The 277,471-nt window shown below is 43.9% G+C and overlaps 6 protein-coding genes across 24 annotated transcripts; all 6 read left to right on the top strand.

The window, feature by feature from the left end:
- The first annotated feature begins 3,636 nt into the window (after positions 1–3,636).
- On the top strand, positions 3,637–50,573 carry FAM214A (family with sequence similarity 214 member A). Of its 2 annotated transcripts, none has more exons than XM_048317979.1 (12): positions 3,637–3,777; positions 33,412–33,596; positions 34,412–34,614; positions 35,064–35,189; positions 35,452–37,297; positions 37,938–38,054; positions 39,002–39,081; positions 39,923–40,031; positions 40,862–41,020; positions 42,850–42,918; positions 43,761–43,960; positions 49,330–50,573. In XM_048317979.1, the coding sequence occupies exons 1-12, from the start codon at positions 3,762–3,764 to the stop codon at positions 49,481–49,483; spliced, it is 3,264 nt and encodes a 1,087-aa protein (XP_048173936.1). In that variant the 5' UTR covers positions 3,637–3,761; the 3' UTR covers positions 49,484–50,573. The 2 variants fall into 2 exon arrangements, with proteins under 2 accessions (XP_048173936.1, XP_048173935.1); XM_048317978.1 differs by lacking the exon at positions 3,637–3,777 and adding an exon at positions 22,637–22,726.
- A 4,064-nt stretch (positions 50,574–54,637) lies between these two features.
- ARPP19 (cAMP regulated phosphoprotein 19) lies at positions 54,638–65,886 on the top strand. Of its 4 annotated transcripts, none has more exons than XM_048317981.1 (3): positions 54,638–54,779; positions 59,581–59,703; positions 62,364–65,886. In XM_048317981.1, exons 1-3 carry the CDS (start codon positions 54,735–54,737, stop codon positions 62,532–62,534), a joined length of 339 nt encoding a protein of 112 aa, XP_048173938.1. In that variant the 5' UTR covers positions 54,638–54,734; the 3' UTR covers positions 62,535–65,886. The 4 variants fall into 4 exon arrangements, with proteins under 4 accessions (XP_048173938.1, XP_048173941.1, XP_048173939.1 ...); XM_048317984.1 differs by lacking the exon at positions 54,638–54,779 and adding an exon at positions 57,013–57,373; XM_048317982.1 differs by lacking the exon at positions 54,638–54,779 and adding an exon at positions 57,013–57,370.
- Positions 65,887–68,773: 2,887 nt separating this feature from the next.
- MYO5A (myosin VA) lies at positions 68,774–167,505 on the top strand. Of its 13 annotated transcripts, none has more exons than XM_048317308.1 (43): positions 68,774–68,943; positions 89,319–89,429; positions 90,485–90,656; positions 95,654–95,798; positions 112,282–112,438; positions 116,439–116,582; positions 117,353–117,434; positions 118,871–118,978; positions 119,423–119,529; positions 121,888–122,153; positions 122,710–122,791; positions 125,220–125,360; positions 126,200–126,325; positions 128,309–128,392; positions 129,697–129,699; positions 131,760–131,921; positions 132,422–132,519; positions 133,165–133,251; positions 133,345–133,453; positions 134,244–134,455; positions 135,346–135,502; positions 138,991–139,230; positions 139,748–139,996; positions 141,094–141,187; positions 141,884–142,032; positions 142,757–142,870; positions 145,041–145,187; positions 145,927–145,980; positions 146,684–146,911; positions 147,951–147,959; positions 149,486–149,586; positions 150,124–150,204; positions 152,082–152,280; positions 153,852–153,926; positions 155,770–155,863; positions 156,952–157,098; positions 157,487–157,641; positions 158,827–158,916; positions 159,646–159,796; positions 160,632–160,914; positions 161,726–161,900; positions 163,250–163,330; positions 164,174–167,505. In XM_048317308.1, the coding sequence occupies exons 1-43, from the start codon at positions 68,917–68,919 to the stop codon at positions 164,324–164,326; spliced, it is 5,649 nt and encodes a 1,882-aa protein (XP_048173265.1). In that variant the 5' UTR covers positions 68,774–68,916; the 3' UTR covers positions 164,327–167,505. The 13 variants fall into 13 exon arrangements, with proteins under 13 accessions (XP_048173265.1, XP_048173255.1, XP_048173257.1 ...); XM_048317298.1 differs by lacking the exon at positions 68,774–68,943 and adding an exon at positions 78,994–79,227; XM_048317300.1 differs by lacking the exons at positions 68,774–68,943; positions 153,852–153,926 and adding an exon at positions 78,994–79,227.
- A 1,037-nt stretch (positions 167,506–168,542) lies between these two features.
- MYO5C (myosin VC) lies at positions 168,543–201,984 on the top strand. 3 transcript variants are annotated; one of them, XM_048317221.1, is made up of 41 exons: positions 168,543–168,625; positions 171,340–171,450; positions 172,306–172,471; positions 172,740–172,884; positions 173,292–173,448; positions 173,989–174,132; positions 175,045–175,126; positions 175,707–175,814; positions 176,343–176,449; positions 177,088–177,353; positions 177,759–177,840; positions 178,167–178,307; positions 178,984–179,109; positions 179,712–179,795; positions 180,668–180,802; positions 181,143–181,240; positions 182,722–182,808; positions 182,895–183,006; positions 183,932–184,143; positions 184,759–184,924; positions 185,277–185,423; positions 185,972–186,136; positions 186,364–186,457; positions 187,026–187,089; positions 188,276–188,456; positions 189,044–189,137; positions 189,955–190,018; positions 190,105–190,185; positions 190,575–190,755; positions 191,594–191,687; positions 192,441–192,492; positions 192,746–192,911; positions 193,165–193,252; positions 193,864–193,959; positions 194,932–195,086; positions 196,183–196,272; positions 197,431–197,581; positions 197,989–198,271; positions 199,280–199,454; positions 199,976–200,056; positions 200,315–201,984. In XM_048317221.1, the coding sequence occupies exons 1-41, from the start codon at positions 168,599–168,601 to the stop codon at positions 200,465–200,467; spliced, it is 5,211 nt and encodes a 1,736-aa protein (XP_048173178.1). In that variant the 5' UTR covers positions 168,543–168,598; the 3' UTR covers positions 200,468–201,984. The 3 variants fall into 3 exon arrangements, with proteins under 3 accessions (XP_048173178.1, XP_048173180.1, XP_048173179.1); XM_048317223.1 differs by lacking the exons at positions 196,183–196,272; positions 197,431–197,581; positions 197,989–198,271; ... (1 more) ...; positions 199,976–200,056; positions 200,315–201,984 and adding an exon at positions 194,238–194,305 and having other exon boundaries at positions 194,932–195,020; XM_048317222.1 differs by lacking the exons at positions 168,543–168,625; positions 171,340–171,450; positions 172,306–172,471; ... (2 more) ...; positions 173,989–174,132; positions 176,343–176,449.
- Positions 201,985–203,513: 1,529 nt separating this feature from the next.
- On the top strand, positions 203,514–232,501 carry GNB5 (G protein subunit beta 5). Its single transcript, XM_048317224.1, has 13 exons — positions 203,514–203,617; positions 205,454–205,594; positions 210,760–210,871; positions 214,853–214,989; positions 216,515–216,556; positions 217,302–217,378; positions 218,921–219,053; positions 222,872–223,015; positions 226,060–226,151; positions 226,273–226,321; positions 228,845–228,941; positions 229,929–230,095; positions 230,419–232,501. The coding sequence occupies exons 2-13, from the start codon at positions 205,472–205,474 to the stop codon at positions 230,428–230,430; spliced, it is 1,185 nt and encodes a 394-aa protein (XP_048173181.1). The 5' UTR covers positions 203,514–203,617; positions 205,454–205,471; the 3' UTR covers positions 230,431–232,501.
- A 3,028-nt stretch (positions 232,502–235,529) lies between these two features.
- Positions 235,530–238,737, top strand: BCL2L10 (BCL2 like 10). The gene is made up of 2 exons (XM_048318083.1): positions 235,530–236,007; positions 237,568–238,737. Exons 1-2 carry the CDS (start codon positions 235,606–235,608, stop codon positions 237,697–237,699), a joined length of 534 nt encoding a protein of 177 aa, XP_048174040.1. The 5' UTR covers positions 235,530–235,605; the 3' UTR covers positions 237,700–238,737.
- Positions 238,738–277,471: the final 38,734 nt, after the last annotated feature.

Here is a 277,471-nt window from a genome sequence, read left to right on the forward strand (position 1 = left end):
TAAGAACCTGTTTTGTCCCTGCTTGTGCTCCCAGAAGTATGTGTTGGTCTAGACTTGGCAGTGGGAGGGCAGTTAAAGTTCTCTTTGTGTTTCTAAGCTGATCCTGCTTTTGTGTGATGTGTAATGCAACCGTGTGCTTTTTGGATGTTTTAAGTTGATGGTAAGCTTCTGAGGTCAGAAATGCATTTCAGTACTGTCATTGCTCTCATAAGATTTCCAAGTGTATGTAAGTGAATTCCTGTGGTTGAAGCCCCTTATCCCATATTTTCTCTGTGTATTCATGCAGTGCTTATAATTTTTTTTGTGACTCGGAGGAAAATTATGAGTTCAAGGACATTTTTAGATGTTTTACCTGAACTAAGCCCACAAATTTGTTTGGGATGTTTATTGTTTTTCTGCTTTCATTATTATACATGGAAGATGGTATGATTAGATCTCTCTGATAATTTTAAATTTTGTGTTCTGCTTTTTTTCAGATCAATTATGTGTTTATGTGGTCAAAAGGGAAGCAGTCCTTTTTCAGATGAAGAGAAGCAGGACCCAAAGGGTGTATCTCAGTCATATCCAGGGCTCTCAGGGTCCAGGAATGCACTAACTCAAGAGGGGAAGCTGAACCTTAAGCCTCCTGCATGGTCACATAGAGTAGGACTGCACACCAGACATAGTTTTCTCTCATCATATGCCTTAAAACTTTTTTAATGATAAGTGGTTTTCAGGCTGGCACTTAATTTCCCATTGGCTTGAACTCCTAAGAACTACGAGGTAATGGGAAGCTAGTTGGCTCATTAATTAAGAAAATGGAAAAAGTACTTTGAGAGAGCATTTTCCTGGAAATTTGGTCTATTTGTGTCTGACGAGCTGTTTTACAAAAAAAAGTGCCAAAGTGAGATTAAAACCTTTAAAATGATTAAAAAATACTATGTGAAGCTTAATGGTTAAATAGCTACGATTGTAATTAAATAGTAGAAAGGCAGATTTGGTTTTGGCTGTAAAACCAATATTAGAACAAGGTACAAACTAATTTGCAGTGTCCTACAGCAACAATTAGTGTCCTAAAGGATGTGACTTTTCATTAGGATGACTAGGAGGATCTGACAGGTGGCTGAATCATGCCCACTGTAGTCACGCTGAACTTCATATACATGCACCCACAGTATTTATTGCTCAGTCAAATTCTTCCTTTTATAATTCTGGATTGCCACATTTGCAATTACATTGCATCCGGCAGAGAGCTCTGAGATCTGTAATTACCAAACACGTCCAGAGCAGTCACACAGCAACACAAGTGACACTCATGTACTTACGAGTGTAAAATCAAAGCACTGCACCTCCCACCTGTCCATGACTGAACTGAGAGGTGTTTACTGCACAGTTTATTCTGTGAAGCACCCTCCCAGTGTAATGACACACAACTGATAAATGAGAGAGGGAAATAGGTGCAGTTCATACGAGCCAAACAGTGCAGAACTGAGTTGTTCTGGAATTTTACATTCTTCGCAATACCTTCAGTGGCTGCTCAGCTAGCCGTGAGGAAAGAGTGGCTGTGCAGAACCCAGAGGTACACACATCTGCAGGGATCCTGGCACGCTAGAAAGGATGGGGAATTGGCTAGGCCATGCATAGGGGTCAGAAGACTTGTGTATGTGTAAGTCGCCTTGTTGTAGGGAGTGAGTGCCTCCCATAGGGCTCAGGCTATGAGATGGGGATGTTTGTAAACAGTCACAGTGCAGGGAGTTACCAGTGTAAGGACTGGAGATGTGGTGGTGTCTGTGTACATCCCAGCTATGGCAGCACATTAAAGCGCAAGAAGCACTGTCTTGTCTGATGTGTCTTTCTGACCGAGCCCAAACCTGAGTAACAGAGCTGTCCGTGGGGCTTGTCCTGGCCGCGGTGCAGTCTCCAGGTGAGCTGCACGTTGACACTGCAGCTCTTCTGCAGTACAGCTTCCGCTTTCAGGCAGTTCTTTCTGCTGTCTAGAGGCCGCTTTAGCCGGCCTAGATCTGTGCCCCTGGTGAAAGTGGGATCCCTATCACCAGGGCAGTTTGTTCCCCGTTTTCCGTGGTGCATTAGCAGTGCGTCTACAGCGATGGGGTGCGGGCGGGGGCCCGCACTCGGCAGCCCCGGTTCTGACCTGCTCTGCCAGGCGGGCCTGGCGCGAGGGATGGCGCCGGCCCGTCCCTTTCAGGGAAACCTGAATTTCTGCCGGATTAAGGCGGTTGTGTAACCGCAGCCCAGCTGACTCCATTGTTCCTCCGCACAATGTAGTTATCAGCGTGAAGTGAGCGCCGAGCACGGCGCTGCCGGGCAGGGCGGTGTGAGCGGGGCAGCGCTGCCCCGAGCGCCTCTCCCCGCCCGCAGCCCGGTGTGAGCGGGCGGGGCTCAGCATCCCGCCCCACGGGCACTTCACACCTGAACTGCCGATACACGCGTGCATTTAAGCGCCGGCGGTCAGGGGCTCGGGGCCCTGTGGGCACACGGAGGGCCGGCGTGGGAGGACACGCATGCGGGGCGGAGAGGGAAGGGCGGCCAGCGGCTGGCGGCAGTGCGGGAAAGGCGCGGGTGAGGGGCCGCGCCAGCCGCCGTCGGAGCCGGGTGAGTGAGCGAGGGGCCGCTCCCCGCCCCGGGGCGGGAGCCTGGCTGCCAAAGCACTCGGCGGGGGGGGGATAGGGGTGAAGGGACGATGCCGTTTGCGCGAACCCATAAGCCCAGCGGCGCCGTCTGCAGCGCAGGGCACGGGGCGTCCCCGGGCTGCGGGGACCGCACTCCCGGGCGGGACCGGACCGTGCCGAGCCGCGCTCTGTTGCCGTGACAACCGAGCTGCTCGACGGCGGGCGGGCGGGAGGCGGCGCGGGGCATTGGCCGCCGTGCGGCACGTGGGGCGGGCGGGGGCCGGCCCGGGGGCGGGATGAGCGCGGCGCGGGCGCGCAGCGGGGCCCGCGGGCCTGGCGGGCAGTGGCCGCGTTCCCCGCCGCTGGCGGCCGAGCGTGGCGGGTACCCCCGGCCGAGCTGCCCTGCCCTAGCTCGCTCCGTCCTGCTCTGCCCGCCGCCGGGCTGTGATGTGTGTGCCCCGCTCGGCGGGAGGCGGGGAGTGCCCGGCGGAGAGGAGGGGAGTTAGTCAGCGGCGAGGAGGAGGAGGAGGAGGAGGCAGGGCCGGAGGCAGAGCCATGGAGAGCAGCGCTCGGCGGGCGGGGCGGGCCGTGTGACCGGGGCGCATCGCGGGGGCACGGCCCGGCAGCCCGGGCGGCAGCGGCGGGGCCGGGGATGGAGGTGCGGCGCAGCCCCCCGCCGCCAGCCGCCGGCCCGTGACGGGGCGGGGGCCGCGGCCCCGACGGGGCGGGCGGGGGGCCGCTCGCTGCCTTCCTCGGGGCAGGCGGGCGGGAGGGAGGGGACTCCGGCAGGGGCTGCCGTCGCCCGGGGCCGCGGTGACTCAGAGCCGGCGCGGCCGGGGGTGAGCCGAGGTCTGTTGTTGTGGGATTTTTTCCCCGGCAGGTTATAAATAGCCCCGCGCGGCGCCGTGTCACGGAAGGACACCCTGGCCGGGCGCGGGCAGAGGCCGCCGGCGCGCAGCCTCCCCCGGCCGGCCGCCGCCAGCCCGCCCGCCCGCGGGCCCGGCCGCTGCATTGGCGGGGCCGCCTCCCGCCGGCCGTGCCCGCTCCCGGAGCGCCGCCGACACCGCTGGCTCGGGCAGCGACGGCCCGGCTCCGCGGGGACAGCGGCACAGCACCTCGGCCCTGCCAGACCTCGCTGAGGCAGCAGGGAAGATGAAGCCGGAACGAGGTAAACGGCTTATCAGTACATTTCTTTTTGTTTGTTTCGTCTCTAGGATTAGAAGTAGCCCGGTGTTTTGTTCCGATGTTATCGCTCTATTTCCTTATCCCCTCCCCTGCCATTTTGGGGCTGGGAAAGAATCCAGGTGCTCGAGCTCAGCTCGGGAAATGCCGGTGGCAGTGGGGTGCGGAAGGTGCCCCGCGAAGGGGGTGACAGCCCCGTGTCCTGCCTGCCCTTCGGCTTTCCATTGTCTTGGCTGGATGGAAGGGAGACAAACGCCGTAGCGAAGTGCTTCTGCTGTGGGAATGCTGCAGTCCGTGTGTCAGACACAGCCGGCTCGTTAGCACAGACCTGCAGTGCTGAGGCGAGAGTCAGTCAAAGGCAAATCGGGCATCGACAGACAAAGCCAGCAGCTGTACAGAAATGTCCAAATATAGCTGAAAAGCACCCTGAAAATAACCAAAACTTACATCTGTGGTGTTTTATAAACTGACAGTGCTTTTTTCCCCCTTATAATGGAGATATTTCATAACAAGCATGGTGAAATACACATTTTTCACGATTATTTTGTTACATCTTATCGGATTACTGACATCTGGTTTTACAGAAAAATCAAGACGGCAGTCTACGTATATGTTTATAACACTTGAGCTCTTCTGCCGTATAGCAACAGCTGCTGATGCCCCTAGAGTTGGAAATATGTCATGACTTCTATTTTGATCCACTGGAGCACTGATTATTGATTCGTGTTAGTTAAAGCAAGACTATTTTTTGAAGAAAATCTTATGCGTGCTCATCGTAGTATTCTGAATGTTAATTAAAAACAATAATCCATGTTTCTTAAAGTTTTGATGATTCTATTGCTTACCTGGTTGCTTTCAGTTTATAAACATGTTCTATTTCTGTTATAATCACTGGTGTTTTGAGAAACACTTTTATATAGCTCAGATATTCATGTATTTAATGCTAACACTTACATGACATACACATCTTAATTAGGTTTGTTAATTGCATGTTTCCTAATAGCGACACTGCATAAATGACCACTCTTAGGTGGATTTCTTGTCTGTATATGCTGCAAGGATTATATGGTGTGATGATAGCACAGATAGTACAGAAGCAATCATAAGTTAATGGGGTTTAAGTACTATGGTTTTGAAATGGGCCTTTCTCGTTGCTTTCCTCCTTGTTTCTTAACTGCTTAAACCTTCACACCATCTACTGCAGCAAGGCTGGTTGTTTTTAGAATCTCTTTAGATTTTAATACCAGACCCTGAAGTTTGAAAACTATTTACTGTCAGGGTGAAATTATATTTCAAAACAGCCAGGTTAAACCCAAGTCAATATTTGCAGCTTTAAAATGTTCTGCTCTAGCAGTTCAACATCTACATGACCTTTGTCTATTCCTTTTTTTAATTTTTAGGCAGAAGGAATTAGAACATTGGAAATTATCAGCTGCTGTGTGATAAGTGATCAGATGCCTTTTTTTAACCAATCTGGGGTAAAGGGAACCAAATTTGTACAGAAAGCAAGTTATTAGGTTGCTCGGGTATTTTTTTTTTCTTTTTTTCCCCTAAGCTAGGTATTAATAAATTGAGATTCTTATCCACTGTAAAGTGTTTTCCACAAACTTAGTAAAATCCTTCAGAAGTTACGTCTTGAAATTCTTTTAAGATAATTAACAAAAGTCTTGAAATAAATCATGGATCTTGCCAAATGTGGGAGAGTATCTCCAGCCATTTTAGTGGATCCCTCTAGCTGAACTGTGTGCTGATATAATAGAGCAGTACCATGCACAAAGGGGGCTGTGAAAGTGCTGCCTAAATGCCACATGCGGCCCACAGAGACTCTTAGGAGGCACGAATCATGCAAATGTTTTCATGTGCTGCTTTCTGCATAGCAGCTGTACCACAGGACACAAGCAGTCAAGTGTGCAGTCACCTGCTTCCAATCGTCGCAAATTAATAGCAAAGGGCACAGGAGGAGCAGACCACTCAGCTTGCCACAGGCTTCACTTCTCTACAGAGCCTCAAAATCCTGAGAGGACTGTAAGTTCACACCCCGAGTAAAGCATAAAGAAGCAGACTTTAAACAGGCTTGCAATGCGTTGGGGTTTTTTTGGTCATTCTTAGAAGTAATTATATCAGAATCAATTTGGAGCAGAGGGATGCAGTTCTTGTTGTTAGAATTGAGTTCAGCACTTCGCTGAAGATTGTAATGCCCAGGCACATTGGGAGAGGTATGGTTTAGATGTTGCTGTACTGCCAGTAAGGTTCTTGTTATCCCCAGCAAAGATGGGTGGTGCAGGAGAAGAAGGAAGACATCTAAATATGCAACTATTTTTATCAGTGGAAAGTGTTATAGGATGTTTAAATTTAAGGAGGTGAGAGGGACCGGCAGAAATGAAGGAAGTAGGGGAATTTGGCCCTAAGGTACTTATCTCCCTCTGCAGGAAGGAAAGTTGGAAAATTGCAGATATGAACATGTAATTAATATGTGAGAGCAGTATGGAGGAGACGGAATATGGAACTCTGCATGGCAAACTTGCAGAGCAGTTTTGTGAGTGAGGGAGAGCAGGAAGAGAGCTTTGAAAGTGCAGGTAAAAATGTGAGCTTATTCCTTTGCCATGCAAAGGCACAGGGCATTCCCAGGATGTATCTCATGAGCATCACTCAGGATGCAGCCATCATGTGGGGGTGAGTGTGGAAGGATGGTGTTTGCCCTAAGCACATTCCCAGAGCTATCTGTACTGGGTCTAGGGAATGCAGTAACTCTAATACTGATGGCTGCTGCTCAGCTTTGCCTTCCCTGTGCTGCCATTCTGAAAGTGAAGTGTTGAAGCATCTTAAAATACAGTGGTCATGTTTCTTCAGCTGAGGCTTCGCTGGTGCCAGGGAGAAGAATGATTTATCTCCCTTTCTTCCATACGATGTTTTTGGAGTGATGTTTGAGTTTGGGATTGGTTTTGGTTGGGTTGTTTGTTTTTTGTTTTTTTTTTTTTTGTCTTTCTGCAGTAACAACGTATCAGGTTACCTGGCTTTGATCCATGATACCATCACGATTTGGTTTCTGCAGTACAGCTGCCTAGTCAGCTGCTTCGTGCTGCATGTTTGGACTGCTGTTTCCTTTCTCAAGTACAGAGCTTTGCTCTTGCTTCTATTGAACTTCGTTCTAATGACTTCTGGTCACTTCGGCAGTTTATTGAGTTTGGAAGACAGAATAAGACTTCGTAACAGAGTGCTTGCAAAGTCTTCCAGCTCAGCTTTGTTCATGAACTGTATAAACACACTGTTTCACCATCAGCATTAATGAAAACATTGCATAATGTCAGGGTGATAGCTTGCTGCCAAACTCAGAAGGCTTGTTATGTACTCTTAGAGTACACTTGGTGCACAACTGGAAAAAATCTTGTGGTTTAGATGAATCTGCAGTATAGTCATATTTTACTGTGGAAATGTAACAAGACATCAAAAGTCTTACTATAGTCTAAATAGCTGAGAGTTATTGCTCCTTCCTCCTCCCTCCCCCTCATTGCATGAATGATCAGTTAAAGGAGGAAGACAGGCTTGTTTGTCTCTAAATGCATACTGGCTGGTTTTTATCACCTTATTCGAGTCTTTTCTTACTTTTTTATTGCCTTGCTTTGTTTATTCCTCTATGTGTGCTCTCTGTGTAGAGACTATTTTGTTTTCACTTACAAATTAAGCAAAAAGCAGTCTTCTCCTACTTTCTGAAGCATTAATTCCCTCTTTGAGATTATCCTAATTTACAGAAATGACTTTCTGTCTACAAGAGAGGAACAAGCAGTCTGAAGATGGCTTTTTCTCTTCTCCTTCCTTCTTTGCAAGTCAAACTCGGATACATGCCCCTGGGTCTGTTTGTAGTAACTGGGTTATGGGACTTCTGCCACATTACTTGGTGTGTTGGTATGGAAAGAGCTAACTCTTGGTTCAGCAAAAGTCTGGTTACTGCCTCCTGTGGGAAACACAGCTGAGGCATTTCGGGATGTATCTGTGGGGAAAGCTGGAGGAGAGGTTAATGAACAGTTGGTGGAATTTAGATTCTTAGGAGGAAGGGTGAGGAGGCATGGGACTGGGGGGAAGTGAGCTGAACCAGTGTGTTCAGTTTTGGAGTTGGTTGTTAAGTTAGGAGATGTGGGTAAGGCCCTTGTTTTTATAAGCATAAAATATGCCCTATATTACCTGGGGAAGATGTTGTGGAAAGCTTTTTAGCAAAGATGATGTGCTGCAGAGTATGCAGATTAGGAAGTGAAGATATATATTGTAAAAGAATGAGTGTTGTTTTAGTGTCCTATATTGCACTGTGATACAGACACTTTAATTTTATACTATCTTCTCAGTGAAATGTCACAAAGCACTTAAACTTTTCCATGGCGGAATGATGTAGCCGGTAAACAAAGTAATAAACTGGAAATGAGCTGCTTCCTGCTCAGTGGAGTTGTCACTCCAGAAGCGTCTGGGCAATGCTTGGGGCTGGGTTGCCACAGGTAAGTGCAGGTTGGTGCTGATGAGCTGGAGGTGACGCTGTGCCTGCCCCAGGAAGCCGTGCGGGCCAACAGGCTCTGCCGCGGGCACGTGCGGCCAGGTGCGTGTGCCTGGGGAGGCTGCTCCTCCTGCCTGGACTGCTTTCAAATAAAACCAGCTTATTCTCAAAAAAAACCCGACAGCTAAAACTGTTCAGGGTAAAAAACCCCACCAACCCAACCAAAGTGACAGATACTGCACTCAGATTCCCTTTATAAAGCATGAAGCCGTCTAGCTCTAATCTTTGGGGAGAGCAGATTTGTGCTGATAACAGATAATATATAGATGCAGGGTATGAGTGAACAGGAACAGGAGTCTTTTCTTTTTAATGAAGGGTGGAGTCTAGATGCTTTCAATACAGCTCTGTCCTGGCACGTGAAAAATGGCAATATAAACTCTCTTTTTACTAAATTTCTACCTCAAAAATTTAACTTGGAAGAATTCTTGGCTTTTAGGTGCTTAACCTTTAAAAATGTTAGGCACAAAAAAAAAAAAAAAAAAGTGTATTAATTTGTAGAATGGAAGATCTCAGGTTTTAATTTGAAATGCCAGTTTATGTTACAGTTTTTTTACCTGTTCTGCAATTTGTACCTAGCTATTGACAGCAAGGCAAGTCTTCCTGTTTTAAAAGTATTTCTTGTGTTGGAAGCTTGCTTTTATCATTGTTCAGCAGTGAGAGTTCTTCATGGCACACCTGTTTCTCAGAGAAAACCATCCTGGTAACAACTTTGCCATTTTCTTGTTGTTTGCTTGGTGTTGTCCATACTAGCTGCCTTTAGCTGCTGCTAAAACAGATGCTGCTGGAGTGGCATTTAGGTGGATATTTTAGGGATTGTGGATATGCCAAGCCCATAGGCTTGGAATATATAAACTGACCCTTCTGACCATATTCTTCACTTGCTGAAGTGAGAAACTTTGGCATGCCAGATCAGATCCCTGGGGTGAAACACATTAGGTTGGACTTCGTTGTTAAGGGCAGTGTTGAAACTATTATTGGATCTGAGGTCTGCCAGCTTCTAAATGTTTTTAAAAATAAGCTAACATTTATAAATACAGAATCTCATGAGAGACAAGAGTTCGCTGCCAACTGAAATTTTGCTTATTAAAATTAGAAGTCTTCTGTGAAAACAGAGTAACTGATGAGAACAAACCAGCTATATGACATTTGTTAAAAGAACTTGCTCTGTCTGCTTCACTGTTTATAAAATGTTTCTTTGTTATTTTGGCAAACTTCTACTAATAGCAACTGTTTACTGGTGGAGAAATAGCCATAGCCTTTTATCTTCTCAGCAACAAGTTTAGGGTAACAGTCCAGCTATTCTTTTAGTCCATAAGTTCTTACAGTTTAACTGTAAATACAGCTGTAATTACTCTCTCCATTCTGATGTGATACTTGATAAACTATGTTTTTTAGATTTTTGAAAGTGTCTCACATCATTGTCTTTCAAGGAGGTGATAAATTATTCAGTCTTTGCAGGTCATTTAAATTTAACATTTAGACAGAAGCCAGTTTTTAAGTTAAAATTGTTTTAGAAGTGCAGGTACAGTTGCATGGTTATCTTTGTACTACCCAGTACTGAAACTCCATGTATACATAGGCAATTCAGGATAAATGCAAATATAGAAGAGTGCCTCTTGGACCTGGGTAGGCAGCTGGACTTTGGAAGGCTTCCCTTTCATTACCTATTCCTTTTTCTGCTGGTCTCATGCAGGGTGGCATGACTATAGCTACAAGCACGTGGCTGAAGCCATGTGAGTTACTCTTGCTCTTCAGTCAGAACTGTACTGAGATTGGAAGAGATATTTTTTTATAAAGGCTACGTGTAAATAGTATAATTGAGTTGTAAGTCATCAAAATTCTCCATCTTTGCTTAGCAATCCAGAGTTAACCTGACCAAGTCAAAACCATCTCACTTGCATTAATACATTTCCTTCCATGTCAAATGGGCCTGACTAGTTCTTTTGGCTAGTGATTTTTCATGTTAGCTTTGGGGCCAAAGCTGGTTCAAGTTGCTGTCTGGGATGGTATTACGTTACATTGACTTAAAATGCAAAGATGTAATAGGGTGGCATGAGGATGTTCTTGGGGATAATTTGGAGAGGAAGCTGCAGGTGAGGCAGCTGAACACACAGGGAGGGAAGCACTCTGCAGACGTGAAACGCTAAGGACACTTTCATGTCTCTGCTGAGTGTAAGAGTCCTTCTAATGAATAAAGGCAAACAAAATAGTCTCACTGAACAACTTTGTTTCTCTAAGAGCAGTAAGGGGAGCTCTTCCCCCCCATACACATTTATTTTGGTTTGGCCACTTTTCTTTACTTGGGCAGGCATGCAATCTCTCTCTGTCCAGGTATGTAGTACCCAGTAACCATGGGGCAGTTAGGCTTCCCTCTTAGCAATGATCAATGCATTTCCCAAACCTGTTTGCTTTTACTGGGAAAAAACCAAGTTGGATTTTCTTCTGAGGCATAGAAACGGGAGAATATATCTGAAATAAGGACTCTCTGGTTGCACATGAGCGGTGTCATCTGCTTTACATTACACAAGTTAGTGATCTTTTTTCCATCAAGATCCATGGAAACCAGGTTGGTAAGTAAGCCCATTTTGGATGGTGAAGTACTTTAGGGAGTCTGTGAGCAGGTGACTGCTTGTGCTAGTTTAACCTCTTAATGGTGCTTGCTGTGGATGCAGGGCTTCCTTTTGCCCCGTGATGAGCCTTCAGGATTTCTAGGACATATTTCACACTTCTCTGTGCTGCAACAAATTAAGCTTCTTTCTCAGGATGCTGTGCAAGTATCATCTTGTCGTTTGGTGTAATGGGAGAGACAAGAGCAAAAAGAGAGAGAACTTCAGTAGAATTGACGATGGCAGGTATTATCCCATACCCTCAGTGCAGTCAGCACCACGATGGGAGGTGGTAGAGTCGTAGCTGGTTTCTTCTGAGGGACAAGGGAAGGAGAAGGAGAGGCGCAGGAAGAGCTGCTGCGGTCAGCGTGCTTTTTTTTCAGAGCAATGGGAAGCCCTTCTCCCCTGCCAGGTATTGTTCTCCTTGATTCCCTGCCAGGGCACCAGCCCAGCAACGCAAGTGAAACAAACCATGGCTCCAACTCGCACTTCCAGGCAGGTCAGCAAATTTGGTGGAAGGCTTTGTTTGCATGGAGGGGCAGAGAGGGTGTGTAAGAGCAGTATCTGAGTAAATGTCTGTGATGGCTGCTTGACATAACTTCTGTGTTAGCAGAGAGTAAAATTTTGGTATGTTGGGCTGATGCTTCTTTTAATGTGCAGTTTTCTGTAAAGTCACAAGTACTTGTACATTTCCTTTGTGTGTTAGATCTGAATCTTTAAAACTGCTGAACCTTCAAGACTTCTGTTTACTACTTCTTTATTTTTAAAATTTTGATTAAGTAGGTGAATTTGAGAGTATGGGAGAAGGCAATAGTTGCATCAAGAAGGGAAGGACTTCAGTAAATATTGCAGTGATGTGGAATAAAAGAGGAGTATCCTATCAATAGGAACTGAACAGGGACAAAATAGTGAAGATCAGCATGGACTGGGAGCACACAGTTAGGTCAAAGGGATTGATACCAACACTCATGCTGCTCAAAGGTAAACCCTTTCTTGCCTGCCATAAATTTCTTTAAAATTCAACTTCAAGTATATTTTCTGTGCAAGTTTTCCCACTTCAGTTGCCTTTTAGTAAAAAGTATGACTTTGCTTTGTTTTGAGGGGGAAACAGCTTCTTCCTTTTGAAGCGCATGCTATTTGAATTGCCAGAGGAATTTCATTTACTGCGGGGAAACCATGAGAAACAAAGTATCTGGAGAGCCAGAAGTGGAGGATGGCCAGAGTGATGGTTGCTGCGATTGCTGTGCCAGCAGCAGTGCTCACAGCGCAACTGCCTGCGCCGTGCTAATGCACGCAGGGCGTGGAGGAGCGCTCCGAGGAGGCTGCTGTTCAACAGTGGAGCTAGTAAAACCAAGCAGCTAGGTCATGGAGGTGAAACGGGGAATAGTTGGTAATACTGGAAATGTCTGAAGACAAAGATCAGTGTAAAGCTGCTAGGATGCACACCTGCCTCATCTTGCATCGAGCGGTTAGGTTCGCTAAGCTGAGGCCAGCCGGGACTGGCTGTTGTTGTAGTGCCTTTGGATGTTTCCTGCTAGAGTCTCGCTGAATCAACGACTTTCTATGAGAAAGTATTTTGGATCCACTGGAGAAAAAGCTGGTGGTGCTTGATGTGCATTGTATGTTCTTTCATCCCATCCTCGTGTTGAGAAGATCTAACAGCCTTTTGTTAATGTTTTGGGATGCTTTTTGTAAGCTGGCGGAATTCGTTCTTGTTTAAATTTCTAGTAAGAAATTTTGAGCAGCTTTATGTTACGCACTGATTTTTATTTTATTTGTTTTTAATTTCTGTTTGGTTGATTTAAAAATCATAGTGGGACTGTTAGCATCTGATCCTTGTGGGACTGTTAGCATCTGATGCTTTCAGCTTCTCTAGGTGTGCTGTAGACTGTATGTAGTCTTTCTCACTCAATAAATTTGAGTTTGAACATCAGTAAAAGGAAAACTGTACAAAGAGTGTGAGTGGTATATCTAACCATCTCTTTAACATGCATTGCAAGCATCAAGAACTGACCTCAGCTTTGTTTTGAGGAATTGAGCATCTGTACTGGGAGAAAGGGAATAAGGCTGTATACATGAGAGTACTTGGTGGTTTTATGTTCTGCAAATTAATAACTCAATCAAAAATGTTTGTTTCAAGGCAGGGATGTGTTAGTAGAAGTGTATTTTTAGTTTGTCTCCACGACTAGGCTGTGTAAACATAAGGTGCTGTGGAGTCACTTAGGCTTTGCTCCTTAGGGGTCACATGCACACCTTGCTGTTCTTGCACAAGGCAGGGCTGGAATCTGAACTAGAGTGTTTTTCTGAACTGGCTCATTACTAGACATCCTGTGCTTTGGCATGGCCCTTCAAAGGTTGAAGTTGAGTGTTTTTTATAATGTATGGATGATGCCAATTATGTCTATTGGCAAGTGCATCTGAATTGATGTGTAATTCACTTGATATTGAGATGAACCACACTTGGCTCTGGCTTCCTGCTTTATGAAATGTGTAGGACTGCTTACCCCCAAAACGTTGGGATAAAATCCATTGTTATGAAGACCTCATCTTTTTTATTTTTAGAAGTGTTATCCTATTTATGGCAGAAGGTGGGTAAAATAGAGTCTGGTTATCTTGATTATTGCTTGTCGTTTTGCACCAATAAATGAGTAGCATGCTTCAAAGGAGGTTTTGTTTTGGTAGAATTTCTAATATTTGGTAGAAATATTAGAATAGAAATATTCTAATATTTCTAATATTTGGTAGAAATTCTAAATTCAGCATTTTATTAGGCCGAATGCATTAATTTCTGGGGTGTTTGTCCACAAACAGGCACAGAGCTCAGCTCTGTGTACCTACAGCTGGTTTAGGACTGTAAGCTTAAAAGCTGTCCAGCTCAACATGCTGTCCTACTTTTACTGTGTTTGAAGAATACCTGGTGTGGAAAGGATCTTTGCGGTTGCACTGCAGTAGCCCAATGTGGGGAGACTGTTCAGGAGCAGGATGGTGGGTAGGAGTGCCGTCATCTAGAGACAGCTGCTCATCACTAGAACATTGTTAGCTGCCCTGTACAAACAGCTGGTGGCTCCTGAATGCTGTCTCTTGTGGCCCCGGCGGGATTGACTCGGGTGTTGTTGCTCCTGCCTCTTGTTTGCTAAACTTTTAAACATACTGTGCTTACTAGTGTGATAAATATTCCTCTTATCCCTCCCATTCCTCCTGCAGATACTGAATAACTGCTTCATAGAAAATCATCTGAGTACTCTTCTCAAATGCCAGCTAGTTGCTTGATTAAGAAAACCTGAAATTGCTTTTTCAGACAACTGTGTAAACTATGGTGTTTTTGTAGAAGTAAATGTTCCGTGAAGGAAAAATACTTGGAAAGCAAATAGATGAAATAAAGAGGAACCTTGAATGTCAGTGACTAATGAAATGGTATGTTTTGCATCTAACTTTACGTAAGGCAATATCTGTATCTGACATCTTTAAACGGGCCAGCTACTAAAAGGTATCTGACCTTCCTCGGATAAAATGTCTACTTAAAAATCTTGTATAGACTGTGTTTTCTTGCAACTACAGCTAAATGATACTGGCATATGAAATGTGAGTGGGGAAAAAGTCATTCTGTGAGGTGGCCTGTGTTCCATGCTCTTGAATGGATTAGTGAGTGGTACTGGATTTTGAATGTGGTTGTATAGTCTAGTTTGATCCAGACTATTCATAGTTTCATGGCATCTAATTAGAGAACAAGGGTTTTAGTCTTGTTTTGTGATGCGGTTAAGCTGAGGGTAAGATAGGGTTTTTTGCACTGATTATGTTAATACGGTGGCTGTCATCTGACTTTAATACTCGTAAATACGTCAGAACTGGATGAAATTGTTTAATGTAGCCAGTACATTGTTTAGACTACACCTAGAGTAGTACATGCTGTTTTGAGACCGCTCTCTTGAAACAACCTCATAAATTAGTCCTCAGGAGTGCCCATTAAAAATACTGAAGTAAGAACTACGGTAGTGCAAGGAGAGCTGGTGCTGGGCTCCTCCTCCCGCCGTGTGCTCCAGGAGGCTCAGAGGGTTGAGGCAGCCGAGCCACTCCCGAGTGGGCTGAGCAGTGGAAAAAGTGCAGTGGGAAGTTAGCTGGTGCTGGCTGGCAGGAGGACGGGCTGGCGGCTTTTTCCACTCCAGATGTAATTATTCATCGCCTCATACTCTGCAGCTCGGGCTGACTCTTGAGAGCGGTGCTGTGCGGGAACATTCACAGACTCCCGGCAGCTGCTCTCCTCCGGAGCGTTCCGCTGGCGGGGCAGGGGAGCGGCTCCGGCCGCCGCCGGGCCCTGCCGTCCCTTGATATCCCCTCCGCTCGGCCCCGCTCGGGGCACGGCGCTCCCGGCACCGCCGCCCTCCCACGCGTGTCGGCGGTCCCGCCGCAGCCCGGCCGCGGTCACGCCGGTCCCGGTTCGGGAGCGTGGCCCCGGTGCCGGCGGTTCGTGCTGCCGCGGGCCGCCCGCGCCCCCGCCCCGCTCACCTGGGCCGGGCCGGGCCGTGCCGAGGGGGCCGGCGCTCGCCCGGCGGGGCCAATCGGCGCCCGGCCCTGTTGCTATGCGCGCCCCTACTCTGCCTCCTTTGTGGAGGATGCCGTGGGCAGCCGCCCGCCCGCGCCGGCGCTGCGGGGCTCGCTGCGGGGCTCGCTGCCGGAGCGCCGCGCCGCGCCGAGAAGGTGCGTACGGCAGCGAGCCCCCGGGCCGGGCCGCTCGGGGCGGGGGCCGGGCGGAGCGGCGGGGGGAGGCTGGAGGCGGCCGCACCGGCCCGGACTGGCTTCCCGGGCGTGAAGCGAGTTCAAGCCGTGTGGCTCGGAGCGATCGGCCGTTGTTGGTGGTGTTTGCCTGGGACCAAGTTTGCCTCTCCGGTTGAGTCTGTAAACAGTTCCTTTAGAAACCCGAACCAGACATTCTTCCTTTCCTTCCTTCCGTATACTGAGCCTATGAAAGGCTGAATTTCTGTGAGCTGGGGGTTGGCTTTTTTTTTTTTTTTTTTCCTTTTTTAACCTTCCCTTAAAGGAAAGTAATGGACAGCCTAAACATTAACTCGGTTAATTCATTAGGTTGTTAGGGCAAGAGTATTAAATGTCCTGGAACAGGAGGGGAGGATTTTAAAGCCTTTAAAGTGAGACGAGTAGTGAAGTGTCAGATGTGCTAACAGTTGTAGTTAGTGTAGCCATATGTAACTGTTTGACTCTTCATTGTTGTGAGAAAAAAAACCAACCTCTTCCTCCTCCCAAAAACACCCTGAAGCTTAACTGAGTTTCTTCTGTGCCTTGTTATGTAGGTCAAGTTTCTCTCTCCTCTTTTTTTTTTTTTTCTCTAGCAGGAGGAAACTATTACAGTATTTTGATTTCTGCTAGAAACAATGCATGAAACATTATCAGCCCTTTGCCACTACTTGTTTGTCTTGGGGCAAATGAAGCTGATGCAAATATGTCAGCTTTGGGGGCAATAAAAATATGTATTTTTAGTTAGCATCTTACTGGTTGCTCAACTATATGGTATAAAAAGCTAATTAAATAGCAGACTGAACTCAGTGCAGAACTGAGGATTAGCCATTGCTTTTTGTGCAAACTTATCTAAAAACGTGACTGTTGTTCTGACCAAGTACTTGCATATATATATTTATCCTGTGTCTAGAGCTTGTTGATATTCCTCTGAAAAGTACAAGAGCTCTAGTTTAAGTGAGCTTGCTGACATTGGATGCCCACTTCCTGACACGGGAGCAGGAGTGATTCCACTAGTGTACTCTTGTGTTTTGTGTGGCAATATCGGCTTTGAATCACTGAAGCATTGCTTTGTACAGTAGTAAGGAATTTTTGAGAGGACAAAGTGAAATCTCATAATTGCATATATTAAATTTTAAATATGTGAGTCTGCCATTTTGCTATGTGGAAAATTACCATATATTAGGGGAGAGGGAGGCAAACTAGATTCTTGGCTGAAATTCTGTCAAGCCTTTCAGTTTTGACCCTATTTAATGTTTTATTCTTTGGAGTACCAGAAGACTATTACAGCTTAATAACATGACTTACAGTGTGGAAACTTGTAAATAGCTGAATTGTGCTGTGTGACACAGTTCAATTCTAAAACTATCAAAAATGTTCTTTTGTTTTATGCATTCAAAATTCCATAGTAGGCTCTGGTGTCCATTTTAAAGTGTGCAGTCTTTTACAGAGCTTGAGAGTTGTAATGTCCTCATTTATCCTCCCAAATAAAATTTTAAAACAATTTTATGGGCCTGGCCACTCTCCCAGGAATTTTTCAAATGGGAAGCATATATTGTCTCTTTTGTAACTTTTTTACTTTTGCAGGTTACTGTTTAACCACTTAGGGACAGGCGTTGTAGGTGAAGGTTAATAGCATTGGAAAAATGACCTGAGGAGCTTCATGCTGCTCCACCATCATCAATTTCATCTCTCAGAGCTCCTTGCATTTCTCAGGAAGAAGTACAGTCTCTGCCTTTGGTCTGCTAGCCTTATGCCTCTCCTTCCACCCCACCCTCTCAATAATTTGGACTGCAAATACTGAAACAAACCTGCTGGAGGTAGCCTTACTAGCTAGGAGGAGGATTTTGGGTGGTCAAACATGTTCTGACAAAGTTCCACAAGATAAATTACCCACCACTTAGATGACAATGAATGGTTTGTAACATCAAAGTTTTGGGAGATCAAGTAGCACAAAGAGAAGATGAATACAAAAAGAAACTGCCATAGAAGAGGTCAGATGTTATGAAAATAGTTTGCTCTGGGCTTTTTGTTTTGTCTTTTTCTGTATTTCAGATAAAATAATGGAATTCTTAATCTACATTCCTCACCTGAGGACACCTCCTAACAAGTCCTGTGCTTTTTTCCCCTGTGTGCTTTTTAAATTACCCTGATAGCTAGTTCTGTTCTAGCAGCAGGGCTGCAGAAGTTCTCAGCTTGTAGGTATGACTTCTAACTGACATGTTTAATAAAGCTATAGGAATATCAGCTCCTACTTAACCTGCATACTATAATGTTTAATGTCTTGTCCATTAAAATAAAAGTATTGAATTCTCGAGTGTTGCTATCTCTTCTCCTTGTGAATGCTCTTTAAAAGCTTTATTATTATCCGTGCATTTGCACTCTTGGGTTTGTTTCTCATTTTCTTGTTTTTCAGTTATTTTGGGGGGAAAAAAGAATTGCAGCTCAGTGGCATTAGTAGGTGCCTTGCATGTAGGCAGAAAATGTGCTTAACAGTTCTTCTCCATGACTGTATAAATAGATCTTTTATAATAATCTTCAGCTTAGTTATGCCATCAGTGTTCACGTACTTGTTGGAGCTGAACCAAGCCTCTCGAGTTGATATGGTCTGATAGTCAGAAAGCTGCTCTGGATGTGTTTCTCCAAGCCTTCACCTGTGAAGTCAGGTATTTGTAATGGAGAATTTTCCTGAACATGCTGAAAGGAAAACCTTTTCAGGCACTTCTAGACTGTTCAGTTGCATCATTCTCTTTGGAACCAGAAGTAATGACACTGGGTTCTAGTTCTGGGTCTCTAAACCATAGCATTATGTCAGATCCATCCTATGCACGTGTGGTTGTATCTACCAAGTCTCTCGTCTTTGTAGTCTGAGAAGGCATCTTAGCCTGTGCTGAGCCATGTCCTGCTGCACTGAAATTGCTGGTGCATGTAACAGGCTGCTGCTCTGCTTGTCATCATGAAAGAGCGACCAGCCTGGAAAATACTGTCTTGTTCTTGGGATGTGTGAATATGAATTAGTCTTCTGATGCCCTGCAACTCTCTTTCCATATTCCACATAAGTATTTTTCAAATTTTTCTTCCACTTTATAATTTTGGAGGATCTGAGTTTTGCTGGCTGTACCTGTGAACGGAGTGCTCTTAGCATATGTTAGGGTGTTAAATGACCGAAACAAGGACTTCCTGCTTTCTGCTGAAGGCCTCTTCCTTGCTCCTAATAGTACAGGGTTTTGGGTTTTTTTTTTTTTGTGAAGTAGTTTTAGGAACAGTAAAAGAAACAGACACATTGTTCCCTTTTGTCACTGTACAGCCTCCCACTTCATTCTGAGGGTATGATGAGTGAGGAGCAACAAGACTGGCCTGCTTTCCTAGGATGAGATTCAGAAAGAGTCAGTATTTTTCTTTAGGTCATCCAGATTTAAATGAAGGTAGTGGAGTCAAGATAAGGTAAAATGCTTTTAACTCCAAAATTTTAAGCTTGGAAGTGTGTAACTAAGTTTTTGTTTTCTTCATGTATGCAGCAAGTAGAGAAATATATTTCAGATTCTCTCAGAGGATAAAAGGCAGTATTTACTTGTTAGCAACACATAGTTGAATCAATGCTATTCATCCTCTGAAATAAAATTACAAAGCTTTTCTTTTGCAGTATCAAGAAGGTGGGATAAAGAAGATTGAGGGATGCTGTGGAACTTGGGGAAGATAATGTATAGTGGAGTGTACTTAAATGGGAGGGATATAGCGTGTCTTGGACTTCAGCCACATCATCTACTGTCTGATGAAATTCTTTTCAAATTGATGTCTAACAATAAAGCTGCTGCTTCTAGAGGTTGGTGTCTGCATAAGTGTTTGCTTTTTCCTTGGTGAGAAAGGAGAATTTTGGCCAAGTTGAAGTAATGGTGGTCATCCTACCTGAAAGATAACTGAGCCCTCAGATGAATTTCCACATTAATTAGGAGATTTTCAAAAGGGCTGAAGGTGGGGAGACTTAAATAGCAAGCACCAGTGCTAACAAGCAAGACTGTTGTTAAACAGTTAATAACAGATGGCTGAACTTCTGATGCAAATGATGAGACAGAACAAGAGAAGTTCTCTGCATCCTGACCCAGCGACTCCTCACCACTGCCATGGCAACTAACACTTTTTACTCTCCAGTTTTAGCAAAGTTTATGAAACTGAAGATAACTTGTTGGTTTTATGACTTTAAAATAAATTTTAAAAGGCAAAGCAAACCAGCTGGAGAAGGAGAAAAAGTAAACTAAGAGAAAGTGGATATGAATTCCTAGAGGCCTTGGATATTCTAATTCCTATAACATCTTTCTAAAAGATGTCTGAAGTACTGTATACTTTAAAATGCCTGGCAGTTAAAACATTAGTTTAAATGCAGAAGTTTGTAATGTGAGCAGATCTCTGTGAATGTTTTCATTTAACTTCACATGAAAATTGCCTCATGCACCTTGAATAGCATTGCAAAGGGGAAAGGGAGCAGGAGGTAGGAAGCTCTATGCCTTTGACCTGGGCATGGTACAGGTGAGGAGGAGCCTGTAGTCTGTGGGGTGGATGTGACTCCTCATCTGACTCGCACGTGCAGCTGAGGTGCTGGCCTTGGGCTGTGTGAGCAGGATGCTGGAAGCACCCCAAGTGCTCTCTTACTCTTATAGCAAGGTTACTCTACGGCTCCTGTACCTACTGTAGTTAAATTCAAACCAGAAGTGTCAATATCTCTTTTTAGGCCAGGACATCTGAAGGATTGTTGTTGTAGACTATAAACTTCATGGCACTGAAAGTACTGGAGGCTGGGGTTTGATTTGGGAAGTCATGAACAAGACCTGTGTATTTAACTGAATCCAGGTCACTTCTCATAAAGCATAAACAACTTGTTGTAAGTCTGTTTTATCAGTGCTGTTTAGAACTTGCAGTTTCCTCAGCTTTTGCTGTGTTTGTGAGGGACATCTATGCTTGTGGGTCTTGCACTGCAGCAGTGGCTTCTTTAGAGTGAAGGGAGTACTTCACATAGTTTTGTGCCAAGCCTCTATATTCTCACGCTGTGTTTCCTGACTGTTTAGTATTGCTGTGTTAGATGGATCAAGGACTTCTTCATCCTCCAGGTGTGTAACTCAGTCATAAGAGGACTTAAAGAGAAGGCAAGCAAATTCATGGGGTTATTGCCTGAAGATTATTATTTGTTATCTGTGATACAAATTAAGAGTCACACTTGGGTATTGTGATTTGCTGGGTATTATACAAGCATGGAACAAAAGACTATCCTCACCTCAGACCTTATGCAAGTATCAAACGCTAAATCAATGGCTTCCAACAGAGGGCTGTGAGGAAACAAAGGGATAATACTGATGGAGGCAGATAAACTGTGCTCCCACGGGCTAACAAGCCTTTATCACCGTAATGGAGAAGCTGCAAAGCAGAGTCATTTTAATCAAGTGTAGGACAACATAGGGCAGGGGAAATAGGGACTAGTGATTAAAGTAATCAGAGGCCATTTACTGCAGTAGTGAGTGGGTGACAGCAGGAACGGTGGTAAGCCATGGAGGATCTTGAAAGCAAAAAAAGAGTAATTTTCTTGTTATGAAAGATGATGATTTAGGAGACAAAAAACCCAGGAAAACATGGTTTCCTGTCAGGCACCAACCAGACGTACCTTACAAGGCTGGATGGTGGTGAGGCACAAGCTTGTCTGTGCCTTTCTCACACAAATTCCGTGAGAAATCCTGCAGGCACTGCTGACTCTTCCCTGGGCAGGCAGATAAGGCACTGCCATCTGGTAGCTGAGGCCGGGTGGCATTCACGTGGGCTGTGCCCGGACCAGAGGTCCCCGCTGGCAGGGCGTGCTTCCAGCTTCATCACAGCTTGGACTGGGAAGGATTTATCTCTGAGAAAAATCTTTGGATTTCAGACAAGCATTTTTCCATACTCAAGAGGAAAACCAACTCATGCTAAAAGTAGTTCTCTAAATACCGTTTCCTAGGGATTCAGCCCAGCAAGAAGGGTGTTGTAAACCCAGTTTGCATGTTTTTCTGGGGATAAAGAGGGCAGGTTGCTTGTTGTCTGGATTCCCATGCCAGATTCTGATCCTTTCAAGATCAGCCACTAATTCAGATGGTAAGAATAAAATGTTCTGTGCTAAAAATCTCTCAGATGTGTTTTTTATTAGTTCTTGAAGATAAGTGATTGCAAAAAACCAGCTGTTTACAGTAATAGCCAATGCAATCAGATATTTCTAAATGGAAACTTAAAGTCTTTTTGACTGTACTCTTCTGTGCTATTTTGTTATCTCTTAGAAAAAATCCTCTTCCTTCAACAAAATTATGCATTGTTGTCCCTTGATAATAACAGAATTTATTTTCTTTATTGATTTCTAGTAGAAAATCTCCGTATAATGTTTTTGCTAATGGGAGGGTTGACAAATTAAGTTATGGGTATCAGGCACTTGGGTTCTGGAATGTTTGTGAACGGCTTTTGTTTTTTTTACCTGATGCTTAACTTGAGCATTCACAATAATTTATTAGATCTATTAAACCTGACAAGTGGGCAAATCCTTAATGTTGCCTGAACTCTGTTAGAAGCTGAAGTGTAGCTTTTGGCATATCTGAGCTGAATTCATCTTGGAGCAATTTTCCCTGAGAGTAATTTTGATATTTACTTTGGGCATTAATACTTTTTCTGCTGGTCCAAAACTCAGCTTTTTGTTGTTTTTTTTTTTTTTCCTGCTGTTTACTTTTAATATATATTTGCAAATTGTTAAGGAGGAACTAAAGTTAGGTTTTACCTGTCTGTCTTTGCTTATGTCAATTGGTTTTGCCCAGATAAAAAGAGGCTGTGGAGGGCCTTGAGCTTTGACTGGATAAAAATTTATTATTCTTCATGTGCTGCTCGTGTTCTCTATTTTTAGTGTAGTGTTTTGTTTTTCCTAATAATTTATTGCTCTATCCCTTGACTCACAGGTCACCCGATTTCAGAGCACGCGAGCAGGGTCTGGACCCTTTTCCCTGAGCCGATAGTTTATCTCGAGGAGCAGGATGCTGCTGCTGCTGGTGAGATTGGGCTGGAAGTGGAGGGGCGAGCCCTGTCCCTCGGTTCTCTGGAAAGTGTGTTCCAGGAATACGCAGCACAGGGTGTTGCAAAACACACGTGCAGCCAATAAGCTGGAGCCACCAGGGTCACCCCGGAGGGTGACTCGGGGTCAGCCCGGGCAGGGCGGCTGCTGCTGCCGCTGTCCTCGCCCGCCTGCCCTCGCTCCGTGCCAGCAGCGGCGCCGCCAGCCCTGCGCTCGCTTTTCCCTGCGAGGGAGAAGCGTTTTGAACAGATACTCGATGAACACACCGCTATTGTTCTTGCTCCAGCAGTGTTGGTTTTGGCACTTCGTACGAGTGTCTGGCATCTCGGGTTGTCGTAAGCTTGTTTTGTTCTGTGAGGTGCGCAGTGGCCCGATGATCCTGGTAGCCTTTAAAGCTGCAATGCAAGCCTGGCAGGATGGTTGAATGAAGGGGAGAGGGAAAGCAGACGCTTAAATTTTGTAAGCAAACAAGTATGCTGTTTGAAATGTCACTGTTCAAGTGGGCCCAGCTTTTAAAAAGGTACTTTCCAAGGTCCCGTGCTCCAGAGTTTCATTAGTCTGATTGTTTTGGGTTTTTTTAAAATCTTAAAGTCAATCTGATATGTAACAAGATAAATGTCACTCAGCTAGACCCTGTCAATTCCTCAAATTGGGTGAAAGCAAAGAGGAAGAAAAACTGCATACATCAAGGTATTCAGTACTTGTGGAGATGAAATATGTCTAGACATGTAAAATGACTATTTTGATTATTTGGATTGAACTAAAAGTTAGTTACTGCCCAAGCAGTTGCAGATTTTTAATTCCTGGCACATGAGGTCTATTCAGCCCTGTGGAAAACTGCACAGACTGTCATCTTCTCCAGAATTTAAAAATAAAGCCAATTAACCTTCATTTATCTGGATCAGGGCCATTGGCTGACCTAGGTAACAGTGCTGGCATTCATTCATAACTTCACGGCTTTTACAGGTTCGTCTAAGACAACAGGATATTTAAAATTGAGTGTTATCCACCCTTGAGGGAGAGGGGCTGCCTTTTGGGTGGGTGCAGGGTTTATTGCTGCCCTGGTGAGTTGCTGATAGCACCTATTTTACACTCTTACCAAATTTGTAATGTAAGTAACAAACCCAAAACTTTCTTAAAATGTGCTACTTGTAGATGATCAAAATTCTTGCCCTGGAAGAAATAACATACTAACCATGCATGGGAGAGGTCTTTTGTTCATCTGGTTTTATTTTTTTTAATAGTCTTTTAATAGAGTAGACTACTTTCACCAAAAATTGGACTAGGTGGGTTTTTTTCAAGAACATGTAAAATTCTGCCCACCCCTGTCCCACAGTCTTCTCTGGTTTATTTTTGTTTGGGGTTTTGGTAACCAGTGTAAAACTGAGAAATTGCAGTATCTATTAAAAATAGATACTGATAGGTATCATTTGAGGAGATTTTCAGCATACAAGAGCTTCCTCAGTAGTATGGTTTTCAAAAACCATCGGCCAGGCCCGTTGGCACCTGACCCCAGTGTGAAGATGAGTGTTTGAGTATTGGCTGTTAAAAGTTTTCTGAGTGTGTGGAAGGGAAGGCTGACTGTTTTGGTGCTTACAAAACCTCATTTGCCTTGACAACAGTATTGTGTTGAGGGCAGAATGCCCAGTGAAAGGTTTCCATAATGTGTGATCCTGTAAGTGACCATGGTACTTTCAGCAGGGGCTTTCCCTGACTCCAGCAGCTGTGGCATGCCTGCTGATTCCACCCAAAAGTGAGTCAGTGCTCTCACACAGCACTTTTCAAATTCTCTCTGGTTTATTTTCCAACAAGTCCAACTATGGTCTGAAGCAAAGGGCATGTGATGTAACAGTTCTTTTTCTTGCAATGGTCTTAGGGAAGAAGAACACCAGCTTGTGCCTGGTGGTTGTAAACCAGAGTGGAACCTGTGCACACACAGAGCAGTGCTGGCCTTTCCCAGCAAGACTTTTGTGTTCCCATTGCAGTTTTGTCAGGCACTAAATGACTCTTCCAAATAATTTGCTCAAAATCTTTTTGAAAGCTGAATGCTACTTTATATTTCTCCTCAGAAAAGAAGTGTTATTTTATCTGTATTAATAGAAAAATAAGCATGAGAACACTTGAAAGTATATTGCCAAAGTTTCTGAGCACTGTAAGTATTTAAGGTGATGAGATAAAGCATGAAATACCCCAAACAGAAATTTTTTTGGTCTTATTTGGGGAAATTTTAGAAACCAGTATTTTTTGGCAAGGATAACACTTCATCTCTATAAATGCTGAGCCCAAAGAGGCTTGTGTCTATTGTGAAGATACATTACAGAGGAATAAACTGAGTGACACTTTAGCAAAAATCTGGTCAGCAAAAGGTGCAAACATGTAGTGTTTATGTAGAGGGCTACGCTCTCTGGCAGCTCTCATGGGCACTGAAATACCTACTGCAGGATTTTTTAAAAGGTCTGTGTTGTTTTCCAGTAACATCTGAAAGTGATTTATTTTCACAAATTACTGCTTTCCATCTCTAAACCAATCCCTGTATGAAATAGTACAGAAGTCTGCAAGTAGTTGAATCTTTGTCAGGCTGGATTGTTAAACAAATTAGAACTGAAACTCGTGTATGTCGTCCTGTATTGTATTGTGTTTAGGGCCTGAAATAAAATTTCTGGCACGCACTTTCATTTATGTACTATAAAAATGCTGTCACAGCTGGAATTTAATGCATAGCTGCCATCAACCTGTTTAATGGGAGTGATGTCTTGGCTTGGGAGTTAGACTTCCCAATACTCAATTGCAACTGTCGCATGGATGATATGCCTTCAGGAAGAGATGAGGATTAGCTAAATAGATGTGCTGGCTTTCATGTGAAAAGAAAGCAGCAGCTATGGAGGCACTGCAGTATGATGTTTACAGCTAACATGAAGTTGAGTAAGTTGATGAAAGCCTTTGGTCTGTGTGTCTTCAGCCATGTAGCTGCTGCTAAGCTCCTTCTTGAGTTAATGAGTAACCATAATGAAGATGGTCATCATTCTCATCTCCAAAGTTCCCTTGGCTTGGAAAGCCTTGATGAGAGTTATCAGTATCAGTGAGGGAAGCATGGAAAAAAAATATAGAAATGTTGTATTGGAAAATTCTGTGTTTTAGTGTAAAAATGCTCAGTTATTTGCCAAGGAAACACCTTAGGAAGACATTCTCACATACTCTGTAAGCTTAAGTGTGCTCTGCTTTCTGTTCTAGGGTGACACTCGGCTCCTTCAGCTTCTCAAACCGAGCATTTGGATGGGTTTTGCATTGTGGTGCCAGTGCCTGTGAAGTTAGTTTGGGTCTGGTCTCCACATTGCCCTTGCTACCCCCTGGGAACTAGGATGGGATTTAAAACAGGAGCATCTCAGTAATTTGTTTTGAATATAATTCTGCAAAGTTTCTATCAGCATATTTACAAGGGTAATAAATCCTTGTACTGGTGGTGAGTGAAGGCTGGATAGAAACCTATTCCCTTCCAATTACAGCCAAGTGTCTGTTCTATACTAAGCACCACACACTAATTTTAAAAGGGCTGTTTTCTCCTAATTATTTTCTTTTTGAAATGAAATACCTGACAGAAATCCTTTGGCTTTTCTGGGAATTAGTTTTCTTTTTTTTTCAGATAGGTGTATTGTGTCATGCAGTTTGTTCTAACACAGTCTAGCTTAGGCAGAGCATCAGCTAAACAAGGGGAAAATGTAAAAAGCTAGAGGTGAATTAATGGAAATTACTTGGTGTGCTCCTTATAGGCATTTTTGTTTCATTAAAGTGTAACTTCAGTTTTTTTGTGTAGTCACATTTAATGTAATCACAATGTAGGAAGCTAATATAAAGGAAAACAGAAATTGATGTGCTCTCAAGGGCTTTAGCTGAGCCAAGTCCTCTTTGCTTTCAGGACCTGTCCAGTTGTAGCATGTTGGTATAAGTAGCACCTTTAGTTTAGGAGTCAGCAAAAAGGAAAATGTTCTCTTCCCACAAGTGGCTTCTATTTAAACTGCTAACCATTGCAGCACTGATAATCTTACAGCCTTGCACTGACATTTCAGCACTTATGTACCCATGTCAGGATACAGGGGGACAGGTGTATTTTACAATATATATGTTCTCTTGCAACTTTTGGTGAATTGATGTTTAAAATAAGCCTCAAAGTTCATGTTTTCAGGTATTGCTTTCCTTCTGCTAAATACAGATGTTGAAATTGTAATGATTGACCTACTTTACAATTTGTGATTTCATTGTGAGCAAGAAACAATTCAGCTTGTACCATTTGTTCTTATTCCTTTTCTTTGTCCAGTTAAGGGAAAACAAAACCAGTTTCCCTTGCAAATATTGGATCTAGAATCTGGTTTAATGCCAAAAAATCAAAAGAAGCACATTAAACTGTTGTTGCTTAGATAAAAATAGAAGCTACAGTTGGACGAAGAGAAGTGACTCAGTAAGCAGTATGGTGATGGCAAAATAGGATGTCAGCCAAAACTCAGGAAGCAAGATGGGAACACCCAGATCAGTTTAACAGTCTGCATTTTACACTCCCAGACAGCAGTAGTTTCAGAGATGACTGCAGGAAACTTAAGCTTTAAATGGATTTTATGTCTGTACTTATTAAGCTGTTTGAATCTGAGTAAGTTTTAGTAAAATGTGAGCTGTAGTTTGTTTTTTCCCCCCGGCCCAGTTTTAAAACCAGTCTCTCTATTTACAGTAAAGCTGCCTCGAGATTAGCTCTGGGTGCTGTGAGAGGCATCCACAGGAACGTGCAGGAGATGAGCAGTGATACACACGTAGCCAGGGAATTACTGCGGCACTGCACTCTGCAGTGGAGCTCATGGCACTGATTGATTTTTATTGCTCTGCAGCTCTGGAATAACTTCATCAACTCCACATAGCTCTGTCTTGGGCTTTTAAAATCCCCCCTTGCTTACAAGGTAGTGTGCTTTGGTTTGTTTTTCTGCTTATGAACTGGCATAACAACACAGAAGCAGGTGAATTTCTTCCTGTTTTATGTGAAACTAAGTAGGATCAGAGGTTTTTTTATAGCTTATACTGTTATTTCATTTGACAAGCAGGTATGCATCAGTTCCAGTATAAATTCCTATGCTGCCATTTTCTGCCTACAGCTGAACTGCTTTGATACCCAGGTAGTGGTTCAGTTCGGTACCCTGGAAAAAGTAAGCAGATAGTAACAATAAAATGAATTACTGTGCTGCTCTCCTCATGTTTTCACAATGACTGTCCCTGAGCTCAAAGATCTTGAGCCATAAGAACGTAAGACAGTTGTCAGTGTGTGTCAGTCTGTATAGGATTATTCCTAAATCAAGGTGAGTAACCAATTCATTGCATTTGCTTGAGTTTAAGTAACTAATAGCTTGTTTCTTGAAACAAGTAGTCCATCTAATGACTTTACCTCTTGATAGCTTAAATTATACCTAAACTCTTATTATTGCAAAGCTTTTGAAGCGTGTGACTTCAGATATAATGATGGATTTGTAATATGCAGACACAACATGACCGCTCATTTAGAGAATCTTGGATTTGGGGGATTCAAGGGCAACTTTCATTTGAAGTGAAGCACAATGTGGAATTAGTTAACCAAAGCATCCGTAGGTGTTTCTAATTCCAGAAGAGAAGCTGTTAGTCAAACGTTTACATTGTGTTTCATTTCCTTTACAGTAGTTTCTTGAATCCCTGCCTTACTCTTAAAATGTGGAAGTACCTTTCACCTATTTCTTGGAATAGTGAGATAATAAAACTTACCAGAGTTGATTGTTTTGGGAGAAGAGCTTTTGCTGTAATTTTTTCAATGCAGAGCAATGCCCTTGCTGGGAGGTGCTGGGTTCTGAGTGCTGACAGTGCAGCCACTTTATCTCCAGTGTACCTGACTCTCCTGCCATGGGACCCTTGGACCAAAGTGTCTCCTGAGGGACTGCCTGTACTGAAAGTACAAAAAGTAAGATCCAAGTGCTTAAGCCATGCTTTTAGTCTTTGAAAAAGGAAGGAGAGAGCAGGTGTGGGCGACCATGCCACGGTGCCCACTGGACAGCCTGGGTAGGGCAGGAGCAGAGCTTGCATCAGCTGGGAATCTCAACAGCCTACACCATGCATTCCATATTTTGTTGAGTGTTTTGCTTACTGGGTTTCACCTTTCTAAGAAGTGAAATAGGAATGTGATTACTTTAAATCAGTGGCCTTCAAAATCCATTGTGGGTGCCTAAAGATTTTCCAGGAGCGGTCTGCACTGTTACAGAGCATATTCAAAGGCAATTATTAGTTGTTTCATGGACTCTTGAAGGAAGTAGCTCTCAATCAGTGAAGGTCAGGATTAAAGGATACTCCAGTTGAACTAAATTATCTTTCTTTGAAGTCTCTTTGCAAAAATGAGCTCTTTTTCTGAGAAGAGGACAAGCTTGGTAGGCAGTTGTGGTGAGCAGTGCAGTATGAGAGGTGCTAAGACAATAAAATAAGCATGGACTAAGAGAGATTGTGGTCATATCACGGCTTGGTCATGATGGGAGGGGGTAGCACAGGGCAGGAGAGGCTCTGCTGGGGCCATTTATTGCCTTGCTGTGCCCAGGCAGGACAGGGCAGCAGCTTCCAGATGTGCTGCCCTTCTGGTGCCACCTGGAACACAATGGGTTACATGATACCCAGTGTCTCTGTTTCCTGGCCTAGGCCTAGAAAACTGATTAAATGCTTTTCTAAAACATGTCTTTCAGGAAAACACTTTCTGTAATTACTACAGAAAATGCTGTGATAGGAAAAGGAAGGGAGTTGGTCTGCACCAGCGTGACCTAGTTGGGAAAGGAGTCAGCTGGGCATAACTTGATTAACTGAAGTTTTGGGAGAGTCCTTGGGTTCCAGTTAAGTGGATTTCTGAATCCCTACTACCACAGGACTAACCTTAATTGATGTTTCAGGATGTGAACCAATTTCATTTTTTGGAGAAGATTGTGAGTTCTTATTCTGTATTCCAGTGCTCGTGCACCTGTGTGTAGTGGAGGTAGGAGGACAAGGATGTGAAGACTCCTTGACATTTCTGGTTAAATGGGCTTTTCTGTTTGTCCAGAAGGTGTAGAAAATCAGTCTTTGTTGAGGTTGGTATGTGCAGGAGGCAAAGGAAAACAAAATGATGTGCCTTCAGGTGTCAGTTCTGCAGTACTGTCTGCTTTGCTCTATGCACAGTAGCTTCAGTCTAAATTTAAATTTCTCTTTTTTCCTCCTAGAGTGGTCTGACACCTGCTGCTGTCTCTTGTGACCACCTGGTCAATAACCTTTTGTTTCAATGTATTGGTTAGAGGGCTGTAGTGCCTTATTACTTTAATTCCTATTTACTTGTGTCAGCTAACTTGATTTCTTTGCTATTTTAAGGGGAATAAACCCCAGACACTGCAGGGATGCCTATTTTATGCTATATACTTGCATGTTGCATTGCTAGAGATGAAGCAGAACAGTAAAATCATATTTGTATAGTCAGGTTATAGGACTGAGGTTATTCTGTACACAATATATGATGTGTCCTAGGGCTGATTCATACACAAAACCAAACAGTTGCAGCACACACAGAGTAGGACTTTTTTTAACTAAACACTGAGTTTGCTGTTTCTATAAATGTCATTCTACCCTTGTCCTCAATTGCATCAACTTGCATCATCTGTGTCTGTTGTATGGGAACAATTACCAGGCTTCTCAACGGTTATAGGGTTTTTTTCTTTATGAAAACTCTTAGAAGTTGCTAAATGATATATAAATCTAGTGGAGCTATAAAAAGATACTATGCCACATGAACTTTGTAGGAAAAAATATATTTCTCGTTATCTGTTGCTGTTTGTGCTTTACATTTTTTTTTAAAGTCTAGATCAAATAACTGGTTTGTTACATTGCTGACATAATTTTAAAGTGCTGGCTCTGTCTTTATAATGCTGTAGCATTTCCTAGTTCAGCACAGGCTTTTTAATGATGCCATTTTTATTTTGAAACAACATGGTGTTTTTGTAACTGCGGCCAATATAAGTATATAAATACGTCTCTTAAGCTAGTTGGGTCTTCCATTCTTAAGGCAAGAAACTGGTTGCTTCTGAAATAATAGGTCTGATACAGGAACAGGAGCAATATTTGTAAATTGAACTTGGAAATGAGCTTTATCTGTTTATGTAAAATAACATCATGTATGTAATCTGAATCTTGAGCGATGATTACTTCAGAATATGCACCTGGATTTATTGCTTATTTATCTTGCTTATTTACTATTCACTGGATCTTGCATTTGAATATTTTAAACTGTCTATGTCTTGTTGTAGTACCCTGTAATATGTCTCTGAAGGCACTGAGCACTATAAGTATGCAATACAAGCTTTGGTATCAGAGGCTTTTTAACACAAAAAAAGGGGTGGGATTTTCCCTAAATCTAGCTCAGCAGAAGCACTCAGACCATAGGATTTGTCCATTAATTTGTGTCAAGTCCAAAAGATTTTGAGAACATATGGATTATCTTCTTAAAAAGAGAGCTAAATAGTAGAAAGTCTACTGCTTCATATGGTAAGCTGCTAATGATAATTGAAGGGCATGTCTCTTTTACTGTTACTTGCCACTTAAAATTCTCTAGTGTAAATTTTCAGGTATCACATTTTACTGTGCACATGCTGATCTTGATCACACTCTTTACAGTTTTTCTTAAAAATCATACATGTTTTTATGTATTTTAACTAAAAAGAGTTGTTCTCGTGCATGTTCATAGGGATGAAATAGCTTTGTTTAGTCTGCTAAGCATGAGACAATTCTAGTTTAAATTAATTTCACTCCTGTTGAACACTTTCGAGATTTTTGAACTTCTCTGTCAGAGTAGACAAAATACTCCACTAGTGATCCTTCCTGCTGGGGCTTTCTTGAAATTACCATGGCCTTTGGACATACAAAGATGAGCTTAGCAGCAAGATAATGCTGCAATTTTTTTTTTTTTTTTTGTCTGTTGTATATCCAAATCCTTTTCAGAGTCTTCCCAAATTCCATTTTCCTGTTCCCAAGTATGACTTGCCTTTTGTTCACCAGACTTCCAGCTGAAAAAAAAATTGCAGGTGCCTAATTTTGTAGGTGACTCATATCACTACCTAAGAGTCTTGTCCTCTCTGTTATTTACCATTCCTTTAATCTTTCATTCACCCTTTATTAGATATTTTTTGCCATCCGTCAGGTGAATGACCATTTTAACATATGCCAGATGAATTAATGTGTTGTTCACATGCCATATGGGGTCCTCCAGGGTAATTCATCTGTCCTCTGGCTCTTCTTCAGCAGTGGGCTGACTTCTGTTATTTACCTTGTGTAGATCCCTTCAAATAGGCTGTAAGCCCTGGGGTCGGTGGTGTACAAGCCTGGGCTAGGCAAATATGTACATGCAAAAGCTAGTTTTACACACTTGATGATTTGCATATGCAGATAATTGCACATTTAATTGGAGCTTTTGTTTCACGCATCCATTCTTGTATGCATCTCTCAAGTCTGCCTTGCAATGTTTGCCAAATGCTCTGCTATTAGGGGACCAAGACAAAAAAGACTTCTGAAGGGTATTTTATGCATGATAATTGAAACATGCATAGAAATTAACTCTGTCCCTGTGGCAGTTTTGTTTTGATGGATGACATAGGACATGTAAGATAAAATTGTGAGGATGTCATGTGCTTTTGTTCCCCTAAAGCTTGAAAATAAAGGTAAAGAACTGCTGGCAGCCCTGCCTCCACCCGCTTTTTTTTGCTGCTCTTAAAATAGACTTTGAAGTGAATGTATTTTCTCTTTCATGGAAACGAGAGTTTTCTGTAACCTCTTCAGTAATTAAATAATTTTGAAACTTGAAGTGTTTTGAAGCAGAGAGGAGAACGACATGATCTGGTTGTACTTAAATCTGTTTGAATGATGGGTGACATCCTCGTGATGAGGGAGGAGGAGGAGAAGGGTGCTCTGTAAAACACCATAAAATGGTGCATCTTAGCTCTGCAGGAACTGAGTGTGCCAGGGCTCTTCATGAAGAGCAGTGCCAGCTGCTGCTTTGTCTGCAGAGACTTGTTGAGTTTTCATTCTTTGCACAAGTTTAGACTGACCGTGGTACAAAACAATGAATACTCTGTATGTTTCTTCGGGACATTTCCTATGTGTTAATGGTAACTAAAAATGGACCTCTGAAGTAAGCCTTGCTCTCAGCAGGAGGGACTTGCAATAAAAATCTTAAAGAACATTGTGTCCCACTTTTTCTGTAATGGAAGTAAATATTCCTTTTTTTCCTTCTTCTTCAATTTTTAAACTATTTTATGATATATTGTGGCTTCTTATTCCATCTGTCAGATGATAATAACAGTGCCAAGTCATACTGTCATCAGACTTCTCCCACAAGAGCCCAGGAAAGCTTTTGTCTTCTAGAAAAGCTGTAGAAAAACAAAGTTCTTTGTCTGTTTGTAGTGACAACATTATGAGATGAGGAAAGTTGTTTTGTGGTGCTACAGTGGGGAGTGGTGGGCTTTATGGGGAGTGCAGCCAGTCTGACACGAAGATCCATTTCCCATAGCCCACTCTCATTTCAAATGTAATTGAAACAAACTGCAGGGTCAGCCAACAGTTGTTATACAGTAAATGTCATTAATTTTTGTCTTTTTGAAATGACAGATACTTTGGATGAATACTTTGAGTATGAAGCTGAGGAGTTCCTGGTTTCCTTGGCCTTGCTGATCACTGAGGGCCGGACACCAGAGTACTCGATCAAGGGCAGGACAGAGGGCTTCCACTGCCCACCAGCACAGTCAAGTCAGCCACCAACAACTAAGCATGAATGCAGCGACAAACTGGCTCAGGTATGGCCGTGGTTCCCATTTCATGTCCCAAATCCTTTCTACTGTGGTTAAAGTCAGCCAAGAACCCACAGTGGATTCACAGTTAAGCATGAGTAACAATGGCTCTCTGTCAGTCCTTCATTTAAATGAGTATGTAATTCAGTATCCTACTAATAATAGATCTGTCCTTAAAATGAGAGATCATTAAGCCTTTTATCCTTGAACGTGAAGTTCTGCACGACTACCTGAATGCAGTGCCTATTTGAATCTTTATTATGTAAATGACGAGCACTATACTTAGCATTCTTGGTCTAGGGTTTCTTTTGAGAAAATGCAGGCTGACTTGCCTAACTTTTTGCTTTTCCAGGTGTTCTTGAAAAGTTAGTGATCAAAAAAACACAAGCACATCAAATCTAGCCAGTCTGTTTGGGAGTAAAGTTGAAGTTCCTAAGTATTGTGGGAATTTATGTTATATTCATGCAGAAAGTTAGCCTGCTTCAAGACACAGAATTTATAAAGATACTGCTGAGTTGGTCTATCCAAGAGGGTGCCTTGTGGAGCGATAACTGCAAGGTAGCAAAGTGCAGTGGTTGGGGATATGTATTTTTATAAGCTTTTTTTAATTTTCTAAAGAAATTTGCTCAAATGGCAACTGTAAAGGATTTGTTAATTATTTTTTCATTTAATAGCTTTGGAATCTTATTTCTGATTTGGTGAAACCAAACAGAATTTGACCCTTATCCTTCTCTAGTACTTTGGAATGTGCTTTTAAATTAGATTTAAATCTGGCTAGTATTTTTATGGCTTGTGTATGTTGACATTTTCCTTTCCCTCAGTGTCGTCAGGCCAGGCGAACCAGATCTGAGGTTATGCTTCTGTGGAAGAACAATATTCCAATCATGGTAGAAGTGATGCTACTTCCAGACTGTTGCTATAGTGATGAAGGGCCCACCACCGAGGGGAATGATTTAAATGATCCTGCAATCAAACAAGATGCATTGCTGTTAGAAAGGTGGATTTTGGAGCCAGTTCCTCGACAGTAAGTTAGATATGAAGATTAGCTGGTAATTGCAAGAATCTTGTCATATTAAAGTCCTTAAAGTAATCAGTGTTTTTGAACTGGCTCTTTGCCATGAGGACTGATCTAAGCAAACCACTGTTTGCTAGTGAAATCGAAGCATCTCAATTTTAGTCTTCTTATACTCAAAATTTCTGCAGTACACATTGTGCAGTGCAGAATATGAAAATGATCCTGGCTGCAAATGGTCCTTTAAATACGTTTAACATTTGTTACGTCAAGTTTTGTCAATTTTAATGTGTATAAAAACAAACGAGGCTCTGGGATCTTCAAAAATGTGTGAGGAGGTTTTGTTTTGCTTGATTAAGCTATATTTTATTATTCTGACCAAAGATCTGACAATATTCTAGTTCTAAAAAGTCTCTGAATATTCTTACCAACACTTATGTGTTTGTCTTTAAATGTCTTAGGAGTGGAGATCGATTTATTGAAGAGAAGACCCTTTTATTGGCTGTCCGGTCCTTTGTCTTCTTCTCTCAGCTGAGCGCGTGGCTGAGCGTTTCACACGGTGCTGTTCCCCGAAACATCCTCTACAGGTACGCCTGGAATGGAAAAAAACTCGTTTGCTGTTTGCAGATTGCTGCAGCTTGTCTTAAAATCATTCTTCTCTCCTGTCCTCCTGCTTGATTTTAGAATTGTTGGCCTGGTACTTTGGCAGTTCTATAGGATTTGTGTACTATGCAAAGTACAGCAGTTGCTGATGTTTTTAGTGCTTTTTCTTAGACCTTTGTTATGAAGTAGATAATTAAAAACTCTTCATTTAGCTATTGTTGTAAATGCCCTTCGGTATTGTTTCAGGGTGAGCGCTGCAGATGTGGACTTGCCGTGGACGTTCTCCCAGACACCCACTGAGCATGTCTTTCCTGTTCCTAATGTTTCTCACAATGTGGCCTTGAGAGTCAGCGTCCAGTCCTTGCCCAGGCAATCCAACTACCCAGTTTTGACCTGTAGTATTCACACCAACCTTAGCTTTTACGAAAAGCGAATGCAAGAGCGTAAGTTCCATCAGCACGGCGATCCCAGTGCTGCTCAGCAATGCAGTACTCCCAGTCCACAGCGTTTTCGTGGGAAACAGACATGGACAATGACACCTGAAGGCCTACTTAATGGAAAAAAGTTGCCTGAATTTACTACATCTTTCAGAAATTTAAAACTTTATCCATCTATCGGACTTGGATCTGACTTTGGGGCATCGCAGTCTAAAGTTCAGTGCTATAATGCTACAGCAGACAATAAGACACAACCTCATGAAACACCGGTCAGGACTTTTAAATCCTGTTCTCTAGTTGATTCCCGTGTTTCAAATAGTCATTGCTCTCATCAGCCCACAGAAACCAATCCTTTGATAGGCTCTTTACTTCAAGAGCGACAAGAAGTCATTGCTAGGATTGCTCAGCACTTGATTCACTGTGATCCAGCTACTTCACCAGTTGTTGCTGGGCGTCCGTTCAACACACATGAAAACATCTCGGCTACACCAAAAGCTTTCCGGAGTACTTTCGAAGACGAGAACTTGCCAAGGAAAAGCAAGGAAAGCACCCCTGTTTCTGTTGCCAGCTCAGACAATGCAATACAGGAGGATAGTGGGGAAGGCAAAACGAGAGCAGTGCCAGAGGTCACCCTGCTCGACGCCCGTGTTCCAGGGAGCCACTGTGGCCGTCAGTCGGCAGGAGAGAGTAACCCCCTGATCGATTCCCTGCTCCAGGAGCGGCAGGAGGTGATAGCAAGGATTGCCCAACACTTGATTCATTGTGATCCAGCCACTTCCCATGTTGCTGGACGTCCATTCAAGGTGCATGAGGCTAGTCCAGTCACTTCAAAAATTTTCCGAAGTACATATGAAGATGAAAATTTGCTGAAGAAAGGCAAGGAACCGTCTTCTGTTTCTTTTGCTAAATCCAGTTTTTCTCTGTTAGAAGACAGCAGTAAATCAGGGACAAAGACACCTGATACTCCTATCAGTCCTTCTAGGTTTGATGGAGAATTGAAGACGTCTCTGAAAGTCCAAGCAAGAAGAAAATTGGTTTTAGCAAAACCCAGTGAAGCTGTCCAAAATGCATTTCATCAGACTTCAAATAAAACTTCTCATGCATTTAATAACATTCACACATCATCATCATGTATTAAAGGAAATAAATCTGAAGTTCCAGATAAATTTGAAATACATTCTGGTTGTGCACAGAAAGACCAGATAACCAACAGAATTAAACAGGGTTCAAATTCCAGCAGCATTGATGAACAGATTTGCACAAATAAACTTAAAGAAAGAACAGTTGTTAGTGAGAACAACGGCACAGACAGTTTTAATAATTTACAGATAGAAAAATGCAGAATACTTGAAGGTACAAAAAAAGCAACCGTGATGCCAGTATCTGACTCTTTGCACAAAAATGAGCTCAAGCGTTTAGATAAAGACTCCAAAAAACCAAATATTTATGAGCAAAATACTCAGCTTGTTAGTATTGAAAATTATTTAAATAAAGACCATGACAGTTTCAAAAACAAAACCAAACAAGATAAAACAAAAACTGCACATGATGAGAATGAAGACCCAACAAGCCTGGATTTTCAAAGCACTTCTCAGAAGAAACCTGCTGAAGACAATGTAGTTAAGTGTGAGAGGCAGAAGAACCCAGATGTACAGGTAAATACATATGGGAACAGACTATAATTCCTACAGCTGCCCTTTGTCAGATAGCTTGTACCCTCTATCTGCTAAGGACCAGCATGAAGAGGAGTTTAAGCTTGACCTTGTAGGAAGCAGCGTGTTACCATTGTAATCTTGGTCTGAAGTAACTCAGGAAGGATTTCTTCATGGAGAGGGTTAAGCATGGGAATGGACTGCCCAGGTGCTGGTGTCACCAACCCTGGAGGTGTTCAAGAAACAACTTAGTGCCATGGTCTAGCTGACAAGGTGACATGTCAAATGATTCTGTGTGATCGGGTAACTTGGCTGGTGGTGCCTCCCCTAAACTTCGTCAGTTTACCACGGAGAAGAACGCTGTCCTGTTCCACTGCCGGGGCCAGAGCTGTGACTGTTTCCATAGGCAGTGAGGCAGCCTGGTTTGCAGAAGGATACCTGTCTGAGTATGCTCTGTGGTCTTTTGGGAGCAGTCTGTGTAATTATAGATCAAGGGGAATTTATACTGAGTGTTTCATCCCACGCTAGTGTGATGGAGATCCACCTGGGTCAGGAGTCTTGTCCCTTACAGCAAGTGAGTGTTATCATGATAGGTCACTGAAATATCCCATTGATAACCTGAGTGAATTTGTTCTGCTGGCAGAAAGCACCGTCTCTAAAACACACAAACACATGGCGGAAACACAACTTTCGATCCCTGGATGGAACTTCAACCAAGGCTTTTCATCCCAGAACTGGACTGCCTCTGCTTTCAAGTCCTGTAAGTTATTTTTGAAATTCTTTTAACTGAGAAAGGGAGTATTTGTTCTTCTAATGTCTGTGCATGGTATAAAATTTGACAAAATACCTAGGTGAAGTGAGTGTATTTACTTTGTGTCACAGTGAATACTCTTGTGAGTGGAAATTAATGCTTAAATGAGAGTTAACCTGTAAATGAAGCCAAACAGTAGTTTTGGAAAAGAAAATATTAAAGACATACATAGTTGTTGAGATAATATCAAGATTAACAAAAGGTGGCATTAGAAAAATCAATAGAAACAATGCTTTGGTGCCATTTTAGAGCACAAAAGAAAGCATTTTGAAGATCAGTGCTTTAAGTGTAAATTAACATTTTGTCATTTGAGAGGTTTTGTGTTAGTTTTTAATACCTGATTGCCTATTATTCCAAAGCTTTTGTTTCTGTGACCAGTTTGTACAGTACATTCTTCAGTAACCAGAGATGTCATGGAATGATTTAGTGAAACAAAGCTGCTGTGATAAGGCAGACATTGGGGAAGTGTTACAGTTCTTGGTTGGTTGTTAGGAGTTTTAAAAAAGGAGGCAGTCCCTATTAAAACTACTGAAGTAGTGATGTCCTGTAATCAACATGTGATATGCTTTATTCTTCATTGTTTGTAAATGCTGTCATATTTTCAGGGAAATTTGATGGAAATTGTTACAGCCTGTTTATTCTGTACTGTTCCAAAGAGACATCAGCTTCCTGAATGTCTTTACTGAAATACTTCCTGCTAATCAGAATTTACAGTCTCGTCATTAATAGTCCTAGAACTTTCTTCACTATGTTTAAAATGTATAAGAATTACTCTCTATGCTCTGTTTTTATAATTTTGTAATGTCATGAAAATTCTTGGCAAAATGTGCTTACTTGGCAAAATTGTCTGTGGTAGCAGCTCAGTTTTCAAATTAGCATCTTCTTTCCTTGTTGAGGTTCCTCAAAGGAAAACACAGTCTGGGTGCTTTGATCTGGATTCATCATTGCTGCAGCTGAAATGTCTGTCTGCAAGAAGGTATGTTTTATTTACCAGAAACATGGAGAATTTTGAGGGAGGCATAATGTATATATATATTTATATGCAAAAACAAAGCTTGTTAGCAAAGACAAAAAATGCTTTCAAAAGAATCCTTATTTTAAAACAAGGCTCAGCAGCTGAGGTGCCCTGGGAGTTTCCAGGTTAGCACAGCTCTGGGACATAGCCATGGAATGAGAGCTGCTGGCAGAATGAGTTCTGTCCCCAGCAGGGGTAGATATGCTGTCAGATACACTTGAGTTTTCAGACAGAAAAGCTAGTAATCACTGATTCTTCTTCAAATCAATGTTAATTTTGTGCTGTATTTTGTCCTTAGTGTTGAACAAGTTAAGCATTTTAATGTCTTAACTTGTTCAGAGAATCAGACTTTTAAAAAGGGCCAATCCTGACCTTTTGTACATTAATACATGTAACATAAACAGCTTTTGGTATGGTAGTTTGATGTCAGGAATATGAGATATGCTTCAGAATATGAGACAAAAGTACCTACATACAAGAGTAAATAATCTGATCTTTTGATTCCTGCTAATGGAGTTAAAGAACAAAATTTCTATTGTCTTTATCCCTTGTAATGTAAAACTGGTGAAAATATTTTTCAGTTAACTAGAAAATGCTTTGCTGCTAATATTATTATTATTATTATTATTATTATTAAATTTGCTACTTTGCTAAAGTATTAATAGGCAATGTTCAACTGTTACTTCTTTAGGACAACATTTTGTAGTACAGTAAATAAATTATTCTCTCTAGAGCTGTTTATACCCAGAAGACAAAAGCAAATGTGTTTATTCTTTATATTTATTCTGTTTTTTTTTAATAGCCCACAACAATGTATAAACAGAGACAGTGATCCAGACAGCCATGGGAAACCATTTCTAAGTTCCAGTGCTCCACCAGTAACAAGTCTTAGCCTTCTGGGAAACTTTGAGGTATTGCATATTCTCTAGAATTCTTGTGGTATTTTTAATACTCTTCTGTACTGCTTTTAGAAGTATATTACTGTGAACAATTCCAGCCTTATTAAAATGTAAAAGTTCCTAACTAAATTGGATAAAATTTGTTTTCATTTCCAGCTGTAAAGGCACTTATTTCATGCCCCAGACATCTTCTGTCTCAGAGAATCAAATACAATGAGTTGCTTAAGCTTTTGTTTCCCACTATGGTCAAGTTAGAAGATGTTCTCTTGCCTTAAGTGAGATTTAATAACCTGTAATTGTTCATGTTTATAATGTCCTTACCTAGAAAAAAGGATTTACATTTTCACTCTTAAAGTCTACTTAATATGTCACAAAAGCGGAATTAAATCAGTGTATTAAACAGAACATGTTTGAAGGGTAGGCTCCAGCTCTTCACTTCATGTAGCATATCCAGTAACAGCAACTAACAGCCAGTGCATTAACGGGTTGTATTGTACTGTCTTGTGAAATATGCAGCTGAATTCGTTGGGGAAGGTTACAGATTCTAGGTTATTATGTTTTTCAGATAGTATATGCTGCAAATCATGCATAGATCCTGCTGCAGTAAAGTTCTCCGTGGGCTTTTGCACAGTTTCAGCAGGACGAAGACAGGATTTGGACGCTTTCTCTTAAACCACTGTCATCTTACTGAACGTTCATCATTTTTGCCTTAGTGATTTTTGATTTTTGGCAGGTCACCTTATGAAAGACACAAAGTTTTATATAGACTTGTTTCCTGATCAGTTATACTCTGTTTTATTTGAGGTGTTCCCAAGCTGAGCTGTATGTGCCTTGTTTTCCAGGAGTCTGTCCTGAATTTCCGCTTGGACCCGCTCGGTGTTGTGGAGGGTTTCACAGCAGAGGTGGGAGCCAGTGGAGTCTTTTGTCCCACGCACATGACTCTGCCAGTTGAAGTGTCGTTCTACAGCGTTTCAGATGACAATGCGCCCTCTCCTTACATGGTAAGTGTGTGGTTGGATTTATTTTAAATAAATTCTGGTACATGGAGGCGAAGAGCAAGAGCTTGGTGAGTAGAGGGTTCAGAAGGTGAAGATTTGCAGGGATCTGGCTTATTTTCAACTGCCTATGACAGAGTTGTCCTCTCCCCCTTCCTTTCCCTAACTAGTGCTTTTCCTTCCGCTTCTCTGCCCCACCATTCAGCTGTTCTCATCTTGGGATATTGAATGTATTTGTCTCCCCTCACACTGCAGTGATCAACCCCCAACATCTCTTTTTATCCATCTACCTTAAAATAGCAGTGAGGCAATAGCTGGACTTAACAGGATATGTTTTGTTGTCCCAACAAGCAGCTGCTCTGGGCAACTAACCACTCTGCAGAGTGGCTTAGGTGCAGGCCAAGGGGCAATTGCTGATGGAGACCTTAGACTTGGAAGTTATTCAGCCCTTTCTTTTAAAGCAGATATTGTTGGGGCTGTCGTGGCACACGGCACTCTCACAGGCTGCATGCTTTGCTGATGTTTGCAGCCACACAGTGTTTGTGTTCTCCGTCTCTGGGTGCTAATTCTGTTCCACCTTTCTACAGTGACAGCACGGGTGTTGCACGTCTAAAAGTGCTCCTCTGTAAAAAGCAAATGGTGTCTTATATGCTGGCAGTGAATCAGAGGCTGGATTTATTCTGAATGCCTGTTAAAGAACCTCAATTTTACATAGGTGGCAGCTCCAATTTTTAGAGGTTTTTGTATGTGTACGTCTGTCTAATATACGGTAAAGAGGTTGTTTAAACATGTAAGTCAAGCAATGAACATCTGAGTATCCCAACATTTAGATTTTAAATTCATAGCAGTTACCATATTTCTGACCTTCTGTTTTGGAAAGTATTCAGAAAAGGAAACTGCTTAGAGTTTAAGTAATGGCTTTGAGTTTAAACTTGTATATGTCTTAACTGCTGCAAAAAGTATCTCTTCTTTTGCTTTCATCTTTCTAGATTATTTCACTTAATTTTCTAGGAGGTGAAGGGATTCTCATGCTCCTCAAACGGTTAAAGTAGCATTGCTTATTTTCCTAGCTGGGTTTCATTGTTTCAGGCTTTTCCACATGCTCTAAATATGCTATTATGGCTGAGTCTCCCAGGATTAATACAGCATTTGTGTAGTGCCTCCATCATCAGAAACATTGTTTCTGTTTGTATAGCTAGTTTCTCTGCTTTGGGGTCTTTTTTTGGTTGTTTGGTTTGGGTTTTTTGAGTCCAGTGCAGTGGGGTGCAGCAGTGGTGCCCTGCAGGGTGACCAGAGGTGTGGCAGTGCCCTGAGCGTGGCCTCGGCAGCGTCCTGTGGGGCACTCAGGGGTGCTCTGCAGATCACAGCTGGTACCAAAGCAGATGTCATCCTTCCCAAAGTTTGGATTAGAGTGGAAGATTAAGTGCATCTGCTGCCTTTGAAAAGCAAAAGTGAGTTCTGTGAGATTTGGAGTATTATTGGTGCAACTGTAGATGATATAGAAATGGAAAGGAGGAGACAAATGTTTCATTTTAACCTCCCAGCTGCTTTGAAAGAAAGCTCTGTTTTGTCCTAGCTCCCTGATGTGGAGAAGATGTGGAAACTTGAATCTTGTTTCAAGAGGAGAATGTACCTCTTATTGCACAGCTTTTAATGGTCTGCCAAACTATCTGTAAGGCCCCTACTGCTGATTTTTTACCTGCATCTTAAATGCATTGCCTTCTATTTTTAGTTTTTGTAAATTACTGATTATGTTTCAAATCAATGCAATTACATGATTAGAACATTTTGATTTGTTTATCTCTGTGACCTAAATATGTGTTTTGTTTTTGTAGGGTGTAATTACTTTAGAGTCCCTTGGTAAAAGGGGTTATCGGGTACCGCCTTCAGGAACAATACAAGTGGTACGTACTCAGCAGATAAGGGTGCCTTGAAACCACTAATATCAAGAAAGTCATGCAGAGATGAGGTTATTGGAGATGAGCATGAAGCTAGCAGTGGAAATGTGTATCTCTGTAGGTATACTGTAGTAATTCAGAGTAGAAGTCTGTGCATGGGACAAAGAAGATTCCCAATCTTTGAACTCTTCTGTGCTCTGAGGAGTCTTAAAATCAGTTACAGGAGAATCAGAATACTTGGGGACACTGTGGCTTTGAAAAAGTGATGGGGAAGTAATTAGGCCACAGTCTAAATTCTGAATTTCTTCTAAAGTGATTAAGATTGAATAATGAATGGTATCTACCTTTTGTAATATTTTAACACCACCTTTACTTGTGTAATAAAACCACGAAGTAAATCACAGTCATTGCTAAGAACCAGTAAACTGACTCCTTCTTTTAAGAACCCAGTCCAAGATAACATATTCGTAATTTCAGGTTTAAAAGCGGAGCCCACCACTGTGCTTCCTGCGAGTGTATTGTGTCTGGAAAACAGTGTAGACAAAAAGCTGACTGGAAAAATAAACAAAAACGGGGATGCTGATTAGCAAAGTAAGAGTAGTCCTATACTAGTGTTTCATTCAGATTAGATTGTGTTTAGCATTATATTTAAAAATGGGAACTGCTGGTAGTTGAAGTGTTGAAAACCAGAAAAGCTTCCCGCTGTTTTTACATAAACGTTTCTCTATGGCACAGAAACGTGCATGGAGGACTATTCTGATGGATCGAGTTTGGGTTAGGTTTGTTGGGTTTTTTTTTCAAATTTGTCATCTCTAAAGAGTATTGTATTGAACTGTTTGTCTTTTCAGACCTTATTTAACCCTAACAAAACTGTGGTGAAGATGTTTGTGGTGATCTATGACTTGAGAGAAATGCCAGCTAATCATCAAACATTCCTACGGCAAAGAACGTTTTCTGTTCCTGTGAGACGAGAAATCAAGCGAACTGTCAATAAAGAAAACAGTCACCAGACTGAAGAAAGGCTACTACGCTACCTCATACATCTGAGGTAAGCTCCTTGAAGTTAAAAAACCAAAATAAAACAAAAAACCCCCAACAAACCCAAGCCAAAACCACAAAAAAGTATCTGCCAAAATTTAACTCATAATTTCTTTCCCAGCCAGCCTTTCTGTATACAGAAATAAGAACGCATGAAAAGAAAAAATAAAAAAAAAGGGAATGTTAACTTGATCTTGAAGCTAGACAGTAGAGGAGGAAGAGCTAATAAATAATTTGGATTCTCCTTGGGAGAAACAAAGTTAAAATACAACATAAAGCTCTCTCTTGGCACTGAAGTATTTCGTATACCATTGCAAAGCTTAAATCTTTTCTTAGTGAGAGAGATATTGTTCCAGCTGAATCTATGCACTTTTTTTGAGGTTACAGGAAATAGTGAAAGTGGATGTTATATGGGCAAAAGCCAAAACTAAGGATCAAGGAAGAGAAGGTGCCCGGTGTGCTTCTCATGTGCCTCTTCACCAGAACAGCTTGTAACGGTCTGAGCTACTCCTAAAAATACAGTGTTTAGTGGCAAAAATGTAAATACCTGTTTCATGATGCAATACTGGTGATAATGTCTTTCACTTTATAAAATATTCACTGAATCTTCCTTAAATGATTTACAAAGCACTGCCTGAAACCAGACACTGTGCTGCTGCTCTTGGGGTGTTCTGGAGACTGCAGCTGGAAACAAAGGGGAATGATGGATATACTCTGTCCTCCTGCAGTTTGCAGACTTCTTTGCCTGTGTTTTTGTAGTAAGACATGCCTGTACACATAGAGCCAGTGCTTTCACCGCAGCACTTGGAAACCCACCAGCAGCTGACATTCTGAAGTGAGCAAGCAGAACAAAATCAAACACCTTACACTTCTCTATTGTTGTACAATCATTTCTGGTACATGTTATTTTTCCTATTTAGTGGCATTGATTTCTATCCAACAGACTTTTGAAACACAGCCTTGTCTAGAACAGTGATTCTAAGCCAGACTCTCCCATTAAATGAAAGTTGACAGTCGAAAAAAGTGTGTTGGTTTACTGGAGTGTGATAATAGTGTCATAAGGCTGTTGAACAGTGTTTTCATTCTGAAATTTAGCCTGAATTGAAATTCATCCTTTCAGGCCACACTAAACTTGCAGTGTCTAACCTAACCATGTTCCAGCATTTTTCTTTTGGGGCAAATTCTGAAAAAGTGTGTAGCCCCAGTAGAAGGCTCTATTCAGTTGTAATGTTGATCTGACTGTGCAGAGGAACTGGGGACAGGCCTCAGCTGCAGTGGTGGGTAAAAGTCTGTGGCCAGCTGGGTCTAGCATACCTGCATGAAAAGTAGTGGTCTTGTGTCGTCCCCTTTCAGTTTCTACTTTAATGTAGTTTGTAAATTTCTTGTTGACAGACCCAAGAATTCTATTTGAAGGCAAATCTGCTTTTGGCTCTTTCATCTGTTACAGCTACAAGTCTTTTTTAAGAGCTTCCTATTTCTAATACCTGCTGAGAGACAGAAATATTGCAGTTCTGATGCTTCTCATTTTGAAATATCTGTACAATTTAGCTTTCAGACCTCTGGTAGGGATGAGTTCATGGGTTTATGATGAGTAATTGGAAATGCATCCATTTCTGATCGGAAAAACCAAAATCATAATTATGATGCTTAGCTTCTTTCTTTGGAAAGTGAATAACTACAGAGTATGCCACAAGTTTTTTCTTCAGTCATGAACCCAAGCTTTGGGTCCCTTCTCATAATGTAAGAATGGCAGAACTCCTTGAAATATTGAAGTAGCTTATGTTGATCTGTCTTGTGGTTTATTATACTGAGCACTTACGATTTTACAAAAGACTCAGTTGTCCATTTAGCAGCCTTCTTTACTAAAGATGGATTTTAATTAGGAGGGCTTAAAAAAATCTTCGTAGTATATTAATTCACATGTAAGTCGGTTTTAAAACTTCATTTTTAAAAGCACCAAAGTTTCTTAAAGTCTGCTTTACTGAAAAGTTATACAAACCTAGGAAGTTTTAACTATTCAGATTTATTTTTGTTTGTTACTCAAGTTGACTTAGAACAGCCTTTCAGTTTTAGTTGCTGTAGTTATTGAGCACAAGCATCTTAAGCTTACGTATTGAAATTTTGTTCAAAAAACAAATGAAGTCACCACCAGTGAGCTGCATTGTGGTCGCATCTGCTTGCGAGGCCTTAATCACACTTGTCAGCACTCGCATTATGAAAGCTCCTTTTCAAGTGGTAATTCAGCAAAAATGCTTGCATAGGTCTGGAGCTTAACATTGGCGGCCAGATTTTCTACAACAGTCTTTAAAGTGTCAGGTTTATTGTGTGTGCAGCTTCTGCATGCAGTTCTGTATGTTTGAGGGACTGTTCAATATGCCATTAGACTGTACTTGTACCCACAGCTACAGGATTGAGATCCCAAATACAGCTTGCACAGACAGCAGAGCTTTATTCATTATTAAAAACCCCCAAGAGTTGCACCTGCAGTTTAAGTTGTTTTCTGAATATGCTTTGGGGATAATTTTTTTGTTGCAAGTGAAGCAATGACTTTCTGTCTTGTAATTAAATCGACTTGAGCATAAGAGCTCAGCTCTGCTTGTGCCTCGTTTCTGCCCAGTGTTGTGAGGATGACGACCATCTGTGGGTTTCTAGGTCATGTTCTGGCACCCTTGTGAAAAGCAATTAAACAGCTAACCTGCCCACAGCTCAGCGTTTTTCAAGTTTTTAAAGCTTGGTCAACAGCCTTAGTTACTGACACATTGCCAGGAATGGCATGGAGCGTCGTTGTTGCTTAACAGCTAGAACAGGGGTTGTTGCTGAGGGCTTGGTGGAGGGTAAGCTTGAAACTGGTTGTTAAAAGTAGTGATTCCTCAAGGTGTTGAGAAACTTTTTGGAAAATACTTTCCTAGTATGACATACACCTTTATTGGTGGAAGCTGAAGATACCTGCTATTACTGATTTACTAGCTGCTTTTGATCTTTATGGTCTCTCAGCATTTTTTCTTATCTAGAAATTTTTATCCTTGTCCCAATGATTTTACTTACCGATTTTATAGATTGTGTTGTACAGTCTTTTTCACTTATAAAACACGTTTTGCTACATATGTTTTCAAGACTATCCTGCTTCTGTGAATTACTCTGTTCTTTGTAAATTTTGATGGCCTATAAAATACATGTAGGGACTTTGTACTTGTATTTGTCATTTGTTCAGTAAAGTTCCTCTGCCAGACTTTCTAGCATCTGATATTTGTGTGTTTAAGCATTCCTGTATTTGTCTGTTGTTACTGTTCCTGGGACACTGTCTGTCAGAGACCTTGGTTGTGTTGGGTTTTTTAAATTTCTTTACACAAAACTACTGGAGCTGCCACAGCTCTGCAGTCAGTCCTGTGCTGGCCACTCCATCACCACCCTGCAAGGGTGTAGGGAATTCTTGTCTTGATTATTCCAATGTATTTGTGTGTATGAAAAGCAACACTTCTAAATCCCAATTACTAGGGTAGACCTGTCTAAAAGAAAAAAAATAGGTAATGGATGCAGAGATAAGAAGAATCCCTTGAACTTTGCTGCTGTCTCCCACTTATCCTTCTTCCATCTTTTTGAAATGTCATGCTCAGAAAAGTCATGTTGCAGGGAACCATTATTTACTGAGCAAAGGGAGCCTTGCAGGATTATCACTCATAGAAAAGAGCAAGCTTGAGAAGTTTAAAAATAGACTGTGCTAATAATTCTTTTGAAAGATCCATGTGTAAAATGGAAGTTGAGTTCTATTTTATTATGGTGCTTTGATAACAAGATCTATAGGAATTAATTTCAATCATACTTAGCTACAATAGACATTTCAGTTAAAATTTTTCCTTTTAGAATGTGTTACGAGCTACATTCTGAGTTAACTGTTTGTGGTGTTTGCTCTGTCCCTTGTCTCTTTCAATCTTCCTTGTGCTCTCTTCCACAGTCTTCTCTTAAGATAGTGTCTTCTCCCTTTTGCCTATCAGGTAAAGGGCTTTCACACTGACAGCACCGAGCAAATAAATAGTGATGGATGGGATCTCTGTGGGAGCCAGTAGGAGCATTCTGCTGGACCCTGCTGCATTTAATGTCCTTGACAGCTGTATCTAGGAGAACAGAGTTTTCCTTTGTCTGGCTGTGGGGATGAGTACAAGCTATTCTGCATCACTCATCTGAACAGAACAGTGCCACAGAATCCATTTCCACAACTTGCCTTCCTCAGATGATGAAGCCTTGATGGATCTTCTGTACTTGTCCTTCTCCTACCTCTCAGAATTTCAGTCAAATTATGCATAGGTTTTTCTAGAGATACTGCTTTTGCTTCAGTGGGGTCAATAAGTAAAAGCCTATTAAAAATCTGTGCAAATTGTAATACATGCCAGTACAGCATGCACTGCTCTCTCAGCATTTGCAGTGGCATCATCCTGTTGTGACAACAGCAATGGTTTTCTGTTTCTATTGCAGCAGCAAAAGCATTTCTCCCTCACTGTGGCATAGTGGTAGTGATGTTCAGTTCAGTTGCCATCAGAAATGCTCCTTAGGCTCTTGTGCCTTTCCTGGTGGAGAGAAGGAAATTAAGGAGTTCTGCCACATGAGAACTATAGAATACAGTTCTCTGAAATGCAGATCTTGCCTCTCTATGTACAGTTGTTAAAGCCCAGAGAAAGTGGAACTGGCACATTCCTGCAGGTTTGGAGGACCTGAATTAGGCTGTTTAGCTGCAGCATAAAAGGTGAACGGGCCCAGGAACTGACCAGTGTTTGCTTTGGTGATTGGGCCCGTGAGCTGCAGTCTCTTTGAAATGCTCCCCAGTCTGTTCAAAAAAAATTCTCTGCCTGCCTGCAGAGATCCAGGTATCTACTGCTTCTCAAGACAAGTTCTTTCTATGTTTGGAGTGTGGTATAAAGCAGTAGTGAACCTCCTGGTGCTACATTCACAAGGAGAGCAGTGCAATCTGTCTACATGATTGCTGGAACTAAATGCGTATTTGATATGTATATTGTTGGAAATTCCCTTTTGTGTGTGCTTAGGCCACCCTTTGGACATTTTCAGTGCTCACTGAAGAGCATTTTTTGCCATTCCAGATTACTGAGGACTTTAATCTTCGATGTACATAATGGCAGTGTGAACTTCAAATATTCCATGCCACTTTCAAAGCTGTGCACTGCATTGATTACGAACAGAACCTTTAAATGTCAAAAGAAACAAAGCAGAATGAAAGTGTTAGGATCTTCTTTCTCCTTTCATTTTAACTGACTAATTTTGTTTGTTCAAATGTGTTTTGGCTGTAATGTTTTAGAAGTGCATTTTATTTAATAATTTTTAAAGATTTATCTTTTGTTTTAGATAACACAGGTATTTGTATCTTTTCAGGTTCCAGAGTTCTAAATCTGGAAAGATCTACCTCCACAGAGATGTAAGGCTCCTATTCTCTCGGAAATCCATGGAAGTTGATAGCGGCGCTGCATATGAACTCAAATCTTACACTGAATCTCCAACAAATCCTCAGTTTTCACCAAGATGCTAGCAAACAATGGCAAACAAAAGTACTCATTTTGCTGTTGAGTACTCCTTGCAAGCAAAGATTGGTAGAGACAACAGTATAGAGTTAAGTCTGTAAAGGAATAAAAATAGCGCTCAAGAGAAAGAAGGTTCTGTGTGATCCTGGACCAGTTTTTAAAAGGTTTCTGGAATGAGCTTTGTGTATTCCAAGTAGACTGGAAACATACTTAAATCTAATCTTTTTGTACTGTTTAAAACCACTTCATTGGATGTGTTGCAATAGCAAATTCCCAAGTTAGTTTAGTGTTTACACTTTTTATTTTATTTTTCAGTTATTTAATATTTAATGTTTCATTTAATACTCAAGTGATGTTTGTCTTTAGTGTTCTAATGTAGCATAAATCCTATGTAAAATCATACTATGTATTTTTGGCATTAATATTGAAATCTGAAATATATACAGATGTCTTTAATCTGTGTGCTGTTTTAAGTGATATTCATTTAAGTTATTGAAAATGGGGACAACAGGTGAATTTCCATAACATTTCATACTATGCAAGCATTTAGCTGTTTTTTCTCTTTAATGGTACCCTTTTCCATTTTTTCTCACAACCAGATTTAATAACACTTGCAACCACTGTGCAGATTGTTTATTTACTTACTCATGCATTCAGATCATTAATTCAATTCACATTTTGCTCCCTCAATTTATTTTCTTTCCTTAAGGGCCATTTTAATTTTGCTTTCTGTTATTGGTTTTCCTGACATAAAATGTGCACCCTCCCCCATTTTATTTCTCAAATTGTGTTAAAGGATGTACTGTGCAAACAAATTAGTATTTATATCTTAAATATATGCAAAAGCTATGAAACTTGTACTTTTTGTTTTATTTTTAGATGAGAGGATCTTCATGTAATCCTAAATATTTTTCATAGGTCAATTCCATGTAGGCCACTAGGTGGCCATAGGAGGTTTTACTAGCAATGCTACCCTGGGCATATGACTATTTTCCGATACATGTGTGTATTCCTAAAACAAAACAGTCAGATGAACAGTTTATGCTAAGTGTTAAACTGTGTAACTGAGAGAAATAAAGTTAGAAGCATTTGATTATATTTGAACTATATATTTAATAATGAAAATGAAGCTTTATGATGTTTGATGAAGATCTGAGTTTCTCAACTGTCTTACCTTGATTTATGTGTTTTTCTTTACTTTGCTGTAGGTTTTAGAGTGTCAGTAATATGCAAGGTGCCCTTTAATGCTTATCTGATGAAGACTGGAGAAAGGATGAATGTGCATCTTGTATATTCAGCACTGCCCTTAGATGAGAGAAGTCAGTGTATCATGAAATCTCCAGGAAGTCTGCCAGGGAGCGTAAGGGAGACTGCACTTTCCAGATGATACTTATCAACTATCTTGTACATGCAAATGACTGCTGCTCCAAAAGGGCAAAGCTCAGATATTGCTGAGTCCTTTCCCCGCTTCAGCAGTGTTTTCCACTCTTACACCAGGTTTTCAAAGGTTACCTAGCGTTCACTTTAGAGAGAATTGGGGGAAACTGTACAGGAAGAGATTGTTTGCAATTTCTAGTCATTTGTGTGCCCTCTAAAACTGAGAAAAGGTTTCTTTTGGTAGCAGAAGAGTCAAACACAACTGCAGTTGTACTGTGTACAGAACTATGGTCTGGACTAGGATATCAAGAGTGTGTCCTAGTTTCTGTATAGCTGCTATTGAGTCATAAGCAAACAGCATGTATCCTCAAACTATTTTTTTGTGTCATGGTGCACAGCTGCTTGCATACTCAATGAAAAAAAGCATGAGGAAAGGACACATTTTTAATGAAAAGTCACCATTCCCCTGTAGTAGATTAACCTTTTATTTTGCACTGACATTATGCAATGTTTGTATCTTGATAACTTTATTTAAATAGACTTCTCCAAGTCATCTCCATTCAATTATTTGCTTTGAACAGCAAATAAGTGTGGATTTTGAATATGTGGTTACTACAAGTCATGTCTAGGAAATAAATTTGTATTCACTTTAATAGTCAAACTACACTTAGTCCATATATGGATTTGGAATGAAAGTGACCTTGGATTATCTGTGCACAACTTTGATTTTACTGAGTCATTCTCCATTTACAGCTTGATCTGAGTAAACACTTTCCATTAGGGACACACCTGGAGAAATGCTGGATGCTCATAAACTATGAGCTAAATTCTACACAGCCTTCTATGCATAGGTTAAGACTAAACTAATTTTTGAGAGGTCATTGGTTTCTTCTCTTTAGTCCTCAATAGGCTCAACCATATAGCATTATTTTTAATACATGTTTGAGTGGTTTATAAGGGCCTCCAGTGATGGCTGCTACAACTAATCTCTTCCAGTGATAAATTATACTTAGCATGAGAAAGTTATTTATAACATCCAACTAAATCTTGCTGAAGTTGAGTTAAATACTGCTTAGGCCTTTTCACTATAAGCAAAGAAAACAGTTCTTGTATCTCCCTTCTCAGTCTTTTTTTCGTAACTAAGACAACCCCAGACTGTTCAGTCAGCCTTTCTTTTTTGCACCTCTCATCATTCTGGCTCTTTGCTTTCTTCTTTAGGACTGAATTGGTCTTGAAGTGTCTGAGGCTGGACACAGCATCCCAGTCAGGGCCTCTCTGTGCCAATCAGACTGGAAGAATGGGTTGATAAATCACATGGATTAAAGTCCTCTTCATACATCCTGTTGTAATACGCTGTTTTTCAGTATCAGGAGGTGTCAACTTGAATTCATCTTGTTACCCAGTATAAGAGATGTCCTACCTGCTTGTTCCCAGAATGGTAGCTCTCCCTATTGAACTTTATTCTCTCACTACCCAAGATTTTATATGCTCAACACAGCATTGCTGTTTGAAGAACTGATAGCTGTTTCCAACAAACTTGCATCCACCACATTAAAGTTTCATCTAATTAAGTTTCCCTAGTTTGCATGGGGAAGTGTCAGAAGCCTTATTAATGCCAGAAGGCATCTGGAACTTCAGCCACCTTCACCCACTTCTCCACATGGTCTGTTTCCTTTTTCTTAAAGGAAAGATGATTGTGTGAAACCCTGTTCTTAACTGTGAATTCTTGCCTAGCTACTCAGTTTCTTTTGAGTGCTTATTTTAGATGATTTATCAAGTCATTATTGACAGCTTAATTACATAGCTTGTATTCTGTCCTCCCCTTACTCTTATTCAAATTCAGGAAAAGTGACTCCTGGAAACCCATTCATTTGTTACAGGTTCCTATATGAATCACCAGTAATTAACTGGAGATTGCTTCTGTCATTCTCTAATCTCTTAAGGATATTTTTTCATCCAAGTTGAAAATATTTACCAAAACTAATTAAAGTAACCTGTAAACCAGTCTTTCCTTCTTCCAGCTAGAGGCTATACTCCATTTGTTACACTATTTACCTTGATCATGCCAGATTGAACAAAAAGAAACATTAAACTCTTTGGTCTTTACAAGTTTTGTTCAGTAATATTTCAGTGCCCCCTTGTCTTCATGATCTGCTTTAGATACACATCCTTAAAAACTGACCTAGTTTCTGTAGGCTGCTTTCTTGTATTTGAGGCCATTGAAGAATTTATTTCCCATCTCTCCTCTGCATTGTGTTCCCTTAAAGAAATAATTATATTAAGGAACTGCTGAATCCTTGAAACTGTTTTCCCTCACATTAATTTTCTAAGAGATTTGAAAGAAATTCCTGAAGTTTGCATTCTTGTCTGCAGTCACTGCTTTGGTCTTCTGCTTCCTTTTAAAAATCTTTGAACTTCATCCTTTTTATGATCATTTTTTCTATGTTGCTCTGTTTTTCACACTTTCAGATCGTTTCTCCCTGATTTTGCTAGAAGCAAATGTGGCACACCCACCACTGGCATGGCTTTTTTCATCATTAAGAAAAAAACCACTGGTGCGCTCTATGATTATTTTTCTGTGCAATCTGCCTGGCTGTATCCCTTTCTGAATGAGGGATGTTGACATTCCTTGGGTTCCCCGCAGCTACATGATCCTGGTTTCTGGACAAATCTCTCAGGTGCACAAGAAACCTCTTACTGGTACAATTCAGCTGTGGCAAAATCATTGACAGCTTCTGTTTTCACAGACCTTTCTGCCTTGCCTCTTGTTTTCTTCCCAACCACAATCACACAAAGCCTGTCATGGCCAGTCCCTCCAGAGCTGTGCCAAGTAGAATCCATACCTTGCTGTTCACATAATCCTTCTATTTAGGGACCCCTAAATATTTATTAATGGTGGGCTATTTAAACCCCTCCTTTATGCTCTTGGAAGAGAGTCCACAGAAGGTTATTGTTCAGCCAAGAACCAGACTGAAAAGTAAATGGGGAGGGAATAAAATACTCCATATAACTTCATCCTGTGCTGTTAAGGAGTTCCAGGGGACTGAGACCTCCTATCCTGTCAGCTGCTGTCTGGGATTCAAGAGATCCTCGAGTAAAGCTGCTGAGGACTCGGCTCCTTGTATTTTGATCACTAAAAGTGGCCGAAACAACTAACTTCAGCCAAGCAGTAAAGGTTTTTTTCCCTTTACCCTGGTGCTGGTGCTGAGCAGGGGAGGCCACGCAGGCCTGACAAGCCGGGGTTAGGGGTTGTAGTGAGGTGGGGGCCTGTGAGGGGACCAGAGGAAGTGGCTTTAAGCTGAGACGCGGGAGATTGTCATTAGATACCAAAGAGTTTTCACTGTTCGGCTGGTGAGGCCTTGGAACAGGCTGCCCAGGGCGGCGATGGAGTCGCCATCCCCGGAAGCGTTTCAGAGACGTCTGCCTCTGGCTCCGGGTGATGTGGTTTTGTGGTTACAGGGACGCCTCTACGGGTGGACTGGACCATACTGAACGTCTCTTCCAACCCTAATGTTTCTGTAATTCCGTGATTCTAACGGGCGGAACACCGGGGCACTGCAGCTTCTGAGAGCCGCCCAGCGCTGCCCCCGGAGCCGGGTCCCGAACCCGCGGCCCCGGAAGTGACGCGAGGAGCGCGGGCGGATCCCGCCCCCGAGCCCCAGCCCGCGCGCGCGGGGGCCGAGGCGGAGGAAGTCTGGCCCCGCCGACGCGCCGTCGCGCGCGCCGCCGCCGCCATCTTGTGCGGGAGGAGGCGGCGGCAGCAGCAGCAGCAGCAGCAGCAGCAGCAGCGCGGAGGAGCCGCGGCCGCGCCTCCCGCCCGCCTCCTTCCCTCCTTCCCGGCTTCCCTCCTTCCCGGCCCCGCCGTCCCGCTGCCGCGGCGCCATGTCTGCCGAGAGCCCCGAGCCCGCCTCGGCCGAGGAGCAGAAGGTGGGTGGCCGGGCCGAGAAGCACAGGGAGGCCCGCGGGGCTTCTCCCGCTTCCATCGGCGCGGCCGAGCCTCTCCCTCCCTCAGCCGAGCGAGCCCCGCGGGCCGCAGCGTGTCCCGGGCCCGGCCGCCCCTCAGAGTACCGGCTGCCCCGGGCTGTCCGCCGCCGCGCAGCAGGGCCGGGCGGCGCTCCCCGGGCAGGACGGGCCCCGCCGCCTGCGGCCGTGTGGGGCTGGAGGCGGAGGAGCCGCACCACCGTGATGGCTCGGGAGCTGGTGTTCCCTGGCGATCCGCGGTGTGCTCTGGCCTGGCCGGGCCGATGGCGCTCCCTCTCTCGTTCTCCGGCTTCGGCCCCGCTCCCTCCGGGTGCTGCGCGGGCCGCGCCGTGCTGCGCGATGGGCTGCGGCTCACGATCGCAGCGGCGGGGTGGACACCAGCCACAATCCGGAGGCTAAACGTCTGTTTCACTTCTAGAAAATGTTCCGCTTTTAATGTAATCAGTTCAGGAGAAAAAATACCCAAATCACAACGACCGTGACCTGTGCTAGTTAAGGCTTCTAGAAAGAATAACTGGCTGGGTTATCTTGTGGTGGCCCTCTTATGTCATCTCTGTAGCTAATAATTGTATCGTTTCTCAAGTGGGATTTGGTTTCATAGATGGCTGTGCTGTGACTTTAAGAAGCCGTTTGTTTTTCAGTCTTGTCATTGCTGTGGGAGCCTGGTTGCAATCCCCGCGGCTATGATCCGGAGAAGTTATGAAACACAAGTACTGCTTTGAAGGACGCTAAAAGAAAAAGCTTAATCTACCTCATCTGATAAGTTTTTGTTTAATAATTTACAATTTGTAATATGAGTTAGTCGCACGAGTAGAGCTTTAGGAGTTAATATGGAATGATACCTTCTCAATAGGTGCTGTAATCAGAACCAGCTTCTTAGGCAGGTCTGTAATCTGCTCTTAAATAGGTGTGTTCTGCAGTGTGGCTTAACGTTCATGCTAGGTAGGCTGCTGAAGGGATACTGTTCCTGTTCAAAGCCTATAAAAATAAGTCCCTGGCCTGTGCAGCACTCCTAGAATAGCTCTGTAATAAGAGCATAGTTAAACATGTGGCAGCACATTTATTGTAATGCCTTCTAGGGTGTTCTTATGAAGTCAGGTGACTGGGGCTGATCTTCCTAACGAACTTTCAGACTGAAGTCTTGAAATGTCATGTTTATGCAGTGGTTGGAAAAATTACCCTTTATTTGAGAGACGGGAGTTCCTTGCTGATCTCCTAATTTAGTTTTATTCTTATAAGGTGTTCAAGAAAAATTATATAACATCAATAAAAGAAAACTTTGCTTTCTGCAAGATTATGTCTTAGTCTGATACTGTGATATCAGTGCCGTTATGACATTGCAATATTAACCTCCACTAAAACTATTTGTCTGGGTAGGCAGAATTGAACATTCACTCAGTTAATGCTTAGCTCTGGAGCACTTACATAAACAACCCATTTTGCAGTACTTACTTGTATGTATGCTTAAAAAAGATGATGCCCCTAAATGAACTTTGAGGCAGTGTTTTCATAATCAGAGATTTTTTCTAAACTTTTTTGACATGCTGTAAGAAGCTTGTGCTGAGCGAGAAAGGTTTTTACCTACAGTGATACAAACTGAAAATCTGCCAAAGACCAGCGTTTCCTGTTCTTGGTATGAAAACTCAGGACAGTGACGGGGAAGTTCAGAAACAAAGGAAGTTTGGATATAGGAAAACGTATGTTTGGTTGACTCTTTTTGCCTTAAAAGCCTGTATTTTTCAGGAAACTGTTAGAGGTGGTGCATTTTGTTGCTGAACTGGCTTTTGCCACATCAGTTTGCTGTAGGGTTGTGCTGTTGCCGTGTTTTTCCCATTTTCTGCTTTGCATTTTGTCTAATGTCTTCTGGTAAAGATGAGCCATTCATACCAGAGTTTTAAAAGGTTGATGGCTCTTTTTTATAGTCATGCAGGTCAGTTGTCCAGCAGATACAGAACTTTATGCCGCTAGAACCACTGCAAAGATTAAAAGCAAAAGCTGTCTTTTAAGTGAGTTAGGTAACTACTGCCTTCCTGGTAGATCATTTTAATGACTTCATGAGCTGTGTCAGATTCCTGTAGAGAACTAAAATTATAACTTTTGTGTGGTTGTCACTGGGAAGAAGAGCGTGGTATATCTTGATTCCTGCCCACTCCCCAGTCATTTGTTAGTCACTTGGTTGTTGCTTCTGTAATTCGAGGGAGAATGTTCTGAATGTAGGAGTGGCTTGGATTAAAGTCTTCGGGGCTCAGCAGCACATCTCCGAGAGTGTTCAATACCATCTAGTCCTCAGAAGAATATAAGATCAGGACGTGCAGGCAGTGATCTTCCCAAGAAAACTCTCCGAGGTCTCAGCAATCTGATTTAAAAGGCTTCTGAGCTGCAAATGAACACATCGAATTGCTTTCTGAATCTAAGTTCTTGGCACCCCCTGTATCCTTCAGCAAGGAGTTCTGCAGCTTAACTGTATTTTATGTGAAGAACTGTTGTCTTAAGTATTTTTTGAACCTGCCATCAGCTGGTTTTGTTTGACACCCCAAGTCGTGGTATTGAAATTCTTTCATTTGTGTTCCGTGTGTTTTTGAGTCTTAGTTGTTGTTGGTCATCAAGAAGAAGCAGCCGTGCTCTGTATCCTTTTGAGCTGCATTGATGCGTAACACAGTGTTTGTGTTTGGATTGCTTGCTGTGCTATAATTTGTCAGCCCTGTGAGTTTGTATAAATGTCTCCTTTGATGCACCGTGAATACATATTTATCTAAGCTATTTATTGTTGGTCTTCTCATCTTAAAAAATACGTCCTTTTGGTTTTTAGTGGCAAAATAATGCCCCCTCAAATACTCTGTTGGCTCAGCAGTGAGTACCCAGTGATTCAGCATTAGATGTTGAAAGTGTTGAGCTGAAAGGATTACTTTTGAGCAAATCCAGTCCGTGTTGGCATTCTGATGAACCACAATAGGGAGAGCAGCAGTTGCGTGATCTTTGTAATGCACGAGAACTGCAGGCTTGGCTAGCGTGATACTGCCTCGTGAGAAGTAGTGTGGTTCTCTGTCCGTAGTGTCAGGGAAACTTTGCCCTTTATTTGTGTTTGTATTTTGCATTGTATTGCCTAGCTGCATTTTCATCTAATAAAAAGCAGTGGTTCCTGTTGTCACAGAAGTTTCTCTTCAATTGTTATGAGAGTTTCTATTTTTTCCTTGGGAGGACCGTTAATTCAGCTTCCTGTTGTATTGTGCAAAGCTGTCCTTGAGGTGTTGTGGCTAAGTGGAGCAACTAGAAAATGTTATATTCTAAATCATGTATATCTATTCATCATAATGTTATAATGTTTGTTTCTGAGGCATCTTACCAGAAAGATGTTGAATCTTACACAACCTGGAGCATTTTACAAGGAATAGAGAAGAGCACCTAGGGATAGGCGAGTGTGGTGGTGGTGGCTCTCGTTCCTCAGCAGTTCTGGCTTAAGTAGCTCCCAGCTCCTTGTGTTCCTGTCCTCCCTGCTGCTGTGTTAACATACCTGTTTGTGCAGCTGCTTGGTCATCCAGGCTCTGGAAACCGATCCAAACAAAACAGCCCAACAAGGGGAGAAGAAAAAAATGATTAAATGGTTATTTTTCTGCTGAATCAGTTTCTGTAACCCCTTACTAGGGAGTACAGGCAGTCATGCTGATTGATGCAATGCAAAGGATGATGACAGGCATGGAGAAGAGTCTGAAGGGACTGCCTAAGCAGCTCTTAAGTGGACATGAAATCTTAGTCATAAATGAATGAAATCCTCCTGATTTCAATGGCAATTCTTACTTCCTGCCTGAAAGTCTTTCTGTGACTTCAGGTGATAATAACGATTCTACACTACAGCAGTCAGTGCAAATCATTACATATTTTCTCTGAACTAGCAGTGGTTTGCATTAAAAAAAAAAAAAAGGCTGTGGCCAAATAGTGGAAAAAAACAAACCAAGGATTTTGAATGAAAGATATTTTAGAAACTATCCAGTAGAATAACTTGTACTTCATACATCAAATTGCTACATGGATGTGGACCAGATGAGTGTGAAGTAGAGGCCAGTGAACAAATTGCAGTTTAGCCAAATGAGTATCTCTTAAATTATTATTTTGAGCATCCATGTTTTACGGTATACTCATAAAACAGGCATTTTATTTTACACAAATGCACTATCCAACTGTCTTCATCCTCATAATTTCAGGATAATTATAGACATGTATAGAGAAACACAGTATTGCTATTAATGTAACAGCAGGCATGTTTTTGAGACTGTTTCACAGTGAATATTAACACATTACAGCTGAAGCAGCCTTACAGATCAACGTGGCAGTGGAAGTGCCAGTCTGCCTGTGCAACTAAATGACGAAATGGGCATTTGGAAAAAAAGTCCTGTGGTTCTTGCTCAGTATTCAACATTTGTTTGTTCTTAGTGGACTCCTTGTTTTGACAAAAAAAAAAAAGTTTTGTTTGAGGCTTTTTTTTCAAGCTTGAATAATTCAAACTACTTTTCTTTGAGGGGGAAGTGTGCACATCTTCAGTATCTCCAGGAAGGGTGTCTTAAAAGGGGAGGTTGAACCCCTTCAGTTGCTGTCAGGATTTGAGAAAGAATGTATGAAAATGTCTAATCAGATAATTGTTATGCTCACTTGGTAGCAGCAATGGGCATGTGGGTGTATTACCTGCAAAGCTGTTCTGCATAAATATACACTGCTGTATGTTTCACTTAGAGTATCACTGATTGTCTTTCAGGAAATGGAAGATAAGGTAATAAGTCCAGAAAAAGCTGAAGAAGCAAAATTGAAAGCAAGATACCCTCATTTGGGCCAGAAGCCAGGAGGCTCGGACTTCTTGAGGAAGAGGCTTCAAAAAGGAGTAAGTTCCTTATTGTCCACAGGGTATGGACAACAAAATCCAAAATTCCTGTATCTGCGATTTTTTTTCCCATTCCACAGGCTTTTGCATGGAACGAGTCCTAAGAACTTTAAATTTTGAGAAAGCAGGAGGAAGAGAAATTTGTCTCTGCAAAACAAATGCCAGGTTGGCAGGATAGCTGTTTACAGCATCAGTGGCTCAACCACACTTGTTATAAAAAATTAAACTTAGAAGCTGCTGTGATAGACTTGAAAAAACATTAGGATAGAAACTCATCCTGATTTTATCATGCTCATTCTTAACCCCCAAAATTGATGTCCACTCCTTTTATCCATGTTTCTAGCACATGAAAGTTTGGTGTCTGCTGTTAGACCAGGCATCATCTGACATTAGTGGTTTGAGAATGGTAGTATTATTCTGGATATACTCCCAGACCAAAAAATAATGATAGAAGAATGAAGAGTGAGTGAATATTTCAGCATTGTTCCACATCTAACCAGTGTCTCTTATTTTCTTAGCTATTTGATCGGGGATTTTTTTTTAGTGTAATTATTCATAGAGTGATTATGTAATGCCTTTCAGGCATGCTAGAACCCTGTTCTTGGAATAATCCTAGTATGTCACTGTTTCTGATGGTGCTTTCATTGCTGTCACACTGTTGTGTGTTTTTTTCTACTAGTGTCTGGGCCCTTTCAGTACAGGCAATGATTCCAAGTATAAATACTTGGCAAACCAGCTGGTGGAGTTCAGTGCTGATCTAAATCTGTGCTATCTGGTAACATCTCTTGGGAATTGTTGCTGTTGGCAGGTTTTTTGGATAATGTTTGTCTCCTAAGTTGGAACATACAAAGCAGCTAATGGCTGCTGGGCCTGGGCAGGTGGTAGATGAGGCGACTCCCTCTGAGTTATGCTGCTGCGAGGTCAAAGGCAGCCTGAATGAGACTTCATCGGGTTCAGGGTATGTGTAGACACAGAAGGGAGTGGTGAGTATGTATTGTGATGATATCTCAGGAAAGCAGGCCAGCATTCACTCAGCAAGGATTGATAGCCATAAAGGAATTAGGACTGCTTGCACTTGGTGCAAACGTGAGAAAATCTCACCACAAGCAGTAACAACCTGTACAATATCTTCATCTTAATTATACACTATTGAATGCAAAGGTTCTTGCAGCATTTACTTTCAAATTTGAGCACAGACAGATCAATGGCCATCTTAATTGACTTTTGCTACTCTTGGTAAAAGATAGCATAAACTTGTGGATTCCAGTTCATGATATGCCTTCTGCAGTTCCTGATGTGGTGATATAGCTTTCTTCCATTTTATTTTTCATTATTTCAGTTTAGTGTGCTCGGTGTCTTAAATGAGGAGGTATCTTTACTTGATAGAGATTCTGGTGTACACTGGGCTGCCTGTACCAAGGAAGGTTTAAAACAGAGTGAGGGTAGTGTGTGTGCTTTCAGGTAGTGTTTCTGACACAGAGGCACTTGGACAGACATAATTGGTTTGAAGGGAATGCTCAAATGCAGGCCATCTGTGAGAAGCTAGAATAAATCAGGAAAATGCTGAGCATTTTGCAGCTGGTTGGTACTAATGCAGAATAAAGACTGATGGCAATGTGCTGCCTGGAAGCACTTAGACACAGCAGGTAGTGATGGCTGTTGTTCAGCTGACTGAGGACTAAGCTTGTACAAAACTAACTGAAGACTCTGCTCTTCAGAGATGGTTGTGATTGTAAGAGTAGTTAGTGCTGTAAATCTTAATCCTGAATCTAATTTTTTTTGCCTCATATGAAATCTGTTCAAAATCATGGATTACAAGTATCTTAGTGGTAGACCTCATGGTAAGACGTAAAAACAATGCAACCATTCCTGCAAAATGTGTCAGGGAGCAGTTGAAAACTTGATGCAGAGCTGGGATGAAATTCCATGCCTCATCTCACCGTGATGTGGATAAATAACAGTCATTTGGCTTTGACATGCATAGATAATTTAATATTCTGAGAAATGTGGCTGCTCTTAAAGGTAATGCTAATAAAAACTTGCTGATATATTAAGGAACACTGTTTTTCAACAAGGAATTTCAAACTTAATTTACTTTTGTATTCAGAAAAAAATGGAATGTGGGATAATAATTTCCTTGACATAGTTCAGAAGGACTGTACAGTAGATTTGACTTTGCTAAATAATTGGTTTGGGAACTTGAGGGATTATAGTTTCACTGTTTTAACATGTGCAGAGAAGGGGTTTTCTTGTTAGCACGCAGTTTCATGCTGCTTTGATCTCTGATGTGATAGACCAGGCTCTGTTCTCCAGCTTTAATTTGTGCATTGTTTGGTTATTCTGTGTAGCAGAACCTGTTCACTGCAACAAAATTTGCAAACCTCAAGGTTTCAGTTGTGGGAGATGAGCTTTTGGTAAAACCAGGGCAAAAATAATGTTCGCATTATTGTTCACAATAATGTTCACAATGATGTTAAGAGTTTAGCTATCTGTGCTTAGTAGTCTTGATAATACCTTTTTTTAATCAATGTAGAGCCACCTTGACGAATCAGGGAGATTTTACAACCTTTTAAAATTTAAAATACCTATTTAACAATGTAATTCAGTGTATACATCTGATAAGATTTCAGGCTTTTAAGTATATGTGTTTTGTCTTCTAGCAAAAATACTTTGATTCTGGTGATTACAACATGGCTAAAGCAAAGATGAAGAATAAGCAACTGCCTACTGCAGCTCCTGACAAGACAGAAGTCACTGGTGACCATATTCCTACTCCACAGGATCTTCCACAGCGGAAACCATCTCTTGTTGCTAGCAAGCTGGCTGGCTGACGAGAACAGCTGAACTGCATGATTATTCTCATTCCTGTTCTTTCTCCTTAATAGTTATTTCTCACCCACCCTCACATCCCCCTTTTTCTTTCTTACACTAAGTCATGAGACTGACAGCTTTGCAGGTAGCGATAGCATGTGCTGCTATTGTAAGGGAATACTGTTAAGAGTAAAACGTAGTATTTGGACTAGTTGAGAACAATGCACTGATTTAAAAGGACAAGTTTGGTTAGAGCAATGTAATCTACTTGAAAATGTACATATTGCCCATTTCCTAGTGTAGGACTGGTTCCAGCAAGTGACATCGCAAGTTTTACAACTTCTAATGTTTATGCTTTTGTTATTTCATCTTAATTACAGCATATTTGTATTTAATATAACCTCCAGTTGTGTTGGGTTTTTCTTCCGTGTTTGGGTTTGTTGTCTAAAATAGAGGTTTAGACCACAAGTTGCTGGATGGTAAAGCATGTATAAAAACAAAGACAGGGCTCTGATTGAATTTTGTTTCTGCTTTTAAACTTGAACGGCCTTAAACCTGTTTCAGCTTTAACAATAGAGTTTTTACTTGGGCAATATTTGCCCATTCTGGCATAACTCTTGTGAACCTAGTGCTTATTGACAACTGCCTGTTGAAGCTGGTGTTCTTTTCAGTTCCGTAGCTTAGGACACACTTTCGTTGAAGATGTGGATGAAGTGTGCATGTGCATAGACTGTTGAATTCACTCTTGTGCCATTCTTTGTAAATACAATAGTTTTGCACAACCTTTTGCAAACGTCTATTAGTTTTACATTTTAAAAAGCAGATAATGTGCCAATCAAAGCACAAGTGATTCTGTATCTTTCAAAGTCTTGTCCTGAAACTAAGAGCCCAGAATCTTGCTACTGAAAGTAAAAATTGTATACCTGAAATTTGTGAAACACATTTACACTTGACTCACACTTAACGCTTTTGCAGTTGTACATTTTGTTTCACAACAATATCCAGCATTCAAATATAAATCTGGAATTTGTACCTATATTTGCAGGCAAGTGCCCTTTCTCTTCAGTAGTTGTTTAAGCTTTTAAAGCAGAAATGCTCTGTTGATATGGAATATGACTAAGTGTACTGTTCTAGAGAGTTCCCTGTGTGGCAAACACCATATCTAGGCTCACTAGCATTTGATATGCAGTTACCCTTGGGCTATTTTAGACTTCTGGAAGCAGAAAGGTATCTTTTTTTTTTTCCTTGGACTCCTGAAGAGGTAGTAAACCATTTCCTTTTCTTTGTTCTACAGCAGCCCCTCACTGGTTTTGGGAAAATAAATATCTGGAAAGGTATTTCTATAATGACCTATTGAGAAATAGGTAACTTTTCATATCAGAAAATAGGAATGAACTCCATTTCATGTTTATGATGAAGGTTGTAAGTACTAGATAGCCAAAATACATAGTTGATATTAGCCAGGTGAATTGATGCATTTAAAAGCATGTTAGTTCAATGAAATCAGAATATTGTAAGTGGTGTATGATCCATAATATAATTGATTTTCATTTAAGTAGTCACAGCCTTCACATTCTTTGGGGGAACAAGAAACTCTTTGGGAAGATCAGTTTACTGAACGCCTCTCTTTTAAAAAATAGTTTGGTAACAGCCTATTAAGAACAAAGCACCAATGTGAGTATTTTAAGAGAAAATACTTAAAGATGCATGATTTTAGAAGCTTGTACTTTGTGCTGACATATTCAGAAAGGTCTTGGGGTATAAAGGACTGCTAGTCAAAACCAGTGCTGGCCCATATCTTCTGCAATGCTCTCTTCTAAAGGCAAACAAGGTGGTCAAGAGAAAATGAATAGTCTCTATTTGGTCCTGTTCTGGTCAGAACATACAGTGTCTAGGTAAGGGTTTTGATTCAGAGAAGCACTTCCAGAGAATTTCAAAATTGCTAACCTGATTCTTTTCAAGTCCATACAGCCCTTTTCTAGTAATTAGATGGGCTTTGTCAAGCTTGTCCTTACTCCTTATACTCCCCTAGTATTACAAATAATTTGTGGTTTTTGCAGAACTTTTTGCAGTTTGAAAGAAATGGACCTACCTGACTTCTTTAAGAAATTAGGCTGGAAGAATAACACAGAAACTGGAATACTGAAGCAAGCTGCTTTTTACAGATGTTTGTTCTAATGTGAAAACCCCTCTTTATTTCTTTGTATAAATGAAATTGAAACTTAATGATAAGACTGGGCCTGAAAGAAATGTTGAACAGCTTAAGGTGACTTGCTGTGTATTGTCTGGTGCCACTATTCTGTAGCTCCCCTAAGGTGAGTTCTCTTGATCTTTGGGAAGGTTTAAAAAGATAGCCATTTAAATTTAAACATTCCACTCACTTAGCTACAACTCAGCTTGCCCTGCTGGTTGGACAACACAAGCTCTTCCGATGCTCACCCAGTGACTTGCAGTTCCTAAGATTACTACAAATTCTGCTATGAATATATTATCCATGTGTATATTTGAAGTACTGTAATACTAACTAGGTCAGTGACTGATTATGAGCCTTCACATCTGACAGACCTCAGCAGCAGGCACAGCTATTTTGATTCTATACACTGTATAAAACTTAAGTCCAGTAGTCACTTAACAGTAAATGGAACATGACTGCAAATCGATGCTTACTTTCAGCTTACTCCAGCAAGATAACTCAGCTATCCAAACTGATGTACATAATGTATTATATGAGTTTTACCATTTGATAATTGCCTTTTTCAAAGAAAACCTGTCCACACTATAGACTGGCAGTCCCTTTCATATCTTGCCTTTAAAAATAGATGGTGTTTAGTTGTTAGAGTAGTACTCATGTAGGCTTGTAATAGAAGGTAGCACCAACATTTTATTTGAGATAGTTAAGTGGATTAATTACAACTTCACAGATATGTCCCCAAATCTGTAACACCAAAGGCTTCTCTCTCATTGTTCTTGATGTAGTAGGACAGTGTTTGCGTAAAGGCCACAGGAGTACACTTTGTTGGACATATTTACACCCAGTCAAGATGTTAAGGTGATAAAAATGTCAATTGTTCTTTACAAACTTACACATTGTATAGTATACAGAATAAATTGATTTACTTAGTTTTTATTGCAACATGGAGGTTTGTCTCATCTTTACTGTGGTTTCCTAAACAATACTGGATACTTCGGTATTCTCTGTGGAAAATTTCTAAACCCTAAATCTTGCTACTCTGTATCATTAAAAATATGACTGGGCTTTGGTTTCTAGTATGTTAGACTACAGAATTACTTTAATGTAATCACATTTATATATATTTCAGTGCTTATTTTTCTATTAAGGCAATTAAAGCTTATTGTTTGAAAACTCCGTAACAGATGATTGTTTTGGTCCCTTGCACTGAATGAAGGGGATGTCTGGGAACCAGCCTGGTGTAAAGAAGTTGGCATTGCTTTGGACTGTTGGCCTAAATATGGCAACATTTCCAGAAATCACAATGCTGGGAAAAGTCCAGCTAATTTCCCAGTCAGTCTGAGGCTGGGGTACTGATCTTTGCACAGCTTCGAGAGCCATAGGGTGTTACTTACACAGTTAGCTCAGTGCCCAAGGTTACAGTAACACCCTCTGTGCTCTGCATACCTGCATGGTACACAATTGTCTCTCTTCCAACACGTCTCTTGCATTAAATTTCAGAGTTCTTAACTGCTCATCAGTGCTGGCTGAAACCAGCCCTGTTTGTTTTCTACAGCTGAAGTCTTCAGGCCTGGTCCATGGAGTGTGAGAATATGGGCTTGGCAGAGAACTCACTGCTCGCTTGTCGTACAGTGTGACAACAGAATAGGAAGCCCTATGTGAGAAGGCAATTTCTCTGCCACAGTTGAACAGATGATAGATGTGAACGGAACACAGATGTAAGAAGAAAGATAGGACAGATGACATAAAAATTCAGTATAAAATTCTGCATGTGGACTGTGTCAGTTACATCAGCTATACTTTGTTATCTGGAACACCCTGGGATCTGTGCTCTGAAAAAAGTGCCATCTTTTCAAGAAGATGTGCAAGGTAAGAGATGAGGTCGTTTAAAATCTTGCCAGCAAATATTTGATGCAGGAGATGCATCTTAAAGTAATAAGTAGTCAGTCTGGATATATTACAAACAGGTTGTTTCTTGGCAACTTTCAGTGCCCCCAATTTCTGTCCTTAATGGCAGATTTGAAATCCTGGTTTATGCAAATTGTGTCAAATCATAGCATATTTTGGACTCAGATATCTATTTTTTGCTGTCGCTTATAATTACATTTGGCTCCTGAGCTCCAGCTGTGAATGGCTGAGATCAGTAATCCACAGTCCAGGCGAACTCCTGAAATGAGTGTCTTTGAATTTAGAATAGATATCCTGAGGAAAGGGTTCAAAATAACGGCTAGGAAGCATCCCACAGTCAGAGGGGAGGTCCAGGTCCTATCTGAAAACAAAACTGACTTTTCAGTTGTTCACAATTTCAGTGTTGCACATGAAGGATGACTGGTAGCTTTAGTATAGATCTCTGTGGTGTGCCTTGGCATACAGATGAAGAGCAGCTATGTAAACTGCTTAGCCAAAACCTCACCCCTGACCTGGACAGCAGTTCCCAGGAACCTGTTCTGGGCTTTTTATAGCACTGAGAGTGAATGTCCTGTTCTGCTGATGGGAGTGAGCCTCCTGGCATGGGACAGCAACAGCAGTTGTGGTTGATAAGCCTGGACATATGGGTAGAACATGGAAAAAAAAGTATTTTTAAAATTCAGCTCACATTATTTTGAACTCTCCCAGCATGATCATGCATTGTTTTAATCTCTATTCTGAATTTACCAACCTTAGTTTCCTAGCTGTGAAGGCCATATATCTGCACCTAATACAAACAACTCTGGGTAAGCTCCATATTTTCATCTTGGCTATTTTTCATTTGTACTTGCTACTTTCTCCATCTCCTTCCTAGATAGCAGCAGCAAAGTCCAGCTAAGCATCTATTGGGAGTGTTTGTTTCAGGAGTCAGGGTAGCATTTTCTCTCTCTGTTACTAAGTTGATGAGTGATCTCTGACCCATCTCTTTCATCAGTCTCTCTGTAAAGGTTTGTCTGTTTCTTTCCCGTCACGGTGAGTTTCAGGTGCAGTACTGATACTACCCACTGAATACAGCTGTTAGCTAAAACAGCTGAATTCTGAGAGAGGATAAAGAGTCAAAAGCACTTTGGTGGACAGTGTGGCAAACATACATATTTCAAACTTGTTTTGTATTTTGGACTACTTGGAGTAGTAGGATGCAATTCCAAGGTGAAAAAGGAAAACCAAGAAAGAGAGTAGTATCTTCAGTTCTGCTGTCAGAAGAACTCTTGTCATAACCTGAGCTGTAAAAAACAGACATTAACGATTCATAAAGCAGTGGGGTGTCATCTTGAGACCTTGCTGGAACATGGAGTAGGCTTTTCATTCCGATTTGACATGGATATTAAACTTTTCAAAGATGTGTACCTCTGTGTCTTGGTAACAACTGGACTTAATTATTGAAGGAACTGGTTTGGGCCCATTTCCCTTTAGTGCTTTCAGTAATGGTTTGAACGACAGATGCAATCAAGCTGAAGGAGGCTGTAAACAATTTGAAAGATGGGATTAAAATCGGAGAGAAAAAAACCCCCAAAACTGGAAAACTTGGAAAAAAAACAAAACCAAAAAAACCAAACCCAAAACCTGAGAAATATATGCCAAATGCACAATGTGAATAACTGGAGGGGTGGTAGGATGGCAGCCAGGCACACAGAGGCTGCAGCAGGATGTAAACCCAGCGCGACGAGGCTCATCTCCCGCCGGCTTTGAGAGAGGACCGGCGCCGGTGAAAGGAAGGGACCGGACCGCTCCTGCGCCTGCTGGTGCCCGGGGTGCGGAGCCTCCTCCGCGCCTCCAGCAGAGCACGGGCTGGGGGCCAGCCAAAATTATAAACACCCCTGATGAAGAAACGAGCAATTTGCTCGGTCTATGAGAGAAAAAATAAAATTAATTATAAAAACCCCAGGATGGTGAGGGAGAGGAGGAATACCGGTTCTAGCATAACGGAGGGGGCGCGCAGCCCCATCGATCGCCCCCTCGGGCTGCGGGGGAGCGGGCCGGGGCCGGGGCCGGGGCCGGGGCCGGGGCCGGGGCCGGGGCCGCGTCCCGCCCGCCGGTGGGAGGCATCGCCCGCCCCGCGTCCCTGCCCGGCCCCGCCGCCGCTCCCACAATGCACAGAGCCCGCCAGGTAGCAGCAACATGGCGCGGGCCGCCGCCTGAGCATCCTCCTCCTCCTCCCCCCCTCCTCCTCCTCCTCCTCCCGCCCGCCTCCGCCTCCCGCCGCCGGGCTGCCGCAGAGGGGCCGCCCGCCCGCGCCCTGCGCCATGGCAGCCTCCGAGCTCTACACGAAGGTAGGGCGGCGGCGGGGCCGGGGCTGCGCGGGGGCGGCGGGGGCAGCGCGGCCGGGCGGGCGGCCCGGCGGGGCAGGGAGGGCGCGGGCGGGGGGCGGGCGCTGCCGGCCCCGCTCCCCCAGCCGGGCCCGCATCCCGGCGGGCGCTGGGTCCCGGCCCCGCCGCGCCGGAGGGGCTCGGCGCCCGGGCCGGGCGGGGGGCGGCGGGGCCGGGCCGCGGGGAGCCCCGGGCCGCCCCTCCCTCCCGCCCCGCCGCCCGTGCGGGCTCCGCGCTCCGGCCGCGGCGGCTCCGGCGGCTCGGGGGATGCGCCGCGGCCGGGGAGCAGCGCGGTGGGGCGGCTCGGTTATCGCCTCGGGAACACCGTCCCGCTCCTTGAGGAGGAACGGCTTCTACGACATAAGCGCTTTGATATTCAACCACGCTTTTTGGTGACACTGCACCTTTGGATTATATTCTTCTGGCAGCCGTTCAGAAGCCCTGCAGTCAACAGTGATGCGCAGCGTGACTCTCATATGCTCTTTAATCAGACATTTTTCTAATCTTTTTAGTCTTGTGTGTTAGTATCTCATCAGCTTCTGCCTGGAAACAGTTACTGTCCTGTGCATCTTGATGGCAAAGCCTGCAAATTGAGATGTGGAAATGGTTGTTTTCACCTCTAGCAATGCATTGTTTTCATTGCTCTGCCTTGAGCTAATGCATAAATCTGAAAAAAATGACAGCCAACAGGTCTTTAAGGGCAGAAGGGATGACAGAGGTCACTGGAATTGAGCAGGACAGTACAACATGGCAAACTCCAAATACTTCTTTCAAAAGGCTTGCACAGTCAAAGAGTGTTGTTAGGAAAGCCACACCATCTAGATCCTCGAGCCACTTGCTGAAATACTCCAGGATTATCCCCAGTCTAGCACTCTGCAGGGAAGGAAAGGGAACAGACTTTTTGTTTTGACATGAATAGGTCACCTTATTTGTAGAGTCCTCCCAGTCTGGAGTGGTGGGACATCACACTGGCTGTGCATCAGGCCAAATCAAACCGGACAGTCCCTTCAGCAAGGTTGCCTGTGTCTTGGAATATATTTGTGTAGGAGAGACTGAATGAGAGAGGTGAGGAGCATGCCTGCACCCCCTAAGGAATACTAAATACATCAGTGACATGGCACACCTTGGTGTTCTGTCTTGTACAAGAGTGTCTCTTTGAACTATGCCAGAGGGATGAAATTTACCGTTCTGGTCAAGAGAGCTGTGGTTGTTGTTTCCAGGCACCCCATAGACCTCTGTGTAAGGAGTTATATTGGAAATGTGGTTTTGATTTCTCTCTCTCGATGTTCTTATGGAATTAAAATGTCTCATAAAGTGTGGATCAGAGTACTTTCTTTTTTTATTTCCAACCTCGTCTGACCTTGAATTCTCTTCACTGAGTGGTTGAATCCTTTGGTCAGAAGCTCCTCCAAAAATGTGGGTGTGAAACTGTGTTACAGTGGAAAGCTCAAGGCCCCTTATAATTCCTGAGGAGGTCCTGGCTCAGAGTTGGACAGGCCAGGGTAGGAAACCTGCTGGGTGCTCGAGAGACTGCTGGCTTCCTTCTCTGCTGGCTTTTTCCTCAAGTAATGGCAGCATGCTGTTTGAATAGCATTCAGTATCTCATCCTTGATTAGGTAACATAAATAATGGATTTAAGGTCAAAGCATGCTGAGGTAAAAAGAGCAAACACGAAGTCAGACAAGTGCTGGGATGATCCTGCAGCAGGGACTCGCTGGGTGATGAAGGCCAGTGCGATTGCTTCTGTGCTTCACTCTCACACCACAGGCTGTTCTTGTCCTCTTTAGAGACATACGTAGGCACAGAAAGAGTGAATTTCACATCTTTTTAAACTGGTAAGCAGAGATTGTCATTCAGGGCAGCTGCTTAAAGTACCAGAGCTTCCCGTGTAGCATCAACTCTTATCATATGGTGTTGGCATAGATATTTTGCTGGCAAGCAGGGTCAGGGATGAATTTTCAGCACATCGTTGCTGCTGTGTGTGTGCATGTGTGTGCCCTGAAGCAAAGGCAGCTCTCTTACCCTCTCCCACTGGCTGCCCCCATCCCAGCTTGCCCATGCTGTTCAGGTAGCTGTATTGGTGTGAGTAACTTGCAACAGTTGTTGGTAAAGTTAAGTTAATGACTGGATGACGAGGGTTGAAAAGAAGTTGTCAGCATCTCTTCAGATGCTGTCTGACAATGGGAGAACAGACTTATTTCCAGCTGGGTGGTGGAAGTGGGGCTCTGCTGTATGCTCCAGTGTGTCCAGCTTTGCTAGTATGTTATGCCTTCCAGTTTGGGTTCTTTGCATGCCAGGATAAAAATATCACCTACTATCCCAACCACATATTGAAATAGCTGAAAGGAACTCTTTATTTTTCCAAGCTAGATAATTTTTTGTTAGAAACCAGCGATACAGATGTTTTGAAGAAGTCATGCCACTCCTTTGAAAGCCCTATTGCTTTGATTCATCCAGGTGTGTTTCTAAATTTGGTGGCTGTATAGCCAGCCTTGGAGTTGGTCATGGTTGTAATTAATCTGGAAATCTGGATTTAAGTTAAAGGACTGGCTCCAGTGCACTCACAACTAGTGGTGAGCAGTGGGCCCAAACCATGCGAGGCTTTGTATTCCTGTGCACAGTGACACGGCAAATACAGACTGTGCTTGAGGGCATTCGCTTCAATTTTGGGGTGAAGCAGCTTAAATCTGTTCCATGAGTTATATCTCAGGCATTCTTACTAAAAATGTTACACCTTTGAGCCTTGTCCTGTTGGATGTGTATCACTGGCAGGTTGGTGGTCTTGCTGTGAGTTCATTTCTGAAAGTTTTGGTTCTTTGACTTTGCAAACAAACTTGGGAGGATCTTGGTGTGGTTCCTGGCTCACTGTAGCCCCACTGAGCAATGCTTGGATGTAGCTGATCGCCATTTCAGGAACTGCTGGCCAACAACAGCTATACACCTACTTCTGCTGACCCATAAAAATTGATAGGGACAATCTAGGCCATGTGCTGGCTTTTGTTAAGTGTAATTTGATTTCTGTGGAACTTAAGAACAAGCAATAATGCTGTGTCTAGAATTGGAATTCATCTGACTGCTCTGCTGGAACTGCCATGTTTTGTGTTAGACATCACCTTTGTGAGTTTCAGGGGTGTGAAACCAAGCCCCAGCACATGCTCTTCTTGCCTGTACACAAAAATCAACAAAACAGATCAGACACTAAGTTTATGCTGCCTCTTTTAAAGTCAGAGTGAAGCAGTGACATTTTTGTTCTCCATTTCCATCTATTTTTCCCTGGGTTTGAGTTGTTTCTCTTTCATGTTCTGCTTTCCTGGAGCATGCTGCTTTGCCCTCTTGGGATTTCTGTTTGACTTTTGTATGGCTGTGTACAGTGCACTGATTTATTTACTTACCCATTCAGTCAGACATTCATTTATTTTCATTCTTGCTCCTACCAATATGCTCCTCCCTTTGCATTATCTTTGAGATGAGCTAGTTTGGTCCTAACACAGGGCCTAATCCAATTTCAGTTCTAGTGAGTGGAAATGTTCCTTTGAACATAGAGAAATCAGTAAACAGTTTTCACTGGAGAGCATGGCCTGGGCAAGCTGAACTCAGTAGCTGACCTTGAAATGGCTCAGTTTGAGGGTTTATGAGCAATAAATTGAGTTAGGGAAGTGTCAGAGGAAACTGCATAGAACAAAAAGCTGCTTGTGCTGTCCCCAGCATTGCAAGTGGCCTTTCTTGCTATCCCTGTGCTGTCTGCAGCAGCTGCTCTGGGGGTGAAGGCAGGGGTGTTACAATGCTTGGTCTTCTCCTGCTTGTGCTGGATCCTTGCAAGCAAAAACAGCAAACAGCGGATTCTGACCAGGTAATGGCTCTGCTTGGGTGTGTTAGTGCTACACGGGGAGGGAAATATAGCAAAAAACAACCTGAGCATAAGAGAGAAAATGTAACTATTTCAAAATTTCCGTGCCTATTAGTGGACTTCTCTTGGGATTTGAAAAAAGCTGCTTTAATTACATAGTACTGCATATCGCTGTGCAGTGTTGTTGTAGAATAGATTCTTTCACCCGGCGTGCAAGAGGCCAATCCACACACAGAGTCGAGATATTTGACTCATTTACAGTTCTGCACAGAAAGAGGTGCTGGGTGGCAAATCCACAAAGCCAGCACCTCGACTGCTAAAACTTTTCACCAGTTACACAGTTTAGCAAACAAAGGCATTAATGTTCATTGGCTACAAGTTACCTAGTTCTCTTATTAATTAGAATTCTGTCTTCTGTTGGTTAGTGATTCTCTTGCTTCTCATGCTAAGTCTTGCATACTCAGTCTTTCTCTTCTTTTGGGTTGGTGATTTCTTGGGTCGGTGGCTGTGAGTTGGTGGTCAGGATCTGCCCCTGCTGGAATTACCTTTTACCCAGTCGGAACTGATTCAGCACAGTTGCCTGAGTTGGCTTTATTAGTTTTTTATTAATGGACATCCTTCTTCCCAAGCTTTGTTAACCTCCCAGTAGGCCTGAGATCACTGAAGCATGTCAAGCCCTAAACCTTAAGGCAATTCTACCAGCAAATACTTTGCCTTTCAAACACCTGGACATCACTTAGAGCTTGTTAGCTGCTATCTGTTTCACAGGTTAAATCTCCTTTCCTGTTGATTAGGCTTGAAAGTATACAAAGATCACACATCAAAGAACATCCTTAGGAAAATTTTTATGTATTCCACATTTTGCAACAAAACTATTGCATGTGATCTCAGTGTTCTGTAAGCATGGAACAGACACGATGGCAGCTGTGCCGGTGCCAAGGCACAATGGTGTGCACCCACTTTACTCCTGGTGCCTTCAAACTAAAGGTGCTGGGGATGTAATTACCCAGCAGTCCAACAGTACTTGGTTTAACCTAACCTTGACATTTTGTTATGTTTTTGTAAAAAAACCTGTTCTCTGTTGTAGATACAAAAATGCTGCTAGCGAGGATTTTCTTGCTATTTTCTAAGTCTGTGAGAGACTTGTCTCTCTCACAGAAGAGGTAGCAGGGAATGTAAACAACCAAGCCACCTGCAACCTTGAAAAGTCTTGTTTATGGTACAGTAGAAAATATTTTGACAATGGATCTTTTAGGATTTTAGCCAATCACCCCCAAGGGGTGGCTGGTCCTTTGTCCAATTAGACTATGAAGAAAAAAGTCTATAAAAGAGTTTGTAAAATAATTAAATAAATCCATCTTGCTGCACAATTCCTGCCTGCTGGATCTTCTCCTCCTCCTCCTCCCTATAGCTGTGGGACACGGTGATGTACCCTAGGGCCCAGGCCTGTGGTAATACTCTGTAGTCAGGTGTCAGCCACAGCAGCTGAAGAAACTGAAAAAGCTCTTACCTTTCCAACAGCAGTTTTGTGACGTGTCAGCAATCTGTTGTTAAAATAAACTGTGAGCCTTGGGAGGCCACCCAAGCCGTGGTTTAAGCTGGAGCCCAGTTTGCTCCCCTGGACACTGAGTGTGTCTGGAGGAGGAAATGATGCCACTCTGGTGAGGTCAAAGAGATACCAAGCTGTTTGTGAAAGCTTCTCACAGCCCACAAATAGCTTCTGGGAGGGTGTATCCTGTAGTCCTGATGAAACACTGGAAGTGTAGCATCGATGGGAACTGCTTTTGGGGAGGGGTGATAATAGCTTTATATTTTAAAATACTTTTTTTTTTTTTTTTTCTATAGACCTAATCTTGAAAGTTGTGTGGGTTCTTTGTTACATGTAAAGAGCTGTGAAGGTCCCATTTATAATTATAGATCTTTTTTGTTCAATGCTTTGAATGTCATATTAAAACATTTACCTAGTAACATTAGTGGATTATGTGGGGTCCTGCCCGAATTGTCATCAGCAACACTTACAGAGTAGTAACGCCTGTACATGGAGCTGCCGCTGGTTATTTGCAGTCTGCTTCTACTGCAGCGATTTTATAGCATGTGCCATGCTATAACCCACAGATGGGTTAAGTAATGGATTACTGTTAATTTTTAGATAAATAAATGATCATATAAAGTGCTGCCAAGCTCCTGCTATGTCAGAAAATGTGTGTAATGACCACCATCATTATCTTTTGTTGAGCCAGAGAGCTCCAGTTGTGTTGTAAGGGATAGACAGATGTACCTAACTCTTAGGGTTTGCTTGTAGGACCTTTGGGAGTTTAATTCTCTCCATGTGTTCTAGTAACAAAGTAGTTTGTCTCTCTTTGTGAGACTCCTTGCCTAATCTCTATTGTATTAAAGAAAGCATTTTTGTTACTGAAATGTGCTCATTGAGCCAGCTGAATTGGAGGATGTCACACAAATGTCCAGTAGCACATGGTTGCACTGTTTCTGGATGGTCTATTTTTAACAGGATTTTAAAAAAGCAAGAAGTGGCAGTGAGGTTAAGCAGTGATGGTTTCTGCTGTGAGGGAAGGCAGTGTGCAGCTGGCAGGCCTGCTGTGGGTCTGTGCCTGGATTAGCCTCTGCAGCAGACCTGGCGGAGCTCGGGGTGGCCTCCAGGGACATTCACAGAATGGGTCAGGTTGGAGGAGACCACAGGGGGTCATCTGGGCCAACCTCCCTGCTTAAGTAGGGCCATCCCAGAGCACATGGCAAAGGGTTGTATCCAGGTGGTTCTGAGTATCTGACGTGAGGGAGACTCCACAGCCTCTCTGGGCAGCCTGTTCCAGTGCTCAGTCACTGCCCAGTAAAGAGGTTCTTCCTCATATTAGTAGGATGGAACTTCCTGAGCATCAGTTTCTTCCTGCTGGCTCTTGTCCTGTTGCTCAGCATCACTGAGAAGAGCCTGGTCCATCCTCTTGGCACCCCCTCCTTTAGATATTTATACACATTAATATGTAACTACTTATTACATTAATACAGTAATTTATACACATTAATTGAATTCAGGTTTCATTCCTTGACAGCCCAAAGTATACACAAAGTAAATATTTAATTATTTGAAGTTTTGCTTGTATTGCTGGGGTATTTGACACCTGCATGTGTATATGAGCACATGTACAGATGTTGCTGGTTTGAAAGGCATCTTGGCTAGAGGGGAGATGATGGACCCAGTTTCACTTTGCCGTGTCAAGCTGCAAGAGCTCCTCTGATAAAAGAGAGTTTGGGATTTGTTTTATGCCTCTTGATTAAAGTCACCTTAGCTTTGTGTGCATGTGTGAAGTTAGGGATGAGCAGAGTCTGAACTCCTTTGCTTGGCTGGGTTTTCCTTCGCGTGCTGGAAGGTGCAGAGGTTATGTCTGATCTAATTTTGTGCTCACTGTAGTGGAGCAGTGTTTACTACTGCGTGTATCGTGCTTGACTCTGAGAGTGAGTATTTGAACAGTTGGGCCCGGGGCCAAGGAACAGCGTTCGGGCAAGGCTATTGTTCCTGATGCTTCATTAGCAAGGCACTCGAATGAGTTGAAGCAGCAGAATGTACCTTCTGCTTGTCTTCTCTGCTGCTGAAATAGCAAGGCAGAGCTTCCTATCTATCCTTAATAATAGGTGGTTGTTGTTGTAGGAAAATACGGTGTTATGGTCAAAAATAAACCCATGGTTCTTGGAAATTTGCTTCATGTCTGTGACATTGACTTTTTCATCAAACTGTGCCTTTCTGCTTGTTTCCATGGATCATAACCCCACTTAAGATATGCTACAACAGGGGTGTTGTTTCTAAGAGTTTGGCTGGTTCAAATTGGTATCAGAACTTTTAAGAATGTGGAAACGCAGTAGGCATGAAATTAAACCTGTTATCTAAAAGTCACGGGAGACAGAAAAAATTCAGACTGTTTTGAATTCACTGACTCAGTACAGAGCCAGTGGCTGTAACTTTCCCTTTTGCTGGCTTTACTCTGGAGCTGGATCCATGACGCAGAGTTGTATGATTGGGTTGCTAAGGCCTTGTTTACCAACACTAATGGCAAGGCTTTTGGTGACTCTGCTGGCAGAGAACAGTGCTACATGCCTGTGCCAGTGCCACCCTTTGCTTAGGTCTGCATCATTTCCTCCTTGTACTCCGTGTCCTTGGCTTTGCTTAACCCTGGGTTTGCTTAAGCCTGATTCTGCAAAGATTTATCTTTATCCTGTGTGAGTAATCACACATTGCTTAATTTTGTGCTTTCAAATCGAGCACATAACTATGAAAGATCAAGCCCTTTATTCTCTATTTCTTCTTATGGCAGGGAAATAACTTTGCTGTCCTATAGCTGTTAGGAATGATTTGTGTGGGAAAACAACTAATACATCGTAGGGATGTCTTTTGTCAAGTTCTCTGAGGAAAGCTCTGTGTATGCAGCATTGCAATAAGTTAGGGCCTGTCTACTTAAACCCCAGTTTTAATGTTTAATAGCTAGAGTGTATTTTCAGCAGAAGCTTCCACTTTTAGGACCCTGCCATCTCATGGTGCCACTCATCTTTTAGCACAGTCCATGTTTTCAGTCTCCTCCAGGCAGCAGCCTGCTGTGAAACACCGTGTGAGATGTATAACCTGGACTGCCCAGCACTGCACAGACATGAAAACCACAGAGTTACCGAGCTGATGATCTTGGTGATTTTGGGGTCTTTCTGGTCTTGCAGGTCACTCTCTGTGCCTTTCCTGTCGCAGTACAGCTGCTTTGCTTGCTGCTTGCAGCTAGTTGCAGTATTTAGTAGTTTGTTTCTATGTATCAGTCTGTTTACACACAAATAAAATAGAAAGAAGAAATCAATGCTGTTAAAACAGTTTGTGTGGGTTCTGTGTGTTTTGATTTTCTGTTGGTTTTTTGTTTGTTTGTTTGTTTTTTAAAGAGGCAAAGTAGTTAATGTGGTTACATTAGAAAGTGCCTTCCTTGCTGAATTGTGGATGTTAAGCAGCTGGAAGGTAAGCACAGGAAACATTAGGCACTGCTAATGAAGCTTAAAGACTCCACTCCATTGAATGTCTGTGGATTGCAGATACTTTTAAAGACCCAAGTTTTAATGTATCTGCAAATTTTAATGTAAATTTTAAGGTGCAAATGGATTACTTACAGAAGCAGAGATCTTGTGTTTTACACCTGTTCTCCTTAGTGGCATGGATTTAGTTTCTTTGGCCTGTTAGTCAGCGACAATAGCAAGATCTTTCCCTGAATAATAATGCTATGGAGGTACTCGAGGCTGGGGTAAAGCTTCTTAGAATGTTGAGGGAGAAGAAGGTACAAACATAACATCAAAAAACAAGTACGAGTGAGAAGTCACCATGATCACGAATAGTTTGAGGGAGCAATATGAGGATTAGACTGGAGGAGAATCAGTCAGGAATGCAACTCTGTTTTTGTGTCTGTCAGTTCTGTGCTGTTTGGTGAAAGTTGTGGCTACTTTCTGAACATCTTGGAAGCTGTTGCATTTCTGTCACTGCTCATCAAGTCTCCATTTTTCCTTTTAACCCTGCTTCAGGTGTGGCTATAGGGTGAGGCTGTTAGGGTCATTCACATTGCCCCTGGCAATTAGCAGATGTAGCTTGTTGAGTTTATTTAGCTCTTAGGAGGCAGGAGGAGGGTTGAAAACAGACTCTTCCAGGCCACTTACATTGTGGTCTGATGAGATCCTTTGCTTTAAGATTAAATGTAAAGGCTAAAGCAGCATTGCTTTGAAGAGCTCTCCTTCTGTGTTTGTAGCAGCTCACACAGGGTAAGTGTGGCATGTGATTTGTCATGTTGTTTTCCAGGGTTGCTGTATGGGTAGATATAAACTGTGTGTTTCTAGTTTGACAGTCCTAAATATGGAAAAACAGGAATCTCTCATTTGAGTGATGTACCTACCCATGAATATGAAAAATCATAAAGTCTTGCTCCAGTTACCAGTGGTGTCCTTGAGTTCTTCCATTTGATTATCACAAGACAGGAGAATTTTACAACTACTTTGTGATTTACAGGAGGACACTCTTGTGCTTTGTAGAGCCAGAGAAATAACCTAAAAATATTATGAGTCAGTCTAACAATGAGGGAATTCATTGCCCCAACATGGCTTGTCACACATTACTTTCTGCAGACTCCATGGGTTATTCATAAGTATCTTTAAAGCAGATGACCTCAGTTGTTTTGCTGGGGAAACCAGAGAGAGAGATTCCCAAGTTGCCTTATGAGATAGTATACACCAACACAAGAGATATGGAAATATGTTCCATGGAGATTGAGCCTATTTTGCCTGGAAAGGAAATACCAACTGCATCTGAAAGTGCTGAAAATCTCTGTTGCTGGAGATACGGGATGGAAATAGATGTTTTAGAGTATATGTATGTTAAAGTAAGTAGAATATGTTCAGTTGTTTTCTTGGTTTTAACATAGGCATGTAGTACTGTATAGCTAAGCATATAAGTGCTTATTAGTATTATAGCATTACAGTATAAGAGTTTATTGATAAGGATTTCAGTTGAGTTTGGACTTAGGATCTTGGAGATACATAAAGAAGACTTTTTGTCAGACATTAAATTCAGTGTTTAGGAGATCATTGCACTTAGAAAAAATCTTGCATGAGGAGAGGCATTTGCAGAAGTTGTTAGAATTTCACGTCTTGGTCCACTTCTTCCTTGTGACAGCCATACGTGTTGGAACTGTAAAGCTGATTGAAACTTTCTGCGAGCAATCAAAGAGAGAACACTTGCAGAGAAAAGGAGCGGGATAGTTTCTCTAAGTGTGGTATGCTTGAAAGTATGCTTCAAGTAGTGTGAAAGGGTGTAACTTCCCTTGTCTGTGCAGCTCCGGGGTGCTTCCCATGAGCTGCTGTGGCAGTCGGGGGCAGCGGCTGCTGGGGCTCCGGGGCGCTCGCAGCCGGCGCGGCCCCGCTGCACCTCCGGTGCCCGTTCCGTGAGGGGCTGCCAGGCCAGGGGAAGTAATGCTGCTGCTCTTGCTGGGGAGTTTTTGAGAGCAGCTCTGTGGCCACTAACCCCAGTTCTGCTTTCACAGCTTCCCCCAGCTCTTGTGGAGGAAGGGCAGCTCTTGGGGAGGTCTAACTCTGCTCGCTGGTTTTGAGTTTGAGCTTGCCAGGTCACTCTGGTTTCCTTGTGTGAGGTCTTGCTGTAAATTACTGTTAATTTCCCATGAAGGACTGGTGGAACTAAATATGGTTCATTAGATGTGCTTCACTGGTGTCAGTTTGCTGTTGCAGTAGAGCAGAAGGGTGTCTGTGCTGTGGACCGGTCCATGATGACAGCTACGGTCTGGGCTAGCTGACTAAAACTAGTTCTCCTTGAATAACTCAAGCTAAGTCAGCTCTGTTTTAATGATGCAACTGCATCTCAGCCTGAGGCTTCTGTGTTGGTCTAACAAAAAATACTCAGTTAATCTTTGATTTTTAAAACCTCCGTTTGGTGTTTTACTTTAAATGTGACTTTTTGGGGGCTAGGATTAAGTAAAAATAAGATGGTGCTTTTGGACTTGAGCTCAACTTTGCAGAAAGGCACTCCGAAAAGTACAGCCTTATCTACTCTCAAATATATTTACTTTAATTTTTAACTTTTAAATTAAACTTTCACAATTAAGTCAGCGATTGTCCAGATGTTTTACAGATAGCAGAAAATGAAGCCTTGTTTCACCTCTGTGAGCTAGGTGAGCAGTTACGGCTCCACTACTTCCTCAGTAGCTTCTTGTTCCAAGCTGCAGCGCTGTGGCACAGCACGGTGCAGCACATCTGTCTGATGAGTGCAGCCCTTTATTGTCCCACCCTGCGCAGTACAGGGTCCAGCAGGCGATGCCACGGCAGCGATGCAGGGGGCTGTGTGCTGAGGCAGAGGCTCTGAGGCCGAAGGCAGCGCTTCCTCCTGCTGTGTGTGTGAGCCGGGAGCCCCAGCTGCAGGCAGCCCCTTCCATCCTGGGGTGAAACTGGGGCTGGCTCTGTGCTGTGAGGAGTGCTGCAGGGGTGCTGTCTCCTGTCTGCCAGGTCTCCAGAAACTTTGGGGAAAATAATTGTAGAAAGCTCCTGTAAGATTTTAAATCCATCTAAGAACTTGAGAAAGTGAAGTCAGTGTTTTGTTGTGTGACATCAGCATGAAAAATAGGGAAGAAGCATGAGGATCTGGACTGAATTTGGACCAGGAGTCTGGAAATTATGTCTATTTCTCCATTTAGTTATGCTGTCAAGTCTTTATTATGGCTTGCATCATCTTAAAACAAAATCCTGCAGCCACTTGTTTTATTTGCTCTTACAATGTTTGTGTTCTTGAATCTTAAATTTAGACACCCATGCATTTAATCACGACATGTTGAATTTTTTTTTTTTTATGTTCTTAGGTGTAGGCTTTTTTAAAGTTTTTAAATTGGAGAAGCATTCACTGTAAGCACACAAACATGAAATCATGCATCCTTTCCCTAATGCTGTTTCTTTCAGTGCAACATGTCTCATTAGCTGAATATTCACGGTAACTGCAGTTGTTTCATTTGCCCTTAAATTTCTTGTGGCCACTCTTGTACAATTCTTGTAACATGTTTTTCAGGTTGAATGAATTGTGAGTTTTAAGGCAGACTTATAATTAACTTCTTTCTGAAATCACTAGCATATAATTCATTGCTGGCCTTCATTCTGGTGGTACAGATTGAAATGCAACAGAGTGTTTGCCTCTCTGTGTGGGTATGACCACAAAGGAAATTTTACATGAGTCAGAATATTCTTCTTGTCACTCAGTCTGCGATAGGCGTTACACTTCTGTTTGGTGTTTTTGCAGATCTTACTGTGATTACTCAGCTGTTTTGTGCCTCAAGCAGTGTCCAGAATATTGGTGGGTTTGATCTCGCTGCTACTGCCATCTCCTCTGAAGATTCTTCAGAGCCTCATTCATTCCTCTGACAGGTCTAGAAATCAAAACACTTTCAAACACAAAATTTTCTTCAGCATTGCTGTTTCTGTGAATGTGTATTTTTAAGCCTGGTTTATTTTAAATGAACTGAATTAAATGAGAATAGCATATTGCATGAAATAAGATAGCAGCGCTGCTGTTTCACTGAGGGTTTGTGGTGGGTTATTACACTGCAGCTTTGCTGCTGACTGGTGGAGTATGAGGTGTCCTCTGGGGAGCTGGGGTGGGTGGGGAGCTTCAGGCCAGAGGTGCAGGAGCATCACTCCTTGTCATCCTTCCTTATGTCCCTGCCATCCACGTGGGCTCGTGGTAGTGGCAGGGACATAGGGAAGGATGTATCTGTGCTTCTCTTTTAACAGACTGGCTGGGCCACTTTGTGAAACATGTCTCATTTTTCTGTAGTTGATCATACAGCCTTGATTAAGCCCTCTCAGCAGCATCACGTAGGCAAATCCAGGGTGTACCCAAGCAGTGTCCCATGTGACTTCCCATCGCTGCCCAGGGGTTTCAGCAGGGTGCTGCTGGCATCACATGCCCAGTAAGTCACAGAGTACACGATGTAGCCGTGGCCACTGGCTGAGGATGGCTGGCTGCTTGGGGAGGGTGGAGAAGAGCCTGTGAAAGGGGATCTGTGAAGTACAACAGGAGCTAACAAGAGCTGTTCCCACATGCAGCAGCTTAGGGGGGTGAATGGGCAGCATTTAAATAGCTGAAGTATTGTCTGGGTTAATAACAGCTGATTATAAACCACATCTGTCTCCCTCTGTACGACATTTTGAAGAGAAGGTCAAGTACAATCAACATAAAATGCAGAAAGCTGTGTTTTTAAAGGTGAAGAAAATGCACGGCTTTTAAACATTTCACGTGTTTTAAGTCCTTAAAAATGTTTCTTAGGGAAATCGTATCAATTACGACCTTGGGATATAACTGTTCTTTGATAGATTTGATATTTTAAAGTAAAACTGCGGTTTTTGGCCTTGATGTCAGGCCCAAGGTGTAGATTTGCTGGGTGATAATTTTCTCTGAATTTCAGTGTATATAGATACCCTGTGTTTGGGATTGAGCTTTTTTTTGCATCCCTAACTTTCAGCTAAAGGTAAGTCAATGGATGTTTTTGCAGTGGCTGAAGATACAGATCTTGCTGCAGTGATTCTGTGTGGGATGCTGATAGTTTTTGATTGTACCTTGTACAATCAAGGCGTGTTTGGCAAATGACATACAAGTTGCTTTTGTTGTTTCTAGTCCCCAGGCCCTAAATACAAAGAATGCCTTGTAAAAATCCTTAAAAGAAGGAAAGAAAGGAGGGAGGAAAATAAAGCTTTTATATCCGTACGATTCAAATGCAGCGGATGTTTATAGGGTAGCTGAAGTACTCAAGTACAACGGACTTTTTCTCATTGAGCTGTGATTGAAGGAGTTTCCTCATGAGTGGTGAAAGATGCAGTGCCTTACCTGCAGAACTGTGAGCCAGATTTGCAGACCCAGTGTCAGTGGTATGCAAACTCACAGTGCTGGTAGCTTAGGGGATGGCTCAGACCCTGGGTCACTGCTGTCCCCTGGATGCTCTTTGGGAGCTCTGCTTGTAGCTGGTCACGGAATTCCCATCAGACAGGATAGCACAGGGCTTTTGATCTTCATGTGAGGTAAATTATGTGGGGTTGTTGCCCAGATAAAACATTAATACAAATTCTCACTTACATTTCCCCTACTGTATATCATGATATAAATTTATTTTTAAATGAATTCTTTGTAAATAGCAGGCTTTAAACTCTACAAGAGGTTTATAAATGGCTGTTGCTGGGCAACAAGACAGAAAATATGCTCCATGCCCAAGGAGTGCTACTGCCTTTAAGAAAACTATAATTTCTGTTTGGATTTTTTTTTTTCCAAAATTAATGATTCCATTTCCCTCTGGCTCTAAGAAGAATTAAGATGAATTGGTCAGAGGTTTTGCAGCAGCCCGCTTGTCATGGAGATGCTCTACTTTCCAACCCTCCCTGGTTACTTGGCATTTTTATGGGAGAAAAGTCCTGTCTGACTTTTCAGAGTGCAGGCAGCAGCAGCACTCTGATCATAGGAGTGCAGTGTGTCCTTGGGACTGCCCATGGATCACAGGATGGGTGGCACAAATTTTAGTGGTCTCAGCAGTGGAAGAAGCGGGACCTCCTCGCGCCTGCTGTGTGAGGGATCGTGATCTCTTTGTGGGGTTCCAGACTGGTCACGTTAGGACTTGTGTTTGCCTGTTACTCAGCTGGCTGTCGATCTGCTTATGTAGAGCTTTTAAAAACTGAACTTTGCTGTTTCAAGTATTTCTAGGCTCAATATTACTATATTTGGTGGTGGCACTATGAACCAAGCATAGGGGAAAATATAAAGCTGAAGAGAAATTATTCATCAAATTGTGTTTTCAAAGCAAGCCTGGCCAAGGAAATCCACAGCTCAGAAATCCTTTTGTAATAACTCTGCATTTTGCATAGATCAGTTCAACACCCCTGCAGTATGAACTTTGATGACTTTGTGCTCTGTTTTGTTGTTACACCTTACTAGCAGAGACACTTTTCTTTTTCCAGCCTAACAGTGCAGCCTGCTCTCTCCAGGTGGCCATGTTCAGTCAGCAACAAGTTCACATTGAAAAATTTTGGTGAAATTTGGCTTTGGCTTTCACCAGCTGTTGCTGTTCCACTGGCTCCTTCAGCTCATGCTGCCAGAATTGACGGTGTCTCTTTGATCCAGACATAAATGAGCTGCTTTATTCCTACCCGGACCCGAGGTCATTCTTGAAAGGGAGGGGGGCAATGTCTCGCATATTTTTTTCAGTTAACATGTGAAAGACTGTGGTTTTTGAGGCTGTCTGTAAATAAAAAAAGAGATGATCTCTGCTGAAGTGAAAATCATACAAGTTTACTTATATGGATAGGTTGTGCTGAGAAACTAGGGACAGCTTTCTCTGAGTTGAAATTTCCTTTTTCCTTCTAGGGTGTAGATCATTTAACAAACCCTTTCAGCTCTTACCCAAAGAGCTGGTGAGCTGGGAAGATAGCTGTATCTCCTTCTGCTGTGTTTGTGGTTGTGCAATGGAAGTAGAAAAGTATTTGCCTGCTGACAAGACTGCTGAGCCGCTTGCATTGCTAATTCCGTTTTGTCAGCAATGTCAATTAGTACTTCAAGAGGTTAATATCTCAGAAGAGAGGCTTTGTGAGTCATATGGTCTCATTTGATAGATAATTATTATAGTCTGATGATTTCTTCATGTGATCTAAGATGAAATCCTGAGGTATGACAGAATACTGTGATTTTCTATTATATTTTCTTATTTTGTAAAATTGTAGTAATGCAGCCAACCTTCTGACCCACCAGTAAGACGTGAAAACTTCTGTGTTTGTTGTTTTGCTGTGAACTCTTTTGGAGTTGCTTTGTAGATATCAATAAACTATTGCCCATCTTGTCCTTCCTTGAACAAGTGCTTCCAGGGGATTTTGGAGATGCTGGGTTTTTTATGTTGGTCTGCTGAGGCTGGAAGAGAGTCAGGAAACTGAGATCTGAAATAGTCCTGTCATTGTACATTTAATTATTTAATTTTCTTCTGAATTCCAGGACATCTCATCTGTATCCCTTCTATTTTCATCCTGCCTTTCAAACTAGTCTAGGTTAAGCAGTGGTGCTGTGGATGCTGGGCTGCAGGTATCCTTTGTTGTAGGGTGGGAGGACGTGCTGTGTGTCCTCCCCGTGCCTCTCCCAGTCCCACATCTCCAGTGAGGAGAGGGAGTTGTCAGTGTTGAGCCAGAATCCTATCCACAGAGGAAGGAGTTACATGGACAGCAGAGCTCTTTATTTGAGCCAAATCAGTACTGAAATATAAAGTGCAAGTGACACTAGTGGTAAGCTTGGGCTGGCATGAAAGGTAGTAATATTTATCTAAAATTTAATTTCATGGCCTTTCCTTAAGTCAAAACTTGTATCTCCCCTATCAGAAGGTTTTGGTGGTTTTTTTTTTTTTTTTTTGGTGGGTCAGAATTTGCCTTGAACTACCACAAGGAGTAATGTATTCATGGATCATAATCAGGACAATTAAAGTAAAGTTCATTCAATTCTTCCTGTAATTTATATTGCCATTTCAGTGCTAGAATTTTAGACACCATAGTAATTTTTAAACTAGAATTTCCTTGCCTTTTTATAAGGCCGATTTGTAAATCAGTGTCACTAGAAGTTTATCTTATTTTAGCCTTATTCTAATGTTGTCATAAACTCTATTTTATATACTAGTAAATAAAGAGGGATGAATAGCAGATACCAGTGTAAGGTATTTCCCAAGAGAGGCCCTTGGTCCTGTTTCCACCAGTGTTGGTGCTTTGTTTTCCTCTGTGGGGTTGGATCCTATTAAAGGCTAGGCAGCAATGGAATTTTAGTATCAACTGATTATATAAAAGACAGCATGAAAATCTGATTTTGCAAACCATTCTGCTAAGTTAATGAGGTGAGAATGTTGTGAAATGATTCAGTACTTATGATTAGGAACTTGTCTCTTTTTCCTCCCACCCATTCCTTTTACCAGGTGTTTTCTTTGGCAGGGATTTAAGGCTAGGCACTGATGCTGGAGATGAAAAGCTACAGCCTAGCACTCATAGGATGGCTTTAATATCTGTAGGGATATGTCATGGAAGGTTCAGCTGTCTGTAGTAGCTCAGTTTCTATGGTGATGTGCTTTCTGCTTTCTCTTTCCCTTCTCTAGACAGTAGAAAATGTACAGTTTTAGCTGGATAAATTAAAGATGCCTCTTTCATGCTGCCGTGGATCACATAGTTAGAAACTGCCACACAGCATTTGCTGCTTCAGGTTATCAGCATTTGTGTCTTTCAGGCTGCTGCCTTTCTTTGGTCAGGAAACTTTTCTTTGTGTAGCCTAAAGGAAATCAGCCTGCTGGTCCTTTTTGCTAGACAACATTTAAATGCTTTCCTCTTTCACATTTACTTTGCTTTCTGTTAATTCCTTCGAAGGAATATCCTATCAGAAATATTGGGGATGGGCAACTTCTGTTGCATCTTGGCGATGGAACCTGGCTGAAGTGTGGTATGAATTCAGTCTGCAGCTGTGTCTGGAGCGTCTTTTGTTAAACTGAAAAAACTGCCCTGATTTCTGGCAGGGTTTTGTTTTTTGGGATTTCGGGTTTTTTTTAAATAAAAGAATTCTGAGAACAAGTGTATTGTGCTATGTTTGGATATATGTACCTTACGAATTACTGATTTTTTGATTTGAAATTATGATATGAAATTGTGATTTGAAATTACTATTATATGAAATAATGAGTTTATGAATTATGAAGTTTTACAGGGTCTCTTTTGTTTCAAACCAAGTGGAAAGGAAAGAAAACACTGTTCCTTAGCATTCTACTTGACTTTAATATGGCACCTCTACTGTCAAGTCCTGTTTAATTATTTTGGACTTACTTTGTAGTTTCTGTGGGTTTGTGCTTGCATTGCACATGCACTTGTTAGCTCAGACAAGGTTTCTTGCCTTGTGAATTGGGGATGCAGAAGGGCTGAAAACAGCTAATCCACATGCCCAAACTATGCCTTCTGCTGCTGGTTTCCTCTGTTGTTATATACGGTGCTCTGTGATTGGCAGGAGCACATACTGAAGAATTGTTTTGGGGATCTTTCATTTTTCAAATAATTTATCTCTTGGGGAGTGGGGAAGAGGTTACACAAATAATAAAGTAATGCAGCACTTTTGCACTGAAAACACTAGCAAATATATATGGAACTAACAAAGCTCAAAGAAAAAAATAAGCTACACAAGCAGAAACTGACTACAAAGAGCAAAGCTGCTTGTCTTTGTATAAAGTAGATTCTTAGGGCTGGCATTAATGCCCAGTGATGATGGAGAAAGGCCAGGTGTGGGAGCATGACATACTGTGTAGTGGGAATGATGAAAGTGAGTTTTTATTTATTTATTTCATGATCTTTCTCCTTTCACTCGGTACAGAGAATTGGTTTGTGTGTGTGGTGTAAGGTTTTCAGGAGCTTGGGAGCTCTTGGGGTGAAGGCAGTGCTTTAAAGGCTGCCCTGTGTTATGGGTAAAAGCCATTGATTTAGGCTGTTGTAAATTACTCATGTGCACTGTTCTTGAGGATCATCACGGGTATGGGAAGCAAATTGCTTCCTGAAGTTCAAAATTATTGCAGGCACTGAGCCTCCAGCTGGGCAGGTGCACTTCCCTGTCGTGGGCGAGGGGCTGGGGCTGTGCAGGTCCTGCTCCCTAAACTGCTGCTCTGTATTATCGGGTCCTGTCTTGCAGCAGGAAAGCAATATGAAGTTTTTCATTAAGTCTTTCAGAAAATCCCTAGCAGAAACAAGCAGTTTGTAATTTTCCATAGTGGGAAAACTGCATTTATAAGTGGGGAAAAAAGCTTCAGCATTCTTTGAGGCAGAAGCAGCTATACAAAAATAAGTTGTGTAAGATGTTAGGTGGTGAAGCTGTGTGTGACCAAATGCAGTTTTCTCTGCCATCAAATGCCATGCTTTGACAAATACGTTATAGGATTGAGAATGTTTTGCAGTGAGGTGTATGAGTGCACCTCCAGAGCCCAGAAGCTGTTTTGTTTGCAAAGGTGCTGGGTGTGGTGTGATCTCAGTGCTCTCTAGGCATTGCAAGAGCATTGGTTCAGGAGCTGTAACATGTTAAAAATGTCACAGCCTTTTCCTTGTTCTACTCAAGAGCTGTTTTCATATGTATGTATTTGCATGTCCATGTGACTGTATATGTAACCAGATGGTTTCCATAAGTCTTTAATTGATTCTTGAATGAGGTAACCATTGTATCTTCACTCATTTAAAACTATGAATATTCTTGCTGTTTTTGAAAACAAATCATATGTTTGCACCGGGTTACTTTTATGAATAAAGTTTGTATGAAGATGGTCATTAACGGGAATCTGGTTTGTTGTGGGGTTTTTTTCTGTTATCTGGAGGCCTTTTCAACCAAATCTTTTCCATTTTTTTCTTTTGGCATTCTGGATATAATCATTTCTAAACTAGCTCTCTGTAACTACAGAGGAAAGAGCTTTTAACCCCTGATCAGGCAGCTTTGCCTAAATTAACACAGATGGGCCATAGTGTTCTCTTTGGGGGGGGGAAAAAAGGCAAAAATGGCTATAAAATGTGCTACAAATGCGTTTAGAACTTATTCAAAGAGTTTTTTTGGATAGCCAAATTTTTGATCTTTCTGAAAACACTTCTTTTTTTTTTTTTTTTTTTTTTTTTTTTTTAACTTTGTAGATTTTCAGCATAGAGCATGTGTCTTGGAATATCTTTTACATGGAAAATGCCTTTTTGTCTCTGCATAGGCAATAAAATTATGCTTGTGTAGCCATTTATCAATAGAACAAGTTATTCACCTCAGATGTACTAATTAACTTGCCTCTTGATAAGAGTTTATCTGTTAAACATGTATCTAAAATGGAAAAAAGAATCCTTTTAGTGTCATTTGTATTGATTTAACTATAGTGCAACAAAAGCTCACTGATCTCTTGCTGTTGTTGTACTGCAGTATGCCAGGGTTTGGATCCCTGATCCAGAGGAGGTCTGGAAGTCAGCAGAACTTCTTAAAGATTATAAACCTGGAGATAAAGTCCTCCAGCTTCGACTTGAAGAGGGCAAGGTAAGTCTGTATATTGTTTGTAAGCTGATAGTTCTTGTTCTCAACCAGAGACTGATGTATCTATTGCAGGAAGCTGTGCTGTCAAAATATAGCTGTATTTAGGTGTGTGCAATTGCTTTTGTCCACTCACTTTCTGCAGCATTTTTTGGTGTGATAAATTTTACTGCTTAGTTACAAAAATCAATTTTGCCTTTTTAAAATAAATTAAAAAGCGGTTGCTTTTATCCACTGCCTTTTATGTTCAGTTGCATCATCTTTTTCTACTTATGCCATTAAATGTATAGCCCTGGTTTGCTATTCCAGGGAGACAGGGTTGCTAGGAGAACAGTGTTGCAGAGAAAGAACTGTGACTTTTAAGTTGAACATAACCAGCAGAAAATTAATAAAGATAAAAAGGGCAAGGATTAAGGGCATTGCAAAAAGGGTGCTGTGTACTGTGTTGAGAAATGATGACGTGTCTGTGAAAAGCTCACATCCTTTTAGTTTAATTTTTCCATGGAAATAGCAGGTAAATTAAGTGATTTTAGATCTAGAGACAGATGCAATTAAAACATCTATATTAGAGATGAATTTATATCCAAGAAAGGTTCTAAGTAGCATTTTTTTCAGTTTTTGTGTTCTTCATGGTGTTCTCCCAACGTTCCCATGTTGTGTTACTGTGTATGAAGCTGGCTGTAGATTGGTGGGAATCTGCTTCCCCTGCCTGTTCCACTCAAGAGGAAAGCAATGGGGAAAAGCTGGTTAGATTTGTGATGTAGCATATTTTGGTTTATCCAGTAAAAAGATACGGCAGCAGAAGCATGGGGTTTGCTTAAGTAATAGTCTGAAAAGATGGTATCTCCATACAGTTGCCTGTTGTACATATAGAAAACCCCTCTGGGAAATTTTCAAGGACATTTTTGGAGAAAGAGCTGCTAACTCAAATCACTAGATAATTGAAATCTTGCATTGTGGTGTTTTTACCTTGAGCATGTTTCGCTGGGAAGAATAGTTGGAGGAACTGAATTAAGAAACCTAAACACCAGCTCTTTCGAGTGTCTCTGTTTGATTTTCAGGACCTAGAGTACAGCCTCGATCCGAAGACGAAGGAGCTCCCGCCCCTGCGGAACCCTGACATCCTCGTTGGTGAAAATGACCTCACAGCACTCAGTTATCTCCACGAGCCTGCTGTCCTGCACAACCTCAAAGTTCGCTTTATAGACTCTAAACTCATCTATACCTACTGTGGCAAGTACTGTCTTTTCATACCATGATCTTTCCAGAGAACTGCCTGGACAGGAAGAGGAAAGTTGTCTGTTGATATGTCTGCCTTTAGCTTAAAATCATTTAGTGATAGGGCATGTTGGACTGTTCTTAGGGAAGTCCCTGTGTTTGTGGTCATTAAGTGCATCAAGTAGACTTGAGAGTAACAAGGTTCAGAGAAAATTGACATCACTGTGTGTCAGCTCTAGCTCCCCAATTGACTGTGTTTATAAAATGTGTTCTCAGCAATTTTTGCTTCCCAGTGGGATTCCTGTCTGGTTGGTGTTCTGCTTAGGCTTGCTCAGATTGGTGTGGGTGGGAGGAGGCTCACATGCTGCAGATGCAGGAGCTGGCCTTCCTCTTTGGTGGATTTATTACAGGTGGAGGCAACCTATGATTGCTTACCTCTGCACTGAGCTCCTCCATCTCTTTTGAAGACATCAGTTTATTTTCTTTTTCGTGTTTTCCAATCAGGGCAACTATAGAAGTGAATTTGTAACAGTTCATGAGCCAATGCTTGTCTTATCACAGTTAGAATAGATCCTGGTTTTAAAAATAACTTTTAACTTACAGCAGAGGTTACCCAAACTTGTAATTGTCTTTGGTATTTTCAGATGGCCAGAATGGAGGAAAGTTACTTTAATGATCACTTTATCATAGGTGCAAAATTGCAATTGGATGGTCTGTTTTAAAAATAAACATTGTGAGGTAGTTTAGGCTTAAAGTTTAGATTTGATTCTTCTGGGCTTTTTTTCTCTGTGTTTGTGTGTTTCTTTTAAATCTGTGTTTAGTCAAAATATGCTGCTAGCTTTTAGCATAACTTTCCAATCCGGCAGCAGCGTGTTAAACGTGTTGTGATGGGCAGACTGAGGCATTAACATCCTGCCACATTTTGCTCACTCTGGCTGCTCCTAACCTGCAGATGCTCGGCAGAGCACGTCAGTTCCCAGTCCTGCTGTCAGCAGTGACCAGACCACAGGGGACTGGATCAGACTTTGCCACCCCCTGCTTGCGGCCAGACTTCACTCCCATGGGACTGGGTGATGATTCATACCACATCTCATCCGGTCGTGCGGTCGGAGCACAGGATAATTTAGGTTGGAAGAGACCTCTGGAAGTCTTCAGTGAAGCTTCCTACTGAAAGCAAGTCTGACTAGATCAGGTTGCTCAAGGCTTGGACCAGCCAAAGTGTCTGAGTATTTGAGTATCTCCAGTGATGCCTCTCTGGGCAGCCCCTGCTGAAGGTGCGTGGTGTGGTCCCAGCACTGGGAAACCACCTCAGTTCTCCCAGTACAGATGTGATCTGTGTTTCTCTCCCAGGTGCCCCCATGGCGAAGCTCTTGTGTGAAAGGGCTTTTGTGCAACTGGAGCCTCATGGCCTGAGCTTGTAAGGGGCTTTCAGTCTCAGTTTCGTGGTCTCCTAACACCACCACACCTCTCCCGTTGCACAGCCTGCCCGGATTGTGTCCCGGCTGCTCGCAGACTGGCTCTGTGTTGAGCAGCATTTAAGAGGCTTTCAAAAGGAATGTGTTATCTGCTGGTTGTGTTTTGCTGTGTTTGGGAAAACATGAAAACCACATGTTTCAAGTATTCCCAGTGCAGCAGTAGCTGTGGTTTTGTCTGGTTGTATCATTTCTCATGGGGTTGGGAGGCCTTCAGCTCTCCATGGATGGGCCTGCCAAAGGGCCTGGGATGGTGGAGCTTGGTTGGGTGGTTTGCTTCCAAACAAGACCCAAGTGGTTCTGGGAGCTGCTTGTATGTTTGTCAGAAATGTGTGGATCCAGCAGTGTGGGGGTTCCTGGTGCTCAGGGAGAAGGAGGTGTCGGGGCTCAGCCCTGCTGAGGAGTGTGGTGTGCAGTGGAGTTACTCAGTTGGGACGTAGGCAGGTGTGTGCTGTGGTACAGGCTGAGGAAAATAGAGTTGGCATGTCAGCCTCTAAAAACCTGATCCTTTGGCCACAGACATCCACCTTTTCTCCATGAGTTCCCATCCTGACTGCAGGTTACTTCCCCTCTGCAGAGATTACTGCCTTGGAGCTCAGCCTCAGGGAGGGGCTGCATTTGCCTCCTTAATCTGACTCTCACATTAGCCAGGTTAGTTTAAATACCCTGTGAAGGTGGTTTGAGCTAACCCAGTTTATGCAGCCCAAAGGAGACTAAAACCACTTCAATCCATCAAGAGAATCACAGTGACATTGTTCTCAACAGTAGAACTAGAACAGGAATGCATGGATGGATAGTTGTCTAGGGCCCTAAAAAGGAATTCAACCATGCTGTCTTAGTGTAATAAGTCAAATGGATATTAAAGGCTTTAAAATTTCACTCTGAAGTAATTCAAACTTTTAAACAGAAAACCTCCTGATTTCTTAATTTCAAGTCAGCCTTTCACCAGCAATTCAGAGCTGATTTAGAACTTTGCTTTACTGTTGAAAACATGAAATGAGGAATTAATGAAGGAAGTTGAAACGTTACGAAGGAAAATTTGAATGCTTGCATGGAAAAACTGCTACGGCTGTGAAGGCTGGTTAGTTCAGATTAGTAAAAAGTATTGCCTGCTATGCAGGAGACCAAACTTCAAATTAATAAATTACTTACGTTTATGTCCAATTTGGCCACAGATCGGTGAGTACGTTCAAGATAAAAGAGTTAGATATGCTTACTTCAGGCATATATCAGAAGAATGGCACAAAGAGTAGCCAGAGTTCAATTTAGTGTAATTGTAAGAACAAAACCACACAAATCTGATTTAGGAAAGGCCATACTTCTTAAAATAGCAATATGATTTAGCAGAGATAAAGAGAAGTTATATGTAAATTAATCTGGATTATAGCCCAGGGAGGCAGACTGATTCTAAAGTTCTACAGAAAGCAAATAATTCCTAACTCACTTGTTTTGGTTATTTCCAGATGGTAGTTGCTTGTAGATTTTACAGCTTGCTACTGAAGTTAAGTGTTTTAATATGCTGGAGACTTGTCATGGGGCTGCTTGTTCCCAATTTAAGGGTTTATTTTTGCCAGCATAGCCAAAAGCAGGAGGGAATTGCCGGAAGTCTCACACAGATTTTTATAATGTCTCTTTGATGAGACTTGCAAGCCTGAGAGGCTCAGCTCAGTGGTGCACCATGTTTTACTTTCTACTACTTTTTCTAAGGGCAGATGTTAAAAATTGACATGGAAAATATTCCTCGAGTCTTGTAGTACTGAGGTCGCTTCCTGTCCCTAACCCCCACTCTTATTTTTTGGCTCATCATTACAGCATTAGAACTTGGCATAAATGTTTATAGAGATTTTTCACTGGAGCTCCTGAGTCATTTCAGTGAAGTCATGGCTGATGGAAAAACACCGACTCTCCTCACATGGGCGTGTCGAGACAGAAAACTTGCCATGTATTTGAGGAAATAGATCAAGGTCTCTCAGATCTCTCCCTAAAACATATTCTCTTGTTTAATGTTTTTGCTATGCTCTGTGCTTGATCTATAGATGCATGAAAGGGTTTAAAAATTGGTTGATGCTCCCAGCAGTAGTGCCAGACTGTAGATGCTTTCATTTCCCTTCTCCCAGCTTTTCCATGGAACGTTTCTTAGACAGACATCACAACACTGTAATCTGGGCAGAGCAGAGAGCTGGATTGGCACTGAGGAAGTCTGTATGTGTAAGAGTGAATTTCTGAGTAAATTTAGAAGCAAGCTGAGTGCTATGGAAACGCTTCTGGGGCAGGTTCTTCAGGGATGCATTGTCCAAGCATGCTTGGTGTAGTCACTGTGCAGCTATCTGCAGCTGCGTTGGTGCACTTAGGCACCAAAATACATATATTAAGAAGAAATCCTGGTTTTGAAATGCCCACAGTTAAAATTAGAGGGGTTCTTTTCCCCCCTTTATCACCTTGTCCAGGTGAGGAGGTCTTTCTGTGTTGGGGGGCACGGTGTGCCTGTCACAGCTGGGTCTCACGTGGCAGTGATCAGTGTTTCCACCCCTGCACGGAGCAAATAAACTGTTGTAAAAATGCTGCAGGAGAGGGAGGTACAAGGAATCTTTGTCAGAGTATCCATGTGGGTAGAGCAGTCCTCATTTCTCATGAAAAAGAGAAATGTCCCAAAAGCATTTTGAGGTCTCACTATTTGTGACTAGAAAGTTTGTAAAGAGTAAGACTTAACTTCTCCTGTGCTGGGAGAGTAAAAGAATGGCAGGAGTTTAGAAGTGCTGTAGTGATGAGTGGTGCTAAAAGAACAGATATGTGTTTAATTGGTATGGAAAAACTAGAAAATGGGAGGTGTGAGTACATGCAGAAGTATCAGGTGAGGGTGTTAGGATGCCTTCTAGAGCTATAATTGCCTAATTCCCTGACATGACTGGGTACTGCTCTGTCAGCCCTATGAAATACGTCTACTGTTTGGGTTTTTTGATCCCTTTGACAGGAGATTGTCCTGCCTGACTGGCAGAGATGCCCTGGAATCCAAATTACACTGTGTCTAAACTCTGTTGCTTGTTACAAAAACTGAAGATGTTATTCTTGCACAACAGCTGAAGGGTTAACACATTTCACGTACCCAAGCTGGCGGTCAGTGAGACCATGCAGTAGTTACACTTCACAAATTACAGTATCACTGGTAATTCAGAATAAAACACAGGGAAGTACTGTGCACATTCATTGGTCTACTCCATGATCAGGCAGTATTCAAGTTGACACATTCTGAATCTCTTTGGTTTGTGCATGCTAGCTTTAGAAAAGGCAGATAGAAAGAAAAACTAAAAAGTTGTCCCTGATGTGTTCACCAAAGCAGGGTAGAAGCAAACTCTAGTGACACTTTGTGTGCAGAACTGTATTCAGAATAAATACCTGTTGAAGTCAGTAATATCAGAACCTTATTCTTTAATATTTTTAGAAAGATGAGAAAAATAGTTGATTCATTAGTTAAAGCCATTTTTGGTTGGGTTTATTTTGAAACAACTATTAATGATTCCTTTTGTTTCATTTCCTTTGTAGGTATTGTTTTAGTGGCCATAAATCCTTATGAACAACTGCCTATCTATGGCGAAGATATCATCAATGCCTACAGTGGCCAAAATATGGGGGATATGGATCCACATATCTTTGCAGTGGCTGAAGAAGCATACAAGCAGATGGCCAGGTTTGTACACCAGAGTCTTGAAGTCATTGTTATTCTGAAAGGAATAAAACAAAGTTTCTGGCTGATGCTCTTCTCTTTAATTTATAGCTTGTGAAATATTTTGCAATATCTGTCTTTTATCCAGTGTTTCAGTACATTTCACAAGGGGAAAAGTTGCCCAAGTTAGTGAACAGTAAAGCTTTATAAATGCTGTGGAGATCATGGCCACTGACAGTTAGCAGGAATTACCAGAGATCTTGTCAGTATTTAGGTCTAAAATTAGCCCTGTGCTTTGTATGATTATGTTTTTTTAATTTGATTAGCAAAATAAGGAGATGCTTTTCAATTGTCGGTGGATCATTAAAGAGAAAAGTGCCAGGTTCTTAGCTGTTTTGTGTTTATATATGATACTGACAAGAGAAATCACTGGGCTTATGAGTGCTGTTACAGGCTCCTGGCTGTGTCAGTAGTGTCCCAGCTACGTAATCTGCCTGTGGCTGTTGTTGACTGGAATTAAGAGGGAGCAGAGGGACGATTGCAAAGAGCGCCTGAAAACTGAGTCTCTAGGGACACTGTAACAGCTGTGCAGGAAATCCTCATTTCTCTAGATGTTGCATCAAAATGAACTTGTCACCCAAGGGCAGTGGTTGTCAGAAACTTCTTCCCCTTTGCCCCAAGAGCCTGCAGTTAGGGGAGCTTTTGAAATATTTAATTTCTAGAATAAAAATCTTTTGGGCTACCGTGTGGTCTCTGGTTAACAAGATGCTCCCCGGTATCCTGGCTGGTCAGCTTCAAGCTATTGGTTTAGTTTTCCTTGTTGGCAATACAGCTCATGATCAAATTAAACAAGTAAAATAGAGAAAGATTTCTGGATTAATTGTGATGGCCCTTAAGCTATGCTGCAAGTGGGGGAGGCAAGGGGAGAATGGGTTGAAAATTATAAAATCTTCATGGTTTGAAATTGGCTATCTGTTAATTTAAGAATCTGTATGAGAACTAGAACGGATAAAATGTTTGTCACGTGCATGTGTGAATACAGTGATCCACAATACCCAGGTCATAGATAATTTCGAAAGGAAACAGTACAGTGCAGCATTTCATGACTTTAGAGTAATTGCAAAAGAGACAGTGTTTCAAAAATACCCTTGTCTTGGTTTAACTCCAGCCAGCAACTAAGTACAACACAGCCACTTGCTTACTCCCTCCCTCCCCCAGTGGGATGGGGAAGAGAAACTCATGGGCTGAGATAAGAACAGGTTAATAATTGAAATAAAATAAAATAATAACAACAACAGTGATAACAGTGAAAAGGAAAGAGAGAAAGAGGAGTAAAACCCAGGAAGAAGAAGTGATGCACAGTAAGGTTGCTCACCACCCGCTGACCGATGCCCAGCCGGTCCCCAAGCAGCCATCAGCGCCTCGTGGCCAGCTGCCCCCAGTTTATATACTGGGCATGACGTTCCTGGGTGTGGAAAGTCCCCTTGGCCAGGTCGGGTCAGCTGTCCTGGCTGTGCTCCCTCTCAGCTCCTTGTGCACCTGCTCACTGCCAGAGCAGGAGGATCCCACACGTCCCTGGCTCCAGGGAAGCGCTGCTCAGCCCCGGCCAAGGCGTCGCTGTGGTGGCAGCGTTCTTCTCATCACTCCAAAATGCAGCCCTGCACCAGCTATTAGGAAGAAAATTGCCTCTGTTCCAGCTGAAACCAGGACAGCTCTACAACCACACTGTTGAACGGCAAAGATATTTTGCCTTACTTCCTTTCTGCTCAGAAAATAGACATATAATCTGGTGTGGAGATACAAAGGCAAAACTGTGTTACAACAGTCACATCTTCTTCATGTCTCTTTCATCACTGCTGTTTTAAACAGACCTGGTTCTCAACTTCCTCTAAAAGCTGTACAAAAGAAAAAGTTATTTATTTTATGTCTGAGGCTCGGCACAGTGGTCTGAAATTGTAGTCAGTGATGGCTGTCATCCTAATTCACAGAATTTTTGCTCTTGATATCAACCAGCGGAAGTAAGAGGTTGGAGAGGGATCTCTCTCCACTGGCTGACTCTAACCCCTCACTGAAGTGGGCTTGCCTCTTACTGGTGCTGAAATGTCAGATTGCTGGGTCACCTGTGTTCTGTGTGCCTGTGAGCTGGAGCCTGTGCAATGGAGATGTCTGTCTGCCACCATCAGCATTCTTTGCTGTCAGGCAGACTTGGGGGGCCTGAGATTTTGGTTTGAGCTTTCTCTGTGGCTTTCCCTTTTTGCGTTAATTACCTGCTCTTCAGCTCTCACTGCGCCCTCCGGCAATTCTGCTGTCCTGAATAACAACAAACAAGATGTGGTAGGAGTTCCTTTTTGAAACAAATGATGAGAAATTGTATAACTATGGAGATTAGCTTAAATAAACCTTCTGAATGATTTAATTAATTATTATATGTGTCTACGTTATAAACAATTTGTTATTCTTTTATGACTAACTGACAGTACTTTCATAGTTGCAGAATGAAATCTGGGCACACAATGCAACTGAAAAAAATTTCTCTACACTGAAGTAATAATTTAATTGTTTTAGCTTTTATTTCCTTTTCTATTTGTTGGGGGTTTTTTTGGCTTGTTGTTTTTAAGAACTTTTTCTGGTATTACAGCATACCGGTTTTGCTCACTGAATTTAGTTTTCTATTGCTGCTTACAGTTACTAAATCACACCCTTGAACTTCACTGATATTTTTTTTTTTTTTTTTTACTCTGAACAAATCACCCTTTACTTCTGAATTATGAGGCTAGAGAAAAAGAAGTCCAGTTTTATATTTCTGCAGCTGGCTTTTTAAAAATGAAAATCAGATTGTCTGTGACTGCTGTATTAATGCTTTAATAAGTGAGTTGCATATTCATATGGTAGCTAGTCATATGGCATTAATCTGCATTTATGTGTGAAATTGGTGAGGTTCATTTTTCTCTTGTTTTTGATCTTTCCTAACTCCATGTTTAAGTGATCACTGGAATGATTAGTCATGATGCTCCTATCCTTAAGGCTCCAGTGAGCTCTTCTAAATATTTACTCCTTAGGTCTTCTTGTTAATTTATAATTTAGTGATTTAGAATTTGTTCTTTCCAGCTTCATTGCTTCATCTGCTGTGGCTGAGAAACTCCATCCGTGTGCATGGTTAACTAAGTGATGTCTGTAGCCTTCTTCAGCCAAAGAAAATGCGCCATGGCAGAAATCTGGAAAGCCAGTGATTAAATATTTGTGTTGTGTTTTCAGAAAAAACACAGTGCAAAAATGCTGACCACTGGAATGACAGGGATGGAGCTCACATCTGGCTTGTGCATGAGAAATGATATACAGCAGTTGCCTGGGGTTAATTGCAGTGTAAAGCAGCACATAAAGATACTTTTGCATGTGACATTTCCTGCCTAGTGGCAGCCAGGTGATGTGATACCTGCTGCTGGAGGTGGTGGGCCTGTTTGAGCCTCCTGATTTCCTCTGCCAGCAGCAATTCAGTCACCAGTTTCCAGGGGAGGGTGAGTGGAAGGGAGCGTGGTTCATCTTTACCTGTAGCCAGCAGTGCAATAAGTGCATTCTGTTTGCTTGGTAGCTTCTTGTCTTTTTCAGTGCAGGAAAACGTGCACAGCTCTTAAGACTTATCTCATTTTGGATTATTATTTCTTTTCTTTGCCCCTTTCCCATCTCTTCCTCCCTTGTCATCTGTGTCATTGTACCTTTTTCCTTTTCTCTCTCCATCTCCTGCTGCTCCTCTGCACAGACTGACAGCTTTGTTTCCGACACCTTTCCTCTGCTGTGCCTAAAATAAGCAATGATCTAGTTTTACAACTGCACTTAAATTGTGTTAGACTTAGGGCTGTGAGTGGTTCATACTTAGCAGTAACTGAATTGGTCTGGGTTGTAGGAGCTGCCAGACCACAGATGTGAGGGTTTGGAGCAGATCTCCTCCTCTGTCCAAGGAGTGTGTCCCAGTGGGAGGGAGCCAGATCATTCGGATGGGGACGTGTCTGCGTGGCTTTTGTGCAGAGAGGTTTGGTTCTGCAGCTCTGACAAGCTGTGCTTTTGGGAGGATCTGGGACCTGCACTCGCAGGGCTCTCCTCAGCAGTGGCACTGTTTTGTCCATGGATAGCTTGCTCCATTTGAGTGAGTATATACAGGTTTGGGACTGTTTAAGGCAGATGAGGGACTTAGAAGGAAGAAAATTATTATTGAAGAATGTATTTTTGTCCCAGAAATATAAACCTCAATGTCAGCATGTGGGTGTTTGTATGTGTTGAACCCTTTGAGCTGCAATGCATGCCACTTCTGTATGTCAGTGTTTCTAAATTGTTAACAAAACCCAAGTTCAGTCTTCAGTTACCCCTCTGTGGTAACTATGAAATTGAGGCAAAGCTTCAGTTGCCAAAGATTGTATTTTTTATTTTTTGAAAGCATTACAACTTCAGTAGGAATCATAACCATCAGCAGGTGTGGCTCATTTTCTTTGTAATATTCAACAGAATATTTAATACATTTTTAACCCCGTGGTTTGCAGTAAGATGTTGATGATTATACTCTTGAAACTGTTAGGAATTACATTAATGTATGACACTTATGATTATCAGTTTCTTAACACTGTTAGGGAAAGACCTTCAAAATCACTCCTTCACAGGATTCTTTCCCCTGCCTAGTGAGGGTATATTTCAGTAATTAAGATAATGTATTTTTTTTATCAGTGCTTTGTTGGTCTGATTTGTTCCATCCCACTTGTGGTTGATGGCAGATACAGCAGATTCAATTTAATAAATTAACTTTGAGATTTCCTTCTGATTAATTAGTAAAGTTGTCTTGCTCAAGTTGAGAGTAACCTTTGCAAACAGAATTGCATACTGATGAGATCCATATAAACCTTAATGAATACCAGCGTGGAAAACAACAGTGTTTAAAGCATCAATTTCCAAAGTTTTGCTTTTTCTATTTGGACAAAGTATAGTGACTTATTCTGTGGTACTGTGTATCTTTTCCATTAAATTACCTTTAATAACCAGGCTGCCTCTCTGTTTTGTCAGCTTTTCTGTGCATGTCTGATGGCTTTCACCTGCAGGAAGATATTTTTCTATCACTTCTTGTTCAAAAGGAAGCTTGGTGAACTGTTGAGTAGGTGTTCTGAAAGCATCTTTACTGACAGTCTCTAGTTATCCCAGGCATCCCAAGATGATGTCCTCTTATAAAAATGCACATTTGATCAGCTGCTGCTTTGCTTCTGAGTGTCTGATAGATGGATACTGTATTTTTGCCTGGCAGAAGTCATGACTGGGATGATTAACAACCTGTCACAGATCTGCATCCAGCTTGGAATGTGAGCCTGCTGTGGTGGGTGCTGGACAAACATACAGTGGCCTTCCTCCACTTATGGCCTTGATGTAGGACTTCTTGAGTTAAATATCTGCCTTGAAAAGAGATGGTATTATTGGGCCTCCATTGTTAGAATGCAAGGGGAAAATTGTCCTTTCTAAGATGATTTTGGAGTAGTCTCTCACACTTGGAGCCTGATGTTTTATGATGTTACAGGTACAAGATGGCAGATGGGGGAATCAACTTGATATAACATAAGGGACCTACTTGTCCAAGCAATGATTGTTTTTAGGCAACAACAGGGTTAGATATGGTTGTAGCTGGATGCTGGAGTTCATGTGAGGTGTCCTGCTGGTAGCTAAGCAATGAGCTTTCCTAATCTGTTGCCAGAGTGACCTCTGGCTAATCCCTGGATAAATCAGTTGCATGCTGCTGGCTCATCTTTGTGCTCCTCTGGAGTGCAATCTGTCTTGGGTTTGTAGTATGTGCTGACCTCAGTTTTCTTCATTTGTATGTGTTGGGAGATGTCACTGACAATTCATTATCTTTTCACCTGTTGACATTTTTACAGTCAAGAGCTGTGTTTCCTGGATGCAGTTATAATGGCAAGTGGCGCATTTTGTTAATTAAAAAAAAAGTACAACTTCTGGTTGTGAGAGTATTGCAAATAGCTTTTACCAAGCTGTTGTTGAAGACAGATTGTGAATAATAATATTTCATCTTTGTTTTGCACGTTCGATGAGCAGATCCCAGAGCTCTTTCCAGAAGAGATCAGCATCGTTACTGCCATTTTATAAGTTGAAGCAGACATGGGGATTGGGAGGGCAGCTTTGGTGAGTTCACCAAGGTGGCAAAAGCAGGGCATTGAGCCCCTGAATCAGAAGTCTTGGTCCTCTGTCTGGTGACTTGATGACACCAGCTTGAGAAAAAAATATGTGAGAATAGAGTACATAAATGATAGTGCAGTTCAGTTCAATGCTCTCAATGTACAAAAATGAGCAAATGAGCTGCATTTTTCACACCCTCCTTTCCTGCAGCGTTAAGGGGTCTCTGTGCCAGGTAACATCTATTGCATAACAACATTTGCTTTCACTGAAGGTTTGATGTGTTCCAGGCACTTTACAAGCCTTACCAAAGCCTGTCTCCTCTAATACTGGTGTCTTAATTTCTGCTTGTATAGAAGACAAGGCAGAGGTGGTGTGCTGTGGCCATGCCTGGATCAGCCCAGAGCGCCCTGGCCATGGCCCTGTGCTCAGAACATCCTCTTTTCTCCAGCAGCTAAAGATGTCAGTGAGAAATGCTGTTAGGCTTAAAAAAAACAAGTTAAACTGGAAATATATTTAGAAATTAGATTAAAGAACATGGTTTATTGGATTGATGTTTCATGTTTATTACAAGTGAACAGTTTTATAAAGAATTAATTTACTGCTTAGTAAGGAGCAGTTGTTGTGACTCGGGGTTGCAGCTGAAGAATTCTCTGAAGTGTTAATGTTTGGCATCTGTGAAGACTGGGATGCATCAGGCCAGAGCACGTTAGATCCAGATAGTCAGAATAAACCAATGGATACAGGGTGTGAAGGTGGAACAGACGCAGAAATGTGGCTGCTGTTCTGTGCTTGCTTCTGGGGCAAAGCACTTGGACCTCGCCGTTTTGTTTCTTTTCGTTCCTTTCCTTCCTATCACATCGCTACAGAGCAGCTCAGAGCACTTCAGTCTCTGATAATCATCCTTGGTGCTTACGTAGCACTTTGGGTGTTTTACAGACACATTGTTAATCCACACACCAGCCCTTTGAGGGTGGAAAAAATAAATTATCTGTGTCAGGCCGCACCTTTTGGGATGTGCCAGTACAAGTGAATTTGGAGGCTTCGGCACTGGGAACGCCGCGGTGACGCGGCTCCGCAGGGGGAGAGGGGCTGTGCCTGCTGTTCACACAGCACTGCAAGGGGGAAGCTTGGAAAATGAAGGGTGGGGGTAGTAGGGGTGAAGGTAGAGCACTTCTCAGGTCTGCCTGGTTGCAGGAAGGTGACCTCCCAGGGAGAGCGGCTCCGGCAGCTGCAGAGAATGGTAAGGGTGTGCTTGTGCAGCGTGGGCTTGGAAGCACTTGGAAAGTAAGAGGACAAAGCAGGGGAACTTACCCATTTTGAGGAGGCCACTAGCCAAATCCAGAAATGGGGGATAACAGAATTCGTTTAAGGCTCTGAAGAACTTCGTGATTAAAATAGTTTATTCGGAAGGCTGATGAAGGGCAAGATGTTGCCTCCTGCCCTCAATATGAGAGGTGCCGGGAAGGCAGCCCAGAGCTGGCTGCTGCTGCTTTCCATCACTCCAAGAGCATTAGAAAACTGCTGAATGAATTCTTGTTTGTTTATTTATTTATTTATTGAACAGTTAAATTACTTCTGTTTGAAAAGCAAATCCTGGGTTTGTCGAGTTGCCAGGCTTTATAATGGCTTCTAGCAGATGCTGCATGCCCTGGGCTGAGTTTCAAAGGTCTTTGCACTGAAGGAGTGCAGCTGAGCATGCACAGCCTTGTTTGCTGCCACACAACACTGCCCTTAGGCAAAGGTGAAGCTAAATATATTGCATTGACTTGTGTTAAACCTCCCAGCACTGGTGGGTTTTACAGCTGCCTTTTATTTTAGGATAAGCGGAGAAGCAGTTTTGGTCTTCTAGAAAAACAAGTAGCTAACAGTTGGGAGCATCACAGAAAAGTGGAGCACAGCTGCCCAGAAAATGAACCTGGGACCTACTGTGGCAGGGGACTGGGAGGGCAGGTCTTGAAGAGAGCACAGGCTGGTGAGTCTGCAAAAAAAAAAGCCAAATCCTTGTATCACTCCAAAACCACATTTTGTCCTGAAAAGAGAAGACTGTCCTGGGGAAAAAAATACAGCTATGTTTTGATTTCAAGTTTACCATCAGTGGTAATTTTAGGAAACACTATTTATTTCAATGTTTATTGAAATCAGACGTATTTAGTGAGCCTTCAGATGAGTTGTGCAAAACCTTACTCATCTTGTACCCCGCCTTTGTCTTTCTGGTGTTTTATTCTTCTGCCTGCATTGATCGGCTGTGCATCCTCTTCCCTGCTTTGGAAGATCCCAGGCCCTTGGGGACAGGGCTCCCTTTAGCCTGCTGGGGTTGGCCACCTGCAGCTGGGAAGGCCCTTCCTAAACTTCTTAATGAGTTAATCCAGCTGCTTTCTGTGAAGCTCACAAAACTTTCAATACTACAGAGAGCTCTTGGCATTGTATTGATACCTGATGAAATTTGGCGTTCACAAGGAAGGAGATCTGTAGAGGGATTCCTTGTGGAACAGGGGCATGTGATACCCCAGGGCAGTCTGGGCACCCCAGGATTGCTAGGGAAGAACCCCTGAAGGGGCCTCAGGCTGCAGACAGGCTTGCCAAGACACCTGGCAGCTGGCAGCCTTGAGAACCCTTGGCAAAGTTACACACTGGTCGGCTCCCCCGCTGCTTAGAGGCTGTCCCGTGGGAAGAGGGTGTGAAGCTTTGTAAAGTAGATTTAAGTTGGTGTAAGGAAGCAATAAAGGAAGCACGATGCTCAAATCATATCAGTGTTCGTGATATGATTTGAGCCAGTCGTGACTCCGGCTGGTTCCCCTTTGCTCGGACCCTCCCCCCCCCAAAGAGTTCAAAATCTTTTCTATGGGTAATTATTCCAAGACTGAATGAGCTGTTTGGAATGTGTGGAGTATTTGATATATTCTTCTGTTCTTTGATTCTGTGTTTCCTGTAACAGCAGTACTTCCAAGTTATTTAGCAACATCAGTAAAGCCATTACAGTGATAGTTAGCACTTTCACACTGATTTATTTTAGGTGCGTTGTGTAAACTTCATTTATTTTGGCTTTGTTACCAGTGCCTCATGGGGGGGAAAGGATCATTATTAAACAGATTTTTTTAGTCATGCTGTCAGATACAAAGATGTGTGAATGTTCTGACTGTAGATACTGCAGGTTATTTTGGTCATATGCTGTCACAAATATGCAATGGGGATGCTGAGAGATTGATTGCAAAAATAGGATGTTTACTTATGTCAGAGTTCTGTTTGTATTGCTCAAGACGCTAAATCATGTCAGCTACTGTGTATCGTGGAGAAGTTTGGAGATCTGCTCTAAGGTGTAAAACATGAAACATAGCTTAAACTTTTTGTTGGTCCTTAGTTAATCTTATGGCTCTCAGAGAAGCTGAAGTGCGTGAAAGTACAGCAAGATTTCGAACCTGCCAGCGTTTCAGAATGACTCCTATGTGACCTTTCAGCAATGTCATTGGTTTTTAAGTCATTTTCTTGGGTTGGTTTCGTGCTGCCATAATTCAGCTGTAGGATGGCAAAGCACTAGGCTCCTTTTCTGTCTTTGATGGGCACGATGCACACTGATGTTAGCGGTAGTTACGTGTGTGTGCTGAGAGCAGCATCTATCCCAAATGTTCCCTGCGTCACAGGTTCCTTCCCTGGGAGTTTATGTCAGGTACTTTGATTATTGAAAATTCACTGTTTTGAAAATGTAAAGCAATTCCAGGCTTGCAGGTCTGTCTTACCACCACAGAACTGCAGCAGAACAGTAGTGAGATAGAGGAGCAAACGTCACTGCTAGACTAAATAAAAGCTAGCTATGGTGTGCTTGCATTGAAGCAGTGGGAGATGTTAATGTTTGAGGAACACCAGATCAGGCCCTTAGCAGCAGTTTTGCGCTGTTTTGAGTTAAATAAAAATGAAATGGTCATATGCAGTGGGGTTGATGCCCTTACCCATAACCTAAACCTGTTATTCCAAAAGAAAAGAATAAAGCAGTAGCAACTCCACAAGGAGGAAAAACAACAACAAAGAAAAAAAAAAAAGAAAAGCCAGGAGATTTAATTAACCTTTTAGCACTGAGGCAGTGAGGGGGGAAGATGTCCTGGAGGTGGTGGCCTTCAAACCACCCTGACAAGAACCTTCCTTATAAACATCAGCACCTTGGCAGTGTCCTCAAGGTCGACAGACATACAGCTTTTAGGATCAAAGGCAAAGTAAGTACTAATGTTCTTCTCATCAAATTGCCCTGTTATTTGCTTTCTTCATTACATGTTAAGGATATTGCACTCTGATCTTTTCTGCCAATCTCGTCTGTGTTACGACATGGAGACAGTTCAACTTTGAATTAGTTCATCACAGGCAAGCATTTCAAAGTCCGTATCAGAGTCTTTTCAAATTAGCTGTTAATGATACAGTTTTGCCAGGGAGAGATGCTGGTAGCTTGGGTATGAATGGATTGATAGGAATATTGAGGTTGATGTCAATAATTTCTGTATTCCTTTTGTTGTCACTAATTCTGTATTCCTTTTGTTTGTTTTCCCAAGTTGATGTTTTTGTGGGGGACGTGCTTATATATGTTTATTTGACATTATTTGCTGTGGAGTCATGAGTCTGAAAGCCAAGATCAAGTGATACATCTGATATATCAGTCATAGGAAGCAAAAAAAGCACAAAAAAAAGTGTTGTGCTTTGATGATTAAATCAAATAGCTTTGGGCTTCTTTAATTCTCTCTGAAATGCTTATTGATAGAGAGGTTTTTAACTTTTAGTGTTCCTGCTTCAGAGAGGGATTTTCAGTTGGTATGGAGGAAGAAGGTAAACAAAGATATCTATAAGGATTTTTTCAGTGTCTATGTCTTGATTATCCTGATCTGTTTGAACAGTTTGCTGTGGAAGTCATGGCTTTGATGCAGTAAGCTGTTTTGGTTTTTGTGGGAAGCAGCTTAAGTGGGTGCAGTGATCGTGAATTAAAATTGTTTGAAAATTGACAACTCTGCCATTAGTATTAGCAACTTTCATTTCTTGCACTGATTTTTCTTTTTTTGCCTCAATTTTTGCATTGGTCAGCTGAAATAGTTAAAAGCTGCCCTGGATAATGATGGCTGTCAGTGATCAGTCAGTGTTGTTGCAGCACTGTACAAATTGGAGGTGCCTAGTGACAGTCTTGTCTTGCTTCCAGTGTATCTGGCAGCTGTGACCTCATGAGAGTGGCAGTTCCTCCACACTGAGCTCTTCTGAAAGCATTTACCGTACGTTTTTATGAAACACAAAACTTAAAGTAGCCAGTGCTATTGAAAGCATTGCATTAAGATATATGCACATCCTCAGCAAAGGGTGTTTTCACCTCTTGAGAGTAAGGTGATGTTTTTAAAACCACTTGCTGGTTTCTTGTGCATTGTCATTTCGCTGATAATCTGCAAAACCCTGTTCTGTATGTAAGGTATCTCAAGACAGCTTGCAGCATACTGCTTTCCTCAATGCTGAACCTTCTTTGAGCAGAAACTATGTTCAGTGTTAAATTTTGCAGTATTTATTCAAAGCAGAAGAAGCCCTGCTGCTGTGTAGGCTGTAATCTCAAGCTTGCAGGAACTAGGTAAGACTGCATCTCTTCATTTTTGGCACTCTGACAGTGAATTTCCTCATGAACATATTGCCTGTCAACAAAATTTTGTAGATAAAGTAAAATTGTCTTTTAAAATTACTAGCCTATGCAGAAATCTGGTTCTGCATTATTTTTTGTGATAGAGAACCACTACTTTAAACTATCACTGAGTACTCCATAGTGCATCCTCATTCTTTTATTTATCAAGGAATAGCTGTTACCCTCACATGCTTCCCAAAGTATAGGCCTGAGAGAATTTATATAGAAGATTTCTGAACCAAATCCTCTGCTACTGCAAGCAATCTCAGCCTATCATTTCACATTTCAGCTTGTGCAGTGTCTGGGCCTGTCATCTTAAAATGGCAGTTTTAGTGTAGTTTTGTCATTCCTTTATTCTTCTGCACTGTTCAGAAGCAGCAGAAGCTGAATGTGATCCTGACCAATGCCTGAACATAACGTGGTGTTTCCATGAGTGGTAGACTGCTCCCAGTCAAACTGTTTCAGTCTTATCTTTTCAAGATAATTTGGCTTAACATTGCATCACTGTGATGTAGTTCTGTGTGCTAGGATCTGATTGCTGTCTGCCTTTGGGGGAAAGAGGACTCCTCCACCCCTCATCTCCCAGGTTGCTTTTCCTCATTTCTGTTTGCAAAAGCATAATTAAAATGCTCCCTCCATTCAGAAGTAATCTTAATTTTAAAATAATCTACTTACGTATTTTATGCAGAGAAAAAACTGCATGAAGATGAAGTATTGCATAAAATGAGGCATCTGGCTGCAAAGTGGTGTCACACATAAAGCTGTTGTCCTACTTAATGTTTCATTGGCTGAAAGTTTTAATTATAGCTTTTTTTTTCTGACTGGTGACATGTTAAGTGCTCAAGATGTCAGGTCAAAGGTCAGGGGCTAATGATTTAACTAAAAATAACTTGAAAGGTGAATTATATCTCTGAGAATGAACTTGGGTGGTGTCACTTCGGTTTTCTGGGGAGTTTTTCCTTTGTTGTGTTTTGGTCTTTTAAATTTTGCTTTGTTTTTAATGCAGCCTGATGATGAAAATTTCATTTGACATGAACAGAGGCTATACTTTAGACCGCTGCTTATACCAAATAATTAAAAATAATTCTCACTACATTTCATACATCATCCAGGGTGCTTTGATGGTAGTTTACTTGTAATTTTTCCTTTACATGTGGCGTTCTGTTTCTTTAAAGTTTTGTGTCGTTAAAGAGCTTTCTGCTGAGCTGGCCCAGCTGCCTGGCAGGACCACTCCAGCCTCCTCCACGACTAAAGACCTTGCTGCCTGTGGTAGGATGTCCATAAGCCAAGTCTTCCTGGGGCTGTGGCAGTAAGAGCTCATCCCTGCTGCTGTTTTGTCCGTTCTCCTTCAAATGCCGAGTGCCATCTCGGGCGGTGTTCTGTTGTGTTTTCCCTTCTCTCTGCCAAAAAGCACAAAGAATAATATGCTAGAGGATGGTCACTGCAGTGTGTTAAAGCAGAACAATGGATTAATGTACTGTTGAAGACAAGAGCGGCCCTGAGCGTGGATGGAGCGCTGGCAAGAGGACGCTGCTGCAGACAGTGAGGGAGCCCTTTGTTTGTCACGGTGGCTGTGGCTGCTGCAGACACGGAAAGTCACTGCAGGAGAGACAGCAGCAATGCTTTCAGCTCACACAGAGCAAACCCTCTCTTCTCTAAGCCAGTGTGTGCAACGGGCATGTGTGTATGTACTTGTGGAATACAATAATGGATCCCTTATTCCTGAGCACATGATGTGCTAGGGAGAAGAGTATGTCTTCATATCTTAGGACATGGGGGAAAGAAATTGGCTAATTAGCAACATTCTTAAGGAGAAATTATTTCAAACTCATATTTTCATTATTGTCTTTGTAAAAGTGGAACTCCTGAGAAGAGACCAAGGACTACAAAACCAGTGTGCGTTTTCCATGCTCCCACACGTGTCCTTCAGGGATGTGACAGCTGGAATGAGACACCTTTATTTCCATGTTCCTTTCTTGGCAAAATAGCTCATTTTTATTGACAGTTCTGTCAGAAGTCTGTTTTGCCAGAAGTCTGAGTTTGCATTCCTTGGTTTTCTGAAAGCCTTTTGTACTTTGGGAACTAAAATGTTTAACCATCAGAGGATCCATTTCATAGACTTGAGCTTCCCCAGTCTTCATATATTTAATGGTATTTAATACATGAAACAGCTGGTGATCTACAAATGAAAAGCTTATGTTGTTGCCTGTCTCCTGTGTTAGGCAGACTCTGAAATCAGACCAGAAGTTTCATATTTTAGAATGGCATGGGGTTTTTTTTTCCTGTTTGAAAGAACACAGGTGCCAGGGAATGGTGCCAATCCTAGGAAGAAATGGTTGTTTTTGACACGCTGCAGGAACTGTCTGTGGGAGAGGAAAATTGTTACCAGTTGTCCCATTTAAGCCTGGATTTTAGGAATTTGCTTTGATTTCTCCTGCATCCTGCTGCTGCTCTCTTTGAGCAAGAGGATCCATGTAACTCCTGCAGCTTCCTGAGCCACAGGCTCTTTCCCACACACCTCTGTCTACCATGAGTGAACTCTGTGAGGGGGAATGGGGAAGAAACACGAGTGTTTCTTCTTCATTTTCCAGCTGGAAATCTTCATTGCTACTGGAAGCCATCCCAGGCACAAAGACCTCCCTTGAGATCTTGTTTGATGGCCCCTGTCACTGGAGGGTGAGATGAGACTTGTGGCCAAGGCTGGCATCTCTGGTAGCTGGGTCTGTGTGACCTGGGCTGCATAAACCTGGGTTATCAAGCTGAACAGTTCTTCTTTCCCACGACTTTCCCACTGAGACTGAGCTTGGTGTGTCTGAATGTGAGCTGTGCTGTAGTCATTCACACCTATTGCATGTGTTACATGGAAGCTGAGAACATAAAATTAGGTTGCTTTGATCTTCTTAACACTTTGCTATTAAATTTAAAGCAGCACTCAGCCATTTCAAGTAATTTCTTTTTACCAAAATGTGGAAAATCTGTCTCAACCAGTACCTTCATTTGGTTAAACAAATGCCACTGTGGCTCTCCCAGAGGATGGGTGACAGACCCAGAGGCTCCTTCAGCCTGTGGCTTTGAGCAGCACGAAGTGGGTGCTGGAGCTGAGCTCTTATCTGAGGGCTTGGCATTGTTCTTGAAGATAGGTAGCATCTTGAGAATAGCAGCAGAGTCTCACAGGAAGCCAGTGGGAGATCAAATTGATTTGATGGGAATGGTGTTTAACTCCAGGTGGGAGATAGAGATGGTCACCATTCTTCTACCAGGTGGGAAGGCCTGGCCAGGCACCTGAGGTGCCTGAGGGGTTATCACAAGCATCATGCTGGGACAGAGGAAGGGAGGGAGCAGGAGGAGAAGGGGCTCTCACCTCTGGGGGCCATGGTGCATTAGAGGCCCTGCTGAGGGACATGGACACGGTCCAGTTTCCATTTGGGGCTGGTAGGGTGTTGGGATACCTATGGACTCGTAAGCATGACACGTCACCTGTAACACAAATTTGAGACAAAATCACCGATTTTGACTAAGGTGGACGGGCGTCCTATACTTAACACAGAAAAAGAACACGTATACTTTATACATGTTTGAAATAATGAAGCTTTTTATCATCAGCAGGGGTTTTTTTTACCGTCCCAGAAGCAGAACTCCAGACCTTCTGCCGGCCTTCAGGCTGCAGAAGCCAGAGGTAGTTTTTCCATGCACATGTCTTCGATTCCCCTGCACAGCATTTCCCAGTGGCCTCGGCAGGCACTGGCAGACCCTGCAGACTGTCACTGTGCTGCCTGAACGTGGAGGTGCCTCAAGTGTCATTCACAGCTCCTGTGCTCTGAGGACAGCCTGGTCTGTGCCTTGGCTATGCTCTCTGTGTTCCTGCCCCAGCTCTGTAAAGCTCTGGGGGAAGTTTTATTCCTTCTTTCGCCTCTTCATGCAAGTGTATAAGATGTGATTAAGCTCACCCAACTCATAGGAATACTTTGAAATGTCTTTCATTTTAACTTCATTTGCTTTGAAAATGTAAAAGCTTTATAAAGCACATGTGGTCTTTATTTTAAAAGTTTCAGGCTCTATAAATGTTAATTTGTGTTATTTTGTAGTGTGTTGTTTATTCATATAGTTGGGTTTATGCACAGAGCCCTCTTTGAGTTGAGAGAAAATTGTTTTAGCAGCAAATTGAAATTATTCTTTTTTACAAGAGAAGAAATTCTTTCACAGCAGAGGGACTGTCTTCACTCCAGAGTTGCTGTCTGTGTCCTCAACAGCCATGCTTGAATTTTTCAGATTCAGAACAATTCTGGGATAAGCTGGTGATTAGATCAGAGGGACGAAAGGTTTCTGTGGCTGACTCTGCTGTTGATTTCTCTATGTGTAAGATGACGCTCATGATCTTTACTAATGAACACTGCTAATGTAGTGGAGCCCTGTACCACACACTCCGGGTAGAAGTAGCTGCAGCAGCGTGTAGTGAATAGCAGTAGCAGATCTTTGCCATAGCCAGGCTCTCTGCAGTGGCTCTGCTGGCTGGCTGGGCTGTGCCAGCAGTGTCCATCCTGGAGGAGCATCCTGCAGGCAGGCGGCTCGGTAACGAACTGCCTCGTGCCTGCCACATGCACTTACCTTACGCTGTGCTGCTAACATCTGTGGTGGAAGGGTTGTTGCCAAGCTGGGGATGCAGAAAATAAGTGTCTTGAGAGAACAGCTGGGAATTAACGTGTGTTTGTGTTTCAGAGATGAGCGAAATCAGTCAATCATTGTCAGTGGGGAATCTGGAGCTGGAAAGACTGTCTCTGCTAAGTATGCCATGAGGTACTTCGCCACGGTCAGTGGATCTGCCAGTGAAGCCAATGTTGAGGAGAAAGTCTTGGCCTCCAACCCCATCATGGAGGTAAGAGGGCTACTGCACCAAACCCCACCCTCCAGCTGCAGTTACTACTGTGGGGCAAACCTAAGCGTTCAATAGAGAGAGCAATCCGTACTTCTAAAAAACATCTATAAATATATATTAAAATTTTGCGTTTAATCCATTTACAAGGAGTTGCTTTAGGTGTCATTTTTGTAACATTTATGAAAGACTGAGAGAAGATGGGAGGGAGGTAATGTTTCAGTATTGATCATGTATTTCACATAAGAAAGTAATTTTTATATGAATACTGCTTTAAGTCTCTTCAGCTTTGTAACTGGTAGTTCCCAGACTGCTGGCCAAATGCAATTGGAGAAGACTGTTTTTGTGTGTAAAATTCCAAAGAGGATAAAACTTGTGGTCTTAACCACTAAATATGTACATCACACAGTGGGGCCAGTAGATTGTACTCTGAAAGGAAGTAAAGCAAATGTTAAATTTTAGGAAATACAATTAGAAAAGAGAGACTGAGAGAAAACAAAGTTACGTGGGATGCACACAGTTTCTTTCAGAGGAGAAAAACAATATAAGAAGACATAATTTTGCTATAATGAGCTCAGAGTCATGTTTCAGTTCTGGAAATGGTTGTAACTAACTGTAGTCAAGTACCAAAGCCATTGGCTTGGGAGCACAGATGCTGGCAATAGACTTTGAGAGAACATGTACAATTCCTCCTGCTTCAGGGTCTGTTCTCTGGGAGGCTCAGGAGACACAAATTCTGATGTCATAGCCAAGCAGAAAAGATCTCTTAGACTTAGCTGAATTGTTTCTCCTGCCTTTACCTACATGTGTAGCTTCAAGTTGTGGTTGAAGTTGAGGAACTACGTTAAGAAATGATTCATTAGAGTGATAGTCTTGGGGGAAATTCTCGAGAGAAGTAGCTCTGTCCATAGGGGCACTCATGCTCCTGCCTGTGAACAGCCTAGGAAAATGCTTTTGGACCACTGATGCCTTGGTAGATGTTGGTCATCTCTCTGCAGTAGTGTGAAAGATCATGAGTAAATAGAGTGCATGCAGTGAAATGTGAAATGCAAAATGCTGCCATTGTTTTTTTTCTCAGGTATTTTAAAAAATGAACTATGTTTTATTCCTCCTTTCCTCCTGGCATGAGGAGTTCATGATACTCAAACTATAGCTGCCCCATCACAGTTGTGTGTGTCTGTCACAAGGTAATTGTGCCTGGTTTGTGGTGCTGTGTGGTGTTTGGAAACTTCTGTTGTGGGATAAAACAAGCTGTGCTGTGCTGGGCAGTGACTCCTCCAAATGTCCAGCCATGGGAGGAAGCCAGGGAGCTGCGCTGTGCCTGGAGCTGCAGCTGCCCCAGGGGAGCAGTGGCCGTTCTGCAGGTGTGAGCTGAGCCCAGAGAGCACCGTGCAGTGCTGCAGTGTTTGCAGGAGGAGCCACATCCCGCCCGGGCCACGCTGACATTGGGCGTGCGGCTGACGGGGCCGGGGCGCTGAGCCCCCTCCTGCCCTGCCCAGCACGGCACTGGTACCGGGTGCCCTCACATCAGCCTGCCAGGGACAGCTCTGGCACGAGGCTCTGCAGGACAGCTCTGTGCCTGGGCCTTTGCTGGGTGAAATACAGACTCTGCAGTTTCCCTGCACCACTTCTTTTGTTTGGTCTAAAAGCCTAAAGCGAACATCCTGCTCTCAGTCCTTGCACCCCACCTCCCAGTCAGTGGCCATCAGCTCACCACTGATTATCTGAATTAATTTTCAAAAGCAAGGAAGTTTAAATTGAGGACTAGAGCTTCCCATCTGTACCTTTTTTCATTCACTGAGAATCAATGGTGGTGCTTTATTTTTATTTTTTAGGGATACCAATTTTGTGAACAAGGGTATATCTAAAAATATATTTCAGTTGCTCTAAAGGTCATTATACTTGGATAAAAGTTATCCTTTTAACTCCCAACACTTGAACTTTAAATTAGCTTTAGAGTCAGTGTTGTAAAATTTGATGTTGAGACAGACTCTTATGATAGCATAATTAATGTTTTGAAGTCTTTAGTTGATAAATCAGTAGAAACACAAATTAACCCATATATTTTAGGAGGAAAATGAGTAGTTCATTTTAGGAACAGGAAACTCCTCACTTGCTAAGCTGACTGTAAAGTCTTAGGAGCAAAAGGTCATTTTATTTTTAAGTTTCTCTTTGGACAACCTAAACATCAGTATTTAATGAGCTACCATCACATGGTCTTAGCCTACTAAATACTCAGTAATGTCAAGAGATCACTGTACATTTCTAGCAACTAAGTGACTACTTTTGTAGTCAATAACTATATACAGTTTTCCTATTGCAAATGTAGAAGTGGAGAAGTCTTAAAGCGCATCTTTATATGTCATTTCCTGCTGCTCATTCTTTGTTACCCTCTACAGCTACACAAATAGTACAGCTCTGTATGTGCTCTGGCAAGCAATCTTATAATCCCAAAGACTTTCTGGTTTTATCAGTAATACTTTTCAAAGGAATAACTGGTTTCTGAAATGTTGTAGTATTATATTGCTACCACCACCACCAAAGTATATCACAGTAGCAATAATTTTAAAACAGAAGAGTACAGCTAGAGTTGCATTCAGTTTGAATGAATTTGATGTTTCCTAGAGCTGCAGAGATGCAGTTTGTTCCTAGATCCTTTACAGCAGCTGGCCATCTGATGCCCACTTCGACATCTGCTCTGTTGGGTGTGTGTGCTGCTGCTGCTGCTCTCATGGTGTTTCTGACGGTCTAATCCCCCTTTCCAGGCCGTACCAGCTGGCACTGACCCATTCACTGGCCTTTTGCTTGCAGATTTGGGATACTCAGCAGTGCTGCTTGCTCTCATTTGCTTTTCTCAAGTTTATTTCAGTACAAAGTTCCAGTCGATTGCTGTGTGGACTGGGAAAGTAGGACACAGATACAGTGGTGCACTTGGGGCTTAGTAACACACACAGTACCATGTGGTGAAGGGCAGTGTGCTGCATCTCAGTTACTCCAAATGCCATTCCTTCTGGTACAGAGATACCTTAAGGAATTTTTTGGAAGGTGAATTGCTGTATGATGTCTGAAAAATGGTCTAACTGGGAAGAGAAAATGCTTTTCTTTGAAGTTGAGCACGTTGTGATTTGCATGCCTTGAATTCTGATCCCGCTGGTGACTGTTGTGGGGTGAACCCCAGTGCTGATGAGGTAAGGCAGAATTGCACCACGTAGGATCCACAGTCGTTATTTGCCCTGGGCATCCCAGGACATGTGAAATGGAGGAAATGCATGAAGTATTGTTTGTTGTGTGTGAAGCTGTATTGAATTAATCTGAGAAAGTTCAGCACAAGGCAGGGCAGCATCGAGGGCTGTCTCTGGGTCAGTAACCAAGCTGCTGTGGAGGGGGTTCAGTTTCAGGCAAATGACACAAGTCTGTGCATGTTAATTTTTAGATTATGCTTAGGCACACAGTAAATATTTTAAACTTTTGTGTTTGCAGAAATGGTTTGGAAATGTGGTGATTAGAGAGTAATAGTAATAATGAACTGTTAGCCAGGCAGAACAGAGTGGGCTGGGGGTTTACGACAGGTGGACTTTCAGAGGTTGCAAGGACTATACTTATGTCTGTACACCTACATATATGAATACAGCCAGGTGAAATAATTCTTACAGTTTTAATAAGTCCTTGGAAGAAATCTGTGTGTACGTGAGCTTTCTGTTAGACTCTTTTATTTCTTTTTGAAAGACTTCAGAGAACAATAAAGGATTTTTAGCTGTAAAATTAGACTATCTGGAAGTGAAATAATTGCTAGGAGTATCAGCTGCCAGTCTTACATTAATGAAATACCTATGTTTTGATGTAACTTTTTGACCAGGCAGAGATCTTTCTTCATTAAATTCTTGATTATTTTTAAACCAGGACAAGATTAATGTTGTTAAGTGTTTATGAGCCATGCAGATGATTAAAAAGATGTGATAATTTCTACAAGCTGTTTAACCTTTACAATATTCCCTTTTTTCAGTCTATTGGAAATGCCAAAACTACCAGGAATGACAACAGCAGTCGCTTTGGAAAATACATTGAAATTGGTTTTGATAAGAGGTATCGAATCATTGGTGCTAACATGAGAACTTACCTCCTGGAAAAATCCAGAGTGGTGTTTCAGGTAATACTGATGTAAACTCTTCATTTTGTTATGTCATACTTGAGCCAATCCACTGTGTTCCACACTTCCTCTCCACCTTTGCCTACCTGATAGTCTAGAGCTCACTAAAAATGGACTTATCCTTGACTGGCTGCCTAAAGACATAAAAATAATAATTAGTTTGTACCATGCAGGGATGTTACATGAAGTGCTGTTGTATATTTTAAAAGTAAGAGGGGTTTAGCTGGAAGAGAGTATTTTTCTTTTTTTTTTTGGTTTGAAGGTATGGAATTTAGAGTGCCTAAGTTCAGAATTACTGAATGTTGGTCATGAGTCATAATCTTCTGAGCTTGTCCTTCATTTCAAAATTCAAGCTTTGCCTTGGCAAGGAAGATACTCCCTTTACCAGCTTACTATAAATGCTGAGGCAAATGGTATTAGTTATTTTTGGAAAATGAAAAACGTTTGAGTGTGATCATTTCGCCCACCCACAGAATCCTGATCTATATTTAATGGTAATCTGCAGCTCTGAAAAGTGAAATCATGCTTTTTTTTTTTTTCTTTTTTTTTTTTAAAGTGAAAATGTCTGCATGCCTCTTACTGTTGAAAATGTATTAAATTAACCAAGAAGGAAAAGATAGATGCTGATTTATCTTCCTTTTTTCCATGTGGCTTCTGTGCTCTTAATGTATTGCTAGATAAAGCATTATACACAGTAATTAATTTCTGCTCATGGTTGTTTCTGCCACTTGTTAAGTGGTGAAAAATAACAAATTCCTTTCTTTTTAAAGGCAGAAGAGGAGAGAAATTACCACATCTTTTACCAGCTTTGTGCCTCTGCAGCACTGCCTGAGTTTAAAACCCTACGATTAGGTATGCCATTCACCTTCGTTGTGTCGTGTGGTGGTAGGGACAGGGCAGCATCTCTGAGCTTCCTGAGCCATAGATCCAAAGGAACAACTGCTCCCTTTTAAATTCTAGACTTTTAAACCTTCAAATACTAAAATGTATTGAAAATAACTAAAATGATAGACCTCAGACTTTGTGGTTTTCTGATAAAACAAAAGTAACAGATTTGTTTATTCAGCAGACTCTAATATACTGCAGTTGCAATCAATAGGACTTAGTATGTCCTGGAGGGTGAAATTTTCTTCTCTTGGTTCTTTAAAACCTTTTTTCCATTGCTCCAGCCACTAGAGGATTTTGCCCTTTCTGGTATAAGCATCTGAAGAGCTTATTTTGATCTGCATACTTTTACTTGGGCTGTTAGCAACGATTACTTTACAATCTCTGCTAACCTGGTGATCAAAAAGCAGATAAGAGAATTTTTTCCTTTTTCAAATTAAAATGTTGATAGAAGAAAGTTTTGTCATTTGACAGGAGTTGGTGCTTTGTAAAAGAAAGGCATGATGATGGCCTTAGGATAGACAATCACCTCATCATTTTAAAAATTCAGTATAAATTTCAGGGCTTTCTGTATATTTTTAAAAGTCGGTTTCATAGCAGGAAAACTGCACAGCCTGTGCTGGTTTCTGAAATACCGTTCTGGTTTTACAGTGTTTCTCTGCTCTTCTGCACCATCCTGGCACATTTAGGATTCGCATCTGCTCACACAGGAAAGAAAGGAACTGATGTAATTATAACTGAAGAAGCCATTTAGCAGACTTCTCTTTCAGCATTCTTGGAACCTTGGCTGATCAGAAGAAAAGGAGTCTGTTAGTGCAGCTGGAAGCAGGGGAACCACTGAAGCCATAGGAATTTACACAGGAGAGCTACTGGTCTACCAGTGGAGCCCAGAGCTGTCCCCAGAGTGGTATGGAGCTATCTGTTCTCCAACCTCACCTTCTCAGCCTGAATGGGTCACACATACTCCTAAGGCTGAGCCAGGCCATAAATTAGAAAAGAGGAGAAAATGGAAGAAGATAATATCCTGATGCAGTACTAGCACAGTGATGTCTGTCACACGATTCCAAACTCTGCACCGACCGCTTGGTGGTTGGTTCAGACTTGAGGAGTAACTGCTTCCAAAGGGATTATTCCACAGGTGTGGAAGTCTGAACCGAGGTTAGGTAGAGAATATGCTTGGGCACCTACTGTGGGAATCAGGTAGCTTAAGGAATACTTACTTGCACAGTTAAATCTTGAAAAAAATCTTCTCTAGAAAAGTGTGTCTTATGAGCCAGAAGGCGAAAATATACATATGTCAAATCATGGATTCTGCCAAGAGCAACTTAATCATGACACAGCTTTACAGATGGGCTGTGAATTTCTGCATCAGTGTGTATAATACATGCTTTTTATTATTGCAGGGAGTGCCAATTACTTTCACTATACGAAGCAAGGTGGAAGCCCTGTGATTGATGGTGTTGATGATGCTAAGGAAATGGTGAACACCAGGCAGGCCTGCACTTTGCTAGGTAATTGGTAAATCACAGTCTTATTCCAAATCTGAGATACTAGCAACTGTTTTCTATATTATTTGTGTATATTTTTTTCATACTCTGTTGTGTTTAAAACCAAGGAGAGTTTGATAACCATGCAGAAGGTATTTAAATTGTAGTAGAATTACAGATCTAAGAGGAGCATACATTATATGAACATAAATGGTGGATTCCCTTGGTGTAACATACACAGTGCTGGAGGTCACTGACAAAGCACTTTGAAACAGCAAATTAAATGATTCATTTTAATAGAATTTTTTTTTTTCATCTGGTGGTAAAATGTTTTTGATAGAAGTGGAGCCAATTAGTACTGTCAAATGTCAAAGTCACACACAGCGGTCTCTGTTTTTCTCTCTTTAATAAATTTTTTCATCAGCTGCAGGTCTCTCCATTCAAAACATTTTATTCATCCTTTTCCAGGGATTAGTGATTCCTACCAGATGGGAATTTTTCGAATCCTTGCTGGCATCCTTCACTTGGGCAACGTGGAGTTTGCATCTCGGGATTCTGACAGCTGCACTGTTCCTGTGAGTAGTAGATGAGCTGAAGGGCACGGTTTGCACTCTGACAGGCCTGCCTTCTGCTTGTTTGCAGGGACCTCTTCTGAAAAAGAGTAAAATGGAAATGTGTTTATTTCTAATTTGCTAACATTTTCAGTCTTTTGCAGATGGATTCAACTCTTCTCAGTTTAGAGGCTTTAGACAGTACTCTCTGTATTACAGCATTGGTGTACAATTATAACTGTAATTGATCTGTCCTAGAAAAGTCTAGTAGGCAAGCTAGCTTTGAACTCCTGAGCAGGTGTCTAGATCTTTATATTCCAACATGAGTATCTTCCCTGCACACAGTCAGTGCTTTGCCAAATGAGGTTTTTTTGACATTAAATTCCAAAATGTCCTAAATAATTGCAAAATAAATGCTTTGCAAAGTCCTCTGGGATGTCTAGACATGAGCATAGGATGTACAGATACGATTTGTGTGACTCATCTAAGTGTCGTGGTTTTATCAGTTCTTTTTTGCCTTGGAGATCAGCAACAAGGACTGCATAGTCTGATCTAAAAACCCTCCTCACTGCTGAGGGCTGAGGCTTCTTGCCCAAGCCCATATTCTGGAGATGAGAAGCCAGATCTGGCTGGTCTCTTCTTTGGATTGAGTGACCAGTTTCTCCTTTTGCTTCTCCTTGCATGTCCACTGCTGGCCTGCACAGCCTTCATCTTTCTCTTGCTCTTGCAATAATAGCAACACTTGCAGGGTTTCTTTCTTGTGTCGCTGTCAGTCCCTTTCTCAAGCATCTGCAGTGGCAGTTTCTGGAGCTGAGACAACAGGTCCTTCATGGGGCCAGAGCTGACTGGTGTTCCTGCCCTGACACCACCTGCTTGTGGGATCTAACAGCTGCTTTGAAACCACAGCAGTAGTCTGGCTCTTTGGCGTGCCTTATAAAGGCTTTTGCTATGAAGAAAGCTCATTTAGCGATCACAGGTAGAAAGCTGGTGAGCCCCAGGACATGAGGAGCTTGCCTGTGTTGTAATGAGCATCTCCAGTGCAGGAATCCCACTGGCTGAGCTGGTAAAAAGCTGCAGGTTCCTGTGCAACCCTGGCCTGACACCTGGCAGGCAGTGGTCAGTGTCGGCTCCGTGGCATCATTGCCTGGGCTGTGCTGTTCTCTGGCAGTAGCCACGTCACCTCAGAGCTCTGTGCCATGCAGACTGCTCTGCTGGGAGGCACTGGTGTGGTGCTGGAACAGTGGTGCTGCAGGGTGCTCAGCAAAGGCATGCTGCTGTGGCAATGAATCAATTTGTTTAATGTCAGCTTGAGCAACCCTAATGTGACACTCATTTGTGCAGTGTTCATAATTATTATTACTTTATCAGAGTCTTCCAAGCCAGTAAAACATGCTCAGTTAACTGGATTTTGGAGGTGTAACTGCATGGGACCTGTATGCTGTAAGAACTAGAAAAAGCCCCAGAGAAGTCACAGGGATGTGGAAATATTGAAAGCTGATGTACCCTGAAGGGTACATGTGGTAACAGTCCTGTGCCATCTGTCCTTGTCAGAACACTGCTTGTCAATGTGCTGCTGAGCCACCAGGTGCAATGGGAGCATTATCAGGAGGCAGTGCTAGGGGAGCTCCTGAGGAGGAAAGACCTGTCTGCCTCCTTGACTTCTAGTGATCAGTTTGCATGTTAGTCACAAGCTGTAGTATCTTATTGAGTGGTAAATGCACTGCACTGGTTTTTATGCAGAAATCTTACATGCCCATCTCAGCATGCAAGCCTTGCTGGTTGATTTTACCCAGTTAAACAAAGCTCAGGTTTTTTTCTCCTATACAGTCCGATTTGAGAGCTAGAGAACATCATTGTGTGCTGCAATCTCTGAGTGTTTGTCTCCAGAATTCACTGAGAAAACACTTTAAGTACTGAGACCAGAGCACTGAAGCCCTTCCATACTACTTGTTTCTTGGCTTGGGCTGTTCTGCATTGCCCATCACTCCCTGCCGTGTCTGTATGTGAGCAGTCAAGAGCCCCACTCAGGAGCTGCAGTCCATTTGGCCTGAGGCAGTAGTAAGAATTCAGAACACCAAGTCCAGCCCAGCGAAGCCAGACGATTCATTTTTGTGAAGGTTTCAGGTTCCCTGTGTGAAGCATTTTGGTGCACACAAGTGTAGTAAAATAAAAGCCTTTAAGGAAGCTTGTTCACTAACTCACTCAGCAACGTGAATGTGCTGAGTGGGTAGGGAACTTGCTACGTTTTGAAGGAGGAAGAGCCGGGGAAGTTGCTGTTGCTGCTTATTGTAGGATCACTGCAGGCAGGCAGTTCTGTTTGCACGGTTGTATGTTTGCTATGGGTAATATTGTTTCAATATCTAATGAGCCTGTTTTTATTAGCCCAAGCATGAGCCCCTCATCATCTTCTGTGACCTCATGGGTGTGGAGTATGAGGAGATGGCCCACTGGCTTTGCCATAGGAAGCTCGCCACTGCCACCGAAACCTACATCAAGCCAATTTCCAAACTTCATGCCATCAATGCCAGAGATGCACTTGCCAAACATATCTATGCTAATCTCTTTAACTGGATTGTAGATCATGTGAACAAAGCCCTCCATGCTACTGTAAAACAGCATTCTTTCATCGGAGTGTTGGACATCTATGGGTGAGTTTTTGTCAGAGATACGACACTCTTACGTAATTATCTGACTGCAAAGAATCTTTTTCTTTATCATCTAGCACTGCATGGATTACACAAAAAAGCCCCAAACCCTAGCAGCTGCTTATTCCAGCTGAAGGAAGTAGGTGTTTAGTTTTGACATACTATCTAAGATCTTTGTCATGACTTTGACATTTATAGTGGGATTTCAGGTTTTTGCTGTTGGTAGTTCATTTATCTGTTGCATTGTGGAAAGTTACAAAGGAATTTTCATGTCAGGTTCCTCCAAGCTGGCACTTACAGAGAGGATGAAGATAACTAATGTGCTCTCCAGGAACATCAGTCCTTTCCCTGCGTTCCTCATCCCTGCCTAGAGAGGAAGCATCACTGAACTGCCTATGTAGTGCAATTTGCTGTTTCCCTGTGTGCTTTCTTGCTTGACCTGTGTTATTTGTGCCTGAAATAATTAATTTAACTGGAGGGAGGGAAATAAAAATTTTGGGGTAATTTTATCTTTTTTTTTTTCAGTACACTAGTAATTTTGAGTATATGCATATTTTAGATTTGAAACATTCGAAATCAACAGCTTTGAACAGTTCTGTATCAACTATGCCAACGAAAAACTGCAGCAGCAGTTCAATATGGTAAGTAGGAAATGACTGGCATTTCCTCTTCCCTTTCCTCTCATCCAAGTCCATTCTGCTAATTGGGTCCCCAGTGGTTAGGATGAATTCCTTCAGTCTATTAACCAGCTGTCCTGGCTGTGGGCTTTGAGGGATGGGGAAAGATCGACTATCTCCTAGAAATAGATTTTATGACTAACTGCTGCTCTGGGACTATTTGAAATTCCGATCACAGTAACAATTATAAGGCAGAAGCAGTGCTTGGCAATTAAGACCCTGAGATTGCCTGTCAGTGAGAGCACCGTGTGGATGAAGTTGGAGTCAGTGGTGTCTCTGTAACCTCCGAGAGCCCCTGGATGGGCAGGCGAGCACGGCTTCGCTGCTGGAGATCGGCCGCCTGCGCTTCCTCCCCGGTGTTATTTTTTGAGGCTTTTCAGCTGCATCCTGAAGTTGATGAATGACGTGTGGCAGAAGGCGGCTCTTCCCCCTCCTCCAGAGAGATCACGATTCTCTCCTCAGCCTTAGTGACGTTTGCAATTACATATCTTACCTGCATAATGATGAGGCAAGTTATTTCTGCCGGGGCTGTTGCTAGGCTCTGCTGCAGCACCGGGATAGCTCTGAACTCTCGTTGTGATCGCACCTCTGAGGCAGCGTGTGCTCGCAGGACTGGCTCCCCTGTGCCCTGCTTAGTCCCTGTGTGTCAGGGAGTAAGCAGGGTGCTGGAGCAGAGGCTGGGCTTTCCAGCCCTGGCATGCCCTTTCTGTGTGGGTAGTGCCATGGTTGGCTTCAGCTCCGTGAGTGGGATGTCGTACCTGCTGGGCACAGGGCTTCTTGGAGTTTGTTCAACTCTGCAGCAAAATCTAGTTGCTGTAAGAGCTGTCTGTAATGGTTCTCTTCTTCAGTAAAGATCACTGTGACCCTGTTCCCTTCGCTCCCGTGCAATTGCTGTAAGCACCTGCCTCACGGAGGAGGGGGTGACAGGGCTGTTGCACTGCTGTCCTGCCAGGCTGCCAAACCCAGTGCTGGTGAACACGGACCCCTTGGGCTGCCGTGCAGGCACACAGGGTGGAGGTTGCTTTAAATTAAAGCCCTGTGGCTGGTGGCAGCCAGCAAACCTTCATGTAGCTGCCTGGAGCAGCCTGAGCCCTGCTGAGGGCCGCTGCTTGGGAACAGCCCGACCACCCGGCCCTGCCTGGTGCCCACCGCCCTCAGGGAAAATCAGATCTGAAGGCATTTTTCACCACCTAATTGCTAGTTCCTTCACACTGAAAAAACGGGTTTCTGTTTTCTTTCAGATCTTGGGTTGGATATGAGTTGCCAGTAGAACGATGCCAGGGCTTCCCTGCCAGGTGCAGGGTGGGAATGGGTCCCGTGGGCGCGGTTCAGGAGCGCAGTGTTGGGAAGGATGGTGTTAAGCTAATGAGATAAAGGGATAAACAGCTTTGTCAGGGTGGTTTTCTGCTGCCTGACAGATGTGTGCTGGGGAGCTGTGAGATGTCTGTGGGCTGTACACTGAGCTCGAGGCAGCTGGGACTGGCACCCCAGTTCAGGTGCTGTGGCACCCCAGACCCTGCCCGTGCTGCTTGGTGCTGGTGCTGGGGCACTCCCAGCATGGGTCCACCTGCCACAGCAGCATTAAGTGTGCAGAGAAATGTAAATGGGGGATGAAACATCATAAAAAATAACTGGAGTCAGCAGTCTTCTTGGTTTTTCAAAGCACTTGTTCTATTAAGACCACAGTTTGCCTGTTTAATGTCTTACTCTGCTTTTTCCTGAAGTTTTAATTCCTCTCTTATGCACTTTTCATTAAAGCTGTGCAGGTTATTTGTGATAATATTTTTGAATAAATATACAACTACATGGTTACTGATATTTGTACCAGATAAACCTGTCACAGAATTTTCATTAAAGGATTCCTAGTGCTAATACTCCTTCAGCTTTTGCCAAAGAGTAAATTTTAATGCAATGCATTGTGTTAGAAAAAAAATCAGCAGCCATTTAAGAGGAAATGGAGCTCTGTTCTTTTACAAGGAAACACAAAAGTATTTATAGTGAAATTTTGCTTGAAATAGAGCAGTGCTCATAATTTCCAAATCATAAAAGCTTGGCATATCCCACTTTATAGGTTGCTGTTCCTGCACTTGAAGCTTTCTGGGTTTTATGTTGGTTTTTTATATGAGAAAAGAGCTTATAGTAATTGTGGGACAATATAGTAAAAAGATAGGGTATTTGCAGAGAATATGGAGTGCTTTAATTTAGTCTGTTGTTTTTAGGCCAGGAAAAAAGGTTAATTTATTTCTCATACACTTGTTAAAGGGTTTATTCAGTTGAACTAGTGTGTCACTTGACAGCCTGGATTAATGTGCCAAAATGAATTCAGTTGAGAGTTCAATGTATTTATTCTGCATTTTATTTCACAGAAAACTGTTTTCTTTTTGCCCTGTAGCATGTCTTTAAGCTGGAACAAGAAGAATATATGAAGGAACAAATACCATGGACCTTGATTGATTTCTATGACAATCAGCCATGCATCAACCTCATAGAGGCCAAAATGGGAATTCTGGATCTGTTGGATGAGGAGTGCAAGGTGTGTGTTCGAGGGCTTTCGTAGAAAGGGGTCATCAGCTGTCCTGCTTCTGGGCCTCACAGGGAGAAGTCATCTGCAGACAGTTGTCATTTTGACACTGCTGGTGCAAGAGTTTGGAAAGCATACAAACAGAATTGGCAATTACGGGAGGAGAAAAATGGTTGTAGTAATGAACCCCCTCTCCTCCCCCCCATCATGTATCTCTATCTGTTCCTGTGTCTCTGATCAACTTTGTTTGGACTTTGACAGTTTTCTCTTCCCTGAGGATAGTGAGTGCAGTCCTTGGTCCTGTCACATTTCCCCAAATTGCCACTTGCTTGGTGTTTCACCCTTTGTCTTTTAACTTGCTTGGTGTTTCACCCTTTGTCTTTTATCTTGGTTTATTTTATGCCAAGCCATGTACAGGGGATGGCTCAGAGTGTCTGCCTCAGTGGAAACCCAGTGTGGGGTTCCTTTGCATCACAAAGTGTCCCCAGAAATCTCTAACAGAGGTGGATGAGTTCTGCTCAGCCTGGTGCCATGCCTTTGGGTTCCCTGCCCTCAGGTGTGTGACACTGGAGGCACTGCTGGTGTCAGATGTGTCCCAGCAGGGTGACACTGGAGGCACTGCTGGTGTCAGATGTGTCCAGCAGCTGCACCTGCTGCCGAGCAGTGCCCAGTACCCGGTGTGGAGCAGGAGGTGCACAGCTGGGTACTGTCCTTGATTTGGGCAATGCTGGGAATCCAAGGAGCTAGAATGTCAAAGCAAACCATCAAGGGTTGTCCCCATCTCCTTAGAGGCTTTTGCTAGTGAAAAGTGTTCAAGGCATTTTAAGTGGATTCTGTATTCTTTTCCGTAGATGCCAAAAGGCTCAGATGATTCCTGGGCCCAAAAACTGTACAATACTCATTTGAATAAATGTGCTCTCTTTGAAAAACCACGTCTGTCAAATAAGGCCTTTATCATCAAGCACTTTGCTGACAAGGTAAGGACTTTTCCTCCAGTCCTGCTTTCCTGCTGCTGTTGGGAGGGGATCCTGGGGCTGCTACAGGCAGGGACTGGGCAGTGCCATCCCTGGCTCAACTCAGCTCTTGCAAAAGTGTGCCTGCCTCATCCCCATCAGGAGGAGAAAGTGAACTGGCAGCTGTGCAGAGCCAGGGACACAAACGAGCTCCTATCACATGCTGTAACCACTGACCATCCTTTTTGCAGACATGGAGGCTTAGTGCATTTGCAGCTCTCAGCATTACTGTGTCAATTCCAGTTATGCAACAGAAATGTACAAGAAAGGAAATCCTGTACCCCCCCACTCCTTTTAGCTAAAGAGCAGCAAGGAATTAATGCTGGTTTTGCTGCCATCTCAGTGTGTAAAGAGGAGAGAGGCTAACACACCCTTTTCTATTGCTGGAGCAGTGTGTGCTGCTCCCACCCTTGCCTCGGCTGCTCAGGGAACAGCTATTTCTAGGGAGCTGGCTGAGGGGTGTCTCAGTGGAGTGCATGTCGTGTTCAGCTCCCAGTGCTTGTCAAACTGAGCCACTCAGGTTAAAACAAAACATGTGATAATCCCATTTATTACAATTGTTCTGTTATACAGAAAAGCTGCCTCTGAATATTGTCAGCTTTGTCAAAAAAGGTTTCCAGAAGCTCTGGGATTCTTATCAGTAGGTCTGCACATGCTGACATGAGGGGTTGGAGGCCTTTATCTGCCTCCACTAGGTTTCTCCCAGGCTCCTGAATTTATGTGTAGAAGAAGGATCCTGTTCTTTTTGCATCTAGTGTTACCTTAATGAATGCAGCAAGAACATCTCTGTAACTGTTTAGATTCACGAGTTCTATTTTATTTTGTGGATGAGAGAAGAAGAAGGAATTAATATTTCATAATCTGTTCATTAGGTTAAACTTTGATATAGAAAGCAAGGCTTTCCTAGGTCTAGTCTGTGAGCAGCAAGGTCCAAGGAAAGGTGAAAGTAGCTCCAAGCAGGTACTATCAAAGCTCTAAGCTCTGATGTGCTGTCTGTACTAAGCATTTTATGTTTTCTGTCTGCTTATGTGACCGTACACAGACATCTTGGAGGAAAAACAAAGCCACAGCTGTCAGATGAGGGGTCTGTGCTGCGGGTTCCTCCTGGATGAGGCAGGGATGCTGCTGCCCTCTCCTGGCACGGCCTCCCGCAGAAGGAGCACGGATGGTGCCCCGGGTAGTGCTCAGGGTGGGCTTTCAGCTGCCGAGAGACCCTGGGGACATCCTCTGTCCTCCTCCCTCTAGGAATTCCCTGAAATGTTCTGCAGCTCAGGGTGTAGTGTCATTGTGCGAGCACTGATAAACAGACTTCTGACAGTAGTTTTGGTTTTCTTTCAGCCTTGAATTAGGACAGTGACATAAATGGTAGGTTTTTATCTGACACTGGCTGTTCTTTGGTCCAGGAGACCCTGTAGCCCTGTGACAGAGGATTGTTATGTATTTTCACAACATTCAGACATTTTATGGCTTCTGGTAAAATTAGTCCTTGTGAGCACAAATGAGGCATTTCCACAATAAGCTTCAGGCAGATGTACTTAACTGCCTCCTGGCTAATGAGAGGAGATACTTTGTTCTTGGTTGCATCTGGATTTCAGACAGCTCTGCAGCCCTGATGAGTTCAGTGCAGGAGATGCTCAACACACGTTTTGATTGTTCACCCTTACGGAAACCATTCAGTCATGCTGCCTTACCCACGGGCACCTCTCAGCAGTGAAATGTGTCTGGTATAATGCAATAGCAATATTCCTCTCTCTCTATTTTAATGTTCTATGTTTTACTGGAAAGCACTCTCTTTGAGGAAAATCTATATTTAATGAAGATGCACTTGGGAGCTGCTATTTTCAGTATATAAAAGAATTATATTTTAAATGTGAATGTTACAGCTGGTAAATTCTATGCAAGTTATTCTTATTTAATTTCTTTCTGTGGTAAAATGATGGCTTTCAGGTGGAGTATCAATGTGAAGGCTTTTTGGAAAAGAATAAAGACACAGTTTATGAAGAACAAATTAAGGTCCTAAAATCAAGTAAGGTTAGTATAAAGGTTTTTTTTCTTCTTCTTTTGCAGTTATGAATCCCTTGAATTAAGGATCATATAAAACTCCTTAAAAATCTAGGAAACATTTCTCCCTTAGTACCAGATCAGCTGAAATTCAATATAGTTTGTGTTTTTCTTGGTTATCTTTATGAATTTAGAAAATCTAAATCCTAATTTTTTTCCATGTAAGATCAGTCTGTTTAGCCACTGATTTCACTGTTTGTGGTTTGGGGGCTCTTTTGTTGGGTTTGGGCTTTTGAGTGGGTTTGGGGAAGGGGCTTCTTTTTCACAAAACTTTGCTATATTTTCTGTAGAGATGTCAATGACTTCTGATACACTGTAGTGGTATAAGAAGTCTTAACAGTTAAGCCCTTAATTTTATAACCTGAAAACAGAAGCTCCTTGTCTATGGCGTGACAAGTGAGCAGAAAATTTCTGAGGGAAAGACAAGTTCTGTTCCAGAAGCAAAATGAGAGAGGAATAAAGTACATAGACCCTAAGGGCACAAACCAGAATTGACAATCTTGTCTCCTTGCTATCTATGAAAGAAAGATAACATCTGAATTGAAAAATACTGCATGAAGGAATATTATACAACAGGCCTTCAGTGGCATCGCCTGCATTGTGTAATGGCAGAAACACTGGTTGTGCGCTCAGAAATGGGAAGGCAATTAACTTGACATTGCACAGTGGTGGCTGTTGGGAATTTGCTGGCTCTAATGGCTCAGGAAGCTGGGTATCAAGGACAGGCCATTTAAAATTATGCTTTTTTATCAGGAAAACCAATGTTTTTCTCTTCTGTTTCTATTCTGAGCTGATAATATGAAGCTAAATGATTAAAACATGTGGTGTAATGAAACACCACAGCAGACTTTCCACTGGGAGAAGTGTTGAAGTGGTGTAAGGGAAGCCAGTTGCTGGGGGTGGAGGGGGAGGCAGGTGGCATCTTTGGGGAGCTGGTAGGGGCCAGCCAGCCACTCTGTGCAGGGCAGAGGAACAGGGTGCTCTGAGGGATGTCAGCCAGTGACTGAGGGACAGGCAGTGGGGACAGAGCTGCCATAAGAGCCTGACAGCAGCTTGGGCAGGCTCAGTGTAGCTTGAGACAGTTCAGTCTAAACACTAAAAAGAAACATGGTTTTACCTCATGGTAAATTTTGCCAAAACCAGTGTAAAGAATGTTTCATTTTTATTTTTCATCAGCACCTCTTTGTTAGTAGTTGTAGTAGAACTGCATTTCTGATTTTTACTTTATTTTGTTGGTGGTGGCGTTTTCTGGGTTTGCTGTGCACATCCAACAGAAGGTAATTCTAAATTGAATGCATCATCTGTCATCCTGCCCATGCCCAATCTCACATACAGCTTGGATGCATCTTTGCTCTCCAAAGTGCATGACACACTCTGCTCTCAGCAGGCACTGTAGAGTTCAGCTATTTATTTTGGCCTTCTCTGTAAATCCACCCACAGAACCTCTTTGAACTAGTTCAGTTTCCATGCATGTATCATGAAAGCAATCCAACAGTCCTGGGCTTTTATGCTTGCTACTGGCATGGTTGTTAAAATCTTCTGTTGTGGCTCTGTATTGAGAGAAATTATCTGTAAGATTGTTAGCAGCATGTCTGTTAAGTTGTCTGAAAAAATTACAGGGAAGAAATGCTTGTTGCTTGTTTTCTATCACATAAATTATCTACCCTTTGATCAGTGTTTCCCCTTTCTTTAAACACTCCTAGTGTTCTGCGAAACAAAGAAAATCGATGAGGTACTAAAACCCAAAACCAGACAGGAACAGGAAAGGCCCTGCAGTGTGGATTGTTGGAGCACTGCTCCACTATTGCTGACCTGTACTGGAGAGGCCAGACACTGTTCCTTTCTTCTACCTGGGGACACTTGGGCCAGTGCCTATGAAAATAGTGCCTTTGATATGCACTTGCTCATTTTTACAGGCGGATTTTCCCAGGGTTGGAGAAAGGGAGTGAGACTTGGGTATGGACAGCTTAGAAGAACTCATCCATCTGCAATCAGGAGCTTCAGAAAAATCATGTCACACTCAAACAAGTTTCTGTATAGGCTGAAAAGACCTGGCTCTGTAGCTCAGATGCCTGTGCACACCAACTCACTGCATCGAGGGCAGCTGACAAGGAGGTGGTAGCCCAATCATCCTCAGCTCTGAGTTGAGTCAGGGGAAGGGAAAGACTAAATCACCCTCTGCAAATGTCATTCTTCCACCAGCTACAGAGGTAGACTCAGGTGAGATAAAGCCAAGCTGTGATACTCCTTTCTAAGTTCAGGAATTCAGGATACCTTTGTAGCATCCTTAGTCATTCTGTTTTGCTGGAGTGCTGTGCTGGATGCTACTGGGGAACATTTGATGCCTTTTCCCAGCCCATCTGGCACAACCACAGAGCACAGGTGCCATTTTGTTGTGCAGCGTGTTTCATTGGTTATTGTGTCTGCTCACCAAGTTTCATAAGACAAAACCAATTTTTTAATTTTTTAGGTTGTACTTGGCCCAAGCACTTTCTAAGTACTGAAAAATGAATGTTCCTATCTCTTGGGAAAAAATGCACAGATGCTAGATATAAAATTATTTATGGACAGGTAGAGAAGTTCAGATTCTCTTACTCTTATAATGGTTCTGAAGTGTTGTAGTTGTCAGTAGAAAGACCTGGTGGTGTTATTTTTAGTTATAAGTTACTTCAGAGCAGCTGTGATGTATCAGTATGTTTTGTAGCCATTGGAGAAAGGGAACCAGAAGTCCTGTGTGGTATTGGAGGGATGTTTCAGGTTTTTCCTCCACTCCCACTGGCAGGGAGTAGATCTCAATCAGATAAATTTGGCTAGTGGTTTTTTTTTTTTCAGTTGATGGTTCCTCTTTTAAGCTGATTATTTCAAGTTGGAGTGATAAAGCAGGAATCATCTTTGCTGCCTGCTGCTTTATTCAGTGTCCCAGATACCTCTCAACCACAAAGGAGACTGCTGCACCATTGGAATATGAGAGGACCCGGTTGGTTTCCTCCTTAGATCAAAGCAGCCATTTATAATTGCAGCCAGTAGCTATGAAACTGCTGTCAGTATCTAACAGATTCACATGGAAGCTATTGCTGGCTGTATGAAAAAAACCTCAAATCACAATTTTATCTTCAGAAGGAGACTCACTGATCAAACCCACAAAAGTTTTGGTATTAAACCATGGCCCACTCACTGTACCACTTAGCTTGTCTGCTTTTTGCATTTGTCTCCTGTGAAGTTCAACAAAAATGCAGTTCTTAAAAAAACTGAGCCTGGAATTTAGCCTTAAGTGCAAACAGGTGCAGTCACTTGCTGGATTCTTACCCTCTGTGTGTTTTTTATTCTGTTCTACCAGTTTAAGCTGCTGCCAGAGTTATTCCAGGATGAGGAGAAGGTCCTCAGTCCCACATCAGCAACCCCTTCAGGGCGCGTGCCCCTGTCTCGAATGCCTATCAAACCTGCCAAGGCCAGGCCAGGCCAAGCCAGCAAGGAGCATAAGAAAACTGTGGGACATCAGGTGAGTTAGAAGATGCAGCTCTGTTAAGTAATCTCTCCCTTTACCTCCTTTCTCATAGGTCCCAAGGCGTGCTGGTGCCTCATAGGATCCTGTGCGATTTTGAGAGGTGCAGCTTATTACAACTTGGAGTTTGGAGCAAATAGTCCCTAATTACTAATGCTCTGTGGGGCACAATTTCAGGGGGGCTATTTCTTATTGTGGTGCCAAACCCCAAACTGATGCTTTTCAAAACAGATTTAACATGGATGCTGAGAAGTTTTGAAAATCTTAAACTAGGTCTTTTGGATCATGTGCTGCTTTGTCTGACTCAAATCAAAAGTGGGGTTCAATCCCCAGAAAACCTGGTTCCAGTTATGAATATGCCAAACATAAGATATCCACCTATTTTTGCCATAATTAAAAGTATGAAGATGAGGTCCATTTTCTGAGGTTATCTCAAACATGACTGAGCTTACTGAGGCTATTCACTGATATTTTTTTTCATTTTCTTTTTCAAAAAGTTTCGAAACTCTCTTCATCTGCTGATGGAAACCCTGAATGCTACAACTCCTCATTACGTGCGCTGTATTAAGCCAAATGACTTCAAGTTTCCATTCACGTAAGATGCCAGTTCCTGTGTGGTTTGAGTAGCCCGTGCTGGGAGGGGATTGCCCAGGGCCACCGAGGTTCAAGGCTCTGCTGAACCTTGCTCACTCAGGAGCAAATACTGTGTCTCCTTTCTCTGGTTATGGGTTCATTGTGTGTGTGTACGTGTATTACAGCAGGAGATGTTCGGGATTAATAGAGGGAGAAATAATTCCTGATACCATTTTTTTTGTTTATGGTGATATATGAGAAAAAAATTCCAACATTTTCATTGCTGGCAGTTTTAAATGTAACTGGCAGTTTGCACTCCTTGAGCTCATTTGACATTTGCTGGAATTTGCTTTTTCAGATTCCAAAGCCTATTTCATTATATATTTTTTTTTTTCATGTATGAACTTGCTTAGAGCTTTTCTCAAAGCCCAGGCACACAAAGACTCCTGTAGCTCTTGGGCTGACCAGCAGGAAGTGCCAATGGGCTCAGACAGTTCTCTGGCCAGGCTGTCCTCTGTTACCCCTGAATTTCAGGAGCACCTTATTCACCACCCATCACATCCCACCCCTGCTCCCCACTGTGCCACTTCTGTCCCGGGTGTGCACACAACCAGGACCCCCAAGTAATGCAAACCTAGTCCCACACCCACCTTTTGTTCCTACCTAGATTTGATGAAAAGCGAGCAGTGCAGCAGCTGAGAGCTTGTGGTGTCCTGGAGACCATCCGCATCAGTGCCGCTGGCTTCCCTTCCAGGTGTGTTTGCTCTCTTTGGATTGCTTTCAGCTGCAGTTCTTTTTAAGGTAATGCTCATTGTTGGGACTGACACTGTGTCTGCTGTTGGGACAGGTGGACGTACCAAGAGTTCTTCAGCCGTTACCGTGTTCTGATGAAGCAGAGAGATGTCCTTGGTGACCGAAAGCAGACCTGTAAAAATGTCCTGGAGAAGCTGATTCAGGTATCAGACTTAGTGCTGAGAGCATTTGGAATCTGCAGGAACAAAGACAGTGTTGCTTGCTCCCTCATAGCCACACTATTTTAGGACTTCCACAGAGTACTAAGCCACACATGTATTGTAAGCTGTAGCTCTTTGACTGCTGTTCCTTTCAGCTTAGAATCAAACAGCCAACAAAATTAATTTTTTTCAGTGTGCCTTTGTATATTCTCAGTTTTTCCCTCAAAGGAGTACTACAGCCTGTAGACATAAAATACTATTCTCTTTCTGGTTTAGTTCTGAAATTCCAGATGTGTTTGAGCAGCAGCAGCATGCTTTGTTCTGCCCTAGTCCTGATACCATAAGTGATGTGTGCGTGTCTGAAGCCCCAGCTGCTTTGTTTGCACTGTGTAATGTGGTCGAAGATGGACCGTTCAGAGGGCTCAGCTACAATTTAAGCAGAAAATTGTACATGTGCACTGACTGTATTGCTTTTGATATTACTGTATCTCTGGGCCCCTTTGTCACCTCCTCTAGCCTTCCATGTCATCATCTTCATGGCATTCTCATCTAAGAAAAAATCTCAGGATGCTCCTTTGAGCCATGCTTGTGGCCTTATTGTATTAATTTTTTAACAGAATCATACAGACAAAATACCCTTCTTCACTACTTAATTTAAGTCTCAGATTACCCAAAATATTACACAGATAATTTTGCCTCTTTACTAACTGTGCTTTCATTTAGCCCTTCATGCCTTTTTTTATGCACTAACTCTTAATGCTGTAACTTATCCTCTTTTTACCTCTGAAAATAGGACAAGGATAAGTACCAGTTTGGTAAGACAAAAATATTTTTCCGGGCTGGTCAAGTAGCCTACCTGGAAAAAATAAGGGCAGATAAGTTGAGAGCTGCCTGTATCCGCATCCAAAAGACGATCCGAGGCTGGCTGATGAGAAAGAAGTACGTGCGTATGAGGAAGGCTGCCATCACCATCCAGAGACATGTCAGAGGGTACCAAGCACGATGGTAAGCACTGCTCAGGGCAAATCCCACACCAGCCTCAGTCCAGAGCCCTGTAAATAGGGCATTGAGATGTGATACATTGGTTCTCGCCTTCCTATACTGCCCGAGAGGAAATGGTTTTCCAGGGAAATGAAGGAAATTGAATATAATGAGTGTGTGTGTCCTGCCTGGTTTTGACCTTTCTGAGAGGACAGTAGCACCCTGGCTCTATGATGCAGAAAACAAGTAGTAGTAGGAGATGTGTTGCAGGTGAGGTAAAGCAGGACTGTCTGAGTCCTCATTGCTCAGTTTCCATGTGCCCTCCCATCTGGGTCTGTCCTGCTGGAGAAGCTATTCCTCATCAAGGGTGCAGCTGTAAAGGGACATTCATCAGTCAGTGATTTGTTTGGATTGACTTCTGAGGGATGGCCATGAGGCCAGAGAGAAGGGCAGGAATACAGGTGGTATTGTTCAAAGACAAGGCGGTGATGAAGACTATAATAACCAACCTTTGGAAAGAGGCTTGTGTTAAGATGCTTTGTAATTGTCTTACTGCGAGAGCCAAGAACAAGCAAGCATTTTCTACTAGCTGAGGTTAGGAGAGTAGATCTGGAAGATGACATAGTGGAAACAGCTTTAAAGGTGGAGAAGAGGTGATGAGAAATTAAGCTAAGTTTACCTTGACAGTTCTATAGTACAGTTTTTAGGGGAAGTGAAAGCATTTCTCTGTAAAGCTTTGCAAGGTTTCTGTTAATTTGTCATTCTGTTGTACTGCCACACAGCAGAATAGCAAGTAAATATACTGTGTCACTGACAACATTAAGAGGAAATTAAAGATATAGGAAATTGAAAAGCAAACAAGCATTCAATCACTGGAACATAATTACAGGTATTATTTGTAATCTTTTCCTTAGCTATGCCAAGTTCCTGCGGAGAACACGAGCTGCCATCACCATTCAGAAGTTCCAGCGCATGTACGTGGTCCGCAAGAGATACCAGTGCATGCGAGATGCTACTATTGCTCTTCAGGCTCTCCTGAGAGGTTACATGGTCAGAAACAAGTACCAAATGGTGAGAAATCATAATGTATTTTTTCACTCTACCTCTATTTCCACATACTTTCAGGACGAAGCTGCTCTGTTGTGTTGTCTTGGGAGTTGGAAATGCTTTGTGTGCATGCTGCTAGGTGTGATGCACAAATGAAATACCAGAGCATGGATTGAGGGACAGCACCTGGAAGTTAGAAATACCTAATACTGCCATCAACTTGTCATTTTAGACATATTCTCATTGTCATCTAATACAGATGTACTTAGACTTTCAGTGCAGCCAGTGGAGAATCCAGCAGGAATTTGCAGCATTTCTGACTTTTTCATTTGTTCTATAGAACGTCGAGGCACTTAAATACTGAAAATAGCCTTGCTTTAATCTGCCTCCATGAGTCCAAATCAGTATCGGTTACATCAGGATACATGTGATGCACTCACTACTGGTCCTCTCCCATCCCTGGTTTCAGTGATTCTGAAATGGCTGATGGAATACACTGCAGGAGACCTATGTTACAAAGAGATCCCACCAAAATAGGATACTGAAAGTTATCCACAGGGGGAATTTTTGTTTTATTTTTTTAATGTACATTGGTTTTTGTTTGGGGATAAGTTGATATAATCCTGTCCTCATGTTATTGATAATATTTTCCTGATTATGCTTGATAATAAATTATTCAATTGAGAAATTAGAATTTGGTTTTCAGTGGTTACAGGGCCGGAGACAGAACTGTGATTCAAGCTGCAAAGTGCTAACATGTTTCATAGCACTTTTATCCACAATAACTGTTTTAGCCAGGCTCAAAAGTCAGCGTGTGTTTCACTGAAAAAGTAGCTGAGGGAGTTGTGTTGTTTTCACAAGTGTGTAGATGCTAAGGGCATGCAGCCAAAAGCTATCTCATGCTTATGTGCCATATCTTTCTCTTTTAAATTTGAAGTTTCTGTATATTTTTCATTTGTATTAAAGATGCTACGCAGTCACATGTAGCATTCTAACACAAACTAACCACAAAGCCAGAAAACAAATAAACCTTGGTAAGAGTTTCTTAGTAGCAAGACCCCTGTGCTTGACTTGGCTGTTCTTTTGTGTGGGTATCCACTTGCCTTTTTATTGGAATTCCTAGCACTCTTGTTATTACAAACCATATTTGTGATGTTAAACAGGATGTGTTTTTAACAGTGGTCTGACAGATGTGACAAAGTGACACCTGGGTCACAGCAGTAGGCGGCCAAAAATCTTCAGGAAAATGGGAGAGGTTTCTCTGTGCCTTGTTAGTTGCATGAGTAATACACACCCCATCTGTCTTGTAGCACAGTTTAATAAACCTGTTATATTCCCTCTTAACAGAGATGGCAGGTTTCTGGAGGAGTCCCTGCAAGGGGTGGCCAGACCTGCCTGTCAGGAGGATCCCCTCAAGCTGTGTTGTTCACCGCAGTAAAACATGACGGTCTGACAAGTGCCCCTGCAGTGTGCTGTGTTTGTCTTGTGCTGCTAAGGTGGGGTTTTACTCAAGCTGAGGTACAGGGATGGCCAGAGAGGGAAGCACAGGCTCTGTGTGCCATGGGAAGGTAAACTCTGTTGTTCTGGAGTTGGTGATGTTTGCAGACGAGTGACAGCGAAAGGTTGCCCGGTGACAGGGCACCTGGGCTGAGCCCTGGCTGCAGTAATGTGTGGTACATGTGTTGTTCCCTAGGATTGTGAAAGGTACCTGTTGTTGTTGCAGGAAGAGAGGGCATGTGTTGAGTCACGTGGGCAGTACAAGGAATTTAATATGGTTGAATCATCTGTTTCACACATCCTGGGGAAAACTCCTGCCTGAGACTTTGCAATGTGCTTCTCAGCTGGACAGGGAGTCTGGTTCCTCCATAGCTCTGACATAAGCTTTCCTGGGATATCCCTGGTAAATTAAGTAACGTTTCTGATCCTCTCACCTTACCTTGGAGTGGCTTGTTTCCTCACTGGATTGCATGGATGCGAGAATTCCCTGGCAGATGAGGACCGTCCCTGCGCGATGGAGGTATTTTACAGGACTTGTGCTTTCAAACTTCAGGTGGAAATGTTGTTGGAAGCTAGTTGTATTCAAGTGCTCAGGCACCTGCTGGGAATCTGAAGACGTGTCCCAGAAAACGTGTAAGCAGGAGGCAGGAGGCAGGAATGCCAACTGCATGGTGTGCAGTCAGAAGGACTTTGGCTTTTGACCTTGCTGTGCTTTTCAGAGAGCTGCTTCCTTACCTTGGTGTGCTGAGTAACTGAGTGCTGGTGTTTCCAGTCTCATTTTGAATTCAGAAATAAGTGCTAAGGGAGAAAGTTTGTACGTGTTATAGTCTTGCCACTTTGCCAGTGAATTTTAAATTCATTGATCTGGAACTGTAATGCTTCTAACACATTTCAGTTTATTTGCTAAGCAGTCTAAAAGAAAATAAAATTACTGTTACCTGACTAGTTTGTCTTATCAGCTTTGTGGTAAATCAGTGTAAGAATGTGAACTGCCTGTGATATTTAAACTATTAATTCCAAGCATTAACATGAAATCCTAAATAATTTTGTTCTTTAGAATAAACTGTTTAGTTTGTGGAAGCTTCATTAAGTGAACTCTAAAGCTCTCAGAGCCCTGGAAGCCTTGTGGGCTTGGGCAGGCTTTCCGTGCATAGATCTGCTTGAATTCAGGTGTTCCAGACCTGGGGGATCTCTGACTGAATTAGTGGGTGAAGGATCCAAAAACAAGTGGTAGACTCTTCCTAGCTGAACTCTCTGACTAACATACAGATGAAGGTTGCTGGCATTCTTGACTGGTTTATGTTATAGATTATTTTTTTTAAATATTACTGACATGTTTTTTTACACCTCAAAGCTATGGTTGAAATTTCTGCCGTAAAATAAATTGGAATTACTACACTATAAATTTCTTATTAGAATAGATGCAAACTTTTCCATGCTGGCAAGCCTAAGATATGTCAAAAAAGGCAGCAAAAACGCCCCCAAAAAAATAACACAAACAAACCAAAAGCCTCTGACTTTTTAACGTCTGTGACAATTTCCTCTGGGAAATGCAGTACTGACTGCATTGCATATCAAATGTGGTAATTTTAAACTTTGTATTGATGAACTCTAGGCAGCACGTGACAATGATTCAAAAGTCTTTCAAGATAAAAATGCAGTTTGAAAAAAAAAAAAGTATTTGTAATCTTGCCAACAGGTACCATGTACTTTTGTAATTAGCTGGGATCTGACCTCAACACAGAGGAATGCCTGGTGCTTCAATGTCCCTCCAGTTCTTTTTGCCATGTTTTTCTCTCTGGTTCCTTTTCATTTTACTCCATTGTTGTCCTTGTTCCAGTCTTCTTTTCCTCTTCTTGTTTCTCTTTAAATTTATTCCATTTCTCGTTGCTCTTCACCAGAAGTCTCTCCTTGCAGGTGAGGTGTCTCTAGGTACATCCTCACAGGGTTCTGTTTAGCTGCACAGGTGTAGCTTGGAGCTCTAATCCCCTTGCCATGTGTTTTCTGGGCTGCAGATGCTGCGGGAGCACAAGTCTGTGGTTATCCAGAAACACGTGAGGGGCTGGCTGGCTCGGCGGCGCTACGGCCGCACGCTGCGGGCCATCGTGTACCTGCAGTGCTGCTACCGCCGCATGATGGCCAAGAGGGAGCTCAAGAAGCTGAAGATCGAGGCCCGCTCCGTGGAGCGCTACAAGAAGCTTCACATTGGCTTGGAGAACAAGATCATGCAGCTGCAGCGGAAAATCGATGAGCAGGTAAAAGCTCCCTGGCCTCAGGGAAAACGTGTCAAAATCTTGGTTGCCTTTCTCAGCACTGTGGGCATTCACAGAATGCACTGAGTTTTCATTGTGAGGGCTCAGTTCTCTTTTCTGGCGAAGAACAGTGATGGGAGAGAAGGGGAGGCCGTGGTAGAACTGGAGCAGTCAAACATCCATTTGTTCCCCTCAGCAGAACTGAGAAAAAACACCCACTCGCTTAACGCCAGTGCTGCGTTTGAAGCACGTCAGTTGCTCTGTTTTAGGCGAAGGTGGGGTGATCGTGTCTGATGTATGTGGGCTCTCCATCTGATTTTCGTTTAGGATGTGCAGGCTTAGAGACTGGACTGTTCTGTCACCTCGTTAAGCAATTCTGCAAAAACAGACCAAAACCTTTTTGAAATGGGGAAGCTGCTCCTGTGCTCCCCTGTCTGGGTATATTCTGTAGGGAAGGAAAAGGCTCCCTTAAACCAGAACTTCTCCAACACCTGCTCTGTCTGTGTTGTGTTTTGCAAAGAACAAAGAGTACAAATCTCTCCTGGAGAAGATGAGCAGCCTGGAGATCACGTACAGTACGGAGACGGAGAAGCTGCGGAGCGATGTGGAAAGGCTTCGGATGAGTGAGGAGGAGGCCAAGAACGCCACCAACCGTGTCATCAGCCTCCAGGAGGAGATTGCCAAGCTCCGCAGGGAGCTGCACCAGACGCAGTCGGAGAAGAAGAGCATTGAGGAGTGGGCAGACAAATACAAACATGAAACTGAGCAGGCATGTATGGGGTCTCAGGTGCATGAGAGGATTTACAGGGGCCTGGTGTCCACTCAGGTTTTGCCCAGGATTGTTTCACTTGTGTGGCTGATATTTTTACTGTATTTTTATAGCTGTACAATCCTAAATAGGCTTGGTACCTAAATGGCTGCAGCTATAGCAGAAGAATATGCTAAATCCATATATTGTATGTAAATATATGTATCCGATCTCTTCAGATTTTGATATTGAAAGCATTTACAAATCTGAATCCTTAAGCTTTTTGACTTAGTCAGAGGCAGTGCATTCATTCATTTTACCTGCCTAGAGAGAGTAATCACAGATATCAGAAATGTGTCCCATACCCAGTGTTCAAAGGTACTGCTATATCCTGCCTAATGTGAACAGCCAGCCTGTTCAACACATGTGCACAGTCTAGTTCAACAGGTTTCAGCAAACTCCTTATCTTTGCTAAGCACAAACATATCAAACAGGTTGTTTCTGTCAAGAGAACTTGCTGATAATGGTGCAAGTTTGGAAGAGCCAATCGATCATTGTGTGATGCTGCAGTGATAAATTTCAATATCAAATAAGCATAAGGAAAAACACTAATTGATAAAGCAAAGTGAGTGCATAGTAACCATAATCAGAGACAACTGAGTAACTGGCAAACCTGAACATAGGTAAAGTGAGACAGCTTTAGGGCAGAGGCAAGATGTTAGATTGTGGTGTAACCCAATGCAATGGAATTTACCATAGTACTACCAAATGTGTTACTATTTTAGGAATATTTCTGTTTTAATGAGCCATTTACATCTTTGGGACTTTACTGAAAAATACATGGCACAGTGGAGTGGTTCAGGACAATTTTAGCATCTGATCAGAAATGAGGTGCAGAACATACAGGAGAGTCTGCAGTGGTACATATTTAAGAAATGCAGTTTGGAAATGAAGTTAAAACTTAGTTCACTGGTTTCACTCTGTGGAGAACAGTTTAGGTGTTTCACTCTGTGAAGAGCAGTTTAAGTATTTGAACTGTTACAACAAAGATGTCGTTGTCAGAGCTACTGATGAAAGATGAACTGCATTCTGAGTCAAATATTTTGTTATCTCTGTAGCTGGTGTCAGAGCTGAAAGAGCAGAACTCATTACTGAAAACAGAGAAGGAGGAGCTGAACCGCCGCATCCATGACCAGGCGAGGGAAATAACAGGTTGGCTCTGTTCTCTTCATCCAGGGTTTCTACTTCGTGGTACCTTGTAAAGCAACACTCTACTGCATAGATTGGGCTAATTTGCCATAGTTTGCATTCCTTTTTGTGGATTCATTTCTTTAAGAACTTGCAAACATCAGAATTACTTACCATTTGAATTTCCATGAAATCCTAAGGGTTTGGGGCCTTTTTTGGGCGGGGGGGGGGGGGGGGGGGGGGGTGACTGTTCCAAAGCACTTCAATTTTTTAAAAGGCGGCTCTGATATCTAATACAGTTTATCTGCTACAACTTTTCTGGCTGCTGGGACTGTGTAGGCAGCAGCCAGGAAAGCATAACTCTAGATGTGAGGGCTGTGATGAGGAGGGTCAGGATGCTTGAGGGGTAAAGCACCTCACATTTTGCTTTTATATAACACAGCAATGGGCTAGTGCCCCTTCTTCCTCCCTCCTGGAATCACCAATAGAAGGTATTAGCAGAATAACTAACTTGACTGAGTGAGCACTTCTGTGGTTGCCACAATAAGGCTTTGGCCCTTCATATCTTTTACTTAACGTTTGCCTACAGCAGCACAAACACCACCTTCAGATGGGAGGCTGTTCCTCTGGTGCAGACACAGGCCTGTTCCTCCTGGGTGGATGCACTGCGTGGTAGGTAGGGCTGGAATTCTCACTTTGGATGCCTGTTGTCTGTGGCAGAGTCGATGGAAAAGAAGCTGGTGGAGGAGACAAAGCAGCTGGAGCTGGACCTGAACGATGAACGGTTACGGTACCAGAACCTCCTGAATGAGTTCAGCCGCTTGGAGGAGCGCTACGATGATCTCAAGGATGAAATGAACCTGATGGTGGTAAGTGGCTCCACAGCTGAGAAATCAAAAGCTGTTTACAGCTGTGTTTAGGCAGAATCTAGTGGGATAAGTTAGTAACTTCTGTCAGATGTGTCTGTTAGTGACCTGTACCTGGAAAGAGTTTGTCCTTTCAAATACTGATTATTTCATTTAGTTCAGCCAAAACAAATGTATTCTAAATTTCTTGTTGGTTTTTTTTAAAAACAGTATTTTTAATTGTCACATCTGTGAAGGAGGCTAAATTTCTGCTGTGACTTTCCTGGTGGTATTGCTTGTGCTGTCCATCCTTATTTTGCCCTGCAGTTACTAACATCTGCTAGGGTTGTTTGTACCACCTTCATCCAGTGACAAATTATAAGTAATCCTAGGAATGTTTTATGTGGCAGGAATAAAAACTATTCCTCAATAGAATGTGTAGGAAGTTAGAGAATTGCTGCCTGTGCTTCCTGTAAACTGGGCATTTCTTTCCCACAAAGTGCTGCATCCTTGCTTGATGCTGCTTTCTGCAGCAGTCCTTGGTGGTGTAGGATCTGACCCCTCTCCATAGATTTGATTGTGAACTGTATCTCATAGGCTTTACGTAGTATGAGAGACCAAAATCAAAACTCTTCTAAATTTTGATAGCTGTGAAACTCCAAATACTACAAGCTAGATTAAAGGTTTTGAAGAGACAGTCACAGGGAAAACCATACAGTGGTATTGATTTGTTCCATTTGCACTCCAGAGCATCCCCAAGCCTGGGCACAAAAGGACGGACTCAACTCACAGTAGCAATGAATCTGAATATACTTTCAGCTCTGAGATCACAGAAGCAGAAGACTTACCACTGAGGATGGAGGTAACCTTAAAAATTCCCCCCAAATTCTCATTGATACATGGTTGAACTCACTGCTATCCCTTTTTTTTTCATAAGTGGTTCTGAACACCATATCCTTATACTGGGATATCTAGTGCTTTAATCCAACTTTCTCCATTCCCTTTCAGAAAACACCAATTCCCCAGTTAGTTGTGATCCTGTGTAGAAAGACTGTCAAAGTATGCTTTGAATTTTTCTTGTATTACACTAAGCATAGACTAGATACTTGGTGATCCAGCTGATTTGCATCTGTGAAACATTTGGTTGTCAGTGTTGGTAAGCACAATCACTTATTCAAGACACAGTGGGAATTTAGAAAACCAGTGAGACTTCCAGAGGAGTCTCCCTACTGTATATTCAATGATTAAAAATGGCAAGCTGCATTCTTAGTAGCTACATGGAATGTGTTTTCTGTTAGGGGTGAGAAACTTCTCTTGGATCAGTTTTTCTCTATTTCATAGAGAGGAATCAAACTCTCGGATGATTGGGAGTTTCTTTTGCATATGCAGTGATACAAATCCCAGGATGTTCGGAAAAATGATCAGGAAGATGTTCAGAAAGCATTCAGGAAGGTGACTTGATTCAGCTGATGAATGATAACCATGAATAATTTGTGGTGCAGCTCCAAGCCATTGATAGTGTTTTTGGAGATCACTCCCCCTTCTGGCCCATCCCATCACGGTGGGACTGCAAGCACAGAGCCCCCAGGGCCGAGGTCTGGCTGTGCTTGGCGCTTTCCAGAGTCAAAGTTTTCTCTGTGCATTCTGAAGATCTCCTTAGCTGTGAGCCAGGGCACAGCACACCCTGTTTGCCCTCTGCCTGGGTTAGGGATCTCCAGAGTTGCTTCTGGCAGGCTGTCATTGCTGCTTTGGGAAGCCTCTGCAGAGAATTGTTTTCTCTCTGGATGCAGATATCCTGACGCACTGGGGCTGGCACAGCCTCTCTGCGCACTCTTTCGTAATTTGCCCTCCCACTTATGTTTTTCACCTTGCATAATGGTTTCAGGATGGTGCTCCTACACTCATGGATAATCAGGAGGACAGTGCAACTACATGTGATTGGATTTCACATATGAGCCAAATGCCATCTTTTCCTTTGGCTGATAGACTTACTGAATTGCTGTTTGAGAGCCAGGTTTGGGTTTTAGAACAGAAATGAAAAAATGAACTCACACAAGAGTGTGAATGAATGCAGCACTGTATTTGTTTAACCCCTTAACATTGCAAGCCCCAGTTCGACTCTAGACTAACAATATAGCTTAATTATACAAAACCACATTAAAAAACAGGGCCCACCTCAAGGCAAACCAGTAAAGCCAGAAAACTCAAAAGTCTGTTTCATTTTTCCTGATCTGTTGGTGTGGTTTATGACTCTTCCCCTCAACAGTAAAAGGAGATGAAGTGGAAATGGCTGTGCTTGCTTGTCTGCTACAGTCATTAATATTAATTTTCTAGTTCCTTTTTTAGGCTTTAAAATTTTATGGTACAGTTCATAGTAAATACTTTGATCTTCTCAGTACATAAAGTACAAAAACGCTGATGGACAATTTCTAAAGCACCTTCAGATTGCAAACACTGGTCCTTGCCCAGAAAATAGTGAAGAAGCCAGGGAATTAGACTGAGAACAGTCTGTATAATTAGCACAATAAAAGGAAAAAGGCATAAAATAATATTTTCTGGTACCTATTTTTTGTGTCACATCCCACTAAATTAACCTGCAGATCACCAGAGAGATTTCTCTTTAGCTGAAGAACTTATTATAGAAATAATTGAAAACTAAACCAGTGAACAAAAAAGCCCTTACAGTTGTTTCCAGGTGAGTCTAACCACAAACTTTTTCTTTTTTCTACTTTCCCTCCTTCAAACAAATAAGAATATAAGGTATGCTTAGCTATAGACCTCTTGTCTGCTAGGTAGTCTCTAAGTGCTTTCTTTTGCTAGGCTTTAGGCTTAGAACCATTTTGTACTAGTAAATCCTTTTTAAAATAGTGTTTGATAGCTGATGAAATATTTTAGATAGTCAACTCTCAGAATCGAGTAACATTTCTGTGTTCCTCTCTTTCCCCAGTCTGTTTCCCATCTTTACTCACTGTTGTGCTTCTTTGTGCTGTGGAAGGGGAATACTTCTTGACTTCCCTCTGTTCTTTCTAAAGCAGGAGCCTAGTGAGAAAAAAGCACCGCTGGATATGTCTCTGTTCCTCAAGCTGCAGAAACGGGTTTCAGAACTGGAGCAAGAAAAGCAATCCCTGCAGGATGAACTGGACAGAAAGGAAGAACAGGCTCTCCGTGCTAAAGCTAAGGTGGACTCTTTGCAGCTGATCAAATGCTGACACCACAGTGTCCCCTCTTGTGAAACAGTAGCTCTGTGAATGCTGACTGGCTTTCACTAAATCTTTATCTTCCTCTAGCACTTGCTTTACTTAATGACAAGTTTTATACCTTTGCTTAGTTCTAGGGACTGGTTATTTAGTTTTCTGAGGTCCTTGAGATCCTCCGATGGAAGACAACAGTAACAAAAAGTGCTTGGGACTTCACTTGAAAAGAAAGAAAAGGCTGAAAGGCTGTTTTTATTAAGGAATAGCCATAAGGAAATCTACTTAAATGATGGGGAGTATGAGTAATTGTTCATTTTAGGCAGAAGAAGAAGTGTTTCAACCAGGATGCACTGGGCTTAGACACGTTTAGCTGATTGTAATTTAAATTCTCCTGGTTTGGTCTCCTTAAGTTCTTAGAAAATTATGAAACCAGTTTTGGCAATTGTTTCTTATTACGTTTCTACCAGTGAATTTCTTTAGCATGCTGGAATTCATGCTGCTCTGTTTTGTTGCCAGTGACAGTATGTGATTTTATTTATATCAACCAAGTATGTGTCCTAAACTCAGAAGTAAAGGAGACAATGCCAATATTCAAACTACAGCAGTTAGCAGTACCAGAAATGAGTGTTTTACAGTTTTATAGGAAAATAATTTCAGTTCCCTTTTGTTTTCCTACCTCAGTGAAGGATTTTTAGTTTTCACACTTGTCTGTATTCTTTTGTAGGAGGAAGAAAGGCCTCCAATAAGAGGTGCAGAGTTGGAGTATGAGTCGCTCAAGGTAATGCTAAAACAGAGGTTTCTGTTATTTGCTAGTGAAGCTCTTGCATCAATTTTATGTGCTGGCATAGAAAATTTCATCAGCTCTCCTGTTTCCAAATAGTAGCTGGAGAAACTAGAACAAATATTCCCCAGCAGTCATTTCATTGTAGGACTGCTCTTCTTGAGGTGTAGTATGTGTGGCTGGGGCTGCAGAACAAAAAAATCCTCTAAAGCAGGGGGAGTTCTCTGTTAAACACTTAGTACAGCTTGCAAGTTAATTTGAGCAAAAATACAGTGATAAATGTAGTCTTCTTTTTCAAAAGCATTATCTAAATTACTGCATATCTTGGACCACTAAAACTAAAAATATTTCCTAATAGTGATGCAGAATTTTCTTAGCCTGCTGACCACTATTTGTTGTGAACTTAATATTTTTTTGCAAAGAGGAGAACAAGAGGGAAAAAAAGATTGGCAATTCTTTTTCCCATCAACCTGTCTGATTCGTGTGTGTGTGTTCTGGTTTTGCACTTCAGACAAAAGGTTAATCCTGTTAGTGAAATCCTCCCAGACACTATTGACTATAGTCAGGAGGCCAGGGATACAGGAGAGACTGATGGATTTCTTGCAGTTACTCATCATTTTTACCATTTCTACCTGCAGTGTGTGGGTTACAGACATGTTGCAGTGCTGCTGGGTGACAGAATTGTCCCTGTTTCTTGCAGCGTCAAGAACTTGAATCTGAGAATAAAAAACTGAAGAATGAGTTGAATGAGCTGCAGAAGGCCCTCACAGAGACACGAGCTCCGGAGGTGACTGCTCCTGGTGCCCCAGCATACAGAGTCCTCCTGGACCAGCTGACCTCGGTCAGTGAAGAGCTTGAAGTTCGCAAGGAAGAAGTTCTCATCCTGAGGTCTCAGCTGGTGAGCCAGAAAGAGGCCATTCAGCCCAAGGTAAACCACACTGAGCAGGTGCACTGTGTACGAGACTCACACTGCAGCGCTGGCACGCTTTATTGATTAACAGCGTGCTTGACATGGCTGGAAAAAATAGTCCAGGTTTGAAAGCCTTTCTAAGTGTAATCCACTGATCCATCATTAGTGCACAAATCACAGCAGTCTGAATTAGGGGGTGGTATTAATAAACCAGTCTGGGGTTTTTCTACCAGCACTCATGCAGGGATGTACAGGCTGCACCAAAGGTGCAGTACAGTATCGTGTCTCTAGTGTGTAGTTTGGAAAATTTAAAGGAATTCTCAGCAATACCTGTTAATTAATAGTTCAGTACAAGGAGCAATTTCTTCTACATCTGTATGATTGCAAATCAGTAACATTTCATAAAGATTACCTGTGAAGATACGGAAATTCCATATTACTGCTTGATAGGTGCTATGTGCTTTTATAGAAAGAAGAGTACGACCACTGAAATGCACCTCCTCTAAAACCCTCTGACTCTGATGACATAGTTAGGGAAGTAACAGCTTTGAAAATAAGAATCATTCAACCTGAAAAGGTATAATGTGAATCAAGGAACTAATTTCCACTGAACTATGTCTTGTTTCATAACTGCAGCAAGGAATGAACAGATATGTCCTCTTTCCTTTGCTGCTGCAAAGTTACACCTATATTTGTCCTGGGTAAATACACTGAAAGTCTGTGATGCATGAAGATGTTTTAAGTCTTGTTTTAGATGTTTGACTCTAAAGAAAACAAAATACATTTATTCTGTAGTATTTAGAACATTGTAAAGAAATACTTGAGTAGTGAATCCTTAAATGACACATTCTCAGCAGTGGTGGGATGGAAGTGTTGATTTTACAGCGGCTTTGAGTATGGGGGAAATCAGAAGGTGGCCTGTGGGATGGCCAGCAGCCAGTTTGCAGACAGCTTCTGCTTGTTAGGTTGAGCAGCTGCAGCACAGATAGATTTTTTTTTTTTTTTTTTTTTTAATGTTTTGTTTTTCTTCTTTCTTGCCTACCAATTTGTTTGCCAGGAGGATAAGGTACATGTTTTCTTCTACAGTTACAAACCAGAACTTCCTAAATGCTAAAGTAACCCTCAACAGTGTTGAGCTGTCATTTCCCTGCCTCTTAAATAACCTAAATGTATTTGTTCTTGCACTTTGCCTTGGTATTTTTGAAAAACTGTTCTCATAATTCCATGTCCTCTGCATCCCCATCTTCATGCTCCACACAGAGAAACAAGTTCATTCAAAACAAGCAGATTTAACAGTTTTGAAGTGCTGGTTTATGACAACCTGAACATGAAAGAAAAGATTTAGGTATTGGTCTAGTCAGCTCCATCATGTTTCTTGCTGAGTATGGTTGAGGGGTAAGGACAGTGATCCGGGGAGCCCTGTGATCCAGGGATCAGACCTCTGTTAACTTGCAAAACCCATACATTTCACAACAAACTAAAGGTCTATGGTCTGAAGAAGTACCTTACTTTAGAGTGTTTTCTGTCCTCAGCGAGCAACAAATATTGTGGACTCATATTGTCATCTGTAGATACTGGACAGAAATTGCTGAATGTTTGATTAGAACATGCCATTGAATACATGTAAGAGTGTAAGAAACTGAGCTGACTCTAAATGATAGATGTTCAGACTGCTAAAGCTTGGCAGGTGAGATACAGCAGTTTCACTCTGTAGTAAATTAATAGTAGAAAAACGTCAAAGATGTCATAAGGATGTTGGGAATAATTCTTTAAGGAGCTCACATATTTTATTGTTTTTCATATTAGATAACACAAATCATACTAGACATAGAGACCTTGGTTCCAACACTTATGTCCACAAAGTTGTTGCTGTAAATACTTTGCAAAATTGTGCTCAGGAAAACAGCATCTGCTTGTTTTGAAAGTCAGAAGGTCAGAATTCCATCTCTTATGTTCATTAAAGTCCTGTGGTGCTCCATGGCAATGGCTCAGATCAGACTGGCTGAGATGACTGTAAACATCTATTATAAAGTATTTCAAGTTTTACTGAAGAAAAAGCAAAAGTGCCATAGTAAACATTCAAACAAAATCGTACTGTGATGCTATCTAAATTAGAAAATCTCAAGCCCTTGTAAATTCTTTCCTGCTTTGACAGATATGAGTGAGAAATAGTTCTTATTTATGAGATTTGAAAGACTCCATGTAATGCTATGTTTAAGAAACATTTTTAGAATTAAGCTGGCAAAACAATGCTGCTTCAGTTTCAGTATTAGCAGCTGTTCCTGGTAATTTGAATAAAATGCAAAATCAATATTTCCTGAAATTAATTTTATTCCTTTTATGTGATGAACAAATGGAAGGAGATTAACATATGTACCCACTTACTAGACAGACCAATATTTGACCATTTTGTATGCATTTATTCTAAAAGATGAATCAAAGGGACATTGAAATTATGGGCCAACCTCTTGCTCACGTACCCATACTAATTTAATGTGGCTACTCAAGGATTAGTGTTCCACATGAAGAAAACATGGATTCAAGGAGCAGTTACGTTGTTAAATTTACTGGAAATTATCATTCTTTTTCCAGAATACAATGACAGATGCTACAATCCTCTTGGAGGATGTACAAAAGATGAAAGACAAAGGAGAAATAGCACAGGCATATATTGGACTGAAGGAAACAAACAGGTACAAGTTCTTTCTTTACTTTGTGATCAGTTGGGGTCTGCTGTGACACACTGTGTAAAGTGTTCAGTAAGTTCCACCCATTTATGTCCAGAGAACGCTCATAGCTGGGGTTATAATTTGATTTCATTAGTAAAATTGTTGTGTGCAATATTTGAAAGGATTTGGAAATAATGGGGAAATGTAAAATCAAGCTTTCTGGATTTCCATCTTCTTAGCCTCTAATTGCTGCGTGGCCCAGCCTGGGTGCATTCCCCAGGCTGGTTGGTCACCCTCTGAACTGCAGTGGTCACATACTCTGTGGCAATGCATTTAATGTGACAGCACAGAATGCTGTAACCAGCTGGGCTGTCACTGAGAGCTGAATTGCATCATTGAGAAGAAAAACACGTAAACAAGAAAGTCATTTGCTAGGTTGTTTTAGAGCGTTTTTTGTTTCTCTTTTGTAGTAACTGTAATGTAGTGTGTAATGTCCTTACCATGTCACCTCAGCACCATCACATCTATCTCTTGTATTTTTTTAAACACCTTTCTTGAAAGGCAATCTCCCCAGGACTATCATATGCTGAATGAGGACGGAGAACTTTGGCTGGCTTATGAAGGGTTAAAACAAGCCAACAGGTTACCAGACTTCTCAGAATGGTTTTTTTTTCTTCATTTGCATCTTCTTTCCTAGCTAACTGTGCCCCTTGCTATGGGTTTGCTTTAGCTACAGTACTTCTATTGCTTTAACAGTTAGTAAAAAATTCAACACAAATATACAAATTAAGGTTCCCTCAAACCTGGTCCCCGAAGTTTTCTACTTGTCAGGTTTAATCATTTAAAAAGTTAAGGTGGCGCAACAGCCTATACATAATTCATAAGAATCCTTGCACAAAAATAGGTTGTAAAATACCAGAAGCTCAACAGCTGGAGAATATTTGTAGCCATGTACTATTTGTGTGCCTTTACACCAGGTTTCAAAATTGATGTTCCTTACAGTTTTTCAGCCTAAAGAAGTGCAATCATTTTAGTAATTATGAAACTAATGTTTAAGTAGCTCAGTGAACTCTTAAAATTTCAAACTGGAATGGGTACTCTCCTTGTGTCTCAAGTTCAGTAAATGAAACATTCTTCTCCCATGTCTCTCCATGCCAGATTCAAAATGTAAGTCACAAAATAACCAAGAAAGAGGAGTAATCTTTAGTTCCTCATGGTGCTGTTGAAGCCTCAGTGGGATCACTGTGGTCTCTGCAAGGGCTGTGCTGGTCGTGGGGCAGGCGAGAGTCTCCTTGTCAGGAAGCGCAGCTCTGGCCCTGTGTGCTCGTCTGTGTCCCTGACTGCCAGAATGGTTCCCAGTCCTGCCCTGACAACGAATTCAGTAGCTCAGCACTGCTGATGTTCTTCAGTGTATGCATTTGGTAGCAGTAACTGCAGAAGGTGGTATTTTGCAATGACTGCCTCTAACTAAAGTCTTTCCTTTTCTGGTGCTAACACATTCTACCCCTAACATTGTAAACCTGTGAAGATCTAACTTCGAGCAAGTGTTCTGCAGAGCAGGATGGGAGTTGGTTTGCTCTGTGCCTCTTGCCTCTTGTCCTGGCACTGTAGAGGCAAGAAGCTTTATATTAAATGGCAGAGCACTGCAGCTAAATGACTGTTTGCCCTTGCGTGCTTCATCAGTCTGGTTACTAATAAATGTTCCTGCCTTATGCATATTTAAACCCTGAAATATTGTCTAATTGAACACTGGTAGTCACTGGTATTGTCATTTCCTGTGTATGTACAAAATTATGAGTCAGAGCACTTGGAGAGTGCCCTGCAAGCAGGAGAAGATCCCCCAGCACTGCCTGGCAGGAGGCTGGTACATGTTATCCCCACTTCACAGTGAGAAGCATTTGAGATGTGATGTGCCCAAGGGGAAGGAACGAGTTAGCGGTGAGAATAAAGCCCCTGGATTTCAGTCCTGAGTTTGGTTCTGTTGTTGACCTTCCCTGCATTAAGGACAGCCCTCTGAAAAATGTTGGGTTTAATGTAAAATTAGAGATTATTTATGTGCATTTGCAATTAAATGGTTTCTGACTGCAAAAGTTAACTCTAAAAATATTTTCCATTGTTAATATTGCAAGGTGCTAACTTAAGAGAATATAGTGTCATCTTCATCTTAGGTTATTTGATTTGTTGAGAGGTAAAACCTCTTTAAAGCCCCTTCAGTCAATCTGTGAAGACGTAGCTTTACATTTATTGCCACAGTGGCACCGTGTACTGTATGTGTTCAATCAAAGGAAACGCAAAGCAGTGTCACAATTAGCTTCTCTCTCTTCACTTTTTGATCATGCAAGCTTAATTTAATTAGAAGGCATACTGAAGGGTTTAAAGACTACTCTGCCTTTTTCATTTTCCTTTGCAAGCCATGGCTAATTGTTCCTGAGCAGCAGCTAAAGCTTTACACTCCCTCTGAGAACTGGGCATGTAACTTTCTAAGTGTGTTCACACAAGCTGTTGCTCAACCTCTTCAGGCTGCTGGAGTCTCAGCTTCAGTCGCAGAAGAAGAGCCACGAGAATGAGCTGGAATCACTGCGAGGTGAGATCCAGAGTCTGAAGGAAGAAAACAATCGGCAGCAGCAGCTCCTGGCACAGAACCTGCAGCTGCCCCCAGAGGCCCGCATTGAAGCCAGTCTGCAGCATGAGATCACCCGGCTGACGAATGAGAACTTGGTAAGAGAGGTGATGCTGCGGGAGCAGGTCAGGGGACTTACAGACCTGCCACACCTGGAGGTTCTTATCACTTTCCAGATGGCAGCTTCCTGCAAAAGAAATTGCACGAGGGTAGTGGTTTTCTTGAGTGTAAGCTACTAATGGGAGAGAGAGGCTTGTGGCTGCTCGTGAAGTAATAAAGTTTCAGGAAATTGATTTGAAGTTTGGGGCATGGAGGAAGTTTGCGGATCCCAGCTTTCAACTGATGAGTTCAGTCAAGGCTAAATAGAATGTTGATATCCAGGGAGTCATAAAAACTATTGGTGCCAAGGAGTGGTGTTTCCTCTGAAATATGTTTGTTTATTTTGTTGAAAAACTCTGATGTAATTCTTTAATTACTTAACATAATTTATCTTCCCATTTGTCTCCTCCCTGCCTGAAGCTACACAGATAATCCACTGTGTTACAAGCTCCAGCCATTCAGTAGGTTTTGAAAAAAGAAATAGTTCCATAAAAAGAAACTTGGTTAGAAGTCACTTAGACAATAATTGGTATGCTGTGTGTACTGCACAACATCTTTGTGTGAAGGAAGGATTGGGCAGAACTCCCTACCTCCTTCCACGAAGGAGTGTGTTCATCCTGTGTGGGCTACTTAATTTCTGGGTAAATCTTCCAAAGAGACCAGTGTTGGAATATGATTGGCTTGTTGTTGGTAAAGGGAAACATGTTACTTTAGCCAGAAAAATCCTAGCTGTGAGTGTCATTGCGTCCTCCAGACAAGCCAAAGTGTAGTGCCTCCTGCTTATGTACATGACAGAACTAAGCACTGTTGGGTTCTTGTTTTAATACCAAAGATTTTGATGAAAGTATCAGATAATTCAGCTGATAGATGTTGGAGAACTGGCTAAAAGTGTAAGTTTGCCTCAGCAGCAGCAGTCTCTCACTGGCAAAGGTAGATGGTGAATGTTTCTGTCCCAGCAGCTTCCTCCTGCTGCTTAGTCATATGTTACGATTTTTAGCCATTTTTCCCCCCAGAAACCTACTCATCACATTCTGTGTTCCCAAGACAACACACACAGTCATGTAATTATATCCCAGAGGAGTTCTCTTTGTTTTCAAATACATTTAATGTAATTTTACTTGTTAAATATAGACTCATCCCTTAGTATTTCACTTCAGATGTCTGAGTATTGCAAGTCCACTCCAAGCTGGGTGTATGTTTCAGTTCCACTGCTAGCCCTGGAGTGGAAACAATGTGCAGGATTTCCAGATGCCATGTCAGAATTGTTGTGTTCCCTGCAATCCCATCGTGATTAGCATAAGAAAATGTCCTATCCCTGTTCTCACAAAGGTTGTATTCCATGCTTTCACAGTCCTAGTACGTCCCATTTTTAAAAGATCTGACTGTTTTGCAACTCATCTACATCAGCTTCTCTCTGGGAGGTGCTGGCTTGAACACAACTAAGGCCCAGACTGCCTAAAAATAGGAGATTCTTGATCTTGTTGTATTCTGATTTAATCTATACAGTGCTCACTGGAGTTTCAGTGTCTCAAAGGGAGGGAGAAAACCAATCCTGTCCCTATTTTTGCAGTTTTTTGAGGAGTTGTATGCAGATGACCCCAAGAAGTATCAGTTGTACCGGATTTCCCTTTACAAGAGGATGATTGTATGTAGTTCACTTGAATCCTGTTTCTCTGTTGTCTATTTCTATTTCTGAAGCACTAATTGAAAAGCAGGCTGTCTCCTTTTCTCCCTTTCAGAGGAAATCCCCCTGCAGAGAGCTTCACGGTGCCAATTACTTCCTTCACTGCTTTTTTTGTTAGTGTCCTTTGTGCAGTCTGTGTTTCTTTCTGATGCACAGTTTTGTTACTAATACAAGTCTTGCACTGTGAGCAGAGCTGTTTCTTTTTGAACACTACTTAACACTGCCCTGGAAAAGAGGCACATGATGCAAAAGATGCTCAATTTTCAAAACTACTCTTCGGTTTAAAACTTTGATACATTCAGATTCAGTTCAGCAAAGTAGAGGACTGATCATACAGGTCCTTACCGAGGTGAATAATGCCAGCAATCCAGTCATAGCCTGAATTTGTTCTTACTTCATTGTTTTTCAGAAATGGAAAATATGAAGGATGACATTGGAAATAATATTTCCATAGTAATTAAAGACAGCACCATTTGTGAGCTTGAAAGAATGTAATTCATGAGTTTACAGATCTTAATGAGACGTGAGATCTCTTAAATTTGTTTATAGGAACCATATAAAACTTTATTCATCCTCACATTGAGGTTGTTCTGAAATCATCCCTTCCCTGATACACTTGAAACAGTCTGTTGGACTTACATGTATCTTTTTATTAATTTCAGGAGAAATTGTTTTATCTGACAAGTATGTAGTGTTATTAACGGGATTTCGGTTGTAAAATTGAACACTGCTTTGGATGTGAAGCATGGCCTCGATGCTGTTCTGTCAGCAGGCCTAATATCTTACTGCTCAAGTGAATTATATCAGCTTGTAAACTCTTCTACTACTTAATCAAGTAGTAATTCTAAGTTGTTGCCCAAGCTGCATTAAAATTTTTCAGAAGAGGTGTAGTTTCCAGATGATGCTTTTGATGCAGGGAGTTCATGGTCCCTTATGTTCTTACCAGTGCCATGAAGAATCTTCATGCTTAGGAAATTTTTCTTCTAAGCTGCTTTCCAACACTTAATCTGGAATGGCTTTTGGGTTATTTGAGCTTAAGGTTTTGCTTCCTTTGGAAAGACTTTCCCTTTTTTAATTAAACTATTATTTTATGAATGTACTACAACAAATATGTCACAGGATTATTTGAAGATAGATTTCTGGGGAGCGTTCCTTTGAAGGCAAAATACGGTTTATTAAAAGAATAGGACTTTTAGGTGCTAAATGTTACTCGGGTACAGAATAAAAACATGTAAGAAACCAGTTTTAGTGTAAGGAACTGTGATGACAGCAAGGGAGATAACAGAGCAACACAAGAAATGGTGTTTGGATGTTAGAGTTGGTAAATTTGAGTGCAAGTTATGGTCTTTCTAGGGATCTCTTTCTTATCATCTCATAACATGGAGAGGTCTGAATAAGGCATAAGTCCTGAAGGCAAGAATAAATGATGCAGAAATACAGGATAGCTGTTAAATAACAAAGGAAATAATTTCTGTGAGGCATTTGGAAGAGCAGGGAGGAAGCATTAGGGAGATGTTTTTGCAGCAAAATGTCTTCTGCTGTAAGAACTGACCTTGTTCTGAGTGTCTGCAGAATCTACCTGGCTAAGAGCTTTGCCTTTGTCATGCTGCACATAACTTAATAATATTTGCAATATTTGGCTTGTGTTCTAGGCAGTGTACCGGCTTGCAACCCTCGGCCAGAGGATGGCACTTCTGTTCAGCTTTCCTCACTGCCTTGTAACTCTAACAGCACTGTTTTTGTCTCTGTCACACGGTACAGGATTGTTCTCATATCTTAATCTTTCCCTTATTTCAATTTACAGGATTTAATGGAGCAGCTGGAAAAGCAGGACAAAACTGTTCGCAAGTTAAAGAAACAGTTGAAAGTTTTTGCTAAGAAGATCGGTGAACTCGAAGGTACTTTCATATTTTGAGAGAAAGATTTTGGTTTACTTTTTGTGGTCTGATTGTCATCATATGCATCTGTTTTAGCAGTTGTGAGGGCCTGAGGTCTTCAGTAGCTTTAGCCTCGGTTGATTGCAGAAACACGACGTATGCCCAGGGCTCTATGTGTTCTTTATGAGCCTTTAGAAGATTTGTTTAGAAGATGAGAAGAGGAAATTGATGTCTCTCTGAAGGCAGAAAGTATTCAAACATAAAGGAATGTTTCCTGCACTGTTTGTGTACTCTAAGACACAATTCTTTATTGTTTATCAAGAGAAAAGCCGTACTAAATATGAACCAGGCAAAAATTATTTACCCAGTTTTCCTTTGAGTGTGAAGGTTACTTACTCAAACTAGGTGGTCTTTGTGAAATGCCTTTCAGTCTTATTCAGTTACTGCTCTGGACAAGGTCGCAGTAACGTTCACAAATAATACAGAGTGGGAAAACGTGTCTGAAACACAGTTTTGTCTGTGTTTATTGCCTAATTAACTTAGAAAGATGCAGTAGGTCTGACTGGGATGGAGTTAACTTTCATCAGAGCAGCGTGTGTGATGCTGTGGTTTGGATTTGAGGCTGTAACACTGCTAGGAACACACTGGTGTTTTTGCTACTGCTGAACAGAGCTGGACAGTGTCAAGGTTTTCTTTTTTCCCCACTCTGTCCCCTCAGTAAGCTGGGGTGGGAGGGCACATGGGCACACAGCCAGGACAGCTGACCCAGACTGGCCAAAGGAATATTCCATGTGCTGCACCTCATAAGGTCAGGAACCACAAGAGGGTTTTTGCACACGAGATAGCTGTTGTGAGAGACTAGCTGGACATCAGTCCCCTTGGGCTGAGGGGTTGTCACGAGTGATGGCCTTTGCTTTGCTTCCCACTCCCCCCAACCCCTTTTCCTTCACTTACTAAAGCACCTTTTTCTCAACCCACAAGTTTTCTCAGTTTTGCTCTTAATATTCCCTCCCCTGTCCTGCTGGAGCCAGGACTTTCCTTAGAAATGTCTCTGGTATGTATTGGTTTCACTGGAAAATGTAATATTTCTTTTCATTCTCTGTCTGAAGTGGGCCAGATGGAGAACATATCACCTGGACAAATCATTGATGAACCTATTCGTCCAGTTAACATTCCACGGAAAGAAAAGGACTTCCAAGGGATGTTGGAATACAAGAAGGAGGATGAACAAAAACTTGTCAAGAATCTTATTTTAGGTAAGCATCTTTCTCATTTGTGGCCTTCTCTGTTCCCATACACTCTGAAAAGTGAATGATAAGAACACAGGAAATGAATAGCTTATTTTGGTTTTGACAGTGTTCAGTTTACCTACAATTCCTAAATGTCTGTTGTAATCTAATTATCCTTCCTGGTGAGTATAGTACATATTAACATGCCTGCATATTTTTTAGCAGGCAGTTATGTTTTCTTATTCTCTTCTTTTACCAAGAAAGTGGCTCTTAGTTTTGCTCTCAGTTTTCACTGGCCAGATATGTATATTCTATATATGTACATGCTATTAACTGGGGAGGTTGCAATTACCTCATATAACATCTTCCAGTGACTTGACACTTAACAAGACAATGTGTGTTTGTTTTTCCCAAGAGCTGAAACCACGTGGGGTAGCTGTCAACCTGATTCCAGGACTACCAGCATATATTTTGTTCATGTGTGTGCGCCATGCAGATTACCTTAATGATGACCAGAAAGTGCGGTCGTTGTTGACTTCCACTATCAATGGCATCAAAAAAGTGTTAAAGGTTAGTTAGTCTGCTTAGGTTAGTAAAAAAAAAATGTTAATTTAAAATTTGCTTTTGGTTTTATGCTAGAAGAATGTGGAAGAGGCTTTCAATGAATTGGCTCTGGATTTGTGACCAGTGAGCTCCCACTAAAGCCCCAAGAGCTGTGTTAAACCAACAGATTACACTGCTGGCATTTTATCCGTATGGTACCAGAGATGCATTGAATTAATGTGAAAAGAACTACCTTATTTTTGTTTTGAATAGTCTCCCTCCTCTGAAGCTCATCTTATAAAGTTTTGGATGTAGTCAGAGTTTGCAGAGTGAGTCTTCATTAATCTTCTCCAGAGTGCTTAATTAAACAGTTTCATTTGCAGTTTTGGTTAACAGATTCCTCATTTGCTTCACCTGCAGATTACACTGATGATAATATGTTACTGCCCAAAGTCTTTGCAATGAGTTGGCTGGGAGAGTTCAGGCCAGGTGTATCTTGAAGGCATTATTAAGGCATAAATGTGTTATGCTTACATGGTTTTTTATTTTTTAAATGAGAGAGATGTGTCAAAAGCCAAGCCTTTAATCAAGCTACAAGTTTTGAAAAAATACTTGGTAAACAATCCTGCAGGAGCTTAGATATCCGTAGGAATTTTGGAACATTTTTAAGTGAAAGAAGTGCATGCTATGGAGCTCTAGAACTACTCAGCATATACTAGATCCTGTGTTCTTTGGTGAGAAGGGTTTATTGTTTTGTTTAGTTTTCCATATCAGGCTGCCAAAATGGTTATGATGTAAGTGGCATTCATCAAAACTGAATTGTTCCCTGCTCCTCCTGCTGGCTCTGTATCATTCCAGTCTTCCCTGCTGGGCTCTTCACAGGAGTCATTTGGTATTTTGGGAATACCATCACATTGCCCTTTGATTTCTGCACAGAGCAATTAGGATGGGTCTGTAAAACACAGAAAGATCATATCTGTGGGGGAAATCATATTCGTGAAAAATACTAAAGAAAACAGGGAGGGTGTTCAATGGCATTTGGCCAAAACCCTTGCTTCCATTGCTATAATACAAAGTTTTGCAAAACATCAGAGTGAGGATCTACTGGAAAGCGTATTTTAAGTGTTTAGATGTGTATCTGGCATTTTATTATTTTATTCCTCCGAATAAAATAATCAGTCTTTGCTGAACTGTGTTTGTTTTTATCCTCAGAAAAGAGGAGATGACTTTGAAACCGTGTCCTTCTGGCTGTCGAACACCTGCCGCTTTTTGCACTGTTTGAAGCAGTACAGTGGAGAAGAGGTAAGCAGTGTTCCTACTCTGGTTTCTCTTGTTCTCCAGCACTGCTGTCAGCACTGCTCTTTAAAAAATCCTGTAATAGGCCAAAATCTAGTCAAAATCTCTTAAAATGGCTAAACCTTTTGGAATGATGGTGAGGGCATCAGTGGAAAGCACAGGGATGTAAGATTTGAACCAGCTTCCCTTTGTTGCAGGCTGGGGTCCCGGAGTCTAGATGACATTGGGCTCCCAAAAATGCCAGCTCAGATTAAGCAGGAGGATCTGGCTGCTACAGTTATGGTTTTTAGCAGTGATTCACTGCACTCTATCAAAAAGGCCATATGAAGCCTTTTAGCCATAGTATGGCAGACCAGTTGATGTTTGGAGGCTGTGATATGCCTAATTCCTTTTTCAAACGTAATTGGGCTTTTGGCCATACTGACCAGGTGAGAATGCCTATGCTGGAGTGGGAGGGAAGGGTCTTGCCTGCCAGAATGCTGGCAGAGTTTGTTCCTGTGTCACAGACCTGAAGTTTTGAGTTAAGGAAGTAGATGCTGTGGGCATCATGCTTGAAAAGCAGATCCTAGCATTAGCCTCAAAAAGAAGAAATCCCAAACTAAAATTTTGAGGGGCTGTAACTTATTTTAAAGGTATTATTTGTCAGTTGCATGAAAGAAAATGCAAATACTGGGTTTGTGTAAAACATTTTTCTGCTCCATTGAAGCATTAATTTCTGTTAATTTATTAATTCAGGGGTTTATGAAGCATAATACACCTCGTCAAAATGAACACTGCCTCACTAATTTTGATTTAGCTGAATACAGACAAGTACTGAGTGACTTGGCTATTCAGATCTACCAACAACTTGTCCGAGTGTTGGAAAATATTCTGCAACCAATGATTGGTAAGGCAAAGTTGAATTCCTTAAGCTTCACAACATTAGTATCAAAATGAAAATCATGATGGTGGCAGTAGATGTATCTTGTATTTCCTTCTAAACAGTAGAGTTTCATTAATAGCTCTTGTGGCATTCTGTTCATAGATGACAAGGACTATTCTGGACAGGTTGGATTAGAGGAAGAACTGAACTGTGACTGGTTCTTCTGGCAGTGCCAGAATAAATTGGTATACTTTATTCATGCTTGTCATAAGTCAGGCATTTGCAGGAAGAAGCTGTCAGGACAATCTGATATTTGTTGCCCTGTCTGTTGGGAAATATCCCATGGGAAAACTAGACTTTAATTACATGAGAACTCTTAATTGAAATGAATATGGAGAAAAATGTTTGGTTGTTATTATGGACAGCAGTGAGGAATTAAATAACAAGCAGTGATAAAGCTAACGTTCAGAGAGGGGGTTTTTTTGTTAAGAGTACTTCTCATTTTCTGTTCAGACAGTACTCCCACAGAAATTTTCATGATGCTTTCCAGTCACAACATTTAGAAGAATGGAACGGCTCTTGGTTTGTTGATTCCACTGCTCATATGACCCTGGGAGAGAAAAAGTACTTTCCTGAGCTGCAGTCAGACTGTCCTTTCAAACACACATGCTGGAATCTTTGTAAAAACCCTGTAAACTTAGATCTTGTGGAGCATAGTGGGGCACACAAGTTCTGGGAATCATGGTAAACTGTGGCTAGCAGAAAGCCCAGCCTGCTCTCTCTGTTTTGCTGTCTTGCACAATATGCTTGTGTATCAGCAGTTTTCAGTCATTACAATAATGTTGTCAATCAAATGCAGTTTCAGGAATGCTGGAGCACGAGACCATCCAAGGTGTCTCAGGGGTGAAGCCAACAGGGCTGCGGAAGAGAACGTCCAGCATTGCTGATGAAGGCACCTACACCTTGGACTCCATCATCCGGCAGCTGAACTCCTTCCACTCGGTGATGTGCCAGCATGGAATGGACCCCGAGCTGATCAAGCAGGTGGTCAAGCAGATGTTCTACATCATCGGGGCCGTGACACTCAATAACCTCCTGCTGCGCAAGGACATGTGCTCGTGGAGCAAAGGAATGCAGATAAGGTGGGAAAGCTGCTTACGCTTCTCTTGGATGTGCTGCTGGAAATCTTACTGAGCTCTTGACATTGCTGAATATCATTTTGGTGTAACCACAGAGGCGTCTGGAATATTTATTTTTCCACGCACAAACAGGTGCAGATGGTGTTAAACTGATTTGGTGAAATTTGGTTAAAAACAGCTTTGTTGACTTTGGTCAAATCCTACCTGACATTCAAGGAAATGTGGTAGAAGCAAACCAAGTGTTTCATTATCAAGTGGGAATCAGAACTGTAGGTGAAATGTTGGTAATTGCTTTCTCAGCTTTTAGAGAAGAATAGCAAACATCCTGCTGGGTGTTTTTCTATCCTGGTGGTGCAGTGGATACCTCTTTGTCCTCACTAGTTTGCTGCATCCTGAGGTAAAGCCATCTGAATCACCTCCTGCATTTCACATCACTTGTCCAATGGGTTTTAGTGGCATGTGTCAGGAAATTTAGCCAGGGCATTCCAGTCCCTCAAGTACCTTCCAAAGCCTCACTGTACTTTAACATGAACAAAATCTCATTTGTCTTTCTTCTTATCACATTCATGCAATTAATAGGAACAGAAACAAATAGGAAAAACTAGTTAGTGGAAATCTTTGACCATAGTTTCTAACTGTTAGGAAAATAAAAATTCCTGTATTAATTGGAAGAAAGAAGTATGAAGAGAAAATAACAGGAAGGAAAAACACATAAGGACAAAGAAGCAGCACTGGGAAAGAGAAACCTGCACATGCTTTCCATTTATCCATAATCAAACGTTAATGTTCCTGATGCTCTTACCTCTTTGTACAGATACAATGTGAGTCAACTGGAAGAATGGCTACGTGATAAAAATTTGATGAATAGTGGGGCTAAGGAAACCCTGGAACCCCTCATCCAGGCTGCACAGTTATTGCAAGTAAAAAAGAAAACGGATGAAGATGCAGAAGCCATCTGTTCAATGTGCAATGCACTGACTACTGCCCAGGTGAGCCAATTCTCATTGTGTGTCCTGCTGCCCCTCCTGAGCAGCTCTCTGCTCTCTTGGTGTTTGCTATCTCTGCTAGCCTGCTGTCACACACAAATTGGAGGTTTCTTACTTCGTTTTCCATTAGTACAACTAAAACAGATTAAGTCGGAGGGGTGGAAAAAGGACCAGACCCTTTTGAGCCTGATGCTAGAGATAAGTTTTGAGCAAAGGAGAGGAAGCTCAGTCGGTTGTGTGGGCTGCAGTGCCATACACAGTCTCAGTTGGTGGAAATCCTTAGAGAAAAGTCTTCATTCAAAGACATCTCTGTACTCTAGACAGCTCTGCCTCGGATAGAAGGAAATGATCTTTCTGCCATCAGAGTTGGTATCCAGCCAAGTTAATGGACAATTCAAGTGGAGCTGTTGTCTCTGAGTCTGCAAACAAGAGTGTAAAGTTACTGTGCCCATTAGCCTCAAAGGCTGAACCAAGTGAATCTCAGTGAGCAGACTCCTGTTTATGACAGCTTAGATTTTGTACAGATATTTGCACCTTTTTTCAAACCATTATACATTTGTATAGAGCTTGCACAGGAGTAAATGGACCCAAGCATCTTTGATGCTCACTGAACAGTTCTCACCAGGAAAGGGAAGAAATTTCTTCATTTCTTTCACAGTTGTGTCAGCACTAGCAGTTGCACTGATACAGCCATTTTGACTTAGTAGTCCACATTACTGGAAAACCACTTAATTTTCTATTGAATAGGAAGTAGAATTCCATGTGCTTGAAAGTGTTTCAACCTTTTAGCAAAGTGTTTTGGTTTTTAAAAAAGGGACTGTTAAAAAAACAAAGAGAATTTTTAATGGGTTTTACAAGTCTAACCCATATTATTATTTAATAATATGTCTTTGTTATACAGTTGTTTCCTTTGGTGGTTTTAGCCCTATTTTTAGAGAAATAGCTCACTCTCTTGAAAAACAGTAAAGTTGTAAGACCACAGAAGGTCATGACTACAGAAGGTCATAATAACAGGGTCAAAATTAGGATGAGAAATACATCATGTTTTTGGGGATGGGTAGGAAAACAATCAGTTACTTCCCAAGTGATTTTTCCATCATTTGGTATTTTCACCACGTATGTAGAAATTTAGACTTGCTACCTCCAAAGAGCATATGTTCTGAAGGAGGCAGTTATATAACGTAGCGTTGAGCAGGGTGATGGAATTCTGCGTGAATAAATAAAGCAAAAAATAACGCTTAAAAGTTTTCTTTTTTAAATAGCTAATGTTAAAATTATATTATTGGTAATGATGGATGCATCTGTAGATTGATCAGTAAAATGAACCTGAGAGTGATTGTTCTTCTTCACAGATTGTAAAAGTTCTGAATTTGTATACTCCAGTTAATGAGTTTGAAGAGAGAGTCTTGGTGTCATTTATACGTACAATACAGGTATGTCTGTATCTTTTCACCAAAACCCATTTGACTGTTTCTAAGAAAACCTCTGATCAGCCAAAATAGCATCCTGAAATACGCTCAGGAGTATGAATTAAATTATGCTTTTTAGGTATAATTTTTTGACTGCATTGAAAAGGTGATGTCAGCCTTAAAGTTTTAAGCACTCACGCATTACTGCCTCCTGACTTACATAAAAGTGTTAGTTTCCCTGTCACTATGTATGAGGTGAGAATTATACATCTTTGTCTATGTAAACTCACTTGTATGACAACTTTTCAAGCAGTAAGATTTATGTGTGCAAATTTACTCAGACCTGTGTCTGCATGTGGAGTTCTGTGCTTTGAAAACTGAGGCCTATATCCATACCAAAGTTCTTCATTTACCCCTTCTGTTTTTGTATATATTGGTGAAAATGAAAAGTTTTGAAAACTCCAAAGCGAAGCAGCCAGTAGAGCAGAATAAAAAAACAAACACAAACTTTCAGGTCTGTTAGAAATTGAATTACAGTATCGCAGGACAAGGGAGATTGGGAAGGTAGGACTGAGATAAAGCTGTAATTCCACTTACTGAAAAGATGGTTACCAGATACTGGGCAGAGTCTTCCCTTTGCAGGGAATCCAAGTATTTCCAGATTGCATTGTAAGGGGGAGATGTGCAGAACTGCAGCTAATCAAAGTAACTGCAGTTTAATGGCACAGTTGTTGTAAATGTGTGGGCTGAGCTTAGTGTAGAGTGAGTGTTTGCACACACACTGTGTAAGCACAAATCATCTTTGTGAAATGATTGTTATCAGTCAGGTGGCCAAATGCTGATGTCATCACTTTCTTGTCTTTGCAGGTGCGTCTGCGAGACAGGAAGGACTCTCCTCAGTTGCTCATGGATGCTAAACACATCTTTCCTGTTACTTTTCCATTTAATCCATCCTCTCTGGCTTTAGAAACCATTCAGATCCCAGCCAGCTTGGGCCTGGGCTTCATATCACGTGTCTGATCCCAAGGATGTCCCGTCAGTGTTAGATGGAGAACCAGTTGCCTGATACCTTTACCTGTTAAAACCTAGTGAGCCACCAAACCCACGTTTTCTGAACAAAAGCCTCTCTGAGCCCAGATGTGTAGTTAAGGTAGCTGGGAAACAGCACAGCAGCACCACAGGCTGGAGGCTCAGAGAAAGATGTGCACTTGTGCTCGGTCATTGCATTTATGAGGACATCACTGATCCGTACATTCCCAGAGTATGGAAATCGGGCTTGGACAAAAATTGTGTCATCAGCTGTCTAGAGACATTTTTAGATCTTTAGTAACATATTTAAATAGTGTAAATTAAAATCCATATGTAATCTTCTCATAGGCGGGGACCAATAGGGACAGTCACAGTCCTGGACGTGGAAGACTTGAAAGTAAGGCATTTTGTAGTAGAATACACAGTCACATGGGAGCCTGTTACATTTAATTTGTAAAAACTGGAATGGAAAAACACAAACTGGCAATATATAAAATTATTTCTTAAACCACTTCCTCGTTTATGTCAGTTTGACATAAATTGTAGTGATAAGTCTTATAGCTCACTATATGCTCTAACTTAGGTGTTCATTTGTTAGAACTGTGGTTTACCAAGCAAACTAAATCAATTGCTGCTGCATATTCTGTTGTTTTAAACGTACAACAGTATCATACTAAGCACTAAAAATAAGATACTTCATTTTTTGTTGTCAAACTTATTTACAGTCTGTTGCAGTCTGTTATTTTAACTGGATTTTTGCACATTGTATCAAATAACACCTGTAGAGGAAAATGGTAACTAAGCACAAGTAGCACACTGGAAATTATATGTTTAGTTATTTTTAAAAGTAGTTAGCTAAAGATACAGAATCTTGAAGCAAGCGATCAGAAGTCAGTAATGATTTTAGTATTTATTTAGGTTATAGAGTCCGTCTAATGTTGTTCTTTGTTTGTAGACCCCAGAGATGACAAGGTGTATTTTGAGTATAATCTCTTTCAGTTTTTTGCCACTTAAAACCAGGAAAAAAGTCTTCTTTCACACTGGAATAAGAGAGGAAAAACTTTAATAGAAACTTTCTGCAGTAGCCCCAGGCTCTCATTCTTAGAAGGGTTGACTAACAAGAAAGTTAAGTAGGTTTTGATTATGATGCTGTCACTTGACTATGATTCATGCTGATTTAATGGTTGGGAATCAGAGTGCATAATGAGAAATTGAGTTATTTTGAATGTTGCACATTTTACTGGAAAAGCTTTTCTGTCTCACACATCTTGGATCTGCTATATAAAATTCACATTTCACAATGTGAGGCATAAGTGTGGAGGCCTTGCTTAAGGTTCCGGTTCTGTGGTGCGTGGCTCAAAAATAAAAAATAAAAATAAATAAAAATAAAGCTACACACATTGCTCAGTTGCATTGTGCAATATTTTTAATGTATTATAATAATCTGCATCATAGTGTTAACATTAATTTATTTTACAATATTGATAAATAACCTAGAGGTACACTATTAGACTATTTGGTGCTCCTCTGTTTGCCTGCAAATTCACAGAGATAAGATTTGCTGTTAAGCAGACTGAAACATTTCAGTTTTGTGTTACTTGAGAGGCGGACATGCTGTTTGTATGGTTGCTAAAACTGGAAGTAAAGACAATGTAAACTTTGTCAGTATGATTTAAGATGCTCCTGCCATATTACGTTTGATGGATCATGCCAGTACTTCCAAGAACTTAATAGTGCATTGTAAAAACGTTCTGAATGATCTTTGCTAAATGATTTAGATTGTTTTCCTGTGCATCATATACCAAACACTCCTTTTTCAAATGTTACTTGATTTCTGAAACTCTGGCTACTGTGAGCTGGCTCCAAATGAGGTGTAAGGTCGTTTTCAGACTGTCAGGGGTACTGTACTTGTGAGAATGTAATGGCAAAGCCTTCACATCCAGTAAAGGGTTAGGAAAGAAAATACATGAGAACATGCTGACCTACCAATTTTTTTTTCCTATTGAAAAACAAACAATTGGCTTTACAGTATGTTCATACTGTAGATCAGGAAATGTATCCACTACTTAAGCGTTAGTGTTTAAAATGTATGCCTAAATGTATTTTTGTTTATTTTTTAAGTTTGTTTACCTGTAAAAAGCCTTATTGTATCGTTTCCTTAAAAGAAGTAGTGTTTAGTAATTTATAGGTATCATCCTTAAACTCAGTGGTTTGACTGGTATTACTTTTATATCACATTAAAAGTATATGCTGCTTGACATGTTTTAAAGGAAAATATTTTTGAGTTGGAATAGATGTGTAGTTGGTAATTCATCTAACATTTTACATGGCAGTATTTTACATGCACTTTTCAGAAGTAAAATTTTAGTGTGAGTGTATAATATAACTTTTCACCTTAGGACTAAAATCTCTTTAACCATGGAATATAATGCAGAATTATTTTAAAAACTCTTTTTTTTCCTTTGAATCATTGTTATGCTCTTTTAATGTGGACATATCTTTTATATTTTAATTTATTATCTATTGAGATGATAGATTTTATCAGATGCTGGAAAAAATACTTGTCAATGACCCCTTAGAAATATATACAGTTATTCTACAGATTTTGCACAATAATTACCTCATTCAGTTTGGTGTATTTTTATTCCAGTGATCATTTTATTCTGATGTTTAGGACACAGTCTTCGATCCAAATTTTGAAAAACTGCTTCTCACACTTCAAACTGGGATGGGACATAAAAGTGCTTAAGTCAGTTAAATGAGATTAATCTATTCTATCACAGGAAAAAGTAGCATCAGCTTCATTGTTGACAGTGGATTGATATCCAGCAACATTTGTTCCCAACTTGGAAACACCAGCAATTGCAATTTGAAGGTCTATATGTAATTTGTGATTTAAACTGAACACATTTCAAATACCATACTAAAACTATGAGCAAACACTTGGGTTTTTTAAGATGCTGATACTTCATGCGATGAGTAAAAGCCTTTAAACGTAGGTTTTCACTTGATGCCACTACGGTACGTAGATGAAAAACAAAACATTGTCAGAATTACCTGAGCTCTGATCTGTTGTAGTGTCTGATGTTGTACTTAGTAAATGTATGCATCATAAAAACTGTAGCCTAATAGCTATCACTGGAAAATGTCCAAATAAAAGTACAACTGTACGGTTTGTTTCAGATGGTTTTTGGTTGGTTGGTGGCCCATGAGCTGTGTGCTGGCATAGACCCCAGAGGGTCACAGGGTTCCCTCTGCCTCCATGGCAGGCTCGGTGTTGACTGCCAAGGGAGTTGGTTAAAATCTGAGGATGTGTAAATACACACCCAGATAGCAGCAGTGAGCCATAAACCGCTGTGCTTATGGGAAAATACTTTGTTTAACGTAACCCATTTCTGTTAGGGTGTTTTGTCACCTAATATTAACTGTTCCTGAAATAAAATTTCAGTAACTTCACTAAAACACTAATTCCCTTTTGTGCCGTGAAAGCTCCTCGTGCCAGGTGGGGAGGGCTGGTGGGTCTCTGGGCACGAATCCACCTGCCCAAACCTGGCACTGTGGTTATTCGAATCTTCTTCCTCATAAAGGCTATTTAAATGTAGCACCTGTTACTGCCTTAAACCTACTACATGCACTCAGAGTTGTTAATTTTTGCCTTATTCTCAGTTCGTTACAGAAATTCCTTTACAGTGCTTTGTAGGGAGGCGATTGATGCTTCTGGTGCTTTTCCCTGCTGGGTCAGGACTGCCCCTGGGGCCCCTCCGGCCGCTGCAGTGTCCCTTATTCCCGATCCCTGGAGCTGTGCCGGGGCCGAGGGCGGGGAGCCGGGGCCGGGGGCGGGGAGCCGGGAGCGAGGAGCGGGGCCGGGGGCGGGGAGCGGGGCCGGGAGCGAGGAGCGGGGCCGGGGGCGGGGAGCCGGGAGTGAGGAGCGGGGCCGGGGGCGGGGAGCCGGGAGCGAGGAGCGGGGCCGGGGGCGGGGAGCCGGGAGCGAGGAGCGGGGCCGGGGGCGGGGAGCCGGGAGTGAGGAGCGAGGAGCGGGGCCGGGGGCGGGGAGCCGGGAGCGAGGAGCGGGGCCGGGGGCGGGGAGCGGGGCCGGGGGCGGGGAGCCGGGAGTGAGGAGCGAGGAGCGGGGCCGGGCGGGGAGCCGGGAGCGAGGAGCGGGGCCGGGGGCGGGGAGCCGGGGCCGCTCCCCACGCCCCGGGGCGGGGGCCGGGCCGCACCGCGGCCGCTGCGGAGCCCCGTCCGTGCGGCGGCGGTGCCCCGATGGCGCTGGCCGAGCTCTACGCGCAGGTGAGCGGGGCTGTGGGGCTGCGGGGCTGCCCAGGGGAAGGGGCCGGGCCGGGTCTCAGCGCGGCTGCCGCGGCACCCGGCCCGCACCGCAGGGCACCGAGGGGAGCCGCTTCGCCTTGAGAGAAGCGCTCCTTTAGCGGGACTCTCGGCCTCCAGGAGCGGGTCTCGCTGTCCTGGCCAGCGATTAGGCAGCGGGAAGGCTCCAGTGCCCTTCCCTGGGCACTCGGGCTCGGAGCGCCGCGCTTTCTCTTGGGCAAACACGGAACCTGTGTGGCAGAGCTTGGCCCTAAAACAAAGATTCTTTCTCCTTAATGCACCTGCCGAAACTTTTGCACAACTTTCCCCACTTCTCCGGTAGTCACCGGAGTGTTGTGACGTATCGTTTGTTTGCTTAGCTTTAAATAACAGAACCAACATGGACATGTTGGCGATTTACAAACCTGTGCCTCGTCTATTGCGAGAGCAGCTGCTCCCCCTGAGCCTGGGGCTGCAGCGCGGCTGGGTCCTGGTGCTGGTGCCGCTCTCGGAGCCGCTGGAAGAACGAACGTGGTTTTCCCGGGAATTGTGTCAGGCAGGTGAAGGGGGGAAGGAGTGCGGGTGTAACCTGACACGGAAATGAGCAAACTCCGTCTGTTTACCTGCGAGGCAGGGTTTGGAGACAGCCAACTCTCCAGGCTGGGTGGATTTGCCAGTGGAGGCTCCTGCGACTCCGGGGGCCTTTCCTGAAGAATCAGTGCTTTTATCGCATTCTTCTTCCTCCCTTTCTCGTCCTTGACTTAATGCAGTTCATTTTCTTACATGGGAACGCACTGTGTGCCCCTGAGGCTGTTTGGTGGTGATATTTTAACTCGCATAGGATAACAGCAAACAAAGAATTCAATTTAACAAGCATTTTTTGTAAGCCAGGAGGTCAGCATAGTGTAGGAACGATACAAATAACAATTTACAGGTAGGTAGATAGATACACATGGAAAACTCAAATATAAAGCTAATTCAGCCACGTCTTTCATGTGGCCATTAAATAGATCCTTGTGGAGCTGGGCTTTTGTCCAACTGGTCAGAGAGATGAAAACATTGCCATTATAGTGGTTTGGGGTAGTTTCGAAAATATCTTAGTGATTTTGGATACTGTGTGAAAAAATGCCATCATGCTGAAAGCATCAGCAGGGAGGTGTGGTGGAAGCGGCTCAGGTTTCCACGGGTGTGTTCATGCCCTGATGAGCACCAGGTTGGCGGGTGGCTCACTGGAAAGGGCCGTGTCTGTCCTTAGAGATACTGAAAACTCAGCTGGAGAAGTCACTGAGCAACACCAGCTAACTCACAGGGCTTTCTTGTGCAAGGCCCTCTTCCCCTAAATTGTTTGGTGTTGATCCTTGGGGGTTAGAATTACAGAAGCTACAGCTGTGCAGTGGGGTTTGCTCTGAAGGCACCCACCATGGTTCAGTGGGGTTCTTGGGGCAGAGACAGTCATATTCCGAGGATCTACTGGAGCTTCCAAGGCTTCTCCCAAATTAGAGAGAAAAAGCGTCATTTGCGCCAAAACCAACAGTTGCAGCACCAGCACGAGAAGGAATACCCGTCCCCAAGGTGGCTGTGGGTCTGCTAACACTCCATGAAATCGTGACTAATGTTAATTTCTCAAGTAAGCAGCTGCAGCAGTTCTCACAGGTTTATTTAAACAGCTTGTTTCAACTGACCATGAATATGGCTGAGGTGAGGGAATTAAAGGAAGGGTTCTGGCTATCAAAAGCAGAAAGGTGCTGAAAGAGTTTACATCATGGTCTCTTGTGTGAGTAGGGACACATGATGTCACTTTGTCAAACCCTGTCAGGATGAGAAGGATGCACTACCTCAGTAGAGAAATTCCCTACTGACTGAGGTTTCCAGCTGTGTTATGTCCTTTTAAGGAACATTGTTTCTGATAGCTTTTCAGGCAGAGCATTTAAAGAAGTTGCTTTTGCTTCAGAGTTTTAACTTCAGCATAGGAGAACTAAATGGTTCAAACCATTTGAATATTTTCTTCAAATATCTGTGCTTCAGAAGGTTAGAGGTACCTTGATGGGAAGGAGCTACAGTAAGCCAGTTGATTGCTCATAAAGAAAGAAACCTGCTAGGAGTCTTTGAAGTTTGTCCTAGAGCAGGGAAAGATGTTTGGAGGTTGCTCTCCAGTCCCATTAAAAGAAAGACTCTGCACAGACCCTTTTTTGGGAATGGCAATGTGCCTGTGGCAAAATGCGTTCTAAGTTCAGTGTCCTAAACTTGAATTCAGGGAAGTGATTGTCTGAATTCTGGTAAATGAGATGCTTTCTCTGGTACTTGCTTATTTGGACTCTCCTAGAAACCAGTTCTCTCCCTTAAGTGTATTTTATTATTTGTTCAGTGTTAGAGGGTTTGAAGAGCCTGGCAGCAGTCTGGCCCTTGCTCACCTCCCTGCATGCTGTGTTCTTCTGCACACTCTGCACTGAACAGGAGCAAAATATGCATGTCTGAAATTAATGAGTCTGCTTTCTTTTTTTATTCTTTCATGAAAAATAACAAAACCACAAAAAATACATCCTGCTGTACAGAGCTAATAATAATAATAATAATCCCTAAAAGTCCCGGCATCCAGTTCAGCTTCTGGGTTGCACTTGATGTTTGAAAGGTATTTTTTCGTGCTAGTCTGGTATTATGATAGTAGCTAAACTAACTGTTACCTTGTTTTTATGTTGCAGTACAATAGGGTTTGGATCCCTGATAACAAAGAAGTTTGGCAGTCTGCAGAAATCACAAAAAGCTACAAAGCTGGAGACCGTTTTCTCCATGTGCAGTTAGAAGATGGAACTGTAAGGAGAAAAGCTGAATTATTGTGGGGTTTGCTGAGATATGTTTATGTAGAAGCATAGGACTCACATTTGTGGGATCTAAATAACACGTACATATTTCCTTTTTTTATCATACTGGAATTGGTATAGTACACATCTGCTGCCCAAAAATACGAGGAGTGCAATTCCACTGTCTGTATAACGTTAGTATGGAAAACATACCTCAAGATTGCTTTGGAAACAAGCCCTGAAACTCATCTCAAGTTGAAGCAAATCAGAAGTGCAGGACAGGCATAGTTCTCTCTCACAGAGCCAGCTGCTGCTTTTTTTGTTGCTTTATGTAAGATCTGTTAATTTTAGTATCGAAGTTGTTTACAGATTTAATACTTTGAAAGTGTTTCTGTATTTCTGCATTCCTGCTCCATAAAGACAAGTATTAAAGGCATGATTAAATGGATTTGTTGAAAGAAAGAGAATTGAGTTTTAAGCTTTCTGTAAAGAAAACTGAGGGGTTGCAAGTGGGGATAGTTACAGAGCTGACTTGAGTTCTGACCAGGGCTTTACTTTCATTCAGTTGCAGCTGATCTATTATTCTTATCTGTACTTGAAATATGTGTGTGTTTAGAGAGCTAAAAGTGAGTCCCATTTTTACAGATTTCAATGCAAAATATTGTAAATAAAGGGAATGAGGCTTGCTTTTTCATAAGGAACCAACAGGTCCAATTCCCCCAAGTTCAGTGGGATGTGTGGAATCAATGAAATAGAAGATCAGGCAGGGCTCCATCAACTCTGTAACTTCATGTAAAGGTAGAAGATGAGTTTCTATTTATGCAACATAATGCATTTTATGACATTTCAAGTAATTTTTGTGGACAGGAACTGAATTACCCTGTTGATCCAGCTCCTTTGCCACCACTACGAAATCCTGACATCCTTGTTGGTGAAAATGATCTCACTGCCCTCAGTTATCTCCATGAACCAGCTGTTCTACACAATCTTAAAATTCGTTTTGTGGAGTCTAAGCTTATCTACACATACAGTGGTAAGCTAAGTGAAATGAAGAGTTTTTAAAAAATCTTTTTTTAAAAAGTATTAATCTTTGTTCAGTTTGCAATATTGATGTGTGTAATGTTTTCCTGAAGTGTATTTTAACTTATGTTAACTGGTTTTATATATGAGTATAGACTTGTTTGTTCATCAGCATCTTCTACTTAGAAAATATTTCTAGTTTGTATTATTTTAACTTGCCCAAACCAGGCATTTCATGTAACTAACTGTGGTTTATTTTTGTTTTGTACATTTGGTTGTAGGAATAATTTTGGTTGCAATAAACCCCTACAAGGAGCTGCCAATTTATGGAGATGCAATTATCCATGCATATAGTGGGCAAAACATGGGGGACATGGATCCACACATATTTGCTGTGGCAGAAGAAGCATACAAGCAAATGGCAAGGTTCAGTATGTTATTTAATGTCCATAAATAACACTTGAATTCTAGTGGCAGTCAGTGTTAATTGTCATTTAGTTTTACTGTGTATCTGCCATTGGCTATTAAGAATACCTTTGAACACGTAGCTTAATTAGAGGAGAAGGAATTCTTTAACCAGCTGAGGAATTTCTAGAACTCAAAACTCTTTTCATTCTTGGTGAGGGGTAACACACTGGCTTAGTGAATAGCAATGACAAAAACCTAGAGGTTACAAGTGAAGAGGAGTAAGAGAAGAATAGGTGAAAGATGGAACTGATACGTGAAGTTGGGCACAGCTGTGGTCTCAAACATTGTTTCATACGTGTAATTCCTACATTTATTCATGCACTTGAGACATACCTGATATAAACTGTCTGATTGTTTGCTTTTAGAAATAACAAAAATCAGTCTATTATAGTCAGTGGAGAATCAGGAGCTGGAAAGACTGTGTCTGCAAGGTATACTATGAGATACTTTGCCACTGTGAGTAAGTCAAGCAGCAATGCACATGTGGAGGATAAAGTATTGGCATCCAATCCAATAACAGAGGTAAGTTTTGGGGAGCATCTGTCAAGTCTGTACTCATCAAGGGAAGAATTCTGAGAGCTTCTGGGAAGTTTTGTTTGAAATCTTTGGGGATGCTTTATCTGTCTGAGTTAGATGTCTGGATTAGAAGTTCAGCCTCTGAATGTTACTGATGGAAAGAGGTGGTCAGCCTCAGGAGCACCTTGGTACAGTCTCATTTACCAGTGGCCCTTTGGAGGTGCTGGTTTGCCTCCAGAGCATTGTTTGACCACCTAATTAGATGATGATATAACAACATTGAACAAATTATTTGGTTTTATTTATGGGACCCTTATGGTGAAAAAGCCTACTTCGTCTAGCTTTCAGTTTGTGTAGCATTATACTGTCTGACTTGAGGCTTGTCTTCAGTTTTGGGCCTCTAAATTTAAGTAACACAGCTCAATGCTGAGATTGATCTCTGAGCACCTTTGATTTTAGAAACCTGTAGTTGATTCCAATTTTGGCAAAGTTATTCTTTTGAGAGACGTGAGTACCTCAGATTGTAAAAGTTGATAATTTTTGTAGGCTGTGGGCAATGCAAAAACCACTCGGAATGATAACAGCAGTCGATTTGGAAAATACACTGAAATCAGTTTTGACCAGAGTTACCAAATCATTGGAGCTAACATGAGAACATACCTGCTTGAGAAATCCAGAGTTGTCTTTCAGGTGGGTAAAATAAAGTCTAGAATAGCCAGTGTCAGTATAGCTACTGATGCACTATACTAGGTCTATATAGAAAATATTATGTGAAGTTCTAAGTAGTGCATCCAATCAGCATTTGATTTATCTTTTAACAGGAGCTAATATTATTTATTATAAGAAGTGATTTTATTCCACGTTCCTCCTTATGTTAAGTGAAGGATGCTCCTCAGGGACAGTTCCCTGAGATAAGTGCAAGAAGTATTTGAGAAATCTGTAACTCGTGGTCACAACAGTAGCAGAGGCCAATTGTGTCTGGAAAGGAACAGCATATACAGGGCAGAGAGATTCTCAGTAAAAAACTGGCTGAAAGCTTACAAGGCCAGGGCTTATTTCATGTGACTCACTACAGTGTCATGGCATAATTGTGATAATATACTAAAGCAGGCATTTAATTTTATAAAACTGTTTTTACAAAGGTTTCTTTTTTAGTAGTATTGTAACTTTTTAAGTCTGCTGAAAAATACTTCTGCCCTGAAGGATGGTTTGGAAATGGAGAGTTTTTTGAGTTCCCAACAGGGCAGTGTTCCAGCTGACACTCCTACACATCTTTTGGTTACAGGGTTTGACAGTTCTTATTAGTAGATGGTTGTTCAAGCTGAAGAAATTGTTAACATCCTTGGGGAAAGAACTCAGCGTATTGGCAATGGAAATAAAGTATACTTGAATGTATCACTTTCAAAGCTCTTGCTGATGTCTAAGATGTGCCATTTTAATAATGAACAATTTCTTTGCTAAACTGTCTTGCAGCAGAATTTAGCCTTCAGTTATCATTATCAATTTATAATAGTGTTGAATATCATGGGTTTTTCTGTTAGTTTCTTCATTTCATTGTTAATTATCTTCTTCTGTAATGTTGTTCTTTGCTTTATTTTACAGTCAGAGAATGAAAGGAACTACCACATATTTTATCAGTTGTGTGCATCTGCTATGCAACCTGAATATGAGCATCTTAAATTGGGTAGGTCTCCAGAAAATAACCTGCTCTTCACTTTTGCAGTGCAGGATTTTAAGGCTGGGTTTTCGAGTGCAGGATGTTTAGTGCATTACAGCATAAATCTCACAGCCTTAAAGCAGGACCTGCTTTTTAAGTTGCTCAGCTGTTAATCCTGCTGGTTTTGAACTTGGTAGCAAATCCCTGGTAACTCAAATAGTGCACAGTCAAGTACCTGAGTGTCTTCGAAAATCTATTTTTCGTACTTTCTTTAGTGACAGATGCCACATCAGCTTAGGGACTTGATTAATTTACCTACAGAGAAGCTGGGAGAAGCAGAATTCAGGTGTATGTTCACTCAGCCTCCCTTCCTGTTTGTTCATTAGGTGGAGTATTAAGATTTTTAGGAATTATGGGTACTAATTTGTGTCAGTTTAACTGAGTTGGGTACATGGATTTCCCTCAGGAAAAAGAGGACCTCCAGCTCATTGCTGAAATGCTGTCCTCTGATAGCATCTTTAATTTTTTTGTGTTGTAAAGTTTTAACAAGTGGCTCTCCCCAGTCCCTAATTTTTGCAGGGTTACAAGATTTGCTTCTTATCTACAGGAAATGCAGAAGAATTTAACTACACACGAATGGGTGGCAGCACTGTAATAGAAGGAGTTGATGACAGAGCAAATATGGTGGAGACTCAGAAGACGTTTGCCTTACTGGGTAAATTCTTGGGGATACACTTTCAGGAGATTTTTTTTTTTTCCCCTGAAATGGGCAAAGGTAGATTGTTTCTGAAATATCCAAAACATTAGTAGTAACTACCAAAATATTTTATTTCATGGCTTGTCCATTGTGGTGTTGGTCTGTTTTCGAAGTGCTGGGCAGGAGCAATTAGCAGTTGGTGTTAATTGTTACTGGTCAGAAGCACTGAGGGCTGGAGTCTTCTTGGCCCTTAAACTAACATGCTGCAACAGAGGTGGAATTGGAAGCTTCTTTGCCCCTGTATGGCTTGTGTAAGAGCTAAATCAGACTTGAGCTGGCACTTGGAGAGGTGCAGGAACTTATACCCAATCTGTCATTGGATCAGACAGGCAGAAAATTGGCAGAACCAGGGATTTGTGCATAGTACTCTGCAGAGATGCTGTACAATTCTTGGCTGCACAGCAAAGCAAGTAACCCAGTATTGTTCTGCTTTAATTAACTGTACTGTTTCTGAGTATTTCAAATAATCAAGGAATGTTTTTTTAGGTCTGAAGGGGGATTTTCAGATGGATGTTTTTAAAATGCTGGCAGCAATCCTGCACTTGGGCAATGTGGAAATAGCAGCTGTTGGAGATGAGAGATCATCCATCAGTGTAAGGAAGTAGCTCGTTCAGATACCAACATTTTCTATTCTATTTTATGCCAGAAGTGCTTTAGCAGTAGTTTCTCTCATATCTGGGGCCCAGAGCAGCATTAAATCTGGTGTACCAAACTTGACTGATTTCTCCATCCCCATCTGTGTGGAATCACAGTGAGTGTTCACACAGGCGCTGTTCTGCGCCCAAGTTCAGAAAGTCTTAACAAAAGGCAAAATGTGGCTAAGACTACACAGATCCAACTGATCCACAGCTGTTGGAAAATCCATTTTGGAGCTTTCTGCAGGGTGCAGGAAACAGAGCATAGTCAAAGCTGCTCAGAATGTGTCCCAGCAAGCTGTGCAAGTCTAAAAACCAAGAACACCTAAAAATAGACTGAAGTAACTTTCTTACAGTGTCTTAATCCAAAGCATCTCATCCAGTCCACATTTTTCTCTCCTGTATCAGGAGCTCTATCCAGCATTATTTGCTTTAGCTCATCTTGCTCTTTTGCCAGATGAAGGAGTAAACACAGCCCCTCGCCTATCTGAAAATAAAAATCACAGTTTGATGTCAGGGGCGCAGGGACTTCCCTGTCGAGACAGCATTTAAGGTATTAAATGTAGCCTAATGATATTTCTTGATCTTCTTTAAAGATGGAAGATAAACATCTCAGGATCTTCTGTGAGCTTCTGGATTTAAACTGTGACAAAATGGCCCGGTGGTTGTGCCACAGAAAGATTGTCACGACCTCAGAGACGGTGATAAAGCCGATGACGAGGGCCCAGGCTGTCAATGCCAGGGATGCTCTGGCAAAGAAGATCTACTCTCATTTATTTGACTTCATTGTGGAAAGAATTAACCAAGCTCTGCAGTTCCCTGGCAAAAAACACACTTTCATTGGTGTTTTGGATATTTATGGGTAAGAATGTCTCTGGAAACAGAGTGCCTTTTCTTTGGCACGTTTTTGTGCTGGTAATGAATTTGGAGGGGCTACTTTTACTAAAAGGTCATGGTCAGATAAGTTCTTTAGCATCCAGATTAGTGGAAATGCTCAGCTACTATAAATACCAGATTTTTTTGTGAATGAGGTTTAAATTTAACTTCTGATGTGATACTTCTAGATTTAACTCTGGATTTTTTAACTTTATTATGCCTGGTAACATCGGCTTCTAGAGAAGTTTTGAAATTCCTTACCATCTTCATTAGTCTTACCTTTAGTTAATCTTCTTAAAAACGTTAGGATAGCTCCAAAGTCTTTCAGGGATGCTACCATTAGATTTTGATGTCAAAAGATTTTTTTTTCCTTATTTGAATTGTGTTTCAGGTTTGAAACATTTGATGTGAACAGTTTTGAACAATTTTGTATCAATTATGCTAATGAAAAACTACAGCAGCAATTTAACCTGGTATGTTCTTTTTTTGTTACAGTTCTTTGTCTTATTTTGCTTCAGGGTGGATATTAGTAAATTCTGCTTCTGCTTGAGTAATGGATATTTCTGGATAATGCCTGCCCAGTAATAAATAGAAATATTTTGTTTTTATATGTAAGCGTAGCTACACACAAATGTACATAAATGAAAACTTTTGAGTTTATTTTCTTACAAGACAGACATGTAATATACTTCAAAGTATATTTTTTTCTATCTCACATACAACTATGCACATGCACACGCTGTATTTGTCTTCCTTAATTGTAACCTTCTTTGTATTTTCATAATTTTTGCAAACCCAGCATGTCTTTAAACTTGAACAAGAAGAGTACATGAAGGAAGATATTCCATGGACTTTAATAGACTTTTATGACAACCAGCCTGTCATTGACCTTATTGAAGCTAAAATGGGAATTTTGGAACTTCTGGATGAAGAATGCTTGGTAATTTAAAAATTCTTGCATTTAGAGCTCATTAAAAAAAAAACAACTATATAGATTTTTACAAGTGGGGCTTGTAATCCGTATTTTACCCTTTTCATTGGGAAATAGAGCATCTTCCTCAGAAAAGGAACAATAACGCTTGCCCTCTATTTGGCAGTTTGATTGTAAATTACTTAGTCTATTTTCCTCTTAGAGAATTAGGAACCTAAAACTGAATCTTAGAACTTACCTAGAAGTAAGCCAGCAACTGGAGTTGATCACTGTGGGGGCAGTGCAGGACTGGAAGAGGTTAAGCAGGAGGGCAGTGGGGTCCTCATCCTTTTGCCCTTTCTGGGTCTGAGTCCAAGCAGCAGTTTGCTGCTGGGTGTCTTGCTCCAAGCAGGAGTTTGGACTGCTCAGTCTCCAGGGATCTCTTCCACCAATATTTTTTAAATTATGTTGTTCTACAAGTCACTAATTTTGATACAAAAATTGTGGATTAATACAACCTTCTTTCCTAAAAATATTTGCTATGGGGAGCCACCAGTGAGGCTGAAGAGATGAAAACTGGTTGTTATCAGGCCTTGTAATTCACTGAAAAGGTTTTATGCAGAGTGTTCATTGACAGCCAGCAGCTCTGCTGCTCCTAACAGCCCACCTGAGTTTGTTAAAGAGGTTGCCCTTCTCATTTTTACAGTTGCCTCATGGAAAAGATGAAAACTGGCTTCAAAAGCTATATAATAATTTTGTCAATAAAAACACGCTCTTTGAAAAGCCAAGGATGTCAAACACTTCTTTCATCATTCAGCACTTTGCTGATAAGGTATTGTTTCCCCATGTTTCTAGCAGTAGCTTATTCAGAAAAAAAAAAGTAATGTAGGAAATAGGGAATATTAACCACAGTTATTTGGAACTTCTATAAAATCGATCTTCAGTGCACTGTGCTATTTATTTATTGGTAATACTGCCTGTAACACACCACTTGAATGTAAGAAGTGCTTAAGGTAATGAATTTGAGAGCATAAAAAGAAATCAAGATAAAACAGCAGAAAAATAATAGAATGTGTCGATAGAACAGTTATAGTTGTAGCTCATACACATTTTAGTCTCAGTTATTTACATTACAGATGTGGTATTCCTTTTTGGTGTTTTGATTTGAAATCATAGAATAATGAAAAAAGGAGGAAAGAAATTCCTAATGAAGGCAGAAGGATTTGGATTCTGGCAGTTCGTGCTGCTTCTAAATTTGCAGTATGCACATATGTAATCTTGAGATTATGGAATTGGGAAAAGCAGGCTTCCAGCCATCATGTTTAAGATTCATAGAGCTCTTGGCTACCACAGCTGAGAGAGTAAGAATTATTGTTTTGCCAACTGTTTGTTTATGTGCTGCTGAAAAGTTAATGATTTCACCTGTTTGCACAGGTAGAATATAAATGTGAAGGATTTCTGGAAAAAAACAGAGATACAGTACACGAAGTATTGATTGAAATCTTGAAAGAGAGCAAGGTTTGTGAACAAACAGTAATGATTAATTTTCTGAATACCTGATTTTACTGGAATTAATTCAGATCTGATTTTAAAATATTTGTACTGATATAAAGATTTTTAATAGGTTGAATAAATTAATTTATTCTTAATTTTTATTAATATTATACAAGTATCTGTTTCTAACATCAAATACTATACAAGATGAAAAAACACAGTGTTCAACTTCCTTCATATATGTGCATTTACTTTGCTAGTTATGTTGGGGGTTTTTTTAATATTTCCCTTGAAGAGCATTTTGTAATCCTTGTAACTGAAAAACATTTTTTTTTCTGTAGTCATTACATGCAGCTTTGATAGGTGGTTTATCATTAACAACTGCCTTTGTTTATTCTTCAAAAGAGATTAGGAGAATGCCAGGGCAAGGAAAACATCAGGTGTTTTATGTGTGCCTGCCACTTCCCATCTGCTTGTCCCTTTGAAGTCTACAGCCTTGAGACTTCAGGATTACTCTTAAGAAGCTAACTTCATCTGACCTGAAAATATATTCTGAATTTAAATTGCATACTGCCTTAAGTGCTCTTATTTTTAGCTCTGCTCTGTGTTTGTGTCCATATTTGCTTATATTGAAATAGCTTTTGCAGGCTGCTTTCCCAGCTGTAGACTTCTGTGTGTGAAATGTGTAAGTGCTTCACAGCAGACTCAGAATCATTGCAACTCTTGTTTCAGTTGTTGTTTGTTTGTGGGTTAAATACCCACAGGTCTCAAAGTCCTGCAATACCTGGTCTAAGTATTAAAGGGTTTGCATTTTTTGTCATAGTAAATGTAATTTTGATTTAAATGTTGCTGCAGTTACACAGTGTTTAACTCTGGTTCTTTCACCACACTTTTAGTTTCATCTGTGTGCAAATTTTTTTCAAGACAGTCCAGTGTCCGTTTCACCTTTCAGTTCCTCTATAAACATCAAATCTGCCAGACCTGTTCTGAAATCACCCAACAAACAGCTCCGGACAACTGTGGGCACTAAGGTACTGCACAGACCTGCTCTTCTGTGGTGTTTGTACTTCCTGGGGGGTGCTGGGCACTCTGAGACCCGATTCTGTCACTGTCCATGGGGGACTGTCCAGTTTTCAGGACAGCAAGAGCCACAGAGCAGTGCTCCAGGTCTGGGTATATGTAGGTGTGTTTATTTTATATATAGGAGGCTGTTGGGTACAGCCAGACTCTTCAGTTTCCTGTGTTTAAGATCGAAGCACTAAGAATATCTCCCAATATCCAGCCAAAACCTAACAAATAATTAAACTACTAAGATTTTGCTTTTTACTGGAAAGTTTCATTAGCAAAACTCTTGTGTCTGGTATTTTCTAGTTCCGGAACTCTTTGTCTTTACTTATGGTGACCCTCAATGCAACCACTCCTCATTATGTGAGATGCATAAAGCCAAACGATGAGAAGTTGCCTTTTGAGTGAGTATGTCAGTGGTGCTCAGCTGTGGTTTTCTGTTTCACTGTAGCAGTGTGTCAGCAAGCTAAATTCTTATTGTTGAGAAACTTCCCATACAGAACATGCTTTTTCTTTCCAGATAGCTCAAATTTAAAAAATGTGTTGTCTTCCTACAAAAATAGAATAATTAAGTATCATTGTTGTTGCCTTAAAAATTCTTTAAGCTAGTATTTTTCAAGTTAGATACTAGTGCTTGTGTATTTCTCAGAACGTTTTTAGGGCAAAGGTTGTCCACCTTTGGTTTAAGTTGATGAATATTTTGTATAGGTATGTTTGCCCTTATACAGTATGGACTAACCCCAGTTCATGTTTAGAGAATAAAAACCTCTGCCATTTTCTTTGTGAACTTCCCTTTTGTCTGCAGAAATATTTAAAAGAGCTTTGTAAGTCAGAAAAGGTATGAACAGTGTAGAACATAGCCCTAGATTTCCCCCCAATTTTTATGTAATTTTAATGTTTTCGTACAATCATATGTGGCAGACAATTTTCATAATTCCTATGATCAGGTTGATAACCACTAACCATGAGTAGGAGTTAACTTTGATGCAGCTGTTGGTCTCTTGTGTGGCCAGACCTGTGGAAGCACTCTGGTTTCAGTGCTACAACTTCCAGCTGGAAGGCAGTGCACTGACAAATGAAATTAAAGCTTTTATCAGGAGGGAAGAGGCCAGATTTGATTCTAAATTAAGTCTTTTAAGTGTGTTAGTTCATTTTCTTGTAGCCAGACAAAATCTTTCCATGCAGAACATGTTACTGATGATACTATATCACTATCAGTGCAGTGAGCTCTCATGATTCTGCAGTGAGGGCAGAAATAGCTTGGGTAATGTAAAAACATGTCGGAATTAGACTAGAAGAGAGCACCATAAGCTTCTGAAGGAAGAGTGTAGTCATCTGCCAGCCACAGGGATCTCTTGGCTGGTACTGATTGACGCTGGTGGTGTGCTCTGTGGGTGTATCAGCTCCTGTCCAGAATTAGAAAGGGCCTTTCTGTGCCTTGTGTTTGTAATTTTGAACCCAGGTATTAATGAGTAAGTCCTGGTTTATTCTTAATGAATGGGCTAAAGAATACCTAGAGATTGTCTTCCTAGAGAGTTTCTTCCTAATGGATTGCTGAGGGGATTTATTTCTGTGTGTGTTTTGAGTTGAGAGGGGAACTGTTCTTTACCACTTGCTGCTATGAACTTCACAGTTAATACTGAAAAGAAACAAGAATTTTCATGAGAAGAATAAATACAGTCTTCCTTTGGTTTTGAGGAAGAAACAGAAAACCCAGATACATTTTTTTTTAAAAATTACGTGATGTGGAGTAAGACATTATATGAGAAGCAGGGAGCTTTGTGTCCTATGAGCAGAAATACAAATCCAGTTGGTAGAATGGTTCTAATTATTACAGCATGCCAAACCCAGCAGAAATGTAAAGTATAACACTGCGGTTTTTTAGGTTTGATTCCAAAAGAGTGGCTCAGCAGCTGCGAGCATGTGGTGTTTTGGAAACGATTCGGATTAGTGCACAGAGCTACCCATCCAGGTAGGGATAGCAGTGGGCCTCCCTGTGCCAAAGAATACCTAGTTGTCTGTTAAATGAGTTTAATTTGTTAACTTCTAATTTTCCAGGTGGACTTACATAGAGTTTTTCAGCCGTTACAGCATTCTTATGACACAGCAGGAACTCTCCATAAATGACAAGAAACAGATTTGCAAGATTGTTTTGCAGCGGCTGATCCAGGTTGGTCTGTCTGCACCAACCAATAGATGCATTACAGCATCTATTAGTAATAAAAGGTCTCTTTTGCCAAGAGTAGTATCTCTCCTCAGACAGGAAAGGTGTTCACATTATTTCTGTTTTTCCTGATTTACTGTGCTGTACACAGGCTTGTGGGTCAGTAACCTCGTGCTGTGGCACAGTCGTGATGTGGCCGTAGACAGAGGATTTAACCAATCTGTGCTCAATATTGTCACTTGAAAAATGGAAGATATTCTCTATTTATAAACCAGGAAACAGTAAAGGGTGCACATTTGTCAAGTATTCCAAGCACAGGAGGGAGTTTGGTGGTGGAATGCAGCATACTGGAGAGCTGTTCAAAAATGTGCTATTTTGCACGTTGCTTCTGTCTGTTAGATGAGCCTGTGGTGGTGGGGCTGGTCCCAGTCAAGCCAGCGTGTGAGGACTGAGTTCAGATCCAGGGATGTGTGAGACCAAACACAGGCACACTTGCTGAGGAGCTCTGGCACAGGCCAAGGGGGAGAGCTGGAACTTGAAAGCAGCTTCACCCTGAGTTTTTGCTCACACAGCTCGCTGGTTCCAGGCTAGAAACGTGTATCAAAAGGTACTGCTGAGCCCATGGAAGCAGACCTGTAGGAGGAGGTGAAGAGGGTGCTTTTAAGGCCTTGATGATAAGTCCAGAGCCTCCCTTTAATTTTAGATCACGAGTGTACAGCTTCTGGTGTAGTTCTCTTGTGTATTTCCTGCTAAGTGGGTTTTCCCCCACTACATACTCCTATCTACAAAAAAGGCAGAGAGGATATTCTTATTTAGGAAGATCATGTCTTGTAGAAGAGCTTGCCTGAAGTGACAATTTATAAAAATAAGAGAACATCTGGTCTACAAAAAACCCCTAAAAACTTAATGTACCTGCTGTTTTCTTTTTCAGGATCATAACCAGTATCAGTTTGGGAGAACAAAAATTTTTTTCAGAGCAGGACAGGTTGCTTACTTAGAGAAACTGCGCTCAGACAAGCTGAGACACGCGTGCATCCTGATCCAGAAGTGTGTCCGGGGCTGGCTGCAGAGGAAGAAGTTCCTGAGCATGAGGAAAGCAGTGGTCACAGTGCAGCAGTACTTCCGTGGGCAGCGCACAGTGAGGTGCTCGTGGCTCATCTGTGAATTGGCTCTTGGGGTGTGGCTGAGGGCATGTAGAAGGTCCAGCTGATGCCCAAAGTGTTGCTTTTATGAAAGAGCAGTTCAGGTTGCATTTCCATTTCCTCTTGATTGTAATGATGAGCTTGAAAGTGTTCGAGTTACTCAGCTGATGTAAGTACTCCAGCAGGTTTCCAGTGTTGTCTGCCAGATTCCCAAGAGGCCTGTCTGCCTGTAAGCTCAGTCCTTACCTGATAATACATGATCCAGTTGTTGTCTTGGGCTTTCTGCTGGGCTTCAGAGCCAGAGAAGAAATCAGGGGTCTATGAATTAGTAAGGACAAACTATGGCAAAGAAAGTGCAGCAGTCAATCAAAGCAGAAAGATGGCTCTGGGTAGGCTTGGAGGTTTTCATAAAGAGACCATCAGAACAACTGCTTGTGGACAGATTTCAAAAGCTGTGGATAGCTCCCTCTCTCTCACTTTGGTTGAAGAATAAGCTCTGGTTTTGATATCTTCTCCTTTTTTTGTGTGTGTGTGTGTGTGTAATTTGACTGACCAAGGGAATGAGCATGAGAAATCCAGTGTGACCTAAGTAAATTTTATTGTCTTTTGAATTAAGGCAAGCTGTAACTGCAAGAAATCTGAAGGAAACATGGGCAGCTATAATTATTCAGAAGTACTGTCGGGGTTACCTGGTCCGCAGACTTTGCCAGCTCATTCATGTGGCTGCTGTGACAATACAAGCTTACACAAGAGGATTTCTAGCAAGAAAAAAGTATCAGAAGGTACAGCCTATCAAAAATTCTATTTCAGTAACTGGAAACAGCTCGTGCTCTGTAAAAAAGATGGGCTGTGGCAATTATCCCTAACAGATTACCTTTTGCAGGTCTGGTTCTCATATCTTCTGCTCTGATGGATTTTTTTTTTGTTTTACCAAGAGCTCTGTTGGGTTTATACTGGATGCAGACCATTTGCTGTGATTTGCAGTGGCTCAAATGTGTCTGCAGTCTGGGGATTTCAGTGCTTTGATATTTCCATGAGATGCATTGTCCTCACCAGTGTGTGTGCACTCACAGACCGTTACAACTGATGTGGGTTGAGCTAATTACAGACAGATGTTAATGCTTTGTTTTAAAGATGCGTGAAGAGCAGAAGGCTGTGATCCTCCAGAAATACGCCCGTGCATGGCTTGCCAGGCGCAGATTCCAGAACATTCGGCGCTTTGTGTTGAATATCCAGCTGTCATACAGAGTTCAGCAGCTGCAGAAGAAGATAGAGGAACAGGTGAGGGGAAGCAGTCAGCTTCTGATTTGTACTAATTTTTTTATCATATCTGTTCTAGTGAAAGATGTTGAATTGAGAAGACAGGAGAATATGTAAGGGTTATGGTCCTTTATAATAAGCTACCAGGCTTTCTAGACCCCGAGTAGAAAGGATCATCTAGGGTTTCTTTATATTTTTGGGTTAATTATGCAAATGAGAAGAGTCTGCAATTAACTTTTTTGGGTTTTTTTACTGTGTCTTACGTCCATCCAATCTCTGGGTGGGGTTACTTGTGGAAGGATGAGTGAGATACTGCTGTGGTGCAACATGTTTTGTAACTTCTGGCAATTCAACATTATGTTTATTTTGCAGCTTATTATTCCAGCCATTCCAGCCAAATTGCCTTTGAAATGGTAGTTTTAATCTGATTGATGGAAACAGTCCTGGGTTGAAATAATCATGGCTGATATGGGATGGTGAGCAAAGTGGTCAGGTGCTCCCTTTAAAACTCTGTGGAACAGTTTCAGTGCGTGTTTGTGTTTTCTTTTATCCCGTCCTGCTCATTGTAGAGTAGAGAAAATCATGGTTTGCTGGAACGATTGACCAGTCTGGCTTCAGCTCATATGAATGACGTGGATACAATTCAGAAGCTTGAATCAGAACTCGAAAAATTAGCTGCTCAAAAGAGAACATATGACGAGAAAGGGAAAAAATATCGAGAGGACAGTGAGCAGGTAAATTTAATGGCCATCTGCGTGCTTTTATTTTTAAGTAATGTTTTCAGTTACTGGATTTATCAAACACATGATTTGAGAGTTTCTAAGTAACTGTACTCTTTTGGGAGGAGGCAGAAGAGGGAAGAAAGAGAGTCCATATATTCTTGTTAAAGTGCAAGATCTTCTGTGACCTATTTATTCCTCCTTTGTAATTTGTATATTTTGCTTACTTTTTGTGTGTACAGAAAATCTTAAAACTTGAGAATCAGAATAAAGAATTACAAGAACAGAAGGAGACTTTAGAAATAAAGCTCCAAGAAAAAACTGAGGAAATGAAAGGTACAATAACTAAAGGGAGTTTCAAAGGAGTTATAGTGGGGTAAAGTCATGTTTTCATCAAAAGTATATTACTTTTGTTCTAATAAAAGCAATATAAATGCTGAAATTGTAGTAAATTGAAAGTTGGTCCTCCTCTTGCTTACAATGTGCAAGCATGCAAATGCTTTTTATTTAATAGTTAAATTAAATTTGTTCTTTCAATAGCAGAAGCTCTCCTCCTGTTGTGTTTCCTTTTTCATACACACATATTCCCTCAAAGTGTAGCTTCATCCTTGGTTCCTTTTGTACAACTACTTTTAGGAATCTTAATTTCAAAGGACACAGGTAGCACATGAGATCAAGTATACTTTAGATGAATAACAATTTGGTGCTTCAGAATCTTTTTGTTTCTATAGCATTACTTGTAAAGGGTACTGTGATAATTGTTGGCACTTGAGGGAGTAATTTCAGCCTCAGAATATGTTAAGGATTGCTTATTAAAACAAAACTTCTCATTGTGGTCATGCTTTTTTAACAAATGTACACAATTGCATGAAGGTCTTTGAAATACTAAAATATTTTTTGACAGAGAAAATGGATGACCTCACACAGCAACTCTTCAATGATGTACAAAAAGAAGAAAACCAGCGAATGTATGTAATCTGAATTTTATTTCTTTGAAACAGAATTTGTGTTTTCTCTTTCCCTACCTTTCTTTCTCCTTCTGCAAATGTATTATGCTGACATCACTTATGAATCTGTCCATGCTCTTGGGCATTAATGCTGGTACTGAGGTACTTCATGCAGAGTTTAGGAAAAGCACATTCTTGTTTGTGGGTGAGTCCTATGCAGGAAATTATAGTGACTGTTCTTTTGCAGTTTCCTGTCTTTTCATGTGTCTTTCTGAGAGCTGAAAGGCAACTCTGATCACACTGGTTTCTTTGGAGATATCCTCCGAATTTGGTCAGGACTGGAAGAGCAGCTGATGGCCACACCAGTCAGAACTCCTGTGAAGTGAATATGAAAGATTCTGCATGAGGCAAAGGCAGTGTTTGTAAAGGACATTTGGTTAAAAATATAAAGGAAAGAACTTTCCCCCCCCCCGCTTAGGTATTTAATTTGCAGTAAAAATCCTGTTGTACATCAACAAATGGCTGTTGCTTTGTAGCATGCTTTCCTTGGATCAAGTGTTTATTTCCCAATAACTCCTTTCCTGTATGAGACAGAACCTTCAGCACCAGGGAAATGCTGTTCCCTGAAGTGTGAAGAGAGCAGTCAGTCACTGTTCCTGAGGGCTGGAAGCTCTGGGGTGCTCCAGCTCAGTCTGATTTCAGCTGCCAATAACTTCAGACTGTGTTAAGAGGACTTTTTCTGCTAGTTTTTCTGCTTTGCTCATTACCTCTATTATGCTGGAAGCCAGTCCAATCCAGCAGGGGCTGGTGGAAAATGGAAAGCTTCCTGCAGGGTTTTGCTGAGAAGGACACAGGGCTTCCTGCTGCTGCATCCTTCTTCAGTGCTGACTTGTGGCCATGAACGTAGTGGAAAGCTGCTCAGGCAGGGTAACTCACAGAGTCAGAGAATTAGACTTCAGTGGAAAAAACTCAGTTTTGCCTTGAATTCCATCCCAGTATCATTATATTATATGCAAGGAAATCTAGGGATGTTCTCCTCCCGTTATGTAGGTGGATTCTGAGGAAGTAGGATAGCATTTTCAAGTAATTACAGTGCATTTAAGTGTTCTTCAATGAAGCATGTCCTTCAAATTAAAACTAAAATGAAGCCCACTTTTTCACTCAGGAATGTAGATGGATGAAATTACCTTTTTGTTGTGTTCTGCAGGATACTTGAGAAAAATTTCCAAAACCAGAAGCAGGACTATGAAAAGGAGATTGAATTGCTCAAGGGAGAAATTAAGATTCTGAAAGAAGAAAAAACTCAGCTACAGCAACAAATTCAGCAAGAAATTATCATTCAGGATGGCTTGAAAATGGAAGTAGGACAGCTTACAAAACAAGCACAGGTGAAGCATGGCTCATTGCATTTTGGAGTCTTTGCTGATAAAGCAAGTGGAGAATGTGCGTGTTTTGTTTATAGAATACCTTCACTAATTTTTTTATCTCCAGTGCATTTTTAGAAGAAGTTGTAGTTAATAAGCTATATTTGATACATAATTATATTGCATTGTTTTCATGTAGCAGACAATGCAAGGTACTGCTCACAGAAATAAGTGCATGTTTTCAAGAGTAATTGTGCTTGAATATTTATAAATTGAAATCTATAGATCCTTTTTTCTTCCTTTTTGCTGAGAAAGTATTAGTTTCTATGGGGATTTTTCATACATAAGAAAAATGTAGTAGTTTATAAACTGAACCTTGAAATAGTGTAAAGTCACATTTTTTTCTCTGAGTCAATTCCATGGCACAAACATTTTTTTCAGCACATCACATTATTGTTCTGCTCTGATGCTTGAGAACCAGATGCTTTAAACACAGCACACTTTAAGCTTTTCACCATATTAACTTGTTCTTAGTTATAATTATGATTTAACAGATACTCAGCCCTTGTCATTCAATCCTTGTCTCAGTATATGATTTCTGTCTGATTCAGAAAATACCTGAATTGCAAAAGGAAATCGAACTTCTTCAGACACAAAAACTGGATGTTGAAAAGCAGGCCCACTCACAGAAGCGAGAGCTGAGGGGTAAGCTGCATACCAGACAGTGCAGAGAACTTCCTGAGTACAGTGTGAGCCAGGCCAGTTCAAACTGATCCCTCCTATGTCAGACAAAACTCCACTTCTCTTTCCCATCCCGTGGTGGTTTCATTCCATTCATAACTATACCTACAGTTTACAAGGTGATCACTGAATGCTGAGATCTGGGGTACCCCTTTGAGGAAACTCCGATTTCAGACATTCCTCCTTTGTGTTCAGAAATAAATACAAATGGTTTAAACTTCACCTAGAATTTAAACTTCACTCAGAGTTTAACAAGTGTCTTCTTGTGACCCAAAAATGTATAAACAACACTTAATCTAGTTTTCATTCATCCTGTCCTTTGTCCTATATCCAATAATGTCAAATATGCTTAAATGACTTGCTGAGTTGGGTTCTCTTTGGAAGAATGTACTTAAGAGGCACTACTGTTGTGAACTTTGTGTAATGATAACAATGTCATAGAGCAAACCTGCATTTGCAGCATTTAATGTAGTAACCTAGCACTGGATGATAAATCATCTGTACAACTCCAGGAGTTGCCCAGATTCAGACCAGAAAGATGTAACTTTGCATTGAAAGTCTGATGTTTAGGAAACAAACAGTATTGGTGGTACATCAGCCTGATACTCCTGCATGTCCCAAAGTAGAACTGAGTCCCTCATTGTATTCTTGTGGTAAATGTTATATTTACTGAGTACCAGGAAAGAACCTTGTAGATTTAGGAAGAGGTTGGTTCGATCTCTATAATGAAACATGTAGAGAAAATAATTAATTTTATAAACTCTGTGGGGTTTTTTTGCAGAAAAGATGTCAGAAGTTACCAAGCAGCTTCTTGAAAGTTATGATTTTGAAGACGTAAGAAGCAGGTAATTTTGTTCTGAGGTCTCTTCAGAAAGGCTTAAGAAATGCATTGTGTTCATTTGCACACTAATGGTTCTGCCTTGTGTTCTAGACTCTCTACAGAGGATCTGGAACACTTAAATGAGGATGGAGAACTGTGGTTTGCTTACGAGGGCTTGAAAAAAGCCACAAGGTTAGTTCAGTTCTTCAGTGTTTCCATAACTCCAAGCTGTGATCTAGAAAATAAACTGAAAGATGAGTGGGTAACTAATTTCACAGTGCAACACTGGACTTCTGTTAAGGAAATGAACCAGCACTACTTTATATGATGGGCTGAGCAGTTTGAAATCAGTTGAATAAACTTCTGCCAAGCCAGTGAGATAAGTGTGTATGTGTCAGTCAGGGAAATGTGTTTCCTGTGAGATATCATGCATAACTTTCAACTCCTTTAATGCACAGGTGATGAAATGGAATATCTCTGTGTAACTCACAGTACTTTGTTTTCACTTTGTATTAAATTTGACCCATTTAATCAAGGTCATTCTACATCTGCCCTGTTCTTTCTCCCTTTTGTTTTAACAGAGTAATGGAGAGCCATTTCCAGTCTCAGAAAGAAATATATGAGAAGGAGATTGAAGGTTTGAACTTTAAAGTTGAACATCTTAGTCAAGATATTAATCATCTACAGAAATTATTCCGAGAGGAAAATGACATAAATGATGGCATTCGGCTTGAAGTTAGCAGGCTAACCTCAGAAAATCTGGTAAGGCCCAAGTGCAGAAGTACAACCCAGATGTGTTTGTGACACTCAAAACACTGTGGCCATGTCTTTGAAATCTCAGGGCTTGAACAAATGGGGTCATCTAAGGTGACACATCTTCCCCTGCCTGCTGGGTTAGTCTGTAAAGAGACGGCCAAATTTCTTGTCTGAGCGTCCAGCTTGCTGGGGCAGCCTCCCACAGACGTTTTGCCTTTTCATTTGCATAAGCCTGATTAGAGATTTTTCTCGGAAGCCTCCTCAGAGTTCTGAGGCTCTCCCCACCAGAGGGCAGCTACACATTCCAAAACAAGCTACAGGCACGGCTGGAGAGCCTGGCAACTGGTGCTGTGCAGAGCTGTCTGACACAAGGAGCTGATGTTGCTCCAGAAGACAGCATATGCCATACCATTTTTCTGTAAAATAATCGAAGGAGTGCTTTCAAAACAGAGTAACAAAAATTGAAAATATAAGGAAAAGTTATTTATAATATTCTTTTTTAAAAATTGTTTTATGGCATATTGAGAGGGTTTTTTTCACTGTTAATTGAACTGGTGAAATTAAAGCCATAGTGTAATTTCCTTTACACTAGAATAGAACAATGGTAACAGTGGGACAGTCCAACAGTTTGATTTGCTCAGTATTTAGTTTTTAAGAGTGGCCAGCAGCAGGTGCCTCCAGGAAAGTTAAACAAGTCAGGGAAGCAGGCAGCAGTGCCCCCCCAGAGCCTCTCTCTGGTTTGGACTATTTGCAGCTGAGGGTCGTGGGGTGACTTAGGAACTCTTGCAGGGATTTGAAAAGAAGGAGGGTGCTGAAGTACACAAATCTCCTTTTTCTCTAAAAGGTAATCCCAGATCTTAAGCAGCAAGTTGCTGAACTTGAAAATCAAAAATTAGATCTTGAAAACCGTCTTCAAGAGCAGACTGTAAAGTTGAAAGGTAAGGTACCACTGTGATCCCCAGTCTTTCAGTTGTTGGAGATGAACATGATGAATTCCCTGGAACTGAACTTTTAAAAGCTGAAGTAATATTCCATGACAAGTTCATTGCCTTATTACTTACTTACTTATCAGTAAAATGAAAGAAAAGTGTTGTATAGTTTACATCTCTTCTTAAAGAACAAGATACATGCAAATATGCGTGCTTTGTTTGCCTTTTTGAGGTCATTCAGTTCTGTGGTTTGGAAGTCTCCAAATGTATTCAACAGGGCTCTGCTAAGAATGTGTGGGATGGAATATGTCCTTTGGAAACAGTCATAAAAAAGATGATTTGGAACTTAAGGCCTACTCTGTGAGGTGGGCTTAAGAGAATGCTGCAAAACACAGAGTTGGGAGATGGGGGAAAAGTTCTTCTCGATTTAGGAAAGCATACTTTGCTGAGCAGTTGGAGTCTCTCTAACTGCAGTGTCTTCCTAGGCAGCTGATTTAAAATTAATGAGTGGTTTTACTGCCAACTGCAAGAAGTTAGTAGTATCAAAATTCCTCATCCCATGTAATTTTCTGTGTGGTTATGGAGTAGTCGCATATTTCTCTGATACATTATCCGGCAGGACATTCAATTTCATTTGATGAAACAAAATTCTGAGTGTAAGAAAGATCTACTGAATACTAGTACTGAAAAGTAAATACCTTTGATTTTGTTTCTGTTTTGTTTTGGGGTTTGTTGCTATTTATTACTGAAAAAAAATGGAAGAGATGTCAAATCGGCTGCATTATGAGCTGGAACGGGATAGGACACACAGACGGTAATTTTTTAATTGTTTGTTTGGTTTGTTTTGGGTTTTTTGTTCAGTTGTTCGGGGTTTTTTTGTTTGTTTTTAATTTAAGAAATTTATTCACTATAAGCTATGGTAACAGAGTCACTTAAACTCTTAAAAGTATTACCTTCTACTTCAGATTTGCCTCAGAGCTGTGAACAGTTAATAACTAATGGACAAGTGTGATCTGACTGTGCTTTCACAGAAGATTTAAGAGACAAGGCTTCTTATCTGTTTTTAGAACTACTGAGGCTCAGAATGAAGTCGATACAAAAGAAAATGAGAGTCTGAAAGGCACAACCCAAGGAACTGAGGGGCTGAGCAATGGTTTGATGCAAGATGAAGTCCAGGATGAAGTACAAAGCAAGATAAAGCAAGTGACAACTCGACTTGCTGTGGAAAACATGGTGAGGAAATGAAATTGTCATTAAGCAACTGTACCTGAAATGCAGGATAAAAAGAATGAAATAATGATTTTGTGGTATGGATAGGATGTTTCTTCAATTAATTGAGGGAGAAAAAAAGATATGAAGGTGTTTCTTCCAGCAAATAAAAGTAAAAGCACATCATAGTGCATTTTAATTGTGGCAATTACATGGAACAGTAGAAAACTTATTTTAATTGTATTTACTCTGAACTCACTGGCTTCAATTATTACAGGATCTTGAAGAAAAACTAGACATGAAAGACAGAATAATAAAAAAATTAGAGGATCAGATCAAAACTCTGACCAAGACTATTGAAAAAGGTAAGATATTGTTGTTTGATTTCTTTTGCTTAATAGCTTTGAATGCTCAGTGTATGTCCAAAGAAAAAAATATTTTTTTAAAGGTGAAGTTTGGGGTAGGGTTAGAAATTTAAAACTTCAGAAAAATGTGCCAGGGGAATCATCAACACAAATTACATGAAAGTCCTTTCCTGGTTTGTTTGGTTTTTTCCCCAGCTAAACAATAGGCACGATGGGGACATGGACTGTACGATGAAGATGAAGGCAGAGGCACAAGGTCCTGCCAGCAGGAGTTAATGCACACCCTCACACAAACTCTCTCTGATAGCAGAGTAATTCTTCACTACAGGATACTCTTCAAAACACTGCAGTGTCCAATGTAGAGGTGTACTGTTGCTGTTTATTTTTCTTACTCCTGCGAGTAATCCCACTGAATCCAGTGAAGCTATTCATGAATAATATCAATGTTACTTAACTCATAATGCTTGGAGCCATCAGCTGAGAACATTAGTGTGAGCAGGGCCTGTACTCTCTTTTTCACAGAGAAAGCTGCTTCTCTCCAATAGTTTGTTCTAACATGACCATAAGCTTAACCATTAACCTGCAAGTAACAGTGCTTTTGTGTTTGACAGCTGAAACCCATGTGCCAACTGTGCCCAAAGAGTACATTGGAATGATGGAGTACAAGAAGGAGGATGAAGAAAGGATCATTCAAAATCTGATCCTCGGTATTTTAGTAGAACTTGGAATTTTATAAGTCACCAACAATATTCAGAACACCGTAACAGAAACTACAAGGGACCGTATTTTATTTATGTTCAAAGTTGTCTTTTCCCCCCTTTTACAAGATCTCTCACCACCAATACAATTTGGAGGCTCTGTATTGCTCTCTTTCCACTGCCAGACATTTCAAGTACAGAAATGCTTTTTCTGTGTAAAAACTATTTCTCTGACTCTACATAATGCTGACTCTGTTACCTTTCTTCCTATTTATCCACCTCTAAAGCTATAAAGAGCTCTCAAGAGCACACCAGGGACTTGAATTTACTTTCTTCCTGGTCATCTACTAAGTCTGTAAGTCACTGTGGTTTTGTCTATGTGTGCTGGTTACTCTCCTGCCTGTCCTTTCCATATCATCCCTTCACTGACAGGAGCTGTACTTCATGTTTCTCTTGTAGAAGGGTTTTGTTCTTCATCTGAGCTTTACATAATTTATAATCTCAGTCTTGCTGCCAAACCAGCTTTTTCTCATTAGCTTACAATTAATAGTAAATTTGACGAATTTTCAATGTACATTGGTACCATTATTAAATTAACAACACCTATCTTTCCTTCTCACCTCCTTTAGCCTTGTGAATGTTTATATTTTTGTTAGCAAAGGTGTGTCCGTAAGCAGTGCTGGAATTTGGTGGGGCATCCAGAGGGTAGTTAAATGTAATTTGCTTTTTGAAGTTGTCCTGCCTGGCATAGCCCATGCTGGACCTTAGAATTTGCTATAATGCTTTCCTGCCCCTCAGAAGAATGTAATTAATACTCATATGTGAGCAGTACTGTTACAGAAGTTTTCAGAAACAAGCAGTTCACCAGAAAATCAGTGACTGGTCACTGCAGAAGGGAGGCATGGTGCTTGTCTTTTTCAGAATGATACGTTGAATAATTGAATTTTTACGTAATAAACCCGATGACTCTCCTCTATGCAGATTTGAAGCCACGTGGAGTTGTAGTTAATATGATACCTGGCCTTCCAGCTCACATCCTGTTCATGTGTGTGAGGTATGCAGATTACCTGAACGATGCTGACATGCTGAAGTCTTTCATGAATGTAACCATCGATGGTATCAAGCAGGTTGTTAAGGTAGGAGATTGTTTGATGGCACTATACTGTACTTTTTGAGTTCTAACACAAGGTTTACAAGATGCATGCATGGTACCTGGGGAATCCAACACTTCCATCTGCTGACAGTCCTGTAAGAGAATGATAATCATTAGTGACACTCTTTCTGAGGGTTGTAGCAGCATCCCTGTGAAGTCTCCAGGTAAGGCTCTTCTGTGCTGAACACTGAATCTGCAGAATGCATTAACATAAATTATTTTTATCTGAGGATCTTGTTGACAGGCTCATTTTAAGTATTTTACATTTTACAATGAGTAGCTAGTTAGGTGAGGTGCACCTGTGCTTCTAGCACTGGTAGAAGTCAGAGGGACAGAAATGAAGGTTACTGTGTCTGGCAGCAGGCAGGTAGTGGAATCTGAAGAGGTTTTTGCACTGCTTGGCTGCTGGTGTAATTCAGCATGTCATCTGGTACTGCAGCACTAGAACCCAAACAATTAAAATCAAATTGCCAGCCAGTGTACAAAATTAAATCATAAACAAAAATTGCTATGCTGTATACATAACAAATTCAGCTCTGTGAGTGTTTTATTATGGATTTATAATGGAATGAAACACCAGACAGAGGCAGGAAGCACAGGCAGGAATGGACTGTGGTTTATGCAGTTGGATATGGACAGAGAATGCCTACAGTTTGTACACAAACAAATCTATAGCACAGTTTATCCATTAGAGAAGCTTGTGTTTAGTTAGAATTGTGTTTATATGTAGTTCAGGTTCATTTGTGAATGCAGGTGTTGTTCACACTTCTTTGCAGGAAGCCCTCCAGAACACTGCATATCCATAAGAATTGTAAAACTGTTTGTTCAGGCTTATTATTTAGCCTGTCTGTCATGTAAGAACACTTAAGCAGTATTTACCAAACAAAGGAGGGATCTTTGCTGTGTATTAGCCTGGAAACACAGCAGGATTTGTTCAGCCAGCACCTTACAGATGCTCTGTGCTCCTTCTGCTATAGACAGGCTCTGTTCTACAAATGCTGTAATGGTCTTTTCTTTAATTACTGAATTCACTTCATGAGACAATGCCATAGTGAGTCTGATTTACTTGCCACTTTCAGGAACATTCAGAAGACTTTGAGATGTTGTCCTTTTGGCTTTCCAATACGTATCATTTTCTTAACTGTTTGAAGCAGTACAGCGGGGAAGAGGTAGGATTGATTTCATAAAATATTTTCATTACTTTTGACAGATCTTAACTGGAATTTAAAATAGTGTTAATTAATAACTGTTCACCAGCTCACCGGTGCTCCTTGCAGGTACTTACATATTCACATTGCTCTGCAGTGCTAATATGTGTCTTATACAAATAATAAGACAGTATAGAACTAATGGACCAAGGGAAATGAAGGAAACATCAAAGTGCTAAAGTAGGTTAAAGACAGGACATGGAAACTGCTACTTAATTTGAATTATTCCATATGAGTTTAATTTGAGCTGGACTTCAGATATCTGGCTGTGTGTATATATAAAACAGCTTTACTATTTTATGATTAGGACCATTCAAATACCTACTGCTACCAAAATAGAAGAAAACCTCGGGAAAGGAGCAAAACAATAAAATGTTCAGGTTTTTCCCTTATTTCAGTTTCTTGTTTAAGCTAAATCTCATCCTGAGATTCAAAGTTCTTTTAATTCTTTAAAGTTGGAAACTCTTGCTGTATTTTTCATGAGGTTTCACAGACTTAGGTGGCCTGAACTGGGGTTAGAGATGCTCCCTCTCGTGGCCACACCGGGGCTGCGTGGAACCCAAACCATTAAACTTCGTCACCAACGCTCTGTAATTGGGGTTGCAGCAGTCGGGAAAGCTCTGAATCCAGAATTTACTTTTCATCTAGATTCTAATGAATATTCAACACCTCACACAGGTTAGGATTCGGAGTAGACTTTTGAAGTCAGAACTTTGCTAATGAAAAGTCCAGAAATAATATCTCTTTGCAACAATCCCATGTATATTTTTTTGTTTGCCGTCATAGTTGAGATAACTACGTAGATGGCTTTTTTTCCTTTTTTGTTTTTTTTGGTGTGGGAGGAGAGGAGAACAGGGAGCGTTTGCTTTCTGTTTAAGAGATCTAGGAATTGCTCCAAAGTTCATTGACATCTATGCATGCCTTTCCTTTGGCTCTAGGAGCAGAGCAAACGTCAGCATAAACTGGAAAATTAAGTACAGGAAGCATCCATTGAAATTAGCTGTAGCTTTGACTCATTCTGAGACTCTGTTCAGCCTGAGATGGAATTAGTAACTCCAAAACATTGCAGCAACAATTTATAATGATCATGTTCTAATTATATTTGCAACTCACTTGTAGGAATTCACGAAGCTTAACACTCCACGTCAGAATCAGAACTGTCTGAAGCATTTTGATCTCTCAGAATACAGACAAATTCTCAGCGATCTGGCCATTCGAATATATCACCAGTTCATTCTTGTAATGGAGAACAGCATTCAGCACATGATTGGTAAGACAACAGCAATCCCAGCAGACCTCAATGCAGCTTGTAAAGGGTATGAATAAAGCTTATACAGGGAGGCAGAGGGTGGGACAGGCTCCTTTCTCCTGATATTTACACATAGGTGTTCCTGCATGTGTGTTTCTACACATACAAATTTTACTGAATGGTATATTCCCAGACTTTTTCCTCAAAACTTCCTAGTGTGGGATAATGCTCTGAACCTAAGCAACATCATACAAAACCAAAAAGCTTTCTAAAAGTTCTGTGCTCCAGAAGCCTTTGTCAGTATCTTATTTTTCTTGTATCATTTAACTTCTAAAATATCCCAAAAGTAGGTTTTGTTCAATAATTAATGCAACTGAAAGGAGCCTCAGGAATTTTGATTTTATCAGTTCTTTTCTGTTGTATTTCAGTACCAGGCATGCTGGAGTATGAAAGTCTTCAAGGAATTTCTGGCTTGAAACCTACGGGGTTCCGTAAACGTTCTTCTAGTATAGATGACACGGATACCTATACAATGACCTCTATCCTGCAGCAGCTCAGCTATTTTTATAGCACTATGTGTCAGAATGGCTTGGACTCTGAGCTCCTAAAGCAGGCAGTGAAGCAGCTTTTCTTTTTGATTGGAGCTGTCACCCTCAATAGTCTCTTCCTCCGTAAGGACATGTGCTCCTGTAGAAAAGGAATGCAGATAAGGTAAAGCCAGTAAAGTTTCAACAAGCTCGAGAGAGAATTTTTAGTACTTGTATGTAATGTCCTTTATCTCTAAGTCACTGGATATTCTGTGACCATTCTGCTGGAGGTAGCCAATTGTTTTCACTTCTTTTGGAAAACTAAATATTCGTATTATGGGCTGAGCTTTCTCAACATGACAACTACAAATGGTTCTTTTCATGGAAACACTAGTGGAGGAAAAGGCAGAGAAAATTACAGTCTGAAGTTTAAAGTCAGACATGGTTAGGATTCTTTCCATGCTAGCTCATCTGTGATGTGACCAACAGTATTTTTAATTCTTTCTTGCTGTAGTAAACAGGTGCAGTGTCTCAGGGCTGGCAGAGATACAGAAGCTGACTTGCATGTTTCATGCTCTGTGACGAGAGGCACTGAGACAGAGCCTTGGAGGGCATAAATTGAGCATCACTCTCTTGCTGCAAGCATCAGGGAAACATGCTCCTAACTGTTTTGCAGAGGAAACAGTGCATTTGTTTTCCAGTAGTCAGTCTGCAGGCTCAGGTGAAGGAAAATCAGTAACATCTTGGCCCGTCTGGGAATATGATTAGAAGAAAGCTGGTTATCAGTTATAAACCTGGCCCTGCTTTGTAACAGCAAAGATTATTCTGATTTCTTGTACATGCTCAGTTGTAAATACATGTTTTAATGCCATACAGTGCAGTAGACAATGCCAGTATATATTAGTAATTTTCTGTAAACAACAGCTAAACTAAGAACTCACTTTCTGTTAGCCAAGCTTTAAGAAATAAAAAATGAAGAAAAAATAAAAATTGAAGTATACAAAGGATTTAATTTTTAGTTCAATAAGCTATTAATTGTTTGATTTTTGTAATCTGCAGGTATCATTATTAACTTAAAATGTATTAATTTGAACGCTACATTAGAGGAGTATTTCTTCTTTAGCAGTCTTCAAAGTAACTTGCTTGTCGGGGGAACCTGACATTTCTGCTCTTTGTTCATGGTTTAACCCAGATGTAATATCAGCTACTTGGAAGAATGGCTGAAGGACAAGAATCTTCAAAGCAGCAATGCCAAAGAAACTTTGGAGCCCCTGTCTCAAGCAGCCTGGCTCCTTCAGGTTAAAAAGATCACAGATGATGATGCCAAGGAAATATGTGAACACTGCACATCTCTTTCTACTGTGCAGGTAATGAACCATCTGTTTTCTTCTGGCAGCACTGATTGCAGAATCTTAGCTGTCTAAAGCAAATTGTTGCAAAAAGCCATTGGACTTCCATTTCATAAAAGTAGCATTCCTCAGCATTCCACACCATCACTTGTTAAATTGAAATTTTAACTCCTCATTCCTGATTGTTTTGAACATTTTAACTGCTCCCGTGGTGAATGTTTCCCTGCTTTGTTGTATCCTACATTTTTGCTCCACAATGTATTTTTTTAAGTATGTCACAGGGGTTTTTTATCATTTCCCTTAATCAACTCAGCTTTTTCTACATCTCCTTGATCCTGCTGACGCCTCTGGAAATGAGTCATAGCAATCATCATACGTGTAACAACTCAGTAGGTGACAAGTCAAAATTCTCTCTTTACTGTAAAATGGTTTACTGAAACTTTAATTAAATATCAGTAAGAATGTCATAATAATGCTTTCTTCTTTTTGTCTTCTCCCTTTTTATGACACACTAAAATAGTCTTTTGTAATTTGAGCAGATAGTTAAGATCCTGAACTCCTACACTCCGATAGATGACTTTGAGAAAAGAGTGACTCCATCATTTGTTCGGAAAGTCCAGGTAAGAGCTGCAGGTGCTCTTTCTAATATTCAGCTTGCAGGATACTTCATCCACGTGAGTTTTGATGCTCTGTAGTTGTACTTGGCATTTACATCATATTATTACTAAGTTGCTCATCTTCTCCACACTTGAAAGTGATGCAAACGAATCTGCTTAACATCATGTAAAAGCAGGATTTGCAGTGGGAAGAAAACAACGTACTGCTTTTGCTTTGATTCTTAATTCAGTGATTTCATGCTCTTTCTGTTCTGATTTCAGGCTCTGCTGAACAACCGTGAGGACGTTCCACAGCTGATGCTGGATACCAAGTATCTCTTTCAAGTGACGTTTCCTTTCACCCCCTCTCCACATGCCTTGGAACTGATACAAGTCCCCAGCAGCTTCAAGCTTGGCTTTCTCACAAGGGTTTAACAAAACCAGTGCATTGGTATTTCCTCAGAGACTCTATAAAGACAGCAGACTTTCATGGTTCATTTCACCAGCTGGTGGACAGTATGGCAGGGTGCAGCGAATTAAGCTGTTAAAAACTTGTTCTTCAGTCAAGACTTGAACAGTAGGAATAATTTTGGCTTATTTCCTTCTCCCTTTTCTTACTCTTGTCCCTTCATTTCAGTCCTACAAGGTTAACTTTATATCATCACCTGGACACAAAGCTTACCATGCAGATTTTAGTCCAAACCTGATGAGAAGAGCATTTATCTGACAAGTTTGCATTGCTGCCCTGTCAGCAGCAGCCGGAGGGGAAGAGTGCCATGTGATAGGTGCTATGCTCTACAGCTGTCCTTGCCTTTGCTTCCTGTAATGGGAGGGTTTTTTTCTTCCCAAGGCAGTTCTATTCTTTGCCTTAGTGTACTGGATGTGTTTGAGACTGGCTTTCACTGTTCTATGAACAGGGGAACTGAGATCACTCAGAGAATGGCTCTTACAAACCCACAATGTCTTTTTGTAGATGGGCTGGCTTGGCTCTCTGAGTGCTTGCATTGCAGCTCAGGCACTCTGCATGGCCCTTTGGCCAGAGCAAGGACTCAGGTGCTCTTCTTGGAGACAGGTTTCAATTTTGTTCTCTGCAGTGACAAGTTTGGATTCAATATCAGTTATGGTAATAGAAAAGTTAAGTATAAAATTCGTGTTATGATCCAGGTTTAAATTACAAGCTTGGTTCTCTAAGAGACAGGAGTCATCTCCTGGTTTGGTTCCATCTGCAGTGCAATGTATTTCAGAATATACCCTGAGTATGCACACATCACCTTTCTGCCTTTCTTGTTTTGCTGGTTTCCCTACTCCAGTCCAGGAGCAGATGCAGTGGCTGTGGTCTGGTGTTACTGATAAACCCAGCTTAATTCCTTACATTTCACCTTTACTTACTTAATTTCGATTGCAGGATCCTTAAATGCAGAAATGGTCTCCTTTTTGCTTTGTTCAGCCTTCTCCCTGTGGTCAGGGAGTAAAATTGTAACTTTATTTAGTTCTGGACCCTGTCAGAACAGCAGGGGAAACAGCATTCACCTCACCCCAAAAATGACTGTCCTTAGAAATTCCTCAGTAAATAATGCTGGGCTTCTAGCTACTCTATTAGCCATAGTTATTAAAATCAAGTACTAAAGCTCTGAAATAGTTAAAGGATTAGAATGAATTAATTTAAGGAACAATTTATTTGATTTTTTTTATTATTATTACTACAGTGTTAGTATTTGTTTAATTTCACAAACAATCTGTAGGTATAAAGAGGGAATCATTCTTGTTATTTGGTGCTCTTGGTGCTTACTATGTACAGTGTAATATTCCTCATGATATCCACAGAGATATATTCAAAATATATGAAGGAAAAATTTTGTGTTTTGTTCAATAACAATAAAAGCTGTACAAAAGACCACACATGTAGGTAGACTAGTATTTTAACGTGTTAAATAAAGTAGCTTTTAAATCAATTTGTAGTTCTTTGTGTGATGCAATAGTTATATTTTCAGTTTGGAGTCATTTGAAGGAAGTTACTTGGAGCTATGTGAACATTAGTGAGTACTGTCAGTCTTGTATTGCACCACAAACATTTATTTAATTTAGTTGCTTTGCTGTAACACTGTGTATCTTCCTGTCAGCATTGTGTGCTGTCCTTGGCTCCTCATGAATTTCTGGAAATAGTTTGATGTAGGCAACTTTTGTTGCTGGAAGTTGTGCACAGCATTTTTTTTTTTGCAGCTCCTGGAGCTGCATGTGTGCTGCCTGGGCTGAGTGAGGAAAACCACAGCCCACCCTTGCATGCGCGTCGCAGAAGCGTCACAGCGCGTGTTGTTATGGCAAAAATTGTTGATCAAGGAAAACCGTTCTGACAATTTGATGCTTCATTGCTTTGAGAGGTTGTGTGGAGTGTGCTATTGCTGTGTGTGCAAACAACAAGGTTTATTTTTAAAACAAAGTTAAAAATTACCAGGTTTGCCGTACGCTCTCAGAAACTTACCTTGCTTTTGCTGACATTAATGCCTTCAGCCAGAGTTTAAGTGCAAAATTCTTTTTGTTCTCTGTTATTCTTCTGATTTAAGGAGCAGTTTTAGTGGAGGCAGACACAGGAAGGAGGCATTACTGAGGTTAACTTTCCTAGAATGATGCTAAAGGAGAAAGCTGTTTCATTGAAATGGGAGGGTGTTGAAGGTGATCCTTACTGCCGTGGGAAAGCACTGAAGTGGTTTATGCAGAGATGTGCAAGATGCTTTTGGCATCTTTGGATGTGCTCAGACATGTGACTCCTGCAGTTTCTGGGAACAGGTGTCCGTTCAGTCCTGTGCTCCCATAATATTTGAATAAAAAAAGATTAGGACTGGTTACTTCTACCCAAGTTTCTGCTGGGCTGAGACTTAATTCTATTTTTTTCCCTCATTTTATCTCAGATCCTCTTGACTACCAAATGCAAGCATCTAATGGCATGATTTCAGTGACTTCCAGAGTCTTCATAGTAGATGTGACCTTCAGCACTTTTTAAATTTTTCAGACATGTTTTCATGAATTTACCCAAAATTTTTTTCAAAGAGAGCAAGAAAAACAGCAATTTTTAATCCTATTGATTTTAAATTTATTGTCTTAGAACAGGAGAATCATAAGTATAACCAAGGAAGAAGCAGCTTGAGCACTAATCAGTTTGTTTGAGTTGTAAATTTTTGTTAAGAACGAGATAAACTTAACATTGATAGTGCTATTTGTCAGAATGCCGAGTTGATATTTGGAAAAATCAGTTGTCAGTCACCTCCCCAGTATATTTCAACTTCAATATTTGTTGACAAGCAAATACTTGTTTATAAACAAACCATTAAAAACCCTGCTGTATAGAAAGGTAAGTTCTGGTTTGCCTAATAGCTTCTGTTCTTTATTCTATATTCTAAAAGAGGGCAGTTAAAATCTTTATCCTCAGTAATCATCAGTATGTAACTGATCTGGGGTGATGCAACTGGAGAGGCTGAGCTTTAAATACCTTTAAGTAGAATTAACAGGAAGGTTGTCTTTCTATGTTAGCAGCTGCACAGGGCTTGTTTAGTCATCTTGAGAATCTCCAGGTTCTTGCTCTCTGAAAAGGTGGGTAATTTCTTTTATTTATCAACAAGATTCATTGTACAGAACTTTTCTGTAATAACATGCTTCCTAATGATTCACCATGCTACCATTTTTAAATTTCTAGTATAACTTTAAAAACCTAGTAAGGTTAAAATTTCAGGCAACAGTGCTAGGAGTTGTAATGGGTTCAGACCTTTTTGCTTTAAATATCTTTATAAAATTGTCATAGTGATGGATTAGTATACTATCTCAGGTGTAATACTCTTTTTTAATTATTCAGAAATTCTGATGGCTTCTCTTTTAGCAGAATTTTGTAACGTGTCATAATCTCATCTGAAGTAAAATACTGGTAGCAGGTATGATTCCCCCGTACGTTACTCCAGCGAGTTCTCATACTTTATCGAAGATTAATGCTGCCCAGAGTATTTATTCCAAGCCTAATAGATCCTTGTCAGAAGTGTCTAGAGCTAGTGGTGATATTTTGTTCAAATAAGCTCAGTGGTTCCTCAGGGAAGCACTGATTGTAAGAAGCTTGGAATAACAGGTTATTGAGCTGGGAATGCCCAGGTTTAGGAATCCAGGCGAGCTGAGCCCAGGTACTGCGGTCACTTTACAGCACCTGCCCAGGGAGGCTCCCTGGCAAGGGTGGCAGGTTGTGGTCTTGGGTTCACATATGCAAAAGAATACATTAAAAGCTTCAGGCCACGTTTGCTGCTTTTCATCAAATGGAATGTAAACCTCCTTGGCTGCACGGAGCTGACTGAAAGCTCCATGCAGATTTCAGATTATTAAGCTGCAGCTCCTTCCAGGTCAGATTTCTTCCCGTATGTTTTGGAATGAAGTTGTGCATCCCCTGGAGACAACAGCTAAACTTTTATTGACTTAAGAGGGGGCAGGATTTCTGGGTTTATTATCTCACTTTTCAAATAGTCCACTGAAATACGTAAGAATAAACCACAGAATGGAGACAGGTGCACAGAGTAAAGTTTGGTTTGATTTTTGTATAATGTCCAGCCAGAAAAATTCTAGAATCTTCATAGGTCATTGAATTTCTTTTGTTCCATTTAAATCTCTCTTTCAATAACTATGTCTGATTGTTTATCATAAATTCGTTATTTATGTACAGGTCTAAATAATGTTTAAAACTCCCATTTTTAGAAGAGGTGAAAGGTCCTGTTTTCCCTTTGAAAAATGTACAGAGAAAAATGACACTGCAGTATTATTCTTGTTTGTTTGTCTGACTCTCAAGTAGTTTTTAATACTCTGTTGGTGATAGTGCTTTGATCTTAGAGATGCCTGGCTTGAGAACAAAAGTGGATTTGTAATGACCCAGCTGTCAGTGTGCTTGAAGCATCAATTTCTGCTCAAGCAGCATGTTGGTCATGATATTTTGTAGCTGCTGCCAACAAAATCCTAGGTCATCTTTTCAGCTTTAAAAATAATGCATAATAATGACTATTTTATAATGCAGTGGAAAAACAAAATTTATTGATCAGTGCAGGTTTCTCAGAAGTCCAGCTGTTGCTGTGGATTTTTGGTCACTGTCTGCTGACAGTGGCTAAGTACAAATTAAAGGTACTTTCCCACATGTAGTGAATCTATATACACAGCACATATTATAATGGTATGTGTATATATATGTTTTGCTTTATGTTTTTCCTCATTAAAAAAGACTCTGCAGAGCCTGTGACTGTCTTGTATATGGTGATGGTTCATCCAGCTTGAGAGATTAGTCACAGAGAGATTATCCAGCCTACAGATGTCTATATACAGCCTAGGCTGCCTTAGCTGGCACAGCAGTGGTGGGAAGCCTTGTGCTGGACTGGAATACAAGCTTTGCTTCTTCTTCTCTTTCAGCTCTCGTGACCCACCAAGATGGACCAGACCTTTTTAGCAATTGTATTTGGTCCCTGCGACAAGTGCTCCAAAGACAAGCCCCTCAGGCCTGTGTCTGTCAAGTCAGAGCAACGCAGCTACTGCTCGCTGTGTGTGGCTATGGTAGGTTGCTGATATGGTAGGTTGCTGATATGGTAGGTTGCTGATTCCATCAGCCACAGCGTGGACAGACTGCAGAAAACAGGGTGTAATGTACTTGTGGTCTCTTAAGCTGGATTTTTCTGGACAGCAAATAAGCATTGCATAGGCCCATAGACTGCCAAACAAACACCTCTGCAGACACCTGGTGTTTCCACCAACCTACAAGAGAGGTGGCCCCAGTGCTCAAGGATAGTTTTTATGATTCTTGATTGGAAAATGGTTTCGAGCTTTTTACCCTAGGGTACCACATTTGATGTGCAAATGTTATGTGCCCATCTAAACTCTTCTCTGAGATCCATATGTGCTCTGCTTGGCATGTGATCTTGAGTGTTTCCCATTTGCCTTTAAAAGAACTTAACAAAAAAAAAAATTAAATCATCACATTAAACTCATTCACTAGAGACTGGGGATATGACATCCACCCAGTCTGTCTCAGACACCAGTGAAATGCTGTCAGAACTCCTTTGTGCCTACATATCCCACTGTGACCAGGTTGTCTCCTGTGCTGTGTGCACTACTTGGTGAGAGCTGGAAGTTGCTACAATGAGGATACGGTAGGAAAAAGCTGCAGAGCAGTGGAATGTCTTTGTGTTGGAGGCTTTCTAATCTCCAGCAATTACTGGTGAGGTGATATCCTACTCTCCTGGTAGGGAGCACTGTTCTAGAGACATCACGGTGGGGTTTTTTTAGGTGAAGCACACAGCTAAGGTCATGAACCTATGTGGCTGTGGAAGAGCTGGCTTCCAAAACTCCTTTTGTAAACTTAAGAATTTTGCTGTCCAGCTTGCAGTGGTTTTATTTTATCTTCCTAAACCATTGTGCATTATCAGTTAGAGAAGACATCCATCACTGTTTCCTCCCCAGAAGTGTTCTCTACTGTGACTGAGTAGGGTCCAACAGTTTGTTGTAGTTGAGTGTCAGATGAAATGATGTCTAAAAGGCTTAGGAAACTGTGTTTACATAACACTGCTGTACAGGCAGATGAGAGCACTGATTTGGTGGTGTAGGTGGTACATGTGTACAGTTTACTGGCTGACACAGCACATTCTCATGCATTACATTGTTCAGGAGGAAATTTAGATGTAATGACTGCAAGACAAAAGACAGTTCCTTCCCAGTTTATGTGCTTCTCCTGACTTTGAAATTGTTGCTTTGTTCAGGTCCTTCTTGGCCAACAGCCTTCCTGGCTATTTATTCAATAAATTTTTGCATGACTTGATAAATGCATGCTGGAATTGCAGGAAACTGGCTGTTTGTTATTTACAGTTCCTGCAACTTTCTCCCTGTTACTGGCATTATGGACGTTAGACTCTTAGCAGCTGGAACAGCTGGCAGGTGGAAGCAGACTGACACTTCAGGAAGAATTGCATCAGTACCTAAAAGCCTGTTAGGCTTCCTATTAGCACTGCAGTGGGATCTGGGGCTTTCTGGTGGATCTGGCTTTAGCTTGCTTCATATTTTCTAAAAGATTTGAAAGCAAATATTCAGAACACAGAGCTCTTTGCACTACCACTGAAATACCCATGAGTAGGGAAATTCCATCCTTGACTTTTTAAATTGTTTTTTCAGAGCTGTGGGTATGCTTTGGCTTATATCAAAATGCACAATATATCCTTTGCCACAGTTGTGTTTGTGGATGCACGTGCATATTGTGGTGTCTAACTGGCTGATCTTTCTGCAGCTCCTGATTTCAGTCCAGCAGATGCACACATGCATTTTCATCAGCCAGCCTTTGTGATTTCCCCAAAAGCAACATATGTTGAGGGATAACAGAATTAGAAATTGCTGATTCCCAGTGTTTACATCATCCTACTTCAATTGTTTGCCTTTTAGACAAAATAATCTTCTTCCTCTAGGGTTTTGCCTGCTTTGGAGTTTGGTGCTAATCAGTAGAAACTCAATCAATGTTTGCTGGTTTAGTTTCACCACAAAACTATTAGTAAATTAGCTTACAATTTGAAAAGAGATCAGCTGGCAAATTAGTGAGAAAGAAAACTTATTTTAAAGGCCTAAGTTTTGAAGCAGGCAACAATTTGTCATACACTGTTAGATCCTTCATTTTCCCCAGTGTCCTACACCAACTTGCTCCATGGATCCGTGGATCTTCCATGGATCCCCATCACCCCATCACTGCAATCTGGTGTATTTACCATGTGTGGCACTCGTTGATGGAGTACTGTGCTATCATCTAAATTAATTCAGCCCTGGTTCATTTTATTTAAGGCTCCCAACTGGCCTTACTCTAACCTATATTTTTGCATGGTTAGCTAATGATGGCATGGGGAGTTAAGCAGGAACTGGTCAGATGAACTAAATACTTTTAAAAAAAATTTTTGTTCAACCAGTGAAATACACATAATGTATCACACACTTCTACAGCTCACTCTGTTCAGTAGAGGCTTCCCTGTCACCTCATGGCTCTGCTGACCCCATCATCTCAGGATTAGTATCGTGTGTGCACACGTAGGGTTCCCAAAGACTCTCACCTTCTGTGCTGTTCTTTGTAGACCTTTTAATCCCATTCCATGAGGCAGTGAGACTGTTCATATTAGCAAGGCAAGAAACTGGATTTTTCACTGTTTAGAACTATGCCGACTGTCTGACACATAGGTGTTATCTATGCCAAATTCCTGAGAGCTGATGCATTCCTATCAAGGCAAAGAAATTTCCTAGCCTTTTGTTGGATTTAACTTCTGGGCCTCTTCACACTTATCAGGTGTCAGAAATAAGGCATTTCTTACAGATTAGAATCCTTCAAAAATGAAGTTTCTTCTTCAGAATCTTCCTCTGCTAGTCCCCCAGGACACAGCTGCATTATTGAGTTTAATGTAAGTAGGTTTAATTTTTCAGACCTGAAGATAACACACAGGGAGAAGCTTTCTGTCACTTTCCTGCTAAAAGATCTTTGGGTTTCTTGGGGGTTTTTTTCCTGTTCTTTTGGTATCACTTTAAAAATACTCAATTTTTATTTCCTTGGCACAGTCTGTGGTGGAAAGCATTTCCAATGTGCTGATTTCTCTGGGGGCCTTTGAAGGATGTTCCTTTATCCAGCAGCATGTGAACCCATAGTTTATGCTGCCTACATTTGCTTTTGTGATTCTGAATGTAACTGGATCGATGAGTTCAGGGTTGCCTGTGTGGCCATCAGGCTGGTGGGGTTAGGTCACACCAGTTTCTGCGGACAATGAGAAGACTGGAAATACATCCACTGCACTTGACTCTCCAGTGAAGTGACCAATTTCTGCCTGAAGAGCCATTGAGTAGAAGGGACCTTGTGGACGTGACCAGAACAGGGCCCGAGTTCAGCTCCAAAGCGATGGCGAAGAGCTCAGCAAGGTTCCTGTGCATCCCAGTTGGACAGCAACCCTGCTTCTAAACCCAGTGTGGGATGGGACTTCTATTTTCTCTGAGACCCACACTTTGTCCAGGATGTGCCCAGAGACCAAACAACAGCTGCAAACAAGCATTTTCTTATCTCTCTTTCCAATCTTGGCACATCCCCAGGCTGAACAATAGCCACTGGATCGGCTATTTTCTGGCTAAAGGGAGACAATGGGAGTCAATAAGCACAGAGTTGCTCCTTGTAGATCAAGGACAATTCTGTAATAAGAAGGGGAGATTTTCAAGGAACTCCCAGGGAACAAAAAGCTTCGTGTCACGGTTCTTTCTCTGGAAGCATCAGCTGCTCCCTGTGCCCAGCACACATTCATATGAGCAGAACCCAAAGAGCTGAGCCCCTAAGCTCACACCACACCAAAGTGAAGGGCTATTTATTCCCTCTTCGGGATTTTGGAAACTGCTCTGTTTCAAGAGCTGGGAACGCCACAGACTTTAATGTGCATATCTGAGAGCAGGAGAAAGGGGTAGCTAGTCTAAAGGAGATACAAAAAAAAAAAAGGAAAGAAACCCTGATAACACCACATTTAAAAGTTATGAATTCAAAGAATAGTAGAGAGGACAGTTTTCACCACTGCATCTATCCTGCTGGCACAGGAGCTGGGCCAGAGACCTGCATAGCTGACTCTCCCAGTACCCCCTGCCCATAGGAATATCAGGGCCTAATGGAGCTAAAATGGGATTTGGTAAGCCTGGACAGGATCTGTCTTCCCAATCTGATATTTTAAAATGCCAGTGGCTGTTTTTTTCTTCTTTCCCCCACAGAGTGTGCAACTTGTACAAACAAGTTTGGGTGCCATTGGCATGTGTTTCTGGGGAAATGAAGCCTTTGGGCTGTGAAGAGGGCTTGGGATATGTGTGGGAGCGGGGCAGGAGGTGAGGCCGGTCCCAGCTGCTGGACTGGAGACCACTGGGATGCCAGAGCGGACTGGGCAGGGGAGGCTGGATGGGGGATGCTGCAGCGGGCAGGAGCGGGGATGCTGGAGAGGCTGGACCGGGGATGCTGCAGCGGGCAGGAGCGGGGATGCTGGAGAGGCTGGACCGGGGATGCTGCAGCGGGCAGGAGCGGGGATGCTGGAGAGGCTGGACCGGGGATGCTGCAGCGGGCAGGAGCGGGGATGCTGGAGAGGCTGGACCGGGGATGCTGCAGCGGGCAGGAGCGGGGATGCTGGAGAGGCTGGACCGGGGATGCTGCAGCGGGCAGGAGCGGGGATGCTGGAGAGGCTGGACCGGGGATGCTGCAGCGGGCAGGAGCGGGGATGCTGGAGAGGCTGGACCGGGGATGCTGCAGCGGGCAGGAGCGGGGATGCTGGAGAGGCTGGATGGGGGATGCTGCAGCGGGCATGAGCGGGGATGCTGGAGAGGCTGGACCGGGGATGCTGCAGCGGGCAGGAGCGGGGATGCTGGAGAGGCTGGACCGGGGATGCTGCAGCGGGCAGGAGCGGGGATGCTGGAGAGGCTGGATGGGGGATGCTGCAGCGGGCATGAGCGGGGATGCTGGAGAGGCTGGACCGGGGATGCTGCAGCGGGCAGGAGCGGGGATGCTGGTCCCCACGGTGTGCGTGCTCAAGACTGCCCTGGACGTCAGCGGGGAGGGGAGGGGGAGCCCGGGCCGGCTCCGGCGCCGTTGCTGAGGCAGCAGGAGCCGCGGCAGCATCCCCGAGAGCCGGGCTGGCAAACTCCTCCTCCCTCCCGCTCTCATCCCCGCTCTCCCCGCTTCCTTTGCAAAGATGGCAACCGAGGGGCTGCACGAGAACGAGACCCTGGCATCGCTGAAGAGCGAGGCCGAGAGCCTGAAGGGCAAGCTGGAGGAGGAGCGGGCCAAGCTGCACGACGTGGAGCGTGAGTGGGGCCGGGCGGCGGGGCGGCCGCAGGGCCGGAGCGGGCCGGGCCTGGCCGGGAGCGGGGCCGGGGGCCGGGCCGGAGCGGGGAGCGCTGCCCCGGGCCGGACAGCGCCGGGCCCCGGGCCGGACAGCGCCGGGCCCCGGACCGGACAGCGCCGGGCCCCCGTGGCTCCCGGGAGCGGGGCAGGGCCCTGGGGCCGGCGGCCCGGGGCGGGCACGGCCCCGCAGCATCCCGGGCACCGCGGAGCTCCGGCGGGGCGCGGAGCCGGGGATACCCTCGGTGCAGCCCGGCATTCGCCCGCAGCCTTTGGGTGTAGTGCCAGGGGCCAGGGTGAAACCCAGCCATGTGGAAGTTGGTGGGAATTCGCTTTAACGAGGCCGGGATTTCACCCGGGGTGTGGAAGGGCTTAAAAAGGAGCATTGTTTGCAAAAGCAGCTCCTCTGTCCCCCTTCCGCCAGGGAAACAAGTTGCAGGGATGCAGTGCTGATTCAGAGGCGCGGGGTGAGTCAGTGCTGGAGCTGTCGATGTGTAACTCACCGTTACCAGCTGCAGCTTCAGCGTCCGGGGATAACCCGACAGAAATGCGAGGGACAGACCTCAACCCTGCCCTCCCCCTATCCCCTTCCCCACTCAGGAAAAAGAAGCTAACCTTACCTTTACAGAGCTTTTCAAATAGGTATTCACAAGTTTTGAGATATGAAGAATTCTTTTATTTTCACTATTTCATTTTATAATTACAATAATACATTGCAGGGTGGGGTTTTGGTTTTTTGGGTTTTTTTTTGCTTTTGGTGGTACTTTTTTTTTTAGAAAAACATGTAAGTTACTGTTGCCCTCTGAAATCATGTAGGTCACTCTACTAGAAATATTAGTGGGTCATTACAACTTTTCTTTCATGTGTTTTGATGCCTTAAGCATTGGAGAGGAATCTGAGCCTGTATCCAGTGACTTAGTTCTTAGTGTTTTGTAACAATGAGGGACTGACAAACACTTTTGAATTTCTGGTTGGGAAGGATTAAAGTAAAATATATATATTCTGGAATAAACAGAGCATTTTCTTGTCTAAGTTAGACAACCATGTGTTATATGAATGTCCTGCTAATCAGAATTGGTAAACAAACACAGATGCCCTCATTACAGAAACACTACCATAAATCACCATATTCCTCCAGTGTAATTTCTGTATCAGAAGTAGCAGGGCCTGTGTTTAACAGACCTCTTAAGCGTATTCTTAAACCCGTTTTTGCTCACAAAGAGTTTTACCTATGATTGCAGTGATACTGTAACTGTGTGCTATTGACAGTCATAGGATATTCTTTGCCATATGTGAAATCTGTAAATTTCCATTGTAAAGCCGTGTTTGCATAGCCATGACAGCACTTCTAAGACAGAAGTGTTAGGCTGCTGTAGAACAATGCTCCCTTACGATATTTATATCATTGATTCTGTATCAGAGCTTTTTTACACCTAAATTATTCCCAAGTACAGTTTCTGCAGAGTTTGTCAGTTTCAGAATAAGGCATCATTTCTGTGTTTTGCTTGCTTGCTTGGTTGGTTTGGGGTTTTTTTCCCTAATCTAAAATTGCATCTTTTGCATTTTTTTGCTCAGATCATGACTTTCCATCGGTGGTTCCCAAAACAAACAGCTGGCTGAAATAGGATTGCCCTTATTTGTTCAATTGGTTCTGAACAGCAGCTCTCAAAAATGTGGATAGAAAAAGGAAATGCCAAACATGCATTTGATTTGCAGTCTTATAATTTTAAACAGTCAATTCAAGAGCTTAAAATTTTAGATGTAGATAAAAGCTTGTTCTGTTTGTGCGATCCATGAATTTTTAAGGCCAGGGAGACCATTAGACCCAACACAGAAAAGATTAAAGACCCAGGAGTATCAGCATCAAGTCCATGTCTCCTGTTCAGGCCAAACAATATTTTTAAGACAGGCAGTTTTATCTGGACCTCTGTAAAACTACTCAGGCTATTTGTTGTCTTTAGCTGATCTACTTGTCTGAGTGCATGATTTTCAACTATCTTTGAACAATATTGGGGAGTGCTTAAAAATAATTATCTGACTCTCAAACCTGTGCTAGGCAGGAGCAGGATTATTGTGGCTGTGGTTGGAGATAAGGGTCCTCAGAGAATCAGTGAGGCTAAACCAGACAATTTCACAGAGTCTCAGCTGCGTTGACATAATGGAAACAGTTTGTCCATTGTCTGTGAAACATTTGTTTTTTCAGATATATTCTGGACACAAGCATCTTTCCAGCTGCCATAATAACCTCCTGTCCTGTGTTTTCGTGTCTTTTGATTGGATCATTTGGCAGGTTTCCATGGGCAATAGTGGGGGAAATGCATCTCTTCCTCAGTGGGTTTATATGGTACTTTCTCAGAAACTTGCTTCTGACTTATGGACAAATCATGAGGAATGGTGGACAGCACTTGTCCCCTGGCTCGGGGAGACTGGTTGAGCAGAGATTTCAGGTGAGAGCATTATTCTGGCACAGCCTGGGGGTGTGGTGGCTTTGAAAGACAACTCCTGAAAAGGTAATCCGCTAGAAATCAGTCTCTGCCTTGGGCAGAAATTGCTTCACTGACCCTGTGCCAGGAAATGATCTCTAAGTTCAGGATGCCTGCTCTCTCGCTGTCACAGCCCTTCCCAGCCCGTGAGCTTTCTTGCAGCCCCAGAAAAGTGATGCAGGGTGAAGTGGCAAGGCAGCTCCAAAGCACCACCTGCCACAGGGGATGTGGAGCTCAGTCTCCAGCAGGGCAGTGAAAAGCTTAAGATTTCCTCCACCAACTCATTAAAGCATCTCCATGAGCTTCTCCATTTATTTCAGAAGCTTTGAGTCAGGCATTGCCCCCACAGCCAACAGCAGCTGGACCATCTTAGGTTTTGGTGTGGACAGCCACACAACACAGGAAGTGCTGGATCCTATCAGCTCTTCTCTAGACAGAGTAATTCATAATTCTGGTGCCAGAGTCTCCAGCCTCAGCCTCAGCCTCTACTCTGCTGTTGGACTTGAAGTAAGTCTCACTCTCCCTCTGTGTGAAGAGCTGCCCCTGGGTGCTGAGGCACATCATGGCCCTACTCAGCTCCACGCTGGATGAACATGCTGGAGAAGAGCAAATAGGTTTCCTCAGATGACACTTTCTCCCAGACATTTACAGGTGACCCCAGCCTGAGGTATCAGGGTTATATGAGACACCTTTTAGTTTTGTCAGCTGCATGAATTTTGTGTCCAAGTCAGTTTGCACAAACGGATGTAAATTTGTTGGGTTTTTAAGAATATCAGCTGAAAGTACTGCTATTAAGTGAGGTATGAAAGAACTGACTTCTCCACCAGAAGATACTGCTCAGGAAAGTTGCTTGCCTGCCCTCTGTTTCCCTCTTTCATAGAAGGGACGTCCCATGAAGTCCTTGATGTCCATAGTTACTGCTGGAAAGTTGGGTAGTGCACTCTTACAGCAAATGTCCATTTTCCTGCTCACTCAAAGCTGTGCCCTGGCCCTTGCTGCTCCTGGCCACCAGAAGGGATGGCACAGCAGTCACCAGTGCCAGTGGCCAGTACCTGTACCCAGTGCAGCACCACCACAGGGCTGCGAGCCAGCCGCAGCTGGGAATCTCACATCCAGAACAACTGTCTGTCCACCTTCAGCCTGAGGATTTCCCAGCAGGAGGGGGCAAAGGGGTAATCTGTTTTCCAGTTACACTTGGGTGGGATGGTCTGCAAGAGCTTCAGCTGCCCGATCCCTGGAATTCAAGCCCTGAGTGAATTCCTCCTTGTGTTTATCTGGTGAATATGTTCATATGCCACCCACCTTGGTGTTAGCCACCTGCCAGCTCTGAAGCAGAGTTCATTGCCTTGCACCATGGACTCAACCTTCATGGATTAATTCCTCCAAGGGCATTACTCATAAACAGATATTTGCCAGGGCAGTGCTTTGATGCAGGGCTCTCTAACCATCAGCTGTTTGCAGTTCATCAGGTGGCAGAGCGTGTGGAGGCACTGGGACAGTTTGTGATGAAGACCAGGAGGACCCTGAAGGGCCATGGAAACAAAGTTCTCTGTATGGACTGGTGCAAAGACAAGAGAAGAATTGTGAGCTCTTCCCAGGTATGCTCTTGGGCAGATGTTTTTCAGAGGTGCTGTTGGGAACTGTACAAATCTTGTGGCTGTGCTGTGTGCCACTCTTAGCAGATGATACCTGGGATTATTGTAAATGTTTTCAAGATGCCCTGAAAGAAGTTCATTGGCGATGTATTTGTTCAGAGAGTGTAAATGTGACCTTTTAATCATTGGTACACCTGTTGTAGCTAATGCCTAAATATTTCTTGTTCAGTCATACACAGATTTTCCCATATTCCCTGCTACAATAAAAGAATAGAACCCATGTGAGGCTACATTTATTTCCTTGTTCTTTACAGATGAAATATTGAGCAAAGTTTTCAAGTTGTATGTTCAGAGAAAATCATCAGGAAAAGGGAAGTGAAGAAATGTTAATTCTTTTAAAGATTTCTATGCACAGAAATTTCTTCTGCAGTCTGTATGATTTGTATGACCTCGAAAGCCTCAAACATCCTGCCAAAATTACTGCATTTAGTTGGGCATTTTGAGAAACAGTCCTACCACCTGCTCAAGACCAGTCTCATAAGCCAGAGGAGGTAATGAGATAATTACTCTCTAGATCCCCTGGTTCGTCCTGAGCCCAGCACGGCAGTGAGTGAGCTCCTTGCACCTCACAGCTGTTCATTGACCTACATGAAATCTGCCAGGGGTCTCACTTGAGGGATAAAAATAGGCAATCTGCATTGCAAGCCACCTTCACTTACTGTGAGTTTTTACCATTCATGGTGATCTCAACAAGGAGAATAATTTTAAATATTTAAAGTCACATTTTTTAAAGTGGTTAAAATGTTAGTGTGTAGATCAGAAAGCTGAACAGACAGGTTGAAATGCATTTTTTACTCTATTGGAAGAACTGTATAAGTCCAGGTACAGAAGCAGTTGTTGCTCAGTAATAAACATTTCACTTTCATGATACAGGGAAGATAACAGTATTATGTGCATAAGGCAAAGTTGTTGTCACGAGTGTACACTTGGTGTACACCAAGTGATTGTGCTGCTCACTGTACAGGGCTCTATGATGGCTATTTAGCAGGTTGTATAATGGATAATTGAAGGTTAAGTAAGTGTAGTGACAAGTAAAGGGAAAACCAGGATCAGAGTGGAAAGGGAAGATGAATAAACAGTGCAATATCCACAAACAGTCAAGTGAGGGCTTAGAGGTGGCAGGTTCCTAAGGAGATGGCCCTGTATGTGGCGTGTGCTGCAGGGGAAAGGAGTTCTCATGAAGCCATTAAGAGGGAAGGGAAAAAAATTGAAAAATAAATTGTTCTTTTAAGCAAACATCAGTCATCTCGGTGAGGAGGGAATACACTTGTGGTAGATACAACAGCACTGCTGAGAAGGGTCTCCTTGATGCGTCACTGTGACTGCTGTACTGTTGTTAAGATGGAGACAAAAGGACATAACAGACTGGGGAAAGGAAATGAGCAGGAGTTTTCTCCAAACTGGGAAGCAGGCTTACAGCCATGTCTCTGGAAGGCCTCAATTTCTCTTTCTCTGTGCTTTCGTTTAGGATGGGAAGGTGATCGTGTGGGATTCCTTCACTACCAACAAGGTAAGTGAAACTTCAGCAAAATCCTGTGTCCAGGGCAAATGACAGTGGGATGAGGTGAAGGGCCCACAGGTGTCACTGGAGGCAGTAGGATTATGGGATAAAATGTAGACTTCCACTTGCACCCCAAAAAAGGGAGCCCAGGGCAAGTCACCTCCCTTGACCTGTTTCTGAGCACAGTCCCTGTTAGGGCACGGGGGTTTGTCATGGTCTCCATGGGAGGCTCTGATCCAACCTCTTTGCTGACAAGGGAGGCAAAGCCCAGCCAGCAAAACAGGGCACCCCTGTACCAGGTGTTGTGTGTGGTCACTGGGGATCCTTCAGCTGTGGTGTTCACTGTGAAATGGTGTCACTGCTCCTCCAAGCCCTGCCTGGACTGCCTCCTGGCACCCTGCACCACACAGACGAGGAAAAGCTACCTGTTTTTAACTCACTTTTACATGTGCAGCAGTGGGACCTTTCACAGCACTGGATGACCCAAATAAAACGTGTTCTGTGATCAGTTTGGGGCCCATGAATAAGGTGGAAAGTGTCAGAGAAGGACTGGCCATCCTCCTGTGCTCTGCTGCATTCTGCAGTCAGCGTTGTCCCAGCCTTACATGTGAGTTATGGCTGGGGGAATCATCTGTGCCTTTCACTGGCCCTAAGGATGTCCCACAGAAATACTGAACTTAGGACTCTCCAGTGTTCTCCTTGTATGGGTTAGAGAAGCAGTGAGGTGCCAGACTCAAGAGATGCTGTGTTTCAGGAGCACGCAGTGACGATGCCGTGTACCTGGGTGATGGCGTGTGCATATGCCCCATCTGGATGTGCCATTGCTTGTGGGTAAGTTCCCAGTTTCCACAGCTGCTTACACAGAGAAGCTGGATTTGTTGCAGTCTCCTGGTGGCTTCAGAACCTGACAGATAGAAGTTTGCATGCCATGATGGTGGGTGGAAGCTCTACATTCAGTGCCTCTGATTCTATTTCCATAGTGGCTCGTACACATTATCTCCACTGACTTCAGTGCAGTAACATTTGTTGTGTAAGCATGGAAAATAATCCTCTTTCAGCATTTATATCATGGGTTAGGAATTCTGCATGCATGCAACTTCCCTGTCCCAGTGTGGTTGTCTATGTTGGATATATCTTCTAAGGGAAAGAGCTTTTAATCGTGTTCTTACTTTGCACTCCTTTTTTTATGACATAGAGGTTCATTATTAATGGTTACGAGTATGTGAATAGACCTTGCTAAGATGGAATGGGGAGAAGTAACCCTATTCTTGATAACCCACAAGTTTTCTGTGTGCTCAGATTTGAAAAAGTGAGTTTATATAGGGGGAAAAAGCAAAGAGATTAAATGTTAGCAAAACATCTTGTAAGAAGGGACTGGATGGATCAGACAGACAAGCAAGCTTGGGACAAGAGAAAGGAACAAAGGGAGACTTCAGCATGCAGCTTGCAAATCTAGAAAGCAGCAGACTGAGACAGACAAGCAGACCCCATAATTGTGTGTGGAAAGGAGTCTGGAAACTGTGTTTTTGACTAGAACCCAAAGAATGGCAAGAAAGCTCTGTCTTTACACCTGTAGCAGAGACAGAGAGTGCACATATATATTGCACCTAATTCTGGATTTCTGTTGTGCTGTCAGTTAAGTGCCATGCACATAATGTAAGTGCATATGTAGTGTAAGCACCAGTGCATACATAATGTAAGCAACTGGTGGTGTGCCAGGATCCCGGGGACCAGGGCAGGGCTGATCTACCACGGCTCTAGGAAAGGGTCAGATATAAGTCCTGCCCTTTAGAAATGAGTCCTGGGTCTGACACAGCTTAACTGGTACAACTGTCCAGGAGGGGGACAGCAGCTACAGAGGTCAGTGCTTCTGTTGCCTTTTTTCCAAACTCTTCTAAAAGCTCTGTCTTCACACCTACTACTTACTTGCTATACTGCCTTTTCTGTAGGAGCTAGGTCAAATTTGTTAAGGTAGGTGTATAATGATGCTTAAACACTGATCTTCACAGTGACAGATGTCAGCAGAAAAATGGCAGTTTGGCTGTATGTGAAACATTAACCCTGAGGTGGCTGCTGTCACCTCCCAGTTTATACTTTCGTGAGGTTTCATTCAGTGCCATTTATAAACTCAATAAGGGTGAAAAAAACTGAGGCGCAGCTGTTCAAGTTCTGTAAAGCAGCCAGGCTGTGAGGCAGCTGGGGCTTCCCTGCACAGGGAGATCCCACACTGCACAATACAGGGAAGTCGGTACTTGTAAGGGTTTGGCAGCACAGCACCGACAGGTGGTTTCCTTCTTATCACCACTCGCCTTTTGTCGTTGCAGTTTTAACCAGTTCTCCTCTCTCTGTTACTGCTATTATTACTCTCTTCAGTGGCCTGGACAACAAGTGTTCTGTGTACCCTCTGACATTTGAAAAAAATGAAAATATGGCTGCAAAGAAGAAATCGGTTGCAATGCACACGAACTACTTGTCTGCCTGCAGCTTCACTAACTCAGACATGCAGGTAAATGCGTTCTCTACCCTCTGCTCACCATCACCTGACAGGAGCTGCACTGGGGTGCAGTGCACATGTCCTCCCTTGCTCCTGGGGCACCCAGGGCCATGTCCTGCCCCTGCAGGGGCTACTGGAACACCCTCGCAGGGGGCAGCGAAGGTGCTGCAAAAGCTGCTGTAAGGAAATGCTTGTCCCAGCCTGTGGCCAGGCTGTCCCTGCAAAGGCCTGTGGCTTCTGCAGAGGGCTCGCTGGTACCTGTGTGTTCTCTGCTCCCCAGCTCTGTGCCAGTTTGTGCCTTTAGGAGCCCAGACTGTTGCAAATAGTTAAAACCACGGTTCAGCCAGGACTAGGCTGGGTGCTGTGCCAGCTGATGCTGACTGTGTTGTTTGCCTGCTTTGTCCCAGACATCCGGCCAACTTTGCTTTTGCTTTCATTCTTAGTATTTTTTATTTGTACCAAGTGATACATTTGAGCTTGAGGATGCCCCACAGGGCCATGTTGTCTGTACATGCAGTACTGTGTTCCCTCAAGGGAAAGGAGTGATGCTGTCCCCATCTCACAGGCAGTGGCGTGCAGCACAGAGGCCCACAATGGGAGGTGATGGCAAATCCAGGAGCTGAATGCAGATCTTCTGAGACCAAGCCAGCCTTCCTCTCTATTGTGTATCTCAAAGATCTCTTTCTCTAGGAACACAGAAGATGATGAAAGGAGCCAGGATAATCCCCTTGTCCTCTCTGTTTTCTGAATTTAATTAAAGCTCTTCTCAGTGCAGCTCTGCAGCAAAATAAGTGGCAGAATGGAGCCTTTTCATAGCTCCTGATGTCAACAGAGCTGCTGGAAAGGGAATACCATGTCCCCTTCTTCCAGATATTTGGAGCTCTTCTGAAGGAAATATCAGCTCTCATTGCTTCTATTTCAGGACATGTGAAGCTGAGAGTATGTTGTTGTTTGTCGCTCTCTGGTTTCTGTAATGACTCTGAGGTGCTAATTTAAGTCCATTGCCATGGAAACAAGTGGCAGAGGTACCCAGCACTCAGGCTTGCTTAGCCCTGACCTTCCTGTGCAGGAGTCATGTGGAATTAGAGTAGTCTAAATTAAGTGGAATGTTTCTGATGAGATACAAACCCAGTTTTCTCTTTTCTTGTCTACACTTATATGCATCGGGATTAAATCCTATGACAGGAAAAATAGCAATTTATTTTTCATAATAAAAAAGAAAGAAAAGTTGGGTCTTTTTTTTCCATATTAAATACAGCAAACTGTGTTGATATTGTTATCTATACAATTGATATTTTATATTATACAATTGATATTGTATCTACTATTGTTAGATAATATCACAGTGGATTAAGGGTCTTCAGTGTGGATATAAAGAAATTTTTCTGAAGTCTTTAAAAAGAAGTTTTCTTGTGATTGCTAGGCTTGTAAGTGATCATTTATGGCACTGCATGTTATTATTCAAACAAATACAAGCAAACGGGTTGGCCAAGCTTTTCTTAGGACACTGTTATGTAGCAGATCCCAGAGAATCCCAGAGTTCTTTTCTTTTTTCATTTACATAAAGGCCTCAGGATTAAAACTATTCAGAATTAAAACTATTAAGTAACTCTGAGGGTACACAGTGCATTGTGCAGGAGCTTTTCCAGCTGTGTGCAGAGCAGCTCTGCTCTCCCAGTTTGCTTCAGGAGGGATGTGGTGCTGTCCTGGAGCAGCTCTAGCATGAGGTGGAGGTGTCCCCCAGCCCAGTGTCCCCACAGCTCCCACTGCCAGGTGCTGCCAGGGCTGCAGCTCTGCCCTGACTTCTGTCTTAAACTACAGCTCAGTTTTCCCACAGAGGCATGGAAGACTGGGTAGGAGTTTAGGGTTTGGTGTAAGAGAGCTCTGGGGGGGGCTCATCGTGGGTTACAGTCACTCCCAGGCTGTGTGGGTGCTGAAAAAGGGGTGCCACCCTTGCTCCCCATCATGTTCCCACGTGGGCCCTGAGCTGCAGGGCTGGGTGACCCACGCACCTTGTTCTCAGTGCCCCAAACCAGCCTTGCTTGAGAGAGCCTCCCCTGCCTCAGTGAGCTGAGAGCCAGGGAGCCTCTCTTCCTAAATTAGGTATCTGCAGCTCTGCGGGGTGATAATGCTCCCCACGTGACAATGCTCCATGTCTATTAATAGCAACAGTTAATTGGGATCTCAAGTGTTTTGCATAGGGCAGGCAGGGCTGGGGAGCAGGATGAATCCCACGATGGTGGAGGAGGTACAGGTGAGGGTGGCCCCTCTCCTCTCACCACTGCTCCCAGCCCCGGTGCCTGTGCCCCTGTGAGCAGGGCTGTGTCCCTGCTGTCCCCTGCCCTGAGCAAGTGCTGCCTCTTGCCACTGGGCGCCAGGCAAGGGTCCCCATCAGTGCTGCTCGAGCCCCTAGTGCTGCTAGCCACAGTCTCTTAGCAAGGATTGCCAATTCCCTCCTGGTCTTAGATCTTCAGAGTTGGTTTGGTTTGGTTTTCAATAGCAATACCTTGAAGTTGAATCCATAATATTTCTCTTTAAGCATTAACTGGAGCTCTGGGTTGCCAACAGACCCTTCCCTTACACTTTTAGCTACTCCTGTTCCCCTTATGACTTTCTTACATGGTGTTACAAGAGCAAATCCTCAGAGCTGGAAGTCTTCATTCCTCAGACAAGTACAAATGTTCCCCAGGACAGGGAAGTTCATTGATCCAGGCTCCAAAGCTGGCCAGAAAGACAAGTCAGGACTTTCTTCTGCTATTATCATCTGAGAGCATTAGCATCTCTGTGCTGCAGGATTCAGAACAGTCTGTTCTGCAGCTTTTACCTCTGTTTACAGGAAGAATTTTTGGAGCATCTGTCAAACATGTTCAGTGTTTAACCTTTATGCAACTCTGAATGGTTTCATGACTGTGTTCATTTTCTTCTTGAAGAAAATTTTTTTTTTAACTTCTAACTACCCACTGGGATCACTTGAGTTTCCTCACCAACCATGAGAAAAACCCGTGTACAAAACTGAGAGCCCTCCTACGTTCACCCTTGCTTCCTTCCACACCAGTGCACAGGGACTCTTCCAACCTACAGAATTTGTGATTGCATAACAGTTTCGGGTGCCAAGGGGAAATTTTGAACAATTGAGCATCATCAGGATTTAGCCACAATAACAAGCTCTGATCACATGTGCTTTCTACAAGTAATGTAGCAGATGGGAAAATGTGAGCTATGTTCAAGCCCTTTCACACACAAATGGTTTTGGACAAGTGAGAGCTGATGGACTTATCAAACAACTGTCTAGACAGGCTTACTTCCCTTTCAGAAAACCCATGTCTTAAGCCAAATTAATTTGGTTTAACCTATTTCAAGCAGAAAAAAAAAAAAAATTGGTGAGTTAAGCAGGTATTCTTAACTCCAAGAGTTCTTCCATTTACCTGGGTTGAATTCCAGCAGCCTAAATATGGATAGAGTGAAATACGGGGACAGACAGGAATACCAGTATTGTTCTGCCTCCTTTTTAGAGAATATGAAAATACCAGCAGATCCTTACTGCTGTCAGTTCTGCAAAGCCCATCGCACAGAAGGGACCATTATTGAAACATTGTGTAGGTATAGTGGTGTCCATACAGCTCTCCTTTCCACTCTACCTTTTTTCCTTAAAAATAAAACCCATAAACTGTACTTAGGTTCACACTGGGCTTATGGCTTTGATTTACTGCATAATATTTAATTAAATTAAAGCTGTCCTTTGGTGTATGTGTAGGATGTCAGTTGTTTCTTTGTAACCTGAAGGTCATCTGCTGATCTTGTATTGTGACTCTTCTTCCCACATCCTATAGATCCTGACAGCAAGTGGAGATGGAACTTGTGCTCTATGGGATGTTGAGAGTGGGCAACTTCTACAGAGCTTCCATGGTCATGGAGCTGATGTCCTGTGCCTGGACCTGGCCCCTTCTGAAACAGGAAATACATTTGTCTCTGGGGTAAGCAGGAGCTTCTTCTCATAATATCAAACCAAGGAACATGGAAGTGAAAAGGCAGCAAATCAGGAGGCTCATGATGTTACTGAGAGAGGGCTGGAGTATATGTTGGATGCCCCAGTGCAATCCACTCATTGCAAGCACATTTTCCAAGCTGGAGCAAATTAAACCCCTGACTGTGGGGTCAAACCCACCCAGCCAGTCTGACTGCAGTTCTGCTTACTTAGCAAGTTCCACCCCACATCAAAGCGATCCAGCTTGAGATCAAAACAACGCCTCTGCTGGGAAGGGGAAGGCTCGGAGTAAGAGCAGTAGGCTCCTACCACAGCAGAGGTGTGAGTCCCTGTGGGTGGGAGCCTGGAACAGCAGAGGACTCCCACACTTTGCTCCTTCCCCATCTCTGGAGCCAGATGGGGTGTGACAGGCATCAGGTGGTGCTCAGGGCATCGAAGTGGGGCTGCAAATAACGTGCGTGCCACTATGTCCCTCAACTGCTCCCCAGAGTCAAGGGGCAGCTTGGACACTGGCTAACCCCCGTGCAAGTTGGAGCAGGGAGATGAGGTGTGGCCACATCTTCAGCTGTTGCTGAGTCCTCTGTGCCTTCCAGAAGCACCAGAGGCATTTAAAGCCCCTTCATCGGTCAAACACTGTCCTCTCCCTGTCCTGGCCCAGAGGAACACGCAAACCTCACTGGGGCTGCAGGACTGGACTGGTCTGGGAAAGGACCCAGGGCATCTTCCAAATCATGTCCTGCTGCCGAGGGATCACTGTTTCCAGGCAGCTGAGCCATTGGCACACAGCCTGGCAGTGAGGCAGGCCAGGCATAAAGGTGGCTGGGATGGGGCTCAGCTCCTTTTCAAGGTGATCTTGGTCTTTCCCACATTAGAAAGTGAGGGTGCAGATGAGAGCTGGTGGTAGCTGAGGGGCAGGTTGCTACCAGTAACTTTGCTGAAGGTACCAGTAGTAGCTTTGTTGGTTTCTGATCCCAACCAGCACTGGCCCAGGGCTGATCCTGTGTTTGATGATGGAAATGGCCCTTGTGCCAGAGGATGCCAACCATGGGTTAGGGGTGCTTGGAGTCATGGTCTACACAGTAAACCTGGACCTCTTCTGTTATGGCTCTTTTTATCAAATTTGTCTGGCCCATCAGGAGCAGAGTCCAGCACACTGGCCCAGTTTGCCTGCTGGTAGCACAGCTGCTCCAAAGCGTGACTGAAAGCTAATTCCATCCAAGTGCATTACTTCTCTTGGGTTTTCCTGTCACCGAGCTTGCTTCCCAGAAAGGATAGGTTCATTCTCCCTGGGAACAGCTCAGCTTATTATAGGGCAAGGAATCGCAAGCAGCTCTGGTACTGCTAAGAGAATATGTCATACTTGTGTTGATACAGCAGCTTGGGCATGTCTGTGCTTACAGGCACTCGCTTAATTCATCACGTGTAAAACACCACTGCAGTGAAGACCTGTCTTGCATCGTGTCAGTGCAGGTACAGGCAGAACAGTATGAAGGTACGGTGGCATAGAGAGACTCCCTGAATACTGTTCCTCTGTAGGACAGTAACCTTGAGCTGGAATAAGCAGGGTCAGTATATCAGCATGTAGGCTGGGTGCTGTTACATTTAACGACCTAACTGAAAATTCCAGCCCTCCCGGGTGAGCTCAGGGCTGTGCCCCAGGCTGTTTTGCTCAGTGCCCTCTGAGCAAGGCTCCTCAGCTGATTTGGATATCACTCAGGGGGTACATCTCCAGCTGGTGGCTGGTTTAGCCTTCAAAACCTTAGGAGTCAAAGCATCAGCTTGTCAGATTGGTCTTGCCCCCGAACTCCCAGAGAGGTCATTAAGAATAGTGCACACGGAAGCAATATGAAGGGCTGGGCTTGGGCTGTGGTGGGGCTTTAGAGGGAAGTATGCTGGGTCCAAAATATTCTCTATCCTGTTTGTTTTCCCTTGTGCAGAAACCACAAGCTGATGCCAAGGAGTATTACCTCTTCTAAATAATGACATCTTTACTAAAAACACTAGGATTTAATTTTAACAACAGAATTTTTTAAAAAAGAGAGAGACACATGTGAATTGTGAAGAGACTGTTTAATTTAATTAGCTATCATATTTGATTAAAATAAATAACGTGTGTGGCACGGTCTGGTGGGCAGGGCGCTCTGGCTCAGCAGAAGCAGCAGCCACCTGGCCTGCCCTGTGCTTCCCACACACCCTCAGAGAGGCTGAGCCCCCGGAGCTGAGCCTGCCTACTGCCTGCTCCTCAGCAGGGGCAAGTTTGTTAAAATCTCCCATCACTCTTCAAAGCAAAGTCCATGTTCTTTTTCTCGTCACCACAACTGTGACAGCAGTAAGACACCGCAGCTGAGAGCTTGGCCCTACGGGTATGAGATGGTTCTTGCCCCAAGGACAGTGTAGACTACATGAGCCAAGCCCCTTGCCCAAAGAATTCAGGGTGCTGAGCACTGAGTGTTAAATGATCTTTTCAAAGCACAGCTTGGAAGGGCAGGTTTGAGCTTGAGGATGAGATGAAGTGCTGCTATGCTGTTTTTCTCATCCCAACCACAGCATCAAGCATGTGGGTGCAGAGCCCTGACACCGGTTAACTCTGGTAGGAGGCTAGGCAAGAAACCCTCTGGATGCACTGATTTAATTTTCTCTTTCAGTGTATGAGAAGAATTAGTTATAAAACTTTAAATGCTCAGTATTAGTTTTTTATATTGATCATGCTAAGTGGTCAGGGAACAGGTCAGTTGTGCAGCTGTGGTGTGGTGGGGCTGCAGACAGAGGTAGGGCAGCAGCACAGGCAGAGCAGGGTGGTGAGTGCAGGGCAGCATGGGGCTCCAGCCTTCATGAGCAACTCTGCTCCCACCTGCAGCTGCACAGGTGAGGGTGCCACTGCAGCCAGCTCTGGGGCTGCTTGCTGGTTAAATCCTCTCAGAGCTGTGATGTTCAGAGCCTTTGAATGTAGCGGGCTTGATGACAAATATCAGACACATGAGGGATGAATGTCACCATTTGCACAATTTCAGTGATATTTTTGTTCCTTACTAGGGATGTGACAAGAAAGCCATGGTTTGGGACATGCGGTCTGGTCAGTGTGTCCAGTCATTTGAAACCCACGATTCAGATATCAACAGTGTCAGGTCAGTATGTTTCTGGGAGAGGACACGTTTGCAGTGTTGAGCAATGTGCTGATTCTATTTCTGAAGTCTGACCTCATGCAAGTAATGTAATGTGTTCTGGTCTTCTTTCACTTGTGCACAGATATTATCCAAGTGGAGATGCTTTTGCCTCTGGTTCAGACGATGCCACGGTATGTTCATTCAGCAACCTAATTTAGGAAAATTCTGTTGCTTCCCAAGTCAGATTTTCCTAAAAGACTAGGTCACATCCACAGAAGACTTTTAGTGACTAAACTGGGCCTGTGACACCAAATTTGCAGAAATAGTAATCCTGTAAGATAAGATATTAAATACCATATATAACATTATAGGGAAAATCATGTAACACTGTAGGTCACTTCTGCAAACTCCTCTACAAGAGGTACTGTCCAAATACTCATTTCAGATTCTCTATGTTTGAAGTTTCGTGACTAAAATTAGTTGTCTTACTGGAAGAGATTTGGCTTCATATAGCTCTTGGTCACAGCATGGGAGGAACCAGCTGAAGTGCTGCAGCTTGTGTCAGGAGAAGCAGCATGTCCCAGAAAGTGGAAGGACCATGGGCTCAGGGCAGAGCAGGGCAGATGAGGGCAGCTGGCCTCTGCAGCCCCAGGGTGGCCTTGGTCACACGTATCTCTGTGGGCCCTGACTCACTGCAGTGAGTCTCTGCATCCAGGGCGTCCTGGATCACACAGTGGCTCTTAATGGCTCTTGCTTATCTGTGAGCAATCTGCTAGGAGGGACTCAGAATGTATTGACAGGTAAATTTGATCAGCACAAGATATACAAAATGCCATTTAGCTCCTGGTGCCCTCTGCCCCCAGTGATGCTCAGGGCTGATGGCTCTCCCTGCAGCTGGTGTGTCCAGGGGGAACCAGGCTCTGCCCCACCACAGCCCTGCAGGGACTGAGCTGTTGAGTGTAGCTTGAGGGCAGATGATGGGGAGGCACCTGGCACCTTACTTCTTCTGTTCACTCAAACATCACACTGAGTCACCTGAGAGCAGAGACTTTAGATAAAGTTCTATGCCCTCAGAGCATGTTCTGAGTCTGCTCCAAAGCTAGCTGAACTCAATAGAAACATTCCTTTTGTCTTTGTTGGATGTGGAGACATTCCAAGGCTCTTCCGGAGAGAGCGAATCCTGACTTTATGTTTTAAAAGCTGTGATTAGAAGTTAATGCCTCTAGCCCTGTGGTGAGCCCAGTGGCTCTCTGCACACGTGGATGCAGTACTATGAGCTCTTGAGATGCTGAGGGAATGGTACAGAGAAATTGTCCACCATTAAATTCCAGTGAAAGCACTCTCTTTTAACACCCAGTATCACAGGTTCTTATTTATTTATTTGATGTTTTTTTTCTTTTTTAACTATTCTTGACACCCCTGACTCAAGCAGGAGAATGGGAAATTCCACCTCTGTACTTTTGACAGAGGTTTTGGCAGTTTCCATCTACCTCATTCTTAAAATGAAGAGGTTTGTTTTTGCAGTGTTACAGAGTGGTATCGTTGACCTGATTTATATACTTGGGGATTCTGAGGAACAGATAATCCTGACTGGAAGTAATCCATAAAAGCATGCTCAGATGACAGTGTTGTCATCTGCAGTGACCCCAACTCCCTGTCAGGACAGTCTGACAAAATTTTTCATCTGTGTGGAGCACTGGGAGAGCTGGACTGCACATACCTGGCAGCCACTCCCCACTGCCCTGAGAATCAAACAGCCACTTCTTTATGTGCACACTTGAATACCAGCCACTTTTCAGTAGGAAAGCCTTAATATTAGCAATCCCATCTGGCCGGTGTTTGCTTAAGCTTAACTTATTGAGGAGGGGTTTCAGTTCACATAGTTTCAAAAGTGCATTTTGATTTCAGGGCTAACAGACAGCCTTTCTGCATGGCAGTGAAGTTTGAAGTCTGGCAGTGAAGTCTGATACATGATTTCCATGTCAAACAAGCTCAGTTTTGCTGGCAAATGATAAAAACAGGAAGTATAGGTTGTCAGAGGTGATTTGGAATTTTCCATGAGAAATGAAAACCAGAGATCTGCATTAAAATGTATTATTTCACTTGAATTATTTTCACGTAGGTTTTTCAAACAGAGAGGCCTCACAGCAGGGCAGGGACTGTTTGTTATCCTGGCTTACTCAGACCCAGGACTACCACCTAGGCTCCTCTGTGCCACATGGTCTGTGTTCTCAACAATGAGTAGAGATTTGATCCCATCTCCCAGGCTCCAGCTGTGGCTAAGCTGTTGTTTAAGAGGCTGTCTCCACATGCACCTCCCCAGCAGCAGGATGCCCTGATAAGTGTGAAACCACAGAGGGGAAGCGAGAGGGTATGGGGACTCCAGTGGGTAGCCATGGTCCAAAGCCCACCACTCATGTCTTTCTAGCAGGACAGGCAGGAGGCTTAGAGAAGTGGCTTGAAAAAGCAAGTTCTTCCTGCAATGTATACAAAACAGCCTTGTGTTGCTTAGATCCCTGTTAGAGGATCCCAGCTGCAGCAGCCAGAAGCAGAAGGAAAGGAGGAAGCAGAAAGAAGCAGAAGGAAAGAAGCCAAGCAGCCGCTTCCCGTGATGTCTGTTAGGCTGCACCTCCCACTCCCACTTTTTCCAAATATTTTAGCCAGTGCTTCCAGCATTTACTGAGGCATGTGTGTTGGTTTTGTTTTAATCCTAGTGTCGTTTATATGACCTTCGTGCAGACAGAGAAGTAGCAATTTATTCCAAAGAGAGCATCATTTTTGGAGCATCCAGTGTGGACTTCTCTCTCAGTGGTGAGACTTGAACTTTGGAGGTTATCGTAGTGTTGAGATTTGAGGGGAACTGTAAAATTTTTCAGTTTAATTTGATAAAACATTTGTTATTAAAAGTTATCAAAAGTACTAAGTACCAAAAGAAACATTTAATGCATGGAAGCATTTTTTTTTTGCCTCTGTAAAAATAATTACTCTTTAAATAACCTAGCTGGCTATTGCTTCGTTGTAGTGATGAAAAGTATTTTCCTGGCCCTACTGAAGGCAGGAAATATTTTGCCATTAACTACAGCTGGGCTAGAGTTTCACAATAATAATGAAAAACATTTCAAAGGCAACATGAAATGTAGCTAAACTATTAAGTGCAGTTACATAAATAGTTTTTAAAAGCATAACAAATGATTAATAGTAAAAGTGTATTAGAGGGGTATGAAGAAAGAGTCATTGCCACTTTTCACTGCAGATCCTGAGACATAAGCTCGAGTCTTGTCTCTCCCAGCCCAAGTGCAGAGCTCCCCAGTCACCCTGGGTGGGGGTGAGTGGGTGGTGGACTGCCCTCCTCCTGGAACTGAGGCAAATGTCTCTGTCATGGTCACAAGCACCACGGCTTGTCCCGTTGGCAGTGAATCACCAAATTGTCTGTTAATCATTCAAGCATTTGTATTCAGCTTCTTGTGTAAGGTCTGAGTAAAGTACTGTTACCCTGCAATAGCTGTTAAAGCGCTCTTCAGTCTGTCACCGTTTGGAGTCATCCCCCATCTCTAACGTCTGAACGCATTTTATGTAATTTAACTAAAACTGACAGTGCTTTTAACTAATGAACTGTAATTGTTCCAGCATTTAGCGTGGACAGCTCAGCAGCGGCAGGGCTGTCCCACGGGAGCACAGCTGGCCTGGGGAAGCAGAGCTCACGGGGTGGGCTTGGGGTGACCACTGTCCTGCAGAAGGCCCTGGCTGCGGTCAAGGCACGTTAAGCCCTCGCTGTGTAAAATCTCATTCTCTCTGCAGGTCGCCTGCTGTTCGCGGGCTATAACGATTACACCATCAATGTCTGGGATGTGCTGAAGGGGTCCCGAGTGTCCATTCTGTTCGGACACGAAAACCGTGTCAGCACCTTGCGGGTGTCTCCCGACGGGACCGCGTTCTGCTCGGGCTCCTGGGACCACACCCTCCGAGTAAGTGCCCGAGAACCCGCTGCGGGTGCTGCTTTCTGCAGCCGGTTAATGACCGGGGCTCAGGAGGAAGGCGTGTTAGAGGAAAACTGCTCTAGAGGAACTGAGGAGGGTATAAAACAGCGTAAAACACGAACAGCAAAGCCAGATAAAAATCCCCACCAAGTGCCAGCAGAACGGCTAAGTTTGAGCTTGCTGTTGGTTACATGATATCACTGCTGCTGATACTCTGTACCACTAATGTGATTGCCGCGCCAAAGCTAATTTAATGTTTGACAGAAGAGTCGCTGTCATAAAGGAGTGTTCGGCTCTCTCTCTTTCTACAGATCTGGGCGTAACCTGAGATCCCGTATGCAGAATCAAATGAAGACTGAAACGCCGGACTACAAAAACTGCATAAAGAAGCCATTCCTCAAAATCAAGTATTCACTACAGTACAAAAGGGTGACACTGAACCCACAGATTAACACAACTAGGTAGAAAATAGTCTGCTTGAACACATAGCAAACGTTGACTTGTAGTAAAACGAAATGTTTTAAATTTTTTTTGAAACTATATTCTTTTATTAGAATTAGTTTCATTATTTATAAAGGGACTTTTCTCCAAAGTCACCTGTATTATAGAATTGAGTATTTCAGTGCACATTATCTATTTATTTGCATGAATTTAGTTCCTTTTTAAAGTAAAAAAAAAGTCCTGATTTTATCGGGATGTAGCATAAGGCTTTGGAAACATTCCGTAGTAGCATATTGAATGTCGGTGTTGAAAAATGGAAAGAGAAACAATTCTGATACTTTATGATGGTGTTATGGATGACTGAACCTTGGCGGTAAGTAGAGGAGCAAAGGACCTACTGTGAAGGTACTGGCTGCTGTCATAAAAATGTATTTTTTGTACAGAAGAGAAATCCCTTCAATCCCTGTTTTTTCCTACTGTCTTTTTAGATAGAAATAAGTATTTCATCTCTGTTACCTGAATATAAAGAATCTAAATATATACAAACTGATAAACAGCAAAGAGGAGGGATATAAACATGATTTACATAATCATGAGGTAATACTTAACCAGTAGTTTCTTAGAAATTTTTAATTGTATCACTTGGTGAGTGAATTTTCTTTTACTTAAAGAAATGCTACATGCTAAGCACTAAGGGATACTACACACTAAGCATTAAGCACCATTATACTGATGGTCAAATCTTTTCCAAGTCAGTCATAGTCATTCTATGACCATGATTCTTATTTGCATTTTGAGCAGTTCATACAACTTCGGCAAGGCAATGTAGCTTAAATGTATATCAAAGCAGTATATACCCATTTTAAGGTCCTTCTGCAATGTCAGAGCAGTTGTAAGTTCATGCAAATACAGGTCAAATCATACAGTCCTTACTGTAACAGTCATCTCCCACTGCCACGGACATGGTTTTGTCATAGCTGGACTTGAGAATGAGTAACAGTGAGCTGTTGAAAATCTGCTGTGAGCCACAGTCCTGCCAGGGTTTGAGACTGTGCTGACCAGAGCACATGAGTCCATCTGATCCAGGAGTCCCTGGTTTTCAGGGGACCAGGACAGCTGGCCACATTGCTGGCAGCATCCAGCCCTCTGTGTGAGCATGGGAATGCCAGATAGACTGGCAGGACCACCCCACACAGAAGTGATGCTGTAGAATCAAGATTTAATCAGATAAAGATGAGATACAATTAATTATAGAACCACTGTGAGATTATATCTGCATTCATGCATTGAAAGCTATTGGGACTAGAGTGTCAGCTCTGCTCTGCCAGCAAGTACTGAGTCCTAACCTCAAATGAGAACAAAGAGCTGGAGTAATGCTGGGGGCTTGCACAGCCTGGCCTTTGAAATTCAAGTGGTGAGGTACAGCTTTTAATGTATCAAATATATGATTTACATTTAGACTGGAACAGGAGAGAGCAAGCTTACTGGAATGAGCCTGTTTACAAGCTCACTGGAGTTTGATGATAATATCCTCATTCTGTTTGCAAGTGGGATTTTTTTACAATAATATAAAAATCATATTAGAAACAAAGTCTCCTCATCCATGAAAACATTAGGTTCTGTGAATCCATAACCAGTTAACCTAAGACACTGACATTTATACCAGCCTTCCATCCCTAATGGAATAGGTCAGCTGTTTTCACTTGGAAAAGTCAACTCTGATGCTTTGCAATATTTGTGGCAAGCTATCCCTGTAACAAACTGAATGCACTATGGAAATGTCATATAGAACTCACTGTGCAATATTGAGTCAATACACTGTACACATTTGATCAAAAGATTAATATTAATGTTTAGATAGTATTTATTGGCAAGATGTTTGTTTCAAACATAATACATTGTGTTGATACTTACGAACAGCCTAAATACAATAAATTGTATTTTACATATTGAGAACATGTATGTAGTAGTTCTTCCCATTGCTTAGGTATTTGTAACGATGCCTTTTTTTTTTTCTTTTTTTGAAATTCACTTTTTGCACTGCAGTTTCTTAAATTATTTCTCCTGCAAAAATCTCAGGTAAAATCCAGATCTACGAGCAAATTACTTGTGGAATATCTTCTGGAAATACCCAAGGTGAACCACAGCAAACAAGAGTGAGCAGCCCTTGAAAGTATTTGAAATGCCATCTCAGCTCCCCCTGCATTCAGGAGGACAGAATTTAGATTGTTTTCCTGCTCTGAAGGATCACAGCTAATGTAATGTTCCATATCCTTATTGCCATACGCAGGAATGAACTGGAAAAGGCAGGATGTATGTTTTGTGGGAGCTCCTTGTGTTGCAGCAGGATGCCAGGGAAAAGCTGGGCACTGAAATGCTGTTGAGGGCTCAGGCTGTCACTGTTTGGGTCAAGCAGATGTGCAGATCACCTGGAGGTGCAGCAGTTCAGCTGTCTGCCTTGTCAGGAGAGAAATGAGCTGTGGCCAGCTTCCGTGGAGGTTTTATGGTCGGCCTGAAGGTGGCTGGTGGAAGAGCTCAGTTTAGCCACTGAAAAAAGCACCTTCTTAATTTAGGTGCATTGTTTCATTTCCTCTCTTCTGAGGGGCTGGGGAAAGTGCTGAGCCAGCTTGTTCTGAGTGACATCAGTGCCCAAACTGTCACCAGATACAGTGAGAATGAGTCTGACATTGCATCTTCCACTTGTGTTCTTGCACCGAGAAATGCTGTGGGTTTTGGACTCGTGTGTTGGGGAACGTGGGCTTGCCACCTGTGAAAATCACCTCTTTGTTCCTGAGGTAATGGTGAAAACATGAACCAGGATGGGCCTCAACTTCCCATCAGATAAATGACACTTAGAGGAACAGGACACTGAAGTACCCATTGTATTTTTTACTCAGTAAAGGCTGTCCAGGGAGGCTTTGGAAAACCCAGCGTTTTGAGATTTCCCTGTTAGTATGTCAAGCTGTTTGTGTCAGAAACACCTCCATTCCATAAACGTGTGGAGAGAAGGGAGCTGTAGCTGGGGCCGGCACTATCAGACGGCTCTGTCCTGTTAAACAAAAACGCTATATAAACAGGAAGGGTGGAAAAGGATATTGCTAGAGAAAGAGCAGCCTCTCCCTCTTGCACTCCTGCTGTGAGGAATGCAATAGGAAATTCCTGCTCCAGGATTAACAATCATAAGGAAAAATAGTGTGTAAAGCTCTTGTGAAAAGTAAAGATCTCGTTCCAGCTACTGCTCTAGCACATAAACAGACTGTATTTCCCTGCTTCAAAATAAAACAAAAGCCAAATACGGGGATATAGAACTAAAGTTTGCCTTCGGAGGGACTCCAAGGGATCAGGCCAATTCCTGATAGCGATCTGAGAAATTGCAACAGGATTGATTCCAACCACCTATTTTTAGATTTTCTGTTGGGGATGTAAAATGGAGACAGCTGTATCTCAAGATAGATGGAGTGAAGCCAAGCAGTCCTGTGCTGAGGCGTTGGGCACCTTGAGCCGGCCGTGGGACGCGAGGTGAGCGGTGCCCCGGTGCCGGCGGCAGTGCCTCTCCCGGCGCGGGCACACCAGGGCTGTGCTGTGACACTGCGGGCACAGCCGCGCTGTGCTGTGACACTGCGGGCACACCAGGGCTGTGCTGTGACACACTGCGGGGCACAGCCCGGCTGTGCTGTGACACACTGCGGGCACACCAGGGCTGTGCTGTGACACTGCGGGGCACTGCCCGGCTGTGCTGTGACACTGCGGGGCACACCAGGGCTGTGCTATGACACTGCGGGCACAGCCGCGCTGTGCTGTGACACTGCGGGCACACCAGGGCTGTGCTGTGACACACTGCGGGGCACAGCCCGGCTGTGCTGTGACACACTGCGGGGCACACCAGGGCTGTGCTGTGACACTGCGGGGCACAGCCGGGCTGTGCTGTGACACTGCGGGGCACAGCCGGGCTGTGCTGTGACACTGCGGGCACACCAGGGCTGTGCTGTGACACTGCGGGGCACACCAGGGCTGTGCTGTGACACTGCGGGGCACAGCCGGGCTGTGCTGTGACACTGCGGGCACACCAGGGCTGTGCTGTGACACACTGCGGGGCACAGCCGGGCTGTGCTGTGACACTGCGGGCACACCAGGGCTGTGCTGTGACACACTGCGGGGCACACCAGGGCTGTGCTGTGACACACTGCGGGGCACACCAGGGCTGTGCTGTGACACTGCGGGGCACACCAGGGCTGTGCTGTGACACTGCGGGGCACAGCCGGGCTGTGCTGTGACACACTGCGGGGCACAGCCGGGCTGTGCTGTGACACTGCGGGCACAGCCGCGCTTTGCCCCGCACCACCACCAGCTCCTCACCTGCAAACGGGACCAGGCAGGACGCACAAGGGGCGTACCCTGTGCCGAGCGTGCTGTGGGTCTGAGGCGGTGTTTATGGGAGCCTCGATGGGTTGTGAAGCAGCTGGTGGTGCTCGGAGCTGCCGGGGCACAGCGCGGGTGCAGGGAGGGGTCCCGCTCCGTGTGCTGCGCAATGACACCGCTCGGCCCGCCTTGTTCTCAGCCGCTTTGCTTGACACCAGCAGTGTGGAGGGCCCGACCTTTGCACCACGAAGGTCCTAATCCTAAATTTTGCCTATGTGCTCATCAAAAACTAAACGCCACTGCATTTGCTGGGTAAATACACAATGCGCTCACCCCATGACCCTGGAAAACCTACATCTCCTTTGAGGCAAACAATACAGGTTCGGGCGGGCCGCTAATGTGGAACAGAAACAAAACCCAAAAGGAATTAAATTAAAACAAGTATTCGAGAGCCAGCACCCGATAACTGAACGTCTCCCTCGGCTGCCCAGGAGGCCCACAGCAACCCACCGCGGCCGCCCGTCCGGGGATGCGGGCGGACCCTTCCCGATGGGAACGTGCCCGGCTGGGCCCCGCCTCGGAGGAGGGGAGCGCCCGGGGCGGGCCGGGCTGGGCCGGGCCGGGCTGGGCGGAGGGCCCGCCCCGCCTCTTAGTCGGCGGCAGCTGCTGCTGCGGGGCCGCCGCCGTGGGCAGCCGCCATGGCGCGCTCGCTGAAGGAGGAGACGGCGCTGCTGCTGGAGGATTACTTCCAGCACCGCAGCGGCGGCGCCGCGCTGCCCCCCAGCCCCACGGCGGCCGTGCTGCGGCGGGCGGCGGCCGAGCTGGAGCGGCAGGAGCGGCCCTTCTTCCGCTCCTGCGCGCCGCTGGCCCGGGCCGAGCCGCGGGAGGCGGCCGCGCTGCTGGGGCGGGTGGCGGCGCAGCTGGAGGCCGACGGCGGCCTCAACTGGGGCCGGCTGCTGGCGCTCGTGGTGTTCGCCGGCACGCTGGCGGCCGCGCTGGCCGAGCGGGGCTGCGGCGACGGGCCGCGCTGCCTGGCCGCCCACCTGGCCGCCTACCTGGCCGAGGAGCGCGGCGAGTGGCTGGAGGCGCACGGCGGATGGGTGAGCGGGGACGGAGCGGCCTGGGGCGGGTGCCGGGACCCTCGCGCCATGCCCGGTTAGCGGGGCAGGGCAGCCCCCGGCTCTGTGCAGCGGCTCGTCCCAGGCGGAGACGTGCCCGTGTCGCTGCCGGCGATGGGCGATGGGCGTGCGCGGCCCCCGCGCCGAGTGTCCCCGGGGGCTGCTGACCATCGCGACCCGCGGCGCGTCCCCGAGCGCTGCTGACCATCGCGACCCGCGGCGCGTCCCCGAGCGCTGCTGACCATCGCGACACGGGTGGGTGCGCGCTGGCCATTGGGGCGCCTGCAGGCGCCCAGAGCCCTCCGCGTGGCCGCGCACGGCCCCGTTGGGATGCGGCCTCCTGAAACCGCAGGAGCGATGCTGCTGGATGAGGGAGCGAGTTTTGCCTTCCCCTCGGGTCCGCAGCCTGCGCATTTCGGCGAGGAGGCTGGCACAGGTGGTCTCTCAGGTGTGAGCACACACCTGTCCCTGTTCTTAAGTCCACCTGTGTATTAAGGCACCCACCCTCCAGACCTGCGGCTCTTGTTCCTGCCTGTCCCGAAGCCAGTCAGGTCAAGCCTGGGCAAGGTGTGGGCATTTTGCCCCTCGAGATGCACACTTGAAGGAATGGCTTTTAAGGCGTGAGTGCAGCTCAGCATGTGTTTCTGAACAAAATGTCAGCTATCCCACAGAACTGCTCGTTTCCTATTTCCAGTCCTAGTGGAATACTTGATGTCAGTACAAATAAGTACTAAAAATAGAAAGGAGGGGAAGTAGCCACTGGTTTCGTTGACTTTTCCAGAGACCAAAATGAACTTGGTTTTCCAGTGGTCACTGGTCCTTCTGACCGCTCAGAACTGTGGTGGTTGGCTGCAGCATACACTGTCACTTGGCAAAATCGGATTGCCTGTTCGCACAAATTAAAGTGTAAAGAACAAAGTTCCGGAAGAAATTAGGAGTATAACTTGTTTACATAGACATCTGCAGAGCAGAGTTCAAACGCGACCATCTGGAGTTGTATTGCTGCCACTTCTGATTATCACAGTGATCTGGGAGAGCAGCTGCCAGCTTTGCTCTGTCATAGGTCAGCTCTGAGCAGTGTCCACCCGGCCCTTCCAAGAGAGTGTGTAATCAGTCCCACATCCACCGAGATGGGACTGGCTTTGGGCTCCTGTCTTAAAAGTGGAAATTTCCATATCCTGTGTCTTAGATGCTTTCTGAAACTTGAATGAGGAGGAACAGTGCTGGCAACTTCCATCAGAAACTTGCCTAAAAGGGCAAAAATATGTAATGCCACACCGAGCATCTTGATAGGAGGTCTCCAACTGTCTGCTGAGCGAAGTGTACAAACACTTGTAGCTATTCCTTTCAGTTGCCTTGTGCAAAGGCTCTCGCAAAATGTTTTTGCCTGTGCCCAAGGCTTAGACTTTCTGATTGAAGTAGAGACTTCTGCAGCTGACAAAGGCTGAGCTGGGAGGATGAAACTGTGCTCAAAGGCTTGTTAAAGAAATCTGGTTAATTGCAAGCTAAGCGACTGACATGTCCTCTCTCTTGCTGTTGCAGGACGGCTTCTGTCGCTTCTTCGGCAGACACGGCTCCGAGGCGGCTGAGCAGAGCAGCACCATCGGCAACGCCATCGTGGCAGCAGCAGCGGGCATTGGCATGGCAGGATTGGCTTTCCTCTTGGTGCGGTAGGCCCACGAACGGATCTTGCCATGGGAAAGTACTCTCAAAACTGACAATTTACCAGATTTCACTTTATTTTCTATAGAACAGACCCTCTAAGAAGAAGTCTATATTTTTAAACTGGCTCAGAAAACTGCCTCACCAAATCCATGGCTATAAACTGCTTCACTCGCTACCCAGTAACAGCACAGACAAATGTGTACTAGAGCACTACTTGTGCGTGTTCAAAACCTGTTGTCTCCAAACATCCTCTGGACTTTCTGTTTAGAAGGTGTAACCTAAACTTTAGCATGGTTCATGTACTGTAACTTCTGAGTGCTTGATGTTATGCTTGGAAAACATTATGGTGGGCTTGCTACTAAACCCTCTGTTCAAGACGTCTTGTTTACGTGGAGGCAAGTCTTGGAACCCGCGTTCATTAATGCTGTAAAGTGGGCGAACAGTGGCTGTGATCTAACGTGGTTTATGGCTTCAAACGTGGTGTACAGCACTTGTACTCGAAAGGCAACTCATTTGTTGATTTAGAGCAATTGGTGCCTGTGACGCAAGAGGCATTAGGGCTTAATGTAACATAAGGCTGATTTCATGACACTACAGGAAGGTGAGTATTGATACAGGACAGTAATGGCTGCAGTACTGGTTCCTACTGAAAGGAGAAGAATTTAAATATTAAACCTTAATTGGTATATTGAAATCCAGTGGAGGCTGGAATTTCTCTGGATTTCCCTTACAAAGTGAGAATTTCCATATATCTTAATATATTTTTGAAGTATTTATCACTGTATAATACTTGTAGCCATGACATCTTTATTTTTGTTTAAAACTTAATGCTGGTTCTTGTCACTCTAGTGCGTATCAAGCGTTGTCTTGTTTGAGTAATATTTCACTCTGTTTTCAAAATGCTGTGTATTTCTTTCAGTGGTTGTACAAATTGCCTTATGTTTCTGGTAGCTTTTTAATAATGTTCCTGGGTTACTCACAATGTGTACAATTTTACTATGGTGACTTCAAAAGTGAATAAATGTTAAGTATTTTTATTTTAAAAAACCTTTCTGATTATTAGCTCGGATGGGTGCTGGTGCTCAGACAGTGAGTGTTTTGATGGTTACCTGGATGCATCAGTTTGTATTCACTGTATTGCTGGTGCTGTGACCCGAGATGAGGACTTGTGCAGCACCAGAGCAGTTTGATACCAGCCTTCAATGCAGTCCTGCAGTCCAAACTAGAGCTAAGGGGAAAATCCCATCCAAAAGGTCCATCTTCACTGCCGTGACTGGAAACAACCTGGTGGTTTTGTAGGCCAAAGCTATCCAGAGTTTACTAACACAGCTGGGTGCAGTCGGGCTCCTCCGAGAGCTGCTCCTGCTTGTAGAGGGTGACCGAGCTCTTGTTCCTTCTCTGCCAAGACTTGCTGCTGCCTCTCTTTCACACATGCATGCTTTTTTACTGAAACTGGAGTTTCTGATATGTGTTATGATGACAACTGTGCAATGGGTTGGTGGAGTTCAGCCTTCTTGGATTAGTCATACTGAGCAACTGTAATCTTTGAGGGTGTTGGGCTTTACTCTTTTAAAAGGTGGTCTCATGCCCCTGTCTCCAAGCTGGGGGCCCTGGTGCCTGTTAAATGCTGCAAGTCCATTGTTCAGCCTCCCTCCCTGGCTGCCTGTGGGCTCTGCCCTTTGAGAGGGTCCCCCTTGGTGGGGAGAGCGCCCAGTGGGCAGCTGACTTCCTCTTGGGAGAGCTCAGCCTGGCAGCCAGGTCAGCATCACCGTGGCTGGCAGTGGCCACCCTGCCTGTCCTTGCACTGGGCGCTGGGGCAGGGGTGTGGCAGCCACGGCCCCGCACTGGACAGAGCAGCGTTGTGCTGGCTGGCCACAGATGTGGGGAGAAGGACAAAAAGGGACATTCAGGGACGGTAAGTCCCGCGGAGGCAGGAAGGAGCTGGTGGTGCTCCCCCTCATGCTGCTGGCTCTGAATAAACGTCTGCTTGTTCTCCAACTTCCAGTTCTCTAAACTCCAGCTTGCCTCCTCTCAGCAAAAGGATTAAGGGTCCATGGTGTGCTCAGTTCCTCTCTCAAGTTCCTGCAGGGATGACGCCTGCGTGTGGCAGCTGAATGCTCTGGGCATCTGCCTCCGGTCATCCAGGAGGCTCCAGTGCCCGAAGCTTTGTCTACAGTGGGAGCGAGCTGGTTAGTCCTGGGAAGTGAAAGTAGTTTCTAAAACGTGGGATGCTTAGGGGGATATATGGTGAAAAGCATGGGAAACGACAGGGCAAGAAATAGTCTAAACAGAGGTCAAATGTCTCTCCCGTGCCAAACAGAACAAAGATAAAATATCTGTATCTTGATTTTCAGTGTAATCTGATCTGGCAGGCCTCACAAAAACAATAGCAGAGAGGATATTATGCTGGCTTTTACAGTGTGCTCTGGAAAAGTGAAAAGAACCCCCAACAAACCCAGCCTGGAAATGTCCTTTAACAAAGTCACATCAGCTTTTCGTGTAAGCCTGACCCTTTCCAAAGTGCAGCTTGAAGAGCATCTGCCACTCTTTTTGGCCTGGGAGAAGCTGGGAGTGGGCTTTCTAAGAGCCAGGAAAGCTGCGAGGCTGAGTCAGGAGGCTGCAGTGCAGCTCTGCAGTGAGGGGCAATACTGCCTGGAGCCAGGCTGCTCTGCTCTCTGCTGAGAGCCTGTGCTTGGTCCCCTGAGAGCAGGGAGCACAGCCCAGGCTGCTGGACCCTGGCACGAGGGGTCACTGCCCATCCTAGCCAGAGCTGTGCTCCCCAGGCTCTCTGCTGATGTGGGAACGTAGGATTGAAGAGCAGGACTTAAATCATTGAAGCCCCATTGATTTCAGGGCAGTTCAGACTAACTCACATTTGCATTTGTGATTTTTTAAAAAATGTTTATTTCGGTTTCAGCCTGCCAGTTTATCTCAATGAAGTAACGTATTTTTCAATTGAAAACTGCTGCTCATCCGCTTTTCTGCCTCAGAAAAGGGAAGCAAGATGCTGCTGTTCCTTCCTTAAAATGCAGAAGGGGAGTAGGTGGTGTTTCAGGACCAGGCTGTGTCTAATCCTCAGAGCAGCTTTTGGCTCTCCAGCATTGTTGTCCTCCCCGGGCTTGTGGTGGATGCAGCAGGCTCATCCCGTCTGAAGATGAGCACGTGGCGATTGCTGCAGGTCCTGCTGGGGCCCCAGCGTGCCTCTGCCTGCAGAGTGCTGGGTTGCTTCAAGGCACTGAGTGCTGGCAGGGTCTTGCATTTGAGGGAAAAGGAGAGGAGGGAAGGTGCTGGCTGGGCTCTTCCGTCGCCTGGCTGCTCATACCAGTTTGGAGTCTGCCCTGCTGTGCTGTGTATGCAGACCTTTGCAGGGCTGAGGGGTGGGGAAGGCGGTTCCCAGTGCATCGAGGTGCTCACACTGGTCTCACTGGAGCTGCCAGTGTCATCTGCTGGCGCTGCACCTGCTCCCTACCCAGTTCCCTTCGGAAGGGGCATCCATTGTAACCACGGGCCAAGGTTGCAGAGCTGTTGCAGCAGCCCAGCTGCTCATTAAAGGAAAAAACAATTTACTCACCAGGCTTCTTAAGAGTGCTGAACTGGCCAGTGGGTTTCTTTTTGACTTGGAAGAAATGAGGCACTGTTAGAGCTCAGAAAACGTGAGCTGCAGGATGGTGTTATATGGCAGTTGGTGAGCTGCTTTGTTTTGGAATGCAAAAAATCTGGGCTGGCATGTCTCGCTGGAGGAATTGGTGCTGGTGCTGTGTCCTTTCCTGCCCATGCACACTGACCTGCAGGGTGGTACCCAAGCCTGGGTAGGACAGGAGAGCCCTGTTACAAATGACTTAGCAATTGGACAGCACAATAACCCCCAGAGAATCACTGGAAAGAAAAAAGGTCAAGTGCATAGCATTTATTCACATAATTTCACTTCTTGTGCTCATTCTGTTGAGATAATGAAAACAAACTTCTGGGTTTCACTTCTGTTTCTCCGGCTGCTTTCCGTACCAGACTCGAGCAGGGTTGTCCTTGCCAGGACAAAATGCTATGTGGGGAGAGCAGGCACAGCTGGGAAATGACTTGCTTTCAGGTTTAAAAAGTGTCAGTGTAATTACTTCTTAAATGCTGCCATTATTAGGAATGCTTTTAAATGTTGTCTTCAAACTGTTAACAATTATCCTGTCACTAACTGAAGTTTTTAAATGAGAACAGAGTTAAAAATAAAAACATAAAATTCTGATTTACTTGAAGCCAACTGTGGGAAGTCTAAAAATCAACTCTGTGCTGAACTAACGAGATCATTTTGTTGGATTTTTTCTCTGCCTGGGCTTGGTCTATTTGTTTAATTCAAATGAGAGGTGGAAGAGAGGACCTGGCTTTCCTTGTCAGAGGAGTCTCTTTCCAAGCAGGCTGTGTGTTTCTGCCCAGCCTGTGGTAAGTTTCTGACACTGGAACTGATACTTGCCCATTGGCAATCTCATGGTTTCTGGATGTTCACCCAAGCTGATGTATGTTGCACATTTCTTTCAGTTAAGAATTAAACCTGTTAAACTGAGTGCTTTAATTCGGTTGGGGCCACGCTGGCCATGGGCATGAGTGAATCTGTGGTGGCCTGTAGTAAGAGACTGCAGTGCAGGGCATTGGAAAAGCCTGTGTGCAGAGAGCCACTGTAGGCAATGCAGGAAGTTTGTGCCTTCTGGATTTAATCCCTTTAATGATTCTGACCTGTGATTACAGTTCACTTGAGGGAGTTCTTGTGTTTGACCCAACCTGCTCTTTTGTTTGTCTCTGAACAGCTCAGCACATGGTGAGTAACAGCAGGAACCCCACACCCTGCTTACAGCACCTGGGACCGTCTTTTTCTTGTTACCAAATGTGGCTTATACCCTGAAGAGGGTTCAGTCTGTGCTGCATTGCACCTCTGGGGGACTGGATGTGGCAGCTGGAGCCCTGCTCTGGGCAGCCTGCTCTGCAGCCTGACACCAAAGCCAGGAGTTCTTGCTGGCACTTTTAATTTGCAATGCATAATAGTAAAAGGGGAAAACCACTTGGCTTCATCAAAGCCTGGGGAGAGAGCACTGTTTGTAGTGTGCTAGCTAATGGCTGGTTGGCTTCTTCCTTGTAGCTATTATTGTCGTTAGGAGAATCCCAGGCTGTTGTAATTAATTTTGAAATGTTAATTATGGAGCTTTATGATGAGCTCATTGGGAACTCCTAAAATACAGGCAGAGCCATGTGGCTCTGGTGAGGAGTGGATGCAGGACAGACAGTGTTAACTCCTCTGTCTCTCTCTGGACCTGCCAGCAAAAGCTCTCTCATCACCCAAGCTCTGGGCACATGGGCTGGACCCTCCCGCTCCTCTGGCTGGACATGGCTGCTTTGTGCCCCTGCCAGCCTGGGGCTTCCCCCCTCTCCTCAGCCAGAGGATGTGTTCCCAGAGGTTCCAGCAGCCTGCCTGCTGGAGGCACGGCCCTGCTGGGATGCACCCAGTGCTCTCCTGGCCTGGCAGCACGGGCACGGCCGCCCCTTGGTGCCACGCACAGGCCCATGAAGGAGAGGCCATACAGGTGCTGCACTGGGTGGGTGGTGGTTGGATGACTGTCTAATGATTATGATGCATGAGTAAGAGCAAATTCCACCAGTCGTGTGTAAAAGAACCTTGTAAAACGGTGATGAGTGGCAGCTGGGAGCTGATGGTGCTTGACAGGCAAGGCAAACGCTTGTTTCCTGGTACCCAGCAGAGATTTAAATGTGGAACCTAATTACACTGGGAGCCTGCAAGTGATGAGGTTCCCTTCCTACCCAAGCTGGGTTGGTGGTGTTTCCAGGCAGGTGCCGGTGCTGCCGAGAAGGGGCTGGATGTGTGCCCGGGCTGTGCTGGGTCCCCACACAGCCCCATGCCGAGTGGCACCTCTGGGCTGGGACGGGCCGTGACAGTGTCCCCTGTGTGGGGCTGTGGCATAGCCCCTGCCTGCTGTGGAAGCCTTGACCTGCAGCCAGCCAGTCAGTAAGTGATTTCCATCCCAAAACTCCACAGAAACCCCTGAGCATTCTGGCTCTGAGTAGTCTGTAGAATGTGCAAGGCTTGAATATTTCCCCCTTTTTTTTCTTTTTTTTTTTTCCCCCAAACACCTACGTGCCCTGAAGGACATAGACCTGCAGTGCCTGACTGGCAGTGCCTACCTGAGCGACCCTCGTGCCAGGGCTGCTGCTCAGCACAGGTCACTCACAGCTGTGGCATGAAGAACCTGCCATCCTTAAGTGTTCTCACTGCCAGTCCTGTAGGCAGCTCTCTGCCATAGCAGCATCACCCTTCTCCTCATCTAGAAAAAGGAAAAAAAATTAATTCCTCATAAACTCTCTTGAAAAAGGCACAAAGCAGCACAAATCTTGCCTGTGTCTGTTTGAAAAGAAAAGAAAAAAGAAAAGAAAAGAAAAGAAAAGAAAAGAAAAGAAAAGAAAAGAAAAGGAAAAGAAAAGAAGAAAAGAAAAGAAAAGAAAAGAAAAGAAAAGAAAGAAAAGAGAGAAAAGAAAAGAGAAAAGAGAAAAGAGAAAAGAAAAAAAAGAAAAGAAAAGAAAAGAAAAAAAAGAAAAGAAAAGAAAAGAAAAGAAAAGAAAAGAAAAGAAAAGTCCTCTTGAGGTCTTGTGTATTGTCCTTGGTGATGTTCAGAGAAGAACACCTGCCACTCTGAAACCCTTCCAGGTTTCCTGGTCGCTTTTTCCAAGTGAGGGCCTGCTCCATGGGAGGAAAAGGTTAAGCGTGGGAGTGAGCAGGGCAAAAGATTATGTGAAAGAGAAATCCCAGCACTGTTTGTTCTGCCATCTGCTCCGTGCTCGGTGCAGGCTGTGGGTGGTTCCCAGAGTGCCCCTGCTCCCCTTCCCGCACGGCTGGCAAAGGGCTTTGAACTGCCCGAGCTGGCACCACCGAGCTGGGCGAGAGCCACATCCCTGTCCTCGCGGGGAGCTGCCCTTTGGCAGGGTGAGGCTGGGTGCTGGGGCCTGGCCAGCAGCTGTGGGCAGCACTGGTGGCCGTGCTGGAGCTGCCACTGGGAGCCCGCTCCAGCAGCAATCCAGAAAAGCCTGGAGTTCCGTGCCCTTGGCACAAACTCAGCGAGTGCCAGGGGTGTCAGGGTTGGCACATCTGTGCCAGCCCTGCAGGGAGCACCGGGGCAGGACAGCCACAGCTTCCCTGGCACTGCTCACGGTTCCATCACTGCACAATTGCACCAGTGGTGCAGGATGCTCCCCGGTGAGCAGGGCCACTCATGCCCACATGAGGTGCTGCCGCCATCCCCAGGAAGCAGCAGCGGGCAGGCTGAGCCCTGCTGGGCTCTGTGCCACATGCCATCCTGCCAGCTGTGGGATGTGCTGAAGTGTGCGAGGATGGAAGTGGTGTTTGTCCCTGCTTCAGCAACAGCTGGTGAAAGAAAGGTGAAATCATCTTGCCTCCTACCCCTAGAGCCCCTTTCTGCTCTGCCTCCTCCCCCCAGTCCCCTCTTCCTGCTCTCCCCCAGTCCCCAGCCTGGCTGTGCCTGGGGCTGGGGGTTGTGCATTCCCTGTTCCGCATCCCCCTCTGCCCCCCGCCCACCCTCCCCACACTGTGCTCACTTGGGAATGTGACCTTGCTCTCTAGATTATTTACAGACAAAATATTGCTGCAAGCCTGGGGAAGGGTTTTCTGCGTTGTTTTTTCTTTTTTTTTTAAAGAGACTGGATTCCACAAAAACTGAATTATTCCAAGGGTGTGGGGGGCCTGGTGGGAATGCTTTGCTCTGTTTGGGAACAGGCTGCCTGCAGCCATCTTCCCTGGCCAGCACAGGGATGCTAGAGGCTCTTAGTTTCCCCAGCTATACGGAACAATCTGTCTCTGGTTTTCTTGGAAAAACCCACCCCTTGCTCGGGGAAGGCTGCCAGGACAGGACACGAGCACTGACAGGGCTGTGGCATACGTGTAACCAGGACCTGGGCTGCTTCCCAAGGTGCATGTGAGCAGGCGCGGAGAGCTGGCTGCGGGTTACTGCACATTCAGGAGTGCTTTAGGTGGCTCCCCTCCCCACACCTCTGGAGCTCTCCACTTCCTCTCACTCAGGAGCTCCTGGGTCTCCTGCTGCGCTTGCAACACAGGCTTGGTTTGCTGAGGACCTCAGACAGCGCTGTCACATCCGATCGGAAGCCGTGGTGGGCTGATTTCTCCTTTTTTTTTGCTTTTACTGGCAGGACCAGCAGCTGCCCTTTTCCCACTGCTGACAGTTCTTCTGTCTAGCTGAACTTCTGAAAGCCTCGTGGTGGTGGTTTCCCACTGAGCAGAGCCCTCGCGCCTTTGGCCTCGCACGGCTGCGGCTGCGTCCCCTTCGCGTGGCTGCCGGAGGCCAGGGCTGTGCACTGCACACAGGAAGGAGTTGTTAGGTTCCAGCAGCGCTGGGTGTTCGGGATGGGGCTGACGTGGGGTCCCTGGCTGGCACTGCTGGCACTGCTTTCCTTACAGGGCCAACATAAGCCTTCAGGTGCCCGCAGCCTAGGAGTTGTCCTGAGTAAGGCTGTGTGCTCAGCTTTTATTTGGGACTAAGCACTGTCAGCTGAGCTAAACTTGGTCACAGACATGAGTGCCTGTTTTGCTGTGGGAAGAGTTCTTATGCCAGATCCCTTGGTCTGGCTCGGCATGCAGCGTGGCTTGATCTCTCTGGAGAATGAGCTGGGGCTGCTGAAGGTCTGCCAGAAGAACACTCTCCTCCCCGCTGAAACCGGGGCTGCTGCCGGGAACTTGCTCAGCAAGCATGGCCACAGGGGTCGACCGTGAAGCAGGCACTTGCAAAGCCATTCCCTGCCTGCTGCGAGGTTGGTGCCAGTCCTCTGGAGTGACTCCAGCTTTCCCAGCTTGTGGAGGTGATGGTCTCATCCAGGCCCTTACAGAAGGGTGCAGGAAGGATGCTGAGCAGTGAGAGGATGCTGAGGGGATCGAGATGGTGCCCCTGTCAGGCAGGACCTTGATCATCCAAGCATGTTCAGCTGGTGGTGGTTTGGAAGCCCAGTTTGCAGCAGACTCGTCTGGCTCGTGGAGTGATGGTTTAGGGACTACTGAGCTCTGGAGCACTCTGGGCAAGTCATAAGTATCATATTGCTTATAAACAAGGGCAAAAATCAGTGGATTTTGTTCAACAGAATTCTGAAGCTTCCCTTGTTGAGAAGCCATAGGGAAGGCTGGGACAGGAAGACAAGTGGTTTATTATTTTAGTCAAATCCTTGACTTGGCTGCAGTCAGCACATTCAGCAGTGGGGCAGAAACTCACCAGGTGAGAGGCAAAAGTACCTGCTGAGATGAAGTGCAGAGGCAGCAGATAAAGGGCATCACAGGGCTGTGCCTGCAGGGACTGCTCCTTATCAGCACACCTGCTGACTGCATTGCCAAAGCAGCCCCTTGCCACCTGTGCCTTTGGGTAGCTGGGGGCTTTTCTGATGGAGCTCTAGTTTTCAGGGGTGTTGCTGCTATCCCTTTTTACCACCTGGGGAAGCAGGAGGGAAGGGAGCACTAGGTCTCTGCTCATGCTGCCATAAGAACGGGACCCAGTGCACCTTGCTCTGGGTCTGCTCCACGTGCATCCACGTACGGATAAAGCTGCTCCTCACTAACGGGGCCTCTGGCACTTCCAGCCCAGAATTAATGGCTCAACTAGCCTGAAGAACCAAGGGGGACCAGCCCCATGCCATGCAGGGGTGCAGAGCAGCCCAGTGGGTTCCACCTGAGAAAGGGGGTCCAGTGAGGCTGCTGCTGAGTAGATCTCCATAGTGTGAGGCTAGCAGTATCCCAGTTCCTTCAGGGTAAACCTGGGGCTTTCATGGGTGCTCATGCCCCCTTAAATAGGAAATTTGGCATCCTGAGCTAATCTTCTCCACCTGGGTGTCCCAAACAGTTAATGATCCCAGCAGCAGTGGGTGGGTGGTGAGGAGATTGATTGCCTTATGCAAGGTACATAAGGTACCTTCCGCAGAAACACTGCACTTGTTCAACCAGGTAAATAGCTGGTTTAAAATCCCCTCTCGCAGCAGCTGACCCTACATGTGTTTATCCAAGTGACTGGAGCTGTGCCAGTCTCTCTGGTAAGTGACCTTTCCCGAATTTTTCTTTTCAAGTTGACATTTAAGAAGGGGGGGGGAAAGTCACAGCAACAAATGGTGTTTTAACAGTGATAAAGCTTTACCCGTCAACAAAGCCAGGAAAGCCGCGCTGGAGCCTGCGCTGGCGGCTCTGCCATCCCTGCCAGCGCCCGTACCGACAGCGCTGGCTCGCGTTTCCTGACCTGCTTGGGTCTGCAGGAACCAGCATCTGCAGTATCGTGGGCTGCTCCTGCTGCCTGGGCTGGGCTGGATGGTTCTGTGGCTCCTGGGAAAGGCTCCTGGGTGCAATTAAGTCTAAGGCAGCTGCTGGCAGCTGGAGGCACTCAAAGTATTAGTTCATTACTGCAATTCGAATGAGGAAGAGTCTTAAATCTCTGAGAAGAATCTGGGGTTGGCAGGCGGTGGAGTGTTCAGCTTATTGGGAAAATGCCTTGGATAATTTTGGTAAGCGTTCAGGAAAGTCAAATTTACCCCTAGGTTTCATGTTCCTTGGTTCTCTTGGCACATGAGGGGCAGGAGATTCCTGGAAGCAGTGGCAGCAGGATTCCCCCGGACCTGGGTGCGTTCCCGGCATTTCTTGCAGATGTCCTGATGGGAGTGGCTGCAAAAAGGCAGGAGGCAAGGAAGGGACAGGGCAGGGGCAGCCCTGCAGTCGGACAGGGACACGCTGGGGGCCAGGGTGACGCTGGGCAGCCCCGTGCTGGAGCCCTGTGGGCTGACAGCAACCTCTGCTTTCAGAAAGCCACTGTTTTGTGACAAGTCTCAGCTGAGAAACACCTAAGTGCCTCTGTCGAGAGAGGCCTGATGGATACACGTGGCTTTGTGGCTGTGCCGCTTCTTGGATTTAATCTATCTCTGCAAGAGGAAAAAACTGTAACAAAAAAAGCCCAGCTAAGCACAACAGCAAAGATGCTTTTAGTGAGCTGATAGCCAAGCCTTGCCTTTGCTGACCATGTCCCTGTGCAGACCCAGCTCCGCAGACAGGGGCAGGCAGGGCACCACAGCCCCCAGGCTGCTGGCAGCAGGGCCCGCAGCTTGCAGAGTCCTCTGTTAGGAGTGTCCATCTGCCACAGCTCTCCCCACGTCGTGCTGTCCCCGGGAGGGCTCTAGCCCTGGACATTAACATGAGGCAGATGAGCTTCTTTGCCGGGCTGTCGCTGAGTGATGCTCGTGGGAGGCTCTGTGGCTGCTTGGCAGTGATGGCAACTTTGGGACCTCATGCACTAAGTTATCTTTAATCTGCCGTGGCAAGGGTGCCTCATTTTGCTTCTGCTCACAGCCAGCCCTGGTGCTGGCTCGCTGCAGGGTCGGTACGTGAGCCCTGGAGCAGGACAGCCTGTATCCGGAGCCTTCCTTCCTCTGTGATAACGTCAGTGCTGGAAGCAGGCAGCTATTTTGGTCCCAGGAATGCCAGCGGATGATTTCACTTTTGTTTCATACCCGATAACCTTTCCCATCACAATGAGAGAACGACGTCCGTGCTCCCTGTGCTTCTGTGTGCGAGCAGAAAGCCATTCAAGCGCCTCTGCAGGGGAAAAGAAAGAGCCAGGTTAAAAATAGCTTCTGATTGTCCATGGAGCCTGGGCAAGGGAAGGGCAAAAGCCTTTCCTTGTTCCACTGTCCGGTCCCATGCATTGGGACCAGCTTTTCTGGCTGAGCCGGGGCATGAGGACAGCGAGCGTGGGAATATCTGGTGTGCTGGCTCCTCGTGCGGCCTCGTGGCGATGGGAAGGTCTGTGAGACACTTTCTTCTCCACGCAGAGTCGTCCCGATGTGGGGCTCCAGGACAGCTACAGCCACCCCCTTTGATCATCACCTGCCTGTCTCTACCCTTCCCTCCCTTCTCCTAGTCCTTTCCCTGCTGGGTTTTGTGGCTGGATGCTCGGTCAGGAGCTCGGCGAGACAAACCCACCATGGGCCCCCGGCGAGATAAGTCTGGTCAAACCCAAATTGCTAAAGCTCAGCTCCAATTCTTATTTCCTGTGGGGAAGGAATTGGCGAAAGTAACTTGTTTTTTTTTAAGCTTTCAGCCTTTGAGTTCCCACGAACTGCTGACCCATCATGTGACGGGGCCGCTGCCACGAGGTGCGGGAGCAGCATCCCTGTGCTCGTGCGGGGAAGGGCCCCGCTCCCCGGTGCTCCTGTGTGTGCTGCGGCACAGGCAGCACCCGGCCCCACCTCTGCGGGCGGGCAAGAGGGAGGGCAGCGAGCTCATGTACCCCCAGACCCCTTCCATCCCTTACGGAGAGATGCTTCCCTGCTCCCAGAGAGCGACTGCTTCCCGGTGCCCGCCCAGCCTTCAGAGCACATCGTAGGCCGTTTTGCAGGCTGTCAGAGCTGGGCTCCTGTTTGACCAGTCCCTTTGCCCAGTGGGAGGTTTTTGCTAAGTCCCCCAGCACATGACTTACAGGGTGGCTCCAAACTGCTCTTGCTCTTCTGAGCTGGAGCCTGTTTACAAAACAGTGGCTGAAGGCTGCTGTTTATCCTTACATACACATTGCATTCAGAGTTGCTAAATAGGCAAGCCAAAATGAAAGTCATCTGGGTTTTCTTTAATTAGAATAAATTCCTGATGAATCATGAGGTTCTGTACCTCAAGGATGCACCAGGAATTGACTTTGGCTGCAGACAGCAAGGTACAGCAGTCAGCAGAGCCGGCTCGCTGCCTTGACATCTGCTGGAAAGACTTGTTTTTCCCTCCCGAGTCACATGCTAGCTTGTGATCTGATCATGAGATACAAAGGATAACCTTCCAATATTTACTCTTCTCATCTGCAATTTCAAAAGGCAGAGGAAAAGAGCAAAAAGCAGCATGAGGGAGGAAAACACAAGCCCCCTTTCCTCATTTGGTTAGTGTTGCTGTAGGTGCTGTGCTTGTTGCTGGGACAGGGCAGGAGCCTGGCTGCAGCACCACGGGCTGTGCTTGTGCCTGTCGTGGCCACACTGGAGCGTGTCAGTGTGGGCAGAGCAATCCTTGCTCGCCTGTTCAGCCACGAGGGCATCCTCCCCTCCAGTGCCACCACACCTGTGTGCCAGCAGAAGTGGGCAGGGGCTGCCTGTACCAGGGTGACCTGCACTGGCACAGGCAGGGGAAGCCTGTCCTCCCCCATGGCTGCCCAGTGCTGGCCCTGTGCCATCCTTCAGCATTCAAGTCGCACGTTTTATTATAAATGTCAAAGTGACATTTTTTATAACAATATCCTAATGTAGTCAGCCAGGCAGGTGGAGTTGCTTGTACGTGCTCTAGTCCAAAGGTTCACAGCAAGCCCAGCTGCAAGATTAAACCAGAATCACCCTTGAATAAAATCCCCTAGATAATCTTTGGGGAATTTTTGCTAGTGCAGCTTGAGTATGTTTACTTCTGTGAGCTGATGCCTATCAAGCACCAAAACCCCCCAGAAACCCATCATGGTGCCACAGGGGCTGTTGGGACATGAGTGCTCAGGCTGCTGAAGGCTTTGAGGGAGCTCTTGCTGCAGGGAGAGCAGCACAAAGCAGTGGGGCAGGGCTGTTTGCTTGCTGAGCCGGAGAGCTGTGTGCCATTGAGCCCCAAATCTGCCACAGGCTGCGTATGTGCAGCAAACCTGAACTGCGTGTATAGTGGGATTGCCCTGGGAATGGCAGCTGGGGTCAGCAGTCTGTGTCTGTCTTCCCCACCCTGTGGAAGGCAAGATGCTCCAGGCAAAGCCAAAGGGGTTGTGCCTGTGGGTGGCACACGATGTGCCAGCCTGACACAGAGCGGGGACCACCACCACCGCTGCCCTGGAAAGCAGTCACTGCTTGGATGTCACTGGGAGAAGCAGCCAGTACAGGCTGAGTGATGAGAGCAGCAGACTGAGCGTGACAGGGCTGAGTTCCAGCAAAAACACCCACTGCTGTCCGGTGGGGAGCGAGGGAGCTGAAGGGGCACAGCGAGGAGGTACCTCACCTAGCAGGGAGGGCACGAAGGCAGCGTGCCTGCTGGGTGCCTTTGGTGTGGTGAAGGGTGGTTTGACTGCGCCAGGTAGGTAGATTCCAGTGTTGTAGGGAGCATGGCTGAATGGGAGATGAAAGCCAGCCTGCAAGGCCCAGCTGGCCCCTGTGCCTCTGCCAGGACCACGGCACTCATGAGAGAGGCTTTGGATAGCTGGGACCTGGTATAGTCCCTGCATGTGAAGCTGGGGAAATGCGAACAGGAGGTGATTTTAAATTAAAATCCAAACAATCTGTGATTAAGGGCTGTCTCCAGTAGACATGGTTATTTCTGATTTCAGCCTTTGGGAAGTCTTGAAACTGTTTAGGTCCATGTTGTGTGTCTCCTGCTATTACAAGAGCTTCACATTGCAGTGTCCTAACCCACCCTCCCACGTCCACACTTAGCTCAAAGACCCATTTTTTTTCTGAGAAGTAAACCACTTTCTTTCCTTGGGCAAATATTTTTGTGGCGTGTGCTGCAGTGTTAGCCAGAGATAATTAGGAGGGCTGTGACGGGCTGATGAGGGGTTTGGTGTGGGCTCATCAGTGGGCCATGTGGGACAGCGGCATATCTGCCTCTGGCACTTGGCATTTGGAAGGTGTTTGGGTTTTGTGGACCTGGCTGACCTGTCACTGTGCCCCCGAGGCATCTCTGAGCACTGTGGTTTCCTGGTTCACTGGCCTTTTGCCTGCCTCTATGAAAATTAGAGCAGGCCTGACCCAGAAAGCTGGATGCAGAAGTGATCGATAGTGATGGTAATTGCCAGCAGCACTGCGTGGCTCTTAGTGTCTTAGTCCCAAAAGGAATAAATGCATTCAGAAAACAGGTAGGTGGTCTGGCTCCTGTGGCTGCCTTATCAGCTGGAGGGGGCTTCAGCCTGTGGTCCAAGGGTTGCAGCAGGCTGAGTTTACCGTGCCCCATTCCTGGTGAATGACTTTGGTCCTTCTGGTCCCCCTTCCCAGTGGTAGTGGTTCTCCAGCAGGTTTTGCTGTGTGAGGTGTTTTTTCAGCAGCAGCAGAGTGCCAAAGGCTCAGGTGAAGGGTGGCAGCAGGGCAGGGGCCATGGGAGGGGGACACAGCAGCTCTGGGTGTGATCCCACCAGAGTGAGTGCCTGGGGAAGGAGATGCATCTGCTCATCCCTGAGTGTGGTGTGGACACTTGCTCCTGGACAACAAAGCAGTTCCTGTTCTTAAGGAAATAAATCCTAAAGAATGTCCTTTCAGAGCAGTCCCCTCCTGCCTGCTGTGTCCCTAGAGGACAACAAGGGCTTTGTAGCTGCTCGGGGCTCTCGGGAACCAAAACAACCGTGGTGTGAGCTCAGCAGCGGTAAATCAGCGGGCTCCACCGGCCCCAGGGCTGCGTAAATTTAGTGCCCATCGCTTTGATCTCAAATGCTTTTATTTCATACCCTCTACAGAGATAGACACAAGGTCACACTAATGGCTGATACATGAAAAACTTATGTGGCCTTATTGATTTTGGAGTGATTAATGAGTGAAAAGGAAGGAGAGTGATTCATGCACATGAACGGTGCCTGGGAATGAGCAACACTGACCAGGGTGGCCTTTTAATTCCATAATCGAGCCTGTGTCCAGCTGCATGGGGGTGCCAGCATCACTCTCACAGACCTCTTTGCACTGGGCAAGCGCCTGTTTGTACGCAGTGAGCTCTCGTGCCTGCGCCTCGGTTCTGTTTGCCTGGCTTTTCACTGTCCTTTTGAAAGGGGATCAAAAATAGCCAAACCTAAACTCTCACTGTAGCCTTGTTGACAAAGCCTCTTGAAGCTTTCCTGCTGCTGTCCCAGGTGGCCTGAGAGGAGAAGGAGAGGCCCAGGAGAGGTAAAGCACAGTGCCTTGCCCAGCCTCACGTCAGGCAGTCCAGTACCCACAGGAGGCATCCCCCAGCTTTGGCCCTCTGGTTACCAGCGTGTGAGCTCACTGAAGGAGCTGCAAAGCTGGCTGCTGTGATTAGCCTTGCAAACAATGGTTTTCGAGTTGCTTTTCCAGTCCCTCAAGCATGTGCAACTTCCTGGAGGCTGCTGAGCTGTGGCAGGGTGGACACCCTCCTTCCACAGCGTCCATCCCAGTGCACCCTGTGGATGGAGTCCACAACCCCCAGGTTGCTCTGTGACACACATTCAGCTGGAAACTGATGCAAGGGGAAGTCATCCTAATTTTGGAGGGGGACATCAGGCCCAGTTTGAAGGATCTGGGCAGTGGTTATGCAACTTTCCTATTTGGTATTTGAAGAAACTTCCCCCTCCATGTTGTCCCAGCTTCATGACCATGACTTAAGCCATCGTATTACTACCAGAGTTCGTTCTGCTGGGCTCACTGCTTTCACATGGGCTGTCTTGCTGAGTGGGTCAGAGACCTGCTGCACCTCTTAGGGCCTGAGGACCAGCCACAGTTACGGGTTCATTTGTGGCTGGCACTGCTGCTTATTTGTTTCTCTCTTGCCGTTTCCTGATGTCTGCTTCTGTGTACACTGAACTATGCCCGTGTCCTGCAGCTCCTCAGCCTGACCTCCAGAGCTCTCTCCCAGCCCCCCGTGCTGTGGCAGAGTGAGGCCCCAGCGTGCTGGGGCACGGTGCCCCAAGGGAAGGGCACGGGAAAGTGCTCCCAGTGGCACAGGGGGTGACAGTGCCCACCCTGCGAGCGGCTGTGGTGCAGCACCCACGCTCCTGCCTGTGCTTTGCCAACCATCAGCACAGATGCAGACCAACCCCACACACCCAGCACTAGCTCTGGGTGTCCCCATTCCTGTTCAGGAGTGGCCACGGGCCGTTGGCTTCTCCAAGGGAAACTTAGGGAACACGGGGTGTTGGACCCAGTGCCATGCTGCTGGCCATGGCACAGCAGGAGAGGGTGGGGAGCATCACGGGGAGGCACACAGCAAAACACTGTGTGCTCCCAAGTTAGCTACCAGCCCAGGTTGGTTTTCCTGTTTACTCCTTAAGTGGAAAATAGGAAGGGAGTGAAAAACCTCATCCCCTTGGCTATATAAAGGTTTTGTTGTGTGGGCTCAGAAGTTTTACCTTCTTTTTGTTTTTTGCCTTGGTGTCGCCAGGTGTGTGGGGTGGGCTGCAGTGTCAGTAAAGCAAATAAAAGGGGACGCTGGCAATGGCAGCTCCTCTGCAGGAGACGGCTCCTCTCAGGCAGAGAACTCGACTCGTTCGGTGGCCTGCTGGTGAGTGGCTGAACTGGGGTTCTGCAAAGCACGAGGGTCACAGGGGGCCAGGCAGGGCTTGTGCTGGTTGTGCTGGGGACACACAGAGCCCCAGGTACACCCTGGACTCCCAGCTGATAGCTGCTCACAACTCAAAAAAACGGCAAAAGGTGAAGAAACCACATCATCCCTTCAGCATTTTGTGGATAGGTTGCCATGAAAAGGTTGGCTGGTGGGCCCGGCCAGCAGGAGCGAGAGACTGGAGCAGATAAGACATTGCCACGCCAGGAAACTGTTTTGGGTTCACAGCGTCAGGATGTGTTATGGGGACCTTAAACCCTGTGATCCCAGAGATGTTGCTAAACCTTGTCTGCCTTGGATTGTTTGTCCAAAAAGATACCAGGAGATGAGCTCTTTCTTCCCTTCATAATTGCCCATAATCTTATCTGAAGCCTCCGAACTGTCCTGGAGACTTCTCAAGGAGATAACATGGAGAGAACTACCAAACAAAAAAGAAGCCCAAGAGCAGTTATTTCTGAGGTCTGCTGGGAAACAGCACTGGTTTCCTGCCCAGCTTTGGTCATCCTTATTTGTCATAAAGAGAAGGAAAGGACGCCCAGAGCTGTCCAAGTCTTGCTTAGGCAGTGCTTGACCTTTCTTGCCTCCTTGCTCCTCTGGGATAGCTGAAGCTGTTTTGAGGAGTATAGTCACAAAGCTGCTTTAGCTAATTACTGCAAAAAATTACTGCATGGGAGCTGCAGCCCATGGCTCAGCTGTCCAGCTGCCTTGGCCAGTGGGGCTTGACTGTGTCTCGCCAAAGGGTGTTTGTGGTGTGTGTGTCGTGGGTCCCCTTCAGGCAAGGGCCGTGCTCATAGATCTGGTGGTGGTTTCAAGGTACCTTTTACTTCTCATGGTTTATGGCTTCTCACCTGTGAGAGGAGCCTCTAATCATCTCACCATAGACTGATAAAGTATGCGCAGTTGTAAAAAGGACCTCCCAAACACGGTATTTCCTTTCAAATTCAGCTCAGTGTCTGTGTGTCTGACTAGACTTCCTGTAACATTTACTGCCTGTCCAGTGTGCCTGGTTCTGGAGTCAGGACCTGGATTCTGTGTAAATTAGGGTTGCTTCATCCAGCTCATTGATTGAAAATGTGACATTTCGAAGAGACAAGAAAAAATCGTTGTCTGACAAAGTGTCTCCCTGATGCTGGTTCATGGCTTAGGTTTGGCTTTCAGAGCTATGAGTAGGCCATATTTTGCCACTGGTTTTTTGTGCTGTGTGACCTTTTGTGTCATTCTGGTTCTCAGTCAAAATGGAACACCAAGTAAGAGCTGTACCAAATGTGAGCATCCTGTGTCAGCAGCATAGCAAGTTACTGTGACCAGATCTGTTTTCTGCAAAGCTTTCTTGGTTAGCAAAATAAACTGTTTAAGGGAGGAGAGCTAAATCAATCAAGCCACGCCTCGGCTCTGGGTCATGGTGACTTGCCTCTGGCATTGTCCTGTTTACTCCTTCAAAATAATGGCACCTCAGTTTTCTTTTGGATGAGTCCCTCAGCAGCTGGAGCTAGGGCAGGACATGTGTCCACTCTCCATGGCATGGTGGCATCCTCAGTTAGTCCAGGTGCAACGTGTATTTTGGAAGTTAATAAAAGGGGAGGTGAAGGGTACTTCAGTGTTGGGTTCTCCCAAGCAAAGCAAACGCATGGGACAAATGAGCACTTCACTGCCCCACTGTAGTGATTTCATTAGCACAAACCAGTTCATAGGCAGGAATTTTGCTGCCAAAGCAAACTGATTTTTTTCTACTGTTTTGCTCACCCACTGCAAGGCTCGGCACTTCTAGCGGGGCTTGTCCCCGGCTCGTGGCTGTGCCCTTTGCTTCGCAGCACTCAGCCCCACCAGCCTCTGGGGTTTCTTGCTGGCCTGGCTCCAGGGCTCTGCCCGCAGCTGAGCCACAGCCATGCCCCAGGGGACCGGGGCACTCATGGTACAGGTCACCCCATGGCAGCACTGCTGAACCCCAGGAGCAGGTCCCAGAGGAAGCCCAGCAGCCAAGGGGGTGGCCAAAGGCTGGTGTGGGTGGCAGGGCTCACCCTGTGCCCAGGGAGCACAGGGACAGGCGTGGGGCAGTTGCAGCCCTTGGCCTGACTCTGCCAAACCTCACGTCGCATGGTCTGTGTGCAGAGGCTGCCCCGGTCCGCCCGGGGGTTACCACACATTTTTGTCATGCTTGCAAAATGCTGTTACCACAAATTGCAAAAACCAGCCTCATCCTCATCTGATCAGAGCGAAACCAGCACAGCTCTGCACGACGTCTCCAGCATGTCCGGTCCTCTGCGTGCTCCTGCAGGCTACAGCTATTGCTCAGGCATGCTTTCATTTGCTGCTTTCGAGTTGTTTTTCCACTGCAGGCTCCACGGCCTGTGAAAATGGCTGGTGACCACGGCAGCCAGGATGCTCACTGCCACAGTTACTGGCCACGGCACTGTCTTTAGCTGAGGGCTGGTGTGGCCTTTCTGTGCACAGATGGCTGCAGCAAAGCTGAGGGTGTCGGGCAGTCTCTGATGAACTCTTCCCGAGCGATGTCGGGGCTGCCACCAGCATCCTGCAGACCGAGGCACGGCTGGGGCTGGCTGAGATGCCCACCCCAGGCTCTTCATTCCCTGTCCCACTCCCTTGGGTGACCCTGACCTGACAGGGCAAAGCGAGCAGGGCACCCACTGTCTCCCCACTACCAGCACCCAGGTTCCACCTGACAGCTCCTTCTGTCCTGATGGCTCCTTCTGACCTAGCCCTTGTCTCCACAATGGGACAACCGTGTGGGTGAATGAGTGGGTGCAGCATGCAGGCGGTCTGGGTGACTCTGGGCACTTCCAGGAACAGAATTGCTGGTAAAAGTAATATATTTAACAATTACTACAAGCCCTGGAGGCTCTTTAACCTGTGTGGTTACTGGTGCTCACCAGCACCAGTCCTCATGACAGACCTTCTGCCTGTAGCTGGGCTGTGGGCTGGCTGGGTGCACATGCAAAATGTTGGGGAGCACTCCCAGTGTCTTTCACTAGATCTCACCAGATGGGTTTGGCTGTGAGCCACGCTGGAGCTCAGCCCCTTCCAGAGGCTGATGGCAGCGCTCTGGGTGTGGCTGGGCAGTCCTTGGGTCCTGGGGAGAACTCAGGTAAGAGGCACAAGAAATGAGGGCTGTCACAAGATGCTGTAATGAACTGCAGCCCTACGGCAGAGCCGTGCTCTGCCTTCAGCCATGGAATCCAGCCGGGGCAGAGCTACCCTGTCAGTCCCACGGCCACCACAGTGGCAGGGTGTCTGTGCAGAGCCATCAGCTGGGGACACACAGGGCCACAGCTCTGTGCCTTAGAATGCCGTGTCATACGCTGGGACCATGCGGTGCGTCTTGTGCCACTAATCAAGTGACTCAAAAAATCAGGGCGTGAAAGTTCTTTGGCAATGCTAAAAGCAAAATGTAAGGGAAAAATTCTCCTTCCCTTACTCCATAAAAATTCAACATTGTGCAGATGATCTAAAACTTTTTTAAAGTGCTAAAGGCTGTCTGGACTGTAAGTGTTTTATATTGGGTATAGGGATCTCCTGCTTCTAAAACAGATGAGACACTTCAGAGGGGAGCCTTTGGTCTGTCCAGACAAGAGATGCAGCAGAAACCTGCTATTGTTGGAGGCTGGCTGTAGGAAATGCAACTGCAAATGGTCAGTCCTGATATTCTGCTGTGCTTTGTACTTAAAAGCGTGTGTTTTATCATGATAGGTGAGGAGAAGCTGAACTTTGAAGGCTTACCTTGCTCTAGCAGGAGGCCTCCAGGAGGTTGTTCAACTCACTCCAGCCCAGGTCGTTGTGCTGGTCCCACCCCCTCCCAAATCCTTAGTTTTGCACCTTTTCCTGTTTTGCAGGCTCAAAGGTATTAGCCACTCTCAGGGAGATAATTTTCCAAAGGCTTCTAGAGCCTTGCCTGCGTGCCTTTGGCACTATCCAGGCAGGCATGGCAGGCTGATATTCTTGCTCTGTCCCGCAGGACACAGCACAGACAGGTTTGCAGGATGCAGCAGAAGCTTTCTGGGGTGCTGGGCTTGTCAAAGCCTGGCTGCAGCCTCCTGCCTGAGCCAGGCTTGGGTGTTCCAGCCTCTGGACGAGGGGTGTGGGGACACATCACACAGGGCAGGGACAAATCAGCATTTCTAAATGAGCACTGGGCTAATCATCACGGCTCATATTTCCATTCCCACCTGTCACCTATGTCAGCTCGCTTATGGGGACACCAGAGGGCAACTAAATGAGGAGAGCACTTTGGTATTACACGGCAGCTGGAGCAGCAGCTGAGTGCGGGCATTACAGGGCTTCAAACACCTCCACTCTTGGCAGAGCTGCCCTGCGGGGGTGGGACACGTCCCCCCGGCATCGGGCTCTCCAGCAGCACGGCTTCCTGCGGGCTCAGCAGCCGCCTGCCTCCGTCCCTGCCCCCGTCCCTCCGTCCCTCCCTCGGTCCCTCCCCGGTGCTCCCGGGGCTGCTGCGGGGCGCCGGCTCCCCGCGGTGGCCGCAGGGTGCGCAGCTGCTGCGGGCGAGCAGGAGCCGCTGCCAGCTTGCCTCTCCCCTCAGAATGCTCGTGGGTAAACACGTATCTTCGTGTGTGTGCATGTGCACACGGCAGGATGCGTGTCTCCGTACAAACCTACCTGCGTGTGCATAAACAGAAATGGGTGTATAAACGCGTTTGAATTCTGTACGTGTATATACATGCGTGTAAACATATACACACGCGTGTGCATCCACACACGGCTGTACGTGTACATAAATTACACACACACACACACATTTGGATGCTTACACACACACTACTGCTGTGTGTGCACACACGGGCACACCTGAGCTCCCCGGGCGCCCCGGGTGTCCCGGTGCCGGTCCATCCCGCTGTTGGCCGGTCCATCCTGCTGTTGGCCCATCCCGCTGCTGGCCGGTCCATCCCGCTGTTAGCCCATCCTGCTGTTAGCCCTGGTCCATCCCGCTGTTGGCCCGCTGCTGGCCGGCCCATCCCGCTGCTAGCCGGTCCATCCCGCTGTTGGCCGGTCCATCCCGCTGTTAGTCCTGGTCCATCCCGCTGTTGGCCGGTCCATCCCGCTGTTAGCCCATCCCGCTGCTAGCCGGTCCATCCCGCTGTTGGCCGGTCCATCCCGCTGTTAGCCCATCCCGCTGCTGGCCGGCCCATCCCCCTGTTAGCCCATCCCGCTGTTAGCCCATCCCGCTGCTGGCCGGTCCATCCCGCTGTTAGCCCATCCCGCTGTTAGCCCATCCCGCTGCTAGCCGGTCCATCCCGCTGTTAGCCCATCCCGCTGCTGGCCGGTCCATCCCGCTGCTGGCCGGTCCATCCCGCTGCTGGCCGGTCCATCCCGCTATTAGCCCATCCCGCTGTTAGCCGGTCTATCCCGCTATTAGCCCATCCCGCTGCTGGCCGGTCCATCCCGCTGTTAGCCCATCCCGCTGCTGGCCGGTCCATCCCGCTGCTGGCCGGTCCATCCCGCTGCTGGCCGGCCGGTGCCGCTGTTGACCGCGCCATCCGCGCTGCGGGGGCGGGAGCGGGGCGGGAACGCGTCCGGTCAAGTGCGGCTCTGGAAAGTTTTAACAATTAAAAATATCGCTCCATTAATCTGTAAGTATGTAACGGAGAAATGGGAAGAAAATGCCTTCAGGAAAGCGGCGCAGTTTTCAAATGTATTTCTTTTAGAAAGGAGTTTTCACGCGTCACGCGTCGCATTAGAATTGCTCTGCTCGCGTTTTCATCCCGGGTAGTATCCTAACAGCTTGTAAAATTGAACTCACTTGGGGAATGTTTGCTGGGCCTAGGAGGAGTGAGGGGCAAAATAATCCGAGGTTTGTCCTGGCTGGGCACGCTGCAGGCTGGCAGCAGGAGGTGGCTCTGGGCATGGCCAAGCGGGGCTAGCAGAGGTGGCCCTGGCTTGCCCCTCCCAGGCTTGGGTTCTGGGCTCACTGGGGCACGGCACCTCCGGCTGCACAAGGTGATGGTTAACTTGGTTTGGGTGAGTAGCTGCAGGGTGCTTTGCAGGAAGATTGTAATGAATGAATGGGTTTCGTCTCATTTGAATGGAAACAACCTAAAAACCTCCAACCCCACAGAGCAGAATGCAGCAGCCACGGGTTTATGCCGACTGCTGGTTCCGCAACACTGTGTGAGCATGGGGAGAGCAAAGGGGGAGAAGCTGCTTGAGCTCCCTGAAGCAGGGAGGCTGTCCAGGGTGAGCAGGGCCGTGGCATCGCCCCTGTCAGCAAAATCCCACCAAACGTAAACCCTCCCAGTCGCCCCAGCTAACACTCTCCTCCTGAGAAAGGGCTGATCTTTACATGCCTCAGCCTTTCCCAACACATCCTGGTTCACAAGTTCAGCAGCTTCAAAGTTACATCTGATCATTAACTCTGAAAGACTGGAGATTACTGGAGTGTTTAAACTGCATGTTTGAGAGGGCTCAGGGGCGCAAAGCTCAGGCAGAAATCTGCGCCCAAATCCCGAGACAATCTTCATGAGGCAGATGGAGGGTTTTGGTTCAGCTGTGTGATACCTGCACGTTGTGTAGCTTTGTATCTTCATTTCTATTTAAAGCTGCTTTCGTGCAGCTAATGTTTCAAAAATGGTCATGGATTTTGGGTGTTTCTGCCCACGTGGTCTGTGGTGAGTATGGCTGGGCTTACAGTTCCCATGGACTTCTGTAAGAGAGATGGGAGAGTCACAGTTCTTCATTTTTGACAAAGACTTTACAAAAATTGCTCTTGCCTTGCGCATTTTATCTATAACTTTTATTCTTGATATGACAGGTACAGAATAAAATGCTGTTTGTGACCACATTATACACAAAAACAGCAGCAGCAGACAGAAGCTCCATCTATGGTGGAGCTAGTTTTCAGTTTGTTATTTCCATGGGGTGGCTTTTGATGTCAGAATCACAGGGAAACATAATTTGGAAGAGGCCTCCTGAGGCCACCTGGCCCTCCCTCTTGCTCAGCGTGAGTCCAGCTCCATCAGGCTTCTCAGCAGCAGTGAGCCCTTTGATCCTGAGCAGTGTGACCCACGGCACTGTGATAGAGATTTTGGAAGGATCTGAATGAGCACTGAGGAGAAAAGTCATTGGTATTCTTGATGGGATTTAATCTTAATGCAGCTCATTAGTCTTCAGGCTGGAAGTCTTGAGCCTGATGGTGCCAAAGGATTAACTTAAATTTAAATTCTGTAGCTATAGCCTCAAAAATGGGAGGTGAAGGTCACGTAGTGAAGGAAGCCCATGAACACAGCCCTGTGTGCAACACTGGAGTTCCTGTGAGCAGAGGTCGAGCCCCAGGTGCCTCCAGGGCAAAGCTGGCAAAGGGCTGAGGCTCTGAGCCCTGCTGGTGCTGATGCTCCTGAGGGTCAGGGAGGGATCTGCTGCAGGCAAAGTGGAGCCCTCATCCCTAAGGAGAAACTGACAAAGCAGCCACCGTCAAGCACGAGCTGAGGTTGGTGCTGGTTTTATTTTTCACCTGTTTGTACTGCTGCTACCTGGCAAACTGGGATCAGTGGGAAAGGCTGGAGTCCTGCAGCACGGGCACCCTGCTGGGGCAGGCTGGGACTGCTCCCTGCCTGTGGCAAGGCGAGCTGAGGGGCCAAGGGCTGTTCAGCAGGCAAGAGGCACCATCCCACCTGCATATGGAGGCACTGTCACCTGCACACGGAGGCACTGTCACCTGCACATGGAGGCACTGTCCCACCTGCACATGGAGGCACTGTCACCTGCACACGGAGGCACAGTCCCACCTGCATATGGAGGCACTGTCACCTGCACACGGAGGCACAGTCCCACCTGCACATGGAGGCACTGTCACCTGCACACGGAGGCACTGTCACCTGCACATGGAGGCACTGTCCCACCTGCACATGGAGGCACTGTCTCACCTGCACATGGAGGCACTGTCACCTGCACACGGAGGCACTGTCACCTGCACATGGAGGCACTGTCCCACCTGCACATGGAGGCACTGTCACCTGCACATGGAGGCACTGTCACCTGCACACGGAGGCACAGTCCCACCTGCACATGGAGGCACTGTCACCTGCACACGGAGGCACAGTCCCACCTGCACATGGAGGCACAGTCCCACCTGCACATGGAGGCACTGTCCCACCTGCACATGGAGGCACTGTCACCTGCACATGGAGGCACAGTCCCACCTGCACATGGAGGCACTGTCACCTGCACATGGAGGCACTGTCACCTGCACACGGAGGCACAGTCCCACCTGCACACGGAGGCACAGTCCCACCTGCACATGGAGGCACTGTCACCTGCACACGGAGGCACAGTCCCACCTGCACATGGAGGCACTGTCCCACCTGCACATGGAGGCACTGTCACCTGCACACGGAGGCACTGTCCCACCTGCACATGGAGGCACTGTCACCTGCACACGGAGGCACAGTCCCACCTGCACATGGAGGCACTGTCACCTGCACACGGAGGCACTGTCACCTGCACATGGAGGCACCATCCCACCTGCACACGGAGGCACAGTCCCACCTGCACATGGAGGCACTGTCACCTGCACACGGAGGCACCGTCCCACCTGCACACGGAGGCACTGTCACCTGCACATGGAGGCACCGTCCCACCTGCACACGGAGGCACAGTCCCACCTGCACACGGAGGCACTGTCCCACCTGCACATGGAGGCACAGTCCCACCTGAACACGGAGGCACCGTCCCACCTGCACACGGAGGCACAGTCCCACCTGCATATGGAGGCACCATCCCACCTGCACATGGAGGCACTGTCCCACCTGAACACGGAGGCACTGTCACCTGCATATGGAGGCACAGTCCCACCTGCACATGGAGGCACTGTCACCTGCACATGGAGGCACTGTCACCTGCACACGGAGGCACCATCCCACCTGCACATGGAGGCACAGTCCCACCTGCACATGGAGGCACAGTCCCACCTGAACACGGAGGCACCGTCCCACCTGCACACGGAGGCACAGTCCCACCTGCACACGGAGGCACAGTCCCACCTGCACATGGAGGCACCATCCCACCTGCACATGGAGGCACAGTCCCACCTGCATATGGAGGCACAGTCCCACCTGCACATGGAGGCACTGTCCCACCTGCACATGGAGGCACTGTCACCTGCACACGGAGGCACCATCCCACCTGCACATGGAGGCACCATCCCACCTGCACATGGAGGCACAGTCCCACCTGCATATGGAGGCACCGTCCCACCTGCACATGGAGGCACTGTCACCTGCACATGGAGGCACTGTCACCTGCACATGGAGGCACAGTCCCACCTGCACATGGAGGCACTGTCACCTGCACACGGAGGCACAGTCCCACCTGCACATGGAGGCACAGTCCCACCTGCGCATGGAGGCACCGTCCCACCTGCACATGGAGGCACAGTCCCACCTGCACATGGAGGCACCATCCCACCTGCACATGGAGGCACAGTCCCACCTGCACATGGAGGCACAGTCCCACCTGCGCATGGAGGCACCGTCCCACCTGCACATGGAGGCACTGTCACCTGCACATGGAGGCACTGTCTCACCTGCACATGGAGGCACTGTCCCACCTGCACACGGAGGCACAGTCCCACCTGCACATGGAGGCACCATCCCACCTGCACATGGAGGCACAGTCCCACCTGCACATGGAGGCACAGTCCCACCTGCACATGGAGGCACAGTCCCACCTGCACATGGAGGCACTGTCACCTGCACACGGAGGCACCATCCCACCTGCACATGGAGGCACAGTCCCACCTGCATATGGAGGCACCATCCCACCTGCACATGGAGGCACAGTCCCACCTGCATATGGAGGCACAGTCCCACCTGCACATGGAGGCACAGTCCCACCTGCACATGGAGGCACCGTCCCACCTGCACATGGAGGCACTGTCTCACCTGCACATGGAGGCACTGTCACCTGCACACAGAGGCACAGTCCCACCTGCACACAGAGGCACAGTCCCACCTGCACATGGAGGCACTGTCCCACCTGCACATGGAGGCACAGTCCCACCTGCACATGGAGGCACTGTCCCACCTGCACATGGAGGCACTGTTTCCTGCAGGCTCCCCAAGCTGGGGATGCCAGGACTTGTGCTGAGCCTGGCCAGTGCCTGGATGGCAGCGGGCTGCCCGCCAGCGTGCCGAGCACGGGAGCGTGGTGGCCATGGCCAGCCTCTCACCACCAGGCACAAAACACCAGGGCGTGGCTCTGTTTCATCTTTTGTCTTTCATCTCCTAAAATTGTCCCACATTGCCCGAGCAGGCTGGCATGTTTTCAGCACTGAAAACCAGACGTTGCCAACTTTCCAGTGGTTGTGCTTGGTGCTTTATGCTGTTACTTTAGCAGAAGTATGCGCGTCATGCCTCTTGCAAAAACAGATAGGATTTATTCCCTGAACAAGGGTCAGCTCTGTTTCCAGCCGCCTTCGTCACCGCAGCAATGTCTGTCTAGGTCAGAAATGTAGCTGTCAGCTTCCCATGAGCACGGGCTCAGGAGCACCCTCCATTGCAACACTCAGTCCTCTCCCAGCCACTTGCTTACCTGGCCACCAAGCAGCTGCTTGGTTTGTGCCTGCAAAAGCACTCACCTGAATATTTTTGCCAGTAAAATGAGTTATTTCTTTCCATCTATATTTTTAGACATTAAACCCAGAGTTTAGTCAGTAGCTCTGTGCTTCCTGTGTGCAAATACTGCAAAGGAGATAAATATAGATATATAAATATACATATGTATATATGTACATATACATATATACACATAAGTGTATATATATGTATATATACATAATACACACGTAGGTATGTGTAGATACAATACACACGCACATTCATGCTGTGCAAAAGACCTTTCCTAGAAAAGGAAATGTGGTACCTGGGGAAACAGGCTTTCCCCAGACAAAGTGAAGTTTAGAGGAGGAAGGAAGTCCCTGGCTTTGTGTGCACTGCAGGGGTGTGATCCTCCTCTGGCACCAGACAGACCCCAGGGCATCAGCAGGGAGAAAGGCAGGCTCACACAGTGGCCAAAAGGCCTCTGGCAGAGTCTCTGAGATGTCCAAAGAGCTGGTGCCAGCCCACACGGGCCAAGGGTTGCCAGTGGCTGCAGGAGCTGCTGCGTAAGTTGCCTCATGAGGCTCATGGTCTTACACCCAGCTGGCGTGACAAGTGCCCAGCTTCAAACCAGGAAAATAAGCAAAATTGTTCCAGAAGTTTTATTAGCATCCTCTTTCATACTTACTGGAAAAATAAAGTGGCACATTAGTCAGAAATATGGCAGAGCAGTATGAGGGCAAGGGGTGGGTTTTTAGTGGCGGTAGTTTTTGTGGACCAATTTCTGTAACTGAAATTGTCTCCTCAAAGAATTGCAAGCACAAATCCGAGCAGGGACAGACCTTGCTATGTCACTTCAGGCTGCCTTTTTACCTTATTTTAGAAGCCCAGATAAAAGTGACAGCTACCTCTGCAGGAGCTACCAGATGTGCACTGCTGTGAACTGGGCACAGCGGGCAGTGGGGAGCACACCGAATTCCCTGGACTGGGCAGGGCAAGCACGGCCACTGCCTCCCAGCTGAGAACACCTCGGTGCCTGTCTGCCTGCACACCAGCTCGGGAGAGAACTGCCTTTAGTGCAAAGGCAGGTTCAGGCTGACTCAGGTGCTGGGAATCCCTTTTCCACTATGTTTGCAGAAGGGCTGCAGCACCTCACCAGCAGGTGGGAGCTGGCTGAGCCCTTGGTTGGAGCACTAAACATTTAGACCAAGGTACAGCTGGTTTGGTTAATTTTTATCTGTATATGACATAAGGGGCCATAAGCACTTGTGCTACACGTGACTATTGATTTTCAGAGGGAAGTGGCTGATGAATCACTGCAGGTCCAGCTCTAAAAGATGCCCAAGTGCTGCTTGACCCAGCATTCTCCTTGGGCCTGCAGGGAGTGACTCCACAGCAGTCGTGAGGGCAGTGGAGACAAAGATGAATGGCTCATTTCCCCCATAATGCACCGCAGAAACAGGCTTTTATGAAAAACAGAGCACAGACAAGATGGAAAGGGCCACAGTCATTTTCGAAGGTCACACATACGATTTCTTTATGGCAGGTTTGCCTCTGTGACTGACAAAAGCAGGACAGATCAAGTGTCTTCAATCAGACCTGGATTAAAAATGAAGTCGTGTTGCTTGGAGAACTGACAGTCCCACCAAAAATAATAGAGGCTGCTGACAGTTCTGGCTTCACAATAAAAAGCCTCTTCCCACGTTGTCAAAAGAGCTTCTCCGGTATGGGCATAAATAAGGCATTATTTGAATGGAAATGTTAATGGCAAGGAGCTATAAAATCATATTGGTCTGTTGCAGAAACAGACTGTAGCTGAAAAAAGTGTTCTCGTTTCTCATATATATGGAAATATGTGTGTGTGTGTGTGTGTGTAAACAAGACATGCACATCTATTCATGTCTCTATGTATTTATGTATGATTCTGTGCATGTTCCCTACACATAATGGTAGCTAAAATTACTTAGCAAGCAGTCCTTCCCCTACGAGCAAGCGTTTGGTGTGATGCACTGAGGGCTGTTGTGTAAGACTTGACTGAGTATCTTTCCCATACATAAAGGTTGTAACGTAGCAACCATTTTTTTCTGCTCAGAAAACACCGTTTCCAAGCTGATTGTTACTGCCCTTAGCAGTGGCCACTGTCACGGCTCTTGAGGCACTGCTGGGCTGGGCAAGAGGCTCAGCAGCTTTGAGCAGCCACGATCTGGACGAAGGTGGCCATGGAGAAGAGGCATGGCAGGTGAGGGCTCACCCTGTGGGTGCACACTCGTGGTGAGGGAGGTACAAGTGTTCTGATGGCCTCGCTGTGACAGGGAGCTGCCCCTGGCTGCTCAGGGGGGCTGTGGCCACTGCTTGGGAAGAGCCCACAGCCCAGGCCGAGCTGGCAACCCTGAGCTGGAGGCAGTCAGGTCTTTCACCATGCCATACGTGTATATATAAATATACACATCCATATGTGTATAAATATATGTATAAATATATGCACACATATATATGTTTGTGTATATAAATATCATGCACATGCACAGACATCTCTGCATGGACAGCAGGGTGAAGGAGAATTCCAGCTCTCGACATCCAAAACAACTCTCTTTGCCTAAAGGACCAGAGCAGCTGACCCCAAGGGCCAGTGTCTGCAGTGCCCAGCTGGACAATCACCGCTGCCATGGCACTGCTGCTGGAACGAGGGCTGTCCCCACCGCCCCAGGACTGACCACAGGAATGTCCTGCAATTGCTGCTGTGAGCGAGGCCCTGGGCAGGGAGAAGGGAGGGGATCACACCTGAGAAATTCCAACCCCATCTCTTCCAGCAGGCGCCGTCCTGGAGGGCTGGGCACAGGACGGGGCCAGTCTGTGGTGCAGAGGGCAGTGCAGCCCCAGCCGTGGCCCAGCAGGCTGGCACCCAGCTGGGCACTGCCAGCACCCGGCACTGCCCCCAGCGCTGGGCTCGCGTGGAGCTGTTGGGTGCAATGCCAACTTGGGGTTATATAAACGTAAAAGCATTTTATATAAGCCTATTTTATCTGCAAATCATTTATATTTAGAACACCTATTTCTACTGGAAACACTAAAACCATATTACATAAGAGCTTGTTTAAATCCTTTGGCTTAAGGCTTGGGCAGGGGGAGGGGGTGGTTCGGGCATGCTGCATTCAGGCTGCAGTTTATAATCACAGCCTCAACCAGCAGCCAAAACCCAGTCTCGAAATCCTTTTTGCTTTCATTCCACGCTGCCCTGACAATAGCAGAATACATCCCTGAAGGGTAATTTTCCTCTTTTTCAGGGCTGCCTTCGTGTTTGGAAACTTTCATTTATAGTGCTCTGGATGTGCTGCCAGCATGGGAGAGACGGCAGCTCAGCAGTGCCCGGTCAGTGTCCTCAGCAGTGCCCGGTCAGTGTCCTCGTGCCCGGGCTGTGACAGTGGGTGGGAACGCTGCTGACATCACCTGAGGGGCTGCCGAGCCATTCTCAGAAATTAAAAAATGCACTAACTGGAACTGACCATTTAGCACTATAAAATTACTTACGTCGTCATTCATGCAATGATGTTTTCTAATGCATGAATTATTCCCCGAGCCCTGCCATGAGGGGGAGGCAGGAATGGTGGTGGCGATGGCCATCAAATCCATGTCTGATGCACCGAAGGCAGCTGGACCCTTCGGATGCTCACGCCACCCTGCCGCGGCCCTGAAAACATCTGTCCCCACCACATGCCAGAACAAGCTGCTCCCTGCAAGGCTGGGTAAGCTGCACCACCCCACCCACCCCACCCCACACCGCAGGGCCATGGTGCACGTGGGGTCTGTGTTCCTGGCTCCCCACGGCAGCACAGCACAGCTCTGGGGACAGCAGCCCTGCCCCTGCAGGCAGAGGTGCTCTGGTGGCCACCAGCGCACGCCCAGCCCTGCTGTGGAAAATGAGTCCTTACACAGCACTTGGATGCTGCTCCCACCCTGCCTTCCTAGTGAGGGACTGCAAAAACGGAGAAGTGGAAGGTCCCACCTCACAGCGATGATGCCACCCGTGAGAACTCTGCGTTGGCCCAAGCCGTCAGGTGAACAGCACAGCGTCAGAACAGCAGGCACGACTGACCTTCCCTCCTTTACAGCCAGTCTGGACCAAACCTTCTGGCTTTTTCCCCCCTTTTGAAAGTAAGATCAGGATTCACTCCTCCTCACTTGCTTTCTAAGGCAGCATGGCCAGGGCACTGTCTCCAGGCTGGATGTACTCTGTCCAGGTGGGATGTGCTGCCTCTGCAAACACACTGCTCTCCCAAAGGAGCAGGGCTGGGCTCTGCCACTGCTTGCTCATCTGGACGCTACCTTTAATCACCATCCCTGCTCCAATTCTCCCTGTAAGTGCTCCATATTCAGGTGACATGGTTCATTAGTTTCCATAAATGCCCAGGACATTGCAGAGACTTCAGGGACTTCAGTAAGAGGTGAAGCTGTAAATGACTTTCCTCCTTACCTTAATCCTCCAAATCCCTCAAGGTGGCTCAAACTCCAGCATCTGGGGGAGCCTGGTTTGTCCCACCCCAGTCAGCACCCTGCTCTTGCAGCATGAGGTTTAACCACTCCATCTTTCATTTTCCTGCTGTAAAGTGGAGAAGACAACACACAAATTCCTTAGGGGTGCAGGAGGAAGGCAATTCACATCTGTGCATGCTGCAAAGCCTCTTGAGACTCGCTTTCCCTCTGCGGGAAGTGAAGGTATCTTAGTGAAAGCCATGTCATTCCCAAATTTCTGTGAGCTCAGCTGGATGGGCGATGGGGCTGGGGTGCTCCATGGCTGTGAGATGGAAATGGAGTGCCCCAGTGCCCAGAGGCAACATTCCCTGCTGGGAATTACCCCTGGGCACGAGCAGTAGCATCTCCAGTTGTGTTTTACAGCAGCTTCATGAGTATTTTAAGGAGAAGGGGGGAAGGACCAAGTTGGCCTGTTCCCAACCTGCTGCCACTGGCCTCACTGGCGGAGAGCACAGTGCCTGTGCAGAGGGCTGGAGCTTTCCAGAGCCCTCCTGAGGGGCTGGGGCTTTCCTGAGCCCTCCTGGCTGCTCAGCCCCACCATCCCCAGGGCTGGTGCAGGCCGCCCTGCCTGCTCACCCAGCTCCCGACACATCACCACTCAAATCGCTTCAGCGAATTCTTCTCGTACTTCACTTGAGCCAGACGCTGTAAATTGGATTGAAGTGGTGCCTGGAGAGATTTCTGGTGTCAAACATGTAAAACTAACACGAACTTGAACTGTCTCTGGGCTGCCACGGGGGTGTAGCTCCCCACACTCCCCTCCTGGCATGCAGGGAGCTCCCCAGATCCGGCTCCTTGAGTTTGAAGCTGGCTCTCCTGTGACACTGCCTGCAGACACCAACAGTGATGTCAAAACCTGCAACAGTGAAGAAGTTCATCTTGAAAATACATCTGCTCATTTCTTCTTGGATGAATATTGTACTGGGGCTGAGTGTTAAAGGAACTGGGCATCCCACTACTCCAGAAAATGGCCTGAGCTCCCAGGGCAGTCAGGCCACTGACTGCAGTCATTTATTTCACTTTAAGCTCTCCATCTCCTCCTATTCCTTATCACTTGTAAAAGTCAAGTCATGTAGTGAACATCTGGGACCTTCAGGGATGAGCACAGGATTTTGACTACTTCATGGACCTGGAGAGCAATATCTGTCTCATTTTTTGAGCATGGAAGAAGAGAATCTGAGGTTATTGGAAACTCTGAGGTTTGGCATCCTCAGGCCCCAAATCATCTGGAATGCTGGTGAGAAAAGCAAGCTGCAGATACAGCAGCTCCCCTGCTGCAGGACCTGTGTGGTGCTGGGCAGAGCCTGCCCTTTACTGAGCTTTCCTCCCAAGCACTACAGCCATGCCTGTCCAGCTGGGCTGCCTAGCTGGGGGAAGACCTGATGTCTGGGAAGAATTGTTCTGTGTTAACTGGCTGATTAAAACTGGGGACATGGTTCTCCCTCATCCAAGGGCCGTTCTGCATCCGTCTGGTTCTGCATTGCACTGACAAACACTGGCAACTTGCAGTGTACATGGTAGATTCAGTTTAGCCACAGAAAGTAAATAAGTGGACAGCAGTTTAGACTCATGGAAAATAGCAATTTTCATTTTACCTTAAAGAACAATCCAGTTTGATGTAGCTTCAGGGATTTTAGTATGCATTTTCTAACGGCTCAGTGACCTCATAAATTACAGGGCACTGAGTTCACGCTTCCTTCTGAGCGTGGTCTGCACATGCTGGAGCCTGGCACCTGCAATGCAGAGCCCTCTCATGAGCCCACCATGCTCTCCCAGGCCGAAACCAGTGTCTGGCACTGCAGCTGCCCTGCTCCCAGGGGAGCAGAAGCACCTCAGTGCTGGGTGTGTGAGGCACTCAAGAAGCTGGTTGGGCACTGGCCAGCAGCCCCTCGCCAGCCCCAGCAACAACCTCTGGCAGGTCACAGACTGGCACTGGGGATGGGAACCGGCTCCTCAGCCACCCCAGGCCCCACCACCCCGCCGTAAATCCACGGCAGTGACTGCTGCTGTCAGCCCCTGAAAGGAAGAGGCAGCTCAGCGAGAGACAAACACTGCTTGGGTTTTATTTTGTCGTAGCTGGAAGGACGCCACGGATGGCAGCTTGGAGAGCAGGCTGTGATCAGCAGGGAGATACCCAGCTCCCTGCTGGCAGCCGGGCTCTGGAACAGCTCCATCCCTGCCTGGCAGGTCCTATCTGTTAAATAAATGTGATGCCAGGCTGATGTGTTGTAGGGAATGGTTTATGACCTTCATCCAACAAAAAAAGAATTCAAGCAGGTGTTGAGAGAAGGTGAGTGAACACATCAGTGTAAATAGCCATAATCAGTCATATTTTGGGGAACACAAGATACCAGTCTGATGCCAGCAGAGCTGTGCTGCCTCTGCCTCAGGGCTTTGGTGTGGACCTACAAACATGTGAGAACAGGGTGTTTTGCCCCAAACCGCCTGTGTGAGAGCCTCCCTGCTCCCAGCAGCCCTCTGCAGCCAGCCAGCCCTGCAGCCCCACTCTGTTACCAGCTTTCCAACATCCTGTTTTCACTGGGATTATTTTAATCTTCCTGTTTCCCATCATATTTTTCCTCCTGCCTATGCCAACGCAGACTGCAATTCCTGGCAGGCAGGGCGGAAACCTCCTCCCTGGGCTGCACCAGCACTTTGGAGGATGAGCTGGACTCTGCCCTGGTCACACCCGGCTCCTCTCTACTCCTGGTGCTGTACCTACTGCTGACCCACCACGGCCACCCAGCTGCCTACAGCAAGTCATTTTGAGTCCACTTGGCCAGTAAATCGCTCTAGCAACTCTGCTTTCATATTTTTCTCTGTGTTGGCTGAAGAACCAAAACACCTGCTCCACTGCTGATGTGATTATGGTTTTATCAGGGCAGGAGAAATGCTGCAAGGTACTGATTTAACCATCCAAGAGCCACACAGCTGCGGGCAGCCAGCTTCTTCCATGCTCCAGCTGCAAACAGTGGCTGCCCAGCTTGCCAGAGCTCCACTTTGGCTTCCAGGGTTTGCTTTCCTCCTGGGTTTGCTCTGTCCTGGATGATGAATCTCCTTGCCCTGTGCAGGTCAATAAGGCAGTCACAGATTTTTTGCCCTGCCTTGCTGGAAGTGGATGCTGTGCTCTGGGTGATGCAGTTACAAGGCCAATAGAAATACAGATATAAATGCCAGCAATCCCAGAGGACATTCCTGTCCACGCTACACTGCAATACACTGGCACCTTGCTGCTTCACAGGGCTAGGTGTAATGTAAAACTGAGAGGCTCAAACACCTGAGGGTCTCTCTGTATAAAAGCAAGTAAAAAGAAAATAAAGAATCATGGAAAACCAGTGAAATGTCATGTGTAAGGGTCTGAAAGATAATTTAGTATTTAGAAGTAATTTAATCTTTCAATGTGTCAACATCAAATCTGCTAAGACTGTAACAATAGCAGAAAATATCTGGGACAAATATGATACAAAACAAAAACCAAACCCATCTGCTTTCTTAATCATAGGCTTTAAGAATATTTCTGCTAGTTACCCAGCTATTTCAAGAGCTGTACTGTTTAAATCTGTATCCAAACAAACACAGAACTCACAATAAACCTGTCATTCAGTTATTCAGGTCTATGCTTTAAATCCTTATAGATGATAAACTTCAAGACAGACATTAAATGGAGGCATTGTTTCTCTGCAGCCTCTAGCACTGAAGATTTAAGGTCTAATCCAGTCTGAAAGGCTGGAGATGAGAAGATATCCTTTCATTGCCTGAGTCTGGTTTTGGAGCATCCATTGCTGAAGCCTGAGCTGCAAACTAAAAGGTCAACAATCTTGTAAAGCAGAAATTGTACCCTGGCTACACTTGCTTTTTGGGAAGATGCTGTGGAGATGATGACACAGAAAAATGATGAGGTTTACACTTACCTTGCACCAGCCACTGTGGGATTAGTGTGGCAAAGAAGCTTCCACACTACACGGCACCAGAGCCCTGGGACAGGGCTTGAGGAAAATTCAGATATAAAGGAAAGCCTGTATGTTATTAGGCCTCACATGTGTTCTGAGAGTGGCCAGTGGTCATTAACCAAGCAGGCAAGGCACTGCCCACAGGCCTTGGACTGTATTCAGCCATGAATGATTACCAGAAGAATATAATAAGGGTAAACCAAAATTTACAAGAAATCTGGAAAAATGGAAAGCGTAAGCTAAGACACAAGTAATGCAGAAATATACCAAATTAGGTCAAAATATGTCAGCCTTCTACCAATGCTAAAACTGAAGAAAACCCATCAAACCATCAGCCACCAACTCAGTCGTGGCTCTGTGTTCTAGAAACACCGACTGGATGCAGGTGTGGACTGAGTCCCCAGGGACGGATGGAAAAGCCCTTCCCTGCTCCCTTTCCCTACAGCCCTGCTCTTACTCAGCTCCTGAGTGCAGGAGTCGCCTCCCAGCACCTTTGTGCCATGAACGAGGGAGCCAAAGCTGGGAGCTGAAGGGCAATGGAATTGCTGGCTCTGAGGCAGGACAAGTCACAAGTTCCCTGTCCCCCCCAGCTGCCAAACGCACCCTTTGGTATTTCATTCCACACGTAGCAACCCAGGCCGGGTGACATAAAGGTTAAAAGTAATTTTGGCTGCAGTAGCCCAGCACACAGATTACAAAAGGTATTTTATTATCAGAGTTCTCTATAGAAGGGCTGCTCTGCAGTCAGGATGCAGCAGACAGATTCCTGAGGAAAGCAAGTGACACGTGTGGCTGCTGCCAGCTCCCGAGCCAGCTATTTGCAGAGCGTGGCCATACCCGGCCATCACCCCGTCCCCAGGGGCTGCTGGGCACAGCTCCCTCTGCACATGGCCTGCGACCCACAAATCACCCTATCAGCCCTGCTGCCTCCCAGCCAAGAGCAGCCTCTGAACTTTTCAACAGCCCATATTTTAGGGAGTTGTCAAATACCACTCAGCGTGAGCAGATAACCATTTCAAAGATAGAGACACTGGAATGGAAGGCCGGGTGCTGGGTGCCAGCGGTGATCTGGATTATTTGCTTGTTGCTAAATACCCTGTGGCATTACTTCCCAGGTTGTTCAGCTCAGGTCTGACGCAAACAGTGGCAGAACAGCAAACAAGAATTTACAAGATTTTGTAAGAACTGAAATAACTCAAGGAGTAAGGAGCAAATTGGTTCAGGGCTGCTGTTGCTCAGGATTGCATCTTTGGAAGAACAAAGGTTACTGTTCAATTATGTGTAAAACCCAGCTGAAGGCCTGACAAGCACTTCCAGATCTCAGCAGCAGGAAAGAAACATGAGTACAAATAAAGAAAAGAAGACTTGTGGAAGCAGATTTAGCTCAAGGATGCTTTTCCTCTTGATATCCAGAAATAATTACACTGCAATGTGCCATTGAATTCCTCAGGACCCTGCCTACATTTCTCTGGGGTTTGCAGTATACACATGTGTACAGTAGAGGATGAAAGTCCACGTGGAAAAGCTCCTGCCTCCCCAACTGTTGCAGCAGTTAGAAGGGGACAGAACAAAATAGCAAAACCAGTTTCAGAGCAACATTAGTTCCATATGGAAAAAACCTCTCTGGTGGATGCCTCCCACATGTAAAAAAGGCATTAAAAACCTGTTCATAAACCAGTGCCTCCAAGCAATCAGCTGGATCAAAGTGGGAACTTGGCAAGGCTTTAAAAGGATGCACCAGGCACAACCCTAAGAGCTTCTGCAGCACAGAAAAAGCAATGGCAAGGTGACAACGTCCATCAAGGCACACAGGTTTTGCTGTAGGCAGAGAACCCTCAGCTGCAGGTACAGGGGCCCTGCTGAGCAGGGCAGAGGAGGGGCAGCAGCAGCAGGGCATGCCCCGGTGCCCGGCTGGCTCACAGAACCCCACACCCAGCCTGCAGGCCCAGCAGAACAGCTCTGCTCACAGCAAACAGCAGCTGAGCCGTGCTGCTCACACTGTCATCACACCACTACCAGCAGCGTGGGCAAAGTCCTATAAAAATAGCTAAGACTATCTATAGCAACTCTGATTTAATTAAAATTAAATGCAATTGTGAGACAGCTAACTGACCGTGGCTGAGAACTCTTGATCAGAACAAACTGTTCAGCAATTATTAGATCTCACTTGATGACAGGATGCGTAAAAGGCTCTGTCCTGGTCTGTTGTAAACATCACTTCTTCTAGCTGAAGCTCTTGTTAAATGTACTTTAAAATGCTGCCTTTTAACCAAAGGCCACCTAGAGAAGAAAGGGTACTTTTAAAAGATGGTTAATGTTCTCATTTCTTATTTGCTTTTTTGTTAAATAAGGGTGTTCCATTGTACTTGGCAAGCAGCTTGGTGTGAAACAGTGGTCCCTTTATCTGGTTCATAATTCAAGCCTCTTCCATATTTTGTTTCTAAAGACAATGCTGTTGCGAGGTCACAGCCAAAGTGACTGACCTGCTCTTTCCTGCGGGGATAGGCATGGCTGATGAGCCCAGGGCAGGAACCACCTTCCACCCCACGAGAAGAACCTGTGACACCCTGCACTTTCTGCAGGCTGTTCTTCCAACACAACACTCCCACACTTTGCCAAGGGAGAGCCCAGCACCACACCCAGAGCACCTTCACTTCCTAGCAGTGATTTCACTTTGCCTGGTCCTTACCAAACACTTTTGTCTCCACTTAGGGAATTCTTTCTACTTAATAATCTCGAGTGCCCAGCTGCACCCTCCAGGGACCCATGGATGGAGGCTGTTGAGAGAGCAGGGTTTGCACCAAAGCAGGCAGCACAGCCTGTACAGTGTTGCTTCCCCAGCACAGGTAGAAGACCAAGGTAATGAAGCACCACGCTGGGTTTAAGCTCAACACTCGACTCTCCCCTCCCTTTTAGTGTAAAATGTTCCCTTTGTACCCTTACAGGCTTCTTAAGTACTGGTTTCACTTGAGTTCTTAAAAAAACAAAAAAAGGAATCAAAAACAAATCAAGAAGATACTTCATTTGTACAAGATGTATTTTTAAGCTGAATTTTGTTTCCATTTCTTCCACACTTCCCACCCACTGCTTTCATCCAATCTCAACAAAAACCCCCACAGCCCTTGAGAACAGTCCCTTGCCTGGAGAGGGCAGGTGGTCACTCCCCTCCCTACAGCCCCACACCCCACTGCTGCGGCTGCATAAACGTCCAGGGACCGTGCCCAAGGACACAGACCCTGTCCCCTCTCCCCAGGTGCCCGTCCTGTGCCACACTGCAGGGGCAGATCCTTGGTTTAGGCCAGTAGCAGCTGTGCTAGCTGCCAGAGGAGCAGGGATGGAAAAATCTGGAGGAACTAAAAGAGTCACAGGAAAAGCTGGAGTTTGCCAGAAGATACAGCTTCATTGTACAGTTAATTAGCTCCCTCTGGAAC

The sequence above is a fragment of the Corvus hawaiiensis genome, chromosome 13 (assembly GCF_020740725.1).
Source record: "Corvus hawaiiensis isolate bCorHaw1 chromosome 13, bCorHaw1.pri.cur, whole genome shotgun sequence".
NCBI lineage: Eukaryota > Metazoa > Chordata > Aves > Passeriformes > Corvidae > Corvus > Corvus hawaiiensis.

Excerpts from the sequence above, each read along its gene's own strand:
- FAM214A (XM_048317979.1), top strand. Across the intron at positions 38,055-39,001 it reads TGCCTCTGCTTTCAAGTCCT|GTTCCTCAAAGGAAAACACA; the intron begins GTAAGTTATTTT and ends TTCCTTGTTGAG. Across the intron at positions 40,032-40,861 it reads GCCTTCTGGGAAACTTTGAG|GAGTCTGTCCTGAATTTCCG; the intron begins GTATTGCATATT and ends CTTGTTTTCCAG.
- ARPP19 (XM_048317981.1), top strand. The coding sequence starts at position 54,735 with ATGTCTGCCGAGAGCCCCGAGCCCGCCTCGGCCGAGGAGCAGAAG. Across the intron at positions 54,780-59,580 it reads CCTCGGCCGAGGAGCAGAAG|GAAATGGAAGATAAGGTAAT; the intron begins GTGGGTGGCCGG and ends ATTGTCTTTCAG. Across the intron at positions 59,704-62,363 it reads GGAAGAGGCTTCAAAAAGGA|CAAAAATACTTTGATTCTGG; the intron begins GTAAGTTCCTTA and ends TTTGTCTTCTAG.
- MYO5A (XM_048317298.1), top strand. The coding sequence starts at position 79,009 with ATGACCTCAGTTGTTTTGCTGGGGAAACCAGAGAGAGAGATTCCCAAG. Across the intron at positions 134,456-135,345 it reads AGAGGGTACCAAGCACGATG|CTATGCCAAGTTCCTGCGGA; the intron begins GTAAGCACTGCT and ends TCTTTTCCTTAG. Across the intron at positions 141,188-141,883 it reads CCAGGCGAGGGAAATAACAG|AGTCGATGGAAAAGAAGCTG; the intron begins GTTGGCTCTGTT and ends TGTCTGTGGCAG.
- MYO5C (XM_048317221.1), top strand. The coding sequence starts at position 168,599 with ATGGCGCTGGCCGAGCTCTACGCGCAG. Across the intron at positions 184,144-184,758 it reads CGTGGGCAGCGCACAGTGAG|GCAAGCTGTAACTGCAAGAA; the intron begins GTGCTCGTGGCT and ends TTTTGAATTAAG. Across the intron at positions 199,455-199,975 it reads CATCTCTTTCTACTGTGCAG|ATAGTTAAGATCCTGAACTC; the intron begins GTAATGAACCAT and ends TAATTTGAGCAG.
- GNB5 (XM_048317224.1), top strand. The coding sequence starts at position 205,472 with ATGGACCAGACCTTTTTAGCAATTGTATTTGGTCCCTGCGACAAGTGC. Across the intron at positions 210,872-214,852 it reads CAAGCTGCACGACGTGGAGC|TTCATCAGGTGGCAGAGCGT; the intron begins GTGAGTGGGGCC and ends AGCTGTTTGCAG. Across the intron at positions 214,990-216,514 it reads GAATTGTGAGCTCTTCCCAG|GATGGGAAGGTGATCGTGTG; the intron begins GTATGCTCTTGG and ends GCTTTCGTTTAG.
- BCL2L10 (XM_048318083.1), top strand. The coding sequence starts at position 235,606 with ATGGCGCGCTCGCTGAAGGAGGAGACGGCGCTGCTGCTGGAGGATTAC. Across the intron at positions 236,008-237,567 it reads TGGAGGCGCACGGCGGATGG|GACGGCTTCTGTCGCTTCTT; the intron begins GTGAGCGGGGAC and ends TTGCTGTTGCAG.